General features: G+C 44.5%; 1 protein-coding gene across 2 annotated transcripts; it reads right to left on the bottom strand.

Moving 5' to 3' along the window:
• Nucleotides 1-332: 332 nt before the first annotated feature.
• sema3g (semaphorin 3G) lies at nt 333-194967 on the bottom strand. 2 transcript variants are annotated; one of them, XM_043707662.2, is made up of 17 exons: nt 194540-194967; nt 105685-105845; nt 83240-83302; nt 77618-77737; nt 52741-52831; nt 48555-48671; nt 46563-46705; nt 36708-36822; nt 36294-36363; nt 31832-31976; nt 23427-23658; nt 18299-18390; nt 17823-17864; nt 17559-17716; nt 14555-14622; nt 9611-9747; nt 333-6005 (listed from the first exon to the last, which is right to left on the bottom strand). In XM_043707662.2, the coding sequence occupies exons 1-17, from the start codon at nt 194661-194663 to the stop codon at nt 5559-5561; spliced, it is 2325 nt and encodes a 774-aa protein (XP_043563597.1). In that variant the 5' UTR covers nt 194664-194967; the 3' UTR covers nt 333-5558. The 2 variants fall into 2 exon arrangements, with proteins under 2 accessions (XP_043563597.1, XP_043563596.1); XM_043707661.2 differs by having other exon boundaries at nt 9611-9750; nt 194540-194964.
• Nucleotides 194968-243793: the final 48826 nt, after the last annotated feature.

The following is a 243793-nucleotide window of genomic DNA, read 5'->3' as shown; positions in this document are numbered from 1 at the left end:
CATGGGGAGAATGCACAAACTTCAAACAGACAGTCACCCAAGGCTGGAACTGAACCTGGGTCCCAAGTGTTGTGAGGCAGTAGTACTAACCACTGAGCCACCATGCAATTCTATCAGCTCAAATGGTGGGAGACCACCTGATCTCTTTTTGAAAAGGGTCACAACATCCTTCTCACACTCACTGCTTTGAAGAATGATCAGATAACTGGATATTGAGATCTTTAAGAAAATGTTTAAGGGGTTTATAGGGGAAGGTGGTGGTTTGGGAAGAATAAAAATAACAAGCTATGATGGCACCTCCACAGGACTAACCAATAAACAGACCTCACGTATAAAGGTTACACTTTAATAGACCTGGCTTTTATTTAAATGCAAGATTATAAATATACATTAGAAAAGTAAAAATTACATCTAAAGTATACATAAACCGATTAAATACAGTGTTCTTTATAACACAACTCTACATTACTAACTCAAATCTTTGAAGCTGCATAGTCATCATGATCTCGAGATTCGATCAATCGATAATTTAGAGTGAAAAAGTAAATTCCCTTTGAACATCAATGAAACAGATGATTTTACCTTGGGGAAAGAAATTGGAATCAGAAATCTAAGTCTCGTCTGTTTTTCCACATCCTTTGACACTGTGGAATTGAATTGTATTGTCTTTTCCAACAGAATGATCATACACAGGGACAGACATAGGCCATTCAGCCCCTATTCCGCCTCGCAACGGTCACACAACATAGATCAATGAGCATATTAAGTCTGTTTACGATTATGGTGACAGTTTAATTGTGAGCTATTGCCTAAACACATCAGCATTATGTGCTTCCACCTATCATGCACCTTCAATTTGGAGCGGATGAAAAGCTTTATACCCATCGAGTCATAGAATTGTACAGCGCGGAAATAGACCCTTCGGCCAATATTAAAAATCTACGTGTTCATGAAAATTCAGCAGCTTTTCTTCAGGTACAAGTGTACATCGTCATAAATAATTTGAATTTTTTTTAAAAAGAGAAGCCAGACAAGAATTAAATTTAAATAATGGAATTAAAACTCCAAGTATTGAGACAGTTCAAAAGTATAACTCAAAACATCTCTTTTAAGTTTTTTGAAGAAAATGTAATGTGAATAAAAAAAACCTAACCCTGTACAAAATACCTAAACGTAATTATATACATTATTTTACAAATCACAACTTGGTTAAAAGATCCATGAAGCAATTGTCAAAGATAGCAAACAGAATAGCAAGGCTGCTTAACACAGTCAATGTGGCCTAACTGAGGCTTTGGAGACTAGTCCCAGAATGGTGGGTCATTACAATGTGAGACATTCATCTGACTATCATTTTTGTTTTTATCTGTCCAAATAGTAGCCCTCATGTGGGTTACAAAATCTAAGTGGCCTGTATATTGGCAGTACTTTGTTAAGTGACCTCTCACTGTATCGCTGTTCCTTTGATGCATTGTATCCCACTGTGGCACACTGATGAACCACTCCTCACTATAATCTTCTCTGAAAAACTGTACCTCACTTAACACTTTGATATCCTGGACTTCACTGTAAAACTGTCTGATATCCCATTTTTTCATTGTAACCATTTCCAAAATGTCCTAATCTCTGATATTTATTCCTCACTGTAACAGTTTCATGTACCTCATGGTAAGACTGTCTGATGCATGAAAACTCACTACAGTACTGAAATACTTCACTATAAGACTCTGATGTATTGTACTGTAAAGCTGAAATACCAACACTCTCTGATATACCAGACCTGCTGCAATAACTCTCCCCAATAACTGCACCTAGCAGAATTGCAACTTGTTCACTGGGATTGTCCACTGAGACAGATTTTCCAATAGGCACTATTGTTAATGGGACTGATTGTTGGGAAATACAGTTAGATGATTCCTCTCATTATCCAGTGTCACAATACAAAATGGCTAAAACCGCTCTGTTTAATGTAAACAAAAGAGCTTCAACCTCTGAGGTTGATGAGATGTCTGGTGGTGGATGTTACATTGAGTTGAGGATATAATTTAGTTTCATTGTCTTGGTGTTGGTCAAAGTTGTATGTGCTTGCCCATCCCCTAAGGAAGCTAAAAATTATCAAGGATGCTTGTGGGTGGTTGGACCGTGATCAGATTTCTTTGGCTTGAACGTTTTCAAGAGATGTGGGTGATTTTGGCAAGGTTTCCATGCTACCCAGTCCTAGAGTGTTAAGAGGCAGCTACATTTTGGGGCCTGGAATCACATGTGGGCTGTAGGTTTACTCCCTTGACAGATGTTCGTCTTTTCTTAATGTGCATTCATAACATCCCTACAGTGTGGAAGCAGGCCATTCAGCCCATCGAGTACCACACTGCCCTCTCCCCCCAAACAGCATCCCACCCAGACCCACCCCATCATTGCAACCCTGCCTTTCCCATAGCTAATCGACTTAGCCTGAACATCCCTGGACACTATGGGGAAACCCACGCAGCCATGGGGAGAATGTGCAAACTCCACAGAGGCAGTCACCTGAGGGTGGAACTAAACCTGGATCCCAGGAGTTGTGAGGCAGCAATGCTAACCACTGAGCCACTGTCTTTGACAGGACGTGGGTAGACTGCCATCCACTACTCAGCTCTAATTGTTGTTGGCAGTATCAGAGATTGCATGCTTGATATCTAATGTGTACTATCTTTATTATGTATCGAATTAAAGAATGATACAGTATGAAAGGAACCCATCCACCCCATTGCACCCATGCTGGACATAGCCATTCAATTAGTCCCACAATCGTGCTCTCTCTCCGTCGTCCTATAAGTTATTTTTTTCTACTTCCCTGTTGAGAGTTAGAACAGAGAACATAGAACACAGAACAGTACAGCACAGAATAGGCCCTTCAGCCCACAATGTTGTGCTGACCATTAATCCTCATGTATGCACCCTCAAATTTCTGTGACCATATGCATGTCCAGCAGTCTCTTAAATGTCCCCAAAGACCCTGCCTCCACAACTGCTGCTGGCAACACATTCCATGCTCTCACAACTCTCTGTGTAAAAGAACCCGCCTCTGACATCCCCTCTATACTTTCCTCCAACCAGTTTAAAACTATGGCCCCTCATGTTAGTCATTTCTGCCCTGGGAAATAGTCTCTGGCTATCGACTCTATCTATGCCTCTCATTATCTTGTATACCTCAATTAGGTCCCCTCTCCTCCTCCTTTTCTCCAATGAAAAAAAGTCCACGTTAGCGTGGAACCAGCTTTTACCACTTGTTCAGGAGCTTTATTCTAGAATATTAAGAACTCCCTGGGCTGATGGGTGTTTCTTCCATTGATTGGAGAGCCAGTGGGGAACCTCATTAGTTGTGTGGGTAGGGTCCAGTGGTATCAAATGTCCTTCAGGCACTGAAATGGTCACCTGCAGGTCTTTTCCACGATGGAGGTCCACAATGATGGAAGACCCAATAGCCAGGAGCTGTCGGTCAATTAGAGGCAGACAGCTACATATTGCTGCTAGTGCCAGTGGAGGGCAACAGTTGCTGGCACCACAAATAGCAGAGATCCAGGAATGGATGTGGGCCTTATGGGTCAAGGGTAGGCTGGGGAAAGGGTGGGGGTGATCAGAGGCAAGGGCAGGGGTCTGATTTCCAGCTGCTCTCCCACCACCCTCACTGATGCTGGGACTGCCAGGAGATTGACTCCATGTGCAACATGTAACCAGGCCTTCAATGAAAGGTTAACAGTAAATTTATCAATTTAATTGTTAATTACCAGGGTGAGAGACTGATACACAATCCAGAGAGAGATTTATTGTGTCCAGAGCAGAATCGCACACTCATTTTTCTTTCCATACCCCTAGAGAAATGTTACTGTTAAATGCTCATGTGCCTACTTACAACATCAATCACAAATGGCTTATTCTTTAAGTCAACAATGAACCAGAACAATTGTAACCAGGATCAGCCATTAGGTAATGTTTGGACAAACCAGGAGTTTCTAAAAATGAAATATCACAACCAGGCATCCATCCGAATACTCTTATCAGAATGCTTCCATTGGAAAAGTTGCATTGAAATATACCCATTGGAGTACACCCATCAGAAAATTCCTATCAGAATACTCCCATTAGCATACACCAATCAGAATTCTCCCATCCGAATACACTCATCGGGATACAACCATCAGCATAATCCCATCAGCATACTCTCATCAGAATACACCCATCAGAAAATTCCCATTGGAATACTCCCACCAGAAAACACCAATCAGAATTCTCTCATCAGAATACACCTATTGGATCACACCAATCAGAGTGCACCAATCATAATACACCCATCAGACTACACCAATCAGAATTCTCCCATCGGACACACTTATTGGATTACACACATCAGATTACACCAATCAGATTACACCCATTGGACTACACACATCGGGATACACCCATTAGAACACACCCATCTGAAAACAGCCATCCAATACCCTTCTACGTAATGCATACAAGAATTGGTTAGCTCAGTGGGTTGGATAACTGCAATGCAGAGTGATATTAACAGCATGGGTTCATCGCCAGGGTCACCATGAAGGTTCTGCCTTCACCTGAAAACCTTGCCTGAGGTGTTACATCACCATCAGTCATCCCTCCCAGTCAGAGAGTGGCCCTAGGGTCTGGTAGGCCTATGGCAACTTTACCTCATGGTTCATCCATCAAAAGTCAGAATTCACCAACTAGAAAACCCCATTCCCTGGAACAGAGCTTCACAAAAACATAATCATGGGCTAAGCCTCGTTCTCAATGCCATTTTCATGAATCAATAAACCTGGTTTGCTCAACTTCCGCTCTAACAAAATCAAAACATTAACTACTAAAGATCTCAAGGGTTGATAGCATCTCTTGGAGTACCCTAGAAACACCACATCCATTGGTCATTAAAACATGTAAAATTATAAAGAATTGTATCTTGCTGTGGTACAGTGGGCTGTCAGGTTTTGCTCAGACACTTTACACACACTGTGATAGATGACTGTAGAACCAACCTCCCTGGGTCAACCACACAACTCTGACTTAAGATGTCATCTATCTAGCCCTGCTCATGCGAACAATAACATACAGACCAATGGTTCAACAATTTGGGAAACACTCCACTCCAGCCATTCCTTGCTCTATTTGTTTTTATGGCTTCTGTTCAAATATAGCAGGCTCTTTGTCCTCACATTGGTCATTCAGCAATTCCAAGGAGTCATTAAATAACAGTTATAAATATGCAGAGCTTGACATTACAGTACAGTCCTGGTTACTAAATCAACAAGATCAACGCTATGGCGCAATAAACTCAAAAATCACAGGAATATTTGACAAAGTTCTTTGTTAGAAATGGAGATGAAGATTTGGGGAAGTCTTTGGTTTCATTTGTTTGAACTGAGGCTATCCTCTCTCCCGTAATTACCAGCGATTGGGTTCACAGCCTCAATTGAGAAAAGTCCATTTTGAAAAGTTGCTCAGATGCTTTGCCTCTTGGGCTCAGTCCCTTACTAACCATCCAAGCAGAGTTCAAATGGATTTTATGTGTCAGCAGGGATGTGCCTGGGTGTCCTGTTGCGAGGTTTGCTCTTTGCCCGCCGGCCCACTTCCCCCACGTACTTCCACTTGTTCACCATCATCTTGCGCTTCTTGCGCTGTTTCTCGTTGCACCAGACCCGCTCGCAGTACTCCTCCACGCGGTGCAGGTTCGAGTAGCCAATCAGCTGCATGATATCCTTGAACCACGGCTTCTGGCTGTGCAGTCGCCGAGGCTGTGTGACGCATGGGCGGTTGGTGTGCTCCTCGTCGTCACGGCCGAAGATCTCGTCCAGCTGCCCGCTCTCAATCACCTCCAGCGAGATCTTGCTCACTGTCTGTGTGAAGCCGTGCTCCATTGTTTTGCAGTAATATGTCCCTTCGTCCATTCGGTAAATCTTTCGGAATAACAGGCCGTGCTCAGTCTTGATGATCCTGTCATCGGTTTTCACCTGTGGGAAGCCAATAATGTGCATTTGTGTACTGCCTTCCAGTCTAAGAAGAGTCAGAAAGCAGGCACCCTACAGGCTGGTTAGCTTAACATCTGTCATAGGGAAAATGTTTATTAAAAGCTGTACATACACTGTGCCTTCACCTCCCCAGGTGGCATGATCAAAGATTAGATTAGATTACTTACAGGGTGGAAACAGGCCCTTCGGCCCAACAAGTCCACACCGATCCGCAGAAGCGCAACCCACCCATACCCCTACATTTACCCCTGCCCCTAACACTACAGGCGATCTAGCATGGCCAATTCACCTGACCTGCACATCTTTGGACTGTGGGAGGAAACCGGAGCACCCGGAGGAAACCCACGCAGACACGGGGAGAACGTGCAAACTCCACACAGTCAGTCGCCTGAGGCAGGAACTGAACCCGGGTCTCTGGCGCTGTGAGGCAGCAGTGCTAACCACTATGCCACTGTGCCACCGTGTTAACTGGCTAACAAGACACAGAGGGTAAGCATAAATGGGGCATTTTCTGATTGGCAAGGTATAACATGTGGTATGCCACAGGGATCGGTGTAGGGGTGTCATCTTTTTACATAACCAGAAGGGATTTGATAAGGTCCCACATTTAATATGTTACAAATCACACAACACCAGGTTATAGGTGAACTGGTTTATTTTGAGAATATTCTTTTATTCTCCACAACCTATCTGATGATGGAGCAGCGCTCCAAAAGCTAGTGCTTCCAAATAAACCTGTTGAACTATAACCTGGTGTTGTGTGATCTTTAACTCTGTCCACCCGAGTCCAACACCGGCTCCTTCGATTCGTGACATTTAAAATGGGTGTCAAAAATTGTACAGGGTTTAGTATGTGGGTTTTTTTCATTGGATGCAGCTATCACTGGCAGGACCATCCCTAATTGCCCAGAGGGCATTATGAGTCAATCACATTGCTATGGGTCTGTGGTCACATTAAAGATGACAGTTTACTTCCTTAAAGGATATTAGTGAACCAGGTGGGTTTTCCCCCTGACAATGGTTTCATGGTCATTGTTAATCTCTTATTTCCAGATAATTATTGAATTCAAGCTCTCGCATCTGCCATGGCAAGATTTGAAACCAGGTCCCTGGAACATTACCAGCGTCTCTGGATTGATAGTCAAGTGTGTGGTGCTGGAAAAGCACAGCAGGTCAGGCAGCATCCGAGGAGCAGGAGAATCGACATTTCGGGCATAAGCTCTGATGAACGGCTCATGCCTGAAACGTCGATTCTTCTGCCCCTCAGATGATGCCTGATCTGCTGTGCTTTTCCAGCACCACACTCTTGACTCTGATCTCCAGCATCTGCAGTCCTCACTTTCTCTCTAGATTAATGGTCCAGTAACAATACTACTAAGCCATCAACCCCCCTCCCCCATGTTTGAAGATTGACTGGTTAACAAGAAACAGAGAGTTGAGATAAATGGGTCATTTTCTGACTGTCAAGGTGTAACATGTGGTATGCCACAGGGATCAGGATAGTTTAGTGTAGATGTAGTTTTTACAGCTTATTCAGGATGAAAGGAGCAAAGGTATGTTTCTAAATCTACTGATGACACGAAAATGCATAGAAAAGTAAGTTGTGAAAAGATCAGAAGGCTACAAAATGATAACAATAGGCTAAGTGAGTAGGCAAACATCTGCCAAATGGAATGTCATATGAAATTGTTCATTTTAGCAGGGAGAATGCAAATGAAGGATATTATCTAAAGACTGAGATAGGGTTGCAAAGCTCTGAGACACTGAGGGATCTAGTGCATGAATTGCAAATGACGGGTGTGCAGCCATAACAGGTAATCAGGAATATTACTAGATTCTTTAAAATTAAATAATATTGTTTATTATGAAGAGAATTGAATTTTAAAAAAATCTAGGAATTCTGCTTCAGTTGTAAGAGGTACTGATGAGATCTCACCTGGGTGTCTGTGTACAATATTGGTTTCCTTATCTAAAGAAGGATGTTGATAGTCAATTTGTAGTACAGATTACATTGTAGAATATGGCTAAAAACCCAACATTTATACCGCATGATGGTGATATGTGAATGTAATATTTGTTTTAAAAAACTGGAACGAAACCTAGACTAATAGCAATCATGTTGATTGTTATTAAAAATCCATCATGTTCACTCATGCCCTTTAGGGGAGGAAATCTGCCATCCTTACCCTGGTCAGATGTACAGGTGACTCCAGACCCACAGCAACGTGGGTGACTCTTAACTGCCCTCTGGGCAAGTAGGGTTGGGAAATAAATGCTGACCCAGGCACTTTAAATGTCATAGAGTCAGAGAGCCATACAGCATGGAAACAGACCCTCCAGTCCAACTTGTCCATGCCAACTAGAGGAAATTTAAGGCAAAGCTACCATCCAGTATTTTTGTTTATTTATTATGAGATATAAAATGCACAGTTAGTTGCAGTGAGGATGATGAAGAGAGGTAAGCAGAACTGCATAAAGGGTGGGAAGATGGAGCAGACATTTGAAAGCATTACATAATACCCTTCCAAATAAAGTTTGTGTTGACACAGAAATTAATGTGATCTTCTGCCTAGATCTGAGATGTGAAATATACAACAGCTAGCCCATGAGATAGAGTCATACAGCATGGAAACAGACCTGTCAGTCCAACTGGCCCATGCCTACCAGATATCCTAAATTAATCCAGTTCCATTTGCCAGCATTTGGCCCATATCCCTCTAAGGAGAAAGTGAGGTCTGCAGATGCTGGAGATCAGAGCTGAAAATGTGTTGCTGGAGAAGCGCAGCAGGTCAGGCAGCATCCAGTGAACAGGAGAATCGACGTTTCGGGCATAAGCCCTTCTTCAGGAATGAGGAAAGTTTGTCCAGCAGGCTAAGATAAAAGGTAGGGAGGAGGGACTTGGGGGAGGGGCGTCGGAAATGTGATAGGTGGAAAGAGGTCAAGGTGAGGGTGATAGGTCAGACTGGGGTGGGGGCGGAGAGGTCAGGAAGAAGATTTCCAGCAGGCTAAGATAAAAGATAGGGAGGAGGGACTTGGGGGAGGGGCGTCGGAAATGTGATAGGTGGAAAGAGGTCAAGGTGAGGGTGATAGGTCAGACTGGGGTGGGGGCGGAGAGGTCAGGAAGAAGATTTCCAGCAGGCTAAGATAAAAGGTAGGGAGGAGGGACTTGGGGGGCTAAGATAAAAGGTAGGGAGGAGGGACTTGGGGAGCACTGCACAGCACCGCCTTCCTAACCTGCAATCTTCTTCCTGACCTCTCTGCCCCCACCCCAGTCTGACCTATCACCCTCACCTTGACCTCTTTCCACCTATCACATTTCTGACGCCCCTCCCCCAAGTCCCTCTTCCCTACCTTTTATCTTAGCCTGCTGGACAAACTTTCCTCATTCCTGAAGAAGGGCTTATGCCCGAAACGTCGATTCTCCTGTTCCCTGGATGCTGCCTGACCTGCTGCGCTTCTCCAGCAACACATTTTCAGCCCATATCCCTCTAAACCCTTCCTACCTATATACCCATCCAAATGCCTTTTAAATGTTGGAATTTTATCAACCTCTACCACTTCGTCAATCATTAAATTGTTCCACTCACCTCATCTTTCAGATCGTCCACAGCTCGCTGGATGAACCATTTAACGGTGGCCTGAAGAGACTTTGGGATGCATTCAAGAAAGGTGCTGTTGTGTTCAGTCCCATACACCACTCTCTCCTCCGCACTATCAAACTCTTCTACTGTGAGCGATTAAAAACAATCACAATTTTTTGTTCAGGTTACGCTCAAATCAGTGAGGGTCAAATTTCAAAATGGCCGTTCATTTTGGTCCATGTGTACCCATCAGTGCAGGAGGAGGCCACTCAGCCTCACTGTTGCCAGTGCCCACTCTTTGAAAGAGCTATCCAATTAATCCCACTCCGCGGCACATTCCCTATTATCCAGGCTTTTCTAGTATTTCTCAACTTACCTCTTGAAATTTGCCCACTGCCCCATCGGGTACAGCCTTCCAGATCATAATACCTGGCTGCATCAAAATAATTCTCAAATTCTGCATAGTTCTTCTGTTAATTATGTTCAAGTAGTTTGATTCCTCACCCCTTAGAATGTTTAAGAACCATAAGGAACAGAAGCAGGAATAGGCTGTTCAATCCCTCGGGTCTGCTATGCCATTTGATATGATTGTGGTTGAACACATCTCGGTCTCAACTCCACTTTCCTGCCAGCTCCCACAACCCTTTAACCCAGAGTAGCATGGTGGCTCAATGGTCAGTACTGCTACCTGTCAGTGCAAAAGGCCCAGGTTCAATTCAACCTTCCGATGACTGTGTGGAATTTGCACATTTTCCCCATGTCTGTCCAGGTTTCCTCCCACAGTCCAAAGATGTGCAAGTCAGGGTGGATTGGTCATGGGAAATTGCCCATAGTGTCCAGGGATGTGTAGGCTGGGTGAGTTAGCCATGGGAAATGCAGGGATGGGGTGGATCTGGGTGGGTTGCTCTCTGGAGCGTCAGTGTGGGCTGCCTCCATGCTGTAGGGATTCTATGATTACTAATTGACAATCTGCTTGTCTCCTCCTTAAATTTACTCAGTGTCCCAGTATCCACTGTGGTAGATCACTCCACAGATTTATGACTCTTCAAGAGAAGAATTTGTTGTTGTCTCTGTTTTATATCTGCCAACCCTTTAGCTTAATATTATGACCTCTCATTCTAGAACTCCCCACAGGGAAATATCCTCTCTATGTCTGCATTGCCAATCTCTTGACATCTCAATTAGATCTTCTTTCATTCTTCTAAACCCTAGAGAGTATGGGGCGGAACTGCTCAATCTCTCATCAATAGACAATCCAGAGAATCGTCTCTGAACGGTCTCCAATACAATTATATCCTTTGCTAGTTGCTCCTATCTTTTGTCAATGTTGACAATTTTCACCAATTACAATCGGTGGTTGGGTTTGTATTCACAGCAACGTCAGTTATTGAAAAGTCGATTATCCAAATTTCAGATTATCTGAACAAGATGTCAAGGTCCCGATGCTTGGTTAAACTGTATTATCCGAACTTTCGATTATCTGAACATTCGGTTATCCAAACAAAATACTCCTCACCCGTGTTGTTCAGATAATCGCGGTTGCTCTGTATAGTTTCTTGACAAACCCTGAACCAAGAAATGGGTTCAAAGAGTGGAGGTCAGCCTAGGTAGGACACAAAATCTGTGCGCTTGGAAAGATGAGGGTAGACCATCGCAGTACACATTGTCCTTTTCCCATGTTCAGCTCCTCCACTAGTCAGGAAAAATCATTTTGGAAGGTGAGACAGGGAGGAACATGCCCGAATCTTTAGCGTCTGTGTGGCAGATTCTTGTGCCTTCTGACATTGTTTCAGAGAGTGAAGTGTCAAGCATTGGGTTGCCATGGATACAGAATTGGCTGGCCAACAGAAGACAGCGAGTGGTAGTAGAAGGAAAATATTCTGCCTGGAAGTCTGTGGTGAGTGGTGTTCCACAGGGCTCTGTCCTTGGGCCTCTACTGTTTGTAATTTTTATTAATGACTTGGATGAGGGGATTGAAGGATGGGTCAGCAAGTTTGCAGATGACACAAAGGTTGGAGGTGTCATTGACCGTATAGAGGGCTGTTGTAGACTGCAGCGGGACATTGACAGGATGCAGAGTATGGCTGAGAGGTGGCAGGTGGAGTTCAACCTGGATAAATGCGAGGTGATGCGTTTTGGAAGGTCGAATTTGAAAGCTGAGTACAGGATTAAGGATAGGATTCTTGGCAGTGTGGAGGAACAGAGGGATCTTGGTGTGCAGGTACATAGATCCCTTAAAATGGCCACCCAAGTGGACAGGGTTGTTAAGAAAGCATATGGTGTTTTGGCTTTCATTAACAGGGGTATTGAGTTTAAGAGTCGTGAGATCTTGTTGCAGCTCTATAAAACTTTGGTTAGACCGCACTTGGAATACTGTGTCCAGTTTTGGTTGCCCTATTATAGGAAAGATGTGGATGCTTTGGAGAGGGTTCAGAGGAAGTTTACCAGGATGCTGTCTGGACTGGAGGGCTTATCTTTTGAGGAGAGGTTGACTGAGCTTGGACTTTTTTCATTAGAGAAAAGGAGGAGAAGAGGAGACCTAATTGAGGTATACAAGATAATGAGAGGCATAGATAGAGTCGATAGCCAGAGACTATTTCCCAGGGCAGAAATGACTAACATGAGGGGTCATAGTTTTAAGCTGGTTGGAGGAAAGTATAGAGGGGATGTCAGAGGCGGGTTCTTTACACAGAGAGTTGTGAGAGCATGGAATGCGTTGCCAGCAGCAGTTGTGGAGGCAGGGTCTTTGGGGACATTTAAGAGACTCCTGGACATGCATATGGTCATAGAAATTTAAGGGTGCATACATGAGGATCAGTGGTTGGCACAACATCGTGGGCTGAAGGGCCTGTGCTGTACTGTTCTATGTTCTATGTTCTATGCAGCCAACGAGCTAATTGGCAAAGACCAGGACAGCATCACAATGGGCATCAGTTTGCAATGTTGGTTCTGACCTCCAAACAAACTGAAACCTGAACAGACACTTGGTACCATGTAGGCAGTGGAAGCATTGAGAACAGGAAAAGCCATGGGCACTTTGAAAGAGGACTATTACCCCTGAAATATTACGCCCTGAAGTTCTTTTTAAGACAGAATTAGGTTCCAAATACTGATATGAAGCTGTGTAAAGGAGAGTGCTTTCATGAGAAAGGCAAATATAATTACTTTTAGTTGTGGTGAGCTCTGGATAGGAGTGGAAGAGGAGGTTGAGGGAGTGGGGTCAAGGAGTGAGAGGTCTTAAAGAGGGAGGCTTAGCAAAGGACCCAACATGAAAGAGGTCGCATTCATGTGCTTTCTTCTCAGATTGATTCTATTTATCCAGTTCAAATCTTCCTGCTCTGTGCACCCTTGCCTGATAGAAAGGGTGGGAAAATGATCTTCAGTCAGACCTTTGCCGATGTTGCTCAGTAGCCGACTGCCCTGTGTGTGTGGCTTTGTCCCTTCAGCACTGTCCCTCTCCCTCTGTGAGAGAGCACCTGACAAAACACTGCAGACTGGGAACTTGCCACTTAAGCCTGGCTCACAGGCCCAGCGTCTTACTGCGAGGAACATTCTAGCAAAAAAAAACATGGCTGTGCAGCAAGCAGTAGGAATGAGAGTGAGTAAAAGAACATTTTTATAAGGAGGTAAAATACATATTTTTTAAAAAACTTAGTAGTTAGTATTTAGTGATAGACAACTCTCAGGCCTGGGATTTTTAATTAATACATTAATATTTAATTGTATCTCATATTCATGGCATGAAGGGAAACCACTATTTAGGAAATGCGTCTTTATGATCGGGATTCTGGATTAGTGGTGCTGGAAGAGCACAGCAGTTCAGGCAGCATCCGAGGAGCAGTGAAATCGATGTTTCGGGCAAAAACCCTTCATTAGGAAGGCTTTATTCCTGATGAAGGGCTTTTGCCCGAAACGTCGATTTTACTGCTGCTCGGATGCTGCCTGAACTGCTGTGCTCTTCCAGCACCACTAATCCAGAATCTGGTTTCCAGCATCTGCAGTCATTGTTTGTACCTTTATGATCGGGACCCAGTTATTAGCAAGAATTAAGTGAAAAGTACAAAATAGTTTGAAATTCTCAACCACCCTCATTCAGATTCCTGGATGGATTTGTGTGAGGCTGGGGTGGGGGAACAATTCCAGGTTGAGTATTTAACTGTCCCTCAGTCCGATCTAGGAATTTGTGATCCTACAGAGAAGGCTCATGGCAACAAAAGATTCAGTTTCCTGACCCATACGCCCCGTACCATAGGTTAGCATGCAAGAGAGAAAGGACAACCCTTAATGCTAACCAGAATAGTCTCTGAACTGAATGGGAACAAATCCTGCTGAAAGACAACAAGTTATGCACAGCACTATTGACATGAGATGCAAATGCTCAGTCGATTTAACCAGCATGGGAATCAGGAAAGGCAAGGAGGCCTTTCACCCCATTGGGTCTGCTCATGGCTGATCTAATGGTGACCTCAACTCTACTTCCTTGCCTATCCCCATTAAAGCTGAAAATGTGTTGCTGGAAAAGCGCAGCAGGTCAGGCAGCATCCAAGGGGCATGAGCCCTATCCCCATTAAACCCCGACTCTCTTATCAGTGCAGAATCTGTCTCATTCAGCCTCAAAAACTATTTGATAGCTCTGCCTTCTCCACCAATCTCTGGGGAAAAAACTTCCACGCATTAGCAAACTGAAAGAAAAAAATTCCTTCTCAACTCCATGTTAAACAACTGACTCTTTATTTAAAAATTGTGTCCCCTCCTTTCATGAGGGGAATATTCCTCAGAGCATCTACCCTGTTTGCATCCCGTATATGGCATCTGTCCCTCCCTGGCTGGATTTACACATTGATTGCTCATTAATCCCATCACAGAGACATCACTTTGATATGTCGAAAGCACGCTGGTGGATACAGCAGAAAGGAGAGAGATTGGAAGCAGAGATGTGGTCGTTCTTACCGATCAGACTCTGATCCAGACACTGGTGAATGGGGTTACCGTTCCAAATATCCTGTCTCCGGAAACGTCTAAACCAAGAGAGGACACAAAGAGAATCTCAGGCTCTTTAACACAATCTTGCCGAAGAGATCAGCTCATCAGCTAAATGCCTTTCCCTCTCAGACTGTGCCCTTATGGTGATGGGACTAACTATTCTCAGAATTCTGGTACCTCTATAAATGCTGTAAGTGAATGGTTTGTGGGTGAAGTTGGGGAGACAGTGGCAGTGTCACTAGACTAGTGATCCAGAACTCTAAACTAATGCTCCAGTGACATGGCTTCAATTCCTGGATGGTCAAATTTGAATTCAATAAATATCTTGAATGAGGCAAAAAAGGCTAACCTAATGTAAACTGTTGTGCATCCTAAAACCCAGCTGGTTCATTAATGTCCTGTCAGGAAGGAACCTGTCTGGTCTACATGTGACTCTAGGCCCACTGCAACATGACTGACTCTGCCCTATCAAGCCATCACGCTGGCCCAGCCACTGAGGCCCATGTTCCGTGAACATATTTGAAAGAAGTCCTCTTGCCCCAGTAGTTCTGCAGGTAAATATGTGATGGTCTGTGGAGTTGAATCGCATGGGTTGACAATTGTGGGCAGGAGGGAAGTCTAAAATTGGCAGTGCTAAATTGCCCATAGTGTCCAGGGAGCTGCAGGTGAGGTAGGTTAGAAATGGGAAATGCAGGGTTTACAGGGATAGGATGGGGGGAGAGGGGTCTGGGTGGGATGCTCTTCGGTAGGGTCGATGTGGACCTGATGGGCAGAATGGCCTGCTTCCACACTGTAGGGGATTCTATGATCTCTATAGTGGGTGAGTAACCTGTGTTGGGGCAGATGGCCCTAGCTATTTAGAATGGGCAGGGCCTTGGTAACATGCCAATCAGAGGAGGTTAGATTGGGGTAGGGCGAGAGAATGGTGAGCCTGAAACCGTGGGGATGTTGTGGGAGGATGAGGGGTAGTTGGAGGGAACGGGGGATTCCCACTTGGTTAGGCTTGGGCATGTGGGGATGGGAGTCTGTGCCACAAGGTATACTCCCAGCTCCCTCAGTGTCACAGAGTACGTTTCCAACCTACACAGCCAATCCAATGGTCTGAGCAGTTGTGAGGATCTTCCTGGTTAGCGTGGGTTTGGAGTCCCGCTAACACAGAAGGGTGTCTCATAGACTTAAACAAAAATTGAAGATTTCAAAACTGCACCTGATGGATTGCTCACTCTCTCTAATTTAAGTGCTTCCCCAATAATGTGGATTCAATATGTCACCCAAGAGGAGTCATATTGGACTTGAAACATTACCTGTTTCTCTTACCACAGATGCACCAGACCTGCTGAGCGTCTCTAGCAATTTCTGTGTTTATTTCAGATTTCCAGCACCTGCAGTATTTTGCTTTCATTCATTTTCCGTTGACCCACATATGAGTTAGGCCCTGGTCTACACAGATTGAACTGAAGGCTGCTGTCTGGCATTGCAATGGGCTTCACCATCCACACAGAGAAGGGGACAACCCTCCAGGGTTATCGCTTCCCCTGACTCCCCAGCAACCGTTGCTGGTGAATACACTCACAAGCATCAGTTGGAGGGTGGTGTTTGTGGTTAAGAATAATCAGCAATGTAAGCTAGCTGACAGGGCATGGCACCTACTGCTGGGAGTGAGAGTGAGGGGTTTGGATGGTGGAGGTGGGGTGCGTGGGGGGGGGGGGGGGGGGGAGGTGGTGGGAATCAGGCAAATGAAACTGTGGAGTACTTGTGTACAGTCATTCCTGTAGATATGTTGTTCAATATTCAACATTAGGGTGGCAGGGTAGCTCAATGGTTAGACTGCTGCCTCACAGCACCAGGGACCTGGGTTCAATTCCAACCTGAGGTGACTGTCTGTGTGGAGTCTGTGTGGAGGAAACATGCATGGTTTCCTCTGGGTACTCCCGTTTCCTCCCACAATCCAAAAGATGTGCAGTTTAGGTGGATAGGCCATGCTAAATGTGGGGCTACATGGATAGGTTGGGGGGATGGCTCTGGGTGGGATGCCGTTCAGAGGGCCACTGTGAACTCAATGGGTTGAATGGGATCTTTCAGCACTGTAGGGATTTGATGATCAGAGGTCACAGGCTCTATAATTATCTAAACTTATAGAGATGTACAGCACGGAAACAGACCCTTTGGTCCAACTCATCCATGCCGACCAGATATCCCAACCCAATCTAGTCCCACCTGCCAGCACCTGGCCCATATCCCTCCAAACCCTTCCTATTCATATACCCATCCAGATGCCTTTTAAATGTTGCAATTGTACCAGCCTCCACCACTTTCTCGGGCAGCTCATTCCATACACAAACCACCCTCTACGTGAAAAAGGTGGCCCTTAGGTCTCTTTTATACCTTTCCCCTCTCACCCTAAACCTATGCCCTCTAGTTCTGGACTTCCCCACCCCAGGGAAGAGACTTAGTCTATTTACCCTAAAGATGCCCCTCATGATTTTATAAACCTCTGTAAGATCACCCCTCAGCGTCCGACGCTCCAGGGAAAACAGCCCCAGCTGACTCAACCTCTCCCTATAGCTCAAATCCTCCAACCCTGGCAACATCCTTGTAAATCTTTTCTGAACCCTTTCAGGTTTCACAACATCTTTCCGATAGGAAGGAGACCAGAATTGCACGCAATATTCCAAAATACGCATATAATGCACAGTACTCAAAGGATAAACAGAGTAGTCCACCATGTGTTAACCAGATGTGAACATAGGTACAGATTTGTCCATTCCTTTCATCTATTAATGTGTTCATATAAATTGGCCTCTTGAGGTACAGTGGCAGTGTTCCAGCCTCTGAGCTAGGAGGTCCCGGTGTAAGTCCCACCTGCTCCAGATATCCTTGAGCAAGTTGATGAAAACTATCTAAGCCAGCCTTCCCCAGCACATACGCACATGTTATTTCGGAGCCAGTGTAAAGATGCCAGACACAGTACCTTTTAGCAGCTGGCAGGTATCTGGTACAGGAGCTTCCATCCCAGGCACAGTAGGGGTCTCTGGCGAGGCAGCACTCGGCACATGCATTACCGTAAGTCTCACACTGATGGAGCTTCACCTGGGCAACGCCTACCCTCGAGCCAACGTACAGCTGCTGCTGCAAGGGGGCAGAGGACACAGGAGGGACGTTAAGTGGCAATCAACAGGAAAAATCTCCATCCACCGAAAGAATACCACGGCATCGAATGGACAATGATACCTACCCGTTTCACTGATATCTCCATTGACGTGATAGGATTCGGAATCTGGCAACGTGAAAATAGAAATCATTATTGGACATCTGCGTATCTCTCCCTCTCCTGGAGAATTACTCCGGAGACTGATAGATAAAATAGGTAAGGTGCCAAAAGGGACACTGGCCTTTATTAGTTGAGGCACAGAGTTTAAGAGCAGCAGGGTAATGTTGGAACTGTATAAAACATTGGTGCGGTCACAACAAGAGGATTGTGTGCAGTTCTGGAATCCACATTAGAGGAAGGATGTGATTGCAGTTAGGAGGGTACAGAGGAGATTTATCAGGATGCTGCCCTGGGCTGCAGAGTATCAGTTAGGAGGTGTTACTGGACAGACTGAGGCTATTTTCCTTAGAGCAGAGGAGACTGAGGTGGGGACATGATTAAAATGCATAGGAATTAGGATCCAATATTATCAGACCATAGCTAGATGGTAAAATGAATACCTTAAAAACCTGGAGTTCTTCGAGAATAACTTCCTCACTCTGTACGCCGTTACCCTTCCGCAGGGCAATTGTCTTCAGGACTAGCCCAGTATCTGCAGAGTAAGAAAATACTCGTCACAAAACAGTGATCAGGAAGAACCAAAGGGAGCACTGTTGTTCACCTTGCCCATGCTCCTTCGCCTGTTGCCATCCTGTGGACTCCCTCAACTCTTGCACCTGACACTTCTCTCCCTGGTTTTGCCTTTCTAAGTGAGTAGAGAAGATTCCATGACACTATAGCTCAGTGGTTAGCACTGCTGCCGCACAGCGCCAATGACCAGGGTTCAATCCCAGCCTCAGGTGACTGCCTGTATGGAGTTTGCACATTCTCCCCATGTCTGTGCGGGTTTCCTCCGGGTGCCCCAGTTTCCTCCCACAATCCAAAGATATGCAGGCTAGATGAATTGGCCATGCTAAATTGCCCATAGTGTTCAGGGCTGTGTAGGTTAGGTGCATTGGTCTGGGGTAAATATAGGATAATAAGGTAGGGGAATGGATCTGGTTGGGTTACTCTTCGGAGGGTCGCTGTGGACTTGTTGGACTGTAGGACCTGTTTCCCCACTGTAGGAATTCTATTTCAAGAAAGAGTCATGGAATTGTCACCAGAGTCATGGTTAATATTTATCCCTCAATCAAGAGCAATTGGATAACAGATTACCTGGTCATGGTCACATTGCTGTTTATTTTGGGATTGTGCTGTGCAGACTGGTCGCCATGTTTCCTGCATTATTGTAGAAACTGTTACTTCATTGGCCACTTTTGGAACATTGCGTGCAATTCTGGTCCTCCTCCTATCGAAAGGATGTTGTGAAACATGAAAGGGTTCAAAAAGATTTGCAAGAATGTTGCCAGGGTTGGAGGGTTTGAACTATAGGGAGAGGCTGAACAGGATGGGGCTGTTTTCCCTGGAGTTTCGGAGGTTGAGGGGTGACCTTACAGAGGTTTATAAAATCAGGAGAGGCATGGCTAGGGTAAATGAACAAGGTCTTTTCTCTGGGGTGGGGAGTCCAGAACTAGAGGGCATAGGTTTAGGGTGAGAGGAGAAAGATATAAAAGGGACCTAAGGGGCAACTGTTTCACTCAGATGGTGGTACGTGCATGGAATGAGCTGCCAGAGGAAGTGGTGGAACCTGGTAAATTTACAACATTTAATAGGTTTCTGGATGGATATACGAATAGGAAGGCTTTAGAGGGATATGGGCCAAGTGCTGGCAAATGGGACTAGATTAATTTAGGATATCTGGTTGGCATGGACAAGTTGGACCACAGGGTCTGTTTCTGTGCTATACATCTCTATTCAAAGGTAGAAAACAGAGGGTGGTGGTGAAGCATTGTTTTTCAGACTGGAGGCCTGTGACCAGTGGAGTGCCACAAGGATCAGTGTTGGGTCCTCTACTTTTTGTCATTACATAAATTATTTGGATGCGAACATAAGAGGTACAATTAGTAAGTTTGCAGATTGGAGGTGCGGTCGACAGCGAAGAGGATTACCTCAGATTACAACAGGATCTGGACCAGATGGGCCAATGGGCTGAGAAGTGACAGATGGAGTTTAATTCAGATAAATGCAAGGTGCTGCATTTTGGGAAAGCAAATCTTAGCAGGACCTATACACTTAATGGTAAGGTCCTAGGGAGTGATGCTGAACAAAGAGACCTTGGAATGCAGGTTCATAACTCCTTGAAAGTGGAGTCGCATGTAGATAGGATAGTGAAGAAGGCGTTTGGTATGCTTTCCTTTATTGGTCAGAGTATTGAGTACAGGAGTTGGGAGGTCATGTTGCGGCTGTACAGGACATTGGTTAGGCCACTGTTGAAATATTGCGTGCAATTCTGGTTGGACCGAAGGGTCTGTTTCCATGCTGTACATCTCTATGACTCTATGACTGTATGATTGGTGTGGCTTTACACGGTAAACCAGCCATCCAGCCAATTGGGTTACCAGATATCCCAACCCAATCTAGTCCCGATTTGGAGATGACTCCGAAGCTCCAGGGAAAACAGCCCCATCCTATTCAGCCTCTCCCTATAGCTCAAATCCTCCAACCCTGGCAACATCTTTGTAAATATTTTCTGAACCCTTTCAAGTTTCAGCACAAGTTCAATTCTTGCCTTGGCTGAGGTTATCAGGGAGTCTTTGTAACCTTGTCTCTCACCTGACGTGTAGTGACCCTCAGATTAAATCAATTACCCGCTGTTTTCTATTCATGAGAAAGCAGCGCAAGGGACTATGGCAAGTTTCAGTGGCACAGGAGCAAAGCCCTTCGGTGGGTCAGTGCACAATCGATGGGCCCAAAGATCTCTTTCTGCACTGTAGGAGTTCTGTAATCTATCACTAGTCTGCCTAGTCAGGATAGGAAGAGTTGCTAATTCCCCACCTACAGACAAGCAAAGTACATGTCTCACCCTACTTCAGGAAGAGTTCACTGAGTTAAACTAAACTAGGCCTTGAGGATGTTTAGTTGTAGGGTGTAGTGGCAAAGTTCCTGGACTAATAATCCAAAGGCTCATCCTAGTTGTGTGTTAAAGCAAGGTCTAATCCCCCCATGATGGCTGGTGGAGTTTAAATTCAACTACTAATATTTGGAATCGAAATCCAGTCTCCGTAAAGGCAATCATGAAATTACAATCAACTGTTGTAAAGACACATCTGGTTCATTAATGTGCTTCGGACAATAAAGTTGCCATCATGGGCTCAGTGGTTAGCACTGCTGCCTCAGGGCCTTGGAGGACTGTCTGTGTGGCGTTTGCACGGTCTCCCCGTCTCTGCGTGGCTTTCCTCCAGGTGCCCCGCTTTCCTTCCACAGTCCAAGCATGTGCGGTTAGATGGATTGGTCACGCCAAATTGCCTACAGTGACCAGGGATGAGCAAGTGAGCTGGGCTAGCCATGGGAAATGTAGGGTTATAGGGATAGGGGGCCGCGAGCAGGTGTGACGCTCTTCAGGGGGTCGGTGCAAACTCAGTGGGCCGAATGGCCTCTTTCAGCACTGTAGGGATTCTGTAATCTTTAGCCAGTCTGGCCTAATGTGATTCCAGACCTGCAGCAAAGTGACTTAAGGTTAATTTAGTTGACTCTGGAATGGCCAGGTGAGCCACTCAGTTGAAGGGACAATTAGGTATGGGCAACAAATTCTGGCCTTGCCCCAGATCCCACATCCCATGAGGTAATTAAAAGGGACCGCCACCAGCGTGGCAGAACCGGCAACAGCAGAACAATGGCCTGGTTCCACACTCTCAGTCGCAGAATGCGAATAAAAGATTAAAAAAACGGATGAAACAAAGGAATCCGGGTGAGTGATTGGTGTTGACATTTCCCGGGTTGTTTGTTGAGTTGACGGCTGCGGTCTCTTGCCCTGGTCTCACCTCACACAGTCACATCACAAGACTTTCAGTTGTTAATTCTGACATTTGCAGTGCTAAGCAAAGACATTTCAGTGTGCGGTTAACAAAGAGAGCTCAGTGATGGAGCGACCCGGACCACTGTGCTGCTTTATGTAAGAATGTCAGTGGGAGTGGCCACAGGACTTTGTTTAGAGTAGTCATGGCAGGGGATTATTGGAAATAAAATAAAGTTCAGCTTAAACATTCCAGGGCTCCGGGCTATTTGGTTTTGCAAGGGTGGGATTCTGCATTGAGAATCCAATACCCTCTCTGATCTGTCAATAGCTCTCGCTGGTGGCAAAGGACACCAGTGTTTGACCTCGGAAAATTAGCTCCCCAAATGTCAAAGTTGAATGAGGAATGAGTCCTCAACACATGTCTATGGGAGTGGCATTATTCGCTGAAGGAGACAGAAGGAATCCTACTCTGTCCTTTTATCGTGCAGTTTGGGGACCAATGGATTGGTAAGAAAGTGAGATAGGATACTGAACATTATGTATGTGATGTGGAGGTGCCAGTGATGGAGTGGAGTGGACAAGGTCAGAAATCAGATGACACCAGGTGACGAATGGGCTACCCTCTGAAAGGTTGTGATTTCAAATAAACCTTCCGGACTATAATCCTGGTGTCGTCAGATTTCTGACAGTATTTAAGTGAGTAGAGATTTAAGATCGATGTGGTGCGGTGGGTAGTGTCTCTGCCCTGAGCCAGAACTACGTTTACGCTCCCTAACCCCAACCCAATGCCCCATCCACCCACCCACCCAACCAGGACAACAATGATATGTTCATCTTGTGACCAAACAGGATGAGTATTCATTTGCATGTGGCCTGAATATCAACTTGTAAATCCTTCAAATCCATGCCAAGGCAGCAAAAGCAGGAGAGAATCCTGGCCCAACCATATCTTGAAAATTGAGGCCTCATCTACCCCTATCGATGGATTACTGCACTACAAGAGCATTGGTTAGCTCTGTTGGCTGAACAGCGGTGATGCACACTGGTACCAACAGTGTGGGTTCGATTCTTGGCTGAGGACACCATAAAGTCCTGCCTTCTCAAGCTCACCTCTTACCTGTAATGATACATAGTTCTCCCACGACTGGCCTTCATATGCAAAGCCCACACACACTCACATGCAAAGCACTTGTCAAACAGCCTCATACACAGACAGGACTGACACAGTACAACACAAGGAAGCACTGACAAAACATTTAAGAAATGCGCGACTGGAAAGATTTCAAATGCACAGTCCTCACTCACACAGTCTCAGACTGTGACCAGAATACAGAACTCACTAGCACGAGGAGCAGTTGGAGGGAACAGCACCGATACATTTAATGGAAAACCAGACAGACACACAAAGGAGATAAGAACGGAAAACTAAGTTGCTAGAAGAGGAGTAGGAGTGAGTTCACATAGTAAACATTAGAACTGAACTGTGGTATTGAATTATCAGGACTGTAAGCAGTATTTCTTTGCTTTTCAACTTTTTTAGTAAGGAAGACTGAAATGTTTAACTTTCTGTACCTAGGTACCTTTGTACCAAAGGTAACGCTGTTAAGTGGTGACTTGTAAACCTTTCACTGTACTCATGTGAGCACATGTGACAATAAAGCTATTTCAATTCAATTCAATACTGTACCTTCTATCCCATTCTAAATACTGTGCTGCTTTAAAAGCATTGACCACCCCAGCATTCAGCATACCTGTCCCAATGAACATGACATCGTATTGACTGTCTTCTGCCTCTACCCGGTCCACCACGATCTGCGTCATCTTGTACTGGACATTGGTTTTGATGAGCACCGGGTGCTGGTTGATAGGGAACACTGACTGGAACATAAGAGGATGGCTGCGAGCAAAATGCAGAACATCGTCTGGGTAATCCTTGGTGCTAGTGTCCAGTCGACTGGGCTGGGTGGTGATCTTACTCGGACACTGTGGAAGCAAAACAAAAGACCCCCATTTAGAATGAAAGCAAGAGACGGGTGATGACATTACGTTTTCTGACACTCATAAGTACTTCGTAACAACTTAGGTCCTCCAGAAAAGAGTGGTGAATGGCTGGGGTTGCAGGTTGTGTGAGACAGGCATTAGCAGATAATCCAAACATGGTACATGCCACCTGAACTGAGAAAGACAAGATGACTTGTCAAAGACTCCTAGAGGTAGAGTTCAGTCATGGCGATGTGGGGTTAGGTAGATGTCCTGGCATTTCCTGTCACATTGTCAGCAGGGCCGGAATTCACTGTCTGTCCCTGATCACCCTTGAACCACAGCACACTGTAGCACTCTGATATAACGGCATGGCTTGCTCAGCCAATTCATAGGGCAGTTATGCGTCAAGTCACATTGATGTGGACTTGGAATAACTTTAGACCAGGCAGAAGTGGGTACTGCAGATGCTGTAGGTTAGAGTCAAGATTAGAGTGGTGCTGGAAAAGCACAGCAGGTCAGGCAGCATCCAAGTAGCAGGAAAATTGACGTTTCGGGCAAAAGCCCTTCATCAGGAATCTGAAGAAGGGCTTTTGCCCAATAACTATAGACTGGACCAGGTAAAGATATAATGATTCCTCCCTGAAAGACACCAATGAACCAGGTGGTTTCTTTTACGAAAATGGACATCATCATTGTCTTTTTAGTTGTATAAATGCTTTTTTTAAAAATAAAATTGAATTCAAATTCCCAATCAGCCATGGTTGGATTGGTATTCATATATCATGGGTTATTTGTCCAGGATGTAGAGTATTTGCAAATGATTCTTAAGCAGGACAAAGACAGAGCTGACAAATGATGCCTTTCTAAACTAAAAACCTTTTTGTCTCCACACAGTTCAGATCCTGTTCTATTCGCTGACTAGAATAGAACAGTCATTTATTGTCACTTGTATTTTTTACAAAAAAAGTGAAAAGTCTATCAAGATGTCTCTTAAATGTTGCTATTTCATCTGCCACCACCACCCGCTCTGGCAGTGTATTCCAGACATTAATCACCCTCTGTGTAAATAGAAACGTGCCTCTCATGTCTCCTTTAAACTTACTCCCTTTTATGTTAAACCTATGTCCCCAAGTAATTGACAGTTCTACCCTGGGAAAAGGACTCTATTCTATTTGTGTCTTTCATAATTTTATAAACTTCCAACAGGTTGCCCCTCATCTTTTAAAGTTCAAGTGAAAACAAACCAAGTTTGTCTCCTCATAGCTAATACCCTTTAAACTAGGCAACATCCTGCCAAATCATTTTTGATCTGTCTCCAAAGCCTCCACATCTTTCTGGTAGTGTAATGACAGTATTCCAAATGTGGCCTAACTAAAGTTGTATATTGCTGCAACATGGCTTGCCAATTCTTACACTCTATGCGCCGACTGATAAAGGCGAGCATGCTATAAGCCTTCTTGACCACCTCATCCACTTGGGTTGCCACTTTCAGGGCTCTGTGGGACCTGTGCACCTCGATCCTTCTGTATGTTGACGCTACTAAGGATTCTGCCATTTTCTGTACACTTCCCTCCTGTATTAGAACTTCCAAGATACATCCCCTCACATTTGTCCAGATTAAGTTCCGTCTGCCATTTCTCTGCTCAAGTCTCCAGCCTATCTGTATCCTGTTGTATGCTCTGGCAATCCTCCTCACTATCCACAGCTCCCACAGTCTTTGTTTCATTTGCAAACATACTAATCAGCCCATCCACATTATCCTCTAAATCATTTACATATATTTACAAACCACAGGGGCCCCAGCACTGAACCCTAGGAACACCACTGGTTAGAGATCTCCAATCAGAAAAACCTATTTCCACCACTACTATTTTTGTTAATTGTAGGAAAATTTATTGCTGGTATTTGTCTTAACCAAAGTCACATTGTCATTGTCAGAATAAACAGGTTTGTACCTGCACTTTATGCAGTAGAATAAAATTACATCAAATCCAAAGGCAAGACATTCCTTTATGCTAGCATGGCTTTTGACAAGTTGAGAGTTATAAGCTTAAATTGAGTTAGTACACATGTAAATGGTGGAGGCAGATGGCTCAATGGCTAGCACTACTGCCTCACAACACCAGGGACCCTTGTTTGATTCCAGCATTGGGTGACTGTCTATTTGGAGTTTACACACTCTCCCTGTGACTGTGTGGGTTTCCTCCCACAGTCTGAAGACGTGGTAAAGTGTCCAGGGATGTGCAGACTAGGTGGGTTAGTCACGGAGAATGCAGGGTTATGTGGATGGATGGGTCTGGGCAGGATGCTCTTCGGAAGGTCAGTGCAGAGCTCCACATTGTAGGGATTGTATGATAAACTTGTGACTATCAAGTCAGCAGTACAAACCAAGATCCTTGGCCAGAATTAAAACACAATAGTCTGTTAAAAACTTCAGATTAACAACCTCTCCCAATTTGGATCTAATATATCTCCTTTCCAATTATCTCAATTTAAGGGCATTTAAATGGTCATTGGTAGATATATGGATGTATATGGAATAGTGTAGGTTAGATGGGCCTCAGATTGGTTTCACAGGTCAGCGCAACATCGAGGGCCGAAGGGCCTGTACTGCGCTGTAATGTTATATATTCTATATTCTATATTTCACACTTTCAAACTTTATGGTTTTTTAAACTTAATACATTGCCTTTAATAAAAATACGACTACCATCGATTAACATTAAGCTTTTCAATCTACAGCCAGACGGCTATTTACTAGGCTATATACAGTTGTCAAAATATTAGTGGAAAGGTTTTGTTGCTAAATCTGACCAATGACTATCACATGGAAAACTCAGTTTGGCTTAAAAAAAGACTGAGTCCTTCCTGAAAATACAATTCCCCTGCCATTTCTAACCATCACATCTGTAGTCCATCATAGACGCCATGACAAACAATTAGTAGAAAGAACACCCTTGAGTAGCACAGCAATGATTGCTTTATTTCATAATATTGTGACAAAATCTCAGCCTTTCTGGCTATCTGTCCATCACTGGTCTCTTGAGAAAGGGTAGCATGGTGGCTCAGTGGATAGCACTGCTGCCTCACACCACCAGGGTCCCAGGTTCAATTCCGGCCTCAGGTGACTGTGTGCATGGAGTTTGCACATTCTCCCTGTGTCTGTGCGGGTTTCCTCCCACAGTCCAAAGATACGCAGGCCAGGTGAATTGTCAATAGGTTAGGTGCGTTAGTCAGAGGGAATTGGGTCTAGATGGGTTAATCTTTGGAGTATCGGCGTGGACTTGTTGGGCTGAAGGGCCTGTTTCCACACTGTAGGGAATCGAATAAAATAAAAAATCTAATAAAATTAGAGTGATGCAGCCCAGAGACAATGTAGACAGGCAGTATCAGGAGGTGGAGAAGTTGATGTTTCGGTGTAACCCTTCTTCAGGACTGACAGCAAGTTATGTAATATCCCAACAATTAAAGGGAGTCAGGGGGCTGAGTTGAGTATGGTTGCCATTACAAAAGAGAAAGTACTAGAAAAGCTAAAAGGTCTTAAAATTGATAAATCTCCTGGCCCCGATGGGCTACATCCTAGAGTTCTGAGGGAGGTGGCTGAGGAAATAGCGGAGGCATTGGTTGAGATCTTTCAAAAGTCACTGGAGTCAGGGAAAGTCCCAGATGATTGGAAGATCGCTGTTGTAACCCCCTTGTTCAAGAAAGGATCAAGACAAAAGATGGAAAATTATGGGCCAATTAGCCTATCTTCGGTTGTTGGTAAAATTCTAGAATCCACCATTAAGGATGAGGTTTCTAAATTCTTGGAAGAGCAGGGTCGGATTAGAACAAGTCAACATGGATTTAGTAAGGGAAGGTCGTGCCTGACAAACCTGTTGGAATTCTTTGAAGAGGTGACAAGTAGGTTAGACCAGGGAAACCCAGTGGATGTCGTCTACCTAGACTTCCAAAAGGCCTTTGATAAGGTGCCACACGGGAGGCTGCTGAGTAAGGTGAGGGCCCATGGTGTTCGAGGTGAGCTACTGGTATGGATAGAGGATTGGCTGTCTGACAGAAGGCAGAGAGTTGGGATAAAAGGTTCTTTTTCGGAATGGCAGCCGGTGACAAGTGGTGTCCCGCAGGGTTCAGTGTTGGGGCCGCAGCTGTTCACATTATATATTAATGATCTGGATGAAGGGACTGGGGGCATTCTAGTGAAATTTGCCAATGATACAAAGTTAGGTGGACAGGCAGGTAGTACTGAGGAAGTGGGGAGGCTGCAGAAGGATCTAGACAGTTTGGGAGAGTGGTCCAGGAAATGGCTGATGGAATTCAATGTGAGCAAATGCGAGGTCTTGCAATTTGGAAAAAAGAATACAAGCATGGACTACTTTCAAAAGGGTGAGAAAATTCATAAAGCCAAAGTACAGAGGGATCTGGGAGTGCTAGTTGAGGATTCTCTAAAGGTAAACATGCAGGTTGAGTCCGTGATTAAGAAAGCGAATGCAAGGTTGTCATTTATCTCAAGAGGGTTGCAATATAAAAGCACTGTTGTGCTACTGAGACTTTATAAAGCTCTGGTTAGGCCCCATTTGGAGTACTGTGTCCAGTTTTGGTCCCCACACCTCAGGAAGGACATACTGGCACTGGAGCGTGTCCAGCGGAGATTCACACGGATGATCCCTGGAATGGTAGGTCTAACATACGAGGAACGGCTGAGGATCCTGGGATTGTATTCATTGGAGTTTAGAAGATTAAGGGGAGATCTAATACAAACTTACAAGATAATACATGGCTTGGAAAGGGTGGACGCTAGGAAATTGTTTCCGTTAGGCGAGGAGACTAGGACCCGTGGACACGCCTTAGAATTAGAGGGGGTAAATTCAGAACAGAAATGCGGAGACATTTCTTCAGCCAGAGATTGGTTGGCCTGTGGAATTCATTGCCGCGAGTGCAGTGGAGGCCGGGACGATAAATGTCTTTAAGGCAGAAATTGATAAATTCTTGATGTCACAAGGAACTAAAGGCTACGGGGAGAATGCGGGTAAGTGGAGTTGACTCGATGGGCCGAATGGCCTTACTTCCGCTCCTATGTCTTATGGTCTTATGTTGAGGCAATCAGAGTTTGAAACTGAGCCATCCCTGTACACTTCCTGGCAGGCAATATCATGAACACTACCAAATGCGGGAACTACAGGACAGAGGAGCAGGCCACTTGACCATTTGGGTTCTGAGGAAGGGTCACTGGACCCGAAACATTAACTCTGATTTCTCTCCAAAGATGCTACCAGATCTGCTGAGATTCTCCAGTAATTCCTGTTTTGTTTTGATCCTTCATGTCTCCCTTGCATTTGATGAGAAAATGAGAAAATCAATTTTGGTCTCAAATCCACCATTGGGTAGTCCATCCCCAATACCACCTGAAGTCAGAAATTTGTCTAACACTGCCTGCAATAAGTTCAATGATCCTGCACCCACACTCCCAGCTTGGTTCTGAGGAAAAGGCTAATGACCTTCTAAGAGAGAGAAACACAATGTCCTCATGGAAAATGGTGTTTCAGTGGTTAGCACTACTGCTTCACAGCGCCAGAGACCCAGTTTGATTCCAGCTTCGGGTAACTGCCCGTGTGGAGTTCGCACATTCTCCCTATATCCATGTGGTTTTCCTCCCACAGACCGAAGATGTGCAGGCTAGGTGGATTGGCCATGGAAAAAGCAGAGGTATAAAGATGGTGGGATGCTCTTTGAAGCGTCGGTGTGGACTTGATGGGCTGAACGGCCTGCTTCCACACTGTAGGGTTTCTATGATTCATCTCAGTTTTAAAAGGGAGACCTCTTATTTTTAACAAAAATAGAAATTGCTGGAAAAGCTCAGCAGGTCTAGCATTATCTGTAGAGAGAAACCAGTGTTAATGTTTCAGATCCAGTGACCTTTCTTCAGCACTTTTGGTTCTGCTTTCCAGCATCTGCAGCTCGCTTGGTTTCTTGCCTCTTAATTTTAACCTGGGTAAACATCATTTCAGCACTCACCTTGTCAAGTCCCCTTCAGGATCTTATATGTTTCAGTAAAGTCACCTTTCATCCTTGTAAATTCTAATGGGGTATAGGCTCAATCTTTCTTTATAACATAAAACCTTCATTCCAGGAATGGGTTGACTCCAGTCTCCTCTCAGCTGGTTCTAATGCAATTATATTCTTTTTCAAATAAAGTGACCAAAATTGTACAGAGTGCTCCAGATGTGGTCTCACCAAGAGGCATGTAAAGCTGTAATAAAACTATATTTCATTTCCCTTGCAAATTGATGTCAACAATCCATTTGTGTCCATACTTACTTGCTGCACATTAACATTTTGTGCATCATAAACTAGGACCTCTGTATGACTGGGTTCTGTGATGTCTTTGTTGATTTGAATCGTGTTCTATTTTTCTATTGTTCACCCTCAGAATGGACAAATCCATGTTTTTCTATATTAAACTCCATCTGGCAAGTTTTCACTTCAGCTATCTGTTTTCCTTTGTACTCTTTTCACCCCTTCTTGACAACTTACTTGCTTGCTTATTTTGGGCTCGTTGGAAAATTAAGCAACGGTACATTTGGTTTCTTAGTCTGTAGCATTGATTAGAGATTGTAAATAATTGAGGTCCCAGCACTGATCCCCTTGGGACTTCACAATTACAGTTTGTCAACTGGAAAATTATCCATTTGCCCCAGCTCTCCACTCATTAATTTAGATTAGATTAGATTCCCTACAGTGTGGAAACAGGCCCTACGGCCCAACCAGTCCACACCGACCCTCTGAACAGTAACCCACCCAGACTCATTTCCCTCTGACTAATGCACCTAACACTATAGGCAATTTAGCATGGCCAATTCACCTAACCTGCACATCTTTGGACTGTGGGAGGAAACCCACGCAGACAGGAGGAGAAAGTGCAAACTCCACACAAACAGTCACCCAAGGCTGGAATTGAACCTGGGACCCTGGTGCTGTGAGGCAGCAGTGCTAACCGCTAAGCCACCGTGCCGCCCCTAATTAGTTATTCCTTTATCTATGCTAATGTGCTACCTCTGCTTAAGCCTTATAATTAATTTTGTTTAGGTGGAAAACTCACATTTTTCACCTTCACACTGAACATGAGATGTTATCAAGTTGTGATGGCTGTATCCTGGAGATTATCGATTGATCCTGTCACATTGCACTCTACTTGGTCTGGAATGGCTTAGTCCCTGGTTGTCACCAGAATGTACTGCTCTATGAAACTAGTCCATATATATTTTATGAACTTAGTTTCTCAGGCCACCTTTGTCAACCTGACTTGTCCAATTTACATGTCGATTAATGTCACCCCTGATTATTGTGGTACCCTTCTCATCCCAATTACTCCTTCCTGTGGAATCTGTCCCTGTGTTAGCCTGAGCTTGCCAACTGAGCTGCCTGGATGGGTGTAGCCCCAAAAACACTCAAGAAGCTTGGCACCATCCAGGTCAAAACAGCCAGCTTGATTGGCACTACATCCACAGGCGTCCACTCCCTCCACCATCCATGCTCAGTAGTAGCAGTGTACACTATCTACAAGATGCACTGCAGAAAATCACCAAAGATCCTCAGACAGTACCTTCCAAACCCACGAACATTTCCATCTAGGAGGACAAAGGAAGCAGATATATGGGAACACCACTACCTGCAAGTTCCCCTCCAAGCCACTCACCATCCTGACTTGGAAATATATCACTGTTCCTTCACTGTCACTGCATCAAAATCCCGAAATTCCCTCTTTAATGTCATTGTGGGTTAATCTGCAGTAAGTGGACTGCAGTGGTTCAGGAAGGCATCTCAACCCCACCTTCTCAAGGGCAACTGGGGATGGACAATAAACGCTGGCCAGCCAGCAACACCCCCACTTCTCACAAATGAATACATTTTTAAAAAGTAAAACATTATAACACAAACAAGTCTTCCCACTTGGCCTAAGAATAGTGACAGCATGTTTAGCAGCCTCCAAAGGGCATGTGCAGAGATAAAAAGCTAAAATAAGTTAAATAGATTTTCACTACTGAAATAAAACACAAAAGCTTCGAGTGAAACAACAGAACTAAAGATTCATTTCCTGGTTTCTCCCTGTAACACTCGGACTATTTGGAGAGAAGAAAGCAGCATTTAATGATGGTTCCCAAGGTAGAATACTCACAGATCCAGGTCTTGGATAAGGTACCTTGCCCTCATAAGCAGTCCACTGATAGTCAGGTCCTTCCTTGTGAGCGTACGGTCCGTTGAACACCTCTCGTATATCAGCCATATGATAGACACAAACAGCATAACCTTGGAATACATTGCTGAAATAATATTTACAATATTTTTAAAAAATGAAATACCAAAATAAAATCCCTTTATGTCAGTATTTCAAATTAGAACCAAACTTTACACCATGTCTCAAAACTCTGCTTCTCAAACCATCTACGGCTAACATTCCCACTGTCGTTTACCCCCACTTTTAACATTTGACCATATGTAGTATGTATGGCCATCCAGTCAATATGAAACTGGACAAAGACTGTAAACTCAAACTCCACCAGCATAATCAGTAGAACTGAAGTCTAAATGTAGCAATTTGTAGCCTATAAATGGGAAAAAATGACTGTGAAAGTTGCCTGTGGTAAGAAAACCCAATCTGCAGTGTTGGACCTGTCATCCCAACTTAGTCTGAGCCCTATGTGATTTCAGTCCCACCAGCAGAGGTTTGACATTTCTTGTTTTCGGGAAGTGATGGTCTGGTGGCATTCTGGCTGGACTGTTCATCCAGAGACCCAGCTCATGTTCTGGGGACCTGGATTTGAATCCCACCACGGCAGATAGTTGAATTTGAATTCAATAAAAATCTGGAATTAAGAGTCTAATGGTGACCACAAATTCATTGCCAATTGTCAGGGGAAAACCTCATCTGGTTCACTAATGCCCTTTAGGGAAGGAAACTGCCATCCTTACCTGGTCTGGCCTACATGTGACTCCAGACCCACAGCAATGTGGTTGACTCTTAACTGCCCTCTGGGCAATTAGGGATGGACAATAAATTCTGGCCTAGCCAGCGACGCCCTCATCCCATGAGCGAATAAAAAAGAAAATAATCAATGGGAGAAAGGGAATAAGTGCTGCATTGTCAGCGTCATAATCCTAAAGCAAGTTTCAAAGAAAAAAATCTTATACCCATTTAATATTATTCCATTTAATCCATACCTACATCTAATTATTATTAACTGCGTTAACATAAGACAGGATTTCCAATAATTCTTCATCACGTCAGCCTCGACAGTGAATGATGGAAAGCTGACACAGTCCGGTCTGATCCCATTCCCATCCAACAGCAGGAGTTACTGAACTGTGGCTGCTTTTCCTCTCCCTTGTCCAGGGACGTTGAGTTTAATTGCACAGCTCTATCATATGTTTACCTGTTATCAGATCCAGCTAACCCAGGCACAGTCCCACCGCTCTGTCAAACTACCTTCATTGCTATTTATTTTCATAGAACCTCAAGGAACTGCAGAGCAAACTGCAGCTGAATCGAAAGTAATCCGATATTCATAAGCCATTGGGCCTGTGTTCTCACAGTTTATATTTTTTGAAACTGTAAAGTAAATTTGTAAACCTAATACTCCGTTCCAATTATACGTAAGAGGACAAAGCAGCCCGCTTGAATGGTACCCCATCAATCATGTTCGGTATTCACTCCCTCCATCATGGGTCCACAGGGGCGGCAGTGTAGACCATTCATAAGTTGCACTGCGGGAACGCACCAAGACGATTTAAGCATGAACAAATCCTGTAGAGTCTACCACCTGGAAGCATAAGGGAAGCAGATACACAGGAACACTACCTCCTGCAAATTCCCCTCCAAGTCACACACCATCCTGATCTGGAACAGAATCACTGTTCCTTCATTGATACTGTGGAACACCCTGTGTAACAGCACTATGGGCATCCCTACACATTTCAGGACTGTAGTTGTTCAAGAAAGCAACTCACTACCGTCTTTCTCCAGGGTACTTAGGGACCGGAACCAAATGTTGGCCTAGCCCAGTAATGCTCACGTACAATAAATACGCTTTGAAAGTATAGAAGTTTTGAATTGACTGTGCTTAAAGCAACAAATGCTAGAGATCACAGTGGGTCAGACAGCATCCATGGAGACAGAGGAAGCTAACCTCTAGGTGACTCTTTATCAGAGCCAGCTAAACTGGAAACATTAGCTTGCTCTGTCTCCATGGACACTGTCTGACCCGCTGTGATCTCCAGTGTTTATTGTTTTTAGCACCTGCAGGAATTTACTTCCTGAATTGACTGTGGGTGTTTTTTGTGGATGCCCAGTTAATGGTTCATGGCTTTCTCTAGACCCTTCTGTTGTATATTTTATACCTCAGATCTGTGTAGTGGTGACACTACAATCATAAAACCCCTACAGTGTGGTAACAGGCCATTTGGCCCAACAAGTCCACACCGACCCTCCAAAGAGTAATCCACCCAAACCCATTCCCCTACTTTATGTCTACCCCTGACTAAGGCACCTAACCTACACATCCTTGTGAAACATGAGCAATTCTTCTAACCTGCACATCCTTGAATTATGGGAGGAAACCAGAGCACCCGGAGGAAAGCCACACACTGAACAGGGAGAATGTGCAAACTCCACACAGATGGCATGGGGCAGCATGGTGGCTCAGTGGTTAGCACTGCTGCCTCACAGCACCAGGGTCCCAGGTTCGATTCCAGCCTTGGGTTACTGTCTGTGTGGAGTTTGCACATTCTCCCTGTGTCTGCGTGGGTTTCCTCCGAGTGCTCCGGTTTCCTCCCACAGCCCAAAAAAAGATGTGCAGGTCAGGTGAATTAGCCAGACTAAATTGCCCATAGTGATAGGTGCATTCATCAGAGAGAAGTGAGTCAGGGTGGGTTACTCTTCGGAGGGTCGGGGTGGACTGGTTGGGCCGAAGGGCCTGCTTCCACACTGTAGGGAATCTAACCTACTCAGATAGTCACCCGAGGCAGGAATCGAACCCAGGTCCCTGGTGCTGTAATGCAGCAGCGCTAACCACTGAGCCATACTGCCACCCTGAGAGGTGTGCAGTAGATTTTGGTTCACAATGCTTTAAAATGTCTACAGCTTGCTTCTGGCTCTTCCTTTCAGCTCTTTCTACGACTCCGTTTACTTTGTTTTTGAGTTCCCATCAAGGGGTTTAACCAGTCACAGGCAGTGAGCTGATTTACATAATCCAGCATACAACAAATGGACACTGCACCCTCTGCAGTGGATGCATTGGGTTGTTGCTTATGTTAACTGGTTGGTCATGACACTGGAAATATCACATACTAATGCAGTTCATATACCTGACATGTTACTGGAAGAAAGTGAGGACTGCAGATGCTCGAGATCAGAGTTGAGAGTGTGGTGCTGGAAAAACACAGCAGGTCAGGCAGCATCTGAAGAGCATGAGAATTGACGTTTTCTGGGAACATGATCCTCTGGTGTACCCTGCATCTGTTTTTATCTCCAAACAATAGGTTTCTCGCCAGTTTCTATCCCTAGGTGTCCCTGTTCTAAAACTCAATCCCACAACCAATCATCTTAAGAGAGAAATGCAGTAATTTAATGCACCACATCATACATGTTATAACAGGAGTTACCAACCCCTTTGCTTTTTCTTTATTTTCCTGTGTTTCTTGCCTCTTAGAAACCTGGCCATAAAATCCCAACTTCAAAGAATCTGGAGCTTTAATCTATGAGCCTAACTGGTCAGATTAAAACACAAGAAGACTCACTGAGCATGTAGTGTCCCACTTATGTGCTGAACGTAGCTGTTATTGGGTAGCTGTTAAAGCCTAGGGCCAAACCTGGATCGATCATATTCCAAACTACTATTCCAAGGCAGTATAGTGAGAAAGTTACTGCCTTTCAGATAAGGTTTTAAATCAAAGTCCTCAATACCTCTTTTCTGACGGACATAGAATCGTAGAATCCCTACACTGTGGAAGGAAGCCATTCAGCCCATCAAGTCCACACCGACCCCGAGCGCCCGGAGGAAACCCACGCAGACATGCAGAGAATGTGCAAACTCCACACAGACGGTCACCCGAGACAGGAATCAAACCTGGGTCCCTGGCACTATGAGGCAGTTGGGTTAACCACTTAGCCACCGTACCACCCCACCTCTTTTTAAAAGGATGTGGGCATCACCAGCTGGGCCAACATTTATTTCCTGTGAACTGAGTGGCTTGCTAGGCCATTTCGGAGGGTAGTTAAGAGTCAACTACATTGTTGTAGGTCTGGAGTCACATGTAGGCCAGACCGGGTGAGGATGGCAGTTTCCTTCTCTAAAGGACATCAATTGAACAAGATGAGTTTTCCTGACAATCAATGATAATTTTGCCATGCTCATAATTACTAGTTGTGTATTCCACCAAGCTCCATGGTGGATTTGAACCCAGTACATTAGTATGAGCACTGGGTTTTAATTCAGTGACATTGTCCTAAATCACTTTTTTTTCCGAACATCCAGAGATTGTGGATGGGAGAGATAAGTACAAGCAGAATAAACTCCCACTGCATCGCAACATCCATACACTGTCACTTTTCTTAGTTAAGACTAAATGAAAAGGTTTCCTACCTTATTGTGCTAAATAGAGCATAAATTTCAGGATTCTTCTCATCTTTCGTTCTCAGTAGAAACACATCCTCTGTAACACAGGTGAAGTGAAATTATACAGAATCCCCCAAACAAACCATTCTTATTTTGAAGGAAGCTTTTTTTGGCAGTTAGAATTCTCTGTATTGAGTTTGAATGTGCACTTTACAAAAACAGAGAATTAACAGCATGCCTTGGCACTAGCCCCAGGGCAAATGTGTTCTTCTCCTAGTGAAAGAGTAAGTGTATCCTAAAGGAACACACCTGGGATTTCCCTGGTTTTGCCTTTGGCTTTGCTGGAGCTGCCCAGTGTTGACATATCGTTCATGGATCCCCTCATTGCTAATGTTCCTCGACTTAACAATGACAACTGCAGCAAAATAATCTCCTACTTACCAAGCTCATCAAAGTACGTGTCTATTCCATCAGGTCCCGGGACAGAACATATCAGCCTGGCTTTGACAAATGTGCTCCATTTGTTTACTAGTGCCCTTTGACCTCCTGCGTCATTCTGAAACATACCATTGTAAACACCTCATTAATTATGTTGCATAATTTTCTGGCATCATTAACTCCTTAAATAAAGGCTTCTTCCACTCAGTTAGACAGCTGACATGCTAATTCCTATAAACATTTCAAGGGAAGATCGAAATCTGCATTGAGATTAAATCATAAAAGGACATTTTATCACAGCTCTGTCTTCCACTTCTCTGTTTCAGCTGGGTCTGCATGGCAAACTGGTATCTGTATTTAGATAGGGCACACTAAATCACTAAAACCTGCTGAAACTGTAGCCCTGATAACGAAAACCTGTACATGGTCTTGAAGATTTCAAGTGAAGGGTCTGTGGCTATTTCCCTTGACAGCGTGTTCCATTGTGCGACTGAGACTCCATTGGGTCGAAAGATTTTTGATACACTGTCTAGTAACAACTGGCTTTTGTACCTTGTGCAGATGGCTGTCTTGTGTCTTACCTGAATCAACGTGTCAAAATAGCAACCTTTCTTTATTGCTTGTCTTAATTTATGTCAGAACAATTGACAAGCATTCAAGAGTACCTAGGATTAGAAAAAGGCCAAAAAGTTCATTTTATTTGAGATAATGAGCTTGTATCTTCCTGTAATATTCCATAATCCCTTCACCACTTTCAGGTACTAATCTATATTTATCAGAACCACAGTTTGGAGGACTTACTGTTGACCTAGTAACTAAATCACTGTATCAAAATTATGCTCACATGCATATGAATGACCTTGGCTTGGCATACAGGGGAAAATTTTTAAAGTTGCACATTACACAAATCGTCGAAATATATGTAAACAGAACAACATTATACCTAGGAGCAGCAGCAGGCCATTCAGCCCCACGAGCCTGTGCTGTCATTCAAAATGATCATGGCTGATCTCAACTCAGCCTCGACCCCGCTTTCCTGCCCGATCTCCATTACCTTTCAATCCGTGGACTGCAGCAGTTCAAGAATGCAGTTCATCACCACGTTCTCAACAGCAAAGGCGCATGAGCAACTAATGCTGGTCATTCGAGCAACACCAGCATGGTGTGAGAGAACTAAAGAACCCTCAGGTTTTCCTGTTAAAATTCAGTAGGTTAACTGTCCCACATGCTGAATGGGATCTTAGTGCTTGTTGAATTTTAGTTGGCAGGCAATAAAAATGAGAAATTAAACTGTTCCCTGGGAGTTTGATTCTGCAGTGATATTGCAGCAAGCATGACATCCAAGCCAGGTGCACCCTCATGAAATGACTGAACTCCATTTGCCTCCTACAAAGCTGTGGAATTGAACCATTCACCAGCATTACACTGCCTATCTGTTCCATAATCCTGCTCTTTCCCAAACAGTTTAGTTTGTTGATTCAAATGTGAGCATTTCAAACACAGAACCTTCTGTGTGATTGATGAGGAAAGGGTTATCTACACCAGCCTTGTAAAGGTTATCAGTTCATTCTCCCCAGTCAGGTTATCAGACATGATAATCACTGATTATGGCTAATGATGGATGTCACTAATGTGAAATCCACATACAAAACACAAAGGCATGGGTACTACCAGTTATGGAACCAACGTGGATCAGTGGAGTTTTTGATGTTGAGACACAGTGGACAGTAAGATCATGATTCCATTGCAAGCTAGCTGATGACATTGGAGCATAGAATTCCTAACAGTGTGGAAACAGGCCATTTGGCCCATCACGTCCACACCAACCATCTGAAGAGCATGCCACTCCCTCTATTCTATCCCGGTAACCCTGCATTTTCCCATTACTAATCCCCCTAGCCTACACATTCCTGGACACTATGGAGCAATTTAGCTTGGCCAATCCACTTAACCTGCACATCTTTGAGCTCTAGGAGGAAACCAGAGCTCCTAGAGGAAGCCCACACAGACACAGGAGAACATACAAATTTCAGACAGACAATCACCCTGAGGGTGAAATCGAATCTGGGCCCCTGCTGCTGTGAGGCAGCAGTGCTAACTACTGAGCCAGACAATAGTGTAGCATTGAAAGAAGGCCATTCGGACTAAGACCTTTTGGAACAGAAAGCCACCTAGTCTCACCCTTTCCCCAGAGCCTTGCACCATTTTTTCTTTTAAGAATTTATCCATAGGTTAAAATTCTATGAAGACAGAGGTGCTAAATGTAAATTTGGTTAATAAAACAAGAATGTAAAGCTGATCTCACTAAAGTAGCCATGACAATTATCGCCAAATCACAGAAACTGATCAAGTTCACTAATGTCCTTTACAGAAGGAAATCTATTGTCCTTACCTGGTCTGACCTACACAACACTCCAGACCCATTGTAATGTGGTTGACTCTCAACCACTCTCTGAAATGATCAAACAAGTCTTTAGTCCAAATGCAATGAGTGACTGGCAACCAATACTGGCCTTGTCAGTGATAAATTAAATTAAATTAAATGGATGAATTAAAATCTGCTCCAACCATCCTTTCAGGCAATGCATTCAGATTGTAATTGTTGTACAAATAACGATTTTCTCATTTCTCCCCCAGCTTCTTTGGTAATTATCTTTCATTGGTCAGGGCACTGAGTACTGGAGTCAGGATGTCATGTCGCCGTGTTAGGCTTCACTTAGACGAAGGATGTGGAACCTTTGCAGAAGAGGTTTACCAGGATACTGCCTGGATTAGAGGATATGAGATGTGAGGAGAGGCTAGAAAAACTCGGATTGTTTTCTATGGAGTGGTGGAGGCTGAAGGGAGACTTGATAGTTTATAAAATTATGAGATGCATGAACAGGGTTGACGGTCTGAATTTTTTTCCCAGAGTTGAAATGTCTAATACTAAGGGGCATTTAAGGTGAAAGGGGGAAAGTTCAAAGGAGATGTGAGGAGACAAGTTTTTTACACAGAGAGTGGTAGGAGTCTGGAATGCATTGCCAAGGTGGTGGTGGAGGCAGATACTATAGGGGCGATAAAGGAACTTTAAGATAAGCGCATGGATATGCAAGGAATAGAGGGACATGGACCAAGGACAGGCAGAAGGGATTACTTTAATTTGGTGTCATGTTCGGCATAACATCGTGGGCCGAAGGGCCCGTTCCTGTGCTCTACTGTTCCATGTTCTATCTTAAATCTTTGTTTTCTCATTTCCAATTCTCCTCCCCACAGAAGCAGTTTTTTCCCCTCTTTGTTCTATTGGAACCCTTCCTAATTTTGAATACCATCACTCAATCTCCCTTCACCTTCCCTGATCCAAAGGAGAACAATCCCAGCTTCTCTCGTTTTACTACATCTCTTCAGAATTATTTCTTGCTCATGAAGAGGGCTCATGCTTGTGGGTGGCACGGTGGCTCAGTGGTTAGCACTGCTACCTCACAGCGCCAGAGACCCGGGTTCAATTCCTGCTTCAGGTGACTGACTGTGTGGAGTTTGCACGTTCTCCCCGTGTCTGCGTGGGTGTGCTCCGGTTTCCTAAATTGCCCATAGTGTTAGGTGAAGAGGTAAATGTATGGGTGGGTTACGCTTCAGTGGGTCGGTATGGACTTGTTGGGCTAAAGGGCCTGTTTCCACACTATAAGTAATCTAATCACTCTATTCTTTCAGTCCCTCATCTCACTATAATTCCAAAGTGTTGTCGTGGCTCCTGTCTGTTTGACATTCCGAGGGAATGGGCTAACTCTTTTCTCCGTGTGGGGTGAGTAGAGACACCTCGCACCACAGCATGTGACTAGACTAACAAAAGCAGAAATTGCTGGAAAAGCTCATTAGATCTGGCAGCATCTGTGGAGAGAAATCAGAGTTAACTTCTTGGGTCCAGTGACCCTTCCTCAGAACTGATGGCAGTTAGGAAGAAGTTATTTCATCTGTAGAAGATATGCTGGGGGAGAGGATAAGGACTAAATGATAGGTGGAGATAGAGCCCAAAGAGACAGAAGAACAGTTGGACAAAGGAGTGGATGACAATCAGCCTAGGAGAATGAATGGGGACAATTAGTGGCTGACAATGTGTAATAGCAGACCATGTGGTAGCAAGCTGAAAATGTGTTGCTGGAAAAGCGCAGCAGGTCAGGCAGCATCCAGGGAACAGGAGAATCGACGTTTCGGGCATAAACCTTTCTTCAGGAATGAGGAAGGGCTTATGCCCGAAATGTCGATTCTCCTATTCCCTGGATGGTGCCTGACCTGCTGCGCTTTTCCAGCAACACATTTTCAGCTCCGATCTCCAGCATCTGCAGACCTCACTTTCTCCATGTGATAGCAAGACCTGGTAAGTGGGGGTTGGGGTAAGAACATGGGAGAAGGTGCTTCAAGCCCTAAACTTTTTGAACTCGACATTGAGTCAGAAGACTGTAGAGTTCCCAAGCAGAAAATGAGGTGCTGATCTTTCAGCTTGTGCTGAGCTTCACTGGAGCACTGCAGCAAGCCTGAGGCAGGGATGTTGGCTAGGGAACAGGGTGGGGTGTTGAAGTGGTAGGCAACTGAAGGCTCAGGGTCAGTTTTGCGAAACAGAACGGAGATGTTCTACAAAGTGGTCACCCAGTCTACGCTTCGTTTCCCCAAAGTAGGGGAGACCAAGTGGCCAGAGTGTTTTGCTCACCAAGAAAGCTCTGATTAAGTTGAGAAAAAGATGTAACAACTCATGTCTATCAAGGAACAGCAGTCCTCCCTCTCTCTCCCTCTCTGTCCTCCTCCATCAGCTCGATGAAGCCCAAGCTTATTTCTCACGCTGTGGCTGTTAATCTCCACAGGTCAGAGGATGAACGGGCAGAATAATCAAAGCAACATCGCACCATTTTGTGGCATTCTTAGTCCCAGGAATGAGAAAAGAATTTAATAAAACCTATCACAAGGATAGCTTAGGACCCATCTATTAAAGAAAACTTGATACATTTTCCGCAAATCCAAAACATTAACAGAAAAGTAAGTCTTAAAGGAAGGTTCCAGAACTGACTCAACTGCACTATCCTCCTTGAAGTGAAAAACGTGCTCATTTTAAAAAAAATCGTTCATTGAGAGCTCGTTTCGGGACTCCACCGTTATGGTCTTTCTGAAAAATTCCAATAAAAAGACTTGCCCCGTTAAAAAAAAAGTGTTAAAACAAATCATGATCTGAAAGAAAAACATTAAAAATAAAGCAACTGCTGTCAAAATCATAAAAGGCTTCCTGGCGCCTATTAAACAATTTCCTGGGCTCGAAACTTCAACTCACACGTTCGGGTTTTACTGTCTGTCAGACTCCAGGAAACACATTTCCAGCTATGACAACAGTCGCTGGGATCTTCAATCCCAAATCCCCAGCAAGATGGAATAAAAATGTATCAGGCAAACATCTGGTCGACATTCATGGAAGAGGTGGCTCCAAGGGGAGGGGGAGGTAGATGTTGTTGGGGTATGGGGGTGGGTAAAGGTGAAGGGAGAGATCACCTCTGCTTGCTGTCCCCCAAGTGGCACTCCAGGCTAAATCCAGCAGTGTTTTATTTGAAAGCAGAGTTATACTATAATCCAACACTACTGTTCAGGCAGACTGATGGATCTTACTGCATTGTACACTCTCCTACAGGCTCCCAACAACTGAAACATACTGCGTGACCCAAAATCATAGTCATCATAGAATCGCTACAGTGTGGAAAAAGGCCATTTGGCCCAACAAGTCCACACCAACCCTCCGAAGAGCATCCCACCCAGACCCATTCCCCCACCCTATGTTTCCCCTAACTAATGCACCTAACCTACACATCCCTGAACATTATGGGCAATTTTAGCATGGCCAATTCACCTAACCTGCACATCCTTCAACTGTGGGAAACCGGAGCACTCGGAGGAAACCCTCGCAGATACAGGGAGAATGTACAAACTTCACATAGATGGTCACCTGAGGTGGAAATCAAACCCAGGTCCCTGGCGCTGTGAGGCAGCAGTGCTAACCACTGAGCCACCGTGCTGCCCTATACAGTGAGACCTGGGGTTCCATCAGCTGAAACAAGAGGAGAAATCACTGGAGAAACTCAGCACGTCTGGCAGCATCTGTGGACAGAGAAAGCAGAGTTAACATTTTGGGTCCAGTGACCCTTCTTCAGAACTGATGGTAGCTCGAAAAAGGTGCTGAAGAAAGAGTGGTGTGAGTGGGGGAGGGGTAAACAATAGGTGGAGATGGAGACCACAGAGAGAGAAGAACACAGTTGGACAGACAAAGGAGTGGGTAAATGTCAGCCCGGGAGAATGAATAGCTACTAATGGGGATTCTTATTGGCTGATGATGGACTGCTTGTGGTAACAGCCCATGCGATGACAGCAAGATAGAGGAACTGAGGGAATGGATTAGAGTCTTTACAGGAAGCAAGTGTGAGGATGTATAGTCAAGGTAACTGTGGGATTCAGTGGGTTTGTAGTACCTGTACTTCACTCAATCTAGCCTATTGCATTCGCTGTCCACAATGTGGTCCCCTCCACATTACAGAAATTAAGCGTAGACTGGGGGACTGTTTCGCAGAATACCTACGTTCTGTCCGCAACCCTGAACTTCCTGTTGCTTGCCACTTTAACACAGCACCCTGTCCCCTGGCCAACATCTCTGTCTCAGGCTTGCTGCAATGCTCCAGTGAAACTCAGTGCAAGCTAGAAGAATGGCACTCATCTTTTGGGAACTCTACAGCCTTCAAGACTCAATGTAGAGTTCAATAACTTTAGGGTTTGAACATCACCTTCCATGTCCCAGGTTCAATTCCAGCCTGTGTGGAGTTTACACATTCTCCCCGTGTCTGCGTGGGTTTCCTCCGGGTGCTCTGGTTTCCTCCCACTGTCCAAAAATGTGCAGGTCAGGTGAATTGGCCATGCTAAATTGTCCATAGTGTTAGGTGCATTAGTCAGAGGGAAATGGGTCTGGGTGGGTTACTCTTCAGAGGGTCAGTGTGGACTTGTTGGGTCGAAGGGCCTGTTTCCAAACTGTACGGAATCTAATCTGGAATTCTCTGTACAGTTCTGGTTACCATATTCTTTTGGGTGGCACAGTGGCACAGTGGTTAGCACTGCTGTCTCACAGCACCAGAGACCCGGGTTCAAATCCTGCCTCAGGAAACTGTCTGTGTGGAGTTTGCACATTCTCCCCGTGTCTGCGTGGGTTTCCTCTGGGTGCTCCGGTTTCCTCCCATAGTCCAAAAATGTGCAAGTTAGGTGAATTGGCCATGCTAAATTACCCATAGTGTTAGGTGAAGGGGTAAATGTAGGGGAATGGGTCTGGGTGGGTTGCTCTTCGGAGGGTCGGTGTGGACTTGTTGGGCCAAAGGGCCTGTTTCCACACTGTAAGTAATCTAATCTAATCTTACCCCAACCACCACACACCAGGCCTTGTCATCACATGGGCCACTGTCAGCCACTAACAGTCGCCATTAGCAGTTATTGATTCTCCCAGGCTGACCTTTATCTACTCCTTTGTCTGCCTGAAAGTTGATCTCTCTCTGTCTCACTGGGTACCATCACTACCTATTGTTTACTTATCCCCCTCCCTGCCCAACCTCATCTTCGGCATATATACCAACCATTTCCCAGTGACAAACAGTTCTGAAGAAGGGTCACTGGACCCGAAATGTTAACGTTGATTTCTCTCCACAGATACTGCCAGACCTGCTGAGCTTTTCCAGCAATTTTCGCATCTGATTTCCAGCATCTGCAGTTTTTTTTTGTTACTGTTCCATTAGCTGGGTCTGGGTGGGCTGCTCTTCAGTGCGGGTCAGCGTGGACTCGATGTGCCAAACGGCCTCCTTCCTCAGTATAGGAGATTCTATAAATGTGCTATTGAAATGCAGGCAGCAGTTGTTTTAACCCTCTTCATTTCCATTGACATTCTAAAAAATCCCAGAGTTTCAATAAAGAGCGAATAGAGTCATAGAGTCATAGAGATGTACAGCACAGAAACAGACCCTTCAGTCCAAATCATCCATGCCGTACAGATATCCCAACCCAATCTAGACCCACCTGCCAGCACCCAGCCCATATCCCTCCAAACCCTTCCTATTCATATACCCATCCAAATGCCTCTTAAATGTAGCAATTGTACCAGCCTCCACCACTTCCTCTGGCAGCTCATTCCATACACGTATCACCCTCTGTGTGAAAAAGTTGCCCCTTAGGTCTCTTTTATATGTTTCCGCTCTCACCCTAAACCTATGCCCTCTAGTTCTGGACTCCCCCACCCCAGGGAAAGGACCTTGTCTATTTACCCTATCCATGCCTCTCATGATTTTATAAACCTCAATGAGGTCACCCCTCAGCCTCCGACACTCCAGCGAAAACAGCCCCAGCCCGTTCAGCCTCTCCCTATAGCTCAAATCCTTCAACCCTGGGAACTATAGACCGGTGAGCCTGACGTCAGTGGTGGGCAAGTTGTTGGAGGGAATCCTGAGGGACAGGACGTACATGTATTTGGAAAGGCAAGGACTGATTCGGGATAGTCAACATGGCTTTGTGCGTGGGAAAACATGTTTTACAAACTTGACTGAGTTTTTTGAAGAAGTAACAAAGAAGATTGATGAGGGCAGAGCAGTAGATGTGATCTATATGGACTTCAGTAAGGCGTTCGACAAGGTTCCCCATGGGAGACTGATTAGCAAGGTTCAATCTCATGGAATGCAGGGAGAACTAGCCATTTGGATACAGAACTGGCTCAAAAGTAGAAGACAGAAGGTGCTGGTGGAGGGTTGTTTTTCAGACTGGAGGCCTGTGACCAGTGCAGTGCCACAAAGATCGATGTTGGACCCTCTACTTTTTGTCATTTACATAAATGATTTGGATGCGAGCATAAGAGGTACAGTTAGTAAGTTTGCAGATGACACGAAAATTGGAGGTGTAGTGGACAGCGAAGAGGGTTACCTCAGATTACAACAGGATCTGGACCAGATGGGCCAATGGGCTGAGATGTGGCAGATGGAGTTTAATTCAGATAAATGCGAGGTGCTGCATTTTGGGAAAGCAAATCTTAGCAGGACTTATACACTTAATGGTAAGGTCCTAGGGAGTGTTGATGAACAAAGAGACTTTGGAGTGCAGGTTCATAGCTCTTTGAAAGTGGAGTAGCAAGTAGATAGGATCATGAAGAAGGCGTTTGGTATGCTTTCCTTTATTGGTCAGAGTATTGAATACAGGAATTGGGAGGTCATGTTGTGGCTGTACAGAGCATAGGTTAGGCCACTGTTGGAATATTGCGTGCAATTCTGTTCTCCTTCCTATCGGAAGGATGTTGTGAAACTTGAAAGTGTTCAAAAAAGATTTACAAGGACGTTGCCAGGGTTGGAGGATGTGAGCTACAGGGAGAGGCTGAACAGGCTGGGGCTGATTTCCCTGGAGCATCGGAGGCTGAGGGGTGACTTCATAGAGGTTTACAAAATTATGAGGGGCATGGATAGGATAAATAGACAAAGTCTTTTCCCTGGGGTCGCAGAGTCCAGAACTAGAGGGCATAGGTTTAGGGTGAGAGGGGAAAGGTATAAAAGAGACCTATGAGGCAACCTTTTCACCCAGAGGGTGGTACGTGTATGGAATGAGCTGCCAGAGGAAGTGGTGGAAGCTGGTACAGTCGCAGCATTTAAGAGGCATTTGGATGGGTATATGAATAGGAAGGGTTTGGAGGGATATGGGCTGAGTGCTGGCAGGTGGGACTAGATTGGGTTGGGATATCTCGAGCCATTCTCAAGCCATTCGGTCAAGTCAGGGCTGTTCATCTTCGTCTACCCTGTTTTGCCGCCTGATCCCCCATAATCCTCTGAATCTCCAACTCACTGCACAAATGCGTCCGATGCGGCTGTAGATTGCTCGGACTTTGCCCTCTGACTCCATGGCCTTCTCCGTGAAGAAAAAGTAAACCTTGTCATTGTCACGATCCACGTTGTCTGGAATGAGGTGAGCGGCCACAAACTTGGGGTCTGCAGGAAGAGGAGGAATACCCTGAGATGGTGCCAGGGGTTTAGGACCCTTCCACATAGTGAGTGGTAACGATCAGTACCGACTGCCTATGAGGCTGGTGGAAACTGAGATGATGCATTCAAAGGGATTTGGATGGGCACTTGAGGGGAATAAATTTGCAGAGCATTCCTCATGTGTTTATCCAGGTTCCCCTTGAAGGCAGCAATTTGTTCACCTTGATTATTCCATGGGGCAGCAAGCTGTACATTCTAACCACTCTATATGTAACACAATAAATTATTCAATGTATAACAAACTCCCTAAATAACATATTTTGCTCATATTGTTGAAAAAAATACATATTTTCAAAGATTTTCAACTTGTACTCATCTGGACAAATGCAAGAATGCCAAATTTCAAAGAGTGCAACAATTTACACCACATTCAAACGGAGAGTTGATTATTTGTGTGATGAAGCTGTCGCTTTAAAATGGTTACTTTGTCCTTGTTTTTTTTGAAGAGAGGTCGTAAAGGCAGAGGTGCTGAAGTGTCTAGTTTAACAATGGAAGGGGAATGGCCAGTTCTCCCAGTTCAGGCTTTTTCAGGTTTGTTTTAGCTGTAGCAGTCACAAGATGTGAGTGCCCAGGGGAGTTGCAAGTTTCGGTAAAGAATTCCTCTGACTTTCTTCTGAAATCTCTCTCTGGATGTTGTTCCCTCCTGCCTGTAAGAATCTGTGTTTGAATTTACCTTTTTGCCAAGGGATGTGTTTATGGGATGTTACTAGATTGAAACAGTTAGTTAGTTAAGTTGCTGTATTGGGTTGGTTAAGTTTTCCAATAGTTAAGTGATTCTAAATTCTGCTTTCTTTTGTTTCAACTGTAGTGTTTAAATAAATTCTGTTTTGCGTAAAGCTGAGTGATTTGACCAGCTGCATCACACCTGGAAAACACATTTCACTTCTGCCTTTAAAATAAGAAAAAGTTAGGATCTAGGCTACCTTCTTAAAATATTTTGGGGGTGGGGGTGGGGTTCTGCCCTGGTGCATAACAGTTGCAAGTTGAATCTGATTGGTTTGAAACATTTCTAAGAGCATGCATCAGGGGAACTGTTGTCCCCAATGCTTTCGTTTAATTCAAAAAAAGCCTGGAAATGTACTTTTTTCCCTGCAAAATATGATTTTTTTATTCATTCACAAGATGTGGGCATCGCTGACTAGGCAGCATTTATTACCCATCCCGATATCCCAGAGGACAGTCAAGAGTCACCTACATTGCTGTGGGTCCAGAGTCACATGTAGGCCAGACCAGGTAAGGACATTAATGAACCAAATGGATTTTGCCAACAATTGGAAATGGTTTCATGGTTGAACCTGGGTTGTCAGAGCCTCTGGATTAACAGCCCATTGATAATAAGACCAGGCCATTGGCTCCCATAACATTCCTGAGCATTAATATATCCATATTCTACCAAACATTAAATGAGTGACATTACGAGCCCAACTGATAATCTTAAATTGGTTGTTGTGCAATTCTAGGCACACTTGTGATTGTTCAGCAAGTGCCATTCAATCGCGGAATCACATCTAACATTGTTATGTTGAGAGTTTCTCAAACATGGACGGGTTAAGTACAGTCAGTGCTCTTCCTATTGTCAACAGCCAAAGTGATGAGCTGTTTGACACTAAATACCATATAGCATCTTATGGAAATGTTTCAACCAATCAGCACCCTTTTTGGATGCGGTATAAATTGATGCTCTGTTTGGAATTTGACGTTCTTGTATTTATCCTGATGAGTGCAAGGTGAAACGCTATGAAAACATGCACTTGGCTTATTGTTGAAATGGCCACTGATGATCGTCACTATTTACCTTGTAACATGCGCTGGTCGAGTTCTGTCCTCATGGCTGAGCGAGATCCCAGGCTGCGAAATATGACAGGGTCCCTCCCTAAGAAATCGGCTGTCAGTCCGGAGTACAGCTCCTCACCTGTGGCATGGAGACGCATATAGAGTCAAATAATGTGGATGTGTTCCTCTACACCTGACTGCACGGCAGACGGACCTTCCTAGCTACTGCCCAATCCCTCTCAATTCAAGCCACTATTGTCCAGTTTCATATCATATTGTAGCTTTCCTTTGTATCCTCACTCCTGCATTTGCTGGACTCCCTGGACTCCTATTTTTAAAAAAATGTCATTAAAAATTCTCACTAAATAAAAACCGCAAGAACTGCAGATGCTGGAAATCAGAAACAAAACAGAAATTGCTGGAAAAGCTCAGCAGGTCTGGCAGCATCTGGGGAGAGAACGTTAATTTTGATTTCTCTCCCCAGATGCTGTCAGACCTGCTGAGCTTTTCCAGCAATTTCTGTTTTTGTTTGTAAATAAGTCTTATCCTTGATTTCAAATCCTTCATTGCCTCTCCCTCTCTCTGCAGTGTACCCCAACCCCACAACTGTCCAAGATTTCCGCACTCCTCTAACTCTTGGTCACCCATGGTTTTAAATGACAATCTTACCTTTACCTGTCAAGACCTTAAGCTCTGAAATTCCCTCCCAGATCTCTCTGTTTCCCTCTGCTCTTCTATGTTCCTCCACACAGTCTACTTAGTGTCATAGTCATACAGTCATAGAGATGTACAGCACAGAAACAGACCCTTCGGTCCAACTCATCCATGCCGACCAGATATCCCAATCTAATCTAGACCCATTTGCCAGCACTTGGCCCATATCCCTCTAAACCCTTCCTGCTCATAAACCATTCCAGAAACCTTTTCATCATTAATGAGAAACTGCAACGATACCCATTTATGTGCTCAGTGTCAAACCTTGTTCAATCTTGCCTGTGCGCAGCCATATAAATGCAAATTGTTGTTACTATATAGTACTCAGGTATTGGCTGAGTGAGCTCAGGGAGGCACCATAGAAACAATATGATGAAGATGAATGGATCAGGGGGCTTGAATATCCAACTTTCCAATGTCTTCCTTCTTTCAATTTGACTTAACGAAGGTATTAACTAGTGGAATGTGCTCATCATAAGTCAGTGGGAGGTGGAACCATTTTCCAAACAAACATTTTCCCATTCTTCATGGACGAGTTGGACCAAAGGGTCTGTTTCTGTGCTGTATGACTCTATGGGTCTTTTAGGAGAAATTGACGACTGCAGATGCTGGAGATCAGAACCAAAAAGTGTGGTGCTGGAAAAACGCAGCAGGTCAGGCCGCATCCGAGGAGCAGGAGAGTCGACATGGTGAGTATAAGTTCTTAATTAGGAAGCTCTTCACCACTTCATCATCTTTGGTCCTGATGAAGACCTGATGCTCAAAATGTTGACTCTCCTGCTCCTCGGATGCTGCCTGACCGGCTGTGCTTTTCCAGCGCCACACTTTTTGTCTATGACTCTATTGTCAGAAAATATGATGGCCCTCTTCAAACCTGCTCTCAGTTCAGTAATCTCAGACATAATGAAAGCTATTCTGATCTGGGTCTGAGGGACTAACTGCTTTGTTGTTTTTTGCTCCTTTTGGGTGGTATGGTGGCTCAGTGGTTAGGGCTGCTGCCTCCTGGCGCCAGGGAATTGGGTTCAATTCCATCCTAGGGCGAATGTCTATGTGAAGTTTGCACATTTTCTCCGTGTCTGCATGGATTTCATCCCACAGTCCAAAGACGTGCAGGTTAGGTGGATTGGCTGAGCCAAATAGTGCCCAAGTGAATTAGCCAGGAATGCAGGGATAGGGTCAGTGTGGACTCAAAGGGGCAAATGGCCTGCTTTCAATCTGTATGATCTCCATTTGTTAATCAGTAAAGCACAGGGTTAAGTTCCAATCCTATCACATGGGGGAGGTGGTGACCTAGTGATATTATCACAGATTATTAATTCAGAGACCCAGGGTAATATTCTGGGGACTCGGGTTCCCAGAAATATGAGTTAAATGATGATCATCTGCACCGACCTTTCGAAGAGCATCTCATCCAGACCCAGTCCCTTGCCCGCCCCCAACCCTGTAACCCTGCACTTACCTTGGCTAATCTACCCTGCCTGCTTATCTGGGGGGGGAGACACAGTGGATATGTGGTTAGCACTGCTGCCTCATAGTGCCAGGGTCATGGGTTCAATTCCTTGGGCGATTGTCTGTGAGTTTTGCATATTCTCCCAGTGTTTGCATGGGTTTCCTCCCACAGTCCAAAGATGCGCGGGCTATAGTAGGTGGGCCATGGGGAATGTAGGGTTACAGATTTGGGAGTGGGTCTGGGTGGGCTGCTCTTTGGCTGGTCAATGTGGACTCAATGAGCCAAATGGCCTGCTTCCACACTGCTGGGATTCTATGATTCCCTGGACACTACTGCGCAATTTAGCATGGCCAATCCACCTAATCTGCACGTCTTTGGACAGCAGGTGTGGTTGACTCTTAAGTGCCCCTCTGGGTGGTAAGGGATGGGGAATAAATGTTGGCCTAGCCAGAGAATTAATGTTTTAAAACTGCAATGCGAGAAAAACTAATTTCATATCACAAATGGGTAAGTTCAGTGCTGCAGATCGGTGGGTTGGGAAGATGAGAGAGTGAAGACTCATCTGCATAAGTTACTGGAGCGACAAAACCTCCCACTGACTCCACTGAACCCTGTTCATTTGGTCACGCGCTTTCTGCCCCTCAACTCAGAAAGGCCTCACCTTTTGTGAGTCTCAATTCCTTCAGAATTCCAGGCCAAGGGAATGGAAGCATCGGGAGGAATGGTGCTTCCCATAAGGAACGTCATGGGCTTTGAGACAACCAAGGGTTTTAGCTGGATGGATGGATCAGCACGGGGGTGAAAGGTCAAGGGGGGAGCAGGGAGGAGTCAAATCCATGTCATGCCTGAGTGAGAGAAGCGTGATGAGGTCCCACTGCAATCGTTGGGAATGCAGTAGCATTAGGGCAGGTTGCTGTCTCCTCACATTGTCACACTATTTTGTCATTCAGGAATACAGCACTAATGAGGCATGACTGTACTTTACTCGTATCTGGGGTCACCACGTTGCTAATGGAGACACATGGAATGTATTAGCTTGCTGCTAGTAATATGGTGATATACAGCACCCCTCCAGGGCAACATGGGACTGAAGGGAAAAGGTGTTTCCGACCTCACTGACAGATTGTTTGGGCCATTTTTTTTAGTTCATTTAGGGTCGCATTAGATACAATGGTTTGACTTTTGGGAACAGCCATTAAACTGGCCGGTGAGAAGCACGGTCTCTCTGTTCAACTATTAAAACCATCTTAATATCTCCCTGGTGCAGGTCTTTCTAAGAGTGATTCATTGACAGGATTAAAACTGTGGACTGCTTGTCAAACCATGAGCTAGGAAGAGACAGATTGGCACAAGAGTGTTGCTGATCTTAGACAGGATGATATGTAATTCAGGGAATTATATGAGATGAACAGCATAATCTCAAAAAAGAACTGCTGAAGAGGAAATATTGGGATTCCTTTAAAAGGGAATTCTGATTATTGGAGCCTCTTTGAAAAAGTACACTTAGCAGATTACTGAAGAGCGACTTCGCTGAAGATAAGAACAGAAATTGCTTGAGAAACTGCAGGTTTGGCAGAGAGAGAAACAGTGTTAACATTTTAAGTCTGATGTCTCTTCTTCAGAACTGAAAAGGGCTGGAAAATGGTTGCATTTATCCTGTTGAGGAGGAGCGAACGGAACAGATTGCTCTTTCCCACTTAACCTGTTGGTTGGCCAATCCTAATCAGTGGTAAGACCCAATCAATGGTAATGTTAACATGTTAATAGTTGGAGATTCAGTGACAATAATGTTGCTCAATGTCAAAGGGAGATGATGGGATTCTCTCTTGCTCGTGACAGTTATGCCCCCTAATGTAGCTATGATCTGAACCTGCAACCTGACCAATTTTCAGGACCCGAAAAGCAACAATAACAATGATTTATGATAATCAGTCGATCTTATAGCATGGCTCATTTAAATCTGCCAGACATGATGTACATTCATAAGCTCTCAATATCAAGATCTTGTTAAAGTTGTTTACTTTGGAAATTGAAAATTGCTTACCAATGAAAGTGCTCGCAAAAGGTCGGTTTGGGTCATGTGGACATTTGCCACGGCCATTTTGTATGCTGTTCACCTCCATCCTGAAAGCATGCTTGAAAGAAAACACAAACAGTGAGCGCGATAATTTCTAGCCTGGTTAATGGTGCCAAGCAGCTGCAGAATAATAATTCACAGCAAGTATAAACGTTTGTTCATTCCCCTGGCCTTCACTGTGGGCTTAACCGTCCCTGAAGTTTATGTTGAACATGCCGGTGTTAGTACCAAGGTTACGGTTGGTTATTTTGGATGACTGGTTTGCGACACACAGTGAAGCCAACAGCATGGGTTCAACTCCTACACCAGCTGAGGCTACCATGAAGAATTCTCCTTATCAATGTCTCCCCTCACCTGAGGTGTGGTGACCCTCAGGTTAAACCACCACCAGTCATCTCTCTCTAATGAGAGAGCAGTGGTATGGTTCAGGAGGACTATGGCGACTTTTAGAATCAGTGCAGTGTCATGATTCACAGTAAGTCTGTGGTGGAAGAACTGAATCCTAGTTTTATACAAGTGAAGTATTGAAGGAAATCTGAAACAAACACACTTTTTACTTCTAACCCTGCTGTGTTTGCTGTTTGAATACAAGGTAAAACTGAGATTCAAAGGTAGAGATTGCTGGTGAAACTCAGCAGTTCCTGGCAGCCTCTGTGGAGGGAAAGCAGAGTTAATACTTCAAGTACAGTCTGACTTTACAGAGCTGAAAAATGTTGGAAAACCATTAACTCTGCTTGTCCCTCCAGAGATGCTGCCAGGTCTGTTGAGTTTCACCAGCAATCTCTAACTTTGAATCCCAGGTTTAATTTCCATTCAAGCAGCAGATACAACAGGGTTAGAAGTAAAAGGTGATGTTCAGTAAAGCTGCATATCTGACTAAGATCTCTGAACAAGCAATGGGATATGGGTGTTTAAACATTGGACTCTAGTTGGCTAAACTCATCGGAGTTAGTTCTTCAGAGGGAAGATCACACCCTGGGTCTAGACATGTCCGAGGGGTAAAATAGCATTCAGTCTGACTACACCCTTCCCCTTGTATTTGAACTTATTGTTCCCTTCTGTAGGTCACTCAAAGTTAACAGTTGTATGGGGAGTACAATATACAAGGTCCTCGCCAGTAGATGCAATCATGACAAAAATATTCATGTCAACTCGAGACGAATTCTCATCAGATATCCTGGTTTATAGCCTGCGAGCTTTATGGTATGATAAAGCAGAGTCAGCAGGTCCTCTATGCTACTTTCTCCCCACCCCCACCCTCCTGTAGCTTATCTCTCCACGCTTCAGGCTCTCTGCCTTTATTCCTGATGAAGGGCTTTTGCCCGAAACGTCGATTTTGCTGCTCGTCGGACGCTGCCTGAATTGCTGTGCTTTTCCAGCACCACTGATCCAGGTCCAGGTTATAGACAGCATTACTATATCTCCCCTCTTCAGGTGCCAGCACGAAAGGTTTCCTGTCTGAAATCCCTGCAGTCAGGTATTCAGACTGCAAAACTATACTTTGGATAACTGTACCAGAATCTAATAGACTGTCCACACTCTCTTCTGAGGAGTTGCATCTTAACTCCCAGCAGATTATCTCCACCTGTTCTGTGACTCTGTAACTCTTTCTAAAATGCTACAAAGGTTACGCCTCTCCCAACAGGGACATCCCTGACACAGTCTGAGTTGGCAATCTATGACCTTAAAAAGACATCTGATAGGAAATGCCAGTACAACAGTGACAGCTTGTATTTATGTAGCATCTTTGAGGAGGTTTCACCGGAGCAGTTATCAGACTGAGATTAACATTGTATCAAGGATTGACTGGTAAAAGGATATGTCTTAAGATGTCTCTTAAATGTGGAATGGAGATGTAAAGGGGGTGGGGGAGCATAGGCTTTGGGAGCAGGAGTAGGCCATTCAGCCCTTTGTGTCTATTCCACCATTCAATAAGATTATGTGTGATCTGTTTGTGGTCTCCATTTCAGTTTCCATCTGTCTCACATAACCTGTCTCCCTTGCTCATCAAAATCTAAATGAGCTTTAAATAAATTCAATGACCTAATGTCTACCACTTTTTGAAAAAAGAATGTTCACCTGTGAGAGAAAAAAAATTCCCCTCATCTCAATCTGAAACTGTGTTCCCTAATTCCAGTCTCAGCCACAAGAGGACACATCCTCCCTTGTATCTAACCTGTCAAATTCCATCAGGACCTCATATATTTCAATAAGATCAGCTCCCAGTTTTCTGAACTCCAACGAGTCCATTCCCCAGCCTGTTGAATCTTCCTCCGTTATCCCAGGAGTGAATTGAGCGAACTGTTTCCCCTTAATGACATCTTCATTTCAAAATTGTAAGCACATAGCAGATGTGATCTCTATGTACAACTGTAGCAAAGAATTTCTGCTTTTCATTGAATCCCTACAGTGTGGGAGCAGGCCATTCGGCCCATTAATTCCATATCATCCCTCCCAGACCCAGGCCTCTACTCTATCCCTGCATTTCCCCTGACTAGTCCACCTAGCCTACACATCTTTGAACTATGGGAAGAAACCAGACCACTCAAAGAAAACCCCCGCAGACACAGGGAGAGCGTGCAAACTCCAAACAGACAGTTACCCAAGGCCGGAATCGAACCTGGGACCCTAACATCATAAGGCAGCAATGCTAACCATTGAGCCACCATCTCCCCACAACATGCCCCAACATTTCATTCGGCTTCCTTGTCACTTGCTGAACATGAATACTAACATTTTATGATTCACTTACCAGGAGCCCTAGATCTGATTGCTATTTCCAAGTTCTGCAATCCCTCTCCATTTAAACAGACTACTGTTTGTCTGGTCTTTCTGCAAAGTTTCACATTATACTCTATTGGCCATTAACCGATCCATATCCTTTGTAGATTTATCTCCTCTTAAAAGCTTATTTTCCTACTAATCTTAGTGTCATTGGCAAATTGAATTACACATCCAGAAGAGATTTCCAGAATTTAGCAGTAATATCCTGCACGTTTCCCATCTGGATGCACTTCATTCCCGTGAAATGTGTGCACATTGTTGGTAAAGTCAACTCGCCTGTATCTTTCAACAGTGTTTAAATGCTTCGAGAGAAGCAATCACTGCAAGGTTAGCATTAGATGCCCATCTCTCATTTCCCTTACAACTGAGGGATTTGCTATAGCCATTTCCGAGAGTAATTACAAGTCAACCACATTGCTGTGGATCTGGAGTTACATGGGTAAAGATGGCAGATTTCCTTCCCTGAAGGGCATTAGTGAACCAGATAGCTTTTTGTGCTAACGATTAAGGTTATCTCTTCATTCTAAACACTCCAGATTTATTAATTCATTCTAAACCCTGCCAACTACCATAGCAGGATTTGAACCCATGCCCTCCAACAACAGTACCATTGTACTACCATGTTCTTGTTGGTTCAGAGTACGCACAAGGTGAGAGAAGAGCTACTACTGGTGCCATTACACACTGAAGATCAGCTCTTCCACAAGCATGCTATAACTGGGAAAAAGCCAATGGTTCAGCCAGCATCTGGACCTGTGATGTATATCTCCATACACACAGTTCTGCTTTCAGTCTCGCTGGCTGACTGGGGTAAAGATATTTCTCACCACCCAAGGGAGAAACTGTAACCTTCTCCAGATATAAACCACTGGCCTCTCGACAATGTTCCCCTTTTGCCTTTTTACCTCTATTAGATTTCAAAAGCTGGAACTAGACAAAGGACTCGCAAGAGGGTAGCACATGTCCCGCTACTGATTAATCCAGCCTGCCTATGATCTGAGTGATTCCAATGTTTTGAGATCTGGTTCAGCCAAGCCAAACAGAAACAATTCTTTGTGGATGTCTTGAATGAATTATTATCACTGTGCGACTATTTGTTTTCATCATGCAAGTTTAGGAATCACTGAAAGTGAAGAATACTAATATCTCTCTGTTGTATATAGTGTTTAAGCCCCAAGATGCTCAGAGTATCAGGACCAGGTTTTCGCAGAAATTTTCTGCACTTGCCAGAAATAGTTTATCAAGGAGTATAATTTCTGCTGGCTGCTATGTTATCGTGACACAGGAACCATGCAGGAAGGTTTCCGATATTCTGACAATACTTTCATTTTTCTAAGAATAAGGGAGGTGAAAAACTTGGCCAAGACAATTGAAGTTCCAACAACATTCAAGAAACTCGATATCATTGAGGACAAAGCAGCCCACTTCACTATCACCTTACCCACTATACTCACTGTCATTGCCTCTGATCTGCAGTGGCAGCTGTGTGGATCATCTACAAGATGCACTGCAGTAACACGCCAGGTGTCCATATGCCAAACCCCTGACCTCCATTATCCAAAAGGACAAGGCCAGCAGATACCCAGGAACAACACGAGCTGCGGGTTACCCATCAAACCTGACTTGGAAAAACATTGCCATTCGTTCACCAAAATTCTGGAACTCCTTCCCTCACAACACTGTGAATGTACCTGCCCCTCATGGGCTGCAGCCTTCTAAGCAGGGATTCACCATGAGCAGTAGTTTCCTTTACATTTGGGGAAATGAAGCGTAGACTGAGTGACCACTTCACAGAACACCTATGTTCTCTCTGAGGAGAAAGTGAGGTCTGCAGATGCTGGAGATCAGAGCTGGAAATTATGCCCGAAATGTCGATTCTCCTGTTCCCTGGATGCTGCCTGACCTGCTGCGTTTTTCCAGCAACACATTTCCACCTATGTTCTCTCCTCAAAAGAGTCTCTGAGCTTCCCGTTGCCTGCCACTTCAACACCCCAGCCTGCTCCCTGGCCAACATCTCTGCCTTAGGCCTCCTGCAGTGCTCCAGAAAAGCTCAGTGCAAGCTGGAAAAACAGCATCTCATTTTCCACTTGGGAACCCTGCAGCCTCCCAGACTCAATCTACTCCAGGCCTTGCCATCACATAGTCTGCCATTAAAAACACAACCCATTGCTAGCCCCTGACAGTTCCCATTAACAGCTATTCACCCTCCCAGGCTGATTATTATCCACGCGTTTGTCTATCCAACTGTTCTTTTCTCTCTTTGGGCTCTATCATTTGCTGAGTACTCCCTCTCACCACTCTATCCTCTGCACATGAACTGATATTTTCCAAGCTACCATCAGTTCTGAGGAAGGGTCACTCGATCTGAAACGTTAACTCTGATTTCTCTCCGCAGATGCTGCCAGACCTGCTGAACTTTCCCAGCAACTTCTGTTTTTGTGTCTCACCACTAGCATCCTGTTTTATTCATTCATGGGATTTGTGGGAATCACTGGCTATGCCAATTTCCATTGCCCATCCTTCCTTGCCCAGAGTTAATCATTTTGCTGTGGGTCTGGACTCACATTTGGGCCAGATTAGATATAGATAGCAGATTGGCGAAAGTGAGGACTGCAGATGCTGGAGGTTAGAGTCAAGAGTGTGGTGCTGGAAAAGCACAGCAGGTCAGGCAGCATCTGAGGAGCAGTAGCAGATTACCTTCCCTAAAGGGTAGTGATAAACCAGATGGGAATTAGGTAACAATAATAGTTACATCGTCACTTTTAGGAATTTTATTGAATTCAGATTTTGCCATGGTATTTGAACCCAGTGGCCCCAAAGGATTAGTCTGGGACCACCGAGTTACTAGTTTAGCAACATGAGCCCCATCCTCCTGTGAAAGAATAAAGAGAAACTTCCCTCTGCAAACGCAAGGTCACAAAGTGAAAGTGATGAGACACAATCTCCTGGCCCAGATATTTACATTTTCATATCTTGATTTTCTAAGTGATTAGCACTAGAAAGCAAAATGACAATGGTATGAAAAACAGAAAGGAATAAAGGAAGAAGCAGTTCCACACCATCACTTTTAAAAATTCACTCATGGGATGCATGGTTGCCTGGCCAACATTTATTGCCCGTCCCTAGTTGCCCTTGAGAAGGTGGGGGGGTGAGCTGCCTTCTTGAACCGCTGCAGTCCATGTGCTGTAGGTAGACCTGCAATACCGTTAGGGAGAGAGTTCCAGGGTTTTGACCCAATAACAGTGAATGAACGGCAATGTATTTCCAAGTCAGAATGGTGAATGGCTTGGAAGGGGACTTGCAAGCATTGGTATTCCCATATATCTATTGCTCTTGTCCTTCTAGATGGAAGTGGTCATGGGTTTGGAGGGTGCCGTCCCCAATGCTCTTTGCCGAATTTGTTCAGTGTATCTTGTAGCTAGTACACACTGCTGCTGGTGATGGAAGTGGACTATTACCCATCTCTCTCAGAATTTCCCAAGTTCGTCACATAAGTTAAAGGATGGTATGGCAGTTTATATTCTGCAAAATAGCATGGCACAAACACTCTGCAGTCCTCACTTTCTCCTGGTACAAACAATGGTCAAGATGGGTGGCCAATTATATTTTGGTGTTGCTGGAGAGTGTATATTTGACTGGGTATCCAGAGAAATCCCTGTTCATCTTCTGACAGTATGGTGGGGTCCACAAATGTGGCACTAAGATGCCATGGCAGGCAGTCTAAATGGCTGTTTAGATGACAGCGAGACCAACAGTGTAGCACCTCCTCAGCACTGTGCTGCACTGCCAACCTAGGTTCAAATTGCAGGATCCAGCTTTCAGACACAGGCCACTGGGTGGCAATGGGACAGCAATGATATTAAAAGGTGAACTCACTCTCTCTATCTTCACAATCACTGTAAGTTTTCGATGGAAAACAAAGTATAAATCAGGCATAATTATTATCTTATGCAAATCAGGGTTCTGTGGTGAAGGTAGGGCACAAAGTGATTCAATTGGACAATTGAACGGAGGGGGTGAATCAAATTGTTTTGATAGATGAGATAGAGAAGAGCAATGGGCTGCAAAAAGAATGTGACATAGCATCTACCTGGTGCAGAAACAGCAGGAACTGAGTCAATGTGGACTGGCACTGCCCTGGGCTCCACCGTAATCCTTGTAGTGTGACTCCCTACCACCACCTCTGTTGGGATTGGTTTGAGTTGATGTATAACTTGTTTATTATGCAGAGGTAGTTCGAAACACAAACCATTTATTCAAATGATTTCAAACATCTGCGAACTTTACAGAAACAAAATCAGAAATTGCTGGGAAAACTCAGCAGGTCTGGCAGCACCTGTGGAGGGAGAAATGTTTCGGGTCCAGTGACCTTTCCTCAGAACTGGGTCCAGCATCAGTGCCTTCACTCTATTTGTAGTCATGACCCAAGGGTCGGATAGCTCAGTTGGCTGGATGGCTGGTTAGTGATACAGAGTGATGCCAACACTGTGCCGGTTGAGGTTACCACAAAGGTGCCACCTTGTCAACCTCACCTCTTGCCTGAGGTTTGGTGACCGTCAGGTCAACCCACCATCAGTCGTCTTCCTCCAATGAAAGAGCAGCCCTACATTAGGGCTATGGCAGCTTTAGTCATAGCTAGGAGAAGCATGTCAAGTCTCTTTTGAGAATTTTGCCTCTGAGAGATAGGAGTCAGTCACTTGACTCAGCTGCTCTCTCCACACATCAAAGGAGTCAAGCACCATACAAGGATCAGTTATTAATCAAATACTGCACTGATTGTAGCTCTCTCCCGGGACTGAATGCCCTGCTTAATGATCATAAGGTATGAACAGGATAGTGAGCATTAGACGTTGTCTACATGGACTTTAGTAAAGACTTTGACAAGGTTCCACGTGGTAGACTAGTTAGTAAAGTTACACACATGGGTTCAGGAACAGCTTGCCAATTGGATACAAAATTGGTTTGACGGTAGGAAGCAGAGGGTAGTGGTGGAAAGGAGACAGAGTGTGGTGGTGGAGGGGAGGAGAGAGAGGATGGTGATGGAGGGTTGGAGACAGAGGGTGGTGATGGAGGGTTGGAGGCAGAGGGTGGTGATGAAGGGTTCGAGGCAGAGGGTGGTGATGGAGGGTAGGAGACAGAAGGTGGTGATGAAGGATAGGAGAGAGCGGGTGGTGATAGAGGATGGGAGACAGTGGGTGGTGATGGAGGATGGGAGACAGAGGATGGTGATGGAGGGTAGGAGACAGCGGGTGGTGATGGAGGATGGGAGACAGCGGTTGGTGATGGAGGATGGGAGACAGAGGATGGTGATAGAGGGTTGGAGACAGAGGGTAGTGGTGGAGGATAGAAGACATAGGGTGGTGATGGAGGGTTGGAGACAGAGGGTGGTGATGGAGGAAAGGAGACAGAAGGTGGTGATGGAGGGTAGAAGACATAGGGTGGTGATGGAGGATAGGAGACAGAGGGTGGTGATGGAGGATAGGAGACAGAGGGTGGTGATGGAGGGTTGGAGGGTTGGAGACAGAGGGTGATAATGGAGGGTAGAAGACAGAGGGTGGTGATGGAGGGTTGGAGACAGAGGGTAGTGGTGGAGGGTTGGAGACAAAAGGTGGTGATGGAGGATAGTTGTCAGAGGGTGATGATGGAGGATAGGAGACAGAGGGTGGTGATGGAGGGTAGGAGACAGAGGGTGGTGATGGAGGGGAGGAGACAGAGGGTAGTGGTGGAGGATAGGAGACAGAGGGTGGTGATGGAGGGTTGGAGACAGGGGGTAGTGGTGGAGGATAGGAGACAGAGGGTGGTGATTGAGGGTTGCAGACAGACGGTGGTGATGGAGGGTAGAAGACAGAGGGTGGTGATGGAGGGTTGGAGACAGAGGGTGGTGATTGAGGGTTGGAGACAGAGGGTGGTGATGGAGGGTTGGAGACAGAGGGTGGTGATTGAGGGTTGGAGACAGAGGGTGGTGATTGAGCGTTGGAGACAGAGGGTGGTGATGAAGGGTTGGAGACAGAGGGTGGTGATTGAGGGTTGGAGACAGAGGGTGGTGATGGAGGGTAGAAGACAGAGGGTGGTGATGGAGGGTTGGAGACAGAGGGTGGTGATTGAGGGTTGGAGACAGAGGGTGGTGATGGTGGGTTGGAGACAGAGGCTGGTGATGGAGGATAGGAGACAGAGGGTGGTGATGGAGGGTAGAAGACAGAGGGTGGTGATGGAGGGTTGGAGACAGAGGGTAGTGGTGGAGGGTTGGAGACAAAAGGTGGTGATGGAGGGTAGTAGACAGAGGGTGATGATGGAGGATAGGAGACAGAGGGTGGTGATGGAGGTTAGGAGACAGAGGGTGGTGATGGAGGGGAGGAGACAGAGGGTAGTGGTGGAGGATAGGAGACAGAGGGTGGTGATGGAGGGTAGGAGACAGAGGGTAGTGATGGAGGGTTGGAGACAGAGGGTAGTGGTGGAGGATAGGAGACAGAGGGTGGTGATGGAGGGTTGAAGACAGAGGGTGGTGATGGAGGATAGGAGACAAAGGGTGGTGATGGTGGGTTGAAGACAGAGGGTGGTGATGGAGGGTTGGAGACAGAGGGTGGTGATGGAGGGTAGAAGACAGAGGGTGATGATGGAGGGTAGGAGACATAGGATGGTGATGGAGGGTAGAAGACAGAGGGTGGTGATGGAGGGTAGAAGACAGAGGGTGGTGATTGAGGGTTGGAGACAGAGGGTGGTGATTGAGGGTTGGAGACAGAGAGTGGTGATGGAGGGTTGGAGACAGAGGGTGGTGATTGAGGGTTGGAGACAGAGGGTGGTGATGGAGGGTAGAAGACAGAGGGTGGGTGATGGAGGGTTGGAGACAGAGGGTGGTGATGGAGGGTTGGAGACAGAGGGTGGTGATTGAGGGTTGGAGACAGAGGGTGGTGATGGAGGGTTGGAGACAGAGGGTGGTGATGGAGGGTTGGAGATAGAGGGTAGTGGTGGAGGATAGGAGACAGAGGGTGGTGCTGGAGGGTTGAAGACAGAGGGTGGTGATGGAGGATAGGAGACAGAGGGTGGTGATGGAGGGTTGGAGACAGAGGGTGATGATGGAGGGCAGAAGACAGAGGGTGGTGATGGAGGATAGGAGACAAAGGCTGGTGATGGAGGGTTGGAGACAGAGGGTGGTGATGGAGGGTTGGAGACAGAGGGTGGTGATGGAGGGTTGGAGATAGAGGGTAGTGGTGGAGGATAGGAGACAGAGGGTGGTGCTGGAGGGTTGAAGACAGAGGGTGGTGATGGAGGATAGGAGACAGAGGGTGGTGATGGAGGGTTGGAGATAGAGGGTGGTGATGGAGGGTTGGAGATAGAGGGTAGTGGTGGAGGATAGGAGACAGAGGGTGGTGCTGGAGGGTTGGAGACAGAGGGTGGTGATGGAGGGTTGGAGACAGAGGGTGATGATGGAGGGTAGAAGACAGAGGGTGGTGATGGAGGATAGGAGACAGAGGGTGGTGATGGAGGGTTGGAGACAGAGGGTTCTGATGGAGGGTTAGAGACAGAGGATGGTGATGGAGGGTAGGAGACAGAGGGTGATGATGGAGGGTAGGAGACTTAGGATGGTGATGGAGGGTAGAAGACAGAGGGTGGTGATGGAGGGTTGGAGACAGAGGGTGGTGATTGAGGGTTGGAGACAGAGGGTGGTGATGGAGGGTAGGAGACAGAGGGTGGTGATGGAGGGTTGGAGACAGAGGGTGGTGATTGAGGGTTGGAGACAGAGGGTGGTGATGGAGGGTTGGAGACAGAGGGTGGTGATGGAGGGTTGGAGACAGAGGGTGATGATGGAGGGTTGAAGACAGAGGGTGGTGATGGAGGGTTGGAGACAGAGGGTAATGGTGGAGGATAGGAGACAGAGGGTGGTGATGGAGGGTTGAAGACAGAGGGTAGTGATGGAAGATAGGAGACATAGGGTGGTGATGGAGGGTAGGAGACAGAGGGTGGTGATGGAGGGTAGGAGACAGAGGGTGGTGATGGAGGGTTGGAGACAGAGGGTAGTGGTGGAAGATAGGAGACATAGGGTGGTGATGGAGGGTAGGAGACAGAGGGTGGTGATGGAGGGTAGGAGACAGAGGGTGGTGATGGAGGGTTGGAGACAGAGGGTGGTGATGGAGGGTAGAAGACAGAGGGTGGTGATGGAGGGTTGGAGACAGAGGGTGGTGATGGAGGGTTGGAGACAGAGGGTGGTGATTGAGGGTAGAAGGCATAGCATGGTGATGGAGGATAGGAGACAGAGGGTGGGAATGGAGGGTTCTGATGGAGGGTTAGAGACAGAGGATGGTGATGGAGGGTAGGAGACAGAGGGTGGTGAATGAGGGTAGAAGACAGAGGGTGGTGATGGAGGGTTGGAGACATAGGGTGATAATGGAGGGTTGGAGACAGAGGGTGGTGATGGAGGATAGGAGACATAGGGTGGTGATGGAGGGTAGAAGACAGAGGGTGGTGATGGAGGGTTGGAGACAGAGGGTGATAATGGAGGGTTGGAGACAGAGGGTGGTGATGGAGGGTAGAAGACAGAGGGTGGTGATGGAGGGTTGGAGGCAGAGGGTTCTGATGGAGGGTTAGAGACAGAGAATGGTGATGGAGGGTAGGAGACAGAGGGTGGTGATGGAGGGTAGAAGACAGAGGGTGCTGATGGAGGGTTGGAGACAGAGGGTGGTGATGGAGGATAGGAGACAGAGGCTGGTGTTGGAGGGTAGAAGACAGAGGGTGATGAAGGAGGGTTGGAGACAGAAGGTGGTGATGGAGGGTAGGAGACATAGGGTGGTGATGGAGGGTAGAAGACAGAGGTTGGTGATGGAGGGTTGGAGACATAGGGTGATAATGGAGGGTTGGAGACAGAGGGTGATGATGGAGGGTAGAAGACAGAGGGTGGTGATGGAGGATAGGAGACAGAGGGTTCTGATGGAGGGTTAGAGACAGAGGATGGTGATGGAGGGTAGGAGACAGAGGGTGGTGATGGAGGGTTGGAGACATAGGGTGATAATGGAGGGTTGGAGACAGAGGGTGATGATGGAGGGTAGAAGACAGAGGGTGGTGATGGAGGATAGGAGACAGAGGGTTCTGATGGAGGGTTAGAGACAGAGGATGGTGATGGAGTGTAGGAGACAGAGGGTGGTGATGGAGGGTAGAAGACAGAGGGTGGTGATGGAGGGTTGGAGACAGAGGGTGGTGATGGAGGATAGGAGACAGAGGCTGGTGTTGGAGGGTAGGAGACAGAGGGTGATGAAGGAGGGTTGGAGACAGAAGGTGGTGATGGAGGGTAGAAGACAGAGGGTGGTGATGGAGGGTAGGAGACATAGGGTGGTGATGGAGGGTAGAAGACAGAGGTTGGTGATGGAGGGTTGGAGACATAGGGTGGTGATGGAGGGTAGAAGACAGAGGGTGGTGATAGAGGGTTGGAGATAGAGGGTGATAATGGAGGGTTGGAGACAGAGGGTGGTGATGGAGGGCAGGAGACAGAGGGTGGTGATGGAGGGTTGGAGACAGAGGGTGGTGATGGAGGGTAGGAGACAGAGGGTGATGATGGAGGGTAGGAGACAGAGGGTGGTGATGGAGGGTTGGAGACATAGGGTGATGATGGAGGGTAGGAGACAGAGGGTGGTGATAGAGGGTTGGAGACAGAGGGTGGTGATGGAGGGTTGGTGTTTTGGGACTGGTGTCCTGTGACCAATGATGTTCTACAGGGATTGGTGTTGGGTCCACTGCTATTTGTCATTCATATAGACAATATAGATGAGATTTAAGAGGCATCATTATTAAGTTTGCGGATGACACCAAGGTTGGTGCTACAGTGATGCTGAAGAAGGTTATTTAAGATTACAAAGAGACCTTGATCAACTGGGCCAATGGGTTGAGGGATGACAGATAAAGTTTACTTACATTTTGGTGAGATGAACAAAGGCAAGGCTTATACAGCTAATGGTAGGGCCCTGGGTAGTGTTTTCAAACAGAGAGATTTAGGGGTTCAGGTACATAGTTGTTTGAAAGCTGTGTTACTTGCAGACAGGGTGGTTAAGAAGGCATTTAACGTGCTTGCCTTCATTGGTCAGACCATTGAGTTACAGGTATTGGGATGTCAAGACATTGATGAAGCCACTATTGGAGGACAGTGTCCACTTCTGATCACCCTGCTATAGGAAGGATATGATTAAATTAGAGAGGGTTCTGAAAAGATTTATCAGGATGTTGCAGCGATTGGAGTGCTTGACTTATTATGCTCAACTTTTTTCACCAGAACGTAGGAGTTTGAGGGGTAACCTTATAGAGGTTTACAAAATCATGAGGAGCACAGATAAGGTGAACAACAAAGGTCTTTTATCAATGATAGGGGAGTTCAAAACTAGAGGGCATGTTTGTTAAGTGAGAGATGAAAGATTTAAAAGGGACCAGAGGGGTAACTTTTTCACAAAGAGTGTGGCTCGTGTGTGGTATGAACTGCCAGAGGAAGTGGTAGATGTGAGTAGAGTTATGACATTTAAAAGACATTTGGATAGGTACATAAATGGGCAAAGGTTCAGAGGGATATAGGCCAAATGCAGGCAAATGGGAGGAGTTTAGTTTGGGAAACATAGTTGACATGGATGAGTTGGACCAAAAGATCTGTTTCCATGCTGTAAGATTCTATGACTCTCTAATTCACTTTGTGGAGTTGGTGTTAAGTGCTCCACCTTCCTACTCAGGGACTGCCAACTAAGCAAAGCTAATACTTTTGCTGAGTCCTTTCCAAGTGTGGTGCTTTTCCAGCTGTGTCCAGATGTTTCCCAATTGATTGACTGATCAATGGAGAATGGACAAACATTGATGATCTCATGAACGGCATACAAATATTATACTAATGATGTGACTCACAATAAAATTAAAAAGCCTAATGCACACACTCATCCTGTCAATATCCATTTATGACCATTAATTATCAGATGTTTAAAAATGATTCCATTATAAGAATTCCCATGAGGTGCTCAAACTGTTTTTAACATCTCCTACAATAGACAAAGTACAGTTGCAGGCTTCGTGCCCTCAGGGATAACAGATGCTGTTCTCAATTTCAAACTCCCAAACCTTTGCGTATTGATTATAAAGAAGGGCTATTACCTCAAACAGTCCATTGAATAATTGATAGATGGAGAGCAGTCACTCTCTGACAATGTTTTGTGTTCAATAAATCAAGACCTCTTGTGCGACAAGCTAATTGAGTTATTAATCATTCTAAGAGCTGCATGTAAATCCAAGCCTCTAAGGGCTCTTCATCCAAACCAAAGTTGTATTCCACTTTTTGAATCCAATTTCTCCATGTCCTTGTGACTTGTTTGTCTCTTCAGCTAGTCTTCAGCTGAGCCATACAGGGTATGAACAAATGCTTGGCACTGGCATTGACTCATGGCATAACATCTTCAGCTGCTTCATCAATGACCTTCTCTCCATTGTAAGGTCACAGTGCACATGTTCACCAATGATTGCACAGGTCCAGCACCATTCGTGACTACTTCAACCCTGATGCAGTCCATGTCCAAATGCAGCAAGATCTGAACAATATCCAGGCTTGAGCTGACAAATAGGAGGAAACAGGATTAGAGTGGTGCTGGAAAAGCACAGCCAGTCAGACAGCATCCGAGGAGCAGGAAAATCGACGTTTTGGACAAAAGACCTTGATCAAGAATCAGCTTTTGCCCGATTTTCCTGCCTGCTGTGCTTTTCCAGCACCACTCTAATTTTGACTCTAATCTCCAGCATCTGCAGTATCTACTTTTGCCAAATAGAAGGCAAATGCCAGGCAATGAGCATCTCCAACAACAGAGAATCTAATCAATGCTCCTTGACATCCAATGGCATTCTCATCACTGAATTCTTCACTATCAATATGCTGGACCAGAAACTGAACTGGACTACCAATATCAATACTGTGGCTACAAGAGCGGGTCAGATAGGAATCCGAGAGTCATTGAAGCCTAGCTTCCAAAGCCTGTGCTCCCTCTACAAGGCACAAGTCAGGAATGTGATGGAACACTCCTCACTCAGCACCAACAACATTCTAGAAGCTTGACACCACCCAGGACAAAGCAGTCCTCTTGATTGGCACCACATCCACAAGTATCCATTCCCTACATTACCAGTAGCAGCAGCATGTACTACCTACAAGATGCACTGCAATAACACACCAAGTTTTCTTTGACAGTACCTTCCAAACCCAAGACCATGACTAACCAGAAGCACAAGGTTAAAGATACATGGCAACACCGCCTCCCCCCCCTTCCCCCCAATAAGTTCCCCTCCAAGCCTCTCACCATCCTGCCTTGGAGATATATTTGTGTTCCTTTGGTGTGGCTGGGTCAAAACCCTGGAACTTCTAGCCTAATGGCATTGTGGGTGTACCCATACCAAATAGACTACGGTAGTTCAGGAAGGAAGCTCATCACCACCTTCTCAGCAACAACTATGGATTGGCAATAAATGCTGGCCCAGCTAGAGATACCCCAACCCTGTGCATGATGAAAAGAAATGAAACACCCAACTGCTCTTTCTGGTGAATCCTAACCACCCCCACAGGGCTGATCCACAGCCTGTCCCTTACCCTTATTTATTCTCCTGAAACTACGTATTCAAGGTTTAGTATAACTCCTTCAACTTCCCTCTCCCTCATGTTCTTAAGCTGGCAGGAAAGAGGAGTTAAGGCCTGGTCCAGATCAACCATGATCTTGTTGATTGGCAGAACAGGCTTGCGGGGCTGAATGGCGTACTCCTGCTCACATTTCTTACAATCGCGCATTCTTGATCTTCTCAGATCCCAGGACAGTAACTCCAACCTCTCAGAGGTCCCTTTGTGATTATAGATCCAGGGAGATCTGAAAGGGAGGGGGATGGCGAGAAAGTGGATTCTTCCCTGATGTTGTGGCGACACTGTCACCGAGTGGCTCAGTGGTTTGCCCCAAGCCGTCATGTAACAGACTTCCAACAGTGCATGAGGATTAAGTAAGCAATTTGGTTAACCCTCTGTCAGATGACTCCCCCTTTCCATTGAGTAGCCTAATGGAGGGATTGCGTACACAAAATCATATATGACAATCAGTTGCAACATCTCAAATAAAGATTAATGATAGAATTTCACAACATATACATTGACTTGCACTCTAGAAATTGCAAGTTGGCTGTTGTACAGGCGCCATACAGTCCAACAAGGTATTGCTGGCAACTGTTATAGAATAGTTAACTTGTTAATAGATGTACAGTGGAAATTAGCCAACTTTTGGATGATTAAATCCTCATGAATGCAGTTTAGCAACATGATGTTATAGTCACATAGGTCAGAAAGGGATTAACTAAACTCCAATGATTAACCAAACCGTCTGACAATCTCTCTGATTCATTTATTCAGACAGATTATAAACAGCAGGCATTATTTTCATCTCTCCATCAATGCTGCTCCTGGGGGCCTGTAGTTTGGTGTCTGTGCTGTCTACTGCCGACTGTACATCAAAACCTTGCTATAATGAAACAAGTAAAGCATCCATCAGTTATGCTTACAGATATCTTTATGATTGGAATTAGAGTAGACGGATGTTTGATGACCAGCATGGACACAATGGGCTGAAAGGTCTCTTTCTGTGCTATAAGAGCTCTGCTAGGTTTGATGTTGAATTGTCCATGGATCGCCATCAAGCAGGCGTGGTACACGGACCAATCCATGGTTGAATGCTAAAGATCTAATGCTTGGCAAAATGGGTTCATGTCCCATCACTGGCCCTCCAATGAGATGCTGAGGGAAGGCTGCATTGTTGGAGCTGCCATATTTTGCGTGGGATATTAAGGTGAGACCCCAGCATAGCCTCAACCTCTCTGATCAACACTCTCTGAGTGGCTTGTAAAACCATTTTAGAGGTTAATTTAAGTGCCATTCATAAGTCTGGTTAGAGACAAAAAAAAACTGCACATGCTGGAATCCAAAGTAGATAGGCAGAAGGCTGGAAGAACACACAGGACTGAAGAAGGGTTACACCTGAAATGTTGACTTCTCCACCTCCTGATGCTGCCTGGCTTGCTGTGTTCTTCCAGCTTCCTGCCTGTCCACTTTTAATTCGTAAGTCTGGGATATAAAGAAATGGTGATCATGAAATGACCAACAATTGTTGTGAAGCCTCATCTGGTTTACCTCTGTTCTTCGGGGAGGGGAATCGGTCATCTTTACCTGGTCTGGCCTACATATGGCTCCACACCCAGAGCAATGTGATTGATGCTTCCCATACCTCTCAAATGGCCCTGCAAGCCACTCAGAGAGTGTTGATCAGAGAGGTTGTGGCTACGCTGGGGTCTCACCTGAATATCCCATGCAAAAGGTGGCACCTCCAACAATGCAGTCTTCCCTCAGCATCTCATTGGAGGGCCAGTCCAGATTTAGACTGTAAGACTGTAAGTTACAGAACCAGAAATGGGCCATTCAGCCCATTGGGTCAGCTCCACCCTTCAATGAGATCTGGGCTGATCTGATCATCCTCAGCTCCACTTTCCTGCCTTTTTCCCATAACCCTTGGGTTCTCTCCTTTATGATTAAAAATCTCAGCCTTGAACATACTTAATGAAACAGCTTCAACAAAAATCTACAATCTTCTAACACAGAGGCAAGAGAGCTGCCTACTCAGCCGCAGTTGATATCCCGAAGTCAGCTGAGCTGGCCAGTGCTTCACAAGCCCTGTATTCTTGGAGAATACAGACTGAAACATCAAGTTCCAAACTCAGCCTTTCTTCAGCCACTGTGCACATGGTCAATACAGGATGGGAGGCAGGAGACTTGCTCCCTATGAGATCTCTGTGCACTCTAAGTCTCTGCACACACAAAACATAAGCAAATTATCCAATACCTAGTCAGTCTGCATGTGCAGAGGATCTGACAGAAGCTGCACCTGATAAATATTGATTATTGATTCAGATGGAGCAAACTTAGACACCAAAAAGTTTCATTTCACGCTCCTAATTCTGTTTAGATGTTTTTGTAGAGCTAATAAACGGTTTGACTCAAAGCTCAGAAAGAATTGGCTGCTGCTAAGGATATGAAGCAACTCCAGAAACGTGCCTTCCAGAGCAGGAAACATTTAAGCTGTCCAATTTAAGCAGCTGTACTCTGCAAACTGCAGCTTTGACATATATGAGGAGGTGATGGCCTAGTGGTAACAGTGCTGGGCTGTTAATCTAGTATTCCAGAGACACGGTTCAAGTCCCACCATGACAGAATGGTACAATTGCATTGCAGAATGCAATAAAAATTTGGAATTGAGAGTCTAATGACGACTATGAATCCACCGACCTGCCTTGCTAATACCCTTTAGTGAAGGAGTGTGGGGACACCAACTACATGTGGCTAGCTCTTAACTGCCCTCAGGGCAATTGGGAATCAACAATAAAACAGCAACTCTCTTCATCCTCTGAATGGAGAGCAAATATTTGATCTGGGAAGATCACTGTGAACTAAAATGAGGACAGAGATCAGGAATTGTGGCAGCAGCACTTGTTAGTAACTTGCTCTTCAGTGCCATGTGAACAGTGGTCATGGAGGGGAGGGGTTTCTGGATATTTACCATATGCCAAGATATGACATGACCATATTTACATTGAATCATAAATGCACAATGTACAAATACAGATATTGCTGAGGTTTTCCACTGCACACCCATCAGGACAAATACAAGCATGACAAAAATTGAGTGATCACAATAATTTATACTACAGGGAAAAGGAGCTGCTGATTGGTTGGCAAGTCCACTCTAATTGGCTAAGTCCTCACTATGGAAAAAGCAAAGAAACTTTCTGCATTCAAAGGCTTTTCTTAAAGTGTGTTCATGCGATCTGAGTATCACTAGCTAGAACAACCTTTACTGCTTATCCCTAATGGCCCAAAGGCTGTTCAGAGTCAACCACATTGCTGTGGGTCAGGAGTCACATGTAGGCCAAACCATGTAAGGAAGGCAGTTTCCTTCCCTAAATATCATTAGTGAACCAGATAGTGTCTCCCAACAACAGACTCTTAATTCCAGATTTTCTTTTTCAATTGAAATCAAATTCCACCATCTGCCATAGTGGGATTTGAACCCTAGATTGTTACCAGGGTTTCTGGATTAATAGCCTAACAATGATACCTCTGGGCCATTAGCTCCTTGTGAGTCTTTGGAGCGCTGTGTGGAGTCTCCATCATTAGAGACATTTAATCAGAGACAAAGAGGTTTTTGCTCTCTCACAGAATCAAGGTTCATGCGGGGGAGGGGATGGGGGCAGGAAAGTTCATGCCACGACTGGACTGATTGGCAAGGCAGGTTTGGTGGGTCACTTGCACTAATTTGTTGTATCTGGTGAGGTGTAAACTCCCCAGGTTCACAGTGATTACAAAGATAAGGCAGAAAATCACACATGTTTTTTAATATCTTCTGATCAGAGATGTTGTGACACATCTTGGGAAGCGAGACTTGAACCCAAGCTTCCTGGTTCAGAGGTATGGATACTACCACTGTGCCACAAAATCTTTGAGATTATGCCCTTTGCTCTTTTTATTCAAAATCTGTCAATCTAGCCGTGAATATACTTAATGGCCCAGAACCGGCAGCCCTCTGCAGTAAAGAATTCCACTACTGTCTGAGAGAACAAATTCCTCCTCAACTCTCTCTGAAATGTGCAACTTTCTACTCTAAGATTATGCCCTCTGGTTCTAGCCGCTCCTAAAATGGGAGACAACCTCTCCACATTCGGGATGTTTTAACAAAACTCTGGAACAGGCAGGACTTCAACCTGTGTCTTCGGGAAACTACTACCATACAGCGTGTTCTGCCCGCTCTGGTTAAATCTTGAATAACCTGAATTGGAAGGGGACTAATATATTGGGAGGGAGATTTGCTAGAGCTGCTCGAGAGGATTTAAAACTAGCAAGGTGGGGGGATGGGACCCAGGGAGGTAGTGAGGAAAGAGATCAATCTGAGACTGGTTCAGTTGAGAACAGAAGCGAGTTAAACAGTCAGGGCAGGCAGGGACAAGGTAGGACTAATAAATTAAACTGCATTTATTTCAATGCAAGGGAAGGCAGATGAACTCAGAGCATGGTTAGGAACATGGGACTGGGATATCATAGCAATTACAGAAACATGGCTCAGGACTGGTAGCTTAATGTTCCAGGATACAAATGATACAGGAGGGATAGAAAGAGAGGCAAGAGAGGAAGGGGAGTGGCACTTTTGATAAGGGATAGCATTACAGCTGTGCTGAGGGAGGATATTCCCAGAAATACATCCAGGGAAGTTATTTGGGTGGAACTGAGAAATAACAAAGGGATGATAACCTTATTGGGATTGTATTATAGACCCCATAATAGTCAAAGGGAAATTGAGGTACAAACTTATGAGGAGATCTCAGCTATCTGTAAGAATAATAGGGTGGTTACGGTAGGGGATTTTAACTTTTCAAACATCGACTGGGACTGCCATAGTGTTAAGGGTTTAGATGGAGAGGAATTTGTTAAGTGTGTACAAGACAATTTTCTGATTCAGTATGTGGATGTACCTACTAGAGAAGGTGCAAAACTTGACCTAATCTTGGGAAATAAGGCAGGGCAGGTGACTGAGGTGTCAGTGGGGGAGCACTTTGGGACCAACGACCATAATTCTGTCAGATTTAAAATAGTGATGGAAAAGGATAGACTGGATCTTAAAGTTGAAGTTCTAAATTGGAGGAAGGCCAACTTTGATGGTATTAGGCAAGAACTTTCAAAAGCTGATTGGGGGCCTGGGGTAGGGGAGTCCAGAACTAGAGGGCACAGGTTTAGGGTGAGAGGGGAAAGATACAAAAGAGACCTAAGGGGTAACTTTTTCATTCAGAGGGTGGTACGTGTATGGAATGAGCTGCCAGAGGAAGTGGTTAAGGCTGGTGCAATTGCAACATTTAAAAGACATTTGGATGGGTATATGAATAGGAAGTGTTTGGAGGGATATGGGCTGGGTGCTGGCAGGTGGGTCTAGATTGGGTTGGGATATCTGGTCAGCATGGACGGGTTGGACCGAAGGGTCTGTTTCTATGCTGTACATCTCTATGACTCTATGTGCTTTGTTTTCTTTTCATCCTTTATTTATATCCAAAAGTTTTTCATCTGCTGGAGACAAAAAAACCTGCAGGTGCTGGAATCCAAGGTAGACAGGCAAGGGGCTGGATGGACACAGCAAGCCAGGTAACATCAGGAGGTGGAAACATCAATATTTAGGGTGTAACTTCTTCAGGTCTTCATCCATTAGCCACTACTGGTACAATACCCATGTATTCAAACTGATTGATATACATGTAAATGCAGGTGGCAGAATTTCATTTTTAAACAAAGTAATAGCTCTTTTGGGACACTGAAAATAATATTGGACAACTGAATGGCATGCTGGGAAAACTGGCCAACAGAACAGGTATGCAAACCAGTTACCATGATTGATTGTATTGAACAAATGTTAATGAGACAGTGAAACTGAGCTATTAAGCCAGGAAGCTTGCAGTATCCATTGCCAAATTGAATCAAGCCAGAGTGACATGCAAGCCATTCACCCCAATTGACCATTGAACGTGTTGTTGATGAGACAATGCTACAGGTTTTGGGTGGAACACTATATCTGAGTTTCAGTTGAACTGTTTTTGAGACAGTTTGGCTCCAGGGGTTGGCTCAACCATTAGGGAAACTTGCAACATCCAATATTGTCTTTTGTCACACACTTCCTGAGATTCAAACTCAAGTTAAATTATGCTACAAAACCAGAAATTGCTGGAAAAGCTCAGCAGGTCAGACAGAATCTGTGAAGAGAAATCAAAGATAATGTTTCGGGTCCAGTGACCCTCCCTCAGCATCCACAGTTCTTTTTGTTTTTATTAAATGATGGTAATTACATTGTTGTATCAAACTGCTGCTCAGCCCCTGTACTGGGAAATGATGTGGATAACTAGTTAATAGAAGCCACTCAAATCAGAGAGGTTTCTCACATACTCCTGAGAACATCAGGACCAAGCAGCAGGAACTGAGGTCTTTCTGCTGAAGTTAAATGGGGTTCTGTTCAGTGATCGGACCCTGCTAGTGCCTCAAATAAATGTAAATATCGTCTTGTATGTGTAAGGGATGTCTTTGTTTTTTTTTTGGATTGAGTCAAACTCCAATGTTTGTTTGTTCCCTTGAAATGCTACTGCCCAGAACCGAACTGCATTTGTGACTGTGTATATACACTAAGATAGTTTTTATGACTAAAGCATATTTTTGAAATAAAACATCCCTGGGAGCAGGAAGTAATGCTTCAACTCCAGACTGACCGGCTGTAATTGGGGTAGTACGTACTTTCTAATATCTGGCACTCCCAAAGCGGATTTTAAACTAGTCTGTGGGCATAGATATTTAAGAACTGCAAGGTTACTCAGGATATTAGAGGGAAAGACTGCCTTTTTAGCATTGTATATGTATCTATCCTGTGTTTCAAAGATAATAAACCATGTTTCATGGTAAACCACGTCTCATTATTAGTGTAAAATGAATCCTACTAAGTAAGCAAGTAGATATTACCATACAAAAATGAATGCCCTTTAAAGGCAATGCAGCTCACCAATAGGTGAGGGGGACAGAGAGAGGGAGGGGGTGGAGCTAAATCAAAATGGAGTTGGAAGGTGACCAGACCAAACCCCCTCAAAACATATCAAGGAGATCGCCTAGACCCTAACTTTTAGCATATTTAAAGGCAAATGTAAGGTGCTGCATTCCAGATGTGGCTTAATTGGTCAAACTACTAGGTTTTTAGCAAAGCACACTTTATTCTTACAGCACAGTTAAAACACAAGCAAAAAAAAAGAGGAATTGGCATAACTTTAACTCTATTTAAATACTTAACAAAATAATATCTTATTTAACTACTACTCATCACCTGTTCTGAAACAGATTTCCCTCACTTGCTAACTTCTCCAGATCAGAAGAAGGAACACTGCCAGAATAAATCCAGCAACAGAGCGAAACCTCAAGCGTTTGTAGCAGCAGCAGCATCGAGAGATAGAGAGCTGTATCTAGCATCGTCAACTCCAAAGACCCCAGCTTCAACAACTGAACACAAAAATTAAAACCCTGGGTCTGTGTCAGACTAACTCCACCCACTCATGCTTCTTTTGTCGAACAAGATAACCTAAAGATAGTTTCTCTGCTTTCCATGGAGTAGGTTTACAACACAGGACAGAACAAATCATTCTTAAAGCATATATTGTCACACGAGGGAATATGTCCTTGATTGTAAACGTATATCACTTCCAGCAGGTGTAAATGAACAATGTTCTGAGTTGTCCAGAATCTTAATTTGGTTGTGATGTCACTTATCTCCCCCCCAAGACAGCATGCATCAGCATTGCTGACAGAAAGAGATCCCCAAATCCCCCTTTCATTGCTCCACACTATAGCTTTGGATGACGTGGATCCACTGGATATCAACCTTCTTAACCACTAACCCCCTTTCCAACACAGGTGATCAATCCTTAAAGGTGTTCAGTCCTTGACATCCTCATCATGGGGTGGCATGGTGTCTCAGTGGTTAGCACTGCTACCTCAGAGTCCCAGGGACCTGGGTTCGATTCCAGCCTCAGGTAACTGTCTGTAAGGAGTTTGTACATTCTCCCCGTGTCTGTGTGGGTTTTCTCTCACAGTCCAAAGATGTGCAGGATTGGCCATGCTAAATTGCCCATAGTGTTCAGGGTTGTGTAGGTTAAGTCAGGGGAAATGTAGAGTAACAGAGTAGGGTCTGGGTGGCTTACTCTTTGGAGGGTCAGGGTGGACTTGCTGGGCTGAATGGCCTGTTACCACGCTGTAGGGAATCTATGGTCATTTCTGAAGGAAGTTGTCCCTGCCATTTGTCTTACATATTCCTTTCACAATGAACATGCATTATCTTCACACGGGTTCCTCAAGTCCCCTTTCTCTAGCTCATTCATTTTCTTCTACGTTGACATACAGCCACCTCGTTGATGGATTGTATCACTGTCATCTCTCTCTGAATTTATGTCGCCTCTCTAATCCTCTCTTTCTGAAGCTGAAGTGACAGTCAGTCATCCCTGGGAACTGTTCCAACTTTTGATTATTTCTCTGCCCTCTGGTGAGATGTGAAGATCTTTCGATATAATTAAAGACTCCCCTAACAGACTGAAGCTAATGTCCTAACTTCTCTATTCTGAAGTGAGAGGCCAGGAGGGATATTAAATTGGAAAGGGTGCAGAATAGATTTACAAGGATGTTGCTGGGACTGGAAAGTTTGATAGGCTGAGACCTTTTTCACTGGAGCGTAGGAGGTTGAGGGATGACCTTATAAAAATCATGAGGGGCATGGATAGGCTGAACAGCCAAGATCTCTTGCCAGGATATTGGAGTCCAAAATTAGAGGACATGGGTTTAAGGTGAGAGGGAAAAGATTTAAAAGGGAGTTGAGGGGCAACTTTTCCACGCAGAGGGTGGGTCGTATGTGGAATGATCTACCACAGGAAGTGGTAGGTTTTAGCGAGTTTTGAGAAGATTTGTAGCTCAGGTTGGGGTTCTGTATGTACGTATGAGGTTCAGCGAGCAAACCTACATCCAGTGGTAGGTGCATGTACAGTTACAACATTTAAAAGACGTTTGAACAGCTATATGCATCAGAAAGGTTGAGAGAGATATAGGCCCAATACAGGTAAATAGGACGAGTTTAGTTCGGGAAACCTGGTCGGTATGGATGAGCTGGACTGAGGGGTTTCTTTTGGTGCAGTATGTCTCCATGACAGCTGCCTCTTGTAAGTCAAAGAGCAGTTACGTACACTGCTGTACCACACTTGAGAGTGAACAGAAAAACACAGCGTGGTGGAGAAACCTGTGTAAATGCTGGGCTCCCAGTAGTGGAGCAGGAGTTACCCACTCCACCCTTTCGTCCCACTTTCTGCCGCGGAAGAAGGTTCTTGCCCTTTGAGGACGAGTGCCCGATTCGAACACCATCTCAGTCCGTGGGACTTGGGCAGGTGAAGATCAGGCTCTTTAAAAAGCTGAGCAGCTCCTTACCTCTCCTCGGTGTCCCACGTAGATCAGGGCACAGATTGGCTGGAAGGCTCCTGTCCCACAGGCCAGCAGGTGGGTTCGGTTGTATGGGTGCAACACCCGCACGTAGTTGGCACATTCACTCTGGAACAGAAAGGAGAGTGGAATAAAGCTCACAGACTCTGGGGAGTGGGGATGGGAGTGTGTGAGGTTGGAGAAAACAACCTCTGGGGACTGTGAATGCCGGGATAGAACCGCTGGCTCAAATGTGCATTCACTTACAGACACTGGTGAACTCTCCTCCCCTGCCTGTGCTTAAAGGCTGCTTTAAACACTCCCAGTGTGGTAATCTCAAACAGGCCATTCAGCCCATTTAGTCGCTACAGTACAGAAGGAGACCACTCGACCTATTGTGACTGCACTGTTAAAAATTAGGATCGATTCAGTTAACATCACGTTCAAATTATTTAACCACCTAATTTTCTTGTTAAACAATATGTCAGTTCTACAGATGAATATTGCAATGATACCATTTATATAACATTTGTTAAAAACATCACAAAGCACTTGATGGAGGTGTTAACAAGTGAAGTTTAACTCCTCATAGAAAGCTATGAAGATAGCTGAGAGGTAGGTTTTACAGGATCACAGTCAAAAGTCACACAACACCAGATTATAGTCCAACAGGTTTATTTGAAGTGACAAGCTTTCAGAGCACTGATGCTTGCCCTGATGAAGGAGCAATGTTCCGAAAGCTTGTGATTTCAAATAAACCTTTTGGACAATAACCTGGTGCCGTGTGACTTCTGACTGCGCCTACCCCAGTCCTACACTGGCACCTCCACATCATTACAGGACTAATAGACAATAGATAATAGGTGCACGCGTAGGCCATTCAGCCCTCGAGCCTGCACCGCCATTCAATATGATCATGGCTGATCATTCCTAATCAGTATCCTGTTCCTGCCTTATCTCCATAACCCTTGATTCCACTATCTTTGAGAGCTCTATCCAACTCTTTCTTAAATGAATCCAGAGACTGGGCCTCCACTGCCCTCTGGGGCAGAGCATTCCACACAGCCACCACTCTCTGGGTGAAGAAGTTTCTCCTCATCTCTGTCCTAAATGGTCTACCCCGTATTTTTAAGCTGTGTCCTCTGGTTCGGCACTCACCCATCAGCGGAAACATGTTTCCTGCTGCCAGAGTGTCCAATCCTTTCATAATCTTATATGTCTCAATCAGATCCCCTCTCAGTCTTCTAAACTCAAGGGTATACAAGCCCAGTCGCTTCAGTCTTTCAGTGTAAGGTAATCCCGCCATTCCAGGAATTGACCTCATGAACTTATGTGGACCAAGGATGAGAGAGACAGATGGAGTGGCAGAGATGTTTAATGAGGGAATTCCAGTACTTAGGGTCTCAGCCCTAAAGGTATATCACTAATGGTGCAATGATTCAAATCAGGAACACACAAGGGCCAGGACTGGAGGAGTGCGGAGACCTTGGGAGAGTTGGAGGAGATGATAGAGATTGATGGGGGACTTGGAGAGATGGAGTGCAGGCATGGAAATATTTGAAAATGGGCTGATGATTTTAAAATTCCACTCACTGGGATGCAATATGAGCACAGGATGACGGGAAAGCAGAACAATAATTTCAATCACCGGCTCCTCAATTACAAGCGTGTGAGTTAAGGATTCTGATTTAACAATTTCCTGGCTCTGGTATTCTGCCATTTGGGGAGGTGATGGCCTAGTGGTATTATTGCTAGAAGATTAATCCAGAGACTCTGGAAATGTTCTGGGGGCCAGGGTTCAAATCCTGACATGGCAGATGGCGAAATTTGAATTTAATATAAAAATCTGGAATTAAGAATCTCATGATAAAACCATTGTTGCTTGTCAGGAGAAAAAACAATCGGACTCACTAATGCCCTTTGGTGAAGGAAATTGCCACCCTGACATGGTCTGGTCTATAGGTGACCCCAGAGCTACAGTGATGTGGTTGGCTTTTAACTGCCCTCTGGGCAACTAGGAATGGACAATAAGTGCCATCAACATCCACATCCTGGGAATTAAAGAAAATCAAATTTCCGCTGGCATGGGCAGTCTTGATGATTAATTGCACATTGGGGTCATTATCTTGAGTGGCTCTGATGCCCAATGTTCCAGGCTGCAGTCTCTGGTCACTTCCTGATACCCCCAGGCCTGATGGCTTTTCAGGTCAGACTGTGACAATGTCAGAATGAGACACACCCCTTCTTTGTGTTCCTGTGCCAAGTCGGCTCCAGGGTTTGCTGTGGGCAGCACGGTGGCTCAGTGGTTAGCACTGCTGCCTCACAGCCCCAGGGACCCGGGTTCAATTGCAGCCTTAGGCAACTGTAGGTGTGAAGTTTGCACATTCTTCTCGTGTCTGCATGTGTATTCTTTGGATGCTCCAGTTTCCTCCCATGGTCCAAACATGCTCAGCTTTGGTAGATTGGCCATTCTGAATTGCCCACAGTGTCCAGGGATGTGTCGGTTCGATGGGATTAGCCATGGAAACATGCAGAATTACAGGGATGGGGTGTGTCTGGGCAGGATGCTCTTTGGAGGGCCAATGTGGACTCAATAGGCTGAATGGATAACTCTTTGCAGAGTTGATGCTGACTTGATGGGCTGAATGGCCTGCTTGCACATTCTAGGGATTCTATGGCGGTAGCCCCTAGCCTCCCATGCCCTCTCCACTGGGAGGCTCTTGGAATATTATCAAGTGACCTCCGAAAAGGGTGATTGTTGGTCCATAGAGCCAGCTGTTTCACAGAGGAACCTTGATCAGTGTCACTTTACTATTTAAGTTCTTTGTGAAAACGTTTCAAGGTCAGAAGGTCTTGTTCACAGGGTGCCTAATGCAGTGAGGAAATGGCTGCCCCATTGTCTTTGCAGCATGTTACTGTGCGGTGAGAAACATTCCCAGCGAGACACACAGGCTCTTCCTCAGCAGATACACGCTCCCACCACCAGACTCGGTCAGCCTGCAGTAACCCCTCCCTCGCCGATGAAAGGGCCTGTGCTGAGGTTGGGAAGTGGGCATCGAGATATTTGACAGAAAAGAAAATAAATCGATGCTGCCAAAGAAAGCACAAGAAACAGCTTCTCTGCGGGAGGTCAAAGGAGCAAGGTCAGAAACGGATCGTTCTCATCATGTACTCCAGTGTTGAAGAGAATAGGCAAAGAAAGCCCAGCCCATTGTAACACTGTCTCTGTTACACATCCCACCCGCATTATAAAGCTTTCATTCTGTGGGATATATTCTGTGATACAAACCTCTTGCTCAGGAGGCTCTGGGAATACTATCAAAGATATACATCCCACTCCCTGCTGTCTGGACTCCTTGTATCAGTGCTCGGCTTGTTTGAAATAGTGCAGCTGTTTCCTCTCTGACTCTCCTGTTACTCATCTCCCAGCTCTGCCCATTCCCACCTTGACCCAGTGCACTCCTTTAAAACCAGTGCACTCTTCAAGCCATTACTGGTGCCCAGTCAGTCGGGACAGTCCCACTTTCTGGAATTTTTAACTCCGCCCTTATTGATTGTCACCCCCCTTCCACTTTCAATCATTGACTGACTTTCGGGTCCCCTTTTCCGTACACTCAGTACCCATTTAATTGAGGTACACAAGAAGAGTAGAGACAAAAATACTGCTAATGCTGGAATCCAAAGTAGACAAACAGGGGGCTACCACACGAGACCCTTCATCCCGAAACGTCGACTTCTCCAACTCCTGATGCTGCCTGGCTGGCTGTGTGTCCCCCAGCCTCCTGTTTGTCTACATAAGGGGAGTAGGCCATCCAAGTCACTCGCCATCCTGACTTGGAAATATATTGCCATTCCTTCGCTGCTGTCTAATTAAAAATCCTGGAATTCCCTCCCTAATAGGGTCCATCTACAGTGCATGATCTGCAACAGTTCAAAAAGGCAACTCACCCCAATTTTCAAGGGCAACTAGGGACAGGCAATAAATGCTGACCAAACCAGTGATGCCCACATCCCACAAATGAATAAACAAAAGATGCCCCACATTGTCCTTCAGATAAATCCATATTATCTCATTTCACCTCTCACCACAATCCCAAATTGAATATGCAAAGTAACTGTGAAAGTTCAACTTCTGGTGCAGTTGACTAACAGCTTGACATGTCCTGTGTTATACCACCTTAGGGTAAAGATTGCAACATGGAAGACTCGATGGGCCAAAGGGCCTTTTTCTGTGCTGTTGGCCTCTGTGACTTGATGGAAACACCAATCCGTGCTATTGTTTACTCCCTGACCAAGGAGTTGTCCTCATCCCATGCTCAACATGTTCAAATGGCTATTCTTACCCCATTTTCCTTCACTCTCCTCTCCACGCTATTCTTCAATGTCAACATGATTGTAACAAGGTCAGCCAGGTGGATGTCATAGAATTATGAGTTGGGGCTGTTAACCTGGTTCAATCAGGGAGCCCTGGCTGACAGATATAATATGCAAGAGGGTTCTGTTCATTCTGAGAGCTAACTCTGAATGAGCTGGGTGCATGTGTAAACAAAGGGTGACTTGGTGACGGGACACCGGCCTCTGTGGAGTTAATTCAGTGATTTCGCAGAGCACCCTAGTCCATGCACCCAAACCCCAAACTTGGCCAAAAGGTAGGGAGGTGGCCTGTGATATTATCGGCTGGCCCAAAGAAAATTAACCCCGGGGTGAATGCAAATGGTTTTAAGGTTGAACTTCAATCCTGACTTCGGTAAAACTGCCACCCATTGGATGGCTGCCAGCTCTGTGGTCCCAGCAGTACCAGATTTGAGTGGTGGCCAGTGTTGGAACTCCAACTAGCTCTCAAAGAGGCATTCATGAAACTAGGCATGTCAGGAGTATGCCTACTGGTGGGGCCTGGCATGGATTTCAAAGGCCAGAGGGTGGAGATTAAGGGCGAGATTTAGGAAGGAGTAACCTCCATTGGGCTGGGGATACCCACAAAAGGAGGTTCCACACTCACTTCCTTGTAGCCTGGAAAAGCTCCCAGGTTACTTGCCTGCCCTCCCCTTGCTTCAGGTCATATAGCAATGGGAGGGATAGGATGACACCCTGAAGAGATCATTATTTGGTCTCAATGTGCCCAAGAATGAGAAGGCGTCCCAAAGCCTCCACCATCGCCATAGTATTTGGGACAGGTCAGCGGCAAGCAGGAAGACCACAAACTGCATTTCATTTGCCCCTTGTTCTCCATTCTTTCAAACCTGTCTCCAAAACCCAGCCCGTGATCTCTGCTTCAAGCACTGACTTCCAGCAATGGATTCCATCCGCTCAATGTGTTTTCTTACAAAAACGTTTCTTCTTAGCACTAAGCTGACTGCACCTTGTGGGTCTCAGGGAAGCCATTAATTATGAAGCAGAAAAGTGAAAATGCACATAACACATGGAGACCGGGACGTAAAGTCCGCTGAATAACTGCAACTTACAGCATAAAATCTGAGACACTCCTCATAAAATGGATGAGGGAACAGTATGTTGGGTTTTAATCTGAAATACATGACAATTATTCTTAAACCCGGAACAAGCCCCTTGAAATGGCTGAGTGATATTTTTCCCAAAAGACTTTATAGTAGAAAATAAATCCTTTGCACTTACAAATGGGTCTTTCCCCTTGAGGGCACATTCCTCTTCCTGACCAGGCAAAGCTGGCCAGTAAATCTGAAAGCGAACAAGGAAGAGGATCGTTAAACTGGTATTAAATCACAATAAATCCAATAAGTAATTCATGAACAGGAGTGGAGCAAGTGTCAGATGTTGCCCCAGAGTGTGTTAATCACCAATTAACCCTTTCCATCCACACTAGTGCAATCTGATAGACATAAGGAATATTATTTGTTCTTAATAGTTAAGCCTACAAGAAAATAGAAACTTGTGTTTATACAGCACTTCGCCACATCTTAGCATTTCATGGTACTTCAACCCATTAATTACATGACGAGTTAGAACATAGAACATAGAACAGTACAGCACAGAACAGGCCCTTCAGCCCACGATGTTGTGCCGACCACTGATCCTCATGTATGCACCCTCAAATTTCTGTGACCATATGTATGTCAAGGAGTCTCTTAAATGTCCCCAATGACCCTGCCTCCACAACTGCTGCTGGCAACCGTGGGCGGCACGGTGGCACAGTGGTTAGCACTGCTGCCTCACAGCGCCTGAGACCCGGGTTCAATTCCCGCCTCAGGCGACTGACTGTGTGGAGTTTGCACGTTCTCCCCGTGTCTGCGTGGGTTTCCTCCGGGTGCTCCGGTTTCCTCCCACAGTCCAAAAGATGTGCAGGGTCAGGTGAATTGGCCATGCTAAATTGCCCGTAGTGTTAGGTAAGGGGTAAATGTAGGGGTATGGGTGGGTTTCGCTTCGGCGGGTCGGTGTGGACTTGTTGGGCCGAAGGGCCTGTTTCCACACTGTAATGTAATGTAATCTAATCTAATCTAAACACATTCCATGCTCTCACAACTCTCTGTGTAAAGAACCCGCCTCTGACATCCCCTCTATACTTTCCTCCAACCAGCTTAAAACTATGACCCCAGCTTAAAACTATAAAACTATGAGTTGCTATAACTTGTGTTAGTAAAATTACAGCAACTGTTCTCGGCTAACAATGGGAATAGAGGAGGCTAAATCTGTTCAACCATTCAAATAAAGCACGGCTGATCTGTGACCTAACTCTGCCTTTGTCCCGTGTCCCTTAACACTTCTGGTTAAGAGAACAATTTAAGGTTAAGCAATTGAATGCCGTTTGCGGGAGTACATTCCAAACTTTCACTCCCTCAGCTCTGAATCAGAAAGTTCTCCATTTAAACCCCACTTCAGGGTTTGAATTCACCACTGAGGGAATGCTACACTGGCAGAGGTGTTGTCTTTCATGTGAATTTCTGAGGCGTATGTACCGATTTGGATTAGACTCCCTACAACATGGAAACAGGCCCTTCGGCCCAACAAGTCCACACCGACCCTCCAAAGAGTAACCCACCCAGACCCATTCCCCTACCCTACATATACTAACGCACCTAACACTATGGGCAATTCACCTGACCTGCACATCTTTGGATTGTGGGAGGAAACTGGAGCACCCGGAGGAAACCCACGCAGATGCGGGGAGAATGTACAAATTCCACACAGACAGTTGCCTGAGACTGGAATCTAACCTGGGTCCCTGGTGCTGTCATATGGCAGTGCTAACCACTGAGCCACCTTTGCCACCCCAAGGCATGGATAGACGTTAAAAAAAAAGCCAATCCTCAAGACCAGTGGTTGGTATTTATCCCTTGATCATTACAACAAATCTGATTATTAGCACATTATTGTTTGTGAGAAATTTCCACCAATATAATGTGGCTGGCTGTGTTTCTAACATTAGGAGTCTTTCTCTAGTTTTTGGAGGGGTGAAATGGAACTATTCCAGCTCCCTAAAGTCTGTACCTGACCAAGTGTAGTTTTACATATTGCCATCATGCAATGAACCTTGTTAACTAATAACAGTGTCACTGTGTAGTTACTCTATCACTAATCACTAGTTAGGCCCGAAGACAACAAAGATATAGGATGGTTATTGGCAGCATACTACCTCAAACAACCCTTACCTCATACCAAATACTGGTAGAGGTGGCAGGTACCTCAAGGCATCAATGTTGACCATTTGGAGTAATGCTGCAATAGTGTTGGATGCATGGCAACAGGGAAATTACATCCAACTCACTCCTTGTATATGACCCAGTTCAGATGAAGTCAGAGGAAATTGCACCAGAGAACAGTCAATGGAGATGCATAGCATCATACTGGACCTCAAAACATTAACTCTGCATTCCTCTCTTTCACGGTTGGGTTTCTCCAGCATTTTCTGTTTGAATTTCTAACCCTGTCACTTTGGAGTTTAATTAGAGAGACTGGAAACTGTACATGCCTTTTATGAAATAGGCTGCACGTAAATATCAGCCACTCAGTTTTAAATAGCTCGACATTTCATTTCACTGAGCGAGATAAGTCGGAACAATGTACAATGATGAACTTTCTGCTGAAAGATTGCCACGGGAAACTGAACAAGCAGCTGGATAAACCACGATCCGACAATCCGAATTTTAAATATCCCCATGAACTGTTCTTAAAATCCATCCTCCTTTGCACCATACAGAACCACTTGTCTCTGCAAATGAAATTGTCAAATGCAAAGGAAAGATTACATTCAACTGAAATGTCATTTATTCCCATGTAATTGCTATTATAACGGATGATCAATCACCTGCACCAATTGTTGGGAATCATCGCTCATAAGCAGATTAAAGAAGCACGATTATACATAGAATAGAATAATATAACCCCTATAGTGTGGAAATAGGCCCTTCGGCCTAACAAGTCCATACCGACCCTCTGAAGAGTAACCCACCCAGACCCATCCCCCTACCCTATTACTCTCCATTTCCCTTTACTAAAGCACCTAACCTACACATCCCTGAACATGATAGACAATTTAGCATGGCCAATTCACTGAACCTGCACATCGTGGAAGACACCCACACAGACACTGGGAGAATGTGCAGACTGCACAAAGACAATCAGCTGAGGCTGGAATCGAACCCAGCTCCCTGATGATGTGAGGTAGCAGTGCTAATCACTGAGCCACTGTGCCACCCCAGTGCTGAAGGAGGCCATTCAGCTCATCATGTTGCACTAGCTCTCCCAATCAGTATCTCACTTAGTGCTATTCCCTTACTTTCTCCCCATTCCCCTGTGCATTCTTTCTCTTTCCCCTTTGAACACCTTGCTTGGACCTGCCTTCACCAGACTCTCAGGCAGTGCATTCCGAACGCCAATCACGCTTTGTCTGAAGCTGCTTTCCCTCATAGCACTTCTTTGCTTTGTTTAGTAATGACTTTAAAAAGGGAAATAATATTAAAATCTCTGAATTTATATCAGTGCTCAACCTCAATCCCCTCATTTTTCTTCCATTAATTTTATCCCCAATGCTTGGCAACAAAGCCTTTTTGCTTTGATGAACATGACCTGAAATATGGCACATTGCTGCTGACCTCGCTGTCAAATTGTCAATGAAATGACCTCTCTCCTGCCCGATGCTCAGTGAAGGTGATTTCCCCTTGCCTACCCTCCATTACAGCTCTGTGGTACATCCTCTTGTGGTGCTCTGGCTCATCACAGTGAAATGGATAACATCAGGCACCCATGAGACGCCCATGGCTTTCAGAGCTACAGGTACTCAGGAGGCAGTTACAGACGAGAAATAAACACTGACTTTGTCAGAGACATCCAAATCCCACTAAAGGATATAAAACAAAACTCAGCCAAAACAAACATTAGTTCAACAAATTAGCAGTAGAAGACGGGTTGTGGCTATGGGAGAGAACGTCTTTGCTTCTGGTACATTGACCTGTTCTTATCTATCCCTTCATTTTTAAGGTTATTTTTGTGTGTGTGTGTACTTGTCTCATTTTCTGACATACTTCTTCATATTTTACTTAATCGCTTGCCTCTGGTGAATAGCTGCTCCTTCAGACCCTTCTGCTCTATGGTTTTGGGTTCCCTGGCTTCCCATAAGGAAGACTACAGAGAAAAGTTCCTTCTATCTACAAAAGAGATCTTTGTCATTCGGCCAACATATGTGCTGTATTTGAAACGGGTGAGTGTGGGAGGAATTGGATAGCAAGAAATGGGAAAGGGCTCAAGGAGTCTATGGGAGTTTTGTTACACAGATGTACAAATTAACAAAAGACACCAGGAACAAAAGCAAACCCCTTGAAGAGCGCTTATATATCTGTGGTCGTCCAGTCCATCATGCAACATACCCTGTGGACACTCTATACTATATGTGTACAATTCAATAGACAATCTGGTTTGGATTAATGTAATCACAGCCACATTTTGTTTAACAGTTTCCAGATCTGCGTGTGATTGTATTTTAATTATAACGCTAAAATACAAAGGTGAAGGATGCTTTTTGATTAAGTATTCAGAACAGTTAAAAAGAGAGACTGCTTTCTACAACCAGTGGGCACCACAGGGGCTGAGGTGCATCATCAGCCAAGGGAATAACAAGTCAACTTAAAGCAGTGAATTTACTGTGATAAGTCAACTTTAGTTACAGTGGCCTTTAAAGGCTAGCAGTTTTTAAATTCACTCACAGGACATGAGCATCACTTGCATCAGCATTTATTGCCCATACCTAGTTTCCCTCAAGAACATAAGAAATAGGAACAGGAGAAGGCCATAGAATTACTACAGTGTGGAAACAGGCCCTTCGACCCAACAAGTCTACACTGACCCTCTGAAGAGCAACTCACTCAGACCTATTCCCCTACTGTATTTACCCAGTCCACATATAGATTAGATTCATTCCTAGATTAGATTCCCTACAGTGTGAAAACAGGCCCTTCAGCCCAACCAGTCTACACTGACCCTCCAAAGAGTAACCCACCCTGACCTATTTCCTTCTGACTAATGCACCTAATGCTACGGGCAATTTAGCATGGCCAATTCACCTCTCCTGCACATCTTTAGTCCGTGGGAGGAAACCGGAGCACCCGGAGGAAACCCACGCAGACACGGGTGAGAATGTGCAATCTCCACACAGACACTCACCCAAGGCCATAATCAAACCCAGGTCACTGGCACTGTGAGGCAGCAGTGCTAACCACTGAGCCACCATGCCACCATATGGCCCATGGAGCCTGCTCCGCCATTCAGTAAGATCATGGCTGATCTTTTCATGGACTCAGCTCCACATACTCGCCCTCTCAGCATAACCCTTCATTCCTTTACTGTTCAAAAGTCTATCTTTGCTTTAAAAACATTCGACAAGGTATCCTCAACTGAGAAAGTGTTGGTGAGCTTCCTTCTTGAACCACTGCAATCCATTTGGTGCAAGTACACCCACAATACCATTGGAGAGGGAATTCCAGGATGTTGACCCCATGGCATGAAAGGAATGATGAAAATATTTCCAAATCAGGATGACGATTCTCTTGGAGGAGAACTTGCAGATGGTGGTGCTCCCGAGTATCTCCTGAACTTGTGGGAAAATAGAGCATTAGGGGTCACAGTTTAAAAATAAGGGATCACCCATTTAAGACAGAGATGAGGAATCGATGTTGTCTCTCAAAGGGTCTTTGGAATTCCTTTCCTCAAAAGGCAGTGGATGCAAAATCTTTAAATATTTTTAAGGCAGATGTATGTAGACTCCTGATGACCAAGGGGACAAAGGAATATTAGGGATATGCAGCAATGTAGACCTGAGGGTAGACCCAGATCAGGAATTATCTTTCTGAATGGCAGAGTGAATTTGAAGGGCTGAGTGACTTATTCTTATCCCGAGCTTGTATGGAGCTCTCTCACCAAAAAGATTGCTGATGCAGGGGGTTAATTAAAGAATGTCAGAACTGATATTGCTCGATATTGGTGAGACAAGGAATCCGTGTGGGAGATGGAATTAAGCCATTGTTCAGCCATGTTCAAATTAAATGACGGAACACGGTCAAGGGGCTGAATGGTCTACTCCAGTTATTGGTTTTAATGGAAAAGCAAAAAGTCATTGAAGCAGAACCGTTGAATATTTTTAAGGTAGACTTTGGTAAGTTCTTTCTCGACCAGGGATGAAATTTAACAGGAGTGTGGAGTTGACATTAAAATCATATCAACCACGATTGCATTGAATGGAGCAGGTCGAACGGCCAAGTGGCCATAACGTATATGAACGTACAAATTAGGACAGCCATACTATCAGACACCAACTACTGTTTTACAAATTCACAGTTAATAATTGCGTTGGAAAGGGCAAGTTGCTCAAGGATAGGCTATTATTAGACTTCTGAATGGATTTCTCAAATTTTAAATTTAAATGTTGCTCTCTGTCTTTATGCAACTTCTCTGCAGCTGTAACATTGTATTCCTTGCTCTGTTCAATTACCCTGATGCAGTTTGCATGGTGTGCAATACTGCATGCAAAACAAAACTTCACTGTACCTAAGTATATCCGACAATAATAGATCAAATTAAACAAAATTAAATCAAAAATTTGTGCTGACCTCTTTACACCTAACCATTTACCTGCACGTACACGTAAAGTAAATGTTATCAAAATTGAAAAGTGCTATGGAGACTTGGCAGATCTGTTAGCAACTGTGGAAACAGCAACTCTACACGTGCAAGCAGACCTGTTGGTAAAGTGGCTAGTCCTTTGGGTTGTGGCACGTCCTCATTCCGTTGTCTTTCCCTTAGGCATCTAGGACTAGCCACATCACCATACATCAAGAACATTTCTGAACTGACAGCCAGACTACTACGACCACTAGGACTCATAACAGCACACAAACCAACAGCCACCCTCAGACAACAACTCACCAGGACAAAGGACCCGATACCCAGCATGAGCAAAACCAATGTAGTGTACAAAATCCCATGCAAGGACTGCACAAAACACTACATAGGACAAACAGGAAGACAGCTAACGAACCATATTCATGCACACCAACTAGCCACGAAACGACACGACCAGCTATCCTTAGTAGCCACACACGCAGATGACAAGCAACATGAGTTCAACTGGGACAACACTACTATTATAGGACAAGCCAAACAGGGAACAGCCAGGGAATTCCTAGAGGGATGGCACTCATCCACAGATTCTATCAACAAACATATCGACCTGGACCCAATATACCGACCACTGCAGTGGACAGCTGGAACTGACAACCGGAAGCGGCAGAGACAAACCACTACAAATGCCGGAGGAAAGATCACAGAAGCGCTTCACAGGAGGCTCCCAAGCACTGAGGATGTCACCTAGACAGGGGACGAAACGTCTGCAACACAAATTCCCAGCTCGCCGAACAGAACCACAACAGTAAGTCCTAGTTTAAAGGCTTCAGGAGGAGAAAGAGGGCGCCTGACTTTGATTCTGGATTCAGAGAGACAGCACTTAGGCCTCAAGGTGAACTCTTCCTTCACTGGGACGGTGAAGAACTTGGAACCCAATTATTGGCTCACCAAGTCTTACCAGGGCGGGTGTGCATACTGCATAACATGAGGAGCCAAGGTAGACAGGAGCCTTGGTTGTTGTGTAGCAGGAGAAGGCAGGATATCACTGGACCAGCAGCCTCACCTCTCACTAAAAACAGGTCAAATGGCTGTAATGAAAGGTACAACATAAAGATGAAAGGAAAGGTGAAAAGCTTTGGTGAAACAGCTATCTTTTTTGCATTGTGAAAGATCAATACATAGCGAGCTAGCAGGTAATCAGAAAGGCTCATGGAGTGTGGCCCTTATTTCAAAGCGAGTTGGAGTATAAAAACAGGAAGGTCTTACTGCAACTATGCAAGATTCTGGTCAGACCTCATCTGGAGTACTGTGAGCAGTTTCCATCCCCTTATTTAAGCAAAGATTTCATTTCATTGGAGGCATATCAGAGAAGGTTCACTTGAATGATCCCCAGTATTGAGGGATTGTCTTATGAGCAAAGGTTGAACAGGTTGGGAATCTACTCACTGGAGATTAGAAGAATGACATATTATATTCTTAAGGGGCTTGACAGGGTAAATGCTGAGAGGATGTTTCCCCTGGTGGGGGAATCTAGAACCAGAGGGCATAGTTAGCGAGTTCTGAGATTTGTAGCTCAGATTGAGGTTCTGGATGTAAGTTTGCTCACTGAGTTGGAAGGTTCATTTTCAGACATTTGATCACTATGCTAGGTAACATCCTCAGTGAGCTTCCAGATGAAGCACTGGTGATAGTGACCCGCTTTCTATTTATGTGGTTAGGTTTCATTGGGTTGGTTATGTCATTTCCTGTGATGTCATTTCCTGTTCGATTTTTTAAGAGGGTGGTAAATGGGATTCAAGTCAATGTGTTGGTTGAAAGCGTTCCAGTTGGAATGCCATGCTTCTTGGAATTCTCGTGTGTGCCTCTGTTTGGCTTGTCCTAGGATGGATGTGTTGTCCCAGTCAAAGTGGTGTCCTTCCTCATCTGTATGTAAGGATACTGGTAAGAGTGGGTCATGTATTTTGGTGGCTAGTTTTCTGCTTGTTTGTCCAATATAGTGTTTGTTACAGTTCTTGCAAGATATTTTGTTAATGACATTAGTTTTGGTTGTTGTCTGTATAGAGTCTTTCAAGTTCATTAGCTGCTGTTTTAGTGTGTTGGTGGGTTTGTGGGCTACCATGATGCCAACGGGTCTGAGTAGTCTGGCAGTCATTTCTGAGATGTCTTTGATGTAGGGGAGAGTAGCTAGGGTTTCTGGACGTGTATTGTCTGCTTGTTTGGGTTTGTTGCTGAGAAATCATATGTTCATTGGGTACCCATTCTTTTTGAATACACTGTATAGTTGGTTTTCCTCTGTCCTGCATAGTTCCTCTGTGCTGCAATGTGTGGTGTCTCATCGAAATAATGTTCTGATACAGCTTCGTTTGTGGGTGATGGGATGATTGCTTTTGTAGTTCAGTATTTGGTCCGTATGTGTTGTTTTCCTATGGACGGTGGTTTGAAGTTCCCCATTGGCTGTTTGCTCTACTGCGACATCGAGGACTGGCAGTTTGTTGTGGTTTCCCCCAACTTTAGTGAATTTTATGCCAGTAAGGGTATTATTGATGGTCTTGAAGGTTTCCTCTAATTTGTTATATTTAATGATAGTGGACCCAAAGTTTGGGTTGGATGGTTGGCAGAGCTGTTTGTTCGAGTCTCTGCATTACTGCCTCTGCTAAGAGCCCTGATATCAGAGATCCCATGGGTGTTCCGTTGATTTGTCTGTAGGTTTTGTTGTTGAAGATGAAGTGTGTGATAAGGCATAGGCCCACTAGCTTGACGATACTGTCCTTGCTGATGAAATTGGTTGTGTTTGGTGTATGTACCTTTGGTTCTTCTAATAGTGTAGTCAGTGTTTCCTTGGCCAGGTTGACATTGATGGGTGTGAACAGGGCTGTTACGTCAAAAGAGACCATTATTTCATCCTCTTCTGTCTTGGTGTCTTTGATGGTCTTTAGGAATTCTTGGGTGGAGTTGATGGAGTGGTGTGTGTCTTCTACTAAGTGTTTTAGTCTTTAGTGTCATATGGCACAGTCTCAGAATAAAAGCGTGTCAACTTCAGACTGAGATGAGGAAGCATTTCTTTGCTCAGACAGTTGGAAGTCTTCGGAACTTCTTGCTACAGAGAACTGTGAGGGCAGAGTTTTTGTGTATATTTAAGACTGACAGAGATAGATTAGTGATCAATTGGGGAATCACGGGTTACAGGGAAAGGGCAGGAATGCGGATGTAAGGAATGTCGGATAAGCCATGATCCTATTGAAAGGTGGAGCAGGCTCAAGGGGCTAAACTGCCCACCCCATTCCTTGGTCTTATGGTATCACGGTCTATATGCAGGAGTGACTGGTTAGTTTTCCTCACATTGAACCCAGTGATTGTTCTCTAACGCTGTTTGGCTTTTCCTTCTTACCCTGTCCAGCTGATGAACAAGAAGCTTAACGTCCTGCTCATTGGAGGTAAGTGGGTCCCCAACAGCCGCCCACAGTAAATCCCAGGGCCTTCTTCAGGTTTCTGGACATTGAGACACCATCAAGGTGTGCTGTAAATCAGATCTGATACTGCTGTCACCCCATGGAGAACTGCAACTCCTGGCTGGCATTCCAACATTGATCTTATCCAACATGCTCAGTATTTTTATACGATTTGATAAGATCCACTCCCTATTTTCTGAACTCTGGAGAATTCCAATCGACCATAAGATGTTGGAGCAAGAGTAGGCCACTCAGCCCATCGTGTCTGCAACGCTATTCAATGAAATCCTCAGCTCCACTTTTCCTGTCTTTTCCCCATAACCTTTGATCCCCTTACTGATTAAAAATCTATCATCGCCTTGAACATATTTAATGACCAGGCCTTGACAGACCTCTGTGGTAAAGGATTCCATGGGTTCACTACCCTCAGAGAAGAAATTCCTCCTCAAGTCTGTCTTTGACATGGAGCCACTTATTCTGAGATCATTCCCGCTGGGACCTAGACTTTCCCACAAAGGGAAACAACTTCTCCACCGCTACCCTGTCAAGTTCTCTAAAATTCTTGCATGCTTCAATGAGGCCTGCTCTTATTCCAATGGACCTTCTCATAGGAGACACGCTCCATATCTGGGATCAGCCTTGCGTACCTGACCTGGACTGCCTCCAATGCCAGTATATCTTTCATGTGGAAGCGCCAGTGTGGATCTGAGGTGGACAAAGTCAGAAGTCACACAACACCAGGTTATAGTCCCACAGGTGTATTTGCAATCACAAGCTTTCGGAGTACTGCTCCTTCGTCATGTGACTTCTGAGTATTTCTTTCCTTTGATAAGAGGCACAGAACTGCTCGCAATATTCCAGCTGTGGTCTGACAAAGGCTCTAGTATTTCCAGCAAAACCTCACTCATTTTCCACTTCAATCCCTTCGAAATAAAGTCCATTGGCCTTTCCAATTAACCACTGGACTTGGATGTTAACCTTCAGCAGTCTCAGCAATCTCTTCAGATTGGACAACCCTTTACAGAGTTATAGAGATGTACAGCATGGATACAGACCCTTCAGTCCAACTTGTCTATGCCAACCCAATCCATTGCCAACTGCCAGCCCCTGGCCCATACCCCTCCAAACCCTTCCTACTCATATACCCATCCAGATGCCTTTTAAATGTTGCAATTATACCAATTTCCACCACTTCCTCTGGCAGCACATTCCACACATGTACCACCCTCTGCATGAAAAAGTTGCCCCTTAGGTCTCTTTTATATCTTTCCCTTCTCACCCTAAACCTATGCCCTCTAGTTCTGGACTCCCCCACCTCAGGGAAAAGACTTTGTCTATTCACCCTATCCATGCCCCTCATGATTTTATAAACCTCTATAAGGTCACCCCTCAGCCTCCAACGCTCCAGGGAAAATAGCCCCAGCCTGTTCATCCTCTCTCTGTAGCTCAAATCCTCCAACCCTGGCAACATCTTTGGAAATCTTTTCTGAACCCTTTCAAGTTTCACAACATCTTCCTGATAGGAAGGAGACCAGAATTGCACACAATATTCCAAAAGTGGTCTAACCAACGTCCTATCCCAGGAGGAGATGAAGAAGGGTGGGAGGAGCACAGATCAATGAGAACCATAGAAAGGAGAAGCAGTAGCCCATTCGGCCCATCAGTCCTTCGAGTCACGGCTGATCATCCGACTCAGTATTCTCACTTTTCTCCTCTTGCCACATGATCCCTTTGGTCCTTAGAGCTCACATCTATCTCTTTTTTAGATTAGATTAGATTCCTTACAGTGTGGAAACACACCCTTCGGCCCAACAAGTCCACACCGACCCTCCGAAGAGCAACCCACCCAGACCACTTCCCCTACATTTATCCGTGCACCTAACACTACCGGCAATTTCCCATGGCCAATTCACCTAACCTGCACATCTTTGGACTGTGGGAGGAAACCGGATCTCACTCTCTCACACACACACACACACACACATCGAACCCAGGTCCCTGGCGCTGTGAGGCAGCAGTGCTAGCCACTGTGCCAACCTTTCCTGAGAACATTCAGTGTTTTGGTTTTTAATCACTTTCTGTGGCAGAGATTTCCACAAGATCATCACTCTCTGGGAGAAGAAATCTCTATTCCTCTCAATCCTAAATGGTCTACCCTATACCTTTAAGCTGTGACCCTTTTGGACTGGACTCCCTGGTCATTGGGAACATCTTCCTGCATTTACCCTGTCTACATAGGTTTCCATGAGATCCTCCCTCATTCCTCTAAACTCCAGTGGATATTGTCCGAAATGTTCCAGTCTATTTTCATTCATCAGCCCTGCTCCAGAATCAGTGTAGTAAATCTTTGTCGTACTTTGTCCATAGCCAGAGTATCCTTCATCAGATAAAGAGACCAGAACTGTTCTTGAATTAGCCTCATCAAGGTCATGTACAATAGACGCAAGACATGCCTACTCCTGTATTTGAATCCTCTCACTATGAAAACGAACATACCATTTGCCTCTTCACCACCTGCTGCACCTGCATGCTTACTTTAAGTGACTGGTGTACAAAGATGCCCCTGTTGCATTTGGGAAGATGATCGCTGAGTGGTATTCTGGCTCGACGATTAATATAGCAACCCTGATAACATTCTGTGGACCTGCTTTCAAATCCTGCCATGGTGGAATTGGAGTTTAATAATAATCTGGAATTAGGAGTCATCTGATGATGACCATGAAGTGATTGTCAGGAAAAAAAAACCATCTGGTTCACTAATGTCCTTTACGAACAAAACTGTCATCTTTACCTGCTCTGTGTACACGTGACTCCAGACCCACAGCAATGGGGTTGACACTTGATGTGATTAGGGATGAGTAATAAATGCTGGCTTGGCCAGTGACACCCACATCCTGTGAATTTTTTTTTATTTTCACCTTTCACTATTCTAGCACCATTCAGGTAATAATCTGCCTTCCTGTTTTTGCTACCAAAATGGATAACCTCGCATTCATCTGCCATGCATTTTCCCACTCACTCAACTTGTTCAAATCACACTGGAGCATCCCTGCATCCTCCTCACAGATCACCCTCTACTCTGCTTGGGGTCATCTGTCAATGTGGAGATACTACACGTAGTTTCCTCATCCAAATCATTAATATATATTGTGAACAGCTGGGGTCCAAGCATTGATCCCCAACAGTCATTGACTCCCATTCAGTAAAAGACATTACATTCTTATTCTTGGTGGCTCAGTGGTTAACACAGCTACCTAACAGTGCTAGGGACCTGGGTTCGATCCCAGCCTTGGGTGACTGTCTGTGTGGAGTTTGCACGTTCTCCCCATGTCTGCATGGGTTCTCTCTGGGTGCTCCAGTTTCCTCTCACAATCCAAAGATGTGAGGCCAGGTAAACTGGCCTGCTAAATTGCCCACAGTGTTCAGGGATGTGTAGGTCGGGGCGAATATAGGGGAATGGATCTGGGTTGGATACACTTTGGAGGGTTGGTGTGGACTTGTTGGACTGAAGGGCCTGTTTCCACACTGTAGGGATTCTAATTCTATCTGCCAGCTAGTTCTCTCATCATTTGAGTACCTTACACCAATCCTGTGCATTTTAATTTTACATGCTAATCTCTTGTGTGAGACCTTATCGAAAGCTTTCTGAAAGTTCAAGTAAGCCACATTCACAGGCTTCCCTTTGACAAGTTACATCCTTGCGAAGTTCCAGTGGGTTTGTCAAGCATGATTCCCCTTTTAATAAATGTCTAATCCAGTCACTGTTTCCAAATACTCTGTTATTAAATCTGTTATAATGGATTTGAGCATTTCCCTTCTGCAGTTGCATGGAGTGGCCTGTATCTGAACTGCAAAATCCCTGTAATTCTATATAACCTGGCTTGATTTCAGAAAGTTCACATCCTATCATTTCTCCCATTACCTTTCGAGTCACTCATTTGGAATGGATTCCTGTGCAGTCATTCTCTGGCAGCCCTATATCTCTGAGTTATATATATACTGATGTGCTTACGGAAACAATTTGTCATAGTATGTAATGGATGTGATAACACCCTGCATTTAGGATAATATTTAGTCAATTTGCCATCAGCCCACGGCCAGCATCAGCACCTGCTTGTCATTGTTTCATTAAATGCTGCAAATCTCTTTCTTAGAAGCGGCCCATTTGCTTGCTTCGGAAAAATACTCAACTCACGCAATCCACAAAAGGTTCTGTTTGGCTGATGTCCAGCCTCAATGATTAGGAGTGCTTCTGATTGAATAGATAGGTATAAACTACTTCCAGTCACCAAGGCCAGGGGATTTTGCAGGGGTCTGGAGGGTGGAGCAGTGTCAGTGACTAGAGGACACAGAGTTAAGGTTTTTGGCTTTGGCTCAGTGGTCAGCAATGCTGTCTCACAGCACCAGGGACCCAGATTTGATTCCAGTATTGGGTGATTGCAAACTCCACATTCTCCCCGTGTCTGCGTGGGTTTGCTCCGGTTTCCTCCCACTGTCCAAAGGTGTGCAGGTTAGGTGGGTTAGCCATGGTTAAAAAAAAAACCCATACAGGGGTGAGATGCTCTTCGGAGGGTGAGTGCAGACTCATAGAGATGTACAGCATAGTCCAACTTGTCCATACTGACCAGATATCCTACACTTATCTAGTCCCATTTACCAGCATTTGGCCCATTTCCCTCTAAACCATTCCTATTCACGTACCCATTACCCATCCAGATGCCTTTAGAAGTTGCAATTGTACCAGCCTCCCCACCAATTCCTCTGGCAGCTCATTCAATACATACACCATCCTCTGCGTGAAAATGTTGCCCCTTAGGTCCCTTTTAAATCTTTCCCCTTTCACCCTAGACCTGTGCTTGCTAGGTTTGGACTCCCCTCCCCTGGGGAAAAGACCTTGACTATTCACCCTATCCATGTCCCTCATGATTTTATAAACCTCTATAAGGTCACCCAACACTCCAAGGAAAACAGCCCCATTGGGTCAAATGGCCTCTTTCTTGCACTGTAGGGATTCTATGACAATAGAACCAGACCTAAAGTGATAATAAACAAGGAACAGGCCAGAATTGGAGGAACATAGAGGTTTAGGGATTCATTTGGAAGTGAGCTGGTCACTTTACACACAATTAATAGTCTGGAAGGATATGCTTTGCACATCTCTAGTTTCCCAACACCAATGATTGACAACTGAGCCCTTGGATACTGGGCCTCAGCTCTTCAGATACTTTCCGAAGTGTATCTGCCTCTCCACGTCACTCTCGATCTTCAAATAAAGACGCTCCTTTAACGTACCTCTTTGACCAGACCTTTCACCCCCCCCCCCCCCCCCGACCTACAATCTCTGATGAGGCCCAGCGCTAAGTTCTGTTGCAAAATACAAAGAGCCATTGAACCAGGTTTATGGCGCTACATCAAGTGGTCATTTTGCAAGCAGATTCAAAAAGCAATTGGAGAAACTGAAACTCTGTGGAGCTATGGGGAAACAGTGGGGGGTGTGGGGGGGGGGGGGGGGGGGGGGGCGTGAATCTGACAGTTCATTCAAAGTGCTGGCACAGCTGTGATGGCTTGAATGGCCTCCTTCTGTGCTGTTTAACTTGACAGGCAGAACTTTAAGCCAGGCCATGGCAGGTTTGTGAGGTGGAGGTGGAGGTGCAGATGCTCTCCCTACCCAACCACCTCTCCATCAATATTCCTCTTCTGATCCTTTTAGGCCTCTACCCCTCTCCTTGAGACTTCCACACCCAGCCCTGCACCTCAAGATCAAACAACATTTGACCAAATTCTCAGCCTTCTTCATGTTCTAAGTGACTTTTCCCTTTGGTTTTTGTGTCTCTGGTTTGGTCTTGTTTCTTTCTTTATCACTTCCGAAGGTTTCTCTATAACCATTCATGGTAGACACAACTTTTGTTTGTTTATAATATCTTGCACCAATCTGGCTTCTTTTGAGTTGTATCAAATCATGAGGTGCATGGATAGGGTAGACAGGGATCCATGACCTGGGGGCAAAGTTTTAAGGTAAGGGGAAGGAGATCGACAGGAGATGTGAGAAAAACCTTTTTCACCCAGAGAGTGGTGGGAATCTGGAACTCATTCGCTGTAAGGGTGGGAGAGGTCGAAGCCCTCAGCACATTAAAGGGGTATTAAGATGTGCACTTGAGATGCCATGGCATACAAGGCTATTGTGAGAAAGTGAGGACTGCGGATGTTGGAGAGTTAGGGCTGAAAAGCATGATCCTAGAAAAAGCACAGCATGCGAGGAGTAAGAGAGTCGACATTTTGGGCACTCCTGATGAAGGGCTAATGTCCGAAACCCTGAGTCTTCTGCTCCTCAGAGTCTGCCTGACCTGCTGTGCTTTTCCCAGGGCCACGCTTTTTGACAGAAGGCTATTGGCCAAGTGCTGGAAAATGAGTTTAGAATAGTTCGGTGGTCGCTTTGGTCAGCATAGACACAATGGGCCAAAGGGCCTTTTCCAGTGGCTGTAGATCTCTTTAACTCTGCTGAGTCATGAAATATTTCATTGTTTTCTCCCCTAGCCTCCACCCCAACCCCAACCCCAACCCTAACCCTAAGCCCAACCCTACCCTAAACCCAACCCTCACCCTAACCCCAAACCCAACCCCAACCTTCACCCTAACCCCAACCCCAACCCTAAACCCAACCCTAAACCCAAACCAAAGCCTACTCCAACCCTAACCCCAACCCCAACCCCAAACCTAAACCCAACCCTAACCCCAACCCCAAATCTTCTTCTGTATGCTGCCCTCGACCCCATCCCCGATTGCTTCTCTTGGTGTAAAATCTCTTACACTTTCATTCTTCTGCATTCTAAGTCATACAGCGCAGAAGAGTCTGCACCAACCTATCTACTCAAATCCCATTTTCCAGCACTTGGCCCATAGCCTTTAATGTTGTAACATTTCATTCATACTTTTCTCCTGATTACAGTTTATCTCAAGTAATTCTTAACTCTGTTCCTCTCTTCACAGATATGAAGAGTATTTCCTAAAACTTCTCGTTTTAATTGCAGATTTCCAGCATTGGCAGTATTTTGATTTTGGACGGCTGGCACTTTGCCTGATGTTTGCCCAGTTGTGAGGACGAGTCTTGTTCCTGGTTTCTCATAGAGAAGATTTATTCTAATTGAGACTGGCTGCCTAGGTTAGCAAGTGACTAACATAAGAAAAAATTCCAATGAAGCAGAGATTCAAAAACATTAAATAGTATTAGATGGGTCCCCTGGCCTATAGGGTGGCATGGTGGCTCAGTGGTTAGCACTGCTGCCTCACAGCACCAGGGACCCGGATTCGATTCCACTTTCGGGCGACTGTGTGGAGTTTGCACATTCTCCCCGTGTCTGTGTGGGTTTCCTCCAGGTGCTCTGGTTTCCTCCCACAGTCTAAAGATGTGCAGGTCAGGTGAATTGGCCATGTTAAATTGCCCATAGTGTTAGGTGCATCAGTCAGAGGGAAATGGGTCTGGGTGGGTTACTGTTCAGTGGGTCGGTGTGGACTTGTTGGGCTGAAGGGCCTGTTTCCACACTGTAGGGAACCTAATCTAATTTGCATTGCAGGGTCAGGGGAGGAGAAACTGAAACAGACTATCGAGCACAAATAGTCTCTCACATTACAACCCAAAATGACCACATAGGCCTTTCACAATCCCTTCGCAGTTTGGTGGAAAAAGGCTGGAACTTGCATAAAAACTGGCCTAAGCTGCTCCTTATTTATCCTGGCAAGCTTGGTGATTTTCAATTAATTTCAGCCCTGATCCACACTGTTTAGATGGCTTGCTAGAATAACATGTAGTCGTGAAATAGGAGCTTTAGGCGTTCCTGACACGGTAGCAAGTGAAATCATCTTGATCTAATCACTAATTGTTCTTGGCTTTCAAGTGTTTTCCTTGTAACTGGGTCACAGGCTCCAATGCTGGTAGAAGGTTTAAAGGGTGTCAGCTGTATCCATTGTAACTCAGATTCCCAGATTTATTCAATTAGTTCTGTGAAGATTAAACTGATTATAAGTTGTCGTCATCCCATTAAATTGTCTCTCAGGCAGAATTTAGCATTACCATCTATTGGACACTGAGGTGACTGATCCTGAACTGGTCTCATCAATGATGCATATGCCAAGGTATTTTCTTTCAAAGTTATTGCTACAATTAATTTGAGGATTGATTTATCCTTGCCGTCTCCTTTAATCACAAGCGTATTTTTGTGTTTGATTTATGATGTGTCACATGAACAGTTCCTTGCACTCCTCCCTGCCAGGAATGTAAGAACTCAGTAAGTCCTCTAGTTGCGCTACTGAAAAGAGCAACTTAAAGTAAACTTCAGGCAAATCTGATTTTCCTCTTGTAGCAATGTAAAAGTTGCAGTTAGATTCTGCAAGGCCTTTCACATCACAAAAAAAATGAAAACATTATGATAAGAAAGAAAGAAACTCAGCAGGCCTGGCAGCATCTGCGGAGAAAGAAACAGTTAACATTTCCAGTCAAGTTCTTCATAACTGAATTAAGAGATGAAAGAGTGATGGGTCTTATACTCGTTGATGAAAAGCAGAGAGTTGAATGTTCTGGCTGTTGCAGTGAGGGTTATGCGTTGGCATTGGTAGTTGAAGAGTTAGGTTCATGACCCCTGTCTTGCAAATTGGTCGGGATTCTGTAGTCCTGATGCTTTAGTCTATGAGCAAATTGTAGTATTCAGGGTGAGACAGGAGCCTTTTATTGTCCTGTTCCTTCACTCTTTAACCTAGCTAACCTAGCTCTGAGAGTCACGAGTGTCTTTACCTGCAGCACAGGGGTGACTCAGGGAACGTTCTGTAATTGTGACTTTCAGAGCACACTAATGCTTAAACCCAGACTAGTACACGTGATGGCATTCAGTCTTGTGAACCCACTCCAGTAGAATTGAAACTGGTCTTTAAATCCTTATCTTTGTATATTCTTCAAAGTGAAAAACACAAAAGAGTTTGATACATAATCCCCAGGGGGGAGTTGGGCAGGAGGATTATCAGCCTAGTTATCTTTGTAGTCATAACAAACTACAAAGGTGAGGTGATAGACTAATGGTATTATCGCTGGACTGGTAATCTAGAGACCTTCGGTAATGTTCTGCAGACTCAGGTTCGAATCCCATCATGGCAGATGGTAGAATTTGAATTCAATAAAAATTTGGAATTGAGAGTCTGGTGTTGACCATGAAGCCAATGTCAACTGTCAGGAAAAAACAATCTGGTTCATTAATATCCTTTGGGGAAGGAAACTGTCGTCCTTACCTGGTCTGGCCTATATGTGACTCCAGACCCACAGCAATGTGGTTGACTCTTAACTGCCCTCTGGGCAACTAGGAATGGGCAATAAATGCTGGCCTGGCCAGTGATGCCCACATCCTGTGAATGAATAATAAAAATCAGATCTCGATCCAGTCTGTCTTGGCTTGGCTCTTTCCCCCTTTAAAGGCAGTTATTTAAACTTCCCTTCACATCTCTCGGTGTGACATTCCTTGGGTCTTCCTGTCAAGAAAGCTGTTTAATTTACATCCACAGTCACTTTTGGCTGTCCTAAACCTTTTTGAAAAATACATTTTGCAATACAAATGTGAGTTTAATTACAAATTTAAAATATGTACAGTACTCGGGTTCTGATCTATGGACATGACCATTAGAATATCACGTCATGTAACTCAAAACACTGCACATTCCTAAATTCATAAAGAAAAATAAAACAAATTCAAGAATATAATAGAAATATGCTAACTCTTTCTACTTAGGCCCCAGTGGTGACTCTCTCACTGGCCATCAGTACTACCTCAACAGTGGTCATCACAATTAAGTTAGTTTCCACATCTCTTTGTTGTTTTGAGAGATTTTTTTGTGTGGGAATTGGTTATGTGTTTGTCTTATAACAACAGGAACTTGACAAAGTAGGTTGGGACATACTGGTGGCACGTTAAAGCATGATGTAAATGCAAATTATTTTATTTTTCTAATCGTTCCTCCCTCCTTCTTAAACAGCAAATAAATCATTCCACACTCTGTCTCTGTCAGACAGCAACCATTAGATCATCCTTTCATAGTGATTCTCGCTAGCTCAGATATCCTCACCAACTCCATTCTATGAACTGACAAACCCCCCCAGCCCCACCCCATCCCCAGGCCCCAGCTTGACATCACTTCATCTTAATTTCTTGACTATCTTTCCATTCTTCCTGGTGGTTCAGACATCACCATCCTAAAGCAAGGAACTGCTGAAAATAATCAGTCACAATATTTCAATAGAAAGAGGCCCTTTGACCCATGTTATCTGCCTGGTACTACCTAGACTGATCTCACTTTCCCCCTGGTCACAGCTCTTCAAGCAGATAAGGAGTTTAATTTGGATAAATATGAAGTGTTGCATTTGGTAAGACAAACAAGGTTTTGATTTATACAGGGTAAAAGTGAGGACTGCAGATGCTGGAAACCAGAGGTTAGATCAGAGTGGTGCTGGAAAACAGGTCAGGCAGCATCTGAGGAGCAGGAAAATCGTTTCAAATCAGGAATAGAAGCAGGAAGCCTCCAGGGTGGAGAGATAAATGGGGGGGGGAATGGTGGAGGGGGGGCTTGGGAGAAGGTCGCAAAGGGTACAATAGGTGAATAGGGGTGGGGATGGAGGTGATAGGTCAGAGAGGAGGATGGAACGGATAGGTGGAATGGGAGATAGGCAGGTAGGACAGGTCATGAGGACAGTGCTGAGCTGGAAGTTTGGAACTGAGGTAAGGTGGGGGGGAGGGGAAATGAGGAACCTGATGAAGTCCGCATTGATGTCCTGGGGCTGAAGTGTTCCGAGGCAGAAGATGAGGCATTTGATTTATAAAGTTAATGGTAAGGCCCTGGGGAGTGTTGATGAACAGAGAGACTTAAGGGTTCAGGTACATAATTCTTTGAAATTTGCATCACAAGTAGGTAGGGTGGTGAAGAGGGCATTCGGTATGCTTGTCTTCATTGGTCACAACTTTGAGTATAAGAGTTGGGACGTCATGTTGTGGCTGCAGAAGACATTGGTGAAGCCACTTCTGGTGTACCGTGTACTGTTCTGTTTGCCCTACTATAGGAAGGATATTATCAAATTGCAAAGGATGGAGAAAAGATTTACCAGGATGTTACCAGTTCCAGAGGTTTTGAGCTATGAGGAGAGGCTGACTAGGCTGGGACTTTTTCCACTGGAGTACACTGGGGTGACCTTACAGAGGATTATAAAATCATGAGGGACATGGATAAAGTAAATAGCAAAGGTATTTTTTTCCCGAGGTTAGAGGAGTTCAAAACTGGAGGGCATATTTTTAAGGTGAGAGGGGAAAGATTTAAAAGAGACCTGAGGGGCAACGTTTTCCAACACAGAGGGTGGTTTGTCTGTGGAATGAACTGCCAGAGGAAGTGGTGGATGATGCAGGTACAGTTACAACATTTTAAAGACATTTGGGCAGGTATATGAAAGGGAAGGGTTTAGAGGGATACGGGCCAAATCAGACAGATGGGACTAGTTTAGTTTGGGAAACTTGGTCAGTATGGATTAGTTGAACCGAAGGGTCTGTTTTGGTGCTGTGTAACTCTATGACATTTTAAACAGGGTGAGTGTTTCTGCCTGTCCCAGCCTTTCTTGCTGTTACTTACAAGTCGCCACCACCCTCTCAGTGAAAGAGATCACCCCTCTGACCCTGGCACCAATTCCTCTAAATCTATGCCCCCGTGTTTTAACCCTTCTACTCCAGTAAAGGGCCCTCATGTAATGGCATCCACCTCAATTAACCCTTCCTGGGGTCTCCTTGAGTCATGATTCCTTGCTTCACCTCCCAAAATGTTCCGTTTTTCTCCACCCTGTTCAATCTCCCGTTTTCTTCCACTAGCAGCTGCCCACTGGCCCGAAGGTTTGGTGGAAATTGTCGCCATGGGCACCATGCCATCCAGAGAATACGAGAGACAGAACGTCACCCTCACCACACTCTTCTAATCCTACAATATATTTATGGAGTGTTCCAATCATTCTGACTATTGCACCACTCAAAATCTTTAGAATTCCACACTTCCAACATTAGAATCATAGAATCCCCACAGTGTGGAAACAGGCCCTTCGGCCTAACAAGTCCACACCGACCCTCTGAAGAGTAACCCACCCAGACCCATTCCCCTACCCTATATTTACCCCTGACTAATGCACCTAACCTACACATCCCTGAACACTAAGGGCAATTTAGCACAGCCAATTCACCCTAACCTGTAAATCTTTGGACTATGGGAGGAAACCCACGCAGACACTGGGAGAATGTGCAAATTCCACTCAGGCAGCCGCCCAAGGGTGGAATCGAACCTGGGTCCCTGGTTCTGCGAGATAGCAGTGCTAACTACTGAGCCACCGTGCCGCCCATACTTCCTGGGTTTCCTTTTAGATGGGCTTGGTTCCAATTATAAGATGGCGTCCTTCTCATGCCCAAACCCCTTTGTGCCCCCTATCCTACTTAGTTCTGGAGTGACATGCATGCCAGACAACAACATGAGAAAGTGGATTACCTCTTGGGCATCAATGTTTGTCTGGTCCAGCTGGAGTGAGTACAAGGCATCCTTGGCTCCAATGAAAAGACGGTCGTGGTACTCATCGAGGAACATCGAGCGGAAATCCAGGAAACTACGGTGACCAAAGAACATGACTGATCGATTGGCTGCCAAGAGATCTGAAGCAAAGAAAGCAATAATGTTGAGTCAACCCACCACTCATTGCCAGCTCTTTGAGCCATTAGGTTAGCAGGGAATTAGAATGTGTCACTGCACCTTCCAATGGGCTTGGCAGCTGACCCACCCAGACAATGTCTACTGAGACCATTAGGTGAGACTTGCTGGGAGAACAACTAATGCGACACTTAACAGAGGCGGCAGAGGAGGATATGCACAACTGGAAATGGGCCCATTGAAAAACCTTTGGTATAATAAAAACTAAATGCTGCAGATGCTTCTGAAATGAACTCAGACAATGCTGGAGAAACTCAACAGGTCTGGCAGCATTTGCGGACAGAGAAAAACGGAGTTTCGATTCTGGTATGATGCTTCTTTAGAAAAAGGTGTCAGAAAATATTCTTTTAACAATGCTTTTGACCAAGGTGGAGGTGAGCAAAGGGGGTCAAAGGGCTTGGGGTGAAAATGGGAACAGGGTCCTGAGTTGGATGAGGTCAGAAGTCACACAACACCAGGTTATAGCCCAACAAGCTTATGATTTTACCAGAGCGGCAAGGAGAGAAGGAGTGGTGAAGCAAGGGCTGCTGGGAAGGGTGAGTTTTCCCGCATTAAAAGGGAAGTCGGGAGTCGGGCCTCCATTTGCTGAGAGGTGCGAAGAAGAGTGAAGGACGTCTGGGAAGGCATATATTTGTGTGGTTGCGTTACCCGAAACACTACTCGGGTAGTGTCTCCCACCCATCCTCCTCCTCTAACCAAAAAAAAAGGTTCTGTGTGCCAGATTGGTAAGGTAACGAGTTTATTTTCTGTTCCTTATTTTTTCAACAATCTCTTTGGGAAATTAGAATAGTGGGAATGGAGGTTAGGGCAGTTGAATGTTCCTCCTGCAGAATGTGGGAGGTAAGGGTCACCACTAGTGTCCCTGCTGACTACATCTGTGGGAAGTGCACCCAACTCCAGCTCCTCGAAAACCACGTTAGGGAACTGGAGCTGGAGCTGGATGAACTTTGGATCATTCAGGAGGCAGAGGGGGTTATTGAGAGGAGTTACAGGGAGGTAATCACTCCTCAGGTACAAGAAAAAGGCAGATGGGTTATGGTCAGGGGATGGAAAGGGAACTGGCAGGCAGTGCAGGGATCCCCTGTGGCCATTCCCCTCAACAATAAGTATACCGTTTTGGATACTGTTGGGGGGACGACTTACCAGGGGAAAGCAGTGGGGCACAGGGCTCTGGCACAGAGTCTGTCCCTGCTGCTCAGAGGGGAAGGGGGAAGAGGAGCAGAGCACTAGTAATTGGGGACTCCAATGTTAGGGGGACAGATAGGAAGTTCTGTGGGGACAAGAAAGATTCACTGTGGTGTGTTGGCTCCCAGGTGCCAGGGTTCGTGATGTCTCTGATCATGTTTTGGGGATCCTTAAGGGGGAGGGGGAGCAGCCCCAAGTCGTGGTCCACACAGGCACCAACGACATAGGTAGGAAGCGAGGTGGGGATTTAAGGCAGAAATTCAGGGAGCTAGGATGGAAGCTTAGAGCTAGGATGAACAGACTCTGGTTTGTTGCCCGTGATAGTGAGGCAAGGAATAGGAAGAGAGAGGAGTTAAACACGTGACTACAGGGATGGTGCAGGAGGGAGTGTTTTGGATTCGTGGATAATTGGGGCTCTTTCTGGGGTAGGTGGGACCTCTACAAGCAGGATGGTCTTCATCTGAACCAGAGAGGGTCCAATATCCTGGGGGGGCGGAGGGGGGGAAATTCGCTAAGGCTATTGGGGTGGGTTGAAACTAATCCAGCAGGGGTATGGGAACCAAAATTGTAGTTCGAGTATAGAAAAGGCTGAGAGTAGGGAGGTCCAAAATCAAGTTTCAGGGACGCAAGATGGCACCGGCAAGCAAGGAGTTGGTTTGAAGTGTGTCTACCTCAACGCCAGGAGCATCCGGAATAAGGTGGGCGAACTTACAGCATGGGTTGATACCTGGGACTTCGATGTTGTGGCCATTTCGGAGACATGGACAGAGCAGGGACAGGAATGGTTGTTGCAGGTTCCAGGATTTAGATGTTTCAGTAAGAACAGAGAAGATGGTAAAAGAGGGGGAGGTATGGCATTGTTGGTCAAGGACAGTATTACAGTTGCAGAAAGGGTGTTTGGGGACTCGTCAACTGAGGTAGTATGGGCTGAGGTTAGAAACAGGAAAGGAGATGTCACCCTGTTGGCAGTTTTCTATAGGCCTCCGAATAGTTCCAGAGATGTAGAGGAAAGGATAGCAAAGATGATTCTCGATAGGAGTGAGAGAGACAGGGTAGTTATCATGGGTAACTTCAACTTTCCAAATATTGACTGGAAACACTATAGTACGAATACTATAGATGGGTCAGTTTTTGTTCGTGTGTGTGCAGGAGGGCTTCCTGACACAGTATGTAGACAGGCCAACAAGGCCACATTAGACTTGGTACTGGGTAATGAGCCTGGCTAGGTGTTAGACTTGGAAGTAGGTGAGCACTTTGGTGATAGCGATCACAATTCTGTTATGTTTACTTTAGTGATTAGAAAGGGGCAGCACGGTGGCTCAGTGGTTAGCACTGCTGCTTACAGCAGCAGAGTCCCAGGTTCGATTCCAGCCTCGGGCAACTGTCTGTGTGGAGTTTGCACATTCTCCCCGTGTCTGCGTAGGTTTCCTCCGGGTGCTCCGGTTTCCTCCCACAATCCGAAAATGTGCACGTTAGGTGAATTGGCCATGCTAAATTGCCCGTAGTGTTAGGCGAAGGGGTAAATGTAGGGGAATGGGTTGCACTTTAGAGGGTCGGTGTGGACTTGTTGGGCCAAAGGGCCTGTTTTCCACACTGTAAACAAACAAAAAAAAAAGGATAGGTGTATACCACTGGGCAAGAGTTACAGCTGGGGGAAAGGTAATTACGATGCGATTAGGCAAGATTTAGGAAGCATAGGATGGGGAAGGAAACTGCAGGGATGGGATTAAAAATGTGGAGCTTATTCAAGGACAAGCTCCTGTGTGTCCTAGATAAGTATGTACCTGTCAGGTGGGGAGGAAGCTGTAGAGCGTGGGAGCCGTGGTTTACAAAGGAAGTGGAATCTCTGGTCAAGAGGAAGAAGAAAGCTTATGTTAGGATGAGATGTGAAGGCTCAGTTAGGGCGCTTGAGGGTTACAAGGTAGCCACGAAAGACCTAAAGAGAGAGCTTAGAGGAGACGTGAGAAGTTGTTGGCGGATAGGATCAGGGTAAACCCTAAGGCTTTCTATAGGTATTTAAGGAATAAAAGAATGACGAGAGTAAGATTAGGGCTAATCAAGAATAGTAGTGGGAAGTTGTGCGTGGAGTCAGAGGAGATAGGGTAAGCACTTAATAAATATTTTTTGACAGTATTCACTCTAGAAAACGACAATGTTGTCGAGGAGAATACGGAGATACAGGTTACTAGACTAGGTGTGATTGAGGTTCACAAGGAAGAGGTATTAGAAATCCTGCAGAGTGTGAAAATAGATAAGTCCCCTGGGCCGGATGGGATTTATCCTAGGATCCTCTGGGAAGCCAGGGAGGAGATTGCTGAGCCTTTGGCATTGATAATTAAATTGTCATTGTCTACAGGAATAGTGCCAGAAGACTGGAGGATAGCAAATGTGGTTCCCCTGTTCAAGAAGGGGAGTAGAGACAACCCTGGTAATTATAGACCAGTGAGCCTTACTTCAGTTGTTGGTAAAGTGTTGGAAAGGGTTATAAGAGATAGGATTTATAATCATCTAGAAAAGAATAATTTGATTAGGGATAGTCAGCACAGTTTTGTGAAGGGTAGGTCGTGCCTCACAAACCTTATTGAGTTCTTTGAGAAGGTGACCAAACAGGTAGATGAGAGTAAACCGGTTGATGTGGTGTATATGGATTTCAGCAAGGTGTTCGATAAGGTTCCCCACAGTAGGCTATTGTACAAAATGCGGAAGAATGGGATTGTGAGAGATATAGCAGTTTGGATCAGTAAGTGGCTTGCTGAATGAAGACAGAGGGTGGTGGTTGATGGGAAATGTTCATCCTGGAGTCCAGTTATCAGTGGTGTTGGGTCCACTGCTGTTCGTAATTTTTATAAACGACCTGGATGAGGGCGCAGAAGGGTGGGTTAGTAAATTTGCAGACAACACTAAGGTCGGCGGTGTTGTGGATAGTGATGAAGGATGTTGTAGGTTACAGAGAAACATAGATAAGCTGCAGAGCTGGGCTGAGAGGTGGCAAATGGAGTTTAATGCGGACAAGTGTGAGGTAATTCACTTTGGTCAAAGTTGCCACCCAGGTTGACAGGGTTGTTAAGAAGGCATACAGTGTTTTAGCCTTTATTAATAAAGGGATCGAGTTCCGGAACCATGAGATTATGCTGCAGCTGTACAAAACTTTGGTGCGGCCGCACGTGGAGTATTGCGTACAGTTCTGGTCACCGCATAATAAGAAGGATGTGGAAGCTTTGGAAAGGGTGCAGAGAAGATTTACTAGGATGTTGATGGTATGGAGGGAAGGTCTTACAAGGAAAGGCTGAGGGACTTGAGGCTGTTTTCGTTAGAGAGAAGAAGGTTGAGAGGTGACTTAATAGAGACATATAAGATAATCAGAGGATTAGATAGGGTGGGCAGGGAGAGCCTTTTTCCAAGTATGGTGACGACGAGCACGAGGGGGCATAGCTTTAAATTGAGGGGTGATAGATATAGATGTCAGAGGTAGTTTCTTTACTCAGAGTGTAGTAAGGGTATGGAATGCTTTGCCCGCAACGGTAGTAGATTCACCAACTTTAAGTACATTTAAGTCGTCATTGGACAAACATATGGACATACATGGAATAGTGTAGGTTAGATGGGCTTCAGATTGGTATGACAGGTTGGCGCAACATCGAGGGCCGAAAGGCCTGTACTGCGCTGTAATGTTCTATGTTCTATATTCTATAATAAGCCTTCGGAGTGTCACCTGATGAAGGGGCAGCACTCGGAAAGCTTGTGATTTCAAATAAATCTGTTGGGCTTTAATCTGGGGTCATTTGACCTCTGACCTTACCCACGCCAGTCCAAAACCGGCATCTCCAAATCCTGAGTTGGATGATCAGCCATGATCATACTGGAAGCAAGCTTGAGGGGCCAAATGATCTCTTCCTGCTATACTTTCTTTGTTTCTGTGTCAGGAACAAAGGCGCAGATGGTGGAGAGGCCCAGTACAAAAGACAAAGGGGCTGTTAATGGTGGGGATAAAGAAATAGAGATGGGTGTGAATGGGTGACCCAAGCCTTGGGTCAGCTCCCAAAATAAGTTTTGAAAGATGATATCCCTGTATAAACGTGGATCGCAATCATAAGGATTTTCTTCCTCAGCTTCTGAGCAGGCAGAAAGCTTAGCTTTAAAGCTGCAAAACCCCCTTTATTAAGAGAAAGCACAGTTGAATCTAAACAGCTGAACCTAATAATCTCGAAGAGAAACTTAGCGCCGATATTGAAACCTGATTACGAAGCAATAATCCCGGGATTCGGCCATGCACATTTCCCAAGTACATGTTAAGGCACCATTATTAAGAAGTCCAATTTCTGTTATTTATTCTTGTGAATTCTTCCATTCATAGCTTTCATCCAAAACATTTTTAAAAAATCTCAATGAAGTGTTGGCAAGCCTTGAAAAGAAATCCTGCAGCTAATGGCATACAACGTTTTGCTGAGTTTTTATATATATGAGCAAAGAAAGTGAGACTGCCAATTAATCGTACCTTTTGTGACCTCAGAATATCTCAAAGTACTTTACTATCATTGATGTAGTTTTAAAGTGCTAGTTGCTGTTGTTTTGTAGGAAACACACCCGTCTGGGTGGGTTAGTCTTTGGAGGGTCAGTGTGGACTTGTTGGGCCAAATGGCCTGTTTGCTCACTGGTGGGATTCTACGATTCTCCCAGCTCAGCTTTGTGGGCGGCACGGTGGCACAGTGGTTAGCACTGCTGCCTCACAGCGCCAGAGACCTGGGTTCAATTCCCACCTCAGGCGACTGACTGTGTGGTGTTTGCGCATTCTCCCTGTGTCTGCGGGGTTTCCTCCGGGTGCTCCGGTTTCCTCCCACAGTCCAAAAATGTGCAGGTTAGGTGAATTGGCCATGCTAAATTGCCCGTAGTGTTAGGGGCAGGGGTAAATGTAGGGGAATGGGTCTGGGTGGGTTGCGCTTCGTTGCACACTGTAAGTAATCTAAAATGTCTTAAATGCAACAAGCTCCCACATAAAGACAATGAAGAAAAAGACAAACCATTTGCTGATGTTAATTAAGTAATAAGAACATCAGTATTTTATGCTCAAAACAATGCCAGCCAGGATCTTATGTGTCCACCTGAAAGGGTAGCCAGGGTCTCATCCCCTAGATTACACCTCCAACACTATCATACTTGAGTTTTGCTGAAAAAGGCATCTTTTGTCAAAATCTTTTGTCTTGCATTCATCAGAAGAATTCGCAAGAAATACCAACAAAATGGAAAAACAACCTTTTTTTAAACCGTGTGAGAATAGTGTGCTGATTGTTGACAAGCAGATACTGATTGGTATTGAGAAAGTACAGTTACACAGCAGTGGCATGGACTAGGCTGATGTAGCCTGGAACAGGACTGTAGCAGGGGAGGAGGAAACATTGGACTGTCTTTTAAGTTTTATTTATTTTTTATTTTAAGTTAATGTGAATGGCGCCTATGCGGTACACACTTTTCACAGTATTTTATGTTGAATACATGTGACAACAAATTATTGAATTCAATTCAATACTGACTGTTAACAGCCAAGCTTTGTTTAAATCTTAATCCAACAGTCTTGCGAACTGTCTTAGTGAATCCAAGACAAAAAACCTTGGCATATTGTATCTTTTTATCAGCAATGCGCACGTTTTGTTCTCACTACGCACTCTCTTGCTAGTCAGGAAATAAAACATGCCATGGTGCTACTTTGAAAAGCTCTGGTTTCTCTCTAATTTCCTGGCCAATGTTTACCTTGCACATAAGAAAGAAATCTGACCATTATCTTATTGCTATTTGCTGGAGTTTACTCTGTGCAAACTTTCTCTTGCATTTCCTGCACTATAGAACATAGAACAGTACAGCACAGAACAGGCCCTTCAGCCCATGATGTTGTGCCGACCACTGATCCTCATGTATGCACCCTCAAATTTCTGTGACCATATGCATGTCCGGTAGTCTCTTAAATGTCCCCAATGACCTTGCTTCCACAATTGCTGCTGGCAACGCATTCCATGCTCTCACAACTCTCTGTGTAAAGAACCCGCCTCTGACATCCCCTCTATACTTTCCTCCAACCAGCTTAAAACTATGACCCCTCGTGTTAGTAATTTCTGCCCTGAGAAATAGTCTCTGGCTATCGACTCTATCTATGCCTCTCATTATCTTATATACCTCAATTAGGTCCCCTCTCCTCCTCCTTTTCTCTAATCAAGATCTCATGACTCAAACTCAATCCCCCTGTTAATGAAAGCCAAAACACCATATGCTTTCTTAACAACCCTGTCCACTTGGGTGGCCATTTTAAGGGATCTATGTATCTGCACACCAAGATACCTCTGTTCCTCCATACTGCCAAGAATCCTATCCTTAATCCTGTACTCAGCTTTCAAATTCAACCTTCCAAAATGCATCACCTCGCATTTATCCAGGTTGAACTCCATCTGCCACCTCTCAGCCCATCTCTGCGTCCTGTCAATGTCCCGCTGAAGCCTACAATAGCCCTCTATACTGTCAACGACACCTCCAACCTTTGTGTCATCTGCAAACTTGCTGACCCATCCTTCAATCCCCTCATCCAAGTCATTAATAAAAATTACAAACAGAGCCCTGTGGAACACCACTCACCACAGACTTCCAGGCAGAATATTTTCCTTCTACTACCACTCGCTGTCTTCTGTTGGCCAGCCAATTCTGTATCCAGACAGCTATGTTCCCCTGAATCCCATTCCTCCTGACCTTCTGAATGAGCCTACCATGGGGAACCTTATAAAATGCCTATACTGTGATGATGTTTCTAAAGATCTTCAGTGGCTGTATATTGCCATGGATTGTCTTGAGGCTAGGAATGGAATTATTACAAATGTGAGTTTTTTCTTCCCATTTATAAATTCCATACATTGGGTGATTGGTTAGTTCAGCTAGCTGGATGGTTGGTTTGTGATGAAAAGCCATGCCAACAGCACGGATGCAATTCTCACACTGACCAATAAGAACTCTCCCTCTCAAGCTCTACCCTCGCATGAGGTGTGGTGACCCTCAGATTAAACCATCACCAGTCATCCCTCTCTCATGAAAGAGCGGTCCAAGGTGTAGCTTGGCTGATGGTGAGAAGGGCAGTACCCCATCTGATCATGTACGCCCGGTCTCCGTGCACCACCACACGCTGCCCCTGAAGCAGCTGCATTGGTGAAGAGACTGCCACACACCTCCTTCTGGAATGTGCCTTTCTAAAGACGTTCTGGAGAGAGATGCAAGTGGTTTTTGTTGAGGTTCATCCCGAGCAGCTCAGTGACACAGGACTCTGTGCTCCACGGGCTGTTCCCTGGCCGCAAACCAAGACAAACATCAATTGCGCCTGGAGGGAAATCAACTTAGTGAAAGATGTCCTTTGGTCCGCTCGAAACTTGTTGGTCTTCCAGAACAAGGAGTTTGACCTCAACCAAGTGTTACAGACTAGCACATTCAGGACTATGTACTGAAGGAGACACTAAAACTTGGGGCAAGACCACCATCTAAAGACTTTCTGCTGAAGTAAAATGAGGGTCTGTTCAGTTGTCAGACACCCCTCATTTCCTCAATATATGATTTTTTTTCCCCCTGCGTGAGGTAAAAACACTTTTGTTATTTGCAACCACACAGGATGTAAAATTCCAAGGTATTGTTTGCTACTTCTTCCTGATTGGAAAGTTTGTACACATCAGAAAGAGAATCTTTTGAATGTACTTATCAGTGCGTTTTTTGATGAATAAAGTATATTTTCGTAATAAAAGAAATGAGTGCACCCCACTATGGTGACTTTACCACAATTTTGTTTTACAAGACACTGCATGTCAATTGTCAACAGTCTTCCCAGGTCACTTTAGCATTCTTTGCAATATTAAAGACAAGTGGCTTAGAAAGGAAGAAACGTTTACGCTATGAAGAACGGGAACTCTTAATGTTAGATCTTTTCTGAGCGGTGAATTCTGAGGGAATTTTAAAATCAAGTTTCGAAAGGAGGAGTTAGGGTACATTGAGTACATTGCTACTTGGAAAAAAAGCTTGAAATTCCTAGAAACATTCATCCCTCAGCCATCATCACCAAAATCAGATGAACACATTCTTCAACCGATTACAGATTGTGGGAATTTGCCAAATACAAAATGCCTCTTGCTTGATCAAGGGTTATCCGGCTCGATGGGTCAAATGGTTATTCTTGCTATTTCTTTTAATGGCCTTATGATCTTATAGATCCCAAGCAACAACAGTCACTGGAATTTATTATTGGCAATATTCTGGAGTTTGATCACAAATGTGAACACAAATCTTCCTTTCTGTTTCTTTGAGATGCGAATCGCTCATATAAACAAGACCCAAAAGTGCTGGAGAAACGCAATGGGTCTCGATGGCATCTGTGCAGACAGAAACATTTCGAGTCCAATATGATTCTGCTTTAGAATCTTAGCCTTATTGCAGCGCTCCTGTATCTGCAGTATTTTGCTTTAGACTGCATTGTTGACCATTTTTCAGTTCAATGCAGCTGGCCCAGTGGCTAGTACTGCTGCTTCATAGTTGAAAATGTGTTGCTGGAAAAGCGCAGCAGGTCAGGCAGCATCCAAGGAGCAGGAGAATCGACGTTTCGGGCATAAGCCCTTCTTCATAGTGCCAGGGACCTGGGTTCAATTCCAGCCCAGGGCAACCATCTGTGTGGAATTTGCACATTCTCCCCGTGTCTGTGTGGGTTTCCTCCAGGTGCTCCATTTTGCTCCCACAGTCCAAAGATGTGCAGGTTAGGTGGATTGGCCATGGGAAATTACCCACAACGATCAGGGATGTGCAGCTAGGTGGGCTAGCCCTGGGAAATGCAGAGTACAGGAGTAGGGGAGTGGGTCTGGCTGGGATGCTTTTCGGAGAGTCAGTGTGGACTCAATGGGATGAATGGACTGCTTTCACATCTATGTTGATGATTCAACAGACTGATATCAGTCAACCTGACACCGGAACCTTCTTAACATAAGACACATGGGTGAGCTGCCATTACTCTTAACCTCATCTGAAGATCTAACGAGCCTCTGGGGGGGGGGGGGGGAGGGTTGGTCAGTTAGCTTAGTTGGTTGGACAGCTAGTTTGTGATGCAGAGTGGTGCGAACAGTGAGGGTTCACTGGCTGAGGTCACCACGAAGATTCTCAAACTTGCCCCTGGCCTGAGGCATGGTGACCCTCAGGTTAAACTCACCACCAGTCACCTCTCTCTCTTTAATGAAACAGCAGCCCTCAGGTCATCTGGCTACTTTACATTACTTTCTAGTTAACCATAACAGAGATGCAGCAATAGGATAACCATTTCTTTCCTAAACCCCCTGCACATCTGAAAAGTGCCCTAATCATTGACATGAAATGGTTAAGTATAAAACATCTGACCGGTTCTTTTGTAAAATAATCCCACTCCTCAACACCAGGTGATGATTTGAATTTTAGAAAAGCCACAAGCCTGAATCAACATCTTTATCTCGTCATGGCCATTTCTGTCAGTCATTTTACTGAATACCTCCTGTCTTTCAAATAGAGTTTGACACGACTGGGGGTGACCTTGTAAGGTTACCCCAAGTGACGTTTGTTACCGGATCCCAATAAAAACATTCATGATGATGTTTTAAAACAAGCCCTGTCTTTCTTCCTCTCATCACCAGAGTGGAAAGGTGGCTCAAGGCCAGGACTTAACCAACGTCAACCTGTTTTAACCACAAAGCCCCAGGGCTTTCCTTGCAATAATTACACCTCACCACTCTGAATGTTCACTCAGCCATGAACACAATTCTCTGTAAATGACGAAGACTAACACAAAACAGAAGCACCTAGTTAAAAACGCAGCCTCGGAAGTACAAACAAGGTATTGTACTCCAGTACAACGGGACTATAATGTGTTATAAACACACCAGATGGTCCACTTTGGCTTGGTTCATTCGGCTCCTTTCCCCTAATAGGCTGTTTCTGGACCATTTATAATCACTGCTCACAGGCAAATCTCTGTTGTCACAAACAAAAATGCACAAATGGAGTAAATAAGGTGAAACCGTTTCCACTGGCAGGAAAACTTGTAACCCGAGGGCAAAGATTTAAGATAATGGAAGAAAGAACCATGGTTGCAATGAGGGGACGTTTGTTTCCGGTAGTGCAGGATGCCAACAAATTCCAACATTCAATCATTTAAAGTCAACGATGTGGGCTCCATAACGATCCAAACATTGTTCCATTACATTATACTTGAGGTGGGGGCTCTAAAAGGGCCAGGGGTTATTCAGAGAAGATTACTGGTCAGGCAGTGAAGGCAAAAATGCTCTCCCCTCCTTGTGCTTTTTCAGCCACTAGGCTCATGGAAGGGGTGATCCATGGGGAGCTGTGCAAGTAAAGCCTCTGTTTCGTCAAAAAACCCACAGCACTAAGAACGTTCCAAAGCGTTTTGCAACCACACAGTGACTTTTGAAGAGCACTCACTTGGTACTTTCTGGGCTGAAGCTACAAATGGTTTGCAGACTGCTGCTCCCGACAACAGCAAAATGAGTGAAAGACCAGGTTTGTGGTCGCACTGAGGCACGTTGGCCAGGACGCCAATAGCACTCCCTGCTCATTCCCAAATCTGGAGAAGGGTTACACCCGAAGCGTCGATGTCTCCACCTCCCGATGCTGCCTGACTTGCTGTGTACTTCCAGCCTCCTGCCGGTCTACTTTGGATTCCAGCATCTGTAGTTTCTTTTTGTCTCATTCCCAAATCTTGGCAAATGATCTTTCCAAGACCGTGTACAAGATAGATGGTGTACGGAAGGGCAGTCTAAGAGCCAACTGCAACTTAATCATGTTCAGACAATGGCCAAAGGTTCAAGCTAGCACAGGCAAATGGAGAACAGGAGTCAAATAAGGAGACCATTCAACCCACCGAGCGTATGCTAGATCTGGACAAGATCTGTCCAAAAAGTTCCATCTCCCAGCCTTTTCCTCTTAGTCCTGAAGAAACTTGTTCCCTAGGGTGGCATGGTGGCTCAGTGGTTAGCATTGCTGCCTCACAGAGATCTGGGTTTGATTCCTCCCTCAGGTGTCGGTGTGGAGTTTGCACATTCTCCCTGTGTCTGTGTGGGTTTCCTCCCACAGTTCAAAGATGTGCAGGTTAGGTGAATTGGCCATGCAAAATTTCATATAGTGTCCAAGAAAGTGCAGGCAAGTTGGATTGGCCATGGGAAATGCAGGGTTACAGCGATAGGGTAGGGGTTATGGGTCTGGGTGAGATCCTCTTCAGAGGGTTGGTGTAGACCCAATGGGCTGAATAGCCTGCTTCCACACTGTATGGATTCTATTCCAAGTATTTACCCAATTTGTAGTATTCAATGATTAATTTGAGCTATGTTTGATAAATGAGAGTCTGGTAACTGATCTACACGCACTGTGTTTGTTTGGTTAAAGTCAAGGTGTAGAATCAGAGCAAAGTAACTAACATGGGCGGCACGGTGGCACAGTGGTTAGCACCGCTGCCTCACAGCGCCAGAGACCCGGGTTCAGTTCCTGCCTCAGGTGACTCTCTGTGTGGAGTTTGCACATTCTCCCCGTGTCTGCGTGGGTTTCCTCCGTGTACTCCGGTTTCCTCCCACAGTCCAAAAATGTGCAGGTTAGGTGAATTGGCCATGCTAAATTGCCCGTAGTGGGTCTGGATGGGTTGCGCTTCGGCAGGTTGGTGTGGACTTGTTGGGCCGAAGGGCCTGTTTCCACACTGTAAGTAGTCTAATCTAATCTAATCTAATCATAACTTCTGGAATACTGCCTTCAGTTCTGATCTCCCTGCTATAGGAAAAATGTTCTGAAACTTGAAACGGTTCATAAAAGATTTCCAAGGATGTTGCCCGGGTTGGAGGGTTTGAGGTATTGGGAAAGGCTGAATAGGCTGGGGCTATATTCCCTGGAGTGTCGGAGGCTGAGGGGTGACTTTATAGAAGTTTATTAAATTGCAAGGGGCATGGATAGAGTGAATAGCCAAGGTCTTTTTCCCAGGGTGGGGGAGTCCAAAATAGGGGGTTAAGGTGAGAGGAGATAGATTTAAAAGGGACCTAAGGGGCAAATGTTTCATGCGTGGTGCATGTATGGAATAAGCTGCCAGAGGAAGTGGTGGAGGCTGGAACAATTACAACATTTAAAAGGCATCTGGATGGGTATATGAATAGGAAGGGTTTAGAGGGATATGGGCTGGGTGCTGGCAAATGGGACTAGATTAGGTTGGGATATTTGGTCAGCATGGAGGAGTTGGATCGTGCTGTACATCTCTATGAGTCTATGACTGTCACAGAAGGAACTAGAAGTTAAGCTCTAGGCATGAGTGCAAATGTTTTGTGATTGCAGATATTTTAAATTCTCCGAAAATAAACTTGTTGCAGTCTGGTGTCATTTCTTGGTCGCACTGAGATGTGACAAATCTACAACAGAATGTTATTGTCTTGGTTATCATTGAACCTGCTTCCACCACCCTTTCAGGCAGCACATTGTGATCCTGCAGTTACCTTAAGTCCCCAGTCTCTGCTGAGAACCACATTGGCCAGTGGAAACAGTACTTTCTTATCTACTCTCCTAGTGCATATTTATTTGTCACATCAGAGATTTGACTTAAAACTGCGGTAGAAATGGTCCCAGAACAATTTATTAGGGAAATGTGTTTGAGTCAGCTGAATTTAGCCAAACTAGAACATCTGGCCAGTAGCATAACATAAGTATTCAGGCCCTGGTGACTGGTTTCGACCGAAGCACTCCATCAAAACCCCTTCATAATTTTGAGTATCTTATTAAATCTCCCTTTAATGCTCTCTGCTCAGAACCGCCTCAATTTCTTCAATCTCTGCGCCTGACTGAAGTCCCTCTTCCCAGGTAACATCCAAAGGAAATTCTCCTTGTTCTTCAAAAAGGGAAGCAGCAATAGATTCAATTTAAAAGGACATTTTACGGTTATTTGGATACAAGTGACATGGAAGGGAATTGGGGGGGGGGGGCAAGCAGAACATTGGCACTAAATAATGATGCTCATTTGAAGAGTTAGTACAGGCATAATGGGCCAAATGGCCACCTTCTGTGCCCTAACACACATCTGTGATTTCAGACCAGGAGACGGGAGTGAAAATCTTGAAAGTTAGCAGCAACTGAAAACTGTGACATGGTTCTTTATTGCTGAATGAGTAAGTGTTGGATGGTTCCTGTCATTTATCTTGTGAATTAAAGAAGCAATGGATCATGTTAGGCTTTGGGCCTGGAGGGATTTTAACTGGCAGCTGTTATCTGGCAGGAAACCCATCAGTTTTATTTCAATTCCTGATTGCTGTTGGCAGGATGAAAGCAGACCAATTTGACTAATGGCCCTCATTAGCGCAACGCTGGTTGAATTCCCTCCTGGAATGAGCAAGAGGTGGGAAGAAATTCATTGTCAACTTGCAGTAGTTCAGGCAGCCCATAAGGAATAAAAATGCATTTGTGGCCATTCAGCCCCTCGAGCTGATTGTGCTCATCTGTGTCTTGGTTCCATTTAGCATTCTTGGTCGTTTATACCATTGACCAACAAGAAGATCTCAGGCTCAGTGTTGACATTTTCAACTGATCTGGCATCAAAAGTTAGGGAAAAGTTAATTTCTTTCCAGTTACGCTATTTCAAGATATGGGAGAGGAGCAGGCAGGCGTTGGAGCCTGAGACAGGAGATGTAGGCCGCTCAGCCCCTCAAGTCTGCTCCACCATTTGATAAGAATTACAAAAAGTTGGTTTCCAGTGTAGTAGGAAATTAAGAAGACAAAATGGAATACTGCCCTTCATTGATGGAGGGATGGAATGTAAAAATAGGGAGGCTTTGCTGCAGCTGTATAGAGTGGTGGTGAGTACTCCACGTCTGGAGGACTGCGTACAGTTTTGGTCTCCCTTCTTGATGTACTCACCCTGGAAGGGTGCAGACGAGATTCAGCAGGTCAATTCCGAAGTTGAGAGGGTTGACTTATGACGAGAGATTGAGTAGAGTGCGGGTATACTCATAGTAATTCAGAAGAATGAGGGGGGTTCTTATAGAAACATATAAAATTATGAAGGGAGTAGGCAAGATAGAGACAGGGAGAGTGTTTCCACCAGTGGGTGAAACTAGAACAAGGGGGCATAGTCTCAAAATAAGGGGGAGCAGATTTAGAACTGAGTTGAGGAGGAATGTCTTCACCTAAAGGGTTGAGAATCTGTGGAATTCCCTGCCCAGGGAAGTAATTGAAGCTTCCTAATTAAATGTTTTTAAGGCGAAGATAGATAGAATTTTCAATAATAAAGGAATTAAGAGTTATGGTGAGTGGGCGGGTAGGTGGAGCTGAGTCCATGAAAAGATCAGCTCTGATCCTACTGAATGGCGGAGCAGGCTCGAGGGGCCAGACGGCCTACTCCTGCTCCTAGCTCCAATGTCCTTATGGCTGATCCAATTGTGACTCAAATACAAAATCCTGCCTAGCCCCAAAACCCTTGACTTTTGTGTCAACCAAAATTATGTCAAGTTTCCCCTTGAATATGCTGAATTCTATCACTGCCAAGGAAGATAATTCCACAGAATTACCTTTAAGTAGTGAGTCTCCAAAAGAAAATAATGTCTTAAATGGGACTCCCCTGATTTTAAACTCCCCATGAGAAGAAATATCCTCCCTGCATCCAATCTGCCAAATCTCCTCAGGATCTTATAGGTTCCAATAATATTAACTCTCGCTTTTCTAAATTCCAATGAGTACAGAGCGAGCTCTGCTCATCAGGCAAACACCTTCACGCCAGCAATCAGTCAGGTCCAGCCCTGGAACGGTGCTGTGAACCGGATCGGGATGGTACAGGCTGCCTTGCTGACACTGTAATAATTCAATCAATGATTTATTCGTTGCTGCCAGTGAAGATGTACATGTTCTGTCATGGAATTCATACAATAACACACCGGTATTTTATTTAGCAGAGCTTTGCAAAGCGGAAGATTCCAGAAGGGTCAAGCTGAACCAGTTCATAAATAATGCTTCATTCCAGGAAGGTGATGACATTAACTATTCTTTGTAACATTTATACTTGAGTTTCTGGCAGATCTGATACTGTGTAGATTGTTTCTCTTGAGTAGACACCTCCGTCCTGGCAGGACCTGCATATGCTGCTGCTGTTTTCATTCCATGAATGTGCAGTTCCTATTCTAGCAGTTTTCAGGCCAACTTTCAGCATGATCTGTGCACTTCGATAACTATTTAGCGCTCCCCTCCTCCTATTCTGACCAATGTATCTGTTCCAAATCAGAAATAGATGCCCACTACCATTTCAAAACTGGGTATATTGGCTCTATTTTAACTTCCCAGGATGGGTGCAGCTCCAACAACATGAAGAGGCTTAACCTTACTGAGGTAAAAACAAGGACTGGTCTTAACCATTCTGAGGACAAAGCAGTCACTTGACTAGAAATCCCATTTACCACCTTAAACGTTTACTCTCTCCACTGCTGACCTATAGTACCAGGAGAGTGAACCACTTACACGCTGAACCGGGGAAACTCACCAAAGCTCCTTCAAAGCTCCACCGTGGGTGGCATGGTGGCTCAGTGGGCGGCATAGTGGGTCAGCGGTTAGCACTACTGTCTCACAGTGCCAGGAGCCTGGGTTCGATTCCTGGCTCAGGTGACTGTCTGTGAGTAATTTGCACATTCTCCCCCTGTCTGCGTGGTTTCCCTCCAGGTACTCCGGTTTCTTCCCACAATCCAAAGAAGTGCAGGTCAAGTGAATTGGCCATGCTAAATTGCCCATAGTGTTAGGTGCATTGGTCAGAGGTAAATTTAAGGTGGGGGAATGGGTCTGGGTGGGTTGCAATTCGGAGGGTCAGTGTGGACTTGTTGGGCCAAAGGGCCTGTTTCCATACTGTAGGGTATCTAATCTAATCAATAGCACCTCACAACCGCATGAACTCTAATACCTGGAAGGACAAGGGGCAGCAGATGTATGGGACTCACTCTCAACCTTCATCTGGAATCATATCACCCATTCCTTTACTATCACCGGGTCGAAATCCTGTCCCTAACAACATTATGGGTGTCCCTACTCCAAGTGATTCAAGAAATCACCAGCTTCTCAGGGACAATTAGGGTTGGGTTTAATCATGACCTTGGCAGAAGTGGGTACTGCAGATGCTGGAGATTAGAGTCAAGATCAGAATGGTGCTGGAATAGCACATCTGGTCAGGCTGCATCTGAGGAGCAGGAAAATCAATGTTTCAGGCAAAAGCCCTTCATCAGGAAACGTCGATTTTCCTGCTCTCGGATGCTGCCTGACCTGATGTGCTTTTCCAGCACCACTCTGATCTTGACTCTAATCTCCAGCATCTGCAGTACTTACTTTCGTCCTGCAGTGGTAGTATCCCTACCCCTGAGCTAAGAGATCCAGGTTCAAGCCCCACCTGCTCCAGAAGTGTGTAATACCTTCCCTGAACAGGTCAGTGAGGGAAAAAAGTAGGTCAAGTCATATGATGTAACCTGCAGGAATAGTTTACACCTTCTCAATGGACAACTTTAGCCCCAAATGATTACGACGAGGCCTACCGTACCAGGCAGGTGGGGCTGTGAGTCCATGGTACCACTATACTTGGAGTTGAGAAGTCAAGCCTGATTTACATGATGTGATTCCAATCCCCACATTTTCAATGCTAAAAGAAGAGTGGGCTGGATGAAATAAAAATTTGGAAGAGGGAGAGACCATTTTTAACTCATCACCACCAATGACAGAGAAAGGGGGAGTTAATAAAGCAAAACTTTGACTGGAATGTGGTCTGGGGACAGGAGAGAGAAAGTAAGGGAGAACAAATGGGAAAATACCTCACTGACTACCTGACAACCATTCAAAATTTGACATGTCTCAATTTTGACAGGCTTCATTCTTTAAATTAAACACAGGCCCTTGTGTTCCTGTAGGTTTGTAATCTGTCTCTCTGGTTTTAATCTGAAATTTCACATCTGACTTTTCCCTAATGTTGATAGCTCTGACTTGATGCCAAGTTTACACACAACGTGCAATGACAAGCTGAGAGGAGAGTTGCCCATGAAGAAAAGGGAGGTTAAAAAAAAATCCCAGCCTAAGCCAACCTGTGACATCCATGCTATCAACAGCTTCTCAAAGCTAAACACAGAGCACATTAGCAAAGGCCTGACAACAGATTATGTCTGCGCTTGCAAGGAACTGAACGGAGAGTGAGATGAAAGATCAGGGATTACATTCCTCTGCCACTCCATCAAAGTGACTTCTAACCTTTCCTTCTTCAATCAAAATCCAAACTCCTCTTAAAATCTTGAAGTGATCCCATCTGGAGGTGGGAGGTCCCACTTCTGAGAGCTGCTGGCCAATCAGCTGTCTGACATCTCTCTTATCCCAAGGACTGCAGTGGTTCAGGAAGGGTACTCACTACCACTGCCTTCCCAAGGTCAAATAGGGACGGGTAGTAAATGCTGGGTCCAGGCCAGCAATGCCCATGCCCCTGAGTGAATACTGGAAAAAAATAGCACCAACCAGAGCTGGTGGCCGCTGCTGGGATTGCATTCAGTCTCAGCCAAAGGAGGAGCTGGCTGGGAGGTAGGATTGGGGTGCTGGGTGAATCAGGCCATGGGTGATAGATTGAGGGAGAACCTAGTCTGTCTTTTCCAAGAGAAGGGAAGTTTTGATGGAGGTCTATATCATGTTAGTTAGGTCACAGGTGGAGTATTGCATGCAGTATAGGAAGGGTGTGATTGCACTGGGGAGGGTGCAGAGGAGTTTCACAAGTAAGTTACATGGGCTGAGATTTTTAACTTTAAAGAGAGAGACTAGATAATGGTACAGTAAAGCACAAGAGCAGGCCCTTTGGCCCACCATGTCTGTGCCGACCATAATGCCATTCAAAACTAATCCTACCTGCTTTCACAATGTCCTTCTATTCTCTGCCTGTTCATGTGTCTGTTTAAATGCCCCTTAAACATTGCGATTGTATCTGCTTCCGGGCTGGATTGTTTTCCTTTTAGCAAAGAAGGCTGAGGGGGTACCTGACTGAGGTGGATACAATTAGGAGGCGTATGGGTTAGGGTCAATAGGAGTAAACCTCCCCTCTCGTCAAGGAGGTTCAGTTACCAAGGGGACACAGACTTAAGGTAAAGGGCAGGTGGTTTTGATGAGGATTTAAGAAAAATTCATTTCACCCAGTGGGTGTGGGTTATCTGGAAGGGCTAGTGAGACAGGAACCATTGCAATGTTTTTGGTCTACTTAGATGATCACTTGAAGCATCATGGCTAACGGCTAAGAACTGGAAAATGGGGCGAGCATGGGCCTCTATCCATGCTGCAATGCTCTATGCCACCACTCAGCTTACCTGTTGCTGAAGTCTTCAAAGCCTTTGTTACCGGAGACCTGACTATTCTAACTGGCTTGCTCCAAACACTTATTCTACTCTCTGTGAATTTGACAGGCTCTAAAACTCTGATTCCTATATATTAAGCTGCACCAATTTCTGTTCACCCATTTGTCCTGTGCTCACTGACCAACATGGGGTCCTGCTTAGATAGCACCTCAATTGTAAGATTCTCATTGTTATTTGCAAACTGCTGCATGATCTTATGGTTCCCAGTCTCTCCAGCCCATTCCAACCACACAGCTGTCTCGGAAGATCGACGTTTGGCTCTTGAGTCCATTCAGTTTTAATTACAATATTGTTAGTGTTCATACTTTCAGCTGCCTAAACCCACACACAACTGGAATTCCTTTCCTAAACCTCTTCACCGTTCTGTTCTAGCCTTTAAAATGTTCCTTTCAAAGAGGGCTTCCTGCTTGAGGTGGGGGGCCATCACAAGCTGAAATTCTGGGGTCACACATTCCGAGACAAAAATTACCACTGCAGAGTTTAAAGTACCCCTCCCCTCTCCCCAGTTCTCTGATCCCCAACCCTGCTCTTCGTTAACACTGAGAGGTTCAGATAAAATTTCACACCTCGCTAGGGGGTAACAGTGGGGCAAAATGTTTGGCAACTACTGTCTTAAAGCCTCCCTTTGAACCAAGCTCTTTGGACCTCTGGCCCATGTTTCAGATTCGTTCACTCATGGCACATTTGTGTCGCTGCTTGGGCTCAGCGTTTAAAGTCCATTCCAAACTGCCCTGGAGAACATCGAGTCATTGAGTCATACCTAACTCCACAGAGGCCAGTCTCCCATCACTAAGTTCCCCTTTATTTATATATGGCGAGTCCTTAACACTGATCCTAATCCCTTAAGGCCAACTCTCAGAGTTAACAGAACCTCTGACACTCCTGTTTATATCTGTCAGCCAGGGCTCCCTGATTGGACTAGATTAACATCCCCAATTGGGGAACTCATATTCTATGAGGCCCACCTGGCTGACCTCGTTACATTTACTACATCCTTCCCCTTCTGAGTCCAAGGACATAGGCTGCTTTTTTTGTGTAGCTCCTGCTGGGGCGTTTTAGCACCGGCTCAGGTTCCTCAGACTCTGCCTCTGATACGGCAGGCGTATAACACACAACAGCTCACCTCTTACACCCGGAGCATCTCGGAAGAAATTCATTCCCTTCTTCAGGTGGAAAAGGCATTGAGGCAGCAACATCCGCCATATCCATGTCAGATTCTGAGGACATCATCAACATTTGATGGAGATGGAGAACCCATGGGTTACCGAACAGTCTGGAAGGCAGCCAAGGAGCCGGGCAAGTTTTTCTCCCACACCGCTTGCAACTTTCATACAGTTCACATGCTTATTCGACACAAACTTTATACATCACCGGACCTGACCGCGTGTCAACCATTCCTCTTACCCATGCAGGGTCATTCCTGTGATTCCTACACCAAACTTTGTCTTCTGAAGTAAAGTGTCTGTCTCGTTTGGCGGAGTCTTGTGACCAGCATTGGCATTTCTGATGCTGTTTTACCCTCCTCCCATGCCCCCTCTGCCCACAGGTCTGGGAAAGTCAGATTTAATCTGGTGCAGAGAGTCTTCGCCGCATTAGCAACTCTGCTGGAGCTATCCCTGTAGTTGCGTGAGGGGTGGTCCGACAATTAAATTGGAACTGGGACTGTTTGGTGTCTTGTAAAAAATGTAGGCTGTTTCATTAAACATGCCTTCAAAGTTTGGACTGCTCTTTCTGCCAGACCATTGGATGATGAGTGGTAGGGAGTTGTCCTTACAAGTCAAATACCATTGCTCTTGAGGAAATATTCAAATTCCTTGCTGGGAAACGATGGCCCATTATCTGTGACCAATACATCTGGGAGTGCGTGTATTGCAAAAGATGCTCACAGTTATCCTATGGTCTTCCCTGTGTTTGACAAATGAACTCTATGTACATCCAACCACTTTGAGTGAGCGTTCACAATGATGAAGAACATTCAGCCCATGAATCAGCCCATGTAGTCAACCCATAACTGAGAACAGGGTTTACCCGGCCGTTCCCATGAATCGGGGAGAGCTGCTGGCATTAACGTTTGTCCTTGTTTCCTCTGTGAGTACTGCCCTACCAATACGTCTCGGACTTCATTCCATCCTGGCCACCAGACATAACCAGGGTCATCCAGGGGTTTACAAAATGAAGATGTTGGTGAGAAGTTGAGTTCAGCCAGTATCTGATGGCGACCATTGCTTGCTAGAATCACTCTCGCTCTCCATTAACAATATGCTGTCCTCTCCTGTGATCTGCTCTCTCTGGGTCCAAAACGGTTTCAGTTCTGGTTGTGACGGCCTTTTAGTTTCTCCCGTCACCACCAGCTTTTTGAGTTTTGCCAGCACCGGATCTTTCTGCATCTAAAGACTGATATGGTCAGAAAATTTAAAGCCATTATAAACTCTCCCAGTGGTGGTAACCCGGTGGTCTATCTGCCCAACGCGAGGTGGCTCAATGCATCCACATGTGATACTTGACCTCCTGGATGGAAGTCCAACTTGTAATCACTGCACTTACTATTCGAGGCCACCAGTGAATCGGGCCTGAAGCACTATGCAGCACTGTGGCCTTGGCTCCTTTGATAGATCCTAGACCTTACTGAAAACATCCAGGTACTTAATTGGGACTTCACTCAGGCAGCCATTTTAAAATCGAAAAATGTTGAGCCAATCCAGGTGAATCTTTCTCAACCAATTTTTCCCCATCAGGATTGGGCCCGAGCCTTTTACTGCAATCAGCAGGAACTGAACCAGTTACTTTTCATAGGAGACTGGAAGCAAAATTGTACCTTTAATCTGTAAAGGCTCCCCTGTATAGGTTCTCAGTCTAGCCGAGGTCTTATGCAAACTTAAGGATTCAAGTCATGAGCAAATTTTATTAAAAAGACTGGTTCCGCGATATCCCAAAATGGCCGCGTAGGTATTGACTTCCATTAGAATCGTGACCATTTAAACAGACATCTTTTTTGATTGGTTCTGATTTGGACGTTGCTGAACAATTTCACTGTTCCAAGCCAGATGTAGGTGGACTTTGCAGGGTATGCACTCACCTGGCTTATGAGTGCTCTTACTCAGTTTAGATCCGGTGAGACTCCTTTGCTGTTTCTAGTTTGCAAACTGGCAACAACGACAATGGCTTACTGGCCCTGATCCTGAAGAAAATTGTAAGCCGAGGCTTGATTTTGTTCTGTTTTGGGGTTTTGTTACGGGCTGACCGAGAGTCCCTCTGTTCAGGTTATGCCCTGAGTGAGGCTATGCAATTGCCTTCACTCAAGTGGCGATCCCCCAGGTCAGTCGGACTGACGAGAGTGACCACTTCCATTGGAATACCCTGCACCTTATCTGCTTCACTTGCTGCATTTTCCAATGATAAGGCCGGTTGTAGTGCCTGATTGAAGTCCAGTTGGTTTTGCCTAGTATGATTGCATCAATAATCCCACATGGAGAAAGTGAGGACTGCAGATGCTGGAGATCAGAGCTGAAAATGTGTTGCTGGAAAAGCGCAGCAGGTCAGGCAGCTCCAAGGAGCAGGAGAATCGACATTTTGGGCATGAGCCCTTCTTCAGAATGAGGAAAGTGTGCCAAGCAGGCTAAGATAAAAGGTAGGTAGGTAGGGAGGGGCGTTGGAAATGCGATAGGTGGAAGGAGGTTAAGGTGAGGGTGATAGGCCGGAGCGGGGGTGGGGGCGGAGAGGTCAGGAAGAAGATTGCAGGTTAGGAAGGTGGTGCTGAGTTCGAGGGTTGGGACTGAGACAAGGTGGGGGGAGGGGAAATGAGGAAGCTGGAGAAATCTGAGTTCATCCCTTGTGGTTGGAGGGTTCCTAGGCGGAAGATGAGGCCTCATACCACATACCAAACAGTGTCTCAGCATCTCATTAAGGGTTAAACCAAAGTCCCATGCCTCTGCCAGTCATTTTAACCTAGTCAAAAATTCCAACAGGGATTCCCTTGATTCTCAAATTTCCAAGTAAAACTGATAGCATCTCAGAAATTAGATGAGGTTTGGGATCATAATATTCTTTAACTAAAACTGTCAATGTTTGAAAGGTTTCAGTATCTTATGCCTTATGGCGAGTTAGGCTCCTAATAACTGAGAAAGCTGTGGGTCCACAAGCTGTCAGGAGAATTACCCGTTACTTTTTATGTGCCCCAATATCAAGTGCCTGAAAAAAACCCACATTCTTTCCACATACTGGGCCCAGTCTTTGTTGGCAGGATCGAACAAGTCAAGTTTCCTAAATATGCATGATGCCAGAAATGCTTACCAACTCAAAGATGACTGATTAGATTAGATTCCCTACAATGTGGAAACAGGCCCTTCGGCCCAACAACTCCACACACACCCTTCAAAGAGTAACCCACCCAGACCCATTTCCCTAACCTATATTTACCCCTGACTAATGCACCTAACACTATGGGCAATTTAGCACGGCCCATTCACCTGGCCTGCACATCTTTGGAGGAAACTGAAACACTCAGAGGAAACTCGCACAGACACTGGGGGGAACGTGCAGACTCCACACAGACAGTCACCCGAGGCTGGGATCGAACCTGGGTCCCTGGTGCTGTGAGGCAGCAGTACTGACCACTGAGCCACTGTGCCGCCCTGACTGTTGCGAACAGATTTCTTCAGGAGCGTGCTTTACTCGTTGCCACTGAAATAACTCCACAGAGGCCACAGAAATAGCGTCACCAAGTCACCATTTATTCATATATGGAGAGTCTTTGACACTGATCCAGCTCCCTCAGAGTCAACTTTCTGAGTGGACAGAGCCCTTAACACTCCTGTTTGTATCTGTCAGCCACAGCTCCGTGATTGGGCTGCTCAGCAGATCTAATCAGAGAACTTTTGTTCTGTGATGTCCAGATGGCTGACCTTGTTATAATCACTACACACAGCAGAGGCCCTTTGGCCCATCCAGTCTGCGCTGACCTATGATGGTGGATGATAGTCAGTCTCTTTCTTGAATGGCTCCCTGAACATCCCCTTACTTGTCTCGGTGTTAAATTCTACTCCTGCTGGATGCCTTGCAATGTTTCATTGGGTCAAAATTGCTACACAAGCGCAAACTGTTGTTGTTGCCCTTCTGCCTTTCCTCCTCAGTGTGTTATCCTGGAGGAGTTTCATTAATTCTTTGAGACTTTGGGACAGCTCAACATCTTCCCAGTGCAAGCAAGGCTATGTCAATGAATAATGATCCAGCCATTACCCCCACCAGAGATGGATAGCTCCATTCCATTTGCCTGTCGCTCCCCTGGAGTGTTCACTCCTGTTTCTGCATCTTTTCCAAACTGTAATATTTCCTGTTGAACAAAACCCTTTCTTTGCCCAGCTCATTACTATGGTTACAGTCCAAACTGCACACAGATGCCTTCTGTGTGCATTTTAGTTATTGCTCCAAATTCCAGAATCCATAACATTGAAAAAAAAAGAGCTGTGATCAAGTTTACTTCATGGAAAATACTTCACGGCGGCTAAACCTTCCGAGGAAAATGTGAATCAGCCAACCCGTCGATATTTCACTCGCAGTTTGTCATAAATTAATGAAATTCTGGCTGCTTTTTTTTTATTGATAGGGAAGTAACCGGCTTTGTTGGCACAGAGATAATTTTGTCAACCTTGAGCACGCGACAGTGATAAATTTAACGAGACTCAGCAGTGCGTGGATTTCAACTGCACCTTGGAGGTTAGACAGGCTGCCTTTCTTACTGAGGACTGCCACTGAACAAAACTCAACGCCACCAAACATGTTCTGAGGATGGGAAGGTGTCTGGTGGGTACTGAGTGCTGATTTGGTTGTTTCGTCTGAGGAAGGGTGTAAATGGTGTTTCAGACGAGAATGAGCTGGGTGCCTTTCGAAAAACGCTTGGGAGGCTGGACTTTATTCCACAAGAGTTTAGAGCAGTAAAGGATGACTTGATTGAAGTGCGTATGATCCTGAACTTGAATAAGACAGAACAGGAAACAACGCCCGTTCTCAGCTAAAAAAACAAAAAAAAAACCAAAAGAATTGCGGATTGTTGGAAATCTGAAGCAAAAACAAAACTTTGCTGGAAAAGCTCAGCAGGCCTGGCTGCACCTGTGGAGAGAATGCACAGACCTTCTCCTCTGATTTCTCTCCACAAATGCCGCCAGACCTACTGAATTTTTCCAGCAATTTCTGTTTTAAGCTTCTGGTTTCCAGCATGACCATTCCATGTACAGTGACCAGCATTCCGAGGCAGTTCCACCATTAATTCCGGGTCTTGGAAGTCGCTGCCATGAGTTGAATGTTGGACGGCCACACAGAAGAAAGAAAACCCATTAGAGAGATAGTTGCGTGGAAAGGATGTTTCTCCTTGGGGATCAGTCCACGTCTAGGGCACCCCTGTCTAGGGTGTCATGCTTTTAGGACTAAGACAAAGAGAATTATTTTCTCTCTGAGGGTCGTGTGACTTTGGAGCTCTCTGCCTTAGAAGGCGGTGAAAGCTGGGCTACTGAATATTTTTTAGATTGAAATATTCTAATTTTTATTAAGCAAGGGAATCAAAGGTGTAGCAAATGCCAGTGTGGATTTTGAAACACAAATAAATCAGCTGTGATCTATTGAACAGTTCAAGGGACTGAATGGTTTATTTCTGCATATAATTTTGGATGTTCACATGTAAGGAGTAATTGAGTGCTCTAATGCTTAGCGTGCGTAGACCCATCAGATTGTAGGAGGGAGAAAAGACTAAGCTTTGCTTTGAGCCCCAAATGCCTAGGTCCTGAAATGAATGGGTTCGCCCAGGGGGTTTGTGAATGAACCTTTGTTATCAATGGAGTGGGTTATAGAGAATAGCGTATAATGTGCTTACAGCTTCAGGGCACACCACCAATAGCAGCATTGATACAGCAGGGATGTTGCCATAGTGCAAATAGCCTCTGAAAGCTTACAGTTCAGAAGTCAGATGATAAACCTTTTATCCTCTGAAGGATGTGCTCGAACTCTGCACCTTGTCTGTGGCTGTAACGCTGTATTCTGTACTCTGTACTGCTAGCATGATGCACTCTGTCTGGTACAATCTGCCTGTACAGCTTGTAAAACAAAATGATTCACTGTATTTCAGGACACGTGACAACAATAAATCAATCAAAAGCTTTTGTGAAGTACGAACAGCAGAGGCACATTGGGCCAAATGGCCTGTAATTGTGCTATTGACACTAAACAACGATGCAGTGTGTGTGACCTAAATGTGCAAGCATATAAGAACTCAAGAAGTAGGAGCAGGAGCTGACCATTTGACCCTCCTTTGTCACTCACTACTATCACAGCTGATCCTCAGCCTCAACTCCACTTCCCAGCCTCCTGCCTGTGATTCTGTTTCCCTGAGGGACCAAAAACTTCAGCCCTCAATCTATTCAGTAACACACAAGAACAGAAATTGCTGGAGAAACTCTGCACAGATGTTGCCAGATCTGCTGAGAGGAACAGAGTTATTGCTCTGAGTCCAGTGTGACTTCCTCAGAACCTCCCACTGGACTCAAAACATTAACTGTTTCACTTCTCACGGGTGCGGCCAGATCTGTTGATTTTCTCTGCTCTTTCTGTTTAAGTGTGTTTAAGACCTCCAGCATCCACAGCTCTTTGTTTCATTTCAATATATTAAATGTTGGAGCATCCACAATGCCTTAGGTAAAGGAAATTCCAAAGATATGCAAGCGTCTGGAAGAACCTTCAAGTTCTGGATAGTCTTCATCGGAATTTACCAACAATTGTCAAATGGAACAATGCAATGAACCTTGGATTTCTCTCATTCACTTTATGGATTCTAATGAAAGCTTTGATTGTATAGTGCCTGTAGCAGTATATAAGCCAACTAGGTTTGTAGAACTCCTAAAGTGTGGAAACAGGCCATTCGGCCCAATGAGTTCATACTGATCTTCCAAAGAGGACCCAACCCATTCTTGTAATCCTGCAATCCCCATGGTTAATCTACATAGCCTGGACATCCCTGGATATTATGGGCAATTTAGCATGGCCATAGCCTGCATATCTTTGGACTGTGTGAGGAAAACCAATCAGACATGGGGAGAATGTGCAAACTCCATATAGTCAGTCACCTGAGGCTGGAATCGAATCTGGATCTGCAATCTGGGTTGGCACTGGCAGTCCCAATTTACTGGCCCCAAAAACCATGTGTTCACATCCACTCAGCAATATAGGCACAAACCTTTCGCAATGTGACATATTACACTCCCACCAGCAGTGAGACCTAATTCTTCATCCAGTGAATGCAGGTTTTACTTGCCAGAACCTTTGAACTGGGCATTAGGGATCAGGTGGGTGATACATGCTGTGTTACAGAGGTGTGCAAGAGCTTAAGACATTGTAAGTGGGCGGAAGCAGACGTTTTGAGATGGCACCCACCCAAGTCAATACCTCACTTTTGTACTGAGCATATAAGTCAAGCCCTGTTTTTAGGGGAATTTTTGTGGCTTCAAAGACTGACTGATACACTGCTATCTATACTCTTCAAAAGTAGAAATACTGGAGAAGCTGAGCGAGCTACACTGATATCAATCCTGCCCTTTTCACTCTTGGAAACTAGTGTTTCCAGGATTGGACAGAGCCCACCTGCTTCCCTCCTTACTGGGCATCTCTGTCTGTGACTGGTATCACCTCCCCCCTGCCAACAAAGCTCTGCCAAGCATTTTAAAAAAACTAAATTGAAACGAAGGTGCCTTGCCCATCACTTTTCAAGTCAGTAGCACACACTGAGCATAAAAGTATTAAAAACTACTCTCTGGAAAAAAGCATCAACCTTGACAGAGGATAACTCAATGGAATGAGCCAATTTAACCCAAACATATTGTAACAAACTCCAGTGTTAATGGTTCAAGACCAAGTATTCAGTCACCGATCCAATTCAATCAGCTCTACATCATTCAACCACAAACACCACTTCATTCTTTCCATTCCTTTTTGCCTGAAGGTATAACCTTATGTTACAGTTCACCTCCAAGGGCATCAATGGTCTCCAATACTTACCCAATCTGTCACTCTTCATTTGAGAATTGATTAAGTGAATGTTAAGGTTATTCAAGTGTGCAACTTTGTGGGAGTTTAAGACAGTATGTGTTGATTTCTGTTTGTGTGTGGTTGGGTGGGTATGTGTGTGGTTGTGAATATGTTTGGGTGTGAGCAAGTATGAGTGCGAGTGTGAATGAATGTGAGTGTGTCTGAGTGTGAGTCAGTGTGAGTGAAAGTGTGGGTGCAAATGTGTATCGATGTGAGTGTGGAGTCAGTGTGTGGGTGAGAGTATGTCTGTAGGTGTGAGAGGGTGTGAGAGTGTTTAAGTGAGAGTGGGTGTGAAGGTGTGAGTATGTGCCTGTGAGTGGGTGCATGTGTGTCTGTGAGTCAGTGCGTGTGTGGATGTATGTGTGTGTGCGCGAGGGTGTGATTGTGCACGCGCGTGTCCATGCATAATCGTGTATGTATGTGTGCATGTGGGTGGTGAGTACCATCTCTGTTGCTCTCATCAGGAGTAGGATCAGGGAGATGCTCTGAAATGCTCCCACGCTGTAATCACAAACTGGTTTCTGCCGCACTCCTGGTGATGATATGGCAATGGTGTGTGACCAGCTCCAAGAAAATTCTTCAGCCAAATTCACTCTCCATCTCTAAGATATGCTTTCTGGATTTGGATCACTCTCTCCTAACCCTTGTACTCTGCCTATAATCTGCCCTCCCACAGCTTCAGCTGACTTTATTCACCAAGATATATCAGCCCTGAAGTCGCTTGGCCATCTTCTCAAATCCAATCTCCGAATCATATTGGCAACTTTCCGCCCAAATGCGGAACCCAGTGGTCAGAACAGAGAATCAGAGAAAAGTTCATTCGCAGAATCCAGCCCAAGATCTCTGGCTGAAAAATGTGTTGCTGGAAAAGCATAGCAGGTCAAGCAGCATCCAAGGAGCAGGAGAATCGACGTTTCGGGCATAAGCCCTTCTTCAGGAATTCTTGTAGAGGGAGGAAGAGAGCTTCTTCAAGGAAGGCATCCTTGCAAGAGGATTCGCAGTGGGTTAAAATCTTCTGGGAGAAAGTGAGGATTGCAGATGCTGGAGATCAGAGCTGAAAATGTGTTGCTGGAAAAGTGTAGCAGGTCAGGCAGCATCCAAGGAGCAGGATCTCTGGCCCTGAGTCCCAGAATATTCATTATGATTTAGTGTCAATCGCTTCACTTTACCCCAGACACTCGCCCATTATTTCTCATCATCTAATCATCCATTCTCTCGATTACCTCAGTTGAACCTGCCTCCAGCATACTCCCTGACATGGCCAGACCCGAACCACTCGCTGGGTGAATATGCTTCTTCCCATCTTACCTTTGCTGCTTTTGCCAAGTACTCTCATTCTTGATCCTTTTGTAAGCAGATCTCTTCTATCCAGATCCCTCACAACTTTGAAAACTTCTGTCAGTTTTCTTAGCCTTTTTCTCTACAAGCACCAAGCTCTCCAACCTATCCTCATTACTGAAGCTGAGCAACGAGCAGTCCATCAAGTCTGACCCAACATTCAGCATCATTATGGCTGACTGAATACTTCAACACCTTTTATCAACTACATTGCTGTGCACCATGAGTAATCATAAATCTATTAATCTCTCCCTCAAACATATTCAAAGACTGAGCTTCCAGAGCGTCTGTGGTACAGAGTTCCAAAGACATTGGTTAGGCCACTTTTGGAATATTGTGTGCAATTCTGGTCTCCTTCTTATCAGAAGGATGTTGTGAAACTTGAAAGGGTTCAAAAAAGATTTATAAGGATGTTGCCAGGGTTGGAGGATTTGAGCAGGGAGAGGCTGAACAGGCTGGGGCTGTTTTCCCTGGAGTGTCGGAGGCTGAGGGGTGACCTTACATGAGGTTTATAAAATCATGAGGGGCATGGTTAGGAGAAATAGACAAAGTCTTTTCCTTGGGGTGGGGGAGTCCAGAACTAGAGGGCATAGGTTTAGGGTGAGAGGGGAAAGATATAAAAGAGACCTAAACAGCAACCTTTTCACACACAGGATGGTATGTGTATGGAATGAGCTGCCAGAGGAAGTCTTGAGGCTGGTGAAATGATAACATTTAAAAGGCATCTGGATGGGTATATGAATAGGAAGGGTTTGGAGGGATATGGGCCGGGTGCTGGCAGGTGGGACTAGATTGGGTTGGGATATCTGGTCGGTTAGATCGAAGGGTCTGTTTCCGTGCTGTACATCTCTATGACTCTATTCGCAACCCTCTGAGTAAAAAAAAACACAATTCCTCATCTCAGAGCTGAATGAAATCTCCATTATTTTTAAGTTGTTCTCCCTGGTTTTAGACTCCCCAGTCAAAGGAAACATCTTACATGTGTCTATATGTCACCCCATTCCCCATCTATTCCTTTCGGTATTTAGTAAGTCTCGATTTTGTCAGTTTCAATGAGATTCCCTCATTCCAAGCTCTAGAGAACACAGGCCCATTTTGTCCAATTCATTGGACAGTCACTCCATCCGGGAACATGTCTTCCTAAGGTAAGGAGACCAACACTGCACACAGTACTCCAGGAGTGGCCTACCCAAGCTCCTAGACAATTGAAGCCAGGAATTTTTGAATATTTAGGCTGTGCTTTGCTGCTTCAGAAAGCAAAATGTTCATGTAACTAATCGGAAAGTTTGTTGGATACAAACTGGATTATGCTTCGATATCCATGGGCAAGGCTGAGTTCACAACAGACGCACCCCCAGGAGGTTGGAACTAGGCTGCCCAATGCCCTACCAGTTGGTCACAAGGAGAAAATGCCTAAAGTGGAAAATATTCTGCCCTGCCTCAGCCAGTAATAAAGCATTTATTAGTTCAGATGTCATGAGAAAAAGAAATCAAACGCTTTTGGGATGTAGCCTCATAGCCAGAATGCACGCATCTGTACTGTGACGGGGTTTGATTAGTGGGGGCCAGTTTACAAGCCCAAGCAATTTCTGCTGTCCAGATGTTCATACTTACAAATAGAGCGGGATTCAAAAGGAGACGTGAAGCTATGATAAATGAAATCACCTTTTCAGCCTTGGCTCAGTTGGTAGCACTACGTCAGAGTCAGGTGGTTGAGGGACCTCTTGCTCTGAGCTATGGTGCCACTCAGCAGGAAGGTGCTGCATATATACTAACAAATTGATTATAAACCCTGGTCCCTTTAAAGTGTACACTTGAGTAACCATTTGTCAATCTTCAACGGATTTCAAAGTCCAACAAACAGAACACACACGGTGAAGGGGCGTTACAAGGAACATTTACCATTGCTTCAACCCCCACAGCGAAGACTTGAGCATAAAAGATCAGGATCGTCACTTCAAACTTGTACTGAAGGAGAACAGCCCCGTCAGAGGTGCCTCTGCGTGAGGTGTGAAGGCTCCAACTATGCTCTTTGGTGTGCATAAGAAAAAGCCATGACGTTATTTTAAAATCAGACTTCACCATGTTATTGTCTAAGATTATTTAAAATCACAAGCTTTCAGAGCGCTGCTCCTTCATCAGGTGAAATGGACACACTGAGGCCTAGCACTCCAAAGACTTGTGGTTTTAAGTAAACCTGTTGGACTATAACCTGGTGTCATGTGACTTCTTGCCTTGCCCACCCCAGTCCAACACCGGCAGCTCTACGGTATTATTTTTCAGAGCACAGTGGATTCATCCCTGGGGCCTCAGACAATACTTATCACTAAAGCAGTAACACCAGAAGGGATTATCTGGCCAATAACTTGGTTCCATTTGTGGCAGCTTGCTGTGCTCACGTTGGCTACTGTGTCTCCTATTTTACAGCAGTGACTACACCTGAATGGCTGGAGATGCTCTGAGACACTGTGGAGTCAGGAAAGGCACAGATATAAATTCATATCATTCTTTTCATGTCGCGGAAAAATGTTAAAAATTAGATTTACTTAAAAAATAAGATCTCATCCAGACAACTGCTTATCTGTTCCATAATAAATAACCTTAAATAATGTCTGTTTTGACATGGATAGAGTGTGCACTTTCTGACCTAGTGATTCCATTATTTTCAAGAGTTAATTTCTCCTTGTTAATTGATAAACCTTGTTCCATCCATGAGGGAATCGAACGAGATTAATAAGTTTGTTCTTGGTGTTGTCAGGCGCTAATTATTTTTAGAACGGTGAACCACAAATAATTGCCTTGCAGAGTAGGGATCTACACCAATTAGTCTCCAGATGGGTATTTCACTATCAGAGGGTAGGAAGAAGCTGAAGGGGAACTTAATTGAACTGCCAGTGTAAAAGCCATTTGGGTAGGTGCACGTATAGGAAAGGTTTGGAGGGATATGGGCCAAACACAGGCAAATGGGACTAGCTGAGTTGAGGAAACCTAGAGAGCATGGACAAGTTAGACAGAAGGGTTTGTTTCTGTGCTGTACAATTCTGTGTGTTAGCAACTCTGCTACTCTAACTGGGACTTGAAAATGTCCCATTCACCCAACCTCCACCCCCTGCTGTCTCCACAATTCGCCCCCAGTACTAAGGCTCGGTTAGCTCAGTTGCCAATGCCAATGTTAATTCCTGCATCGGCTTGAGTCACCATGAAGGAAGTTCCTCCTCTACCACACCTCTTGTCTGAGGTGTGGTGACCCTCGGATTAAATTCGCCACTTATCCCGGTCCACCCTCACTGACCTCACCCAGAAAGTTGGGAGCCTGTAGAATTCTCTGCTACAGAGAGCAGTTGAGGCTGAAACATTGAATGTTTTCAAGAAGGGGATAGATGTAGTTCTTAGGAGTTAAAGGGATCCCGCTGCCAGGCCTTTCAATTAGGCATTGACTTTACTTGAACCAAGGACCCCCTTCCTCCCACTGGGAAGCCCAATTGGTCTCTACAAGGGGAGATCCTCACCCTTCACTGGGTGAACACCAGCTGAGGCCCTGAAGTGGGAATTAATTGGAGCCCCATCCAAATGGTCAATTTGAGTGACTCTGTGTGTAAAACTCCCACACACCCTTTTGTTCTTTCCAAGGTCGTCCAAATTTATTTCTTTCCTTAATTTCTCCTCCCAAGTTGTATCATGTTTCTTTCTATTAAGTTACAGCAAACGGACTAGCTCTGGCAATGCACCCAGACGGTCCCAAGGGTCCTTTTAACTAAAGTTCTGGTACGTTGGAGTACAAACTTGCCAAGGCAGACACCTTCAGCTGCCACAGACGTCTACATCATGAGAGTAAATAAAAAATAAGCCCATGGTACAGGTGAGTAAATACACAGCACTATTTCGAAGGGATTTTCAACCAACTCAATATGGCCCAGAAGTAATTCAGCACCCATGATGTTGGCAGAATAAAACATGGGCTGAGCATTAAGTGGGCAACTGACTATTTTGGGTGACCAGCCAACAACAACACTTTGCATTTCTGTGGTGTTATAGACCAGAGCAGACCCCCTCAAAATATTTTTAAAGGTAACCTCGACCTTACCTTTTTTTCTTGTTTTCATGGTAAAAGTAAAATGATTAAGTTAGATTCCCTACATGTGGAAACAGGCCCTTCGGCCCAACCAGTCTACACCAACCCATTTCCCTCTGACTAATGCACCATGGGCAATTTAGCATGGCCAATTCACCTAACCTGCACATCTCTTGGACTGTGAGAGGAAACCAGAGCATCTGGAAGAAACCCAAGCAAACACGGGAAGAATGTACAAACTCCATACAGTCGTCCGAGGCTGGAATTGAACCTGGGACCCTGGTGCTGTGAGGTAGCGGTGCTAACCACTGAGCCACCATGCTACCCCAAATGCCATGTCCCAGATGCAATACAACTGGTCAAACTACTCAATGTTAAGCGAAACACAATTTATTTAAACACTGTAATTCAAATCCAACCAAGAGAAACTTAGAATAACAACGCTACTGGATAACTGAACACAATAATAGATGCAGTAACTATTACTAATTAACTGTTCCAATATAGTAACATCCCATAAACACACCCCTTGGCAAAAAAAGCAAATTTAGACACAGATTCTCACACGCAGTTCTCCAATCCTAAAGGAAAAAACATCAAGAGAAAATTCAGAAAGAGTCACATCCAGGAGGCAACTCTGTTGAGACCCCACTGACTTCTGAAGCGACTGAGAAACCAAAACCCAGAAATCCTGATCTGAGAGAGCTGGCCACACCTATTCAGGCTGTTAAGCCAAAACCAGAGGCCTCCCAAGCTGTTTACTCGAGTGATCTTCACTAGCCAGCATGGCGCCTCTTGTTCAATCACTCTCTTAAAAGAAACCAGGACAAAATAATCTCAAAGCCACAGCATCATCAGATATATGGACTTTTACCATGCAATCTTGCTTTCCACGAACATTGCCAAACAATAATTCACACTAAGCCATGTGAGTCAATAATAGGTCAAGTGACCAACATTCTCTCTCATTTTTCTGGTTATAATGAGGACCTCCAAGGTCTGTATGTAGCTACACAGCTTAGAGAGAAAATTGCTAATACATTGCAATTATCACAGAGGTAAGGCTGACCAGGAACTCTCTGACTCTCTCACCTGCTGTATATGTATTGGAAGGATTTACAGGTTGGTCATTGGCCTGTTTGATTGCAATTTGACATGTTTCCATAGTCCATGAATCTTGACCCCAGAGCTTCTAGCTCAGAGGAAACTAATTACTGTACCGGGAGACCTTCTGGATATTAAAGGGATAGGTTCTACAGACCATCTTAAAGGAGGGTGTAAGAGGGAGGCATTTAGAGAATTCCAGAACTTGGGACTTAGACAGCTGAAAGCACGGCACTCTTGGTACAACGGTGGGAATTGGAAATACAATAAATGCGAGATTTGGAGAACCACAGGTTGGGTTACACAGATAGCCAAGACAATTGAGTCTCTTCCATCAAAGCTCTTGGGAGATACAATGACATTGATCCCTGAAAGTTGCCATCCAGGTTGGTAGGGTTATTAAGAGGGCATATGGTGTGTTAGCTTTTATTAGTTTTGGTTTGAGTTTCAGAACCATGAGGTCATGCTGCAGCTATACAAAACTCTGTTGCACCTGCACTTGGAGTACTGCGTATAGTTCTGGTCACCACATTATAGGAAGGATGCGGAAGCATTGAAAAGGGTGCAGAGGAGATTTACTACAATGTTGCCTGGTATGGAGGAAAGGTCCTATGAGGAAAGGCTGAAGGACTTGAGGCTGTTTTCGTTAGAGAGAAGAAGGTTGAGAGGTGACTTAATTGAGACATATAAGATAATCAGAGAGTTAGATAGGGTGGGCAGTGAGAGCCTTTTTCCTCGAATGGTGATGGCTAACATGAGGGGACACAGCTTTAAATTGAGGGGTGATAGATACAGGACAGATGTCAGAGGCAGTTTCTTTACTCAGAGAGTAGTAGGGATGTGGAACGCACTGCCTGCAATGGTAGTAGACTCGCCAACTTTAAGGGCATTTAAATGGTCATTGGATAGGCATATCGATGAAAATCGAATTTTGTGGCTTCAGATTGTTGCACCGACCTGTGAAACCATCCAGAGCCAAAGGGCCTGTACTGCGCTGTAAGATACTATGTTCGCTAATTCGTAAGCAACACTGTCAGAATTTACTGTCTAAAGAGCAGCTAAGAGTTAACCAGATTGCTTTGGGTCTGGAGTCACATGCAGGGCAGACCAGATAAAGATGCTTCCTTAAGGGGCATTATCAACCCAAAACAAAAACTGAAATTGCTGGAAAAACTCAGCGGGTCTGGCAGCATCTGTCGAGAGAAATTAGAGTTAACGTTTTGGATCTCATGATCCTTCTGGATTCTGAAGAAGGGTTACTGGTTCCAAAACATTACCTCTGCTTTCTCGCCATAGATACGGCCAGACCTGCTGCGTTTTTCCAGCAATTTCGTCTTCTGTTTCTGATTTCCAGCATCCACAGTTCTCTCGCTTTATTTTGATTAGCGAACACGATGGGTTTTTAATGCGAATTAACATGACTGTAGCGAAAGGCTGGATTTTACATTCCAGGTCAGGCAACCAATAGCAAAAGTGTAAAGATGGGGTAATGACAATGGGAGGTCATGTGATGACACCTCCAGAGATATGTCCAACCAAAGTTAACAGCTCAAAGGTGAGACAGTCACGCAGAGAGGCTAGGAATCAAAGCTGCACTTGTTGAATTTTGGAAGAAAGCATTTTTGTTCCAAAAATTGTTTGTTTTCTCAAGCTGGGACAGCACAAATGACACATTTGCCCCTCACAAATTGACTGCTTCACACATCATTCAATGACAATTTTGGCACTAGCGAACAAAATTTAATTTAATTTAATTCAGGATTTGCCTTTATAAATTTGGCCTCAAACTGTGGCTTTGTCAACTCACCAGTGTAGCTGCCAGACTGACTCTTCAGAGACAAAAAAAACTGCAGATGCTGGAATCCAGGGTAGACAGGCAGGAGGCTAGGAGAACACAGCAAGCCAGGCAGCACCAGGAGGTGGAGAAGTCGATGTTTTAGGCGTAATCCTTAAACATTGATTTCTCCACCTCCTGATGCTGCCTGGTTTGCTGCGTTCCTCTAGCCTGCTGCTAGACTAACCCTTCACTGCAGTATTGAGGGAGTGCTTTATAGTTGCCAACTTCCAGATGAGTCATTAAAACAATTGTAGGCTAATGAGAATAATACCTTTGCTCTAGATATAGCAACTGAGCATATGCAAAAGGAACTGTCTCACAGCGACATCAAGAACTGGAGTATGGTTTGGTAAGGCTGCAGAGTGGATGCCCTCTATTTACATGGTGGCTCAGTGGTTAGCACGGCTGACTCACAGCACCAGAGGCTGCAGGTTCAATTCCGCCCTCAGGCAACTGTCTGTGTGGAATTTGCACATTCTCCCCACGTCTGCATGAGTTTCCTCCCACAGTCCAAAGGTGTGCAGGTTAGCTGGACTGGCCATGTTAAATTGTCTGTAGTGTGCAGGGATGTGGAGGCTAGATGGGTTCGTCATGAGAAATATTGGGGTAGGGTGGTAGGTCTTCGCAGGGTTGGTGTGGACTCAATGGGCCAAATGACCTGCTTCCATTGGGATTCTATGAACATCCTCCGTAATTAAAAACAGAAATTTGCTACAGATATCTTTCTCCAGTAATATTTACTTTTGTTTCAAGATCTCCAGCACCCACCGTTCTTTGTTTAATCCTCTGCAAATAGATAAAGCCTGTCGTTGTTCACCGACAAGAGTATAGATCTGACGTGAGTCTACCTTTTCCCTGCTCCGGCACAAAGACCCCTCTGCATTACTCTGAAGAAATGTAGGAGAGGTGTCCCTATTACCTTGCTCCACGTGGTTTCCTTAAACAAGCTCACTGAAACAGATAATCAAGTCATTACCACGTGGGATCTTGCTGTCCACAAATTGGCTGCCGTGTTGCTCACATTTCAGAAGGTACATCATTGGCTGAAATCCAATTCTATATTCTGAGGTCATGAAAAATGCGTTAAATTGCAAGGCTTGACCGTACACTTAACAATGACCAATGGGTCCGAGTGAGAACTAGGGTGGATGGCTGGGAGGGCAGTGGGTAATGAATGTGAAGAGCCTTGTGCAGGAGGAGGTTTAGATGATGAGAATTGGTCTTCTTTGTGGTTTCAACTTGGGAGGCCGGTCAGGAGAGTTTTAGCAAAAAAATCAAAACCTTGACATGAACATTATTTCTGTACAATTTCCTACATGAAATATGATACTGATTTGTACAGAATGGAAAATACTGACGTGCAGTCTGTAACCTATTGTGTTACTGCCACATATTGTTGGCAAACACCGAGACTTGGAAAAACTTAATAAAAGAAAACTTTTTTTTACATAGGAACTCTTGGATGTTCAAGGAGCCAAAAATTAATATTGCATGGATTCCCAAAATGAAAAAGAATTGTCAGATAAGAGGAACTTCAAAGGAACTACTCAGGGCCTGTGCCCTGACCTCAGGAAGTAGTTAAAGTTCACTTATTAAACAAATGGTTAGTCAGAGCCAACTCTGTCCACAGAGGAAGCAATCCATTCTATAATTAAGACCAATAGAAGAGTATAAAGTGAATCCCTGCCATGAATCAATGCTATGCATTGAACAATACCATTTAGTTCACAGCCTCATCCACTCCAGTGTCTAATTAACAAGTGTGTGCGTGGGTGAAACACTAACAATTTAGGCATCCTCTCAACATCTCAAAACTTTTCTGTTGACTTCAGCTGTGCTCGGAGAGCAGGAAACCAAAAATGTATCTTCCTTAGAACAGGGGAGATGTAATAGATATTCAAAATGACAAAGGCGTTCGATGGAGTAAACAGGGGGGAAACTTTTTCTACTATATCAGTGGGTTCAGTAATCAGAGGGACGCAGGGCTGGAGATAGTTTCCTCAAGGAGGTCTTTTCCCCAAGGTAGCTGAGTCCAAAACCTGACAAAGGACCAATGCTCCGAAAGCTTATGATTTTAAATAAATCTGTTGAACTATAACCTGGTGTTGTGAGACTTCTGACTTGGTCACCAATTATACAGAATATCTCACATTGACGACCTTTCACACTCACACTGTAAGGTTTGCACTGTGACTGTGTGACTCCTATGGATTGGAACTGACACATTTACAACAGCAACACCCTCCAGAAACACAGCAATACTCTCCAAAATTTGCATTTGTTCTTCCTCACTTTGTAAGGTCAAGTGATGCGATAAAAACATTTAACTGGCACAGAACTTCGGCATAAAATCCAGGCCGACACACCAGTTCAGTATGGAGACAGTGCTACATTGTCAGTGAGACTGTCTTTCAGATAAGTCATTAAAATTAGGCCCCTGTCTAGTTTGAGATACACAAGAGATTCCCTGGCACTATTTTGAAGAGTTGAGTTTGATGTGTTAGACCTCAGTTGGACTATTGCATACAATCCAGGCACCACAGGCTGTGCATGCATTGGAGAGAGTGCAGAAGCGATTCACAATAATTTGAATCAGCAAGCAGGGTAAGTAAGGAGGAAAGGAAGGAAAGCAAACCACTGGAAAAGCACTCTGCCAGGGATGTGCCGATACCAGGATAGAAGCCAATGTGTGCCGGGGCAGAGCTGCCAAAAAGCAGAGAGCCATCTGTCAGGATCCACCAGCAGGGCCAGAGGTTACAATGCGGGGGGGGTGGGGGAGAAGCGAAAAGGAGGTGGGAGCACAAGACTGAGCTGAAAGAGGGGGGAGATTGCAAGGGAATGGCATGGGTTACAATGGAAGGCAAGTGGGAAGCTGTGAGGGCATGTTGAAGGCATTCGGAGAGGCTGCAAGGAGGAGTGGGGAGAGGAGGAATTGGTAAGGCGGGTGGGCGGGAGAAAATGGGAGCGGGAAGAGGGGGAAGGGGAAGTTGTAGAAGAGAGAGCTTGGATTTAAACCAATGGAATACTCAGCAGACTCAGGATCCAGCAAACTGGAAAATACTGAGGGCAGAAATTCCTTTGAAATGGGTGTAGAGTCTCTAGTGTGTGGCTGCAAACATTCAGGAGATTCAAGATAAAGGGAAATCTAGTGAATACTCTGCTAATTGTTAAATTTAAAATCAGACACTGAGATCTTAGATGCTGTTATTCACTATTTAAAATTTTGTGAATACGTGATGGAATTGAGTCTGTTAATACTTCACCAGTCAGTATTTAGGGTGATTGCTTTTTACGTGTAGAAAAATATCAGTTGTTATGAAAATAATTTTCTGAATGTATGCTGCTGGCTTGTGCCAATCCAAGTACTGGGATGTCTAATATATGAATTCTCACTTTCTGTGTTGTGGCTTTATGCTGAATTGGTAATTATTGAGGATGTTGATGAATTCTTCTAATTCTGTTTCTGCATGAGCCGAAATATGCCTATGTCAACACAAGAGCAACAATACTGTTGCTATGTGACTACAGCAATGAACAGAATTAGGGAGAATGCAAACAGAGCCTCTCAAAACTAAAACAAAAGATCCTGAAAATCAGAAGCTGTCGTTTAAGATAAACCCGCAAGCAAAAGGTTTGTACCCTCACACACACAATACAGAATCACATATTGTAGTTAATCAAGGGCACGCTATTGATTTAAAGAATTGTCAAAATCAATTCGTTGTAGTTTTAAACGATTATATTGTGGAGCCTTTTAAGTCCTCAATATGCTCAAATTAATCTGTTTTATTTGTGCTCCAATCTCCAGATTTTCAAAATATCAAGTTTGTTGCAATCTCAGCTTTTATCCAGTCTCTCTTTACAGTCTCCATGGAAAGGTTCTGCACCTTTCACTGAAGTTGTCTCTGCGAAACCAAATGCTGTCTCCCCCATGCCAGCCATGTCATAATCAGATCTCTAAGCATCTAAATAATTGGTCAAACAATGTGGTAGCCTGTACCTTATTATTTCAAAATCACGATAATTTCTACAAGCTTCTGAAATTGAGAAAGCGTTGCTTCCTGCTGCTGGAAGTTGTTAAGCATATAAGCATTCCATGCATGTCTTTAGTTTAAAAAGCTTAGATGGGCCAAAATTAAACCGTGCAGTTGTTTAAAGATTGTAATCTCTCACGGTTTCGGGTGTCCTTCAAATCCCTTGGTTGGATCAGTGCCTCGATATCATCCCTACACAGATGGATGTGGTAGACTGTGAAATTGCTCTGAATGTAAAATCTACTTCATGATCAGAATTACAAATTCTAATTGGAACTTAATTTCGGAAGTATATTAGACATAGCTCCAACACCAGAAAATCTTGCGTGGTTAACTGCTCAATTTAATCTAGTGCAGAAGACCAGGAGGAAATGCAAACCTTTCTGGGGAGAGGGCAGTGACAAAGGTCAGTAACTACTTGGGACAAGAAATAAATCATGATTAATAGTTTTTAGGTGAAGGGTCATAAATGTTTGCATATATATATATATATATATGTGTGTGTGTGCATTATGCAGGGATGCATTTGCGGAACATCAAATTTGTAAAAGTCAGATTAAAAAAAGATGAGCAGCGAAATGCTTGATGCAATTTAATTTTGATCCCAATCATTTGATTTATTGATAACGTTAACCCATTTAAAATGAATTGCTGATTTTTAGGACAGAAAGGTTTGCTGGGGGGGGGGGGAGGAGTTCATGACATAATGTCCCAAGGAATTGCAGTGCTGCCAGTGACTGAAGAGAATCATGCCATGTGTTGGCTGTGTTCTTAAACTGTCACAGTCAATCTGAAACTCTGAAATTCAAGGGCACGCTATTGATTTAAAGAATTGTCAAAATCAATTCTTTGTAGTTTTTAACGATTATATTACACTCGGGCCATTATCTGTAATATGAGGACTGCGTTGTGAGAGAGGCTGAGTACTGTGCATCTGAGACAGAGTGCATTATGTGTGAGCGAGTGTGCGAGATGTCATTGTGCTGTTGATTGCAGTGATTAGGTAGCAGGAGTTAGTAATGCACAACGCATGAAGAGAGTCACACACTTATATATAAAGATCTGGGTCACCAACAGCCATGTATTTTACACATGAAACAATGTTGGGCCTTAAATATCCCAAGATGAAATTCCAAGAAAAATCACTCACAACTCAATCGCCACAGCTCCTTCCGACATTGATTTGGATAGCTGGTTTGCAATGTAATACTAACAGCGATGCTAACAATTCCTGTACCAGCTGACATGATTTGGACATTAGATACCCTACAGTGTGGAAACAGGCCCTTTGGCCCAACAAGGCCACACTGATCCTCCGAAGAGCAACCCACCCAGACCCATTTCCCTACATTTACCTCTGCCTAATGCAGCTAACACTATGGGCAATTTAGCATGGCCAATTCACTTAATCTGCACATCTTTGGACTGTGGGAGGAAACCGGAGCACCCGGAGGAAACCCACGCAGACACAGGGAGAATCTGCAAACTCCACACAGTCAGTTCCCCAAGGCTGGAATTGAACCTGGGTCCCTGTTGCTGTGAGGCAGCAGTGCTAACCACTGAGCCAAACATGCCGCCCCGGTGTTGGACTGAGGTGTACAAAGTTAAAAATCATACAACACCAGGTTATAGTCCAACAGGTTTAATTGAAAGCACTAGCTTTCGGAGTGTCACTTTTGTCTGAAACGTCGATTTTCCTGTTCCTTGGATGCTGCCTGACCTGCTGTGTTTTTCCAGCACTACTCTAATCTGGACTCCTCTAGAAATATGGCGACTTTGCCTCATGGGCACAGAGGAAAAGGCCAGCTTATAAATATGGAATCCCCACTCTGTGGAAGCAAGCCATTTGGCCCATCAAGTCCACACTGACCCTCTGAAGGGTGCACCATCCTGACGTACCCCACCCCCGCCCTATCCTTGTAAACCTTGCATTTCCCATGGCTTATCTACCCAACCTGCACATCTTTGGACTGTGAGGGGAAACCGGAGCACACACAGGAAACCCACACAGACACGATGAGAATGTACAAACGCCACACAGACAGCCTGAGGCTGGAATCGAACCTGGCTCCCTGGTATTGTGAGGCAGCAGTGCTAACCACTGAGCCATCAGACCCCCATAGGCTTGGATCCCCAATTTCCCATTGAAATAAGCAGCGAACAAGCAAACATGTGCTGCTGCTGCTCAACAAAGACAAACTGAGTGCAAGGATTTGGACAGGAGGAAAACCACAATGAATGACAGTGATAAATAGCCCACAGTGAGAAATTCATTTGGATGAAAATTGATAACTTCACTGACAGGTATCTTGGGAGCAGATGTTGCATTCCCATTGCTTTATTACAGCGGGTCCTAATTTTGCTGCGCTGACAATCTTGAAAACTCAATTGCTGTTTTCTTCATACACATAGACACAGACACACGCACACATGTTGGGAACCATAAGCCTTGGTATTCAATTTATGCCACTCGATGCAACAAGATCGTGGGAGTGACCACATCCAGCTGCGCACTCAACACAGGAATTTCTCGCTTTCGTATCATCAAGTGTATCACGTTTTAACACTGAGAAAACCTGATCCTGGAAACTCTGTCCTTGTTGGGACCTCAGCTCCTTTAGTGAGGCTCATGTGGATACACTGTGTGCGTGGTTTTTACATTAAAGCCGGGTAATAGTATTCCTTGCCTCTTAATGTTCTTTCCACCCAAGTCGTACAATGCTGTTTGAAAAGGCAGTGGAATCAGATTTATAATCAGAGACTGAGACAGTACAGAAAACACCCTGCAGCGCACTGAGTCTGTATCTCCAAAAATACACAATCAACATCAGTCCTGTGTTCCAGCACTAGGTCCATAGTCTTGAACACTATGGCATTGCAAGTACTTAAAAGTTCTGAGAATACTGGTCGCAATTACCCTCCGAGGCAATGACTTCCAAACAGTGACCACCTTCTGGATGAAAATATTTCTCCTCAAATCCCTCTATCCTGCTTTTCACCTTAAAATTATGCCCCTCCCCCCGTGTTATTGATCCTTTGATTGAGGGAAACAGCTGCTTTCCATTCATCCTGTCCACGTCGCTCGTAATCTTATACCCTTTTATCTCCTCAATCTTACCTGTTCCCAAGAAAACAACCTGACCCTTTCCAGTTTCCATTCACAGCTAAAGTGCTCCATCCCAGACAACATCCTGGTGAACCTCGTCTGCACCCCCTCCAGTGCAGTCAAATCCTTCCTATACTGCATTGACCAGAACTGCACACAGTACTCCAGTAAGTAATTTTGCTAAAACCCTTGTCTCTTTTATCTCTCCCATATGTCTATATTTATTTATCATCATTGTTTTTATTTAAATATGATTCAGCTTAAATACTATATTCCAACTGATACTTCATAGTTCGAAGTCTGCGCTACTTTTTAAAGACTTTTCAATGCAATTGTTTAAGGAGATACATAGTTACTTGTCTTGTTCACAGAGATTCTAGAAGTGGCCAAACCAACATAAAACTAATCATAATGTCTCATGCATAAGTTTATAACACCTCTGCAGGTGAAACGCAATAAATTGTTGGAACGACTTGTTCAAACCTTACTGAAAAATCTGTGACACAATGGAGTTAGCACTGCTGCCTCCCAGTGCTAGAGACCCAGGTTCAATTCTAGCCTCAGGTGACTGTCTGTGTGGAGATTGTATATTCTCCCTGTGTTTGTGTGGGTTTCCTCCCACAGTTCAAAGATGTGCAGGTTAGGATTATTGGCCAATGGTTATGCAGGGATAGGATGGGTCTGACAGGGAGGATTGGTGTAGTCTTGATGGACCAAATGGCACTGTAGGAATTCTATGACCTGGTTTATTAATATATGACACACATACAATATTACACTCATGGTTTATAACTTGCTCACGTCCTGGCTAGTTTTACCCATCTAAACCCAGGGTACTCAAGACAATGGTAGCACAGTCTGCTGTCCCCTTTGTTCATTTTATCTGATCTAATTAGCTCATATGGACACCAGCCTATTTACTTACGAGGTAGGGCTGTGAAATCACTTGTATGATATTAGCAATAAGGCATTTATAATTCCTGGTGAAATGTCTCCAGCCACTGTTTTATCGAAAAAAGGGAAAGCAATTTAAATAAATTGATAAACAATGATGCAGTAGAAAAAGATATTTTATACTATTATGCACAAGAATTTGGGAATGGATGTGCTGGAGCTCCATTATAAGGTTCAACCTTAGACCTGAAAACCAATAATGAGGCTATTTTTGGAATACTGCATTCAGTTCTGGTCTTTCTGCTATAGGAACGATGTTGGTAACTTGAAAGGATGCAGAAAAGATTTACAAGGACTTTGCTGGAACTGACAGGGAGGCTGAAAAGGCTGGGGATATTTTCCCTAGAACATCAGAGGCTGAGGGCTTTATAAAACATGAGGGACATGGATAGAGTGTATAGCCAAGGTCTTTTTCCCAGGGTAGGAAGACCAAAATTAGACAGCATAGGTTTAAGGGGAGAGTGGAATGGTTTAAAAGGGACCTAAGGGGCACTTTTTCGCTCAGAGAGTGGTGTGTGTATGGAATGAGCTGCCAGAGGAAGTAGTGGAGTCTGATCTAATTACAACATTTAAAAGGCATCTGGATGGATATATGAATCGGAAGGGTATGGGCCAAATGCTGGCAAATGGGATTAGACCAGGATATCTGATCGGAATGGACGAGTTGGCTGAAGGGTCCATTTCTGTACTGTCCATCTCTATGAACTAGCACTGGTTTGTTAGGTAACACTCCCACCTTTTAGAAAGGATGTTGTGGTTTCAAAACCCCACTCCAATGATACACCACTGAAGGAGTACTACATGGTTGAATGTGCTGCTTTCCAATAAGATACAAAACCTAAGATCCAGCTTCCTTCCCACCAGGCCATTTTGAGAATCAGCAAGAGAGTCCTCCATGTTGGCTTGACCCTTCAATCAATGTCATTATCACACTGCGCTCTGTGGCAGCTTGCTGTGCAAAAATTGGCTGCCATGTTTCCTACTTTTATAACAGTTACTCTGGGATTGCAGATGAAATCTATTTCTGAAGATTGCATCACATGCTATTCCCAATGCTCTGATCATTATTCAGCCAATTGAAATATTCATCCATGTGATATAATGCCTTCCTACACCAATAGGAAAGAAAGGAGACTCATTACTCAACTCGATGCTGCTCCGCTTCTGGCCAAACATCCCCCATTTTCAATACTTTTATCTCTGGGAAAAGAGGATTGTTCAAAGAAAATAACAAAACTAAAATCTTTATGAACCTCCCTGTGATTGTTCCTGGAGACTACAAACCAATCTTGGAGGGTTGACAACACCACTGGCTTCACTGTCAAAAGTATCTCATTAGAAACTGAAGCATTTGGAATTTTCTGAAGGGCGTTATGTTAATGATCTATTTCTTTCCAGTTCGACTGCAATCCCTTGGCATTGGAAGATAGCGACAGCTACTGAGCACATTGCAAAAACAAACCGTAAGCTAAAGTGTATCCTTGGAATAATTTAAAGTCATTGTGGGTACATCAATGACACTGGTTCAGTCTTGATGCTACCCATGATGGGAAAGAACGAGGCAAATGGTTCAGCACTAACGTTTATCTCTGCGTGTGTGCAATCCATTCATTTTCCTGGTTTATTTAGCATCCTACTGTTTGTTTTTCCAAGCTGTCCATTTATTTCAGTTGGATGTGGGCTTATTTTCTCTGCGGCTGTAATTATTTAACAGAAACCTTCCCTTTATTTTGTTAAGCTGCATTCAGACGTTGCGGTGATGTATTAGGGAAATCAGCGCAATTAAAGCAAATTGAGCTCGATAGACAAGTCCAGACTCTCGTTCCCTGGGTCTACAGCTTGCTGGGGCCTTGGAGGTGACAGCAGACTGAGACAGACATTGGGAGATGTTTGCGAATATTTGGAGTTAGGTTGGAGATGGGACCTGAGGAGGTGGTGAGAAGAGGGTAGCTAGACAATCGTGTGGTGTTGGAAGTTAAAAATCACGTGACATCAGGTTATAGTCCAAAAGGTTTAATTGGAAGCACCAGCTTTCGGAGCGCTGCTCCTTCATCAGGTGGTTGTGGAGTTGGTGAGTGGCCTGAAGGTCAGAGAGAAACTGAGCTGAGAGGAAGATTTCCCAGGAGGGTGAAACAATTGCTAAAATCTGTGAATGCTCAGCGTCGGTCTGACTCCAGCACATCCATTCCCAAATATTCAATCACTAGTTTGTTTTCCCCTTTCGGTTTCTAAGGCTGCTGAGGCATCTTAGTAAACTATAAGTTTCACACTTCACCTGGGCAATATGGCAGCTCAGTGGGTAGCACTGCTACCTCACAGTGCTTGGGACCTGAGTTCGATTCCAGCCTCAAGCGGCTGTCTGTATGGAGTTTGCGTGTTCTCTGTTTCGGTTTCTCTCACAGTCCAAAGATGTGCGGGTTAGGTAGATTGGTCAGGCTAAATTGGTATTTGCAGATACAATCTATTTTGTGTGCTTTTTGAACAATCTGTAGGCAGTCAGTCCATGTGACATTTTATAAATTCCTACTTTGGAAATAAAACCAGTCTGACTCAAGGTTGGAATACAGACAGACTCTACCCTCTCACCTTTAATATATTGTCTGAGCTAAGATATCACTTTTCTTTTATAAAACCTTAAGTTATCTTGCGACTGTGACTTGAAAGAAGTTCTGAGATTTACATGTTAATGACTTGAAACCTGCACCCCCCCATTCTAAGTGATTAAAGACTTAACAGCAATCTAGTTTCCTCGTTTCCCCTCTTCCTACCTTATCCCAGTTCCAACCTTCCAACTCAGCACCGCCCTCATGACCTGTCCATCTTCCTTCCCATCTATCCGTGCCACCCTCCTCTCTGATCTATCACCATTACCCCCGCCTCCATCTATTTATCGCACGCTCAGCCACCTTCCCCCAGTCCCAGCCCCACCCCATTTATCTCTCTAACACCCAAACCCCCGGCCCACAAGCCTTATTCCTGATGAAGGGCTCTTGCCCGAAATGTCGATTCTCCTGCTCCTCGGATGCAGCCTGACCTGCTTTTCCAGCACCACAGTCTCAATTCTGATCTCCAGCATCTGCAGTCCTCACTTTCTCCTAGCAATCTCAGTTTCTCCTTATTTGATTAGATTAGATTACTTACAGTGTGGAAACAGGCCCTTCGGCCCAACAAGTCCACATCGACCCTCCATTCCCCTACATTTACCCCATTTACCTAACACTACGGGCAATTTAGCATGGCCAATTCACCTAACCTGCACATTTTTGGACTGTGGGAGGAAACCGGAGCACCCGGAGGAAACCCACACAGACATGGGGTGAATGTGCAAACTCCACACAGACAGTTGCCTGAGGCGGGAATTGAACCCTGGTCTCTGGCGCTGCGAGGCAGCAGTGCTAACCACTGTGCCACCGTGCCACCCAGTTTATTCAATACATTGCATCAGTTGTATGACACTTTGATCTTTTACTATAAATTCTGTGTCCTATGATCCTGCCTCACTAGCTACCTGATGAAGGAGCAGCGCTCTGAAAGAGTGTGCTTTCAAATACACCTGTTGGACTATAACCTGGTATTGTGTGATTTTTAACTTTGTCCACTCTAGTCCAACACTGGCACCTCCACACCATGTCTAAAGATGTGCACATTAGCATAGCTAATCCATCTAAAGTGCCCATGGTGCCTAGGGATATGCAGGTTAGCCATGGGAAATGCATGGTTAGAGCTTGCGGTGTCTGGGTGGGATGCACTTTGGAGGGTCAGTGCAGCGTTGAGGGGTCAAATGGACGCTACCTGCACTACAGAGATTATATGAAACTTGTTTGTCCTTTCTGTTCAAACCAACTGCTTTTGCTTTGTTTAGTGTCCTTCAAATTTACCAGCCTGCGCTCTTGCACAAAATGACCAGCTGGAGTTGGTTTATTCCTGAAGTTTGCCACATGACCTCCTGTCTCCCTATCTATCAATACTACAGCTGTGAAACAGAACGCTTCAGAGAAACCCTTCAGAATAATGAGAAATGCAACATACAAGGTTTTTTGGGGACATGACAAGATTTCCCTGTGTGGGAAAGTCTAAGACCGGTGGGGGTGGGGTGGGGGGGGGCAGTGTCTCACAGTATGGGGTCACACATTTAAGACAGAGATGAGAAGGAATTTTTAATGTATTAATAATATTTCAATGATACTATTAAATAAATATTTTAAAAGCAGAGGCGGATACTTTCTTGCTTAGCAAGGGGATGAAAGATTAATCGGGGATATGCAGGAAGGTAGAGTTAAAATCAGATCAACCATGAGCTAGCAAGGTAGACCTAAAAGGGCCAACTGGCCTACTCTTATTCATATGTTTGAAGTTCTTCTCTCAGAAGATATCTGTGGAATTCTTTGATGAAGACGGCTATCAAGGCTGGGTCATTAAGTGTTTTCAAGGCTGAGATACGTTTAATCAGTAAAGGCAGGAGGCAGGAGTTGAGGATTATCAGATCAATAATGGTCTCATTGAATGGTGGAACGGACTTGATGGGCTGAATGGCCGACATCTTATGGTCCGTGATTCTTCCTCAAGGCAGCATCTAGAAGTTGCAATGTTCAATTCCTGCAATCTCCTGGAAGATTGGCAAACTCAATCTCGCGCCAGAGAAAAGAGAAGTCCCACGGTTAGACTGGAATCGTTAGGTGTGTTTGTAATTGGAACACAAACACCTCAGAGAGTGAAATGGGATCGTGGAGAGGTGGGACTACGTTAGTTTAAGTCAGGGAGCGTGCTTCATTCAAAGGTACTCAAGCTCGGAAGTGAACTTGAAACACCAGCCTTCTGACTCAGAGACAAATACGCTGCCAATTGAGTCATGATTAACACAAAATCATCGTGAAGGGCACAAATAACATATTAGCTTGCTGTTTCTCAACTGGGAATTTTTAAAAATTGGACATCATCTTGAGACAGGGATCCCAAAGAGAGAAATACGTAAGTCTGAATTTACTCAATGCTGATAAAAAACAGAAATGGGAAGCAGGAGGAGGCCACTCAGCCCCTCAAGCCTGCTTCTTTAGTCCTAAGACCTATAATCAAATCCTTCTTGAAGACATTCAGTATCTTGGCCTCACCTGTTTACTGTGACAGAGAATTCCACAGTCTCAGCACTCTGTGGGTGAAGACAGCTCAGCCCTAACTGTGGAGGTGCCGGAGTTGAATTGGGGTGGACGAAGTCAGGAGTCACATGACACCAGGTTATAGTCCAACAGGTTTATTTGAAATCACAAGCTTTTGGAGCGCTGCTCCTTCATCAGGTGAAGTGAAGAGAAGGACGCAGACACAGAATTTATAGGCAGAGAGATCAAAAGATCGTACACGTGGTGTGAGTGGAGTGTCAGTAGGCTGAATAGCAAGTGAAGGGATAACCTATAATCCAATTAATTGAGGCAGAGAGATAACTACAAAAAAATTACAAATTACAAAATTACAAATAAGACGGTGCTAGAGACAAACCAAATGGCTGGAATAACATGATATGTATAAGAGACGCATGATGAGGGTCATATGCTGCAGGCAAGGATGTCCTGAGGCATGGTATATTGGCGAGACCATGCAGTTGCTATGGCAACAGACAAATGGCCACCAATGGATTAAAAATATCTCAGCCTTGAAACTACGCAACAATCACCAGGCAGGAATGCTCCCTCCTAGCTGGGGAACACTTCAGCAATCAGTCCGTTCAGCCTCCAAGGTAGCCTTCAACATACACAACAACGCAGGATCACAGAGCAGAAACTGACAGCAAGTTCCGTACCCATAAAGATGGCGTCAAGCATGATCTTGGATTCATGTTGTGCTACATGTAACCCCACTGCACTGTTCTGTAAAATCTTCCTTACTGTCCTGTTGTGACACCATCACCTTGATAACCTGTTATGATCTCTCCACCTTAATTAGTTTGTACAGTTTGGATTACTTTAATTAGACTCTCGGCATGCGACTCTGTTACCTATCAGATTATTCCAAACATTTGGTTTGTTTCCAGCACCATCTTATTTTTGACTTTTATAATTATCGCTCTGCCTCAATTAACTGGATCATAGGTCATCCCTTCGCTTGCTATTCAGCTGTTGACACTTTACAGGTGATCAAGTGTTACACGGTGTGAGTAAAGAACTTGTTATTCAGCCTGTCATCTTTTCATCTCTCTGCCCATAAATTCTGTGATTGTGTGCTTCTTCTCACTTCACCTGACAAAGGAGCAGTGCTCCGAAAGCTTGTGATTTCAAATAAACCTGTTCGACTATAACCTGGTTTCATGTGACTTCTGACCCAGTCCTAAACAGCCTACCCTGTACGTTTGAACTGTGACCTCCCGTTCTGGGCTCCCTCGACATCGGGAACATCCTTTGTTTACTCAGAATTTTATACGTTTCCACGAAACTCCCCCGCATTCTACTAAACTCCAACGAATATAATATTAACCGATCCACTCTCTCTTTATTCATCAGTCCTGCCGCCCCAGGAATCAGTCTCTCCCCGTCCTTTCACGGGACCAAACTGCACACAATTTTCCAGATATGGTCTTACCAAAGTCCTGTACAATTGCACCAAGTTGTCCCTGCTCCTCCACTTGGGACTTGACGGTATCTTGAAGTGACGTGTACCAAAACAAAGACATGTGGAGGATTAATCCATCCACTTTAAGGATCAGCATTCATTTTACTTTATTGGAACATGTTTATTCAAACCTTCTGCAATATACTTCAAAACAACAGAGCAAGGAATTCCAGACTTAATTTGAAAGTTGCTCACCTCCTGCGATTCGTCCCAGTGAATTGTGATTGGCTTCATTCTCCTGTCTTGCTGTGTATGTTTATCGTGCCATTTATTTTAACTGAGAGTTTTGCGCGGACTTGAGCCAGCCTCGTCTCGAGGGAAAACTCGTTGTTTCTCCAGCTTTAGGGAGGTGCAGTCAGGTTGTCTGGATTTAAAAACCAGGAGCTGTTTCACTCTCGCTACCTTTTCATTTTAGATTCCAAATCAGTCAGGGGGTCAAAGTGAGTGAGCTTACAAACAGAATGGTTACTGTCAACGGGTTGGACATTACAATAAACAGCTTAACACCTGCCCAAAAATAACACACAGAGGAATATTCACAGGGCAGCTAAACTCTTTTCAGGCAGTCAGACGCCTGTGGCTTTGCTTCGAACGCTTTGATTTGATTTATTATTGTCACATGTATCTAGGGACAGTGAAAAGTTTTGTTTGGCGTGCAGTGCAGACAAATCACACCGTACAAAGATAAAAGAATGATTGAACAGAGCGAGGAATGCAAAGTTACAGCTGCAATGAAGGTGCACAAAAAGCAAGATCAATATCAGGTTTGAAGTTTGAGAGGTCCATTCGGAAGTCTGATAACAGAGCGGAAGAAGCTGTTCTTGAACCTATTGGCATGTGTGTCCAAGCTTTTGCATCTTCTCCCTGACAGAAAAGTTTGGAGGAGATTATAGCCAAAGAGCCTTTGATGTTGGCTGCCTTTCCCTGGCAACGAGAAGTGTAGATGGAGCAGCGGGTTTTGAGAAGATTTGTAGCTCAGGTTGAGGTTCTGGATGTAGGTTTGCTCGCTGAGCTGGAAGGGTTCATTTACAGACGTTTCGTTACCCTACTAGGTAACATCTTCAGCGGGCCTCCAGGTGAAGCACTGTTGACAATTCCTGCTTTCTATTTATATGTTTGGGCTTCTTTGGGTTGGTGATGTCATTTCCTGTTATGACATCATTTCCTGTGGTGATATAATTTCCTGTTCTTTTTCCCAGGGGTTGGTAGATGGGATGTAACTTGATGTGTTTGTTGATAGTGTTCCGGTTGGAATGCCATGTTTCAAGGAATTCTTGTGTGTGTGTCTCTGTTTGGCTGCAGATGGAGTCAATGAATGAAAGGTTGGCTTTTGTGATGGTCTGGGCTGTGCACACAACTCTCTGTAGTTTCTTATGGTCCTGGTGACCCTCAGGTTGAACTCACTCCCCAGTCATCTCGGGGCAGACAGCAACCACAGAGAGAGAGAAAGAGAGAGAGAGAGAGAGAGAGAGAGAAATCTAACACTTCGAGTCTTGATGGCTCTTCATTGGAGGCATCTAGACTAGAAATGTTAGCTTGCTCTCCCTCCGTGGATGCTGTCTGTCTCAGCAGTGGTTGTTTTCAGTACAGATTCCTGCAGCCTCAGTAATTTGCTCCTACCAGTCATTTCATCTCTCTCTGACGAGAGAACAGCATTACCATCCTCTTGGAATATGGTCATCCTAAAAATCAGTCTAGTGGAACTCTGGTGCAGGGAAAGAGTGGTAGATATTGATAAGAGACTAAAACTGGACACATTACTTGGAAGTGTGGCTTAATAAAAGCCCTGTTCTATATTCTTGTAATAACTCATTTGTAGTAAACACTAACATCATATTTATCCTCCCTATCCAAGCCACATAGTCAATTGATTCATTCCACTGCCCTTACCATTTTACATCAATGCAGTAATGTTCAGTCTGGTAACTGAGAGAGAGGTTGGAGAGACCAAGGGTTTGACAGCAGATTCCAAATGGTCAAGTGGCTGAAGGTACATCTGCCAGTGGTGGAGAGAAGGTTGAAGATGGGGCAGAGCCCAGAATTTGAGGATTGCAGAGTATTGGGGATGGAGGGAGGCTGTAGCATTCATTCGACACTCTTCACTTCTGTCTCAGCAAAACAGGATGTAGCGATTACAATGCAGGTTTCAGCCAAAGACTCTAACCCTGGGAGATCAAGGGAAAATTCTTGACTGGCGAGGCCAAATAGCTATTTTTGTTTTCAACTCGAGTTTGACAACACTGGCACAAACCTTACTGCTTCTGTTATAAAATTTTATTGCTGATTACAAATAACTCTTACTTCTGTAGTAGTAATAAGCACCATTAAAAAGAAAAGATTCTCACACTCTGGCTGTCTCCTAGGGTAAAGAATTATTCTGGTTGTTAATTGTGTAAAGACATGTGTGAAAATTTCCTGTTTTTTTGGTAACAGAGATTTTTCCAAACAAACATTTGTCATGAAAATACAAAGAGGCCACAAGAATTCTCCTCCACCCTCACACCGCCCTCTTGCTCTATTTCCTCCTGTTCTCCTAGCACCTATACCATATGTCTTATTAATCATTCTCGTCTAACACCCTCCATTCCCGGCATTTGTCTTTCTGCGTTTCTGCCACTTCCTGTACAAGATAATCCACTGTTTCATTGAATAAAAAGCAAGTGCGCAGAGCCAGTCTCTTTGCTAATTAAGTAGAAAAGCTGTTCCACCTAGCTCAACACAGTATTGACCTGAACTCAAAGTGATTTACCTTCAGACACAGTGATACATTCCTTGACATTAAAGCATGCCTAAAAAACTTGCTTCATGTGAAAATAGTTGAAAACAAAAAGAATGCTAAAATTTTCAAACTTGCAAACATGCCATTTTAGATTTATCTATATTACCTGACAAATTTTCATGATCATTTTTGTTAAAAGGAGCAAAACAGATTTGCTTATTTGATTGAGTACAACACAACTACAATGATTTTCATACAGCCTCATATAAATAAATGGAAACAGTCCAACACACAAGACTCAAGCCTGGATGTATTTCCTACCAATTCCTCCCCTTCATGTATTTGTGATTAATTATCACACAAAGTAGAGTCCACAGGTAAGATGTTTAAACCTCTGTGCTACATATGCTTTTTTTTTAACTCATTCATGGGATGAGGATATCACTGGCTAGGCCAATATTTATTGCCCATCCCTGATTGCCTGCCAATGTATACTGCAGATCTTTTAAGAACTTTCTGTAGAGATTCTCTTGCGTTCTTTGAGTTACCCAGGATCTTATGTAGCCTTTAATTCCCTCTCACTTTCTCCATGGCAACACCTCAGCCAGTCAAACAATAAAAACAACCTGCCATATAAGCTCCATTTTCAGCTGTAGTATAAATTGCTGCGATTATTTGAAATTTGGCATTCTTGCATCGGTCCTGATGATCGCGAAATGAAAAGCTTATCATTTCTCTTTTCAATGATATTCGAGTGCTGTAAGGTGACTGCTAATATTAATTTATTCAAATGCTGTTTAGATTTCTTTCAGAACCCAGTATTTTGAGAGAGTAAATGAGTAATTTGTACTGGGGGATGTGGTAAATCTATTTCCTTCAAAGTGCCAAACTTGGGAAGGATTGAAGCTCAGATTTGCTACGACCACCTCTCAGAATTCTCCAGTTCTGCCTAACACAAAAGGTTACCCCTGGAATGGAAAGAGTTAACAATGATACACCCTGTAAATAAACATGGGGTAGGTTTAACTCTGCGGTGGACCCAGCCCTCAATAAAATTGACACAAAATTCCATAAAAGGATATTTGGAGCGAGTAACCAGGGGTGACAGGCCGATAATGAAATCAAAGCCTGGAATTCTTGAAAGATTCTGTTTAATGTAACTGACAGCAGTGAGGCAAATTTATCTTATGTATGAAGTCAAATCTACTCTGATAGGTTTCTAATCTCTGGGGCTTCCAATTGAGGTTGTGAAAAAGAGAAAACGTGATATCATATTTCAGATTGCCAGATGATGAACAGATAGAGGGACCCTCGACCTGGAAATTTGGGATCATTGTGTTCATCCCCCACCTTTCAGGGATTCACGTTCTACCTCACCTTGGTCAGGTTCACCTTTGTCCGATTCAATGCGAATGTTTTGAATGCAACAGAAGGTCAATATCAGAACATTCCACATTTCCCAGTCTGAATCTACATCTAACCGGAGGGCTCAGTGGAGGTGGTTAGCCATTCACAGGTGTTTAACACAAAGATGTGAACAGTTTTCCTCCTCTTTGGCAGCGAAGCAGTGTCGGGGACACGAGACTGCACAAAAAAAAAGTCTCCTCGAAACGTGAGCCTGTGATACAGAACTGCCATTTCAGGATTTGAAGCAAGCAAGACTTGCATTTAAGTAGCACTTTGCCTCCAAACACGTCTTTCGATAAAACAGAAATGGCACACAGCGAGGTGCTGCGAACTGCATTTTTACAATCCTTTCATGTGACTCAGGTATTGAGGGCAAGGCCTATATTTGTTGCCCCTTGAACCAAGTCGATTGCTTGGCGATTTCAGAGGGCACTTGAGAGTCAACCATATTGCTGCAGGCCTGGGCTCACACATAGACCAGATTGGATACAGACAGCGGATTTCCTTCCCTAAAAAGGAGATTAGTAAACCAGATGGTTTTTACAATGATCAACAGTTTCAGTACCACCATAACTGAGAATAGCGTTCAATCCCAGATTTATTTATTTAACTTGAATTCCATAGCTACCATGATTGGAACCCAGGGGAACAGGGCAGTAATCTGGGACATTATTGAGATAATTATTGATGTGCTTTTGGAAAAGTTGGAGGAAGGATAAACGTTGACCAGATCACCCAGACAGAATTCCACTATCCTCTTTGAAGTACTTCCCTGAATCATTTACCAGCTCTTGAAACAACAGACAAGGTAATTGATTTAATGCCTCCTCTGAAAGATGGTACCCTTGACAGTACACTACTCCTTCAATACTGCGCTGATGTACCAGCTGAGATTCTGTGTTCAAGTCTTTGCTCTGTTCTGCCCAGCACTGTAAGAAGCTACAGCCCAGTCCAGCACGCAAGCCAACTTTCCTTCCATCAACTCAATCTATCCTTCTCGATACTTCGGAAAGGCAGCCAACATCAAAGGTTAGGGAACTTAATTTGCAGACACACAAAGACAGGCAAGAGAGTGTGTCATGAGGAAGACAAAATGAGTTTGCAAATAGATTTTGGTCAGTTGAGTGGGCAAGAAGAATCTAGCAGATGAATATAATATGGAAAAATGTGAATTACTTTGGCATGCAGGATAAGAGAAATCTAGAATTCCAAGCTGTAGAATGATCTAGATGTTCTAATTTTTGAGTTACAAAGAGTTAACATGCAGGAACAGCACATAATCACAAAGGTTAATGGAAAGCCATAATTTAATATGAGAGGAATTGAATACAAAAATAAGGTAGTGATGCTTCAGTTATCCAGTGCATTAGTGAAAATACATCTATATTACTGTGTGCAGTTTTGATCTCCTTATTTAAGGAGAGGTACAAGTGTGTTGGAGATGGTTCAGAGGAGATTTACTAGATTGATACCTGGAATGAGAGTCATTTGAAAATAGATTGTACAGAAGTTAAGAGTAGTAAGGGGTGACTTGGTTGAAGTGTGTAAAATCCAGAAGAGTCTTGACAAGCTACATGTGAAAGGACACTTCCCCTCATGAGTGCAAAACTAAGGGTGTAGTTTAAGTTAGGGGTTGCCCTTTCACGACAGCAGTGGGGAGAATATTTTTCCTTTCAGTGGGCTATGGAACTTTGGGGCTCTCTACCTCACAACGCAAGAGGTGGGGTTGGATCACGGAATATTTTTTAAAGTGAAGGTTGATTTGATTCTAGACTGGCAGGGAATCAAAGTTCACTTGGGAATAGACAGGAATGTGGAACAAAACAAGAGTCAGCCGTGATCATGTTGGGTAGCAGAGCAAGCTTGTAGGCTGAGTAGGCTGTGTGTTTGCACATAAAAATATTCAAAGTAAAATGGAAAACCAAAATAAATCATTCACTTAACGTCCCATGGATTTTTTTTTCTCTCTCAGATTTCTTCTGGTGTTGTGGAGTGGTTGAAGTTTTCATTCCTGTAGTCTCCAGGGCAAACTGTGGGGGTGTGGAGTTGGCAACATAAGTGGATAGCTGACACTGCCATTTATACAACTGAAAGGTGGCCGTTAACATGTAAATTGGCATCACGCAGCCAGGTGCAGCTGTGGTTGCTGGAAGGTAGTTTGGTCTGGACGCAGAACAGAAAGTCAACAGTATAATAAAAGGAAATCACTAGGCTGGTCTCCCAGAACATCTGCCACCACTATTAATGTCAGTAATCCCCTCCCAACATACACAGCACCACAGTGAAGATCAGCACTAACTCCTCCTGATTTAATTATCCACCCACAAGAGAACTTCAGCACGGCGCTCCTTCTAGAGACTTGTACAGTTCTGAGAGGGCTTGACAGGGTAGATGTTGAGAGGAGGTTTCCTCTGGTGGGGGAAAGCTAAAACGAAGAGGCACCATTTCAAAATAAGGGGCTGTCCATTTAAGGCAGAGTTAAAGATGAATTTTTCATTTCAACAGTCATCACCATCTGCAATTCTCTCCATCAGAGGCACATGTTGGGCCATTAAGTATACTCACTGAGGAAGATAGATTCGGGTTAGTGATTCATAGGCAAGAAAACCTACAGCCAGAATCAGATCATCCATGATCTTATTGAATGGCAGAGCAAGGTTAAGGAGCTTAGTGGCCTTCTCCTATTTCATATAGAGCATCATAGAACCAAGTGGAAGCAAGTCATTTGGCCCATTGAGTCCGCACCAACCCCCCCCCCCCCCCCCCCCCCAATAAACATCCCACACAGACTCAAACGCTATTCTATCCCTATAACCCTGCATCTGCCATGGCCAATCCACCTAACCATATCTTTGGACTGTGGGAGGAAACTAGAGCACCTGATGGAAACCCATGCAGACACAATCACCAGAGGGTGGAATTAAACCCAGGTCCCTGGTGTGGTGAGGCAGCAGTGCTAACCATGCCACTCAGTGAGCTTATTTTCATAGCCAAAGACAAAACAGATGGGAGGGGAGTGTGATATGATCTTAGCTTGTTATGTAAAATGTGTCCAGTTATTAAATCCAGGTCCGATGAGTGGTTTTGAAATCGCTTCAGTTACTGAGCAAGCTGCCTTTCATATAATCGCATGGCTAGGTTCAATCCAGTCTGATACACTGGCCTTTTGAGGCCTGAAGCCCAGGAAGATTTCAGCTCTGACCATGGAATGGAATTTGATCCCAAATCAGAAAGGGAGGAGATGGGAGCCTGTAAAAAAAATGGTATTAATCTTCGAACTGACTGCACCTTGTCCAGCAAATGGACATTCAGGTATTGTGAAAGTATCAGTGAGCTGCTGCGCTCAGGCATTATAACTATGATTATCAGTGAACTGTTGTAATATTCTTAGCTATGAAGGGGAGTGTTGTTAATTCATGTTTTATTGTTGGGACTACCTGGACCTTTATATGGGTGGGAAGGTGAAAGGGATGCAGAGATGATTCAATGTGATTTGGACAAGTGAAGTGAATAGGCAAATGAATCATAGAATAGAATCCCCACAATGTGGAAACAGGCCCTTCGGCCCAATAAGTCCACACTGGCCCTCCGAAGAGTAGCCCACCCTGACCCATTCCCCATTACTCTACATTTACCCTGACTAATGCACCTAACCTACACACTATGGGCACTTTAACGTGGCCAATTAACCCTATCCTGCACATCTTTGGACTGTGGGAGGAAACTGGAGAATGTGGAGGAAATCCAGGCAGACACTGGGAGAATGTGCAAACCCCACATAAAAGTATAAGGCTGATAAATGTGAGTTTATCCACATTGGTTGGAAAAAAATACAGGAAGGCAAGTTATTATCTGAACGGTGAAAGATTGGGAAAGTGGGAAATGCAGAGGAGACCTGGGTGCCTTTGTATACCAGTCTCTGGAAGTGTGCATTGCAGGTGCAGTAGGTGGTGAAGGAGGCAGATGGTAGGTTGACCTTCACAATGAGAGGATTTGAGAATAGGAACAATTATACAGGGCCCTGGTGAGACTACACCTAGAGTACTGTGAACAGCTTTGGTCTTCTTTTCAGAGGAAAGATGCTGTAGTGGTGTAGGGAGTACAATAAAGACCTACCAGACAGATATTTGTATTGGCAGGACTGATGTATGAAGAGAAACTGGATTGGATAGGATTATGTCCACTGGAGCTTCAAAGGATGAGAGGGGATTTCACAGAAACGAACACCATTCTAACAGGATTAGATAGGGAAAACACAGACCAGAGAGTCCATGACCAAGGATCACAGCCCAAGGGTACAGGATAGGCCATTTAGGAATAGGAGGAGGAGAATATTCTTCACCCAGAGAGTGGTGAGCCTGTGGAATTCTCTGTCTCAAAGCAGTTGAGGCCAAAAGGCTAAAGGCATCAAAAGGATATGGGGAGCAAATGTGAACAGGGTACTGGGTTGGATGATCAGCTGTGATCATAATGAATGATGAAGCAGGGTTGAGCTCTGAATGACCTCCTCCTGTTCCAATGTTACCATGATCCATTACCCCCTTCCCAACGTTTGGTTTCCCTGCTTCCCTTGACCACGGATGGACATCCCAGTTGTCAGAACTTGTCGCACAACAGCTGTCAGAGAGGGTCATCACATCACAGAAGGAGGATATTCAGTCCAAGGAGTCTGTGCTAGCTCTCTGTACAGTGATCCACTCAGCTCACTCTCTCGCACTATCCCGTTGATCCTGCAAGCTTATTTTCCATCAGATCCCCACATCCAATTCCTTTTTTAAAATCACTCATTGTCTCCACTTGCATCACCTTCACAGGCAGCGAGTTCCAAGTTATGACCACACATTGTGTTAAAAAGCTTTTCCTCACAGTTCCCCCAGCATGCTTACCAAAGTCCTTAAAACTGTGCTCCTGAATTTTTCTACCATTAGCAAATGGGAATGGCTATTATCAACCTTTTCTGAACCCTTGTACACCTCTAGAAAGATTCTCCTCAATCTTTTCACTGCAAGGCTATCAAGCTTCTTCCATAGTTTCTCCAACATAACCTTGTTCCTAAACTCTTTCAACTTTGGGACCATTCCAATAAATCTCCTCTGCACCTTCTTGAAGGCATTCACATCCTTCCTAAAGTGTGATAAATCAAACTGGCTGTAATATTCTGGAGTTAAGGCCTAACCCGAGCTTTATAAAAGGTTTCGTATAAAACTTACCTGCATCAGACATTAGAGGTCCAGATGTTACAATAGCTAGATAGTCAGTTCTGCAGTGCAAAAGGTAAAGTCACCATCATCCTTTGGACCATAGGGCTGCTCTCTCAGAGAGATAGAGATAGAGATAGAGATAGAGATAGAGAGATAGAGAGAGAGATGATGGGTGGTGGTTTAACCAGAGGGTCCTCACACCTCAGGTGAGGAGGGAAGATTGAGGATAATCCTTCATAGCAACCTCAGCTGGTATGGGAATTAACCCCATGCTGTTGGCATCACCCCACATTACAAACCGGCCATCCAGGCGACTGATCTAATCAAGTTGCACATGGGGATCCTGTGGAATACTCAATGTTCCAGACTCTGAGGGATGCGCCCAGGAAATGGGAGATTCCGATGCATAATTCCCCTATGTCTAGAACCTCTTAGACTAGAGAATTGGAAGGGTTGATCTGCAGTTAAATAGGTATGCATGCAAGGTTAGACAATTAGAAATCCAGTCTAACTCCCTGGCAACTAATAAAGTGACCTCCTAACTACTCTCTGATCTATACCTCCCTCAGACACCTTACAACCACTGCACCCCCGGCCCTTCTAATGGACGCTGACACACCCATTTCTCCTGGACTTTGACATGTCTCCTTCAACTCCATCTCCCCACTTTCCATCTGGGACAAGACACCTCTACCCTGATTTAAATCTGAAGTGAGAAAGGCAGAGACCTTTAATGTAAGAAACATAAGGAATGGAATGACAATCTGAGATAACCACTCCTCAAAATTCAGCCCGATGTCTCTATTCATGAATTTCTGAGCTCCCACTTTCTTTGTGAACTTCTCTCTCAATATGTCCTACCATCTTCCCTGCAAAAGAACCCACAGCTTTTTTTCTCCATGTACACTCAGAACTCTTGCCGTGCAGGGAGAGGCCATTGGGCCCATCGAGTCTATAGTGCCCCTCTGAAGAGCATTCTTCCCAGACTAATTCATTCTGTTGCCATAGCCTATACATCACTGGTCACCATGGACCATTTAGCATTGCCAATCCAATTAACCTGCACATCTTTAGACTGTGGGAGGAAACCCACGCAGACACTGAAAGAACGTGTAAACTTCACACAGCCACCGGAGGCTAGAATTGAACCCGGGTCCCTGGAGCTGTGAGGCAGTAGTGCTAACCACTGATCCACTCTTGAGAGTGCTGCTCTTAAGTCTATGCTGCCTCTTCCTTCTGTCTGGATATGCCAAAAATACTCTACACCAGAGAGACCCAAGTCCCATATCAAGCAGCAATGATGGAATCTGTATCATGTGATTAGAGGTCATATGGTCAGGTATCACATGATCAATTTGGTGAAATGTGGTCAAAGGTTGTTCAGCCACATTCATTCAAACCTCCAGATGGTGGTACACTTCCAACTAGGGCTAAAAAATGGGGAGGATGATAATGTCTAGACAACCAATCCCTGTGATAGAGTCCCAGAGTCATAGAGATGTGCAGCACGGAAACAGGTCCTTCAGTCCAACTCATCCATGTTGACCAGATATCCTAAATTAATCTAGTCCTATTTGCCAGCACTTGGACCATATCCCTCTAAACCCTTTCTATTCATATACCCATCCAGAAGCCTTTTCAATGCTGGAATTATACCAGCCTCCACCACTTCCTCTGACAGGTCATTCCATACAAGCATCACCCTCTGCATGAAAAAGTTGCCCCTTGGGTCTCTTAAAATCTTTCCCCTCTCACCCTAAACTTATGTAATCTAGTTTTGGACTCCCCCACCCTGGGGAACGGAACCTTGTCTATTCACCCTATCCATGCCCCTTCTGATTTTAAGCATCTATAAAGTCATCCCTCAGCCTCCGACCCTCCAGGGGAGAACAGCCCCAGCCTATTCACCCTCTCCCCGCAGCCCAACTCCAGTAACCATGGCAACATCCTTGTAAATCCTTTCGGCAAGAACCTATGGTTTTACTGTGAGATCATGGGCAATGCCCCAAAATCCAGTCAGAATATCGCACGCCAGAACCAAAACACAGAAACAAAGAAAATAGGTGCAGAAGCAGGCCATTCGACACTTCAAGGCTGCACCACCAATCAATACAATGATGGCTGACCACACAATCTCAGTATCCCGTTCCCGCTCTCGCCCTACACCGTCTGATTCCTTTTGTCACAAGGTCCACATCCAGGAGGAAGTGAGGAATGCAGATGCTGGAGATCAGCGTTGAGAGGGTGGTGCTGGAAAAGCACAGCAGGTCAGGCAGAATCTGAGGAGAGCGGGAGAGTCAACGTTTCGGCAGGGATACATCCAATTCCCTCTTGAATATATCTAATGAGCTGGCCCTCATAGCTTCCTGTGGGAGGGAATTCCACCCAGGTTCACAACTGAGTGAAGAAATGTTTCCCTTATCTCGATCCTGAATGGCTTTCCTCTTATTCTTAGACAGGGACAATGTCTGATACATAAAGCATAATGTGGTAATAGAATACTCCTAAGTGCAACAAACTTAGCGACACATCTTGGTTTAACATCACAATTAAAAACTAACATTGAAGCGAGTCTCTAAATGGCGACTTTCTTTATGGAAAGCAAGACACCCTGGATGCTGGCGATCTGAAATGGAAACCATCAGGCAGACTCAGCATGTCTGGCAGCATTTGGGGAAGAAGTTGTACTGGATTTGAAACATTGACTTAGTTTGTCCCTCTCCGCAGATGTTGCCGATCCTGTTAGGTCTCTCCAAGCCTCCTTCATCGTCAATTTCACTTGCAATGTCACCACTTGGAGTTAGGTAGGAGATCAAATTACTGGCACTTACAGGGTGTGCTCTACACCTCCATTAATCGCCACCTACAAAACTCCCTGGCGTGTGGAGGGCTACTGATTACCAGGCTCTCTATGAAAACGGAAGGAAAGAAAAGACTTCAATACTAGTTTTTCTTCTTCCTGAGCTGATGTTGACCACAACTGCGTTCTTTTTTCACACACTAAACAACAGCAATAACTGGCTCAGGTCTGAGGAAATGAGCTCTGGGATCCTGGGGCTGGACCTGTGTTGGCGTGCAGTCCATTGTTGCTTGTCGTGGAATAGGAACACACTGGCTTTATTACAAGTCAGTGACTCAAACCCTTTCCCCTTTCGTTTCCCAACAGTGATTCTATTTAGAGCAGAATGAATTAGCAAACGGCTACATAAAGGTTTTAGCCAGTGCTGCGTGTGCACATTTAACCACCTTCCAGATGTTGTCTCACCACGAAACTCTCCCAGTGCCAGACCAGAACTAGAAATCAATAATTCTTGTTGAAAGATTTGGAGCTTTTGACAGTCGAGAGAGTTAACCCTTGAATATAGTGCACTCCTGAAAGCAGAGGCAAGGCTCAGTGCCGTAACTCACCAAGGGCTCCTCAACAGCAAATAGCAGATGTGCAAGTCCTAATGCAGGGAAGGACATGTGCGCCAGAGCCACAATCAGCATCAGAATGTTCCCACAGCACAAAACCAGGCACAATTTCCTTTCCTTCAGATTAAGTGTGGAGATGGATGTGAAAAATGGGATTAGTGCTTGCAAGGAGGGCAGCTTTTCTCTTGGTGTTACAGCTCACCTTGTGGGTACAACCTCAGATTTTGCCAGCAGTAAGTTCGGAAGCCTTCTGGCACACTCCAGCCTCCAACACACAGGTGCCATATTGGAAGAGGCAGCCCCAGAAAGCACTGTGTTGTCTGCAATCCAGGGCAATCACTCCATCCCTGCTCATTAATTGCCACACACATACACACACACGAAAAGTCAGAGACCAGGCAAAAAGCCAGGCTTAAGGTTCCCCTGCCCAGGGGACAAGGGAGGTTCTTTTCCCTATGGTTAGCATTAGGAATCCATTAGAGTGGTGCTGGAAAAGCACAGCAGGTCAGGCAGCATCCGAGGAGCAGGAAAATCAATATTGCAGGCAAAAGCCAATTGCCCGAAAGGTCGATTTTCCTGCTCCTCAGATGCTGCCTGACCTGCTGTGCTTTTCCAGCACCACTCTGATCTAGACTCTAATCTCCAGCATCTGCAGTCCTCACTTTCACCTAGCAGGAGTCTGTCCCAACTGACAAAGACATGGAGGTGTCTGTGGAGGACAGCACTCTGGGAGCCTCATGGCTCCAATGCTGCAAGATGATGGATGGACAGCTGTGCTCTACCAGGGCATGTACCACAGTCAATGTTCCTCAATGCTTTACACCTCTCGAAGTGAGAGTTACCATTGCCAGGTCACCACTGCATTTGACTATCACCACAGGAGGTTGGGATTCCAGACATTTCTGTTAAATGCCTCATATACAATTGGCGTGTCACTTTGTTGCAGCTACCAATGTAGTACGACTGGCACCACATTGACAATGCCTCTTACACCTCTGCCAGGCTTCGCACTCAGAACAGAAAAGGAGCAGCATTAAGCAGCTCACCCTCCATCGGGGGTCACTGTCCTTTCTTCACGACCAGGAGAATGTCCATGTGCTGACAGCTGTTCACCACAGGCTTGTGTGGGGCATGGACGCACCCAGAAAAACAGCCCCCTTTGGGGTTCAGGCCCCCTCCCCATTGCTCTGCCTCAGTCGGGTTTACTGGGGTCAGTCAGTGCGGCTGCCTCAGGTGGACAGGCTGCTTGGCCAGCTCAGCTTTCACCCCGAACACTGTCAACGTTTCTCAACAAGCTGATCGACACGGAGAGGCTTCATCACTGACCCCGTCTGCATTTTGCACAAATAACTGCCTCCTGTATGAGCCAGCTAGGTGGCTGGAGCAGGGTGGACCTGATGGAGGTGGGAGGAGGACCAGGAGGAGGTCTAGCCAGGTCCAGTCTGGGGTTGGGAATACGTCATTCCCATTTGTGGGAAGAAGATTGTGCCCGTGAGCCTAATTCCTAATGGGATGGGGTGTTATCCACGACACGAGTGTGAAACAGCTTCCCAGCTGTGAAGGTCAGGAAAGTGGATCTGCCTGAAGGGTCTGAGAGCATCACAGCAAGACCTCAAACCGCCATCGGGAATCTGAACTTCTGATCCCCACCCACACGATTAAAGTACCCCGCCCATCCTTCAGAATCCCCAGGCGGGCATGGACAATTCTACCTGTCACCCCATAAAGCCGTACCTCCATTGTCTCGGAACTCCCTCCCTGACAGCATGGTGGGTGTACTTACACCACATGGGCTGCAACGATTTAAGAAAGCAGCTCACCCTCACCATCTGAAGGGGAACCACAGACAGATAACAAATGCCAGCCCAGCCAACAACACCCAGACAGACAGAGTAAAAGAAAAACACATCGAAGTTACAAAAATCTCTCAATTGAAACGCCATCTTACAGTTTATTTTACCCTATCCATTGTTTTCTCTACTATCCTGTAGCTACGTAATCTTCCTGGATATACCTCTATAGGTTCCTACATCAATGGGACATTCTTGTTACATGAGCCTAGACTTTGAGTGCAGGCTGGATATTGTCACAGAGACATCCAGAACATACCGATGAAGGGCATCTTGCTGTTTGCCCATTACTCAGACTGGAGCTTGAAAATTCCTCACCTTTTAAGCTGATAGCAGCACACTGACAGGGTTGAAAAGAGGAATTGAATACTTTTTAAAAAACGGAGGAAAGATTCAAAAACAGTTTCTTCCCCGCTGTTATTGGCTGCTGAATGGACTTCTCAAATCTAATGCTGACCTACTGTGCAACCATAACTTTCTGTGCCTCTCTTGTTCACCCTGTGGTTTGTATGTCCTTGAATGTTATGATCAGGCTGTATTTCAATAATGTGACAAGAACAAATCAAATCAAAGACTGCAAAACCAGGGAGATTTGGGACTTCCTGTCCATGAATCACAAAAAGCTAGCATCCAAGCTCAGCAGATAACAGCAAACGCAAATGGAATCTTGGCCTGCATTTCAACAGGACTGAAGTATAAACGTATGAAGGTTTACAAGGCACCAAAAGAAAGAAAAAGGTGAGGACTGCAGATGCTGGAGGTCAGGGTTGAAAAAAGTGTGGCGCTGGAAATACACAGCAGGTCGACAGCATCCGAGAAGCTGCCTGACCTGCTGTGTTTTTCCAGCACTGCACTTTGACTCTACCCAAGCTGCTAGTCAGATGGACAGTTCTGGACCACTCATCTAAAAGAAAGGTATACTGGATTTGGGGGGCAGTCCAGAGAAGGTTCACTCGGCTAATACCGGTTATGGAGGTATTGTCTTGTGAGGAGAGGTTGAGTAGACTGGGCCTGTGGGACACAGAAGAATGGGAGGTGACCTTATTGACACGTAGAAGACTCTTGGGGGACTTGATAAGGTAGATACAGAAAGGGTCACTTTCCTGGTGGGAGAGTCTAGGATTGGAGAGCACGATCTCAGAATTAAATGCACTGAAGAGGAAATGAGGAGGAATTTCTTCTTGCAGAAGCTAGTCAGTCAGTCAGTCAGTCAATCTGTGGAATTCATGACTATAGAGGGCTGTTGCGGTGGAGTCATTAAGTATATTCGAGGCTGAAACAGACTGATTTTTAAAAGTCGATGAGGAAAATCAAGGATTCGTGAGGAAAAGGCAGGAAAGTGAAGGTGAGGATTATTAGATCTTATTGAATCTCAAGCAGTCTACTTTTCCTCTTTCATCTTATGGTCATGTAGAGCAGTGGAGTACCTTAACGTTTGGTTGTTGGAAGGACCAAGGACCTATCTTATTAGGCAATGATACTCAATGATCAAAGAACAAACAAAATGTGTTTTTTATGCCATTTATCTAGAAACTATTGGGATGGATAAGCATTGCCCAGAGAAAGCAGATTGGCCAGTTATTACCACATTGCTCTCTGTGGGATCTTGCTATGCACTGCCTTTCCAATGCTTCACAGTGACATCACTGGCCGCAAAGCGCACTGGGAATTCATGGCATTCTTGAAAGCGCTACGTAAATGCAGTTGCTTTTTCCTTTACTTCCAATGCCGAAACACAGCTGTTAACTTGCGTGTCACTGAACCATTCCCTGTTGCACACCCCAGCATCACTGTGGACTTGATGACAGCTCAAAAAAAAACTCAGGCACAAACATCAAGTCATCCAACCTCTCGTACTCTTGACAGATTAAACTGAGCAACCAGTGAGTCCTTGGCAGGGTTCTTGGGAATGAGTTCACTTTCGTCCGAAGCATCAGTAGTCGCCTGGGAGGAAAGGAAAGATTAATCACAAGCCAGCATCATTTCTTCTTGCGCTTTTCCGATTTTAAACATCTGGGTCAAAGGTTGACCACCTGGATAGTGAAAGCAAAGACAATCGAAGCCAGGTGTCCTTCGGAGTCACATAAATCCAAGCATCCCTTCGTTAGGAAAGAGAGAAAAATCCAGCAACTAAACAGTTCAAGCATGCTCCAGGTCAGAAGAATTTGCATTGAGTTAATGCCAATGTTGGGTGCCTCATGTTCACAGTCTATGATTTACTGGCTAATGTATTTTGTTTTCAAACAAAAAACCCAAGTGTTGCCAAGCATTGTTCTCCAGAGAGCCAAATCTGATGATTTTAGTTTGTTTACCAATGTCAATGTTTAGGGAGGAGCGATCAGATTGACTTGGACCACCTCATCTACACCCTGGAGGTAAATATTAATCTATGTCATTGCTTCAACAGTAAAAATATTGGCATTGACCAGAGCTTCCCAGGCCAGTGGAGAAATTAGATACAATTCTTTTGCTTTCACACAAAATATTTTAAATGGGTCGATTTCTCAACCTCCTTTTGCCACACCATTTTCCCCCCACTGCCATAGTGCTAATTAGATGCCTTTTTATTGGAGAAATTTAAACATGCTGAAAGAGCACAGCTTTTGGTCCTGAATTCGCTGGGACTAAGTCGCAAGATGTTGACTTGAAATAAAGGGATGGTGGTTTATGCAGTATGAGACGAGAGTGCCGATTGGTTGGACTATTGTTGGCATGGGGATGCAGTAGGAATCATTACCTGTTATTTACTGGCTACGATTGGTCAGAATGTTGCCATGGAAATACAGAGATTGGCAATGATCCCATTTTCTTTCCAAAGGAAATGTTGCAGTGGAAGTACACATTCCTATTGACCAAAGACAACTTGGAAAATAGGAATGGGAAATGGAGATTGCTAGTCTTTGCTACGTTCCTACAGCAACACCTCGACTAATCAGAGTGTAGCTAGGTTGTTTGAAAACCAAGACTGGCAGTTAATTATTCCCATTATTTTGGATCTAGTTCTGTGTAATGAAACCAGTTTAATAAATTATATCAGAATAAAAAAAAAAGGTCCCTTTAGGAAACAGTGACTATAACGTGGTAGAAAAGCATTCAGTTCAAGAGCTTGGTCAGAACCAAATGTGTTGAACCTAAAACAAAAAGGGTAATTATATTGGGATGAGGGTATACCTGGCTGGGGTAGACCGAGAAATGAGTTTAGCAGAAAAGATGATGGAAAAACAGCAGCTGTTTAAGAAAGTAGTTCCTGACTCACAGCACGGCTGTATCTCAGTCAGCCTCTGGTTTCAGCCAGGGGGTAAACCAAGCTGGCTGGCCTCCCCAACCCCCCCCCCCCTCCCATTTATCTCTCCACCCTGGAGACTCCCTGCCTTCATTCCTGATGAAGGGCTTTTGCCCAAAACGTTGATCTTCCAGCTCCTCGGATGCTGCCTGACCTGCTGTGCTTTTCCAGCACCACTCTAATCGAGCCAATGAAGGAGTCAAGCTTAGAGTGTAGTGCTGGAAAAGCACAGCAGGTCAGGCAGCATCTGAGGAGCAGGAAAATCGACGTTTCAGGCAAAAGCCCTTCATCAGGAAGGAGTCCACCTCCACCTAGCCAAGGAAGGAGAATGTTCAAAATCGGTTATGGGCAATAGGCAGGAAAGCGGATATGAAGCTTTGATCTTGTTGATTGGTGCAGCCGAATCAGCAGGTTGAATGGCCTCCTCTTGTTCCGATTCCTTACACAGTCTTGTGGAAAGGAAAACACACAACGTGGCAAAGATTAGTAGCAAACACGTGGATTGAGAAATTTTTAAAAAGCCAACAAAAAAAAAATTGACCGAAATAGAGAGTCGAAATAAACCCATGAGCACAGAAATGGGCAGTAAAGGCTTCTTCAAATACAGAAAGAGGGGCAAAAGTGAACATGGACTCTTTCGAGGTTGGGGAGATAATAATGGAAAACCAGGCAATTGGATAAATATTTTGCATCAATTTTCATACTGTCTTGCGAAAACCATACAAGGCTCTGGTTAGGCAACAGCCACAGTACTGCACATTATCTAAGGCATTGGAAGCAACCCAGATAACGTTCCCCTCGTTGATAGTTCTTTCCGCGGTTCTTTCAGGTTTTGCGTAGAGAGGGATTGTCTTATGACCAGAAGTTGAGTAGGTTGGGTTTGGAATTTAGAAGCAACCTTGTTGACACAAAGATTCTGAGGGGGCTTGACAGGGAGAGGTTGTTTCCCCTTGTGGGACAGTCCAGGATCAGACAGCAATACCTCAGAGTAAGGCATCACACATCTAAGACAGAGATGAGGAAAAATTCTTCTCTCAGGGAACAGTGAATCTTTGGAATTCTTTACCTGTTCGGGGTGGGTCATTGAGTATTTTCAAGGCTGAGATAGACAGATGTTTGAATCAAACAAGCAAAGGTTGGGAAAGTGGATCATCATTTCAGTCATGATCTTTTTGAATGGTGGAGCAGATTCGATGGGCTGAACAGTCTACTTCTGCTTCTATACCTCACGCAACATATTCTTGCAATCACTCAGTTTATCTGGAGGCTTTGCAAGAGTAGTGTTCGCTGTCCTTAAACCGGAACCTCTCAGTTCTCGCTGTCCTTAAACCGGAACCTCTCAGTTCTCGCTCTCCTGCAGGACTTGCTGACCAAGAGGGATCATTCATCACCCAAGTCCAAACAGGTTGATAACAAGCCTTCCACATCCTTCAACACTTTCCCAAAACTGCTCAGAGGGAGGTAATTGTGTGCACGCACGCGCAGATACAAAAGAAACAGCCAAGCTAACAGCTTCCTGCAGCATGGCAGTGGGTGTCATTAATTCACCCTGTCATTCTCATTGTTACTTCATCTTCAAATCAAGACAATCAGTTTTGTCAACTTCCAAAAACTGTCTTAAAGTGAGGTAGATAGCTCTCAACCCGTCTAATCAGAGGTTATATACCCTAAGTGAAGCTACTGGAACATGTGAAGTGCTGAATTTGGAAACTGGAGATTGCAATAAAAGCGAGGTTGCTTGGTCTGGATATATCTGTAGCTGTGATTTGGAATTAGTGGCTCAAAATGAGTGAGGGGGATTCAAGAGAAAATTTCATAAAAGAAACTGAATAATCACTTAAAGAAAATAAGCTAAATACAGGGATGTGAAGAAAGAGTAGTGTTTGAACAAGTTTGATAGCCCTTTCATAAGGACTTGCATAGACATATTGGGCAGAATGGCCTGTTCTGTGTAATCCAATGATGCAATGAGAGCCTGTGTGGGAAAATCCAAGCATTTGAAAGAATAATTATTTGTGTTTGTGTAATTGGCACTCAAAGCCTTTTTATTCTGCTTGCAGACAATAGCTTCTGCCAAACTGTAGCAGAAGGAAATCAACTGCAGCCCTGTGGTCATGGATCCAATATAAGAGGCAGGGCGAAGTTCATCCTCTAATTTGGCAAGCAAGGCTTTGATGTACGGTTTGTGCTAACATCAACGGCTGCGGCTTCTCAGAAATACTCTGTGCACCGGACAGAAGGCTCTCCCTGCCCGGCTTTATCTGAAAACGGATACATCGTGCCACTTTAGACGTTCCAGTTCCCTCTTCTCAGTGATCACCAGAGACACTCAGCATTCTTTGAGGTTGGTGTCAACTCCACAAGATATTGATGCCCCCAGTCTGCCCAACAGGAGGGCAGTCAGGGGGACCTCGCTTCATTGGAGAATGCCATTGATGACCTCACAAAATGGCACACTAAGAAAGGAGAACCTTGCTTGACTGAACAAACTAAATAAGGAATGACATTCATCACTTGATTCCATTCCAACACTTTTTTATTGGGAAGAGGTCAATCTTCAAAGCATTTCTCTCTCCCCTCCCAAATATCTTCCTCTCTTTTCCTGAAATGACCTGACAATGTTAAGATTCCACTGGCACCAAAAAGGCCTTTAGGAACTTAACCGAGTAAGGTAATCTTCATTGGTGTGATCCCAGCTCCCCAAGTATGAATGCTCTACCTACGTGTGTCGATGAGACCTCGACAAAGCATGCAACTTCTGACAAAAGGTTTCATAATTTAACATCTGGAGTGCAGATAACATATTACACTCTTTCCAAAGCCAATACATACAGCCCAGGGTATGGTGCAGAGACCTGTTCATGGCACACCAGGTGAGTTCTAAGCATGGCTTTGGATAGCCCAAGCATGACTCCTACTCTTTGTATTCTAGATTTGAAGGTTATCATTCTATTGGTCTTTATGATTTTTTTTTGTCTACCTGCTGTGATATTTTAATGATCTCTGCCACCCAGACTCTACCAAGGCTCCACAGTTTCTGTATTTTTCATCATTTGGATAGAACCTTGTTCCATCCCTTACTGAACAAAGAGGCAACTTGGCTCAGTTTCAGAGAAACAGGGAAAATAGGAACAGGATTAGGCCATTCGGCCCTACGAGCCTGCTCTGCCATTCAGCATGATTGCAGCTGATCAGCCCCCCCTTTTCCTGCTTTCTCCACAAACTCTTTGATCCCTACAAATTACATCTAAACTTCTTTTTGAAAGCATTCAATGTCTTTGGCCTCAAAGACTATCTGTGGCAGAGAATTCCACAGACTCACCACTCTCTGGGCGAAGAAATTTCTCCTTCTCTCAATCCAGCTGAACTTTGGTCTCGAGACAAAAAGGGTTAGCCATCTTGGATTGAGACGTGCAAGAGGTTTCTCCCTCCATGGAGATCCTGAATTTCTCCAGCATCTTCTGTGTTTGTTTCAGATTTCAGAAACTGTCATATTTTGGTTCTGTTGAGGAGTTCTTCCCTCAGAGATGTAAATATTTAGAATTCTCAAACCCAAATAGCCATGGAAACTCAGCGGATGAGTTATTCATGGCGGAGATTGCTTGATATTCTTAGGCACTAAAAAAAAATCACAGGACACGGTGATAGATCGATAGAGAAATTTACCCGTCATTTATTCTATGGAAGGACAGAGGAGGCTTGCATGTTTGTATAGTCCGCTTCTATTGCTGTTTTTAAATAAAATGTATAGTGGTGTAATATTGAGGAATTGCACATCAGTGTCACACCAAGGACCCTGTACCCTCTGATTAAAGAAAAACATTGCAGATTCTAAACTGGATGATAGGTAATGTTTCTTTATTGAAAGGAAAATATGGTTTCAAGGCCAGCTGGAAATGCGTCAGGTCTTAACTAGTTATTGACAAAAGAAAGTTATAAAGTCTTGGCAAAGGAACTAGAGGGGAGTTAGCAGAAGTGTTCAAAAAGTATAAAAGATTTTTATTGAGTAAATAAGTAGATACGGTTTCATCCATTAGGAAGGCTGGCAATCAAGAAGACAGAATAAACATAACTGGTAATGGAGCCAGAGGTGAGGTAAGAAAAATCTTTCTTAAGGGTAAAAACAATGACTGCAGATGCTGGAAACCAGAGTCAAGATTAGAGTGGTGCTGGAAAAGCACAGCAGTTCAGGCAGTGCTTTTCCAGCACCACTCTAATCTAGACTCAAATCTTTCTTAAGGGATGGACTTTGCAGTTATAGCGATGATGGAATCGTTAGCGTTAGCTGTCACTCCAGCTGTGGAACTGACAAACTCTGGGGATTCCCACAGTCACAGTTAAACATCGACAGTCCGCAGGGTATGCTGTTAAAGTTCATGCAGATGGAAATCTTTCAAACTCACAAAAACAATCGTGTACTTCTACCTTTGCACTATCAGTGTTTCCGTTAAAAAATCTTGATAAAAGCCGTGCCTTGTTACAGGATGTGTACCTAGGTATTCATTAGCATTGAGTCCATGATTAGATCATAGCAGCCCCTCTGACCTAATAAATCTATTTTTAAATTTGGAGCAACTTCTCAGCAATACTTCAGCTGGCATCTAGGGGGAGTCAATGGCTTTCATAATCTAGCTAACCCCAACTAATGCTTTGGAGAGAAGGGCTCAAATCCCCCCCCATGGCAGTTGGTGAAATTTGAGTTTATAAATCTCTCGTATAAGGCTAGTCTTAGTGTTGGTGCCACGAATCTCCCATTGACTTTAATGAAAATCCCTTTTGGCTCATATGTTCTTCAGGGAAGAAAATCTACCAAATGATATCCAGTCCGTTGTTATGGACTGGAGTCACGTGTTAGTCGATGTGGTCAACTCTCAATGAAGTTAGGAAGCCAAATCAGTTCAAGAGCACTTAGGGGATGGAACTAAATAATATCCAACCCATGAAAGAATTGAATAAAAATTCACAAAGCCATGTATGTCCCAATATTTACTTGGTCTGTAAAGTTATTTAAAAAGTGAAGGATTATTAGTGCATTTTACATCTTGGTTTATTGAATGTAGAATCTTAAATAGGATTGCCTGCTTAGCTTCTTTGATGACATCCCTATTGTTGGATACCTTGAGATTCTATATAGCTGGCTTCAGGTTAAATCTAGCATTGGAAAATGTTTTTAAAAATAGATAAACTGGGGGGAGCTTTCAGCTCAGAGAGCAGTTCTACTCTGCTGTCAGTAAAATTGGAGCCATTAGGAGTTGAAATTCATTCTGATAAATAGATTGGAGGTAGATACCAAAAGGACCTTCAAAAGGGAATTGAATAAATATTCCAGACAGAATATTTTGAGAGACTAAAGGAAAAGAGAACTGGAATGGGATAAATTGTGCAACTCTTTCCAAGAGCTATCTCAGCTGAAATGGGCAAAAATGGCCGCCTCCTGTGTTGAATGACTCCATATAATGTGGCAGGCAAAGTAAACTTAAATTTAGAGCTCGCCGTTCTGGAGGGAAATCAGTTCTCCTGTCGACATAGGATGAACAGCAGAAAGCTGGAACTCCTCTCTGGAGCACTGTAGATGCTGGTGGCTGTGGAAGGGGGTAGTAGGGAATGGGAGAAAGGGAGGACTGCAGATGCTGGAGATCAGAGCTGAAAATGTGTTGCTGGAAAAGCGCAGCAGGTCAGGCAGCATCCAAGGAGCAGGAGAATCGACGTTTCGGGCATGAGCCCTAGGGAATGTCACACATCTCCTGCTGGAATGTGCCATTGTGAAGAAGATCCAGAAAGAGATGCAGTGGATTTTGTCACGGTTCATCCCCAGCAGCTCCGTGACAAAAGCCACTGTGCTCCAGGGGGTGTTCCCACTGAGACAAATATCGATGGCGCCTGGAGCGCCATCAGCTCAGTGAAAGAAGCTTTTTGGTCTGTCCAAATCTTGGTCTTCCAATGCAAGGAATTGACCTTGACCAAGTATCGCAGACTGATATCTTCCAAGGTCCAGGACTACATACTGAGGGATGCACTAAAGCTTGGAGCAGCTGCCACTAAGGCATGGTGGGGAAAGACCACTATCTGAGGTCTTTCTGCTGAAGTTAAATGGGGGTCCGTTCGGCTAACAGACCTTCCTACTGCCTCAGATCATGAAAATATAATCTTACACAGATAAAAAAATGCCTTGGGTTTGCTTCCTGGATAGGGTCAAACTCCAATGTTTGTTTTGCTTCTTCATATACTCCAGAACCAACTGCTTTGGTGACTGTGCATATAAAAATATTTTTATGAATATAAAGTATATTTTTAAAATTAGAAAAGAAACCTGTGGATGTTGGGTAATTAGAGAGTTCAAGATTGAAATTGATACATTTTTGTTAGATGCAGGTATTAAAAAGGGATGTAGCAGCTAAGTCAGATAGAGTTTGGGTCAAGATCAGTCATAACCTACCTAAATGGCCAAGCAGGGCAGGGGGACTAAATAATCTAGCTCCTCTTAATGTCCCTTCCTTAAAATTAATGTTTGTTGGGATACAGCTCCTTGGGTGCTAATGAGCTCCAGTACCTCCTGTCTAGTCAGTCTACACCTTTGAACTGTAAGCAGCATCAAACCTGATCATCATAAGAACACAGCATAAGAAACAGGAGCAGGAATAGGCCATTTGGCCCATCAAGCCTGCTCCACCATTCAATAAGATCATGGCTGACCATGGACCCAGCTCCACTTACCCAACCGCTCACCATATCCCTTAAATTCCTTTACTGTTTAAAAATTTATCTGTGCCTTTAAAACATTCAATGAGGCAGCCTCAACTGCTTCACTGGGCAGGGAATTCCACAGATTCACAACCCTTTGGGTGAAGAAGTTCCCCCTCAACTCAGTCCTAAACCTGCTCCCCCTTATCAGGCTGTGCCCCCTAGATCTAGTGACCATCATGTGAACCAACATTCTCACACTCTCAAACAAATGGTTGCTACTGTTTCCCTACCCTCCACCAATGCAGCAGTATCAAGTTAATTTAGCGTCAACCACATGTTGAATTTGGTCTGTCAGAGCTGCTGATCCATGGAGCCCTCATTCCCCAATACTCACTCTCAACATGACTGAGTACATTTCGATCTGCTCTGGATTAGACTGTGTTACAAATGTTTGTTGGAACATATCCCTGTGCACAGATGTACGAATCCCTTTAGAGACTCGACATGGAGTGTAAAGTTCTGACACATTTTCTTCCCCTGGTGCTAATGAAAACTGTGAACAGGTGCTTTCCTGGATTTTTGCTGCATATGGTATGGGGAGGGGAGCTGGGAGGTTGCTATGACAAGGACGAAGCTGGTCTTTGCCAGTCACAATTGGAAAAGAAAGCTACTGGATTCACGATGATCCATCTCACCCCCATAAAATATGCCTAATGGTCAGAGCTGAGTTGGCGCTTTGTTCAGGGCCCTACTCTGCAGGAGTGTGGACATTTATGCCCTGCCCATTAGTGCCAGCACAATTCCTGATCATTTCTCATATCTTGTGTCTGCTACATGATTGGTACATGAAGCAACTGGGGGAGATCTTTGGGTGTGGATGGCGCTCTGCAAATGCAAGGTGTTGTTGTGCAGTGCTGCATCTTTTGTCGGCATCCAGGGAATGTTGGGTAAACATTGGTCAAGCTGGCAAAAGTGAACGCCTTTTTATCGGATTGTTCATTTGTTGGAGAAATGGGCACCCGCTGATGCACCAACAGGAAAACAATGACGACAATTCAGTCATGTTTGAATGGTCATAAAGTGCCTTGAGATGTCCTGGGTCACTGCAAAGGGGACAGAGGTACAGGTCAGTGGCACCCCAAATATTACCTTGATATAGCACCTTTCAGGACCAGAGAACATCTCTAAGTACTTAACGGCCATTCAAACACAACTGAATTATTGTCACTGTTGTGATGTGGGAAACACTGCAGCTAACGTTCACACATTAATGAATGACCAGATAATCTGATTCCTCAATGATTTGGGGGGCTTCTCTGCCTTTTGAGATAGCATCACAGGATTCTTCTACTTCTACCCAGAAGGGCAGCTGAGGCCCAAGTTTAATATCTTATTCACTTTCAACAATGCAGCACTCCCTCAGCACCGCGCTAGAATACAGTCCTGTCCCACTTTTCTCTAACCTGTTTATCAGTATAAAACACACTTTTTGTTCCCTAATCTTCCCTTTGTGTTTCAAAAGAAAAAAGCAGTTAGAAGAAACCTCAATTTCTTGGAGTAGGAGTTGTGCACTGTGCCGTGTCACACAATGTGGGTCGCATTTGCAAGTACTGATGTTTACGAGGTCAAGGAAGGTAACTATCCCACCTCATGAACAGCAGGATGTTGCTGTATTAGCCAATGCACCTCCTGAAACCACAACCTCCAGCCGAAGAGCTGATTGTGTCACTGACTGAGCCGCAGCTGACAGCAGTTGAGGGAGAGTTTGACCAGAAATTGGTTCCCCAGAAGAGGCAATCACACGTTGCTTTAGTGTGGGATACAACTTAACACCAAGAGCTTCTCTTTCTCACAGCTGCAATTATGTAACTGCTCAGAACCAGATTAGGAAATTCCGTCCCAGGACGGAGATTATAAGGAGACGGATCTGCTGAGAACAACATTGTATCCAGCTGTTGTTCCTTTATTGTTCAGTCCTGATGTTTGCAGACCCTAAAACCCATAGAACATTAGAACAATGCTCCAGGGAGCCACAACAATTTCACATTATATCAAACATCCTGTAATCACAGGACTGCAGCAGTAAGGTGCACATCAGAACATATTTTAGTTGGTCTTCAATTAGGAAGTCTTACAAACACATGCTATGCCCCAGAAATAATGGGAGGGTGGTAACAAAGCGTAACTGGAATACGGACCAGAAAAACTGGCTATTAAATGTTCTTGCCATTAATGTTGATTTTCTCAAGAATGTACGTTAGGCTACCTCAACACAACAGACCGTGTAACAGAATGTTATTTCAAATCTATATATGCGCATGTACATAAATAAAGTCAGAGGTCTACAGCATGGAAACAGGTCCTTCAGCACAACTTGTCTATGCTGCCCAGTTTTCACATTCATAAGCCCCATTTCCCTCCATACCTATCCCATCGGAGTACCTGTCTAAATATTTCTTAAATGATAAAACTGTATTCAATTCCACCTCTCCCAGCCTGTTCCACACACTCACCACCCTGTGTGTGAAATAATTGCCCCTCTGGACCCTTTTGTATTTCTCCCCTTTATATGAAACCTATGCTCTCTAGTTTTAGCCTTCCCTCCAATGGGGAAAAGCTGTTGGCCAAGTATCCTATACCATAACCAATAAGTGCTGCTGTTAGATCATAGAACACAGAACCATAAGAGGTCATTCAGCCCACCATGTCTGTGTTGACCATTATACCATTTTAAACTAATCCTATTTGCCTGCACATGCTCTGTGTTGCTCCATTCCTTGAGGTAAAAACAATGACTGCAGATGCTGGAAACCAGATTTTGGATCAGTGGTGCTGGAAGAGCACAGCAATTCAGGCAGCATCCGAGGAGCAGTAAAATCGACGTTTCGGGCAAAAGCCCTTCATCAGGAATAAAGGCAGAGAGCCTGAAGCGTGGAGAGATATCCCCACCCCCACCCTCCTCTAGCTTATCTCTCCACGCTTCAGGCTCTCTGCCTTTATTCCTGATGAAGGGCTTTTGCCCGAAACGTCAATTTTGCTCCATTCCTTGCCTGTTCATGTATCTGTTTAAATGCCCTCTAAACTTTGCTAACATTTCTGTTTCTCCCACTTCCTTTGATAGCATATTCCAGACACATACCACACTCTAAATAACTTACGTCGCTTATCTTAGCAAAAATAATCCAAATTTGTTCAACCTATCTTTATAGCTATTACACTCCAAGCAATGGTACATTACTGGGTATTGTGGACTAATGCATTACCAAGATCATTAATATAGTCAATGTTACTGCTGGTTCAGATCACTGTAATATAGAGAGCAACTGAGATGTCAAGTAATGGCCATTCAGTAAAGAATTGGATCACTCTATCAATTTCAGACAGTGGATTGGTTACTGCATCTTAAACATTAGACATGGCTAAGGAATTTAGCTGTAGGCACTGGGTAAATAGTCTGTCATGCAAATGGGGATGGGAGGTAGATGGTTGAATAGGGGAATCGGGGGGGGGCGGGGGGGGCAAGTTCATATATATCTACCACTGGCAGCTACTACATGGAAAGTTGGTGTATGTCTGCAGAGGATGGCAAGTGAATCAGTCTGACCAAGATGGTGGTTGAGTAGGATGCTCCAACCGGAGCTTATCCTCTCTGCCTGTTCCGTTTTCCTTTCCTTCTTAGTTCTTTTCTTTTTTAAAACAAAGCTTTTTTTTCTGACTCTCATTCGGTGGTAACTCTCCAGCAGTGATTCCCAGCCTGGTGCAGTGGCCTGTTGGTATGGTGACCTCCTGGCCTACTGTACTCTATGTACTCCCAGCTTGACACTCTCTCAGCCTGGTATAATGTCCTGAAGCAATCTCCTGATCGTCCAGGTGAAGCTCAGCTGGATCTAGGGGGCATACAAAAGAATGATCTGGGAAGGTTCGAGAGAATGGCTTCTCCAGCCAAGAAGAAAACCACTCTGCAGCCACATTCAGAGAAAAAAAGCCCAGCCTCCAAATTGCTTCTGGTCAGGAATTTCTCTTCTTCTGTTCTTATTCCCCTGTCAGTCATTATTACACACACACACTTGGCACCAATACAAAAACTGCTAATGTTTCTATCAACTTTTGTTTCAAGCTAACACACACGACAGATCGGAATGTTACAGGATCAGGGTCCCATGGGTGCTGTAGGACAGTCCTGCCCACTACATCTGCAGAATCAATTCTATCACCTCATCTGTGAAAGTCATTATGCCATCTACAGGGAGTCGCAAACCTCATTTCAATGGTAGACTATTACAGGAAGAGCTTATCAGGCCTGTGAAGGATCGCATTTTGCAATGGCCCACAGGGAGGCAATCTCCCATCCAAAGTAATAATTAAGGAAGAAAAATATAGCCTGAAGACCTTCCAAACTGACAAATATCACACACACTCATAGGTTCACACTTCAGGCATTGCTTATTCATAGAATGGGACTGTGTCAGATGAATCAGAATTTATCCCTTATCCCTGACTATCTTTCAGGAGCTGGCGTTGAGCTGCCCTGCTTGAATGGCTCCAGTGCTTGGCACACTGACTCAATGGTTAGCACTGCTGCCTCACTGCACCAGGGACCTGGGTTCGATCCTAGCCATGGGTGACTGTCTGTGTGGAATCTCCCAGTGTCTGCATGGGTTTCCTCCAGGTAGTCCAGTTTCCTCCCACAGTCCAAAAATGTGCAGGTTAGGTGGATTGGCCACGCTAAATTGCCCACAGTGTCCAAGGATGTGCAAGATAAGAGGATTACCAATGGGAAATGTGGTGTTATGGGGACAGTTTGGTCTTTGGAGAGTCAGGACACACTTGATACACCAATTGGCCTCTATCTTCACATCAGAGTGTAGGGACACCCACACTGTTGTCAGGAAGAACACACCAGGATTTTGACCGAGCGACAATAAAGGAACAGTGATATATTTTCAAGACAGGATGGCACATGGTTTGGAGAGGAAACTTGCAGATGTCTCACGTATGTCATACGTGTGTTAGAAAGGATTCTGAGGGATAGAATTTATGACCAGCTGGAAGAGCATGGTTTGATTAAGTGCAGTCAGCACGGCTTTGTGAGGGGCAGGTCATGCCTCACAAACCTTATTGAGTTCTTTGAGGTTTTTACTAGACAAGTTGGTGAGGGTCGAGCGGTGGATGTGGTGTATATGGACTTCAGCAAGGCATTTGATAAGGGTCCCCATGGTAGGCTCGTTCAGAAGGTCATCAGGAATGGGATACAGGGAAATTTAGCTGTCTGGATACAGAATTGGCTGGTCGACAGAAGACAGCGAGTGGTAGCGGAAGAAAAGTACTCTGCCTGGAAGTCAGTGGTAGGTGGTGTTCCACAGGGCTCGTTCTTGGGCCTCTACTCTTTGTAATTTTTATTAATGACTTGGATGAGTAGATTGAAGGATGGGTTAGCAAGTTTGCAGACGACACAAAGGTTGGAGGTGTCGTTGACAGTGTAGAGGACTGTTGTAGGCTGCAGCGTGACATTGACAGGATGCAGAGATGGGCTGAGAGGTGGCAGATGGAGTTCAACCTAGATAAATGCGAAGTGATGCATTTTGGAAGGTCGAACGTGAAAGTTGAGTACAGGATTAAAGACAGGATTCTTGGCGCTGTGGAGGAACAGCGGGATCTTGGTGTGCAGGTACATAGATCCCTTAAAATTGCCACCCAGGTGGACAGGGTTGTTAAGAAAGCATATGGTGTTTTGGCTTTCATTAACAGGGGGATTGAGTTTAAGAGTCGTGACATCTTGTTGCAGCTCCATAAAACTTTGGTTAGACCGCACTTGGAATACTGCGTCCAGTTCTGGTCGCCCTATTATAGGAAAGATGTGGATGCTTTGGAGAGGGTTCAGAGAAGATTTACCAGGATGCTGTCTGGAATGGAGGGCTTATCTTACGAAGAGAGGTTGACTGAGCTCGGACCTTTTTCATTGGAAAAAGAAGTAAGAGAGGTGACCTAATTGAGAGGCATAGATAGAGTTGATAGCTAGAGACATTTTCCCATGGCAGAAATTGTTAACACGAGGGGTCATAGTTTTAAGCTGTTTGGTGGAAAGTATAGTGGGGATGTCAGAGGCGGGTTCTTTACGCAGAGAGTTGTGAGAGCATGGAATGCGTTGCCAGCAGCAGTTGTGGAAGCGAGGTCATTGGGGACATGTAAGAGACTACCGGACATGCATATGGTCACAGAAATTTGAGGGTTCGTACATTAGGTTTACGTTACATGAGGATCAATGATCGGCACAACATCGTGGGCTGAAGGGCCTGTTCTGTGCTGTACTGTTCTATGTACGAGATTCTATGTTCTGATCCATCTGCTGCACCTTGCCTTTGGAGGTGGCAGAATCAGAGGTTTAGAAAGTGTTATCGAAGGAGCCTTGGTGAGTTGCTGCAATGCATCTCGTGCAACACAGTGTTGGTGGTGAAGGGAGTGGATTCTAAAATGTGGGGATAGGTTGTCAATCAAGCAGATAGGAGCAAGCTTCTGGTGTTTTGGAGTTGCACTGATTGTGTAAGTGGGTATTAACCAATGATCGTTTCATTTTAAGAGCTCCAAATAAATAGTTTTCATTAAAAAGGAGCTGTCTGGCAGAAATTCCAGGTTTGCTTTGAACATCCACATTTATGCAATGGAGCCACACAAAAGATGCAACATCAGTGAAGAAGATCCTTTGAAAGGACATTCACTCCTGACCACTCTGTAGGTTTGGGGCCACACCTAGCTTCTTCTACCTCCATGTTGTGTTGATAAAGGTTGGTGGGGTGCTGGGGCTGAGGCAGGATGGCAGGAGGGGTGCGTTAAGCAGTGATGTTGGTCGGGTCTGGTGCCCATTGCTTGGAGCCTCGATGCAGGAACTGCCAGGAAAAGGACAGCACCTTCCAATGGAAGACAGAGGGCTTTGTCCATGGATCATCAAAATGGCTGAGGGAAGGTGCTGGAGTTTCAAACCTGGAAGTTTTCACATATCAACCAATGGCAAAGGTTCAACCCTTAAGTTGAACTAGCAATATTTACAGTGTGGACATTATACACAAGGATTGTATTTCCAACTACACCCATCTCTCCAACGGTATGACTCTTTCCCACCTCATGTTAACTCTTACCCTGGTATCACTGCTGATGGAGCGATGGCGCCCATAGCATTTACCATGATTCCAATGTTATCCCTAGATTTTAATAGGATTTCAGATGTTAACATGATAGCAGTGTTGGGAACATATTCTTGGTGACTAAATCACATGACTTCCTGTCTCAAGATGCTCTACCTCCACATTCTTACCATTGGTCCCCACCATCTTCCACCTCATGGCACACCACCTCCCCAGACCAGATCAGAAGGTCAACAGTCTCTTCATTCAATTTGACCATTGATATTTGAACTGCCAGCCAACCTGCTTTCTTTCCCATATGATTTCTTAAATGTAAAATTAATGAACGGCAAGTTTTTATTGGATGCCCCCTAAGGTTGACATCCAGGTGTCTGATTGCTGCAGTTTGAGAAATCGGCTGTTAATTCCTGGGCACCCCCGGGGCAATCCTGCAGGGTTGACAAACTTATTTACCCACTCCTCCTTCACCCACTTCTGCCAGCCTCTGCTAGCTGTATCTCCCAGCTCTTGCCCTGCAGTTCTCTGACTTCGGTCTCCCGTGTTTCTCTCGACAACTCTGCCTCTTGATTGTGGCAGGATTTGTTGCTATCTTGGCAATTTGTTTTCCTAAGAGGGCCTCCTAAAACCCCCTCCCCCCCCAAATTATAACACCTGCTCCTCGTTACATTAGATCTTGGGTTCATCGCCTGCCTTTGCTTTTCCATTGCTAACGTGTGCGCCTGCAGGAGAGTCTTTTACTGTGTCATTCCACTCCGGAAAGCCAAGTACTGTATAAGAGGGCTGACATTCTCAGCACAGCACTGAAACACTGCTTCGCCGTGGGAGAGCTAACATTTGGACAAGATAAAGTGACGCTCTGTCTGTCCTTTCGAGTGGATGTAAAAGATCCCACAGAACAATTCAAGGGTCATCCATGCACAATCAGATTGCTATGTCTGTTCACAAATCCCCTACAAAATAATTCATCGTTCCTTAAGTACTTTGGAGCTGTTATGACAGGTTTGATAATGGCGCTGTATAAATCACTGACTTTATCGAACAGAATTAAAGCCACTGGTGGAACTCATTCCCCACAGCAGCCTGGAAGCTGATCCATTCAAAAGCAAAATTATTTTGGGAGACAGTTTGAAATATCACGGACAAGTACAGCACGCCCAGGGGGAATAAGATGATTGAGCACTTATGGTTCCCCAAGCTGTGCAGCACTGGGAGTTTGCCATTTCTGGGTCCTCAGTATAAAGAAAGAGTTTGACTTAAAGCAGAATCTTTCAGGATGTTCTGACGCAATTCACAGTCAATGATGTAGCTTTCAAGTATAAGAAGGGTACGGGTTGTACTGCCTGGAAGTGTGCTGGAGGCAGATTCATTTGAGGCATTGAAGAGGGCATTGGATGGTCATTTGGATCGAAATGGTATGCAAGAATATGGAGATAAAACAGAAGACTGGTACTAGACTATGATGCCTGTTTGAAGAGCTAGTGCAGACACAATGGGCCAAATGGCCATTGTTCTACACCATAGCACTTCTGTGACCTAATCATTGCTGTAATGTATTGGTTTTGGTGACGCTTTTCAGAGATGTTAGGACACACCTGAGTGGGAGGTCGGCCTTGAATCTTCTGGTCTAGAGGTAGAGGCACTGCCACCAGACCATTAAACTCTTGTATCACAAGTTAAAAATAATTCTAAGACAGGCTGGCATAATGGTAACATTACTAGATTTGTAATTTAGGTTAATATTCTGGGGGCAACTGTTCAAATCCTACCATAGCATTGTGAGTGCATTAGCTCTTCAAACAGACATCATAGTCTACATGGGCAGCTCAGTGGTTAGCACTGCTGCCTCAGTGCCAGGGACCCAGGTTTGATTCCACCCTTGGGCAACCGTGTGTGGAGTTTGCACATTAGCCCCCCCGTATCTGCATGGGTTTCATCTGGGTGCTCTGATTTCTGTCCACAGTCCAAAGACGCGCAGGTTTGGGTGATTTGGCCATGCTAATTTGCCCATAGTGTTCAGGGATGGGTAGGCTAGGTGCACAAGTCAGGGGAAAAATGTGAAAATAACATGGTAAAGGAATGGGTCTGGGTGGGATTCTCTTCAGAGGGTCAGTGTGGACATGTCGGGTCAAATGGCCTGTTTCTACACTGTAGGGATTCTACTATTGTAGTTGGTGAAATTTTAATTCAATCTGGGATCGAAAGGTAGGCCCTGTGGAAATTAAAATGACAGTTAAAAATTTCTATTCAATTCACAAATGCCTTATGGGGAGTAAACCTGCCTGTCCCTTACTTGGTGTGGTCTACAAGAGAGTCCACATCCTCAGTAATGTGACTGACTCTTATATGCCTCTGAAATGCCCTCAGCAGGGCTGTTGACACATAAGGAATTCTCAAGGGGCTTGACAGGGCAAATGCTGAGGGGGCTGTTTTCCCTCATTGGAAAATCTAGAACCAGAGGGCAGCGTCTCAGAAGAAAGGGGGTCCAATTTAAGACTGAGACCAGGGGGATTTTTTTCTCTCAGAGAGTTGAGAGTTTCTGGAACTCCTTATCACAGAGAGCTGTGGGGGGCGGGGGGGGGGGAGGGGGGGGGGGTGGAATTCTTGTCTATATTTAAGACTGAGATGGATAGACCCTTGATCAGGCAAAAGTGAGGACTGCAGATAATGGAGATTAGAGTCAAGAGTGTGGTGCTGGAAAAGCACAGCAGGTCAGGCAGCATCTGAGGAGCAGGAAAATCAACATTTTGGGCAAAAGTCCTTCATTCTTGATAAAGGGCTTTTGCCCAAAACATTGACTCTCCTGCTCCTCAGATACTGCCTGACCTGCTGTGCTTCTCCAGCCCCACACTCTCGAATAGATCCTTGATCAGTGAGGGAATCAAAGGGAAAGGGCAGGAAAGTGGATATGAGGAATGTTGGATCAGTCATGATCCTACTCAAGTCCTACAGGCTTGAGGGACTGGACAGCCTTATACTGTTCCTATTTATTTTGGACTTACGGTCTTCTGGGCAATGAATGCAGGCCTTGCCAGCAACATCCACATCCCATGGAAAGAATTAATAAGATCCTGGTTGCCATGGCTGCTCAACAACCCCAATTTCATTGGATTACGCAATTAGTAGGTAGAAGATTTAAAACAAAAGAGGCGGGCTTAAGTTTTTCTCTGAATCCTAATGTTCTTGCGTCAGACTGAAATAGCCCTTGGCCAAGATTTGTCATCCTGCTCAGATTAACCCAAATTATGAGGGCAAATCTGGCTACAAGTCAATTAGCGTCTGGCTGCATTTACTGAAAAGTCTGCCAAGCTTCGCAATGTTGCTCAGTGAGAACACAGTCACAAAATAACACAAATTAGAATGGGCAAATGTGGCTTCAAGCCAGTGAAAGTCTTAGAGTGCCCAGGAACCTACAAACCCAGCATACAAAACAACTATTGGTAGGGCAGTAGGGAAGGAGGCCATTCAGGCTATTGTGTCTTGCCTAGCTCATTGACAAAGCTATCCTGTTAATCATTTCAAGTGTTTATTCAATCCCCCTTTTGAATGTGATTGCTTCCAACACTATCATATATAGGCGGGAGGCTGGGAGAACACAGCAAGCCAGGCAGCATCAGGAGGTGGAGAAGTTGACGTTTCGGGTGTAACCCTTCTTCAGGACTGGGGGTGGGTTACATCCAAAATGTCGACTTCTCCACCTCCTGATGCTGCCTGGCTTGCTGTGTTCTCCCAGCCTCCTGCCAATGTATTTCGGATTCCAGCATCTGCAGTTTTTTGCCTCCAACACTTTGTCAGACAGCATATTCCAGATATCATGTTAACGCCACCAAACTACTTCCACGTAATAAATGAATGCAGTTGAAATAAGAAACATCAGAGGCACTCAACGACCTGATAACGGTCAACCTTGCACCCGCTAACCCACCACTAAACAAAAAAATCTAAAATCAAAAGCAGAAACATGGGAGAAATGGGCAGAAAACTGCAGGCAGGAACATGACAAGAGAGGCTAATTTCAGAGGTAGGAGCCTTCTGCAGTATTCAGGTGGGAAGCTCTGCTGACATCTGCAGCTGGATTGATGGCATCCAGATGTTAGTAGCTGCTACACAGACACACAGAGACACACAGACACACACACACACACACAGAGACACACACACACACACAGACACACACACACACACAGAGACACACACACACACACACAGAGACACACACACACACACACACCCATCTTGCCTTTCTCTCTCCTCTCCTGCAGAAACAGGATAAACCCAGCTTACTCCTTGGGCATATTAAAGGGAGATTTTCCCCTTTTCAAACACCAGCCCATCCACTGCATATTTCCTACACTTTTCTAGCAATTGATCTTTAAAAAACAAGATTAGTTCATTCTTCACCATACCCCTAGCAGCATTCCCTCCCGAGACACATATGCACAAAGGTTTGACCTCCCAGGGAATATCCATGCTCTGTTGCATTATCTCCGAACTGATGCTGTTAGACTGGGCTAAACTCACCAAAACTCACTGGGCAATTATCAGTCATTCAAACTGGTACTCTGCAATGGCAAATCACAGCTCAGCCAAAGGCCACATCTCTTTAAGCCAAAGCCAGATATTGCTGGAGAAACTCAGCAGGTCTGACAGCATCGGTGGAGAGAAAGCAGAGTTAACGTTTGGAGTCCAGTGACCCCCAGTTCTGAAGAAAGGACAAAGTGTTAATGCTGCTTTCTTCATACAGATGCTACCAGACCTGCTGAGTTCCTTCAGCAAATTCTGTGGTTTTTTTAAAAATCAGATTTCCAGCATCTATAGCTCTTTGTTTCAGTTTAGTTGTTTAAACCAACCTGCACAATGACCAAAGGGTGAGACTGATCTATTTCATAAACAAAATGGAAAGGCAGGAATAAAAGACTTTTTCAAAAAAAAAAGTGACAGTTCTAGCCAATTCACCAATCAATAATCGATGGAAAACATCCATTGACAAGTGTCTTAGTCATATGCATCTCAGCTCGGTTCATCTACAATTGACCAAATCAGCTGAATGCAGTACAAAAGATGCTACTGTCTTGATGAACCAGACAGTTTCAGAACTGGCAATTCTCTTGAAATTCAGTCACAAGAGCTAACAACTTATAGTATTCAAAATCAATGAATGACTTGGTGATTTTTTTTTAAAAAGTGTAGCTTTTGATTTTCAAAATACATTTCTGTATCCAAAAGTTAAATAGCTACATACCTTTGTAGGACAGTCGAAGTCTGGGAATATTCATTTTAGCTCTCACATTCTGTAGACCAGTCAGACTGAGGAGCAGCAGCAGGAGGCTACTGAGAGTTTGTGTCGGACAGAGTAAACCCTTCATTTTGTTTGTGACAGTTTTAAACAGTTCCGAAGTGACACCTTTACCGGAGCGTTCTTTCGCTGCTGTTGGTGAAACTGCCTTGAGGTTTCTTAAAATCCTGGCAGGTGGCGAATTTAGGAGGGGAGAGGGACAGCAGCAGGAAAAGGACCGGCAGAGTGGTCACCTCCGCCCCCTAAGAGGTTGCAGGGTTTCGATTTACTGCAGACACCGCCGCCTTATCCCTGGTCTATATTGGTCCGAGAGAGGGAAAGCGTTTCTGGTGGGCTTTATATGTAGGGAGCTCCTCCTCGTCCCTACACCCAGGGTCACGCCTCCCTCAGGCTCTGAAGAAACCAGTTTGTAACACAGTAAAATAAGCAGCTGTCAGCCAGGAACATCCTCCCCTATGTTCCTGCATTTGGTGCTCTCATTAACCCTCTCAAGAAAAACCTTTCTCTTTTTCAAAACATCAATGTAAAGAGAGAGGAAAAAGACGGCAGGCAGATCTGATTCCTTTTGCAGGGGGAGTGGGTGCTGGGGAGAGATTGAAGTCTGTTCGGAAGAAAGGTGAAGTTTACAATAAACTGGAGTGTGTTCGAACATCCGCCCTGTGACCGAGCGTCCGGATGTTTAAACGGGATTGGGAATCGATTGGTCCCTTTAGGGAGTAAGGTCTGCATTTCAGGGGCAAGGGAAGCGTTTTGTTAGGAAGTGGGAATATGCAGGGTTTTAGTGGTTGGACAGGTCATGGGTGAGTCCCTGGTCCATTACAAACCCAACCTTCAATGTGAAGCTCAAATGTAAATTCGTCTGGAAACTCTGGGGATATTCAGAACCCCCTTTGTTTCCCCCCGTGGTTTTGAAGTCGTTAAGTTCTTGGGTTCCAACTCAACAAGGTTTACAGCAGCCAAATGAATATAAAATGAATTATTTTATATTCATTTACAGGATGAGGGTGTCATTGGCTGGGCTGGTATTTATTACCCATCTCTAAATGCCCAGATGCGGATGTGCCCGTGTTGGACTGGCATGGATGAAGTCAGCACTCACACCACACCAGGTTATAGTCCAACAGGTTTATTTGAAATCGCAAGTTTTCAGAGTGCTGTTCCTTAGTTCTTACTTTTCACCTGACAAAGGAGCAGTGTTCCAAAAACTTGTGGTTTCAAATAAACCTCATGGAATATAACCATGTGACTTCTGACTGAATTGCTCAGAGGGCAGTTAAGAGAAGACCACATTGCTGTGGGTCTGGAGTCACATGTAGGCCAGACCAGGTAAGGATGGCAGATTCCTTCCCTGGCATTAGTGAACCAAATGGGTTTTCTTTTACCCCAACAATTGACTCATGCTCATCATTAGACTCTTAATTCCAGACATTTATTGAATTCAAATTCCACCATCTGCTGTGGCAGGATTCAAGCCTGGGTCCCCAGAACATTACCGTGGCTCTTTGGATTAACATTTCAGTGATAAGACCACTAGGCCACCATCTGTCCTTAAGGGTTCTCACCATTACCCTATTTCATTCATATAAGGAATGTGGGAAGTGTTGGTGAGACCAGCATTTTTTTTGCCCATTCCTAATTGCCCCAGACAAGGGGGTGGGAAGCTGCCTCATTGAGCCATTGCAGTCCCAAAGGGGTAGGGGCACCCACAATGCTGTCAGGAAGAAGGTTCTGGGATTTTGACCAATCAAGGAGTGAAGGAAGGGGGTGGTTTATTTCCAAGTCAGGACGGTGTGGTTTGCGGGGGAGCTTGCAGGGTTTGCTGCCCTTGTTTTCCAAGATGGCAGAGATTACAGCTTTGGAATATGCTGAGGATGGGAGAGTAATGGAGAAGCCTACACATAGTGCTTCACTGTACTCTGACCCTACCACAGACATAGTCCTCATTTAGGTTCTCAACCATAGGACTGAAGCCCCACTCCAAGATGTGGATGGTACTTCCACACTAAGGCTTTATGAACCGTCAGTGGTGGAATTAAGAAAATCCTGTGGCATCTTTCAATGAAAAGCAGGGGAGCCCAGATGGCCTAGCCATTAGTTATTCTGTACTGGGGATCATTAAAACTGTTTGGTTATTGGTTTAGGAATAAAAGAATGACTAGGGTAGGAATAGGTCCAGTCAAGGATAGTAGTGGGAAGTTGCGTGTGGAGGCGGAAGAGATTGGGGAGACACTGAATGAATACTTTTCTTCAGTATTTACTCAGGAACAGGGCATTGTCGTCGATGTGAATACTGAGTCACAAATAAGTAGAATGGATGGCTTTGAGGTATGTAGAGAAGAGGTGTTGGAAATCCTGGAAAAGGTGAAAATAGATAAGTCCCCTGGGCCTGATGGCATTTATCCTAGGATTCTCTGGGAAGCAAGGGAGGAGATTGCAGAGTCATTGGCCTTGATTTTATGTCCTCTTTGTCTACAGGAGTAGTGCCAGAAGACTGGAGGATAGCAAATGTGGTTCCCTTGTTCAAAAAGGGGAGTAGGGATAACCCTAGTAACTATAGGCCGGTGAGTCTCACTTCTGTTGTGGGCAAAGTCTTAGAGAGAATTGTAAGGGATAGGATTTATGCACATCTGGATAGGAATAATGTGATCAAGGATAGTCAGCATGGTTTTGTGAAGGGCAGGTCGTGCCTCACAAACCTTATTGAATTCTTTGAAAAGGTGACGAAGGAGGTTGATGAGGGGAAAGCGGTAGATGTGGTATATATGGATTTTAGTAAGGCGTTTGATAAGGTTCCCCATGGTAGGCTACTGCAGAAAATACGGAGATATGGCATTGAGGGTGAGTTGGAGGTTTGGATTAGGAATTGGCTGGATGGAAGAAGACAGAGGGTAGTAGTTGATGGCAAAGTTTCTTCATGAAGTGCCGTCACTAGTGGTGTTCCGCAAGGATCTGTTTTGGGACCATTGCTGTTTGTCATTTTTATAAATGACCTGGAAGAGGGGTTAGAAGGTTGGGTGAGCAAGTTTGCGGATGATACGAAAGTCGGAGGAGTTGTTGACAGTGAGGAAGGATGTGGCAGGTTACAGCAGGATATAGAGAAGCTGCAGAGCTGGGCAGAAAGGTGGCAAATGGAATTCAATGTAGCTAAGTGTGAGGTGATTCACTTTGGGAAGAATAACAAAAAGATGGGGTACTGGGCTAATGGTCGGATACTTGGTAGTGTGGATGAGCAGAGGGATCTTGGTGTCCATGTACACAGATCTCTGAAAGTTGCCACCCAGGTAAATAGTGCGGTGAGGAAGGCATATGGCGTACTGGCTTTTATTGGTAGAGGAATTGAGTTCCGGAGTCCTGAGGTCATGATGCAGTTGTATAAGACTCTGGTGCGGCCGCATCTGGAATATTGTGTGCAGTTTTGGTCGCCATACTATAGGAAGGATGTGGAGGCACTGGAACGGGTGCAGAGGAGGTTTACCAGGATGTTGCCTGGTATGGAAGGAAGATCATATGAGGAAAGACTGAGACACTTGGGGCTGTTTTCATTAGAGAAAAGAAGGTTTAGGGGTGACTTGATTGAAGTGTACAAGATGATTAGGGGGTTAGATAGGGTTGACAGTGTGAACCTTTTCCCGCGTATGGAGTCGGGTATTACAAGGGGGCATAGCTTTAAATTAAGGGGGGGTAGATATAGGACTGAAGTTAGGGGTAGGTTCTTCACTCAGCGAGTCGTAAGTTCATGGAATGCCCTGCCAGCAGCAGTGGTGGACTCTCCCTCTTTATGGGCATTTAAGCGGGCATTGGATAGGTATATGGAGGATAGTGGGTTAGTATAGGTTAGGTGGGCTTGGATCGGCGCAACATCGAGGGCCAAAGGGCCTGTACTGCGCTGTATTCTTCTATGTTCTTCTATGTTCATTGCAATTAGTGGGAGCTTGTTTTTTTTTAGATTTCATACAGTATGGAAACTGTCCACAGTGACCCTCCAAAGAGCAATCCACCCAGACCCATTCCCCTATATTTACCCCTGACTAATGTACCTAACACTATGAGCAATTTAGCATGGCCAATTCACCTGACCCACATATCTTTTGGATTGTGGGAGGAAACCGGAGCAACCAGAGGAAACTCACGCAGAGGCAGGGAGAATGTGCAAACTCCACACAGACAGTCACCCAAGGTGGGAATTGAACCTGGGTCCCTGGTGCTGTGAGGCAGCAGTGCTAACCACTGAGCCACCGTGCCACCCCATGCTGTGTACAAATTGGCAGTTGTGCTTCCACACAACACTGATTGCACTTCAAATACATCTCATTGCCTGTGAAGGGCTCTGTACTGTCCTGGCACTATACTAATGCAAGTTACATCTTGACTATCTTTCCACATGCTCTACAGTGTATGAAACAGCCTAACAGATGTTTGAGTCCAAGCATTCTTCCTCCCTGGTCACTGACAGGGCGATCCTGCGGTTCAGCATTGAATAGACTCATGGAGTTGAGGTCACAACTGGATCAGCCATGATCCCATTGAATGGCAAAGCAGGTCTGAAAGTCTGAATGATCTACTCCTGCTCCGGTCTCCCTCTACCCTCGGCTGGGGGGGGGGGGGAGAGGGGGGAATTTGAATGGAACCCAGCTGTCAGGAAACTGAAAGGTTTGGGTGCAATGCTGCTTTTGTTCTCCGGAGTGAGTGTAATCACCAGCACAGGGAATTCCAACATTCCACTCAAAGGGAGTCAGGTCAAAATTTTCCCTGTGGGGACGTATGGCACAGAAACAGACCAATCACCTCATTGTAAAAATGCTGGTTCTTAAAACTGATAAATTCCCCTCCCCATACTCTTTCCTCATTGCCCTGGAGATACTCCTGCTTAAATAGTTTTGAAACTCTCTTTTGTACATTCTTTCTAAATTTGTTTATGCTATCAGTACAATTCCTGATCCAGAATAACTCACTTAATAAAAAAAATCCTCCCTTATGAAGGGTGACACGGTGGCTCAGTGGTTAGCACTGCTGCCTCACAGCACCAGGGTCCCAGGTTCGATTTCAGCCTCGAGTGACTGTCTGTGTGGAGTTTGCACATTCGTGTCTGCGTGGGTTTCCTCCCACAATCCAAGGATGTGCAGGTCAGGTGAATTGGCCATGCTAAATTGCCCATAGTGCTCTGTGCATTAGTTAGAGGGAAATGAGTCTAGGTAGGTTGGTCTTCAGAGGGCCAGTGTGGGCTTGTTGGGCTGAAGGGCCTATTTCCGCACTGTAGGGAATCTAATCTAATCTACTCCACTGTATCTCTGAGTTGCCTCAGATCCCAGAGCAACCCTCAATAAAAAATAACCACATTAGGGTCACAGGCTGGAGGGTCAGGATTGTAAGAGTGCAACCATGAGCTCTTATTATCTTCTGATCTACTTTCATGATTTAATGACAGATTTTCAGTCAGATCACTTGTGTGACTCAATATTCCTGACCATTCTCCACTTCCCTCGAAACATGTTAAAACCGACAATTATTTTGAGCCTGGTTATGTATGTCGTATCTGGGCAGCAACAACTTAATTTTCTTCAACAACTTTACGACAGCATCTGCAGTTATGTAGTGGTTTTTGTGACCTCAGGATCTCCCAAAGTGGCGTGCAGTCAATTAAATGCTTTCCGACTGCAATCTGTCTTGTGATTCAGAGAAAAAATACAGCAGCTAACTTACGAGCAGCATGCTCCCTCAAACAACAATGTCACAGAGTCGGAGAGTCTTAGAGATGTACAGCACCAAAACAGACCCTTTGGTCCAACTTGTCCATGCTGGCCAGATATCCTAAATTAACCTAGTCCCATTTGCCAGCATTTCACCCACATCCCTTTAATCTCTTCCTAATCATATGCCCACCCAGATGACTTTTAAATGCTATAATTGTATCAGCCCCCACCATTTCCTCTTGCAGCTCATTCCATACACGCACCACCCTCTGAGTGAAAAAGTTGCCCCTTTGGTCCCTTTTAAATATTTTCCCTCTCACTTTAAACCAATGCCCCCTAGCTTTGGACTCCCTTACCCTGGGGAATGAGACCTTGACTATTCAAAGGATGCCTGCCTTGAAGAAGTTTTCCTCCTCTCTCTACAAGAATCTCAGGGAGCCTCTCTCCCACTGCAACTCATTTATCTCTCCACCCTGCAGGCACCCTTCCTCTATTCCTGATGAAGGGCTTTTGCCCGAAACGTTGATTTTCCTGCTCCTTGGATGCTGTCTGACCTGCTGTGCTTTTCCAGCACCACTCTAATCTAGACCTTGACTATTCACTCTATCCGTGACCCTCATGATTTCATAAACCTCTGTAAAGTCACCCCTCAGCCTCCAGCACTCCAGGGAAAACAGCCTCAGCCTATTCAGCTTCTCCCTACAGCTCAAACCCTCCAACCCTGGCAAACATCCTTGTAAATCTTTTTCTGCACCCCTTCAAGTTTAACAGTGTCTTTCCTGATGATGGATCAGATCTTCATGACCAGGGCAGAATGAGAAGGAGGATATGATTGAAATGTGTGACATTATGAGGGACACATAGATAGGATAGGCAGGGAGGAACTTGCAAACTTGAGGATATCATCGGTCGGGGGTGGGGGTTGAAGATTTAAGGTAAGAGGCTGAGGCTTCGACGAGGTGAGGGAACATTTTCTCACCCAGAGGGTGATGGGAATCTGGGACTCACAGACTGTAAGGGTGACAGAGACAGAAACCCTTATAACATTTCAGAAATATTTAGATGTGTGCTTGCAATGTCAAAGCTATGGTCCAAGTGCAGGGAAATGGGAGTGGAATAGCAAGGCTGAAAAATGTGTTGCTGGAAAAGCGCAGCAGGTCAGGCAGCATCCAAGGAGCCGGAGAATCGACATTTCGAGCATAAGCCCTTCTTCAGGAATGGGCTTAGGCCCGAAAAGTCGATTCTTCTGTTCCTTGGATGCTGCCTGACCTGCTGCGCTTTTCCAGCAACACATTTTTCAGCCCTGATCTCCAGCATCTGCAGTCCTCACTTTCTCCTAGTGGAATAGCAGGGTCAGAGATAAAAGCAGAAGATGCTGCAAAGCAGGTCTGGCAGCAGCATTGGAGGGAAATCAGGGTTAACGTTTCGGGTTCAGTGACCCTTCCTCAGAACTCAGACCTGCTAGAGCTTTTCCAGGAATTTCGGCTTTTGTTTCTGATATCCAGCATCCACAGTTCTTTTGTTTTTTTATTAGAATAGTGAGGGGGGTTGTTCCCGACACGTACGGGTCTGATGGGCTGAAGGGTCTGTTTCTGTGCTGTTGGGAACTCTGCATTGATAAAGCGTGGCACTGGAAAAGCAGGTCAGGCAGTATCCGAGGAGCAGGAGAGTCAACGTTTTTGTGCGTAACATAGTCTTGAAGAAAGGTCCTTCCCGAAATGTCAGCTGTTTTGCTCCTTGGAGGCTGCCTGACCTGCTGTGCTTTTCCAGCACCTCACTTTATCACAGATGACAGAGCATAGAAACAGGCCCTTCAGCCCATCAGGTTTGCACCTGTCAAGAACAACCATCTCCCTATTCTAATAAAAACTAAAGGAACAATGGATGCTAGTGCCCAGAAAAGAACGGCTGACCTCTCCCAGACCCTGCAGAGATTAACCTGCCAGAGCATAAATATTTTAAGTAAAAGGCTATTCTTTACAATAAGTGTAGGTGGGATAGGCTTCAGATTAGTATGACAGGGCGGCACAACATCGAGGGCCGAAGGGCCTGTACTGCGCTGTAATGTTCTATGTTCTATAATAGCTGCCATGAAATGGAAGACTATTTGATTGACAGCCAAGAATCCAATCAAAATGAAGAGTCGATTCACCTTCTGACGGGTGGAGTTGGGCGGGATCCAGGGGTGGGGCATGAGATCACATGTGGCGAAATCTCCAGGAATATGTCCAGCTCAAGTTGGCAACATGCGTTGTCAACCATTAGGAGGGTTTTACACCAACAAGGGATGGGTAATAGAGAGTCAAGAAGGGGGCATAACTCCATCAGAGGGTGCGAGGGTCAGACGTGATGCATGAGTACAATTCGAGTTGGCATAAGCTATAAAGAAGGTGAGTAAGGATCTTGTAACACAGTGGTAGTGCCCCTACCTCTAAGCCAGAAGGACCTGGGTTCAAGATTTTCCTGACACAGATCTGTGTTGTAATACAAAGAGAACAAAGAAAATTTACAGCACAGGAACAGGCCCTTCGGCCTTCCAAGCCTGTGCCGATCCAAATCCATTGTCTAACCTAATCACCCAATTCCTAAGGATCTGTATCTTTCTGCTCCCCACCTACTTATGCATCTGTCCTGATGCACCTTAAATGAATCTACCGTGCCTGCCTCTACTACCTCTGCTGGCAATGCATTTCAGGCACCTACCACCCTCTGTGTAAAGTACTTTCTGTCTGTAGCCCCCTTAAACTTTTCACCTCTCACCTTGAACGGGTGACCTCTCGTTATTGAATCCTTCACCCTGGGTAGAAGCTTGTCTCTATCCACCCTGTCTATACCCTTCATGATTTTGTAGACCTTAATCAGGTGCCCCCTCAATCTCCCATTTTGCTAATGATGCACAGATGGGGTGGTGCGATGGCTCAGTGGTTGGCACTGCCGCCTCACAGTGCTAGGGACCCAGGTTTGTTTCCACCTTTGGGGGATTTTCTGTGTGGAGTTTGCACGTTCTCCCCATGCCTGTGTGGGTTTCCACCCACAATCCAAAGATCTGCAGATTAGGTGGATTGGCCATGATAAGTTGTTCCATCGTGTCCAGGGATGTATCGCTTGGTGGATTAGCCAGGGAATTGTCTTGTAGTGTGCAGGATAGATGGACTGGCCATGGGAAATGCAGGACTACAGGGATGGGGTGGGTCTGGGTGGGTTGCTCTTCAGAGGGTCAGTGCAGGCTTGATGGGCTGAATGGCCCCTTTCGCACTGTCGGTGTTCTGAGATCGAATTGTTCCACGATGCCATCCAAACATAAATGTCAATATTTTTTAAAAATCAGTGATGTGGAGTTCCAATTTGGGATAAACAATAAAGTTCAATAAATACAACAGTGTTTCTATAGAGAACAGTAGGTGAAGGTAGACTTGACTTTAACTGTGATGGCCAAAAAAGCTTGGATCCCAGGCCTACAGAGAGGAAGAGGGCTGGGCATCTGTACCCTAGGCCTGTCCCCCTCTCCAGGATCCTGGTTTCCTGAAAATCATCCGCATACCTGTGTCCTGTTTTCAAATCAATATTGTAGACATCAAAGAGAAAGAAAGAGCTATGGGTTCATGTATTGCCTTTCCCAGACTCAAGAGCTCCAAAACTACTCTCCAGCTAATGAAGTGGAGACACTGTTGTGATTCAAAAGATGTGACAGCTCACCAGCACGAAGCAAGATGCCACAAGTTATTGCATTACAACAAGTTGATAATCTTTGAATGATTTCGGTTGAAGAATAAACATTGTTCAAGACATTAGGGTTCAAAACCTCCCTCTTTCTTCAAAATTGTGTGATCACCTTTTATGATGTGGAGGTGTCAGTGCATGAATTTTATCAATTTTTTATGTTCACCCGAGAAGGAGGCGGAGAGGGACCTGGATTTAACGTGAAGTTTCAGATAGAAATGGGCACATAACGAGCATTAGGCAAAATGCTACAGACGCTGGAGATCAGAGTCGAGAGTGTGGTGCTGGACAAGCACAGCAGGTCAGGCAGCATCCGAGGGAGCAGGAGAGTTGACGTTTCGGGCAAAAGCCCTTCATCAGGAATGGTGAGCATTGATGATCAACCTCTTCCATGAGGCAATCATCTGCATCAGGAGCGATAATCTGCAAATCCATCAGGAATGTTGGTCAGTATGTGTATCAGACAGCTCTGACTGATTACAGGGCTAAATTTCTATATGGAGCAGATCTTGTGGTACAATATAATGTTCCTTCCTCTGGCCCAGCAACTCCAGTTTGAGTCCAACACCATGGGAGGTTAGACCATACAGAACTGGAGTAGACCCTTTGGCTCCTTGATCCTGCTCCACCATTCCATTGGATTGTGATCTGACATTCCTCACATTCACTCTCCTGCCGTTTCTCAATAACCCTCCATCCCCCTGCTGGTTACGAATATATCTATCTGTCTCAGCCTTAAATATACACAGGCTGTCTACCCCCACAGCGCTCTGTGGCAAAGTGTTCCAAAGCCTCTCAACCCTCAGAGAGAAGAAAGTCCGCCTCACCTCAGGGGCCTTCACAGTGTGGCCCAACAAATTGGTCTGCAAATCCTTCGATGATGGCAGGCGGTATGAGTGGGAGTCCCAGTCAACCATTCTGCAGGAATTGATGGCTAATCACCATGGGACGTTTCCCAGGCCTGTGGGCCAATCCAGTGACCCGACTCTCAGAAACAAGGAAAGGTCAGACAAATACTGACGTAGGTGTTCAGAGATTGACAGAAAATGTCTTGCTTTGATGCTTTCTATCAGGAGCAATGTGAAGGAAAGGGACAAAGCAGTCTCTGTTGTTGTGACTCTTTTATATCAAGCCTTCAGAAATAAATTAATTTTGTGCAATCTGCCTCCTTTCAAAGCCTCACGTTAGAGCATGACCAGCAGACGTTAGCCACCATCCAGCACCACTCCCAAGTTTGACCTATCGGCCATTGAACTGCAGGGGGCATCACACTCAACCAGAAGCCAGTTCCACCACATTCATAGAATCCCTACAGTGTAGGAGCAAGTCATTCGGCCCAGCATGTCCACACTGACCCTCTAAAGAACATCCCACGCAGACTCACCCTTTATTTCCAATGGCTAACCCACTTAACAGGGACATAATGGGGCAATTCAGCATGGCTGATCTATCTAACCCGCACACCTTTGCATTGTGGGAAGAAACCGGAATACCCGCAGGAAGCCCACACAGTCACCCAAGGTTGTCATCGAACCCAGGTTCCTGCTCCTACCACTGAGCCACGGTGCCACCCCAATTAGAACATGATCTGCATCTTAACAGCATTTGCGGTCTTCCCCCTCCAGCTCCCCCACCCAACTCCCCCCTCCCCGCTGACTCCCCTCTTAGTCCTGCCTAAGAAAAATTAACCAATTTTCCATTTTGAAAGAATGCATTATTTCCAGTTTCTGAGTACTGCTGGCAGTGGTCTTTGGAGGCGTGGGGTGAAGAGCAGTTCCAGCTTCGGCTGGCCTCTCCCAGTACCTCTCATGCTTCCCCCCAACATGTGCACGATCTCCACCCCTCTCCATCCCAGATGCTCAAGAACTAACTGGGCTGCAGTTCCATGCCAAGTGTTGCTGTTGCTCACAAAACCACAGGAGGGAGCTCAAATCAACATTGATCATGACAGGTCTCAATGAAAGGTTCAGAACAAAATGACCCTCAAATTTCTTCCATGGGTTCTATCAGTCGCTGGAGGTCTCGGTTGTGTTTTTATATCTTTTTTAAGGGGAGTTGCGAAAGGGGAGGCAGAAACTTCCTTGGGAAGCACTTTTCCCAAGAACTGGGAGAGTAAGTGAGGAGTATCCTCCAACTCTGAGACTTCACTTTGGCGTAATGTCATTTTATTTTGCAGCTGACCTATAAGTATGGCCTAATAAACTGTCTGCTTCCCCTTGCAGCCCCCTGCATCAGTTCTAACAGCGTATGCAGCAAAGGGTTGCGTAATTTCCTACACTTTGAAATCGATCCAGAAAAATGTATCAGCTCTGTTAAACAAATTGGCATTTCTTTCTTTAAAGAAATGTTTTGAAAGCTGCAGCAAATTAAAATGTAACATCACATTCTGGCCTTGGGGGTCAAATAGTGTTTTATTAATATTCCTCCATATAAAGATAATTAGACTGGTATTTTCCTGCAATGTCACATCCACATCAACACTGCCTTCAGCAGTAACTCCTGAGAGAGGCAAATGTGTGACCTTAAGGGTCATGTTAAACATCCGCTGGAAGAGGACGTTGCCCATTATAACTGGGCACATTGTGTTAGGGACAAGAACACCTTAGAAGAAAGTATCATTTAGCCCCGTGCTCCTGATCTTCGGGCATCCGCTGTGGAGGGATGCAATAGGTCAGAGGATCTCCTCATGGGTCTGCTCCTGGGTCTAGCCAGGCTGGCTATAAACAGGCAGTGGGCCTTGGAGGCAGTTGTTTTGGCCTATTCTGTGCCCCTCTTCCATGGCTATGCTCGTGCCTGGGTGTCCCTGGAGAGGGGGCACATGGTGTCCATCAACACTCTTGATACCTTTGGGGAGAAGGGCACTGTCCAGAAGGTGTAGTCCCTCCAGCACTGTTTTGACTTGATCCCTACCCTCCACTTGACCTTTCGTCACCCTTAGCATTGCCCTTATCGGGCTCTGCTTGTCACTGGTTCCCTGGCCACATGGGTGTTTTCCTGTGATGGGAATATTGAATGAAGTCTCTTTGCTGAGTCACTGCACTTACATGGTTGCTGTGGGAGGGGATGGTGGTGGAAAATAAACTCCATGGCTGTGAAGGGATGCTGCAGGGGAAAGGCAAACAGAAAAACATTGGAGCGAAGAAGGATGAGGGGTGACTTGATAGAAGTGTACAAGATAATGAGAGGCATAGATAGAGTGGATAGACAGAGACTGTTTCCCAGGGTGGAAATGGCTATCAGGAAGGAGCATAATTTTAAGGTGATTGGAGGAAGGTTTAGGGGAGATGTCAGAGGTGGGTGTGTGGAATGCACCACCAGCGGTGGTAGTAGAGTCAGACACATTAAGGATACTTAAGCAACTCTTGGACAGGCACTTGGATGATAGTAAAATGAAAGGTATGTAGGTTAATCTGATCTTAGAGTAGATAAAAAGTCAGCAAAACATCGTGGGCCGAAAGGCCTGTACTGTGCTGTACTGTTCTATGTTAAGAAAGTGTCAGTGTACCTGTATCTGAACATCTCAATTAGATTCCATCCTTTAAATCACTGTCAGGGCAAGGGCAGCATATACAGGTGGTAGACGCGGAAAGTCTCATAGCATTTAAGAATCATTTACATTTTCACTTGCCATACCAAGGCATACAAGGCTATGGGCCCAGGACTGGAAAATGGGATTTCAATAGTTAGGTGTTTTTTCTCCCCTCTATTCATCTATGGGATGTGGGCATCTCTGTCTAGGCCAGCATTTATTCCCCATCTCCAGAGAGTATGAAGTGGCGTGACATGTTGGCCAGACCAGGTAAGGATGGCAGATTTCCTTCACTAAAGGGCATGAGTGAAATTGATGGGTTTTGTTCCCCAACAATGGTCATCAGTAGACCCTTAATTCCAGATTCTTTATTGAATTCAAATTCCACCATCTGCCATGGTTGGATTCAAACCCCGGTCCCCAAAACCTAAGCTGGGTTTCTGAACAAATAATCCAGCAATAATACCACTAGGTCATTGACTCTCCTAGTTGTTTTAGACTGGCACAGACTCAATGGGCTAAAAGGCCTATTTCTGTGCTGTAAATCTCTATGATTTCATGTCTGGAAGCATCACCACTTGCAAGTCCCCCTCCAAGTCTCTTATTATCCTGGCTTGGAATCAAATCGCCATTCCTTCACAGTGGCTGGTTCAGAATTCTGAACTTGCTCCTTAACATCAGTGTGGGTAGCCCTACATCACATGGGACTGACACAGCTCGAGAAAGCAGCTCACCACTGCTTTCTCCAGAGCAATTAGACTTGGATAATAAATACTGGACCAGCCAGCGATGCCTTGATCCTGAGAATGATTTTTTTAAAAAAAGTATGCATGCATTATTCTCAATCTGAAACCCTCACTTAAGTTCCAACATAAATTTTTCTGGGAACAGCAGGGAAACATTAGATGTCATCTTCGATGGGTATTTCAGATTATGGTAACTGATCCTTGCATGTTGGTTGATTGCTTATGCCTGTGGATTGTGTTGGAGAGTCAAGGATTGACTTTACGTGGAATCTTCTCGATAGAAGACCGGGGATTTAGCAGATAACCACATGTGTGGAAATTTCATTAAGCTCTAAGATGTTTAAAGTTCCATAAATAAACCTCTTGGAGCTAGAGTTAACCCTGCAATGTCCTGAGTTAAATGATATTAGTAAGGTAGACAGGAAACAGACAGACACATAGCAACAGACTACCAAGCCTTGTGCCTTCTTTTCAATTCCCTGGGAGACTGGAGAATCTATTATTCCCTGTTGCTTTCATTGCCAATCAGTACCCCTTTCTCCCGTAGTGTACATTGTCGAGACCATTTGAATTTTGGCATACTTGAATTGCCCAGGAGGCAGTTAAGAGTCAACCACATTGCTGTGGGCCTGGAGTCATGTGCAGGCTCGACCAGGTAAGGATGGCAGTTTCCTTCCCCTAAAGGACATTAGTGAACCAGATGGGCCTTTCCAACGATCAGCAATGGTCGTCATTAGATGCTTAATTCCAAAAATTTATTGAATTGAAATTCCACCATATGGCATGGCAGGATTTGACCCCGAGTCTCTACATTAACAGACCAACAATAATATCACTAGGGTGAGGGAAAGATGTAAAGCTTCAAAAATAAGTCTGTCTTTCAGCAATATCAAGTTCTGTCTTATCAAAGTGACTGTTTATTCCCTACATAAACTATTTGAATAGCCTCTAACTCACTTCCAAGTGTATTATTTTATGTACGAAACAAAGAACGACCCCTTCCCCATCCACATTTCTGGCCATTTCAGATTTTGACTTCTAAGTCAGTCTCACTTCTCCAATATTCTCTGTGTAGCACATCTCAACTGCCTCACCAACCCATATCCCACTGATGAGATTCCCATGTATCACTCACTCCCAGTAATGAGATAAGAAGAATAAACAAGATCTGGAAAGTCTCAGCAGGCCAAGCAGAAACTGGGAAGAGAGAGAGAGATGGAGTTAACGTTTCAGGCCAATGACTTTCCTGATGAGGTGAGGTCAAATTAAAATATTTAACATTGTGCATTGTTGCAAAATAAATGGATTAATGATCAAAGGTTACGGGGAAAGGATAGGAAAGTGGATGTGAGGAATATTGGATCAGCCATGATCGTATTGAATGGTTGAGCAGATTTGAGGGGCCAAATGGCCTGCTCCTTATTGCTTACGGTGTTATAATGTCATCAATTTGGGGTGTCAAGTTTGTGTTGTATCGCTTGGTTTGGTGACTATGTATCAACACAGATTCAATTCTCTTTATGATTGGTGTAGTTCAAGAACCAAAGGGGAAGAGAGTCATAGAGTTATACAGCATGGGAACAGACCCCTCTACACCGCCCAGATATCCTAAATTATCCTAAATTAATCTAGTCCCCAACTTGGTCAACAATGTCAGGGATGTTCTTTCTCATTCTGCTTCCTGACCTGAAATGACATTCATCATCGTTAGTGAGTGACTAACAGCACATTGAGGTCTACATGCAACTTGCAGGTAACACCTTTCACCACCGGAAATGATGTCACGACAGGAAATGACATCACCAACCCAAGGAAACCTAAACACATGAATAGAAAGTGTGCCATACAAGCAGTGCTTCATGCGGAGGCTCACTGATGATGTTACCTAGTATGGTGATGAAACATTTGAAAACAAACCTTCCAGCTCAGTGAGCAAACCTACGTCCAGAACCTTTCAGTCTGCCGCTACAATCAGCTTAAAATGTAGGAATGTTATTAGTATGTATAGGGATCACATATGTAACAGCAATTCTGTGCAGACCCAGTTGCTGTGTAGAAACTGAGAGTTGTGCCATATTCTCCAGCAAAAAGAACCCCTTTCATTCTGGTGTCTTTAAAGGAGATTGGCATTTCAAAACTCCTCAAGAATGTCCAGTGCTTTGTCACTATCAGAAGTTCCTTGGAGATTTTTATCCCATGACATTGACAGATATTTCTTCAACAGCAGCCCAGAATTAAAATTGCATGATCAACAGTAGTATCCTTTATTAAACTGTTTGTGCAGACTCCCTCTGCTGGTACAAATGCAAAGGAACGATGCAAATATTTTACTTTTCAAAGCATAAGATGCTACAAAGACCTTCTGAGATGTTTGATAATTGTGAAAACTGTTGAAGGAATGCTGGGAATTTCTTTTTGCCAGGACAATTGGAGGTGCAAAGCAATTTGTCTTAGTCCCACAGATCCACCATATTCATTGACACACCCATTTCTCCTCTTTTGACACGACAATACTGTCTCCCCTTCAATCATTAACATATACAGAGGTTACCTGTTCTAGCTCATTTACATTTAATTTTACATCAATGTCAACTCATTCAATCAATCACCATCTATATAACCTATCCCATCCCTTTACAATTATAGACATCTCAATTGAGTCTCTTATCGCTAACAAAAAGGATCATAACTTTCACTTCTTTTGCTCATTCAGATAATTGTGGGCATTACTGGCTGGGCCAGCCTGTATTGCCCATCCCTAATTACCCCTGGGAAGATGTTGGTGTGCTGTCTGCTTGAACAAAAATAGCCATTGTCAGGGGGCTGTTAACATTAACCATATTGATGTGCTGTGGAGTCAAATAAGTGCCAGATGTAATAAGGGTAATAAATTTCCTACTCTAAAGACGCATACTTAACTAGATCGTGTTTGTTTTGAACAGCTGTCTAGTAGATTCATAATGGCCATTTCATTCCGGACTTATTAATTAATTGGATTTAAATTACCTTGGCTGTAGTGGTGAGACTTGAATCCATGTTTCCCCCATCATTAGCCGAATCTAGATTATCAGCTCACTAACATACTCACTGTACTCTCCCGGTTAGTTCCAATTTAGTTCCAGACTTCATCAATCAGACTGGGACACTCATAAAATATGTCAATACTTTCAGGAATGAAGGGAAGAGAAAAATGAAAATCTATGAAGAGAGGAAAAAAGAAAGAAGTCTATTTAATAATCCATTCCCTGTGTTCAGCAGTTTAAGCTTGTTTTTTGCGTTATTAATAGCTAAACTCATGTCTGCTGTAATCCTCTCCCACATCACTCAGGATTAGTCTGAGATTCGAGTCCCACGTTACCTTCCCCCACTCCCCCCTTCTCCCCAGAGTACTGCCCCTCTGCTCTGGATGCAGTAGACACAAGCAACCTTCAGCCTTCTTGGGAGAGGCGGGGGGGATGTATTCCAAGGCCCGCTCTATCGAGAGTTCTCAGCTTTCTCCAGCTATGTGAGCTGATACCACTCCTCCACTGTCTATCTGCTCGTACCTATGTTAAACTCTCCATTATATCCACAGGCCTAGAGGATACCACTATCAACACAAGGCCTCTTCCAGCTGCATTGGAAGGCTACTGCACCTCCCAATCTCTACCAGTGATCTCAGGCGGCCCAAGGCCGCCGACAATTTGGCTCTGATCGCTTGCATTCATTTCAAAGACTGCTTGTGTGAATGCAACGTCCTTTGTTAACGATGTAGCTGTTAGCTTCCACTTGCTCTGTCAAGACCACATTTGGTTGTAAACTCTGTCAAACATTGTCCTTCTCCCTTCCAGGGGTCCTGAGTCATAGAGTCATGGAGCTGTACAGCATGGATACAGACCGCCAACTCATCCATGTCAACCAGATATTAGATTAGTTTAGATTAGGTCCCCTACAATATGGAAACAGGCCATTTGGCCCAACAAGTTCCACACTGACCCTCTGAAGAGTATCCCATCCAGACCTATTCCCCTACCCTATATTTACCCCTGACTAATGCACCTAACACTATGGGCGACTTAGCGTGGCCAATTCACCTGACCTGTATATCTTTGGACTGTTGGAGGAAACCCACACAGACACGGGGAGAATATGCAAAACACATGGACAGTCACCTGAGGCTGGAATCAAACCCAGTTCCCTGGCATTATGAGGTAGCAGTGCTAACCACTGAGCCACTATGCCGCCCTCAAACCTAATTTATATCCTAACCTAATCTAGTCCTATTTGCCAGCACTTGGCCCATATCCCTCTAATCCTTTCCTATTCATATACGCATCCAGATGCCTTTTAAATATTGTAACTGTATCAGACTCCACCACATCGTCTGGCAGCTCATTCCATACACGCATCTGTGTGAAAAGGTTGGCCCTTAGGTCCCTTTTAAACTTTTCCTAATGTGAGCAGGCCATTCGTGCTAGTACTGGAATCCCTCCCCCTCTGAGAAAGGAAAGAAAAGCTTCTGGCTGGGACAGTGTCTCAGTTGGTGACTTTCCTGATACTGAGTCACAAGGATCTGAGTTCAAATCCCACTCCTCAAGCTCATAAATCCAGGCTGACGCATGACTGCCCTATTCAACTGCGATGTTTAACCGGGGGTGGGTGGGCGGTACACTACTTGCGAGAGGAGCAAGGGAGTTATCCTGGTTTCTTGACTGACATTAACACAGTCAACAAACAGAGTGCCTGGTCACTATCCCATTTCTACTGGTAGGAATCGCTGTGCAAAATTTGTTGCCATGCTTCCTACGTTACAACAGAGACCACCTTTCAAAACATACTGTGCGTAGTGCCGTAAAAATACAAGTTTTTCTTTCTTTTGTTAGAAAAAGCTATTAAACCCAGGAGACAGTAAGGACAGCTTAAGAGAGATATGCATGGAAAGTTCTTTACACAGAGGGCGGTGGGTGTCTGGAACATGCTGCCAATGGAGGTGGTAGATGTGGGCACAATAGCGCCATTTAAGAGATATCTAGACAGGTACATGGATGAGCAGGGAGCAGAAGGATACAGATCCTTGGAAAATAGGTGACAGGTTTAGATAGAGGGTCTGGATTGGCACAGGCTTGGCAGGCCGAAGGGCCTGTTCCTGTGCTGCAAGGTTCTTTGTTATTTGTTGTTCTTTGACTGTAGATATTGGAAGTCAGAGTCAATAAATGTGAAGATTGATGGGCACAGGAGGTCAGATGGCATCCAGGGAGCAGGAAAGTCAATGTCTCAGTCCGAAACATTGACCGTCCTGCTCCTCGGATGCTGTCTGACCTGCTGTGCTTTTCCAGCATCACACTCTATTGCCCCATTGAACCCAAGAATGCTTATCCCTGAGCTCTCGTGCTGCAGCCTGGCATCCACTGTCTTTGAGTGCCCAGTATCTGGGGCCCCAGTAACACTGTCCAGGTTTCTCACCAATCAACAAATCTGTATGTGAGACAAAAAAACAGAAGAGTGCTGGAAGTACTCAGTAGGTGTGAGAGCATCTATTGAAGGAGATTAAGAGGCCAATATTTAGTGGTCTGTGCACTGAGTGTGGGATTTGACAACTTCAGAGGCAATGAACAGCTCACCCCCAGCTACTCCAGTGCTGTCTATTGGGCTCCCATCCCTGCCTCACCAGAAACTGTTGGCTGTGAAGACAGAGCAGGATGCCTTAGGGAGTTGAAGGACATTGTTGGAGAGCCAGCCATGAAGAGTCAGGAAGGAGTCTTCCGTGTGTGTGTGTGTGTGTGTGTGTGTGTGTTTGTGTGTGTGTGTGTGTGCGTGTGTGTGACATATGTGTTTGCATGGTGTGTGTGTGTCTATGTGACATGCATTTGCATGTGGGTGTGTGTGTGCGTGTGTGCATGTGTGTGTATGTGTATGGCATATGTGTGCATGGTATGTGTGTGTATATGTGTGGTGTGTGTGTGTTTGTGCGTGTGTGCATCTGTGTGGTCTGTGTGTGCGCATGTGGCATATGTGTGTGCATGGTGTGTGTGAGTGTGTGCGTGTGTGGTAGGGGGGTTGTCATGGGGAGCAGTTGTGTCATGGGGAAGAGCAACGGCAGGGGTTGTCTTTAACAGGCAAACATCTGCATCCCATCCCTAGCCCCAGGCCACGGCAAATGGCCTCGATCCAACTGGTTTCCCTGTGGAAAGAACAGCTTTTGGCACCTTTAAGTGTCCATTAATTGACTACTGAAGGGTCTTGCTGGAAAAGCACAGCCGGTCAGGCAGCATCCGAGGAGCAGGAGAGTCGACGTTTCGAGCATAAGCTCCTCATCAGGAATCTCTTCATAAGCTCTTCCTTATGATCAGCTTACGCTGGAAACATCGACTCTCCTGCTCCTCGGATGCTGCCTGACCAGCTGTGCTTTTCCAGTGCCACACTTTCTGACTGATCCCTAGCATCTGCAGTCCTCACGCTCTCCTACTGAAGGGTTTTCACTTTAGACCGGTGATCAAGATTGCCCACTGACCTTCTCACCCTGAACACCCATCTCTGAGTAGGTGGGAAGAGAGGCAATTATCCCCCCAGGGCCAACCCTGCCTAATTATTTACCCTTCGTGCCAACTTCCTTAGCACTAACCGAAGGGGCCAACACACACTTCATTCACATTTCAAATGTATTTCTTCTTCAGAGCTGATGGGTGATAGAGACATGATGAGATCTACTTCACTAAAGCTAAGGAGAGAGAGGGAGAACAAAAGGGAAGGTTGAGGATCAAGATTTTTAGCTTTTTTTTGACACTTTAAAGCCTTCTGGATTCAACTCAAGTTCCACAATTTCAGATCAACTCTCTCTCCACCCATTTGATTTATTTTTGTATTTACTGGCTCAGTTTAACATGGAGGATGAGAGGGAGGGAGAGTTTATACCCACTATCACAGCTTTAAAACATTTGCAAGCTGCTCAGTGTGAATGGATTTATTCGTCCTTATGTCAATAAACCCTGATTAATTGAAAAGTGTCCTGATTTGAATTAGTTTGAGCTAAAGATTTGATCCAGTTCCTTTTCCCTCTATCCACATTTGTATCTACTCCCAAAGCCTTGTGTCACTTACTGCTCTGTTGTCCATCTCTACTGTGTTGACAAGTGGTTCCATTCATGCCTGAGATTCTCCTTTCAAAAGAGTAGCAGATGGGGTTAAACTTGCTTGATAAAGTCATTTCTCCTTTTCACAGGAGAATGTCTGCCATCGGTAATGCTGGGTGTAACATATCCGAGCGCTCTACTCATGTGTCAGATCCTGCGTTGTCATGGCGCCAAACTGCAGGGATGCTAAAACCTAGATCACACTGCCAGCTCTCTGCTTTCTGCTGAGTGGGGCAGTGAGGCAGACTCTATCTAAACTGGTCCCAGCTTTGATTCAACTCCACATGCAGAAGCACATTTCAAGAAGGAAATAACTGAGGCTTTGTCCAAACTGTGGGTCATTTTTCTGGGGTCTCTTTATTTTCACTTCCATGTGCGACTCACACTAAATACAGGCAGTTTGTCTATAACACGATGGCTGTGTTCTTGTGCAATCCCGTGTTATAGAAAAGTCTCGCTCTGGAAACAGCGCTTAAAGCATTGGTGATGTAATCACGTTACAGCCAACACACGCTTTAAAAGTTCGCTCTTTAGAAACAGTGTCCCCAATTCGTCACTCACATCACAGCCAATTCATGTTGCAGAAACACACGTTATAGCAGAATGAACTGTTCGCTAAATCGAATATTCTTTATAGAATATCCTTTCTATTGTCACAGAAGGACAGGACCATAGTGAAAACTTTTTATAATGGATGCCTTTAATGTCTCCATCTTAGGTACAAGTACCTCAGTACAAATCTTGGATACAAAGGAATAAAAGGAAAAGTAGTAGCATTACTTACAATGTCTAAAATATACGTTAGGAAGATAGTTACAACATAGTTAAAGAATTGGCATTATAGTCCGGTAAAGAATTTCAGATCGACATAACATTGCAGTAACTCAGTGAGCGCATGGAATCATAGACAGCTTTGAAAGTTCCGCAGCTCCATTCAAACTCAATCTGCAGCGACTTGGTTCAGTCTGGGCACCAATGTGTCAGTATTGGATACATTGACACTAGAGAAGGCACAGAGCAGGTTCACCTGAACGAACTCCATGACTTTTAAAAACTTCATTCACAGGATGCGGGCGTTACTGGCTTGGCCAGCATTTATTGCCCAGAGGGCATTTAAGAGTCACCAATTACAATGGGTCTGGAGTCACATATAGGCTAGACTGGGTAAGGATGGCAGATTCCTTCCTTAAAGGACATTAATGAATCTGATGGGCTTTTCCTGACAATCCACAGTGGATTCATGACCATCATTAGGCTCTTAACCCCAGATTTTTATTGAATTCAAATTGTACCATCTGCTGTGGTAGGATTCACACACAGGTCCCCAGGACATTACCCAGATGATTGGGTTAACAATCCAGCAATAATACTACTAGGCCATCACTTGTGCTTAATTTATATGGTCTGATTCCATAAGCAAGACTTGGAATGTACCTTGAGTGTGTAGGATTAAGGATTAACTAACTGTACTGTACAGAGACATAGAGTCATAGAATAATCCAGCAGGAAAACACACCCTTCGGTCCAACACGTCCATGCTGACCAAACATCCAAATCTGATCCAGTCCCATTTGCCAGCATTTTGCCCATGTCTGTTCAAAGATTTCCTATCATGTAGCTGCCTTTTAAATATTATAATTGTACCTACCTCCCCAACTCATTCCATACATATAACTTTCTGCATGAGAAAGTTACCCCTTAGGTCCTTTTCAAACCTTTCCTCTCTGACCTTAAACCTCTGCCCTGTGGTTTTGGATTCCCCCACCCTAAAAAAGGCCTTGGCTATTGCGTACAATTTCAGGTCCCTTATTGAGGCGGGATGTAGTTGTGTTGGAGCAAGTTCAGAGGAAGTTGACTAGATTGATTCCAGCGATATGGCATTTGTCTTCTGAAGACAGATTGAACAGTTTAGCCTATACTCCCTGGATTTCAGAAGAATGAGAGGAGATCAGATTGAAGTATATAAGATGCTAAATGGGATTGACAAAGTAGATGTAGAGAGGATGTTTTCTCATGTGGGGCAATCTACAATGAGAGGTCATAGCTTTAGGATAAGGAGTGGCTGATTTAAAACAGAGAAGAGGAGAAATTGCTTCTCTCAATGGGTCATGAATCACTACTCCAGAGTGTGGTGAATGAGCGATTGAGTATACTTAAGGAGGAGGTAGATTTTTAGCTAATAATGGGTTGAAGGGATATTGAGAGCAGGCAGGAGAGTGAAGTTAAGGCTGTTATAAAATCAGACATGATTGTATTGAGTGGTGGATCAGCCTCAAGAAACTATACTATTTCTCCTGGTTCTTAGGTTTATGGGATCAAATGAATTATGAGAAACGGGGAAGTCTAGAACAAGAGGCATGATTTAAAATGAGAATGAGGACATTTGGGATTAGATGCTAAACTCTTCTTCATGTATCAAGAGCACACTCTCTATACCAATTACCCCATCCCATTCCCAGCTCCACAGAAGCATTTTGAACTAATCAAACATTTCAAAGGTTAGGTAGCTGGGTTTCTATAAGAGAAATGTAATTGTGGGTTTAAGCACATGAATGTCCCAAAGATCATGAGGCAAGGACTCTTTATTCCTCTGGCATTGGGTCTTTACAAACATGAGGAGAAATTAAGATTAAAACAAGGGGACGTGAGTAAATAGTTTCTCAAAGAGAGGGTGGTGGGAATCTGGAACTCACAGCCTGTAAAGGGTGCAGAGGCAGAAACCCTCATCACATTGAAGAAGTATTTGGATGTGCACTTGCAATTCCAAGTCTAGATCAGAGTGATGCTGGAAAAGCACAGCAGGTCAAGCAGCATCCGAGGAGCAGGAAAATCAACGTTTTGGGCAAAAGCCCTTCATCAGGACTCTGATTTCCAGCATCTGCAGTCCTCACTTTTGCCTACCTGCAATTCCAAGGCACACAAGTCTCTGGGCTAAATGCTGGGAAATAGGATTAGAATAATTAGGTACGTGTTTTTGTGTGGCATGGACAGGGTGGGCCGAAGGGCCTTCTTCTGTGCTGTAGATCTCTATGACCTTAACCATCCCGTTTCCCATGTAGGCACCCCTTCATTCATCCATGGAAGTTATCTTGTTATTTTTCCCAGGACCTTATTCTATAAAATCAGACTTAAAAGGAAATTTGATAATTTGTTAAGTAGACAAGCTGATACTTTATAAATTTACTTAATACACATGGTAAGGTCTTCTACAAATAGTCAATATTGAGATGAATATGTTGCTGTTCAGTTTGGTCTTAATGTACTGACTGCTTTAAAGGATAACAGCACTTTTTAACCTGGTAAAATAACCGAAAGGACCTCACTGGAAGGTAGCTAGATAAACACTCGGAGGCTTTGGGCTAGTTAACCAGCAGTTTAATTGAAGAGAAAGATTTTTAAATAACCCTTTAAGGAAGAGAGAAGCAGAGAATTGGAGAGGTTTCAATTTTAAAATGACTGAAAACAGAAAAAAACCCTGGAGGTCACTCCAGGTCAGGCAGCATCATTGGAAAGAGAACAAGCTAAGGTTTTGAGTCTAGATGGCTCTTCAGCAGAGCTCTAAGCGTATTTTGTTTCCAGTACAGATTCCAGCATCGGCAGTAACTTGTTCCTTCAGTTTTGAAATGACTGGTCTGGTTATCAAGGCAATTTGAAACGTTGTTCACCCTTCTCACTTTGGGGTTTAGAAGAATGAGTAGTGATGTATTAAAACATCTGAGATTTTTACAGGGCTTTAGAAGATAGATGCTAAGCTGTTATTTCCCAAAGGGGAAGGATCAGGACAAGAGAGTGTAATCTCAGCAAGTTGTGACTCAATGGAATTCTTTACCACAGAGGGTTGGATCATTAAGTATATTCAAAGCTGAGACAGACAGAGTTTTAATTACTAAGGGAATCAAAGCATCTGAAGAAATGACAAGAAAGTGGAGTTGAGGATAATCTGTTCAGCTACGATCTCATTGAATAGCAGAGCAGATTCGATGGGCTGAATGGTCTGCTTCTGCTCCCACACCTTATCATCTCTCTCCTCACAAGTAGCGAGTGCCAAACGTTCATGTTTATCTGAGCAACTCACAAAACCTAACTCAGCAGAACCTACTTTTAAAATTTACAAGTTCTCAGCAAGGACAAAATTTGAACTGGAGAAATAAACAGACTGTGCGATAAATCCTGAATCATAAGATGGATACTCTAACCTTTGCTTGTTCAGGTTCATTTACGTATGAGAATACACATCATTGCAATTACATTAGATTATATTGCCCTTGTATATGCTATGGTAAATCACACAAGAATATTAATGCTAAATTTGATGATATACAGAAGGTATTTGCTCATGAGAGCAATTTGCAGCATTCCTCAAGCTGTGGAAAGACTATGGCCCCGGGCTGTGTGGACACATCAGATAAAACAGTCTTTACCACAAATAAATAAAGTAGGACCTTGCTGTCTATGGACCTGTATTTGTGCAAAAATGGCTGTTATTTCACCGAGAAAACAATATCCACCATAATTCTCAAAAAAACCATCGCGTATGTATGGGATGCTGGAATCCAAAGTGGACGGGGGAGGCTGGAGGAACGCACTGGGCCAGGCAGCGTCGGGAGGTGGAGAGGTCAATGTTTCAGGACTGCGGGTGGGGAAATGGGGAGCGGCGGATGGATGGGTGAGAGGGGGATGGTTTTGGGTGAGGAGAGGGTGGGTGCAAGTGGAGTGTGCGGCCTGGTTGGCCAGTGGGAGGAGAGAATCCAGTCGGAAGCTGTAAGGTAGGGTCGGTCACCATCCATTTCAAATCCCTTCTCATTCCTTCTCCGACATGACCTCCTTCACTGCCACAGTGAATCAGACGGCAAATTGGAGGAACAAAACCTCACCTTCTGTTTGGGCAGCCTACAGCCCAGAGGACCTTGTCGAGGTTTATAAAATCATGAGGGGCATAGATAGGGCAAGTAGACAAGGTCTTTTCCCTGGGGTGGGGGATTCCAGAATTAGAGGGCATAGGTTTAGGGTGAGAGGGGAAAGATTTAAAAGAGACCCTAAAGGCCAACATTTTCACACACAGGGTGGTATGTGTATGGAATGAGCTGCCAGAGGAAGTGGTGGAGGCTGGTACAATTACAACATTTAAAAGGCATCTGGATGGGTATATGAATAGGAAAGGATTAGAAGGATATGGGCCAATTGCTGGCAAGTGTGACTAGATTGGGTTGGGATATCTGGTCGGCATGGATGAGTTGGACCAAAGGGTCTGTTTCCATGCTGTACATCTCAATGACTCAACGTTAAGTTCTCCAATTTCAATTTCCTTCCCATCCCCGACTCTCTTTCCAGCCCACACTCCTCCTTTCCTTTCCTCTGACCGACCCTTCCTTCTCGCTGTCGGCCGGGTTCGTTCCTCCCATCGGCCGGCCGGGGGGGGTGCCCTCTGCCTGTGTTCATCTATCACTACCTCAACACTCTCCCATTCCCCTCTTTGTCTGCAGCTCCCCTTACCCCCACCCCGGTCCTGAGAAAGGGTTTTACCCGGGGCAATGGTTTCTCCACCTCCTCTGCTGCCTGGCTTGCTGTGTTCTTCCAACCGCCAGCTCGTCTACTGAAATGAAAGAGAAGCATTGAAATTATGAAAAAGGAGGCTAATCAAAGATAGTAGTGGGAAGCTGTGTGTGGAATCTGTGGACATAGGAGAAGGACTTAATGAATACTTTTCATCAGTATTCCCATTGGAAAAGGACAATGTTAGTGAGAATGCAGAAATACAGGCTACAAGATGAGATGGGATTGCGGTTGACAAAGAGGAGGTTTTAGCAATTTTGGAAGATCTGAAAATAGATAAGACCCCTGGGCCGAATGGGATTTATCCTCGGATTCTCTGGGAAGCCAGGGAGGAGATTGTAGAGGCTTTGGCTTTGATCTTTCTGTCATCATTGTCAACAGGAGTAGTGCCAGAAGACTGGAGGATAGCAAATGTCGCTGCCTTGTACAAGAAGGGGAGTCGAGACAACCCTGGTAATTATAGGCCAGTGAGCCTTACTTCAGCTGTGGGTAAGGTGTTGGGAAAGGTTATAAAAGATAGGATTTATAATCATCTGGAAATGAATAATTTGATTAGGGATAGTCAACACGGTTTTGTGAAGGGTAGGTCATGCCTGACTAGCTGAAACTTTATTGCTGGAACAGCACAGCAGATCAGGCAGCATCTAGGGAACAGAAGATTCGACGTTTCGGGCACATGCCCTTCTTCAGGAAGGTTAGTCATGCCTGACTAACCTTATTAAGTTCTTCAAAAAGATGCCAAAACAGGTGGATGAAGGTAAAGCGGTTGATGTGGTGTATATGGGCTTCAGTAAGATGTTTGATAAGGTTCCACACTGTAGGCGATTGCACAAAGTACGGAGTTTCAGGGTTGAAGGTGATTGGATGGTTTAGATCAGAAATTGGCTAGCTGAAAGAAGACAGAGGGTGCTGGTTGATGAGAAATTTTCATCCTGGAGCTCAGTTACCAGCGGTGTGCCGCAAGGATCTGCTATTTGTCATTTTTATAAATGATCTGGAGGAGGGTATAAAAGGATGGGTTAGTAAATTTGTGGATGACACTGAGGTCAGTAGAGTTGTGGATGGTGCCGAAGGATGTTGTGTTACAGAGGGACATGGATAAGATGCAGAGCTGGGCAAAGAAGTGGCAAATGGGGTTTAATGTGGAAAAGTGTGAGGTAGTTCACCTCAGAAGAAACTAGAGGAATGCAGAATACTCAGCTCAGGGTAACATTCTTGGCAGTGTAGGTGAACAGAGAGATCTCGGTACCCAGATGCATAAATCCCTGAAAGTTGCTAAGCAGGTTGATAGGGTTTTTAAGAAGGCATACAGTGTGTTGGCATTTATTGGTAGGGGGATTGAATTTCAGAGCTACAAGGTCATGCTTTAGCTGTACAAGACACTGGTAAGGCTGCACCTTGAGGATTGCGTACAGTTCTAGTTTTTGCATCTCGGGAAGGATGTGGAAGCTTTGGAAAGGGTTCAGAGGAGATTTACTAGGATGTTGCCTGGTATGGAAGGAAAGTCTTACAAGGAAAGGTTGAGGGAACTGAGGCTGTTTTCATTGGAGAGAAGAAGGTTGAGAGGTGACTCAGTCAAGTCTTACAAGATAATCAGAGGGTTAGATAGGGTGGACAGTGAAAGCTTTTTTCCTTGAATAGTGAAGACTAACATGAGGGGACATAGCTTTAAATTGAGGGGTGATAGATGTAGGACAGATATCAGGGGTAGCTTCTTCACTCAGAGTGTAGTAGGGGCGTGGAACAGCCTGCATTCAACAGTAGTAGATATGCCGATGTTAAGGGCATTTAAATGGGCATTGCACATACATTTGGATAATAATGGAATGGAGTAGGTTAGATGGGCATCAGATTATTTTCATAGGTCGATGCAACATTGAGGACCGAAGGGCCTGTACTGCGCTGTGATGTTCTACGTTCTGTGTTCTATGTATGGTTCATTTGATATAATATGGAGGTGTTGGTGTCGGACTGGAGTGGACAAAGTTAAAAATCATACAGCAGGTTGGACTATAACCTGGCGTTGTATCATTTGATATAGTCACTGACAGAAATGACAAAAGGCCAGTTTTCCTTTCTATAAGTCTATCACTGTGTTATTTATTAATCCAGCTTTGTATTGCGTCACGTCATATTTCTTACATTCTTATTCATGGATTCTGAGTTCCATTGGAAAGTGAAAATAAGGATACACAGCCACTATAGAGTAGATAGAAAAACACATTCAGTAATAGGCATATTCAAGGTTAGAAAAGATGAAATTAAACTTCTCCATAGCAGAGAGGCAACTGTTACCCTTCCATATTCACTGCCCAACAACTTGCACCCAAAGACAAACACTTTCCTGATTGTGGACAGGAAAGGATTTAGTTTTTTTTTCAAAAAAAGGGCATAAAAGAAACTGGAAAAGAGGAAGGAAAATAAATAGAGTGCTATATAGTTCCAGCCAGACAATGTAGGACAATTTGATGACAGTGAGGACTGCAGATGCTGGAGATTAGAGTTGAGAGTGTAGTGCTGGAAAAGCACAGCAGGTCAGGCAGCATCCGAGGAGCAGGAGAATTGACGTTTCGGGCAAAAGCCCTTCATCAGGAAGGAGGCTGGGAGCCTTGAGGGTGGAGAGATAAATGGGAGGGGGGATGGGGCTGGGGGGAAGATAGCTGAGAGTGCGATAGGTGGATAGAGATGGGGGTAAAGGTGATAGGTCAGAGGGAGGGTGGAGCAGATAGATGGGAAGGAAGATGGACAGGTAGGACAGGTCGTGAGGACGGTGCTGAGCTGTAAGGTTGGAACTGGGGTAAGGTGGGGGGAGGGGAATTGAGGAAACTGGTGAAATTGTTTGGCCACGGGGCGGTAGGGTTGATTGGTGCAGGTGTCCGAAGATATTCTCTGAAGCCCTTTGCGAGTAGGCACCCTGTCTCCCCAATATAGAGGAGACCGCATCAGGAGCAATGGATACAGTAAATGACATGTGTGGAAGTGCAGGTGAAACTTTGATGGATATGTAAGGTTCAATTGTCAGTCCAGTATTTCCACCATCAATGTTTGGTTACCAGGCGTAAACTGGATAGGTAATGTATCCTTGCAGTGATGGTTTTGGGCTCAGTTTCTTTTAAGCTTTCTCAGCCTTGTTGAAGTCACATTTAGTATCCATCCCTTCCTGGCCCAGTTAAATGACTTAAAAGTCAGGCTTGCACTGCAGTCTCATTTCGACAAGGTCAGATTTCAGGTCTGCTGCCCTCTCGGACATCAGAGAACCAGTCAGGTTTTACAATAATCCAACAGCCATTAGTTTGACAGCTGGTGTCCGTCCCTTGGCATTAATAGCTACTTGCCGAACCACTGGGCTGTTCTTTCTCAACATCATCAACGTCCTGCTATCCTTAATCCTTTCAGCTGTGTGTACTTACCATTGAAGGGCAGATCTGAGAGAGCTGTCTATAATGGTAACACTCACTTGACTGAACAAATGAATTGCTACAAGTGTGCTGTGGGGGCCTAATAGAGTTATTGAGGAAAAGACAAGACAAGGAAGCACATTTTAGCCACTAGGGATTTCTGCTGCTCCACATGAAAAATGACGACCATTAACATGCAGTTTTAAGTGGAATATTATACAGTATAAAATACCCCATTGTAATTCAAAGGGCATAAACCACTCTGCTAAATATAAAGGATATGTACAAAATATCATAAAACGAAACAGGATATTGGACTGCTCGAGGTACAAGAGAAAGTAAGAATGTGAGGGAGCATGAGAGAGAGAAAGTGGGAGACTGCGAGTGTGAGAGAGAGTCATAAGACACAAATGGATGAAGCTGACTCAATTGTCAAGATCACAGTTTGACACAATCCCTCTCATTGTTTCAGTGTAATTGTGATACATGGAGGCATTAAGGCCATTTCGTTACTTGTCTAATATGCAACTTAGCTAAATTACAGATTTAAATTTACAGCTGCAATAGGGTTTAGCCATTAAATGAAAGGCATTGTTTTTGTAAATGGTTTTAAACAGCCTAACTCAGTGGTATTTCAACTTTCAATCACTAGGAGTTACACTAAGTTAATTTTGTTTCTTTCTGACAGACCAATAAAGCCAAGAGAAAATGGTCAAATTAATCATGGAGTCACGTCTGGGTTTAGCAATGTCACTGTTGTAGGTTTAGCAATGTCACTGTTGTGGGTTCAATAATGCCACTGTTGTGGGTTTAATAATGCCACTGTTGTGGGTTGAATAATGCCACTGTTGTGGGTTTAATAATGCCACTGTTGTGGGTTTAATAATGCCAATGTTGTGGGTTGAATAATGCCACTGTTGTGGGTTTAATAATCCCACTGTTCTGGGTTTAATAATGTCACTGTTGTGGGTTGAATAATGCCACTGTTGTGGATCGACTAATGTCACTCTTGTGGGTTGAATAATGCCACTGTTGTGGGTTTAATAATGCCACTGTTGTGGGTTGAATAATGCCACTGTTGTGGATCGACTAATGCCACTCTTGTGGGTTGAATAATGCCACTGTTGTGGGTTTAATAATGCCACTGTTGTGGGTTTAATAATGTCACTGTTGTGGGTTTAATAAGGGCACTGTTGTGGGTTTAATAATGCCACTGTTGTGGGTTTAATAATGTCACTGTTGTGGGTTTAATAATGTCACTGTTGTGGGTTTAATAATGTCACTGTTGTGGATTTAATAATGTCACTGTTGTGGGTTTAATAATGTCACTGTTGTGGGTTTAATAATGTCACTGTTGTGGGTTTAATAATGCCACTGTTGTGGGTTTAATAATGTCACTGTTGTGGGTTTAATAATGTCACTGTTGTGGATTGAGCAATGTCACTGTTGTGGGTTTAATAATGCCACTGTTGTGGGTTTAATAATGTCACTGTTGTGGGTTTAATAATGCCACTGTTGTGGGTTTAATAATGTCACTGTTGTGGGTTTAATAATGTCACTGTTGTGGATTTAATAATGTCACTGTTGTGGGTTTAATAATGTCACTGTTGTGGGTTTAATAATGCCACTGTTGTGGGTTTAATAATGTCACTGTTGTGGGTTTAATAATCCCACTATTCTGGGTTTAATAATGTCACTGTTGTGGGTTTAATAATGCGACTATTGTGTATTTAAAAATGACACGGTTGTGTGTTTAATAATGCGACTGTTGTGTATTTAAAAATGACACTTTTGTGTGTTTAATAATGTCACTGTTATAGGTTTAATAGTGCCACTGTTGTGGGTGAGCAATGCCACTGTTGGGTATTTAATTATACTACTGTTGTATATTGAATAATGCCACTGTTGTGGGTTTAATAATGCCACTGTTGTGTATTTAATAAAGCAACTGTTGTTGGTTTAATAATGCCACTGTTGTGTAATTAATAAAGCAACTGTTGTGGGTTTAATAATGTCACTCTTGTGGGTTTAATAATGTCACTCTTGTGGGTTTAATAATGCCACTGTTGTGGGTTTAATAATGCCACTGTTGTGTATTTAATAATGTCACTGTTGTGGGTTTAATAATGCCATTCTTCTGGGTTTAATACTGCCATTGTTGTGGGTTAAGCAATGCCTCTGTTGTAGTTTTTATAATGCCACAGTTGTGAATTAAATAATGCCACTGTTGTGTGATTAATAATACCACTGTTGTGGGCTGAGCAATGCCACTGTTGTGGGTTTAGCAATGCCACTGTTGTGGGTTTAATAATGCGACTGTTGTGTATTTAAAAAATGACACTGTTGTGGGTTTAATAATGTCACTGTTGTGGGTTTAATAATGTCGCTGTTGTGGGTTGAGCAATACCAATGTTGTGGGTTTAATAATGCCACTGTTGTGGGTTTAATAATGTCACTGTTGTGGGTTTAATAATGTCACTGTTGTGGTTTTAATAATGTCGCTGTTGTGGGTTGAGCAATGACACTGTTGTGGGTTTAATGATGTCACTGTTGTGGGTTTAATAATGCCACTGTTGTGGGTTTAATAATGTCGCTGTTGTGGGTTTAATAATGTCACTGTTGTGGGTTTAATAATGTCGCTGTTGTGGGTTTAATAATGTCGCTGTTGTGGGTTGAGCAATACCAATGTTGTGGGTTTAATAATGCCACTGTTGTGGGTTTAATAATGTCACTGTTGTGGGTTTAATAATGTCGCTGTTGTGGGTTTAATAATGTCGCTGTTGTGGGTTGAGCAATGCCACTGTTGTGGATTTAATAATGCCACTGTTGTGGGTTTAATAATGTCGCTGTTGTGGGTTTAATAATGTCACTGTTGTGGGTTTAATAATGTCACTGTTGTGGGTTTAATAATGTCACTGTTGTGGGTTTAGCAATACCAATGTTGTGGGTTTAATAATGTCACTGTTGTGGATTTAATAATGTCACTGTTGTGGGTTTAATAATGTCACTGTTGTGGGTTTAATAATGTCGCTGTTGTGGGTTTAATAATGTCGCTGTTGTGGGTTGAGCAATACCAATGTTGTGGGTTTAATAATGTCACTGTTGTGGATTTAATAATGTCACTGTTGTGGGTTTAATAATGTCACTGTTGTGGGTTTAATAATGTCGCTGTTGTGGGTTTAATAATGTCGCTGTTGTGGGTTGAGCAATACCAATGTTGTGGGTTTAATAATGTCACTGTTGTGGATTTAATAATGTCACTGTTGTGGGTTTAATAATGTCACTGTTGTGGGTTTAATGATGTCACTGTTGTGGGTTTAATAATGCCACTGTTGTGGATCGACTAATGCCACTCTTGTGGGTTGAATAATGCCACTGTTGTGGGTTTAATAATGTCACTGTTGTGGGTTTAATGATGTCACTGTTGTGGGTTTAATAATGTCGCTGTTGTGGGTTTAATGATGTCACTGTTGTGGGTTTAATAATGTCACTGTTGTGGGTTTAATAATGTCACTGTTGTGGGTTTAATGATGTCACTGTTGTGGGTTTAATAATGTCACTGTTGTGGGTTTAATGATGTCACTGTTGTGGGTTTAATAATGTCACTGTTGTGGGTTTAATAATGCCACTGTTGTGGGTTTAATAATGTCGCTGTTGTGGGTTTAATAATGTCGCTGTTGTGGGTTGAGCAATACCAATGTTGTGGGTTTAATAATGTCACTGTTGTGGGTTTAATAATGTCACTGTTGTGGGTTTAATAATGTCACTGATGTAGGTTTAATAATGTCACTCTTGTGGGTTTAATAATGTCACTGTTGTGGGTTTAATAATGCCACTGTTGTGGGTTTAATAATGTCACTGTTGTGGGTTTAATAATGTCACTCTTGTGGGTTTAATAATGCCACTGTTGTGGGTTTAATAATGCCACTGTTGTGGGTTTAATAATGTCACTGTTGTGGGTTTAATAATGTCACTCTTGTGGGTTTAATAATGCCACTGTTGTGGGTTTAATAATGTCACTGTTATGGGTTTAATAATGTCACTCTTGTGGGTTTAATAATGTCACTGTTGTGGGTTTAATAATGCCACTGTTGTGGGTTTAATAATGTCACTGTTGTGGGTTTAATAATGCCACTGTTGTGGGTTTAATAATGTCACTCTTGTGGGTTTAATAATGCCACTGTTGTGGGTTTAATAATGTCACTGTTGTGGGTTTAATAATGCCACTGTTGTGGGTTTAATAATGTCACTGATGTGGGTTTAATAATGCCAGTGTTGTGGGTTTAATAATGTCACTGTTGTGGGTTTAATAATGCCACTGTTGTGGGTTTAATAATGTCACTGTTGTGGGTTTAATAATGCCACTGTTGTGGGTTTAATAATGTCACTGATGTGGGTTTAATAATGCCAGTGTTGTGGGTTTAATAATGTCACTGTTGTGGGTTTAATAATGTCACTGTTGTGGGTTTAATAATGTCACTCTTGTGGGTTGAGCAATGTCACTGTTGTGGGTTTAATAATGTCACTGATGTAGGTTTAATAATGTCACTGTTGTAGGTTTAATAATGCCACTGTTGTGGGTTTAATAATGTCATTGTTGTGGGTTTAATAATGTCACTGATGTGGGTTTAATAATGTCACTGTTGTGGGTTTAATAATGCCACTGTTGTGGGTTTAATAATGTCACTGTTGTGGGTTTAATAATGTCACTGATGTGGGTTTAATAATGTCACTGTTTTGGGTTTAATAATGCCACTGTTGTGGGTTTAATAATGTCACTGTTGTGGGTTTAATAATGCCACTGTTGTGGGTTTAATAATGTCACTGTTGTGGGTTTAATAATGCCACTGTTGTGGGTTTAATAATGTCACTGTTGTGGGTTTAATAATGTCACTGATGTGGGTTTAATAATGTCACTGTTGTGGGTTTAATAATGCCACTGTTGTGGGTTTAATAATGTCACTGTTGTGGGTTTAATAATGTCACTGATGTGGGTTTAATAATGTCACTGTTGTGGGTTTAATAATGTCACTGTTGTGGGTTTAATAATGTCGCTGTTGTGGGTTTAATAATGTCGCTGTTGTGGGTTGAGCAATGCCACTGTTGTGGATTTAATAATGCCACTGTTGTGGGTTTAATAATGTCGCTGTTGTGGGTTTAATAATGTCACTGTTGTGGGTTTAATAATGTCACTGTTGTGGGTTTAATAATGTCACTGTTGTGGGTTTAATAATGTCGCTGTTGTGGGTTGAGCAATACCAATGTTGTGGGTTTAATAATGTCACTGTTGTGGAGTTAATAATGTCACTGTTGTGGGTTTAATAATGTCACTGTTGTGGGTTTAATAATGTCACTGTTGTGGGTTTAATAATGTCGCTGTTGTGGGTTTAATAATGTCGCTGTTGTGGGTTGAGCAATACCAATGTTGTGGGTTTAATAATGTCACTGTTGTGGATTTAATAATGTCACTGTTGTGGGTTTAATAATGTCACTGTTGTGGGTTTAATGATGTCACTGTTGTGGGTTTAATAATGCCACTGTTGTGGATCGACTAATGCCACTCTTGTGGGTTGAATAATGCCACTGTTGTGGGTTTAATAATGTCGCTGTTGTGGGTTTAATAATGTCGCTGTTGTGGGTTGAGCAATACCAATGTTGTGGATTTAATAATGTCACTGTTGTGGATTTAATAATGTCACTGTTGTGGGTTTAATAATGTCACTGTTGTGGGTTTAATAATGTCACTGATGTAGGTTTAATAATGTCACTCTTGTGGGTTTAATAATGTCACTGTTGTGGATTTAATAATGTCACTGTTGTGGGTTTAATAATGTCACTGTTGTGGGTTTAATAATGTCACTGATGTAGGTTTAATAATGTCACTCTTGTGGGTTTAATAATGTCACTGTTGTGGGTTTAATAATGCCACTGTTGTGGGTTTAATAATGTCACTGTTGTGGGTTTAATAATGTCACTCTTGTGGGTTTAATAATGCCACTGTTGTGGGTTTAATAATGCCACTGTTGTGGGTTTAATAATGTCACTGTTGTGGGTTTAATAATGTCACTCTTGTGGGTTTAATAATGCCACTGTTGTGGGTTTAATAATGTCACTGTTGTGGGTTTAATAATGTCACTCTTGTGGGTTTAATAATGTCACTGTTGTGGGTTTAATAATGCCACTGTTGTGGGTTTAATAATGTCACTGTTGTGGGTTTAATAATGCCACTGTTGTGGGTTTAATAATGTCACTCTTGTGGGTTTAATCATGCCACTGTTGTGGGTTTAATAATGTCACTGTTGTGGGTTTAATAATGCCACTGTTGTGGGTTTAATAATGTCACTGATGTGGGTTTAATAATGCCAGTGTTGTGGGTTTAATAATGTCACTGTTGTGGGTTTAATAATGCCACTGTTGTGGGTTTAATAATGTCACTGTTGTGGGTTTAATAATGCCACTGTTGTGGGTTTAATAATGTCACTGATGTGGGTTTAATAATGCCAGTGTTGTGGGTTTAATAATGTCACTGTTGTGGGTTTAATAATGCGACTATTGTGTATTTAAAAATGACACGGTTGTGTGTTTAATAATGCGACTGTTGTGTATTTAAAAATGACACTTTTGTGTGTTTAATAATGTCACTGTTATAGGTTTAATAGTGCCACTGTTGTGGGTGAGCAATGCCACTGTTGGGTATTTAATTATACTACTGTTGTATATTGAATAATGCCACTGTTGTGGGTTTAATAATGCCACTGTTGTGTATTTAATAAAGCAACTGTTGTTGGTTTAATAATGCCACTGTTGTGTAATTAATAAAGCAACTGTTGTGGGTTTAATAATGTCACTCTTGTGGGTTTAATAATGTCACTCTTGTGGGTTTAATAATGCCACTGTTGTGGGTGTAATAATGCCACTGTTGTGTATTTAATAATGTCACTGTTGTGGGTTTAATAATGCCATTCTTCTGGGTTTAATACTGCCATTGTTGTGGGTTAAGCAATGCCTCTGTTGTAGTTTTTATAATGCCACAGTTGTGAATTAAATAATGCCACTGTTGTGTGATTAATAATACCACTGTTGTGGGCTGAGCAATGCCACTGTTGTGGGTTTAGCAATGCCACTGTTGTGGGTTTAATAATGCGACTGTTGTGTATTTAAAAAATGACACTGTTGTGGGTTTAATAATGTCACTGTTGTGGGTTTAATAATGTCGCTGTTGTGGGTTGAGCAATACCAATGTTGTGGGTTTAATAATGCCACTGTTGTGGGTTTAATAATGTCACTGTTGTGGGTTTAATAATGTCGCTGTTGTGGGTTTAATAATGTCGCTGTTGTGGGTTGAGCAATGACACTGTTGTGGGTTATAATGATGTCACTGTTGTGGGTTTAATAATGCCACTGTTGTGGGTTTAATAATGTCGCTGTTGTGGGTTTAATAATGTCACTGTTGTGGGTTTAATAATGTCGCTGTTGTGGGTTTAATAATGTCGCTGTTGTGGGTTGAGCAATACCAATGTTGTGGGTTTAATAATGCCACTGTTGTGGGTTTAATAATGTCACTGTTGTGGGTTTAATAATGTCGCTGTTGTGGGTTTAATAATGTCGCTGTTGTGGGTTGAGCAATGCCACTGTTGTGGATTTAATAATGCCACTGTTGTGGGTTTAATAATGTCGCTGTTGTGGGTTTAATAATGTCACTGTTGTGGGTTTAATAATGTCACTGTTGTGGGTTTAATAATGTCACTGTTGTGGGTTTAATAATGTCGCTGTTGTGGGTTGAGCAATACCAATGTTGTGGGTTTAATAATGTCACTGTTGTGGATTTAATAATGTCACTGTTGTGGGTTTAATAATGTCACTGTTGTGGGTTTAATAATGTCACTGTTGTGGGTTTAATAATGTCACTGATGTAGGTTTAATAATGTCACTCTTGTGGGTTTAATAATGTCACTGTTGTGGGTTTAATAATGCCACTGTTGTGGGTTTAATAATGTCACTGTTGTGGGTTTAATAATGTCACTGTTGTGGAGTTAATAATGTCACTGTTGTGGGTTTAATAATGCCACTGTTGTGGGTTTAATAATGTCACTGTTGTGGGTTTAATAATGTCACTCTTGTGGGTTTAATAATGCCACTGTTGTGGGTTTAATAATGTCACTGTTGTGGGTTTAATAATGTCACTCTTGTGGGTTTAATAATGTCACTGTTGTGGGTTTAATAATGCCACTGTTGTGGGTTTAATAATGTCACTGTTGTGGGTTTAATAATGCCACTGTTGTGGGTTTAATAATGTCACTCTTGTGGGTTTAATCATGCCACTGTTGTGGGTTTAATAATGTCACTGTTGTGGGTTTAATAATGCCACTGTTGTGGGTTTAATAATGTCACTGATGTGGGTTTAATAATGCCAGTGTTGTGGGTTTAATAATGTCACTGTTGTGGGTTTAATAATGCCACTGTTGTAGGTTTAATAATGTCACTGTTGTGGGTTTAATAATGCCACTGTTGTGGGTTTAATAATGTCACTGATGTGGGTTTAATAATGCCAGTGTTGTGGGTTTAATAATGTCACTGTTGTGGGTTTAATAATGTCACTGTTGTGGGTTTAATAATGTCACTCTTGTGGGTTGAGCAATGTCACTGTTGTGGGTTTAATAATGTCACTGATGTAGGTTTAATAATGTCACTGTTGTAGGTTTAATAATGCCACTGTTGTGGGTTTAATAATGTCACTGTTGTGGGTTTAATAATGTCACTGATGTGGGTTTAATAATGTCACTGTTGTGGGTTTAATAATGCCACTGTTGTGGGTTTAATAATGTCACTGTTGTGGGTTTAATAATGCCACTGTTGTGGGTTTAATAATGTCACTGTTGTGGGTTTAATAATGTCACTGATGTGGGTTTAATAATGTCACTGTTGTGGGTTTAATAATGCCACTGTTGTGGGTTTAATAATGCCACTGTTGTGGGTTTAATAATGTCACTGTTGTGGGTTTAATAATGTCACTGATGTGGGTTTAATAATGTCACTGTTGTGGGTTTAATAATGCCACTGTTGTGGGTTTAATAATGCCACTGTTGTGGGTTTAATAATGTCACTGATGTGGGTTTAATAATGTCACTGTTTCAGGTTTAATAATGCCACTGTTGTGGGTTTAATAATGTCACTGATGTGGGTTTAATAATGTCACTGTTGTGGGTTTAATAATGTCACTGTTGTGGGTTTAATAATGTCACTGATGTGGGTTTAATAATGCCACTGTTGTGGGTTTAATAATGTCACTGATGTGGGTTTAATAATGTCACTGTTTTAGGTTTAATAATGCCACTGTTGTGGGTTTAATAATGTCACTGTTGTGGGTTTAATAATGTCACTGTTGTGGGTTGAGCAATGCCACTGTTGTGGGTTTAATAATGTCACTGTTGTGGGTTTAATAATGCCACTGTTGTGGGTTTAATGATGTCACTGTTGTGGGTTTAATAATGTCACTGTTGTAGGTTTAATGATGTCACTGTTGTGGATTTAATAATGTCACTGTTGTGGGTTTAATAATGTCACTGTTGTGGGTTTAATAATGCCACTGTTGTGGGTTTAATAATGTCACTGTTGTGGGTTTAATGATGCCACTGTTGTGGGTTTAATAATGTCACTGTTGTGGGTTTAATAATGCCACTGTTGTGGGTTTAATAATGTCACTGTTGTGGGTTTAATAATGCCATTGTTGTGGATTGAGCAATGCCACTGTTGTGGGTTTAATAATGCCACTGTTGTGGATTTAATAATGCCATTGTTGTGGATTGAGCAATGCCACTGTTGTGGGTTTAATAATGTCACTGTTGTGGGTTTAATAATGCCATTGTTGTGGGTTGAGCAATGCCACTGTTGTGGGTTTAATAATGCCACTGTTGTGGGTTTAATGATGTCACTGTTGTGGGTTTAATAATGTCACTGATGTGGGTTTAATAATGTCACTGTTGTGGGTTTAATAATGCCACTGATGTGGGTTTAATAATGTCACTGTTGTGGGTTTAATAATGCCACTGTTGTGGGTTTAATAATGTCACTGTTGTGGGTTTAATAATGTCACTGTTGTGGATTTAATAATGTCACTGTTGTGGGTTTAATAATGCCACTGTTGTGGGTTTAATAATGTCACTATTGTGGTTTTAATAATGCCACTGTTGTGGGTTGAGCAATGCCACTGTTGTGGGTTTAATAATGTCGCTGTTGTGTATTTAAAAATGACACTTTTGTGTGTTTAATAATGTCACTGTTGTGGGTTGAGCAATACCACTGTTGTGGGTTTAATAATGCTACTGTTGTGGGTTGAGCAATGCCAATGTTGTTGTTTTAATAATGCCACTGTTGTGGGTTTAATAATACCACTGTTGTGGGTTTAAAAATGCCACTGTTGTGGATTTAATAATGCCACTGTTGTGGATTGAGCAATGCCACTGTTGTGGATTGAGCAATGCCAGTATTGTGGGTTTAATAATGCCACTGTTGTGGGTTTAATAATACCACTGTTATGGGTTTAAAAATGCCACTGTTGTGGATTTAATAATGCCACTGTTGTGGATTGAGCAGTGCCACTGTTGTGGATTGAGCAATGCCAGTATTGTGGGTTTAATAATGCCACTGTTGTGGGTTTAATAATGCCACAGTTGCATGTGTAATAATGCCACTGTTGTGGGTTTAATAATGCCACTGTCTTGTCTACGTATGAAGACATGAATGAGGAGATGTGTAGGTCACTCTGCCCTCATTAACATCATGCTCGCTCAGATTGTTACATCAAATTTGCATCCAGGTGTTAACCTTTCACCCACTTGCTTAACACTACTGTACACACTTCTTCCTTCAGAAATATTCAGGGAGCCATTCCTTAATACTCTCACAGACCTGATGTAGGCTGAAACGTGCGTGCAGTCAGAGGGAACACCACTCTGCATTGATTTCATATCCAGGTCTGCACTCTTTGAGATCGCTGCAGTCCACCAATTTTGGCTTTTTGTGCATTTCCTGCCTCGGCGGCTGGTCCTTCAATTGCTTCAGCCACAAGCTCTGGAATTCACTCACTAAACCTCATGCCCTCTTTACTTCTCTCCCCTTTAAGATGCTCCTTTGAACCTCTATGCCTGACTTAGCCACGTGCTCTCATATCACCTTAATTATTTGGGAACCTTGCTGTGAAGGTAGTTTTTTTACCGTAAAGATGCCACATAAATGCAAGTTGTTCTTAAGCTTATGGACATCCTGCCCAGATGAAAGGGTCACTAATGTACTTTAGGGAAAGAAATCAGACATCCTTAGCTGTTCTGGCCTACATGTGATTCCAGACCCACAGCAATGTGGTTGACTCTGATCTGCGCTCAGTGCAGTTAGGTTCTGAAGTTCTGAAATGCTCCTGATGTATGGTAGTGTGGCTAGTCCTTTGGGTTGCGGCATGTCCTCGTTCCGTTGTCTTTCTTTTAGGCATCTGTTGATGAAATTGCGCGGATATCCGTTTTTGGCGAATACCTTGTACAGGTGTTCCTCTTCCTCTCTTTGCAGTTCTGGTGTGCTGCAGTGTGTTGTGGCCCTTTTGAATAGTGTCTTGGTGCAACTTTGTTTGTGTGTGTTGGGGTGGTTGCTTTCATAGTTCAGGACTTGGTCTGTGTGTGTGGCTTTCCTGTATACCAGAACTGACAACCAGACTACTGCGACCACTAGGACTTATAACAGCACACAAACCAACAGCCACCCTCAGACAACTCACCAGAACGAAGGACCCGATACCCAGCATGAGCAAAACTAATGTAGTGTACAAAATCCCATGCAAGGACTGCACAAAACACTATATAGGACAAACAGGAAGACAGCTAACGATCCGCATCCATGAACATCAACTAGCCACGAAATGACACAACCAGCTATCCTTAGTAGCCACACACGCAGACGACAAGCAACATGAATTCAACTGGGACAACACTACCATTATAGGGCAAGCCAAACAAAGAACAGCCAGGGAATTCCTAGAAGCATGGCACTCATCCACAAACTCCATCAACAAACACATCGACCTGGACCCAATATACCGGCCACTACAGCGGACAGCTGAAACTGACAACCGGAAACGGCAGGGACAGGCCACTATAAATGCCGGAGGAAACACCACAGAAGTGCTTCACAGGAGGCTCCCAAGCACTGAGGATGTCACCTAGATAGGGGACGAAACGTTTGCAACAAAAATTTCCAGCTCGGCGAACAGAACCACAACAATTTGCTAACTAATTAGTAAAGTCAGATCACATGGGATTCAGGGTAAGCTTGTCAATTGGATACAAATGTGGCTTGATGATAGGAGACAGATAATGTTGGCAGAGGGCTGTTTGTTGGACTGGAGGCCTGTGACCAGTGGTGTTCCACAGGTATCGGTGCTGGCTCCACTTTTATTTGTCATTTATGTTAATGATTTGGATGAGAATTTAGGAGGCATGATTAATAAGTTTGCAGTTGACACTGAAATTGGTGGCATAGTCAACATTGAAGAAGGTTAGTGAATATTACAAAAGGCTCTGGATCAATTGGGTCAATAGGCTGAGTAGTGGCCGAGGGAGTTCAGTTTGGATAAATGCAAGGTATTGCATTTTGGCAAAATAAACAAGGCCGGGACTTATACAGTTAATGGTAGAGCCTTGTTGAACAGAGAGACTGAGGAGTTTGTTGAAAGTTGCATCACAGGTAGACAGGGTAGTTAAGACGGTATTTAGCACACTTGTCTTCATTGCTCAGACTATTGAGTATAGGAGTTGGGATGTCAAGTTGAGGTTGTACAGGACATTGGTGAGGCCAATTTTAGACTACTGTGTACAGTTCTAGTCACCCTGCTATAGGAAGGATATTAGTAAATTGACAGCACGGTGGCTCAGTGGTTAACACTGCTGCCTCACAGCACCAGGGACCAGGGTTTGATTCCAGCAACTGTCAGTGTGGATTTTGCACATTCTCCCTGTGTCTGTGTGGGTTTGCTCCGGTTTCCTCCCACAATCCAAAGATGTGCAGGTTAGGTGAATTAGCCATGCTAAATTGCCCATAGCATTCAGGGATGTATAGGTGAGGTGCATGAGTCAGGGATAAATGTAGGGTAACGGCTCTGGGATACTCTTCAGAGGCTCAGTGTGGACTTGTTGGGCTGAAGAGCCTGTTCCCACACTGGAGGGGTTCTAAATTGGAGAGGGTTCAGAAAACATTTACCAGCACTTTGGTAAAAACAATGATTGCAGATGCTGGAAACCAGAGTCTAGATTACCCCTATGGGCCCCAGCTATGCCTGTCTCTTTGTTGGCTATGTAAGAACAGTCCATCTTCCGTAATTACACCGGCACCATTCCCCACCTCTTCCTCCGCTACATTGATGACTGCATTGTCACCACCTCATGCTCCCACGAGGAGGTTGAGCAATTCATCAACTTCACCAACACATTCCTCCCTGACCTTAAATTTATTTGGACCATCTCTGACACTTCCCTCCCTTTCCTGGACCTCTCTATCTCTATTAATGATGACCGACTTGACACTGACATTTTCTACAAACCCACTGACTCCCACAGCTACCTGGATTACACCTCTTCTCACCCCAACTCCTGCAAAAATGCCATCCCGTATTCCCAATTCCTCCGCCTCCGCCGTATCTGCTCCCAGGAGGACCAGTTCCACCACAGAACACACCAGATGGCCTCCTTCTTTAGAGACCGCAATTTCCCTTCCCACGTGGTTAAAGATGCATCTTGTCCACATCCTGCACCTCCGCCCTCAGACCCCACCCCTCCAACCGTAACAAGGACAGAACGCCCCTGGTGCTCCCCTTCCACCCTACCAACCTTCGCATAAACCAAATCATCCACCGATATTTTCGCCACCTCCAAATGGACCCCACCACCAGGGATATATTTCCCTTCCCACCCCTTCCCGCTTTCCACAAAGACCGTCCCCTCCGTGACTACCTGGTCAGGTCCACGCCCCCCTACAACCCACCCTCCCATCCTGGCACCTTCCCCTGCCACCGCAGGAACTGTAAAACCTGTGCCCACACCTCCTCCCTCACCTCAATCCAAGGCCCCAAAGGAGCCTTCCACATCCATCAAAGTTTTACCTGCACATCCACTAATATCATTTATTGTATCCGTTGCTCCCGATGCAGTCTCCTCTACATTGGGGAGACCGGATGCCTCCTAGCAGAGTGCTTTAGGGAACATCTCCGGGACACCGGCACCAATCAACCATACCACACTGTGGCCCAACATTTCAACTCCCTCTCCCACTCTGCCGAGGACATGGAGGTCCTGGGCCTCCTTCACCGCTGCTCCCTCACCACCAGACGCCTGGAGGAAGAACGCTTCATCTTCCGCCTCGGAACACTTCAACCCCATGCCATCAATGTGGACTTCAACAGTTTCCTCATTTCCCCTTCCCCCACCTCACCCTAGTTCCAAACTTCCAGCTCACTACTGTCCCCATCACCTGTCCTACCTGCCTATCTTCTTTTCCACCTATCCACTCTACCCTCCCCCCGCCCCCGACCTATATCCCCTCCCCCACTCACCTATTGTACTCTATGCTACTTTCTCCCCACCCCCACCTTCCTCTCACTTATCTCTCTACGCTTCAGGCTCTCTGCCTGTATTCCTGATGAAGGGCTTTTGCCAGAAACGTCAATTTTACTGCTCCTCGGATGCTGCCTGAACTGCTGTACTTTTCCTTTACCAGCACTTTGCCAGGACTAGAGGGTTTGAGTTAAAAGGATAGGTTGGATAGGCTGGGACTTTTTCACTGGTGCAAAGGAGGTTGAGGGGTGACTTTATGGAGGTTTATAAAATCATGAGGGGCATGGATAAGGTGAATGGCACGTCTCTTTACCTATGGTAGGGGAGTTCAAAACTGGAGTAAGGTGAGAGGAGAAAGATTTTAAAAAGGACAACTTTTTCTCATAGAGGGTGGTTTGTATGTGGAATAAATTGCAGAGGAAGTGATGGGTGCAGGTACAGTTACAACATTTAAAAGACATTTACACTGGTATGCGAATAGGAAAGGTTTGGAGGGATATGGGCCTGGAGCAGGCAAATGGGGCTAGTTTAGCTTGGGAAACCTGGTTGGCATGGATGAGTTGGTCTGTTTCTGAGCTGTGTGACTGTGGCTGTGTGAAGGCTGTAGGAAGTTACATCCTCATTAGAAGTAAAATACTGTAGATGCTGGAAAGTGGAGATTGCATCTTTATTATTTTCCTTGGGGTGACCCTGTACCCCTTCTTCACACAAGTAAACCTTGTAATTAGCTCCATACAGTCTCAGTGAGATCAGTCAGCGATGTTACGGTTGGGGAAGGTGCAGCCAAGTGGTAAAACTAAAATCTCTGGTGCAAGCAGCTGAAACAGAGAGGAACGCATTCACTTTTCCTTAGGATAGCACGGTAACTCAGTGGTTAGCACCGTTGCCTCACAGCGCCAGGGACATGGGTTTGTCACTCTCGGGTGACAGTCTGTGTGGAGTTTGCTCGTTCTCCCCGAGCCTACCTGGGTGTCCTCTGGGTGCTCTGGTTTCCTCCCACAGGTCTAGTCCAAAAATGTGCAGGTTAGGTAGATTGGCCATGGTAAATATCCCTGTAGTGTCCACAGACACAGGGAAAACATGCAAACTCCACACAGACAGGTGCCCATGGTCCCTGGCACCATGAGGCAGCAGTGCCAACCACTGTGCCACCTAAGGATGGGTGAATCGATTTCCCCTCTCTATTCAAACTCGACTCTATGAGATGTGCAGGAATTAGACGTGAGGGGCCAAATGGCCTCTTCCTGCAGAGTGGGGATTTTATGATTCCTCACCTGGTCCTGGCAGTCAGAGTGGTGTTGCAAGGGTTGTGTTTGAGATTGATGGGGATTTCTAGTGATTATCAGACTGGGGTATAGTGTCCAGGGGACTGAGGGTCAGGGACAGCAGGCCGCCTGGTTAAACGCAACTAAAACCTGATAATGTACCTTCTGGAGACACAACATTATTGGCTGTCAGGTGGCTGACTTACAGGTGTCAAGTTATTCAACTGAGACTTCCCCTCATTGCCCTCGAAATAAGGGACAAAAGGCATCCATCCCTCAAAGAACAAACTGTGAAAATTGGGAACAATCCCTTAAAATGCAGGACAGTTGCTTGCCTGCCAGGTTTGTCCTACGTGGTTGTGTTTCCTTGGACGTGAAGATAAAGGGAAGATCCTGCTGTTGACATTCCCAAGATAAAGAAAACAGATCATGAGTGGAGTCCACAGCTGAGGTTTGGAGACTGGGGAGTGGTATTATCACTGGACAATTAATCCCCACACCCAGGCAATCCAGGTTCAAATCCTGCTATGGCTGATAGTGGAATTTGAATCCAATAAAAATATGGCATCAAGGAGCTAATGATGACCGTGAATCCATTGTCATTTGTCGGGGAAAACCCATCTGGTTCACTAATGCCCTTTAGGGAAGGAGGCTGGCATCCTTATCCAGTCCGGCCTACATGTGACTCCATACCCACAACAACAGTGTTGACACGTAACTGTCCTCTAGGATGAACAATAAATGCCAGGCGAAAGTGAGGACCGCAGATGCTGGAAATCAGAGTCAAGATCAGAGCGGTGCTGGAAAAGCACAGCAGGTCAGGCAGCATCCGAGGAGCAGGAAAATTGATGTTTCAGGCAGTGACATCCTCATCCCATGAAATCCAGGGAGTTCTGCCTGCACTGAGTGGGAGAAGATAGTGAGCCACAGGGGCAGAGTACAGAGTGAATGAGGCAAGATACTGTTAGAAAATTCACTAGGCCTCCTTGAGAGAACCCCTCCATAAAACTCACCAAGAATGACATATGGCTGATTTCTGGTGAGTTTCATTTCGATTCTTTAGTGTTTGAGCTTTGATTGGCTTCAGCTTTGGTCAGGTGATGGTGACCTCAAATCTGGGTCCTTACTGAAAGGAACCATACTGGTAACTGAGGGGAGAGACAGAAAAAGATTTCAGCTGGAGACCAGGGGTTTTGGTTACCGATGAATGATGAGTGTATTTTCAATGCTTTGAAATGTATTCATTCACAGGATGGGGACATCTCTGGCTAGGCCATTATTTATTACCTATAACTGCATTGTGCAGAGGTACCGCAGCAGACGCCTTGTGAAAAGGGGAGCAAATTTGCAGATATTAACTTTGGGGAAGAGAGCTTTTTCAGATAGGAAGTGAGTTTGGCAGAGGAATATCAATGATGCTCTCCCTATGACCTAAACAGAGCACCAACTTGATCTGACTCACAAGTAACATTGTCGGGGAGGTCATTGAAATGTAGCGGACGCCAGGAAATCATGTTATGCATTAGGTACTATCACAGAGGTAACTGTACATGGCATCACACACACTGGTGTGGTTGTAGGTTTACAGATTTATTGGTGGTTGATCAATGAACTAAGTTCTGGCAGAGTGAGCTCAGCCCCTGGTGATTGCATGCTCAGATCTCAGTGTTAAATAATACTAGCTCTACAGGCACAGCGCAGACAAGTCAAAAAGAAAGAAGATGAGTGGAATGGAAGAGTCTTGTTGGGACAACAACACAAATTTTAACTTCTTTTCTATGTTACAAGATTTCAAAATTATTTCATTGTCTCTAACTTCCTTTTCAGATATCCTGGGGTCCAGACAGTTTCTTTTCAAGGGAATTTCTCAAAACATGTGACCAGTGTTCCAACAAAGAATTTACGCAGTTTCAAATCTTGGAGAAAGATTTAAATCCTGCTCAGTTCTTTGGCATCCTGATGCAACATATTCTTTTCATAGAATTGCTATGGTGTGGAAGCAGGCCATTCAGCCCATCAAGACCACACCGACCATCTGAAGAGCATCCCATTCAGACCCACCGGTAACTCTACATTTCCCATGGCTAACTCACCTGGTTTACACATTCCTGGACACTGTAGGCAATTTAGTGTTGCCAATCCAGCTAACCTGCACATCTTTGGAGTGAGGGAGGAAGCTGGAGCACCTGGAGGAAATCCGCACAGACATGGGGGGAATGTGTAAAGTTCACACACACAGTGGCCCGAGGGTGGAGCCCAAAGTCTCTGCGAAACAAAAATCAATTCTGTCCTTCCAACAGAAAGCAAATTAATGCTCTTCAATTTTTACTTTGTCTACTCATAAAATTCTCCCAATTCTCTTTAAGAAAGGAAATCTGCCATCCTCACCTGGTGTGGCCTACATGTGACTCTAGACCTGCAGCGATGTGGTTGACTCTCAACTGGCCCCTGACATGGTAGGCCTAACAAGCACAGTACGAATCATTACAAAGTCTCAAAGAAATGTGGGAGGACTGTAGCAGTTCAAGAAGGCAGCTCACCACCACCTTCTCAAGGGGCAACTAGGGACGGGCAATAACTGCTGGGCCCAGCCAGCGGCACCCACATCCCACACAAAAATGAATAAATAAAGCAAAACAAATTCCCATTGCTACTCCAGGAAGCATTCTCTTACATTCTCTTACATATGCGTTGTGTTTTGGGCGGCACGGTGGCACAGTGGTTAGCACTGCTGCCTCACAGCGCCAGAGACCCGGGTTCAATTCCCGCCTCAGGCGACTGACTGTGTGGAGTTTGCATGTTCTCCCCGTGTCTGCGTGGGTTTCCTCCGAGTGCTCCGGTTTCCTCCCACAGTCCAAAGATGTGCAGGTCAGGTGAATTGGCCATGCTAAATTGCCCATAGTGTTAGGTAAGGGGTAAATGTAGGGGTATGGGTGGGTTTCGCTTCGGCGGGTCGGTGTGGACTTGTTGGGCCGAAGGGCCTGTTTCCACACTGTAATCTAATCTAAACCACTGTTTTTTAAACAAAAATCACAGCTCCTTAAGTTATTCATTAAAACCCCTTACACATACAGATCTAAAACCAGAAGCCTAATGTCTAATTTCTAAAATGAATTTTATTTGTATAGGTTGTATATATATATCACACACACCTTCTATCACAAAGATAACTAATGGGCAGCAAATGCAAACATTTGACAACATCTAATGCATGTACATGGTTAGATGGACGAGAGATGGTGGTTTGTGATGTTAACAGCACAGCAACCTTTCGATTTTCAAGTTTAACCACACATCTGTCCCTATCCTAAAATTGCATAGCATCTGAACATATATAACACGACTATTATCAACTTCACTGGCAGAGGTTTATGGCCTGTCGTTAAAATGTATAAGCCTTTACTGGAAGATTGATGTCACCTCTTTCTGAAAGCAATCTTAACCTTCTTTATAAAGTTACTTAGGAGTCAGACAAAGTAGGTATTGTGTCGAGTGTCAACCTTTCTCAGCTATGTTTCAATCTCCCATCTTGTTTCGGAATTGTGCCTCTCAGGTCTGTCTTCGAAGATTTGGGGAAGCCAGGAATGAGCTCACAGAAC

This window comes from Chiloscyllium plagiosum, unplaced genomic scaffold (genome assembly GCF_037043375.1).
Source record: "Chiloscyllium plagiosum isolate Xiang-an unplaced genomic scaffold, Cpla_swu_hap1 HiC_scaffold_14, whole genome shotgun sequence".
In the NCBI taxonomy this organism is placed as follows: Eukaryota; Metazoa; Chordata; class Chondrichthyes; order Orectolobiformes; family Hemiscylliidae; genus Chiloscyllium; species Chiloscyllium plagiosum.
This window is presented reverse-complemented; position numbering and strand designations above follow the sequence as displayed.

Excerpts from the sequence above, each read along its gene's own strand:
- sema3g (XM_043707661.2), bottom strand. The coding sequence starts at position 194,663 with ATGAAGGGTTTACTCTGTCCGACACAAACTCTCAGTAGCCTCCTGCTG. Across the intron at positions 36,364-36,707 it reads CACGTACTTTGATGAGCTTG|AGGATGTGTTTCTACTGAGA; the intron begins GTAAGTAGGAGA and ends CCTGTGTTACAG. Across the intron at positions 31,977-36,293 it reads GCTCTATTTAGCACAATAAG|CAATGTATTCCAAGGTTATG; the intron begins GTAGGAAACCTT and ends ATATTATTTCAG.